At 39.3% G+C, this 288358-nt stretch overlaps 1 protein-coding gene across 1 annotated transcript; it reads left to right on the plus strand.

The window, feature by feature from the left end:
- The first annotated feature begins 91313 nt into the window (after positions 1 to 91313).
- Positions 91314 to 240433, plus strand: TPRG1 (tumor protein p63 regulated 1). Its single transcript, XM_038003060.2, has 6 exons — positions 91314 to 91553; positions 125342 to 125572; positions 133251 to 133342; positions 156416 to 156592; positions 225576 to 225729; positions 235339 to 240433. Exons 2-6 carry the CDS (start codon positions 125351 to 125353, stop codon positions 235531 to 235533), a joined length of 840 nt encoding a protein of 279 aa, XP_037858988.2. The 5' UTR covers positions 91314 to 91553; positions 125342 to 125350; the 3' UTR covers positions 235534 to 240433.
- The last annotated feature ends 47925 nt before the right edge of the window (positions 240434 to 288358 follow it).

Genomic DNA, 288358 nt, shown 5'->3' on the forward strand with positions numbered 1-288358 from the left:
AATTCCAACACCTGATGTGGTTGGATGCACATTGTATAGCTAAATATATATCCATTGAATGAATGAATAAATGAGAAAATGTATTGCACAATTCCAGTCAGTATATAATGAAGGGCTACATTATATGGTAATGGACAAGACTGTAAGAGCTAGAAAAGATGTTGAAAGTTATCAGTCCAAACTTCTTCAAGTTTGGACAGGGAAACAGAAATCATGCTGGATCTTTAAATAGAGGGAGTTTTAATATAGGGAATTTGTCATATCTGTGACAGAAGTGCTGAAAAACCAAATAGAGGATAGTAAGGCAACCCAGAGAACAAAGACCACTCCTCAACTGGAGAGACTGGAGGGAGGTGGTATTGCTTCCAGAGTTCAGAAGCTGGGACTGTCCACAGTAGCTGAAGCCATAGAAGAGACATAGCCATTACTGCAGACACTGCAAACATACACAAAAATAGGAAAAGTAAAACACTGGCTTGTCTTTCTCTTCTTGAACCTTTTTTCATGCTTTCCTGGAGCCAAACCTACCCAAAAGCTAGAGGGCAAGGGAACCTCATTCCCTTGTAGTGATACAGAGAGGAAAAGGGAAGGGAGAGGATGGATCTGAGAGCAAACTGGCAGTTGACCAGCATAGGTTCCTAAAGAAAAGGAGGTATGGGCTTAGTCTGGAAGGATAAGTTGAATTCTGAAACTTGGAGGGGCAAGAATGAGGCATTTGGGAAAATGGGACCTAAAAGATCAAAACCAGGGAGGTATGAGGTATATTGATGCAGTGTGGGGAGGCCATCCTGGGTTGATTAGGAAGTGCATGTTGAACAGTACTGGGATTAATTAGGTAAACTGGGTTAGATCCTGACCTGGTATGCTGGTGGAGCAGTGTCATGAGAAAATGGTATTGAAGGAAGAATGTTTGACAGGGGCATGCAGGGTAGTTTTGAGTGAGAAGAGACCAGAGGCAGGAAAGCCACAAAGGAAGCTACTGAGATAATTTACACGTGGGCCAGCCAGAGTCTTGTCAAGGTATTGGCAGCAGGGGTAGAGATGAATATTTCTCACTATAGAAGATGAAGATAAAGAAATGGTTAAAAATGATGCCATTTATTTTCAGTCCGGATAATTAGAATAACTGTGATTGAAATGGGCTGGTGACTGAAGATGACAGCAAAATATGTATGGACAAATCAAGGAAAATGAAGATATACCACTGAAACCTGTTTGAAAAGATAGATGTGGTGATGTAGCTTTAAAGGTCATCAGCAGGCCATGAGAATGAATGAGGAAAAATTGCATGGGGAGAGGGATTGTTGAGAGAGTCAAGGACTAACCTTGGGTAATGTCTTAGAAGAGCCAAGAGGCAGAAGGAGAAAGAGGCACAAGAGAAAGGGACCGAGGAGCAGTCAAAAAGGCAGAAAGACGGGTAGAGTTTCAAGACAGAAAGTGAAAAGGCAAGTCAGGGCAGGATGAGGAGTCAGTACTATGCAGGTAGAGGAAATACGGTTCAATTGGCAAGGTATAGTCACATGATGAACAATCCAAAACTCATGCTTGAATGAAAAGAATAGAAGAAAAAAAGTATAGTCACAAGTTTTAAATGATACAGAAAAGTTGATAAAAATACAGACCAAGAAAACACCTTACAAAGTTCACTTTGAATCATTAAGTAACAAAGATTACCTCTCTATTCTGAATTTTCCTTAGAATGTAATGATGTATTTCTTTCTGTTAAAAAAATAAACCAAACATGTTCACATACGCTTACTATATCTTCTCTTCCGTGATTTCTTTCCTTGTTAAAACTATGTGTCACAATTTATAGCATGTTGTAGTACCTCTACGGTGTTGCATATTTTTTAGGTTCCTTTGGTTATAATTCTGTATTGATGAAACTTTATTTTTTTTTTTGCAGTATTATTTAACTGTCTTTGGAGGTTGGAATTTGCCTGGGATTCATCCAGATGTAGCTCAGCTCTGTTTTGCCATCAAAAGAGATTCTAGACAAGGTTAAACTCACTAAGAGAGAGTTGGGGATTATTTGATAATAAGCCATCTACCTGGCTTCAGCATAGTGGACAACATTGGACTTGTCTGAGGTGAAACAAGGTATGTCTGAGGTCTGTCTTGCTGAGGTGGAAACTATCAGTGGCTAATGATAAGAGAAGGACACACAAGGTGAAAACATAAAAGGGGTGTATGTCTTCAATGTATAGAGATGACTTGGAGGTAAGCATGTGCACTGGAAAGGCAGCTATTTGAAATGAGAAGACCTGGGTCCTTGCCTGGCTTTGCCATCTCTTGGCTGCATGATTTTGAACAGATCATTCAGTTAACCTCTCTGGGCCTTACATGGCCCTTGGAAAGATTAACCAAGAGGAAAAGATGGAAGTGTGGAGCATGCTGCTTGGCTCTATATAGGTGTTCTTGACTGTTTTTCTTTACTATGCTTTATCTAGGAAGACAAAAACTTAAAAGAATGGTTAGGCATCTTGTCAGAAGCAAGACAACAGTTGGTAAGTCCTGTCTCCTGACTCGTGAAGGCTACCGGCAGTCTTCTGGGCTTTATCTGTATACATGCCTGTTAATGGAGTCCCTCACAACTGATGCTAAGTCCAAGTCAAGATTTGTGACATCTTACACTTGAGCCACAGAGACAGGTACTCTCAGGTGTCCTGCCACTCACTCTAATTTGGTTTGACTGATTCTGTTTCAAACTTTACAATTTACCTTGAATTTCTCGAGCGCAGAAGGTAAATTCCAGTGGTTAGAACATTTATAAATGCAGCTGTAGCAGCCATAATCTGTGACTGACACTTTAAAAGGCCAGCAATTGATTCCAAGCATAGCAGAATATTTGACTGCTCATAATATCCCTGCTACATTTATGCATGCACACTCACAAACGTACACACACACACAGAGCAGATATTTACCTGTGTTTGTGCTAAGTCACATGCACAGGAGATTTTGTTTTTTACCTGAAGGAAGAGAAATGGTGTTCAGGTGGGGTCAGAGTCTAGAAAAAGTAGGACAAGAAAAAGTGAGAAGATGGCACGGCTCATTTCTCATATTTTTCCATTGACTGGGTTTGAGTGCTATAATTAGTGGGGGCTGTGGGCAGGGGCTGGGTGTGGAAGCTGGCAGGCCTGTTTAAAAAATATTTTGTGAGATTCTTGGCACAAGCATAACCACTGGGGCCCAGGTGACCAAGGGTGACACTGAGCTGGGGAGGAGGGGCTTCTCACTGATGCTGCACGGAAGCCAGCACAGCCTTGGGACCAGAGGCCTGGAAACTTTGACCACTCTGGCATAGGCATTGGGCTGCTAATGGTGGGTGGAGCAGTTGTGGTGAGGCTTCTCCTGGGGGCTTTGTGGGCAACAGAGAAGACCTAGCAGAACCCAGAGAAGGAAAGGGAGGGGAGGGAAGGTGCCTTATGCATTCTCTATCTGATCCACTGGTCCTTGGGCCTGTCACACAGTCTACCCAAGGGATCCCAGGAACAACTGGAGCAAGGGTTAGGTGACTTTAATTTTAATACCAGCTTTGTCATGGACTTACTTTGTTGCCTTGGGCAGGTCATCCTTCCCTCTCTAGATCTGTTTTCATATCTAGAAAATGAGGATTTGGGATTGGGTCTCAAAGATTCCTTCTAGGTCTAACAATTAATCTCCGAATTGTATTAATCTGCTGTCAGTTAATCAAACAAAATATTTTCCTAGTGCCTATATCAAGTTTCTACTGCCAAATTCTAGAGATGGAATTATAAGTATATTACATGTTGCCTGTGATGCTTGTCAGGTCCAGGTTCAAAACCCATTTTTGTCATTCACTGGCTGTTAATTGTCTTTACCTCTATGATCTTCAGCTTCTTCATAGAAACACTGAGGATAGTAACACCTCCTGTTAGGGTTATTAGAAACAAAACGGGCCAGGCATGGTGACTCATGCCTGTAATCCCAGCACTTTGGGAGGCCGAGGCGAGTGGATCACCAGAGGTCGGGAGTTCAAGATCAGCCTGGCTAATGTGGTGAAACCCCGTCTCTACTAAATATACAAAATTAGCTGGGCGTGGTGGTGCACACCTGTAATTCCAGCTACTCGGGAGGCTGAGGCAGAAGAATCACTTGAACCTGGGAGGCGGAGGTTGCAGTGAGCCAGGATTGTACCATTGCACTCCAGCCTGGGTGACAGAGTGAGAGACTCCGTCTCCAAAAAAAAAAAAAAAAAAAAAAAAAAAGTACAATACATTGAAGACATAGTAGGTACTCAGTGAATGTTGCCAACCATTATTTGATGATAACTTAGATATTCTAATAATAGACACTATTAACCTATAAATAAAAATGTGACTTTATAAAGTGCCAATAGAAATATCAATACATATGAGCTTGTCAAGGAGTCTTACAGAATTAAGACACTTTCTGCTCAATACATATTCTCTCATAAAATGAAGGAACCGTCCTTTGAGAATGCCCTGATCTTTAGCTGTTTCATTACTCAGGCTTGCCTCAGAATTCCACTCAGCTTGTCATTCCTCATGTTTTTTTTCCTCTGACAAGAAACTGAGAAAGTCCAAGGATCTTTTAAACCTATGCAACTTAAAGATTTCAACCTAATTAAAGTAACTTTGCTTAATTAGACTAAACATAACTTATTTTATTCTGAATCAGTCTCTAGAGAAAGCTATTCATTAACTAAGCTTTCTGTTTCTCACTACGCATTTCTCTCAGAACTGCCACCTCTCCTCCACTCTCCACTTGGAACACTGTGATGTGGCCTAAACTGATACTGGTCTTGTAAACCTATGTTTTCTGTGTATTACCTAAATTCAGCACATTATCTGATGTCATGCAGAAAAGGAAACTTCCTAAGTCCACACAGTTGCTACAAATAGTTACACAACACTTGACCTTACCCAAATGTTTCAGGAGAGACTTTGCACCCCTAGAGGAAGCCAACCATATTTTTGTCATTTCTTTTGCCCCAGAAACAGTAGACGCTTGATAAAACATGTTAAATTACAGTAACAGACAATATGTGCACATAATTTACCAAGAATAGTTGCAAACATTTTCTCATATGATCCTTGCAGCAGTCCTCTAAGAAAAATATGATTGTGCTGTTTAACAAATGAGGACCCATAGATTGAGTGATTTTATCCAAGTTACATGAATCATAAAGTAGTAAAGCCTGGCCTTGACTCTAAAAACAAAACAAAAGCAAAAAGCAAGTACCGGGCTCTGTTACCAAGTGGGTCATAGGTACATTACGGTCCTATAGGTGGGGTGAGGTGAAGGATGCTCAATGCCTGAAGGCGTATAAGTCTGTCAATGAGCTATTCTGCTGTAAGCTATCCCCACAATTCATAGACATGCAGTTCACATCTCACTGTATTTGCAAGACATGCAATTGATATCTCATAGTATTTGAAAACAAAAGGGAAAGATGGCTGGTGGTGGGCACATATTTTCATTAATGTTTAGATTCCTCGTGTGTGTGTGTGTGTGAGAGTGTGTGTGTGTGAGTGTGTGTGTGTGTGTGAGTGTGTGAGTGTTGTGTGTGTGTGTATGTGTATGTGTGTGTGAGAGAGTGTGTGTGTGTGTGTGAGAGTGTGTGTGTGTGTATTATAGAGTTCCAGTAGCTGAATGTTGCAGCTAGACCAGTGTTTGCTTCCCTAACAGGAGACGGCTGTTGCTGGTCTGGTTCATTCTTTCCTGGGAGAGTCCTAATTAATATATGGTCCTCTCTCAACATGGGCTAATAACTAACTCCTCAGCCTAATCAAGAAGTATTTGAAGCAAACATACTGTGATTACAACTTTCCTTCTAGTTTAAGGATGACATCAGCAGCTTCATAGTGGAATCACTTTCACTTCTCAGGAATAAGTGACCTCATCCGTAATGAAAAGTTCAAAGGTACAAATATTGTTACCATTAGGAAATTAATTGAATATTAAAATCCATTTACACTTGAGGATATGGATGTATTTCATTCATTGTGCTTTCAATAAAATAGAAGTCATAAAATCATGAAATTAAGTGTTCAATCACTGTATTAGGGTTCTCTAGAGGGACAGACTAACAGGATAGATGTATATATGAAAGGGAATTTATTAAGGAGTGTTGACTCACACGATCACAGGTGAAGTCCCACAACAGGCTGTATGAAAGCTGAGGAGCAGGGAAGCCAGTCTGAGTCCCAAAACCTCAAAAGTAGGGAAGCTGACAGTGCAGCCTTCAGTCTGTGGCCGAAGGCCTTAGAGCCTCTGGCAAACCACTAGTGTAGGTCCAAGAGTCCAAAAGCTGAAGAAATAGGAGTCTGATGTGCAGGGGCAAGAAGCATCCAGCACGAGAGAAAGATGGAGGCCAGAAGGCTCAGCCAGTCTAGTCCTTCCACAGTCCTCTGCCTGCTTTTATCCTAGCTGTTGCTGGCAGTTGATTAGATGGTGCCTGCCTAGATTGAGGTGGGTCTGCTTTTCCCTGTCCACTGACTCAAATGTTTCCTTTTTTTTTTTTTTTTTTTTGAGACAGGGTCTCACTCTCTTTCCCAGGCTGCACTGCAGTGGTGCAATCACCGCTCACTGCAGCCTGGAACTTCTGGGTTCAAGTGATCCTCCGCTTTCAGCCTCCCCAAAATGCTGGTACTGCAGGCATGTGCCACCACACCCAGCGAATTTTTTTGTTTGTTTTTTTTTGAGATGGAAGTTTGCTCTTATTGCCCAGCTAGAGTGCAATGGTGTGATCTTGGCTCACCACAACCTCCGCTTCCCGGGTTCAAGTGATTCTCCTGCCTCAGCCTCCCGAGTAGCTGGGATTACAGGCATGCGCCACCACGCCTGGCTAATTTTTTGTATTTTTAGTAGACACGGGGTTTCTTCATGTTGGTCAGGCTGGTCTCGAACTCCTGACCTCAGGTGATCCACCCACCTCAGCCTCCCAAAGTGCTGGGATTACAGTCATGAGCCACCGTGCCTGGCAATATATTTTCTTTCTTTTTTTTTTTTTTTTTTGAGATGGAGTCTTGCTCTCTTGCCTAGGCTGGAGTGCAGTGTCACAATCTCGGCTCACGGCAACCTCCGCCTCCCAGGTTCAAGTGATTCTCCTGCCTCAGCCTCCTGAGTAGCTAGGATTACAGGCAAGCGCCACCACACCCGGCTAATTTTTTTTTGTATTTTTAGTATAGACGGGGTTTCACCGTGTTAGTCAGGCTGGTCTTGAACTCCTGACCTTGTGATCTGCCCGCCTCAGCCTCCCAGAGTGCTGAGATTACAGGTGTGAGTCACCACACCCGCCCTGACTCAAATGTTAATCTCCTTGGCAACACCCTGACAGACACACCCAGGAACAATACTTTGCATCCTTCAATCAAATCAAGTTGACATAGTATTAACCATCACAATCACTTAATAAGTGATTTGTCTCTTGGCTGGTGTTGAAGTAAAGGTGAGTTTAGACGTTAGCATTTTTACCTTCATCTTGGCATTCAAGGTCCTCTATGATCTGATTCCAAATTATATTTGGTATATCATCTTTTTATATAACTTTCAAACGGAGAAAATGGTCTTTCACAGGTATGCCTTGTGCTTTTCCATCTCTATCATAAAAAAACAAACAAACAAATTATTGTTTCATCAGTTTGAAACACCTTTCTTCATCTCGACATACACAAATTCTACTCATTCTTTGAGATCAGCTCTAATCACTTGAAGTGGGTTTTTTATCCCTCTAGCCAAAAGCCATCTTCCCTCCTCTTCTGAACACTCCTGTCTTGCCCATTACTTATACTAATCTCTTTCTTTCTTCTGATATTATTTGTATCTTTTCTGCTCATTAAATAGTAGACTCTGGAGAAGGGGCTATATCCGATTCACATTCACTTCAGCTTTTGCTTTAGTAAGACCAAATTCTGCCGCAGGAAAACTAGGTGCCAAGCACATCTTCCCTTGGTTTATAGGAAACCCTGCTTACTAAAAATTTTGTATTTTATTCCTGGTATTTTACCTAGTAGAGAGTAGATTTTAAAGTATGTAACCACTTGTAAATGTTACATTATATGCATTTGCCATAGCTCCTAGCACATAGCACAAACTAAATGTTTGCTGAATAAATTAATGAATGAAACAGCAGTGGTGTTAAACCATACATCTTTCATCTTAATACTCAAGAACTATTACTATCTGCTTGTATAAAATTTGTGGGGCAGGTGCAGTGGTTCACACTTGTAATCCTAGCATTTTGGGAGGCTGAGGCAGGCGGATCACTAGGTCAGGAGTTTGAGACCAGTCTAACCAACATGGTGAATCCTCATCTCTACTAAAAATACAAAAAAGTTAGCCGGGAGTGGTGGCGCATGCCTGTAAACCCAGCTACTCGGGAGGTTGAGGCAGGAGAATTGCTTGAACCTGGGAGGCGGAGCTTGCAATGAGCTGAGATCGTGCCATTGCACTCCAGCCTGGGCGACAGAGCAAGACTCCGTCTCAAAACAAAACAAAACAAAACAAAAAATATATATGACATATATATATATGACACACACACATATATACGTTATATATGTTATATATATGATATATATATTATATATATATTTGCATCCTGACTTCTTTATTTTCCACCTCTCTCTGCTATTCAGACACCAGAAGGTCAAAATTAAGCTGCCCAAAGACATCAGAATGAATCTATGTATTTTATAGTTTTTCAGCATATCATGTCTGAAGTTCTCTTGCTACAGAAAATTTACTTCTCCAACAGTTAAGAAAATAAGTTTTTAAAAAATCAGGACAGGTAATACACACTGAAAAAAACAGTGGACTTCTTTAGATACTCATAGGAACACTTTAGTGCTTACAATAAATCAGAGCCAAGGTTAAGGACCCCAGTGCTTATTTTGGCACTAACAGAGAAAGGTCATAGTCATTCTTGACCTTGACCTCAAATGTCAGGGTTACTTCCAAAAATACTAAGTTTATTTCAGTTACTTACAAATGTAATTAAACTTATAATAAATCATCTATATCTATGTATTTTCACCCCATTTCCTATATCCAATCTACATTCAGAGAGTATTTGTGATCCATGTGTGAGAGGAGGGGAAGAGAGAAATAAAAGATTTTCAAAATTGTCTCAAGTAGTGAAAAAAGGCTTGCACTTGAATTAGGAGGTCAAATTAACATCACTTGCTGTGACAATTGAGTAAATACTGTATCTTTGTCGGACATCAAACTTTTTTAAAAAGCAAGTTATTAGATTAAATTACCAATGAAGTCACTCCAAGCCCTAACACTCTAACGCTCTTTCTCTCCCTCTCTCTCAGATATATGTGTATCTATTGATATCTATCTATTATCTGTCTAGCTATCTATCGTCTATCTATTTAATACTTTTTACGAAAGATACAACTAAGGCATTTGATTTAGGATATTTTTTCATCTGTGTTAAGTCCAATTGAGTGATTATAGGACTAACAGTCTATAGTTTGATATTAGGATTTGCTGCTGTTACAGAATCAAACGGGAAACTGTCCATCAAAAAATACTATGGAATGTTTTCTTAAAAATTCAACAGAATTCATCTGTAGAATCACATGGGATTCATTTAACAGAAAGATCTCTGATTTTTTTTCAGTCTTTTGACTACTGGCTATTCTGGTTTTTCAAGACTCTTCTGGAGTCTATTTTGTAACTTGTACTATACTAAGACTAAGACATATCCAATTTGTCTAGATTTTCAAATTTACTGGCATAACTTATAAATAATATTCTCTCTTAACATTTTCAAAATCTGTTCCATGTTGGTATTTTAGTCTATTTTCCATTGCTTATCATGGAATATCTGGACCTGGGTTATTTATAAAGAAAAGAAATTTATTTCTTACAGCTATGGAGGCTAAGAAGCCCAGCGTTAATGAACCACATCTGGTGAGGCCCTCCTTGCTGGTGGGGGCTCCGCAGAGTCCCAAGGCTATACAGAGCTTCACATGGTGAGAAGACTGAGCAAGCTAGTTCATGTCTCTCTTCCTCTTCTTATAAAGCCACCAGTTCCATTATCATGATAATGCATTAACCCGTTAACCTATTATTTCATTAATTCATGAATGGATTAATCCTTCATGACCAAATCACCTTTTAAAGATTTCACCGTTCAATACTGCCACATTGGGAATTAAGTTTCAACATGAGTTTTGGAGGGGACAAACATTTAAACCATAGCAATTGATAATAACATTTTTTATTTTGTTTGTCTTCTTTCTTTTTCTTTACGAGTTTTTTCCAGGAGTTTACCTATATAATTAGTCTTTTCAAGGAAGCAGCTATTGGGGTTATTGATTAATCCTAAAATTCTATGTATTACTTTTCAACAGCCATTGGATTTATTTCATTGTTGTTTTATATAGTATTTTAAATTGAATTCATATTTAATTTATTTTCAGTATTTCCTGTTTGATAGTAAACGCATTTAAGAACATACAGATTCTTCTGAATATTACTTTAATACAAAGCTACCTCCCACAAATTTTGACGTGTAGTATTCTTATTGTCATTTATTTCTAAATGGATTTTGACCACCATTATTGTTTAAAATGTTTCAATATTTTCAGGTGGATTGTCATTTTTTGGAGAGGATGGGTAATGTTTGTTGTTAATTTCTAACTGTACTGCTTTAAGATCAGAATCTCTGATCTATATGTAATTTTTGCTTCATAGTAGGCTGATAATAGGTCAGTGTTTACAGATATGCAAAGTGTTTGGAAAAAATATAGGCTGTTAATTAAATTATTCAGATCTGTATTTGCTTTTGATCTACTTAAGATGACAATTATTGAGAAAGGTATATTAAAATATTTCATTGTTTTTGCTTTATCACAGTTTTTTATTTAGATATTTTGAATCCATTTTAATTAGATATATAGAAGGTTAATGACAGCTTTATTCTCTTAGTCATATCTTTTATCAATTTAAACAATTCTTTGATATTTAAAAAACGTTTCCCCTTGAGTTCTGCTTCTTATATTAACCTCAATATATCTGCTATTTTCAACATTTACCCTATGTATCTCTCTAATGTTTTCATTTTTATCTTTTCTGGATCTTTTTGTTTTAGGTATATCTTTTATAAATAACTTACTGCTAAGCTTTATTCTTTTCTTTAGCAAATCTTTGTCTCTGACTTATAATAGGGAAATTTGTTCCAAAGTCTTTTGCTTTGATTAATGACATTTTGCAATTGTTTCATGCATTTTATGTTTTTAACTTATGACAAGAACCAGTGTAAAAGAATGTTATTTGCTCTGACTGGGAAACCCATTTCTACCATAGTAGATATTTGACCTTGCTTAAATTACATACATTTTCTGTGCCTCAGTTTCTTCATAAATTAAATGACAATGATTATAATTATGCTCAATTCATTGACTTATTGTAAGGATTAAGGAAATTATTACATGTAAAATATGTAAAACTTTGCCTGAGAAAGAGTGTATATGAAATAAATGTTAGCTATAACTATCATTATGTGGTTTTTTTCTTTCCACTGTATTTGTTCTCTCCACCCCCTTTCTTCTTCCGTGGTTTGTAAACAGTGCATTTAAGTTTTATTGTTCTAGCAGTTACTTTGTATATATGACAGATGCATTTTTGAAATCAACTTTCTTGAAATATCATTTGTGTATAATGTCATGTACCCATTTTAAGTATATATTTTGATATATACAACCACTTAATTACCACCACAATTGAGATAAAGGACATTTCCATCACAGATTAATAGCCTGCGTCATTTCCTATACAATGCCCTCCCCACCCTCCACCTCTTTCCAACATCCCATTAGTCATTGATATGCTTTCTGCCACTATGGATTAGATTTATCTTTTCTAGAGTTTCATATAAATAGAAACACATAGCAGACAGTCTTTTGTAACACATACTAAAAATTATTTTCCAGTATTATCTGGAGTTATTTAATAGCTCTGTCCTCCCCTAAATAAAAACTTCAGTAGTTTTTCTCTTTCCTCCTCCTCTCTGTTACCTTCTATTTTCAGATGACCTAAGATCCTAGTTACAAATATTTAGAGATTATGCATTGAGTTATTTATTAATCTGTTTTCTACTTCATTTATTCATCACTGCATCTTTTATCTTCTGTGTTATTTATTTTATCTATTTATTTTTGCTTCCCACATTTTTTTCAGATATTTTCAAATACATAGATATGTACTTTTTCCTAGAGGGCATGAAAGGTGGTAACTTTTCTGAATCTTTGCAATACTCAGTGTGTCCTTATTTTTCTCTCCTATTTGAATGGCATTTTAGATGCTAAATGTAGGATTCTAAGAAACATTTTCCGCCTTTATTTTCTCCTGATATGTAGTTTTGTCAACAGGAGCTCAGATTTAGCACTAAAGAAGACTAACACAACTGAGTCTTTTCACTCACTATTTTTCAGTTTGGCGGTACCTCTTTCTACTTTGCAGTTTATCTGTGACTTTTTTCAATAATCAAAAATTCAAACGTCAATCCTGCTAGTTCTCTAATAGTCATATGCATACAAATCACCTGTGGGTCTTGTGAAAATGCAGATTCAGTTTTAGTCATTTTAGGACGAGGCCTGAGAGTCTGTGGTTCTAACAAGCTCCCAGGTGATGGTGATGCTGCTGTCTGCGGACCACTTTAAGGATCAAGGCCCTGGATACTGCATCTTCACGGATTTGATATCCTTTTAAACCATTCTGAAGATATACGTTATTTATCTTAAATTTCTTCTTTTTTTTTTAATCTGCTATTAACTCTGTTTTCTTGAGATAGCGATACTTGTATTTCTTCGGTCTGTGGCTTCTCACTTCTGGTATTGATTTTCCTCAATTTTTTTTCCTTCTTTTAAAAATGCTTGGTTGTCAGAGTTACCTGTCGCTTGTCTATTGCTGTGACTGTGGGTGAGGGGAGGCGTGCTGCTCAGAGTGCACTGGGAGCAGTGCGAGGATTCTACCTCTGCCCGTCTAACTTCAGAACTGGCCCTGCTTTTGTCTATGGACAATACCACTGCCGCCAAATGTTTATCACAAGCTAGGGGAGAGCACTGACCAGCACGGCTGATAATGATGATGATCAGAATAACCAAATTCACATTTTTGAGTGCCTACTGCATGCAAGGCCCTGTTCTAAGTGCTACACACGTATTAACTTGTTTAACAAATGCATCTTGTCAAAGACATGTTTAAAAATCTAAACCATATTAACAGTTCCTCTCTGTTTTTAGTGCTCTCTAATTTGCTGAAATTGATAAGCACTATTTATCTTTATGCTAATTATTTCTCCTTTTTCTTCTTCACTTCTGTGATTAAACAGAAAAATGCTAAATATACAGATATTTGCCTAGATGAAATAGCCCAAATATTCCAGCATAACTAGATAGTATCCCTAAACTGAACCCTGTATAGTGGACAGTGAATGGAGACAAAGAGCATGAGAGAAGAAGAAAAGAGAGAAGAAATAAAAGAAAGTAAAGTCAAGGAGAGAGGGTGAATAAAGAGACAATATAAAAGAAGAAGGAGAAGATGAATGGAGGTAAAACTTGCACGATAGAGAATTCAGCTGCATTTTGTTTGAGTTTATGTTTAGACCTTCCTTAAACTCTTTCACATCTCTGCAAGCAGGAAGATTAATTGAGTAGCCTTCAACATTCAGACACAGCCCTGGCTGTGGTGACCTTACAGATCTGACCCAGGAGAACAGGAGGAATATTAATTTTGGCTTCTAAAGAGGCAGATTTTCATAAATTTATTGGAGAGACATCTTGTTCAGTGTTGTATGGATTGTTTCTGTGAGCTGAATAAAATGGTCTCTTATTTTGTGGGCTCGCAGGGATTTTATTAGCAATATTTATTTAGACACCAAAGAAGAAGTCATTTGAATCTTGGAGCCTGGTTTGAATTTGCAGCTAAATGTGGTCTTTCCTCTCGGGGCTGTTTTCTTTCATTTTCAGGATGTGGATAGACAATGGAAAGACAGGTGAAGCCATTGGTATTCTGGGCTCGTGCCACTAAATTCCAATATTTCGGGTTCTGGGAAATTTGAAGCTCACACTCTTAAAAATGTTTTCCACTGTTTGTAAAGGCATTTGTTTTGCAAAGGAAACACGATCCTGATGTTCTGTACTTATAAAATCTGTGTCTTTAGAGTTGACCGCGCCTCTAACAGGCCTTTCTACTTGTCTTTAATTAGGATTAGATAGTATTATTCTGGATAAAGAAAGCAGCCCAACAGAAAAGGGATGGTCAAAGCAGCCATCAGGACATCAGTCTGGTTTGAATCTATCTTTATTTTTAATGAATTGTTCATTTTTCAGTTTGTAACTTGAATCTCACTGAAAATACAGCCCCCAAACACACGGAGTTTCTACCGTGGGCCTCGCCCTAAGCTCGAACCCTGGGACACAAAGATAATTCCATGAAATTTGTGGGTTCAGGGACCCTCAGACGATTCCTATACAGAGACGCTCTTGGAAACAGTGCTACAACACATTATATGTACGGTAACAGGGTAGCATATGAAGTAAATGGAAAGGGGCCCTCAGCCTGAGTAAGTGGAGTACTGAACAGACTTTGTGAAGGACGCAACATTGCCCCTGGATCTCACAAAATGAAGAGATGTTCTCCAGTACAATTTTTCTTTCTTCTTCCAACACTCCATAACTGCCCCCTCCTTCTCTTCCTCATTCCACTATGCCTCTGCATGCCTACTTTTAAAGCTTTGTTTCTGAAGAAAAAGGATCTATTCAAAATGCTAAGAGTCCCTGTTAAATGGCTCTTTAAGAGGTCTCAGGTTGTCAGAACTGCTCCACGTCCTTGAGCTTGGAGATCAACCTGCTATTTATCCTGCTGAAATCCCTCCACCTCCTCACAGACTCCGGCTTGCATCTTAAATTTGCATCATTTGTTCTGACTAACGCAGCTCTTTAAATTATAGCACGCAACTTCACCCAGGTGTAATTGATTTTCTCTTGCTTGCCACTTGTATATTGGCAGCCAATCCCAAAAAGAGGAAGTGTCTTAAATTTGGGCGATTTGAGACATGATAGGTAGTGCTGAGTATCTGTGTGGGTCAGTGCTGATGGGGGAGGTGACAGAACTACATAACTCCCCTTCTTTAGGGTGACAGTCCCCTTGCTGTTATCCATCACTGAAACCTTCCTCCTTGCTCTGGTCGAGGCAGGGAGCAGGCCCATCCATCCTGGAGAAACAGGATGCACGACCTTAGAAAATGATTGGCATCAGTTTTACAGAGGCGTTCTCAGTTCTGGGGCATCATATCAGTCTTGTGTCATGTGTATTGATTGCAGACTTCCTTACAGAGAGTCTGGCTCACGACTAGGGTACCAATGCAATTCTTCTGGCCCCTGCCTGCTGAGAGAGGGAGATGACAGAGAGGTTGTGTGAAGGTGAAACAAAGACCTGATCTTCAGTGGCTGTTGTTTCATTTGTTCTGAGTACCTGCAAAGCTCTGCAATGGAACAGGACATCTTTTACCTTCTAATTGCCAGTCTAGGAGAGGCTGCCTGCTAGGGGCAGACTTGGGTAATGAAAACTGGCAAGATTTCTAATGATGAACAAAGGGAGAGTGGGGAGTCGTAGACCAGAGTATAGATAATTCATGGCATACTCAAAATCGTGTCTCAGTGGCTTGTCTCTTCCTTGCCCTTGCATTCGGAGTAGCTCATCTGATATTTATGGAATGTCTTTGTGGTGACATGCATGTATGTGGGACCCATAGGCAAACAAGACAGAGTCCCTGTCCTTCAAGAGCCTTAGGAGTGCTGTATTAGTGTTGTTTCATCAGTCTCTGTTCTTTAAAAATCTCTTGAATTACTCCTGTTTTCCCATCCTCTCTGGAAAACTTCACCAACTTCGGGCAAAGCTCTTCTCTATGCTTTGTACTTATGGTAGCACTGAACTCTCTAAGTCATGGTCAGATGGGTTTCTCTCCCCTGAATGTCTTGTTCATGAGTCTCTGAGGGCAAAAACAGCATATTTTCATCTCAGAATCCCCATTGCTTTTGTCAGGAAGTACATTGAGTGATGAATCTCACAGCTTATGTCTGTCTTTCTCTTATTCATTCTTCAGTACACTTCTCGGGTTGGGATAGAAGCAGCTCAGCCAGGGCCTAACATTATAAAATGTTGTCTGGTGAATGAGACCTTGGAGCAGGAGAGGGGAGTTTGGTCAGGGCCCAGCTCTGTCTCTGATTTGCAGTTGGCATGAATCATCTCCCTTCTCTTGACCTCTATCAGCCGTATCCATAACATTTTCTCATGTATACTGTGGGAAGTGGAAGCGATAAGACACTGCTAACTGCATTCATAGTCAATCATTGTTTTCATGTGCACATTCATATGGCAAAAAGTTATTAAACACCAGTTGTATTGGAGGCTTCTCCCAGCAGGCTTTGCATACCACACCTCAGTTGCATCAAATGGAATACTTGCTCTCCAGTCAGTATACCTTCCTCCTCCTGTCCTGGGGCTCTTCCCCCTGCTTGGAAGTCCCCAGCACCACCCATCGCCACTGTCTCTTCTTTGGTTTTGTTTCCTGAATCCTCAGTTTCTATTCTGGCTTCTCGAGTGTTACCTTCTCTGTGAAGACTTCTCTCACCTCTCTTCTCTCCACTTGAGTGGAGCACTGCATCTCTCCTCTGCTGTGGCAGGCCTGTGTTTGTAGAGCAGCTATAGATCTGCATGTTTACCTTCCTATTAAATTATGAGCTCCGTGAGAGCTGGATTCCTCACAGTGTCTGATACCAAGGGATTGATCTTTTCTTCCTTCTGACCTGTTCTTCCACAGCAGTGGTGCTCAAACATTGTGTCTTCAGGACTCCTTTGTGTGCTTTAAAATGATTAAGGACTCCAAAGAACTTTTGCTTATGTTAGTTAGATCTATTCATATTTACTCTATTAGAAATTAAAAGTGTGAAATGTAAAAAATTCATTAGTTCACATATTTTCCAAAACAAGTGGTGTTGTTTTACATTCTTGCAAATCTCCTAAGTTTGGTTTAATTGAAAACATAAGTATATTCAGTTTGTAATAATATGGTGTTTAGTTGACGTAGATGAAGAAAATTCTGCCTTATACAGAAATATAATGGAAAAAGAGTGAAATATTTTAATAGTGTTTTCAGATAATTGTAGACAGTTCTCTCTCTCTCTTTTTTGCTACTACATCAAAACTTAACAATTGGGAGTTTCTTTAAGATTAACTGCATTGTGAGATCTGGAACTATATGAATGAACATTTTGTACTCAGTTATATTAAAATTTACTAGTACATCTCGCATTTTAAATGTGTATTTTCTCCATGCATGGCTTTGTAACACTATGCATTTGGTCATCTGGGAAATATTGGTTCACTGAGTTCTGCCAATCTTTCAAATGTTGGCACATTTCATTCCAAAACTCAAATTAGCACGTATTTTAACATCAATACTAATCAAATCAAAAAGTTTTAATTATTGGGGAGCTGTTAAGTTCGTGGTGGTGGATACACCTTTTCCAACATTCTAATTTTTTATTGAAAGCTTAAATTTTATGATTGGCGAAAGGTATTATTGATTGTGCTCTTGAAGTGGCAGCTTCACTTTGTTCATTACTGAAAAAATGTCTGTGAAATACCCAGGTTTAAATACCTATACTTTGTCTGTCAGTCATTTTTCCAAATAAATATGTGTTTCATGTAAAAAGCAATTGGCTTAGTTTATATCTCAATTGCACAACTACTTTTTCTTAATACAACTATTATACTTCAGGAAACAGCAGAAGCACTTCATGCACATTGGAAAAAGATGTGTACTCATCATTATGAATTTCATAAAACAAATAATAATTTTAACTGCATATTTTAAGCAAGTTAAAGAGAAACTTTTTCTTTTAACTGTTGTTCATGGCCATGAAGAATATGGCCTGGTTTGGGTTCATTGTCTTAAACATGCTAAGGCCCCAGCAATTTTACCTGCTGTTGTTTTTGCACATCAGTCCAAATGGCAACACAGGAAAAGTGGCAAATAATAGCTTCATATTATTTTGAAAATAATTGGACCTTGTGTCTTCTCTGAAAGGATCTCAGAAACCCCTAGGGATTGTTGGACCACAATTTGAGAACTACTGACAGAAATAATTGGTTTCTGTGTTTTTCCCCCTTTATGTAGTCATCTTTTCTTTGCTAAGGGTAAAAAAGGCCTATTTGTACTAGATCTATACTGAAGATTTAAGAAGAGAGACAGGATTTTCTATTTGACTTCACCTCATTCTGCAATCTCATTCTGCCTTCGGTCTAGACATCATCTCCTTTGATTCAGCAGGGGCCAGTGACCTAGTCAGAGGGTCGCAGAGCTAAGACTGACCAATGGATCAAGTGCTGGAGGACAGGGTATAAAGAAAGAAGAAAAGAGAGCCGGGTAAGGAAAGTACTAGAGGAAACAAGGTTTGAAGATAAAAAATATGAGAATTAACGAAAGAGGAACTAAGGAGGAGTGAACAGGAAGGGAAATACATGAAGAAAAACAGGGACAACAAGAATAAAGAAATAAGATGAAAGGAAGGGGGATCCTGTGGTAGGAGCGCATGATGTCGCCTGCTAGAAAGGCTGCGAAGCAGGAGATCTTGAATTCAGCAGGGCCACATCCAGCTTCCACCCTTGCAAGACTCTATATCCTCCATGGGCCTCACATTTTTCCTTCTGCAAAATGAGATGGTTGAGAGGGGAAGAGAGGGTACTGGGGGCAGACAAGGACGTCCAGGGGATGGGCTTCCAGGAAAGCCCCTGCACTCCCGAAATTGTGAGTAAAATCTTGGGTGTTCATGGGTTTCTTTTCCCTAGGGCAGGGAGTGAGTTGTTCTCATAAATTACTCAAAGATCTCTTTACCAAGCTGGATGAAGAACCACTGGTTTGGGTGGTTTATGATCTTTTGTGGCCCTAAAACTTTATGATTCTTGCATAGAAGTAGAATCTGCAAGCTGACTCTAAAATAATTTCCAAGCCTTGTAGTTTCACCATCATTGCCTTTGACCCTGAGCAAAATTCAACATGAAGTCTTTGGCCTTATAACAATTCGTTTTTCCCTATGTAGGGAAAAAAAAAAAAAAATGAAACAACAATCCCTGAGAGTCCTGAACCCTTGTCACACTGCAGTGTCTGGCAGGTAGAACAGGTGGAAAATCAGAATCTTTGGGAGCCACCCAGCCCAATTGCTGCCCCCGGTGTGCAAGCAAACAGAGACGGCTTTACCCTGCATGCTGCAGCCGCAGCTCCTCTGGTCCCAGCTTGTTGACTTGGTCCCAGAGAAGGAACAAAGCTGTCCAAGTCCAATGAATGGCCGGCAGTGGAAAACCAGTGTTGCTGTCTGTTGGCAGGCAGGGCGGCCGACACCACACTTGGTCAACTCCCCACAAGCGGCGCTCCCCTACCCCCACCATGGCTAGCTTTGGCAGGCGTTGCCAAGCCTGAGAACGCAGGAAGTTTTGGGTCACGGTGACCTCTAGTTGTTGATGCCAGATGAAATATGCCCTGGAGGTTCTCCAGTGTCACATGGTGTGTGGAGCAAGAAAAGGCAGGGTTGCTCTTGCGCTGACGAAGTGGATTTTGGTTCCCAAATGGCACCCCTTGGGGAATAGGAGGGGTTGTGGGTGGGAAGGGGGACAGGCAGGCCGAGCAGTGGTGTGAGAGTGGGCAAGGGAGAATTAGTCTTGCATTTTTCATCTCCTTCAGCCTTCCAGGAAGCCGCTTCCTCCTGGAGGTGGAGGCATACCCCCAGATTTGTGGCGTGGGAATTGGGGGAAAAGTTTCTGCGGTGTTTTAGTTGTTTATGTGGTGGTAGGGGTGGATTTCTAGCTGTATACATGCTGGATCTCATAGCCGGATAAAAGCTATGTAACATGTGGGGCCCGACCTAGAGCCCCCAGGGTAGCTCAATTGCTTAAAATGGAAAGGACGTCAACCATGGAGGCTCAGGGGAGGGGCTGCCACCTCTAGACCCAGATTGCTTTCAGCTACTACCCAGGAAAATGATACTGTCTCTTACCATTCTGCTGAAATCTCTCTTCATCTTGTTTATACATGTTGGTTTATCTAGTCCTGTTTTTCTGAATTCCAAACACTTAGAGGAGGCTCAGTGGTTCCCAAAGGAGACCTCTACCGGAAGTCCAGTGATGGACACCTGTTTTTTTGTCCCACACAGGTCCATCATGCCTAAATACAATCTCTATGCCTTGTCCTGGGCAGGAGGATGAGGCTTGGCTATGTTCACTTTCAAGAATCAAGAAGAGAGGACTGAAAGAGAAACAGCTGAAAAGAAGGAGCCAAATAAAAAACAAGATCCAGCTGGAGGAGTTCAGGCCCGATAAGCAGGCTTAAAAAAGAGGTCAGGCCCCAGGAGCTGGGCTGGAGCAGTGAGGAGCATTTTTTCCAAGGAAAGATGACTGCCTGAGAGGTAGGTGGGCTCTAGACCGCTGCCCCACACCCAGCTTCAGTTGCCACAAGGAGGCCTTTCCAGTTTTCCTTCATTCTCTCCTGAAGGCCAAATTGCCTCAGCTGCATTGAAATGCAGACAGACAGGGTATGTCTGAGATCTAGAGGGAAGGTATCTTTGGGGAAAATGAAAAATAACTGAAGGGTCATCTCCAATCTCACCTCCTCCAAGAATCCGTGCCAAATCTCTCTCATGGGTCTTGGCTCTCTCTCCACCCTCCTCCATAGCACTTCATGTCTTAGATCTAGTGTATATCTCTAACTGTCACATAATGAATTATTTGGTAAGGGTAGTGACATAATATTTGCACAGTGTGTCTTCCATTGCAAAATGTATTACTTTTGCAAAGAGTAATGCATTTGCTCTCTGTAATGACCCTGAAAAGTAGCTGGTAGTTATTGATAGTTTGCTTTATTTAGAAGTAGGGTGGTACAGAAAGCACAGACCTTGGCTCTGTCAGATTAAGGCTTGAATTATAAACCTTGTGATTGGCTGACCATAAGAGCTTGGATAGACTTCTTGACCAGTTCAGACAGCGGTTGGCCCCACCAAGAGAAATCTGTGCCCTCTCATCTGCCAGTGGGGCCACTGCGGCTTCCACCGCAAGCTAAGTTTCTGGTAAAAGAAAATCCTGCCTTGTCCATCCAGAAAAATATTAGCTTAGAGGCATCATATTTTCACAACATACTATTTGGAACTCTGAGCAAATGCCATGGTTTTCTAGCATCAAAACAACTTTATTCCAAAGTTTCTTTTGGAAATTTGAAGGCCATGCACTCTGCCAGGCCTCACATTCCAGCTCTCCTTGGCAGCCATGCCCTTTGGTCATTACAGCTCCTCTGTCACATACCTGCATCTGTGTCCTGCTTTGATTTCTCTTCTCTTTCCCTCCTGCGTCCTCTCCCTTCCAACTCTTTGCACATAACCCTTGAAGTTCGCGTGTTCGTGCCAGTGAACCCTCATATTTTTAGTCTCTTTATAGAGTTCCTTCCCTATCTTCTGCCCTAATTGAAACCTGCTCTCCCCTACTTGTTGGAAGTCCTCTTAATGGACTTCTAATACATGTGAAGTCTTACCCTAAATCTGGGGCTATGTGACTTTTTCTTATATCCCACATTACTGTCCCAAAATATTATTCTTCCTGCAATTCAACATTTCTCTTGAAAAAAAAAAAAAAAAAAAAAAGGTGTTTGGCGAAACTATCCAAGTCCTCCACATTTCACACTCACCCCCCACTGTCAACCATGGACCTCTGTCAACCATGGACCTCCTAATTTCTCTCCACAGTCATCGAATATTTAAAAACACAATTTGCAATTCTCTTTTCCTTAAGCCCTACCATTGTTCTGGATAGTCAATATTCAGGACCATTCAATTCCTTGACTTTCAGAAACTTCAGGATCTCATTTTCTAACCACAAGCCTTGATCATTGCATATCTCACCCCCTTCATCTGTTCTCTGATATCTTTTAGAGCCCTTGGGCTGTCTGCACCAAACTTCTTCAATGTAACATTTTTGTTTGTTCATTTTCTTTTCAAATTAATAATAAAAATAATAGCAAATACTTCTTGAGTACTCAGCACTTGCTGTGCTGCATGATCAGATTTTTATATACATCTTTTTAGTTGCTATATATAACCCTATGAGTTAGGTACTGCTAATATTTTATTGTTATTATTTTTGCAGATGAGAAAACTAAGAAATAGAGGTATCTAAAAGTCTTGTTTAAATCAAGCAGCTACTAATAAGCACCTGAGTTGGGATATGAGCTCAAATATTCTGGCTCTAGAGGGGATATTACTACCGTGTCTCTCCTCTCTCTCTTAAAAGTCTTTGGGTTGGGGGTTTTAACCTTGGTCATCCTTTTCATTCCACACACTCTTTCCAAATATCCTGCTCATGCACTCCTATGTTCAGTTAACACCCAATTCTGTAATTTTAGTGTTATTGTAGAAAACACTCCCGCTGGCCTCTCTTTGGCCTCAGTTTCCTCATCTGTGAAATGAGAGTAATGATAGCACCTACCTCCTAGGGCTGTACATAGTAAGCATATGTATATAAAAAGCTGATTTTTTTATCTACCTCCAGAGCCAGCTTCTTATTCACTATCTACATTTCCACTCGAATGGCCCACAGGCGTCGCACACACAACATGTACCAAGCTGCATTCACCATGCCTCACATGTTCCAATATTGGTGGCTTTTCCCTCTTATCCATCCACTTTCCCTATGAATAGTTTTTTTTCTTCTTTCTTAGCCCTATGTGTTACCTGTCTCTAAGTTGTGTTCTGTCAGTTCTAGTATATAGATTGACTCTATTGCCTAAATTCAGGCCCTCATCCCTTCACATCTGAATACCTGCCATGATTTCCTACCTGGAATCGCTGCTCCTACTTTTTATAGCTTTGAGAGATAATTTTTTTTTTTTTTTAAAGGAATCAGACGATGTTCATTCCGTTTGCTTTAAATTCTTCCATGGCTCCCCAAAACTGTTAGGATAAAGTTCAAATTTCTTTATTAATTTTTAAAAAACTTTATCTTGCTTTGTGCTTCATCGTATTAATATTTCTTGCCATTTTTCCTAACACTTATTTTGCCCAATCATGGGGAGCTTCTGGTAGATCCTCAAACACCAGGGTCTCCCAAAGTTCACTGCACTTGTAAATGCTGATTTTTCTGTTCATCTCTCCTTGCTCTGGCTAACTTCCTCTTAAGCTTGTCTCAGTTCAGGTGTCATCTTTTGTAGAAATATATTTTTTCTGATGCCTGTGGTTTATTTTGGTGCTTTGTCTGTAATTCCAGAGCACCTGGTACACATTTCTGCCAATCAGTTAACTCTCCACATCATGGTTCTCAACTTTACTTTGCCTCCAAATACCTAAAGCCAGGGTGGCAAACAGCAGCCCAGTGACCAAAGTCATCCTGCCACTTGTTTTTGTAAATAAAGTTTTATTGGAACACAAGCATGTCCATTCAGTGTTCTCTGTGGCTGATTTTGGATAAAAAGAGCAAAGTTTAACTGTTGTCGACAGAGTCACTGTTGTGACAGAGTCGAGGGCACCAAATATTTATTTGGGTAAAAAAATATTTTACCCAAAGCTAAAATATTTACTATTTGACCTTTTGCAGAAAATGTTTGCATCCCCTTTCATCAATTACTGTGCATCACTATTACAAAATTCTTAGCCAGAGATGCCAGGGCCCTGAGGGAGAAAGTGGATCAAGATCTTGCAGAGGAGGAGTGTCAAGTGAAAAGGAGAGCTGGATGATTCAGATACATACGCTAGGGGATCATGTTCCTTCCCTGCACCACTGACAATCATTCCATGTGTCCTTATGAAGCATTTCTTACATATCATGAGACAGAGACTGTGTGTTTTTTAATCTTTTGGCTTATGTGCCTCACATGGTGACAGGCTATTAGAAGTAAAAACAAGCCAAAAAACAACCCCCAAAAGCCAAGCTCACACAGGAAGAATTTTTTGAAGGATACTGGGATATAATCAGGGGGTCTAAGAAAGAGATGAACACCCAGTTCTTGAAAAGACATAGCAGTGATGCGGAGTAATGATTGTTATCAGGATCCAGCCACCGTCTCATTTTTCTGCTGTTTCTCATCATGTCAGCTTCATTCTTCCCTTTCACCATGGACTTCCTCTAGCTGGCAAAAATCATGGCCCATCACAGTTCCTGAGTTTTTCATTTTACAGTTTTTAGTCATTGATGAGCCTTTCTCCTGACTTTCTGTTAGTCCCATATTCCAAAATACTACGTCAGTTTACCATTGATATAGTCAAGGAAGAGGGGTTGGGTGAGAAAATAGAAATGTTAGTGATACTTATGGATAGACTAAAGATAGAGGATGAGCCAAGAAGGAAAGAGGTACTGTTCCCAGAATAAGGGAGAGCTACATAGACAAGGCAGTAGGTGCCCCCCACAGTAGCACTTAGGAGGTGCTTAACTGATACATGTTTACTCAATAAATGAATGAAGAAATTAACCTCTTTGAGCCTCTCTTTCTGTGAGATGAGAATAGCACCTACCTCACAGGTTTGTCCTGATGATAATGCACTAACTACAGTGCTTGACAGGTAGTAGATATTCAGTAAATGCCATCTAAATATCCTAGCACTCATCTGGGTTGGAATTGCAAAGGGAAATTAAGGGAGAATTTATTATAGCAGATTATCTGTTAAAATTTGATCAGCATGATTATCCAATAATATTTTAATCAAACTCGATGTCATCTTGTCTTCAAATCATACTTAAGTCAACATAAATATTAGCCCAGGACTCTCACTTGGCTCAGTCTGAGTTGGTACATTCCCTAAGGGAAACTGTAGGGCATCAGAACAAAGCCCCAGTTTGCACCTACAAGAGACTGTATTTATTTATTCAGAAGATGAGCAGAAACTGGAGATTAAGAACCCCTGGCCTACTAGATTAATATCTGCTGTTTCATGAGTTAAGCTCTAGCTTCTCTGTTAACCAGACTAGCTCACACAACATATACCCACCTGAACTATTAATTTCATGCATTTTCTTGGATGTGCCTCCTTCCATTGGACACTCTTGCTCTTTGTTCCATATTTAAAATGCTTTCCTCTGCCCTGTTGCCTTCATCTGCATAACTCCTCAACCTTCAGTGTCTACTCTGGCTCTGTAACTTTACTGACCTATCCACATCACTTTGAAAAATCGTAATTCAAGTTTTTCCAAGACCTGATACAGAACACTTTGGCACTAGCCAGGTACCTGGGTACTTCTACCCTAATTCCCTAACCAAACTCTTTCTTCTAAATTCATACTGAGAAATGCTAAGGATTTCCAATAAAATTTCTCCACATGACTCAGTGGTTTGTAGAAACCATTTATAGTTTACAAAACTCTCTACAACTCTCCGGATGTTGGTATTATTAAGGACATCCCACTCCTGATCAGAATTTCTAATTGATCAATAATTTAGGGAGATGAAACTTGACTTTTACTGAGAATAGTGTCCTAAATCTTTCTGTTAAGGAGGCTTTTTTCAATGGTATATCTCAGTGCTAGGAGAAACTTTAAAGCTTACTCATTATGTTGGTCCTGAAAAGCACCTGAGTCTTCTCTATATGGCCCTCAGACGGAATGTAATCTGTACTGAAATTTATGACTTCATATTGACTTCCAGAGGAATATCCATTTCTTCACCCTGCCATATTAGACATCTCCCACTATTAGTTCTTTCTCATGCATTGAGGCACATTTTGCCCCCCTGCTAACTTACCAAAATGAGCCTCTCTGATATCTGCTAGAAAGAATCCAAGTTCCTTTTCTACATGAGTTTGAGTAGGTTTGTGGTGGGTATGTGGAGTCAAGAGAGCATCTCCCTCATCTTCCCTTTTCTATCCCCAACAACCTTAGGAACTTCAACTGCTGATTTTGAGTCTACTTTGCTTTTTCTCAGGACATATTTTGGTCTACCAGTTTTACTTTTAAATTCTTAAATTTAGCAAGCCGATTTTCTCTTTGAAGCCTACGGAATAGAGGATGTCAAAAATGTCCTTCTGACATAATAATTATTAAGTACATAGAGATTAGAAGCTTACTTTGGATATAGAGACTTTCTAAATTGGAAACATTTTTTTGGAGACAGGATATTTAGCCTAAGTAAAACCTAGTGTGTCCACTGGGGCATGTTGGAGTTGGGGAGGGAAAGAATCAGGAAAAGTAGCTAATGCATGCTGGGGTTAATACCTAGGCGATGGGTTTATAGGTGCAGCAAACCACCACGGCACATGTTTACCTGTGTAACAAACCTGCACATCCTGCACATGTACCCAGAAACCGAAAATTGAACAACAACAACAACAACAACATTGAAAAACAAAGATACCGTGCTACCAGAAACAAAACAAAACAAGACAAAAAACTAGTGTGTCAATATTCACAATTGTTTTGGTCTATTCTTAAAAGCAGTATGAGATCATCGTGATGATCACACGAATGAAAAACAGCAACAGTCATCCTGGCCTTCTAGTACCTTGAAGATGTCAAATTTTTTCACTTCAAGGCCTTTGAATGTGCTTTCCCCCTTCCCCCACCCTGGAAGTACTGTCTGCAACCCCATCCCTCCAAATTTTGGTCTGCCAACTTTTCATACTTCAAATCTCTGAAAAGCGTTTTCTTAATTTTCTTGCTGCCCCCAACCCCCGTCCTAATCTAAATTGGGTCACCCATCATAATTTTGTAACCCACCCTTAAATTTTTCTCATGGCAAATATAGTATTTTAATGGTGTATTTAGTGATATGGTTATTTAGTGCTTGTCTTTTCCATTAGAGTATTAATTTCGGGAAGCAGTTCTGTCTGCTTTGTTCACTGTGGAATCCCTAGTGCCTGGCAGAGAGGCTGGTTTGTGTTGGTTGTTCACATAATGTTTCCTGGATGATTGGATGAATGAATAAATGGCTATTACATTTGTCATGAATGTAATAAATGATTATCACATACTGTTTTTCTTCTTCTTTGCTTACATTTGTATATAACCTTGTGTTTTTCAAAGAATTTTCATGTTTCTGTAGTTTTAGGTAGATAAGACTAATTATTATTGTCCCAATTTCCATCTGATGTACTCAGGCCCAGAGAAATGAAAAGACTAACACAAATTCACATACCTGGTGATGTGTGACGCTGCAGTCAGAGCTGAGACTACATGTTTACTCTTAGACTAGTGCTCTTTCCATTAGTAATTTAAACAATAAAATTAGAGTCTCTTAAAAGATAATTTAAGTGCACATAATGTGATTTCTTTTTAATCTTGGAAAAAATAGCATTTGTTTTTTTTTTTTGGAAGGTTCTGGTTAAAATACAATACCCTGACTTTTTAAACAGAATTTTACTTTTTAGAGCTGTTTTAGGTTCACAGCAAAATTGAGCTGAAGGTACAGAGATTTCCCATTTACCTCCTACACTCCCCTGACTTTTATGATTTGTTTTCTTTAGGTGAACTATTATACAGGGGAATGTGAAGGGGAGATCTCATTTAATCCCATTTTTGGGGGTGCCTTCAGGACCTCAGGCAGCCTCTATGGATACATATCTTGCTTAAAGGCAGAAAACAATTTGTTTGCATCTGAACACATTTATATATTTTCTTGTGAGATAAATGAATCAAAATTAAAATATTAGTTTTTGTCAAAAGAGTGGCTTAAAGTAAAAATTCTTTCTAAAATACCTTTTGCTTCATACATGTCTCACACAAATTGTCTTTTTTCCTATTTATTTACCTCATTTTACTAGTTATCAAACCTTTACAATAACATATAGACAAAAAAGCAATGCAGCATTATTCCCTTACAGAAATTTCACCTCTTAGCCTTTTTGTTTTCCTATTGAATCATTTCAGTCTTTTTATATTATTTCAAATTGTGTCTGTTGTTCATTCACCTGCATTCAGAAAATCATAAGATGCTGTTACAGTCACATTAGCACAAGCCTACTTTGAATGAAAAAAAAATGTGTATATCCCTGTAAGTTTTTTAATACATTGATACATAATTTTAAAAGCGTGATTTACCTTGTAGCCTATCTCTCTGATTTGTCTCTCAGAGTATAGAATTCTTAAATATGGTATCATTTATTTTTATCTCTTTATGGAATCATCCAGGCTTTGATTCATTATGGAAGAGAAATTTCTTATAGTGTAGTATTTTTTTCTCACTTCCTTAAAAGAAAAAGTTGCATAGAATCATCAGGTCATATGGTAACAAGAGATTTTATAGGCCATTTAAACCAACTCTCTTTGAATTCCCTGTGCATATGCCATCCAAGGTCATCTGTTTGCTACTTGGATACTTTGTATAATGGGGAGGTTACCGCTTCACTTGAACTATTTGCCATCAGGGATAAACCAGGTTGCTTGCCTGTCCAATTATGCATGGTTCCTTCAGCCCACCAACAAATATGGGCTTTATTTATATCTGAACAATATGCCCAAGCTTCCTTGAATCCTGGACATCTGGAGAGTGTGCCCTGCAATTGGAGCCAATCTGCGATTGTTTAGACTGTCTGGAAGCAAGGCAGGCTGACTTCATTTGGAGCTGGAAGCAGGGGCAAGCTGACAGCAACTTATAGAACATGGAGATTCCTGGCTAGCTGCTTGCTAGAAAGAAAATCTTTTAAGTGAACTTAGGTTTCCAGATGTCCCACTAAAAAGTACATAATTGCCATGATGGAGGATGAAAAAAGGAAAATGTGTAGTATGTGAATTAATTACTCTTTTTCCCTGATTATTTTTTACTTAACATTTGGCAGCACAGTTTCCATAAATTTTATTTTTTAGAATGTAGTGGGTTTTTTTTCACATCAGAACAACTGTACAGAATGCTGATAGACCCACAACTTTTCTTAGTAAGATTTTTATGTGCATTCTTTTTCACTTAGTTCACACATTATTCCATACTAAAAATTCTTTCTGTTTTTGCTTTCTGAAGAATAGCATAATTTTATAACATAAAATAATTTCAACAATATCAACTCAATAACCAACATTTATAGTACCTTATGAAATAGGATAGTTTGCTCAAGTATTTCTATCTTCCTATAAAAGACAGTGCAGTAAAGGTAGTGCCTTTAAAAACTTTTAATCAGGTGAGGTGGAGCTGCTTTGAAGACACCAATCTGTTTTTCCCAGCAGTGTTTCCATCTTACTTTGCTCTCCCTGCACCCCTGTAGTTAACTCTGTGCTTGATTGCCTGAGGGGAGGCAGGAAAAGGGCTGAACTCAGAAATAGCCTGCTTGTCTTTCTGACATTTGTCACGAAGAAGCCTAAGCCCTTAGGGGAACTTAGAGAGTTTTGCAGAGAAGTTGGTATTTGAGGGTATAGACAAAGTATTTTGGTCAGAAACAAGCAGAGGAGAAAGCAGAGTATTCCTCTGGGCCGTGTGGGAGACAGAACAGAGAGAGAGGGAAGGAGAAGAGGTGGAAAGGATGAATGAAACGGATCAACGAAAGATTTCTGTGGTCCGGAGGAAGGATTCTGCCTCTGCATTACAGCAGTGCTGATGGAACATCAGCAAGATGCTAAAGAGGAAATGACTGTCTAGTGCATGTAGTGCAGTGTTAATTGATAAACAGTAGCCTAGTAAGAGTGACATGGAAACAATGGGAGTCACCTGGAGTTACCAGATGTAATGGCTCATATGTCCTGGGACAATGGATGCAGCAACATGTGTGAATCTGAGTACTGACTCCTGGCAACCTCTGCTCCTTCCTTGCTACTGCATAGTTAATGGTATAAATTTTGGAGAAGCAGAGATAAAAGATAATTCTCAGGAAGAACTGAAGATAAGTTCATCCACCAGTCCAGAAGAGTAGAAACTCAGGAAAAAATATTACAATGAATTTTAGAAAATGAATGTATAATATATTTCAGTGTGTTTACTGAGAGGCACATTTGCTTACAATCAAGAACTATTTTTCTTTTTTTCCCCACTTAAAAAAATTAAGATAAAATTTACATACATTCCCTTTCAGTACACAATTCTATGAGTTTCTGCAAACATCCAGTCTTGTAACAACTACCACAATCAACATGTAGAACATTTCTCTCCCATAAATTCTCCAGTGCTCCTTGGTAGTTAACCCCCCTCTCCTGGCAGCAATTGATTTGTTTTTGCCCTTTTTGCAAGAATGTCAGAAATTGAATCATAAACTATTAAGCCCTTTGAATCTTATTTTTCTTTGAATAATGCATTTGTAATTCATTCATGTTGCATGTATCAGCAGTTTGCTCTTTTTTGTTCCTGAGTAGTATTTAACTGTATGTATGTACCACGGTTGTTTCCAGCTTTTGGTGGTTGCAAATAAAGCTGCTATAAATATTAGCAAACAGGGTTTTGTGTGAATACAGGTTTTCATTTAACTTGGGTAGAAACTACAAGTGGGATTGTTGCATTGTGTAGTATATGTTCAACTTGATAAGATTCTGCCACATAGATTTCCAAGGGGGCTATAAGTTTGCATTCTCGTCAACAATGTATGAAGAATTCTAGTTACTCCACTTTGCATTGCCAGTTTAAATAAATTTATTATGTTAAGTGTATAATAGTATCTCATTGTGGCTTTAACTTTCATGGCTTATTTGCTATTTTTATATTTATGATATGTTATCTGTTCAAATGTTTTGTCCACTTTTAAATTGCTTTGTAAATGTTGGGTTTTTAGACTTCTTTTTCTATTCTGGTTACAAGTCCATATCAGACATATCATTTGGGAAAACTTTCTCCCAGTGTGTGCTTTGTATTATCTTCTTACCAGTATCTTTTGAAGAGCAAAAGTTTTTATATTTGCTTAGGTAAAATATGTAAAAAAAAAATTTGGCTTAGACTTTTGATGTCCTATCTAAGAACTCTTTGCTTATTCCACAGTTACAAAGTTTTTTGGTAATTTTTTTATTCTGCTTTTTCTTCTGAAAGTTTTCTAGTTTTTACACAGAAGTTGGATAATTCTAGGTTTGTGATCCATTTCAGTTAAGTTTTTATAAGGTAAAAAGTCTGTATCTAGATATTTTGTTTTGCTTTGTTCAAATGGACATTCATTGTTACAGAAATATTTGTTGAAAAGACTACCCATTCTATATTGAATTGCTTTTGTACCTTTATTGAAACTTGGTTTCCCATGTGTGGATCTGCTTTTGGAGTCTCCACTGTGTTTATATATATTATATAAAACCTTTCTCTAATACCAACTGATTTGACTATTATATCTTTAAGTAAGCCTGGAAATTAAGTAGTGTGAGTCTTCCAACTTTGTTTTTGCTTTCAAAAACGTTCAACTATTCTTTTTTCTTTGCCTTTCCTTGGAAATTTTAGAATCAGCGTGGCAATTTCTAAAAAAAAAAAAAAAAAAAAAAAAAAAAAATCCTACTGGAATTGCATTGAATCTGTAGGTTAATTTGGGGGAAATTAACATATTAATAATGTTGAGTCATCTGATCCATGAACATAGTATATATCTCCTATTATTTAGGTCTTCTTTGATTTCTTTTATCGGTATTTTGTAGTTCTCAGTATAAAGGTCTTAGAGATATTTTGGAAGATTTGTACATAACTATTTCAGGCTTTTTATTGCTATCGTAAATAATGCTTTTAAAATTTTAATTTTCAAGTGTTCATTGCTAGTATAGGTGGTCCCCTACTTATAACGGTCCAACTTACAATTTTGCAACTTAATGATGGGTTTATCAGGATTTAGCCTCATCATAAATTGAGGAGCTTCTTATTTATGATAAGGTTATAGTTTCCACTGAATGTGCATTGCTTTCACACCATCATAATGTAAAAAAATATTGTCTAATAATTGTTAGCCAGGGACCATCTGCTGTGTTGCCAGCATTAAATGAATTTTCAACTTATGATTTTTTTTTTTACTTAAAATAGACATTTCAGAATGTAACTTCATCATAAGTTGAGAAACATTTGTATACAGTAATATGATTGCCCATGTATCCTCTACCTTTGCTAGAATCACTTATTAGTCCTAGTAGCTTTCTAAAGTATGTTTTTGAGATTTTCTCTTTTGGAAATCATGTTACCTATGAATCAAGACTATTTTATTTCTCCTTTTCCTATCTGTATTCTTTTTTTTGCTTGCCTTGTTGCACTGGCTTGGACTTTCAGTATGTTGTTGAATAGAAATAGTGTGAACATCTTTGCCTTGATTCTGGTCTTGGCAAAAAGCGTTCAGTTTTTCATCATTTGATATTATCATAACTCTTCTGATGGTGCCGTTTATATGGTTGTGGAAATGTTCTTTTATTCCTAGTTTTCTGGGAGTTTTTGATCATAAATGAATGTCAGATTGTATCAAAGGCTTTCTCTGTGTCTATTGAGATGATCATTTGTTCTTTTCCTTGGTGTTCTGTTGATCTGATGAATTACACTAACTGATATTTGAATATTGAACCTGCTTAGCATTTTTGAGACCAACTCTGCCTGGTCATGATGTGCTATACTTTTTATATGCTATTGGATTTTATTTGCTAGTACTTTGTAAAAATGTTTGCGTCTATGTTTGTGAGAGATATTCGTCTATAATTTTCTCTCTTTCTTGGCATGGTTTTGGCATGGAGGTAATGCTAGCTTCATAAAATTCGTTGAAAAGTGTTCCCATCTATATTATTGGAGAATTTGTATAGAATTGATATTATTTCTTGGTCAAGAATTGTTTTATGATGAAAAGAAAAGCCAAATATTTAATCATATTAAGATTTTTACTTTACTATTCAGTCAGCTGAAATACCAGAACCCCTTAATACATGAGGGAGCTTCTGTGAAGATAATTTTACTGCGGAGTGTTTTGAGGATTAGTGAATGCAGCTCCAGTGTCTCTAGCTCTGGAGCAATCTCTGTTGATGTTAGATGGAAGGAAACCAACATGTTGGGCACAGATGTTGCGCCAGGCACCTAGATGTTGTTTGTGTGTTTGTTTGTTTTGAGATGGAGTCTCCCTTTTGTCACCCAGGCTGGAGTGCAGTGATGCGATCTCAGCTCACTGCAACCTCTGCTCCTGGGTTCAAGCCATTCTCCTGCCTCAGCCTCCCAAGTAGCTGGGATTAACAGGCACACGCCACTATGCCTGGCTAATTTTTGTATGTTTGGTAGAGACAGGGTTTCACCATGTTGCCCAGGCTGGTCTGGAATTCCTGACCTCAGGTTATCTGCCCTCCTCGGTCTCCCAAAGTGCTGGGATTATAGGGTATTATTGGTTTTATTTCATGAATAACATATAGGGTGAGAGTCCACCCCCCATGCCCCCAAATTCCTCCCAAATAAGAATTTGCCCAGCCACAGGGAAGAAGAGGACTAGTGATGCTAATGCTAGATGCAGGTTTGGCCTGTGTCATTGAGATGGAGCCCAGTATCCCATTTCTACATTGCCTAATATTTGATTCCTGTCACTTGGTCCAGAAACATGGGTAATAGAAATGCTACATAAAGTAGTGGTATTTAAGGGTTAAATAGATTGATAAAACTGGCTTAGTCAGTTATAGCCCTGAGGGATGGCAAGACTCAGAAAATCTCAACTACAATAGGACTGTAAGCTATAGGTGTGGCTGTAAGAAGACAGCAAGAACTCTACTCCTACTGTATCTATTTTAGAATATAAAGTAGGAATTTCTGTTTTTACAGAGGTAAAGGGAAGAGGGCACTTATCCTTGTTTTATTTCACCCCCTGTTGAGGAGACTTGATCACAGGACACACAAGTACTCTGACAGGTAGCTGCTTGTGGTTGTATTGTGCGACTTTGCTTAAGGCAGAGTGTATGTGTTCAATCCAGGGAGTGGAGCACAAAAACTGAGAAGGAAGAAGAAGGCATTTTCTATGTAGTAAAACAGCTTTTTAAATTTTTGTCGATTCTGGAATTATTTCTCAAATGGATCAGAATTTGAGAGAAGAAAGAGTGTCATTTATTGCCTTCCACTATAAACATATTGGCGCATGGACTGGGAACCTTAAGAAATAGTCCCAAGTGCTGATGTTTGCAGGCTGAAATCTAGGAGAAGTTGAGCCTTCCACAGTAGCTAGGGCAATAGGTATACGCTTTGATAATTTTGTAGGCCAAGATATCTTGGGTATTTGACCTTAGTGATTGGGAAGGGTTTACGTTTTGCTTTTGTAACTGGATTTTCACTGGTCCAAAGAAGGCATAGATTTGTCTTGTGGACTTGTGCTTTATTATGCAGACTTTTAAAGTGTTAGTGGTTGTCTAATGGCTCTCTTACACAATGTCTCCTGCCAGGATTATAGGCCTGGGCTTTAAACTACAAAAACTAAGACTGTGTTCCACATTACAGTGAATGAGACATGGTCTCTAAATTGTATTAGGTATTAGCAGTTAGCATAAGGTCCACCTGCCAAAATTCTGTTACTCTTTATCTTGTTTGGAATTGCATTCAGTGTGGAGGAGGTCAAGGAGAGAAATATGAAGGTCTAAACCTTACCATCTCTCTTTTTATCTGTGAGACTTCTTGGGTGGGTTACCTCTTTTAATCTACTAATAATTTAAAAAAATTCCTTTTACAAATGTTTGTTAGGGAAATGCAAATCAAAACCACAATGAGATACCACACCACACCCAATAGAATGGCTACTATGAAAAAAAAAAAAACAGAACATAACCACTGTTGGCAAGGATGTGGAGAAACTGGAACCGTTGCACGCTGTTGGTGGAAATGTAAAATGGTATAGCCAGTATGGGCAACAGTATGGTGGTTTCTCAAAAAATTCAAAATAGTATTACCATATGATCCAGCAATTCTACTTCTGGATATATGCTCCAAAGTATTGAAAGCAAGGTCGTGAAGATATCGATATCTATATCTATAGATATATATGTATATTTTTTAGATGGAGTCTCATTCTGTTGCCCAGGCTGGAGTGCAGTGGCATGATCTTGGTTCACTGCAACCTCTGCCTCTTGGGTTCAAGCAATTCTCGGCCTCGGCCTCCTGAATAGCTGGGATTGCAGGTGCCCACCACCATGCCCGACTAATTTTTTTGTATTTTTAGTAGAGACTGGGTTTCACCATCTTGGCCGGGTTGGTATTGAACTCCTGACATCGTGATCCACCTGCCTTGGCCTCCCAAAGTACTGGGATTACAGACGTGAACCACCATGCCCAGTTTGAAGAGATATTTTTACACCCACGTTCATAGCAGCGTTATTCACAATAGCCAAAAGGTAGAAGCAATCTAGTGTTCACTGACAGATAAACAATATATAGTATGCATGTACAACAGAATAGTATTCAGCCTTAAAAAGGAAAGAAATTCTGACATTTGCTATGACTTGCATGAACATTGGTGACATGCTAAGTGAAATAAGTCAGTCACAAAAAGACAAATACTATATGATTCTACTTATATAAGGTACATGAGGTAGTCATATTCATAGAGGTAGAAAGTAGAATGGTGGTGGACAGGGCCTCAGGAAAGGGATGAATGAGGAGTTGTTTAATGGGTGTAGAGTTTTAGTTTTCAAGATAAAAAGAGTTTTGGAGACTGGTTGTAGAATAATGTGAATGTACTTAACAGTACTGAAGTGTACACTTAAAAGTGGTAAAGATGGTACATTTTATGTTACGTATATGTTACCACAACTAAAATACAAATAATAAAAAATACTAAAAAAATCTTTCTCAAAGAGAAGTTAGACTTGGCTATATCCCCTCTACTTTTCATACCAGTTTGCCTGTCCTCCAAAATCTTTGCTTTAAGGAAGACTCTTTTCTCCAGTTTAAGCAGTCTTACTTCTTTTACCTGAGGCAAACTGTCATGCAAATACTTTATTGGGACATATAATCTTAGGGCAGGCAGAGTGAGGAAACAGTGGGCAATGAGGAAAAGAGGGTGAAGAGGAAAAGAAGGTAAGCGTATATAAGGTGGCACGTTACTGAGTTGGCCATGTGTTCATAACAAATCATGAGTGGTTGCTCAACCATGTGGGACATAATTGGAAGGACGTGGGAAGACAGATTTCTTTGCCAGCACCTTTCCACCACCTGTTACTCAGTAGTTAAAATTCTTATTGTAGGGAGTTTATTCCCTCACACTTCCAGTTTATATCACCTAGTCCCTCAAAAGAGACAGTCCCTGGGGAAGCTGGACTCCATGCCCTGTGGTTTAGCACTTCAACCGAATATAAAAGTGATAGAGGAAACCAGCACTTTTGTGGGTTCAAGTAGTGACATGGTTTGGCTGTGTCCTCACCAAATCTCATCTTGAGTTGTAATCATCACAATCCTGTGTCATGGGAGGGACCCCATGGGAGGTAATTGGATCGTGGGAGTGCTGTTCTTGTGATAATGAGTGAGTCTCACAAGATCTGATGATTTTTTTGAGCATCTGGCATTTACCCTGCTTGTACTCACTCCATCCTGCCACCATGCGAAGAAGGTGCTTGCTTCTCCTTTGCCTTCTGCCATGTTTGTAGGTTTCCTGAGGCCTCCCCAGCCATGCGAACTGTGAGTCAATTAAACCTTTTTATAAATTACCCAGTCTCAGGTATTTCTTCATAGCAGTGTGAGAACGGACTATTACAGTAAATTGGTACTGGCTAGTGGGGTGCTACTCTAAAGATACCCAAAAATGTGGAAGTGACTTTGGAACTGGGTAACAGGCAGAGATTAGAACAGTTTGGAGGGCTCAGAAGAAGACAGGAAGATGTGGGAAAGTTTGGGACTTCCTAGAGACTTGGAGAGCTCAGAAGACAGGGAGATGTGGGAAAGCTTCGAACTTCCTAGAGACTTGTTGAATGGTTTAGACCAACATGCTGATAGTGATGTGGACAATGAAGTCTAGTCTGAGGTGACCTCAGATGGAGATGAGGAACTTGTTGGGAACTGGATTACAGGTCACTTTTGCTATGCAAAGAGACTGGCCGCATTCTGCCCCTGCCCTAGAGATCGGTGGAACTTTGAACTTGAGAGAGATGATTTAGGGAATCTGGCAGAAGAAATTTCTAAGCACCAGAGCATTCAATAGGAAGGAGAGCATAAAAGTTTGGAAATTTTGCAGCCTGACAATGTGATGGAAAAGAAAACCCCATTTTCTGGGGAGAATTTCAAGCCACCTGCAGAAAGTTGTGTAAGTATCAAGGAGTCAAATGTCCATCACCAAGACAATGGGGGAAAATGTCTTTAGGGTTGTCAGAGACCTTCACAGCAGCCCCACCCATCACAGTCCTGGAGCCCTAAGAAGGAAAAATGGTTGTTTAGCCTGGGCCCAGGGCCCCCCTGCAGCCTTGAAACACGGTGCTCTGTATCCCAGCTGCTTCAGCTCCAACTGTGGCTAAAAGGGGCCAACATACAGCTCAGGATATTGCTTCAGAGAGTGCAAGCCCCAAGCCCCAAGCCTTAGCAGCTTCCCTGTGGTGTTGGTCCTTTGGGTACACAGAAGTCAAGAACTGAGGTTTGGAAACCTCTGTCTAGATTTCAGAGGATGTATGGAAATGCCTGGATGTCCAGGCAGAAGTTTGCACAGAGGCAAGGTTCTCATGGAGAACTTCTGCTACAGTAGTATGGAAGGAAAATGTGGGGTCAGAGCCCCCACACAGAGTTCTCACTAGGGCACTGCCTAGCGGAGCTGTGAGAAGAGGGCCACCATCCCGCAGACCCCAGAATGGGAGGTCCATATACAGCTTGCACTGTGTGCCTGGAAAAGCCACAGGCACTCAATGGCAGCCCATGAAAGCAGCTGTTAATGGGGTTGTACTTTGCAAAGCCACAGGGTAGAACTACCCAAGGCCATGTTGTGGGAGATCGCCTTTTGCATCAGTGTGACCTGGATGTGAGTCATGAAGTCAAAAGAGATCATTTGGGAACTTTAAGGTTTAATGACTGCCCTGTGGGATTTCAGACTTGCATGGAGCCTCTAGCCCCCTTGTTTTGGCCGATTTCTCCCATGTAGAATGGGTGTATTTACCCAATGCCTGTACCCCCATTGTATCTAGGAAGTAACTAACCTACATTTGATTTTACAGATTCATAGGTAGAAGGGATTTACCTTGTCTCAGAAGAGACTTTGGACTTGGACTTTTGGATTAATGCTGGAATGACCTAAGACTTTGGGGGACTGTTGGAGGGGCATGATTGTGTTCTGAAATGTGAGGACATGAGATTTGGCAGGGGTCAGGGGCAAATTGATATGGTTTGGCTCTGTGTCCCCACCCAAATCTCACCTTGGATTGTAATAATCTCCACATGTCATGGGAGGTACTCAGTGGGAGGTAATTAAATCACAGAGCAGTTACCCCTATGCTGTTCTTGTGATAGTAAATGAGTTCTCATGAGATCTGATGGTTTATAAGGAGAGTTTCCCCCTTTGCTCAGCACTTCTCTCTCCTGCCGCCATGTGAAGAAGGACATGTTTGCTTCCCCTTCTGCCATGACTGGAAGTTTCCTGAGGCCTCTCCAGCCATGCTGAACTATGAGTCAATTAAACCACTTTCCTTTATAAATTACCCAGTCTTTGTTATGTCTTTAATAGCAGTGTGAGAACAGACTAATACATGCAGGTTCCGATAATGGAGTCTGTCCACTGGAGTGCCTCTGGCTCCAGCCACGGCAGACACATTGGAGGCCATGCTAGCAGGTAAGGAGGTTTTGGGGATGGCAGTGGCATCTAGAGCACTCCATGAGCAAGTTGTCAAGTGTTTGGGAGACAAGTGGTAACCTATTAGACCTGAGGAGGGCGTTATTAACTGTGCCCCACACTAAAACATACTAAACAAACAAACTCCAAATATCAATATCTGTCAGAGGCAGTGGCAATGACCATTATGCTAGGAATGCATTTTAAAATTAGGGTGGGAAGGCTGTGTTGTTTGCAATCCAGTGCTCAACTGGATCATAATAGAGTTGGGAATTTTTAGAGCTGTAATATGCTAGATGAAAGAAAACAAGTGACATGATGACTGGAACTGCCACCGCTGAGTTTTCTAAACTTTAAGAAAAGGCAAGAAAATTGCTTTTAGAAGAAGAGAAGTTGAGAATATGCCCAAGTGAATCCTCCCCACCTGCAATTATGGTAAATGTCTTTGTTTCAATTAATCTAATGATAATATATTTCATTCTCACTAAGTTCCAAGATGTAGATTCTGGACAAAGAGGCTGGCATACTGGAAAGTAAAAAAAAGATGTGAATCTTTGGGTCAGTGGTTCATTGAAGAATACTGACATTAAAAAAATGCTTATAGTGTGTGTTAAGTGCTATGAGAAAGGTATGTGATACAGTGTATTTTGAATTCACATAAAAGGAACATCCAACCAGACTTTGAAGGCCAGGAAAGTTGTCCAGAGAAAAGTAATGTCTAGGATTAATCCTAAAAGATGAGTGAGGGTTAGTTGACTAAATAAGGCTGAACAGCCAAACTATTAAGAGGGCTCAGGAAATTTCATCTAAATTATAGCTGAAAGGCAAACCTGGTAAACCTCGATATGGGTCAGTAAGTTTGGTGTTTTGAAAATCTTCTAAATTCTCCTCGTGGTCACACACCCCATCTGAGACCTGGTCTTGTTAGTATCTCTGCAGTTTCAGAGGAATGCGCAGGAAGTGGGAAAATTTAGATAAATAATAAAGCACATTTTATTCAATTAAAATTAAGGACATGTGTGGGAAAGCTAAAGGTAAATTATTAGATGACACAGAACTACATTAAACAAAAATCTTGGCCGGGCTCGGTGGCTCAAGCCTGTAATCCCAGCACTTTGGGAGGCCGAGACGGGCGGATCACGAGGTCAGAAGATGGAGACCATCCTGGCTAACACGGTGAAACCCCGTCTCTACTAAAAAATACAAAAAAACTAGCCGGGCGAGGTGGCGGGCGCCTGTAGTCCCAGCTACTTGGGAGGCTGAGGCAGAAGAATGGCATAAACCCGGGAGGCGGAGCTTGCAGTGAGCTGAGATCCGGCCACTGCACTCCAGCCTGGGCGACAGAGCCAGACTCTGTCTCAAAAAAAAAAAAAAAAAAAAAAAAAAAAAAATCTTTTGTCTCAGAATGTGGTAGGTAACAATAAAGATACAGATCTATAAATTTTTATTTTCTTAGAGGATAAAACCAAAACAATTATAGAAAGAGTTTAATTATGAAAGGATTTTGTCAATTAGGTAGATAAATCTGAGAGTTTGTCAATTTTAGAGCCTGAAAAATCTCTTTAAGTAGGGTAAATAATCTAATTTAGGTAACAGTCCTTGTGGCAGAGACAAGGCCCTGTTTTACCACATCATTTCCTCTTCCTGGATACTCCAGAAGACAAGATTTCTCAGCCTCCTTGAGGTTAGGTTAGGACTGAGTTTTATGTGATGGAATGTTGGCCAATGGAATGTGAGTAAAAAGACGTGTGTAAACTGCTTCTAAGCTTGAGCTCTAAAAAACTTCTCACATATTCTCTACCCCTCCTTCTCTTTTTATGTTGAATTTGGAAGACAAGATTGTCTATTATGTAGCTAAAAAGCAGAAGCAACTTGAATCTTTGACTCATAGCCCAGAAGAACCGCTGAGTAGATCCAATCTATATCAGACTGTAATTGAACAAGAAGTAGATGCTTGTTGTGCTAAGCTACTGGTATTTCTGGAATTATTTGTTCTTGAAGCAGAGCCTGATCTGTCCTGACAAATGCACTCTTCCTTCTAGAGGTCTTCCCATGCCCTCTTTTGGACTTGATGGGGGTCATTTGGGACAATAAGGCCTGATAAGTCCTTGGACATAGGAAGTGAGAGAGCAGGAGTCAAGAAAAGCTTTTGTGTTTTTTGGTTTGTGTAGAAAATATGATGGATTGAGATAACATTTTTCAAGATAGGTCCAATGAAGAAGAGCAGATTCAAGGAGTAAAGGTATGATTTTAAATTGGACATGTTATGTTGAAAAGATATTTGGGCTTATATCATGCAGGATCTTATAAATGCCTTTGAGAGAAAGCAGTGTTTTCATATGTCTAATTTTCTTTAGTATCTTATATTTATATACAATTTATATTTGTTGATGGATTGGTTCCCTTAGCTGTGTGTGTGTGTGTGTTTGTGTGTGTGTGTGTGTGTGTGTATGCACATATGCCTAGAATTGCTTTAAGTTGTCTATACACTCACATGAAGTACAAGTTGCTTGTTTAAATCACAATAGTATATTTATATTCCTTCTTTCCCTCACTTTCTCTCCGACATCTTTTCTGAATCTTTTTAGTCAGCATGTTCTTACTCTTTTAAAAGATATTTCTCATTAGGTAGATTGTAAAAGCCAACACCAATGTTAAATCCAAGTTTGTTACACAAGCAGTTTGGAAGGTCAGAATGATCTCCACAAGATGCATACCAGAAGCTAACTCAATTTTTGATTTTCCCAAATGACTTTTCTTGTGAAATCTGGTTTTCACATCTCCCTATGCTTTTCCCCAATGGCCTGCTTTTCAATTTCAAAATATAACCGGGACAAGTATTTTCGAAAAGTGATTGGTTTTCATTTATCTTTGAAATCTCTTGGATTGTTCCTGGGCATTTTTTTTCTAGAAGAGTGTTTTGCATAGCATGGGTATTAAAGGAGTCTTTGTTGACTGGTTTAAAGATCTTAGTTAATTTGAACTAGAAGGAAACTTACAGATCATCTAGTCCAACCCTCTCCTTTTATCGTTGTGAAACAAAAGCCCAGAGAATTGAAATGTCTTGGCCAAGTTCACAAGGTTAGGCTTAGACCTGCTGCTATTACCAATGATGCTGCTCCCTTATTTATGTGCAAAAGTTGTCCGTTTCACAAAGCCATCATTTATCTCATTTGTTCCTACCATAACTATGTGAGATAAGAAACACAGAGATTATCAATCCTTTTGGTTTCTTAACAAATGAAAAAATTGAGGCCCAGAGGAACTAAGTCAAATAGTTAGATTATCTTACTCATTTATACACACATATTGATTGAGCTCTTCTGTGCCAGGCGCTATTCTAGTTTTGTCCTAAAAGCAGGCAAATGCTTTGTACTCCTTGTATCAGGGAGAATGAGAGAGAAAACGCTCTAATAAATAATAGCTGAAATGAGTGAGCTTGCCTTCTGAATTCAGTCCAGTGGTGTTTTTCTCTACATCTCTGCTAATTAATTAAAACAAATAACATTTCTGGTGGATCGATTAATTCTTCTTTACTGAAGAGAAATAGCCCCTTTAAAGAATTTATCCTGTAAAGAATGCAAAGCATTTTAGATGCAGCAATAAAAAGAGGGCTTTAGAGAGTTATATAATTTTATGTGCTCAAGAGAATATGGAGAAACATCAGTACATGTTCCCTTTCTCTCCAGCTTTGAGATTTATGATTGGTCTGTTACAATAATAATAACTGAATATTGGCGCAAGAAATATATTTGATTCAGTGAGTAACATTTGACAGCCTTAACTTGTGAAATGTAGAAAAGTTCTTGCAGGAAGCTCCGGCAGAATATGTAACATACAAGAAGGTATTCAGGGAACAGAAAAATAAAATCAAAGGAACCTGCTACCCAATCTGTTTCATTAAATATGAAAATTAAAATGCCTTAACAAAATGCTTTCTCTTCCTCTCTCCTCCCAACAAACAAAAGCCTTGGTAGGCAGCCTGAAATTGCTCATCAAGGAAAAAGACCAGACTCGGATTTTAAATGGCTTCTTCTGAATGAAGCAATTAATGCTAAAAGGAACATGTTGTCTCCTCAGCATTTATAAGGTAAAACATTCATTGTTCTTGCTGGCACTCTATCAAGTTTCTCCTTGGACTAAGCGAGTAGAGAAATGCTTTGCTGCATGTGCTCTTGACCTCTGGTAATCAGGAGGATTTGGCTGATAAACCTGACAGGAATGGTTCTCCCTGGGACTGGAAATGTGCCCGGGAAATGTGCTCTTGAGTCTCTTTCACTCAGACCCTGGCCAGCCAGCCGTGGCGGGCCCATCAAGGCTGGCATCTCACCTATTTGCCAATTAGAGATGGTACTGCTCTATGATTGTGTAGGATTTGAAATGCATTAGTGTAATGCAACAGAGTATTGTCTTTACTTCATTGTATTTGTTCTGATTATTCAGCTTTTTCAGGTAATATTTTAAGAATATTACCTTCTTAAAGTTACTTATTATTCATTGACTCACTAATTCACATGTTTATTCAGAGCACATTAATTAATGAGCTCCAGTGTGCCAGAGACGGCTTTGGGAAGGCTCTGGAGTCGGTACACAGAATAATACATGGTGCTTGTCTTTGAGGGGCCTCAGTCTAGTGGGGGAAGCAGGCAGAGAAATTCCTTGTGACAATAAAACATAGTGGCTTAGAAAAGAAGCATATGTAAAGTGCAAGGGGAGCTCAGAAGGGGCGACAAAAGCTCCCTTCTGTATGATGATTTAAACCAATGGCTTTCAAACTGCACTGTGACAACCCTGGGAGATGGGGAAGGTGAAAGACACAGATTAACAAGAGAGTTTAGATTATTCTTCTGCCAGATCCCCTCAGGAGAATGGCTTTCTCTTTTGTTTCATGTATACATATTATGACATTTTTTTGAGAACAAAGTATGTGTGTGTGTGTATACACACACACACACACGTTTATGTATATTAATATAGATTTTCTTCATTAACTCATTTAATACTCTAATAATCTTGGCAGCAGGAGGCAATGTTCTCTCCATTTTATGTACGAGGAAACTATCTTACGTGAACATTTGTTATTTCATGGTCAGTGCTAAAAATAGCAATCTTTATTTTTTCCTCCATAAAACCAACCTACTGAAATATTTTCACATTCAATTTGGGAAGGTCTGCTACTGGCATGGAGCAAGATAAGAAATTGTTCAATGGGTAAGTGATGGCAGAGTCTAGACCTATCTTTGTATACAATAACCCACGTTAAATAAATCCTAACTTTTAATTTATTAGCTGGAAAGTTAAATGAACTTTTGACCAAAGTAATATTAGATCTTGCAATGAGATCCTAAGTGATTTACTTGAATCTCTTCTACCTTCCATTCAGTAGGTAATCTTGTAGGTCTCTGTCCACTCTGAATGTTTGCTTTTACTTCTTGTTTTCCAATATTGGATGATTTATTTAATTAATTTCTAGGCAACTACATAAAAAAAGTCTGCTTATACTCAGACAAAAAGTTTTCTTACTGTTTTTGATGTTAACTTTAAGATAATAATGTAGCATTGGAAGGAAACTCTGTATTACAGAGTCAGAACAAGTCAAATCCTTGTTCTACAAACAAGATCTATAACCTTGGGCGAGTTTCTTTTCTTCTCTTAGCTTCAGTATTCTCAGGTATAAAATGGGGATACTAATCCCAGCTAACCTCCCTTATTGTTTTTGAGGATCAAAAGAAATGATATACTAGAAATTATACGGTGAACTATAAATTGCTACATAAATGAAGGTGCTTATTATTCACTGAGCCCTGGGCCTGTTAGACCGTATGATCTTCTTCCAGGGTTGTTTGTTTATAGTTGATTAATTCCTCTCTCTCTCCACCCCACCCCTTTTGAGGTCCAAAAAGATAAGAGATTGGCAAAGAAATAAAAAGCCACAGCTTTCATGTAAACAACTCCTCCCCCAATTAATCCTTCTTTGGTCTCTCTATTCATGTGTCTTCTTAATCATAAGGCACAAATGAAGCATCACCTTCAAGCCCCATGTTAGGATTCTGCCAGCTCGGGGGCCCCAGATCTCAGAAAAGACCATCCTCCTCCTTTGCAGAATTTTTTACATCAGATTTATTTTTCTCATTGAGAGATTCCATTGCCTATTCAGAAAACAGAGCTGCAGGGTGGTTTTTTGTTTTTGGTATATTTTGTTTTATTTTTAAAATGTCTTTAATGATCAGGAAAAAATGCTTCTGTAAGAATATCACCCTGATGGCACTCCTTCTTTATTGTCTCACATCAGATTAACTTTCCTGACAAAGTACAAAGTGGATTTCTCCCTGCCAGCACTATAAGCACTGCCGATGCCTGGAAGAGAGCTGGGCTCTTTTCCTGAGTTCACAGCATCTTTATAGATAATAAAAATTCTGGAAGCAGGACTTTACTGACAATTTTGGTTTGGGGGATGATGCAGGAGACAGAGAAAAGTCCATTTGGGGCAATCAGGTGCTGACACCAGGAAAACTCTTTGTTCCACATAAAATAAGTCAATTTGACTCAGAAGATACATAGAGGGTAGAGTTATATTCTCATAAGGTGGCATGACCTTCTTCTAGTATTAAAAAAAAAAAATACCACTCTGCTTTCAGACAGAACTTGAAGGTTATTCTTCTTTCCTTAGTTGAGGAATCTGGTCAGAGAACAAGATAATAAATAGGCTTAACTCCTAGTTTTGTCACTTATTAGCTCGATGTCACTAAGACTGGCCACTGGTTATTTATAAATTGGGAAACAATACCTGCCTTAGTATCCCCTGGTATGTTGTGAGGGTTAAATGAGAATTTCTTCATATGTACGATGCTTTCTGATTTTAGAGCATTTTTATATGGGAAATGGGTGTATGTGATTAAAAGTGTGGTTTTTTTTTGGGCAGCAAAATGTGTCTGAATTCCATTTCCATTATTTCCTACCTCTATGACCTTGTATAATTCGCTTAAGCTTGCTGAGCTTAGATCTACTCATCATTCAAATGGAAATTAGACCTCCAAATTTATGGGGACATCAGAAGGATTAAATGATACAAGTGAAGTGTTTACCTTGGTACCTGGTGTTCGCTATGCATTCTATAAATTATTGCTAGCTGTATCTTCTTTGATTCCTATCAAACCCTGTAGGGAAGGAAAGACAGCTCTTATTCACATGATTTCATTGTGAAATAATTGCTAACCAGAAATGCAGAAAGATGAGTGTGATAATGATCTAGGGTTTGAATCCAGTTTCTAGACTTAAATCCAGGAGGAATATCCTGTAAAACAACATATAAACTTAGAGCTTCTGACCTCTAAGCTGTCAGTAATTACAAATCTGCATCTTTCCTTTGAAACAGGATGGTTTATGAAGATGACCTGGGTAAAAAGACACCCAGAGATTTCATGCTGTTGATTCACAGAAAGCCTGTTACTGTTCACTCCGTTGAGTCAGGCCTCAAAGTCTGGATCATCCCTTACAGAAGATCCTTGATAATATTTCTGATACACCTCCAAGGTGAGTAGAAGGAACTATGGGAGTGGCAACCAAAAAGGAAAATTATGATACCCGTAGGAATTTGATTTCAGTAGCCAGAATAGCATTGGGACCACAAAATCATTACTTAGGTGTCTGCTCCTTCAAAAATTGGGATCCTAAGAGGCAGGATGTCAGAACTGGAAGGATTTTAGAGATCATATAAGTGCTGGCATATGTTAACAAATGGCAACTATTGACACAAGTTAAAATTTTACCTGCCACAATGCATACTGTAACCAATGTGGCAAGTTAGTGGTCAACCTGAACCAGTACTTGGGCCTCTCACCTTTCAATTTTGAAAGTCACCTTTGCTTTGGAGATACTGTAGGTTATCTTGACATGAACATGACACGATCTTTGTCCTTAAGGCCAAAATAAGAGATATTAATACAATGTGAATACATGTGGCTATACTCCCAGGTAAAGGTCTTAGGTCTTTTTAAAGCAATGTGAAGATTCAGAGAAAAACAAACCATACTTGATTTGGAGAATAAAGGAGGAAAACTCACAAAAGAGGTGTCCTGTGGGTGGAACCTGTAGGTCCAGATGTTATGGAAGAGAAAGAAGTATGAAATTAATGGCCTTCATGAGGTAGAGTCTAAGTTGTCTTCCCTCAGACTCAGTTTCTCACCAGGAAAGTGAAGTTAAGCATAATTCCCTATACGCCTAGCTGGTATATGTAAAAATGTTGTGCTCAAATCCTTCCTCTTCTTCTCTTTACTTCTTTCCCCAAAACCACACTACACGTTCCAAGAGGTGGGCTCGTACTTCAGTCTACCAGGACCACTTTATACGTTGTTGCTAATTTTGATCTTTCCTCATAGCTTAAAAAAATCTTCACAGTATTTTTTATCATTGGGCTTTTGTGGGGAGTAAGAAGTAAAAATAACTTAAAATTTTTTTTTTTTTTTTTTTTTTTTTTTGAGACGGAGTCTCGCTCTGTCGCCCAGGTTGGAGTGCTGTGGCCGGATCTCAGCTCACTGCAAGCTCCGCCTCCCGGGTTCACGCCATTCTCCTGCCTCAGCCTCCCGAGTAGCTGGGACTACAGGCGCCCGCCACGGCGCCTGGCTAGTTTTTTGTATTTTTTTAGTAGAGACGGGGTTTCACCATGCTAGCCAGGATGGTCTCGATCTCCTGACCTTGTGATCCACCCGTCTCGGCCTCCCAAAGTGCTGGGATTACAGGCTTGAGCCACCGCGCCCGGCCAACTTAAAATTTTTAAGATAAATTTTGCACAATTGCAAGATGAGTCAGAAAGGGAAAATTCCTATTTGTCATGTACTCTCAATTCATTTTGCTAGACTCTTGTGATAGACGAACCTTTGTGCAACTCTCTCCTAGAACATGGGCCACCATGGCATTTGCGTGGAATCATTGTACCGGAGCTGCAGTATTGTGCAAAGATGGCCTGGAGGAGGGGAAAATGACATCTTAAAGAAAGGGACAGAGTATTGGAAGTCAGGTCGAAGTAGGTTTATTAGACTTAGGAAATAAAAATATAGGACATCTAAAGAAAAAAATTGTTTTAAGTATGTCTCAACCATAACATGGAACATATTTATACTAAAGAAGTTGTTTATCCAAAATTCAAATTTAACTGGAGTCCTGTATTTTATCTGGCAACTGTAGTTGAATGAGACACAAAGGTCAAAGAGTTAAGAAGTAATAATGATATTTTTGTAAGAGTTTATAGTTTTCGAAGTGCCCTCATGTTCCTTATCTCATTTTGACCTCATATCAACAAAAGGTTGGTACTATTTCTCTAATTTTAGAGATAATGAAAGATTAGGCTGAGAGAGCTCAGGTGACTTTCCTAAGGACATGCCACTGGTAGGTGGCAGTGTTGGCACTTCAACTCAGCTATTTTATTATTAGTATTATTTTCGAGGCAGAGTTTTACTCTTGTTGGCCAGGCTGGAGTGCAATGGGGCGATCTTGGCTTACTGCAACCTCCACTTCCTGGGTTCAAGCGATTCTCCCGCCTCGGCCTCCCGAGTAGCTGGGATTACAGGTGCCTGCCACCATGCCCGGCTCATTTTTTGTATTTTTAGTAGAGACAGGGTTTCATCATGTTGGTCAGGCTGGTCTCAAACTCCTGACCTCAGGTGATCTGAGGTGATCTGCCCACCTCAGCCTCCCAAAGTGCTGAGATTACAGATGTGAGCCGCCGCACCTGGCCCAACTCAGTTATCTTTGAAACTTATTATTTTGAGATAATTTTAGACTTAGGAAAATAACAACAACAACAGCAACAACAACTTCTCCTAATATTAACATCTTATCTACCCATGGAACAATGACAAAAACTAAGAAATTAACTTTAGTACTATTCACTAAAGTATAGACTTTATACATATTTCATCAATTTTTTCACAAGTGTCCTTTCTTATTCCTAGGATCCAATTCAGAGTTCCACGTTGCTTTTAGTTGTCAGGTCTCCTGCCATCTGTGACAATTTCTCACAGTTTTTCCTTTTCTTTCATGATTGTGACACTTTTGAAGAGTACGGATGAGTTATTTTGTAGAATGTCCTTCAATTTTGGTTTTTCTGATTTTTTCTCAGGACCATACTGAAGGTATTGGGAAAGACGCCACAGCAGGGATACGTTCTTCTCAGGCTGTGGTATATTATGTTGATACGTATTATTGGTGACTTTAGCCCTGATCACTTGGTTAGGATGGCATCTGCTGAATTTTCCTCCAGAAATTTGCTGTTTCCCCCTTTGTTATTACTAAATATTTTGAGAAGTGACACTTGAGACTATAAAAATATGCTGTTTATACTTAAACTTTCCCTCATTAACTAATTTTAGCCTCTTGTGGTGGATCTTGCTTGTTGCCATTGTTATTATGATGTTGTAATGGTCATTTTCTATTTTCCTCATTTTCTCTACATTTATTAAGTGAAACTAGTCTGTTGGAAAGAGTTGTCGCTTCACTCCTTATTTAAGCTCAGTTATTTTAAGTCCAAGTCTATTGCTTTTTTCACTAATGCACAGATGAAGAAAAAAGTGTAGGATTTTGAACTATGGTAAAGGTATGATTGTTTCACGTGCACCGTGGAAGGAGCATGAAAATAATTTTACTTATTTTACTAACATTGATCAAACATTTACTTCTATACAGGGCCTTGTGTTAGGCATTGTGAAGGAAAGAGAAATGCACAAAAAAATCTCATGGAGGCTGATAAACCAAAGATAATACTTAAGGCATTCTTCATAAGAGGGATAATAAAACTTCTCAGCTGAATGTTGAACTGATAAATGATTATGTTGATGACTATGGCAATGATAAGTGAATTGTAATGCAGTTATCAAGCACTCACGGCAAGCTCAGCTCTGAGTAATACAGAATATCCTCAACCAGATGATCATGTTGTATGTACAGGTCTTGGCACATGCATCATGTGCCATGGGTTGTAGGCACATGCATAGTACCGAGTATGTAGGGTTATAAGCACCATGAGATCTTTCTCATAATTTATAGAAAGAAGAACTCAACCAGAAGATAACCATTTTGACTGTCTTTAAGATCCATGATTCCTTTCTGCCTGGGAGAGATTATGAGGCTTCAGAGAATTCAAATATTGCTCCTCATTAAGGAAATGGTAAATTAACTTACATGTAGTACCTGAAAAAATTAAACTTCTATTCTTGGTGCTTTCTTAACTGGCCTAAAATGGACCTTACAGGTATAATCTCAGTAACTCAAATATTATCAGAGGAAAATGGCCTGGCATGGTCAAAATGTAGCAGATTATTTTAACTAGTAGTTAATAAAACTGAACAACAGCTTGAAAGAGAATGCCAATAGTCCCTTGACATGGAGTGTAATGGGATGAAACTAGAGGCAAATGTAGATTCTCCTCTGTGAGTGTGAGGGGTCTACTATCAAGCAATTCTTTTTATATTCTGGTAGAATGTGAACTGCTTAGGACACACCCATGACGTGATATGAAAAGTACCAATGTACGTTTTTAAAAATCCATTCAAAAGTACTATTTTAAAAATCCAACAGTAGAGCTATATATTCCAGCTATAACAGGCTTTCATTTACATTCTTCCTCAAATGCAGGTGATAACCTGAGTTTGAGATGTAAGGAATGACCTGCATTTTAGAGAAGAGGAAAGTGAGGTTCAGGGCCATATGTGAGTTTTGCTAACATTGTCGGATCTTGAGCTTGGATCCAAAACTTCTGATTATGAGATAGGTGCTTTTTACCCCATGCCATGTTACCTCTGGCAGGTAAAATACCTAAAATTCTGCACAAGTCTAAGTAACGTGATCGTATGTCGCCCTTTACCCAGAGCAGTTCAGATTTATCCTTTTTGGCAGCATAATTAGTAATAATCTTACCTTTTACTCTCAAAAATGTTTTAAATTAGAGCAGAGATTATGTAGTAATTTCATTGATGGGAGGACTCAGGGAGACTCCAACTTGGGCTTCAGTGTTTAAATTGGTGCTAAAGAAATCCCTAATGAATTACTTCTATACATTACAAAAAAGTAATATCGTTTAAGATATTACTATGTAAATATGTTATGATACATTCTAATGTTGGAATTATAGATATTCTTGTGTGTATATGTATATGTGTATATAGGTGTATATGTATATGTGTTTATGTGTATATATATATAGTTGACTAGAAAAAAGCTCACAAAAAGGCAAAATTATAGTAATTTGAGAATGTAAAATCTCTGTCTTGAAGGAAACAAGACCATATATAGGAGCTGATAACATAATAATAATTCCTCTAACAAATGCAGTAGAACTTTATATTACCGAGCATTTTCTGATCATATTTTCTCATTTCAACTTCCTAACAATGCTCAGTTGGTAAACTAATCCCCCATTTTGCAGGTGAAGCCAAAACGCAAATACACAGTAAATAAGGCAGATCTGGGATCTCTGAGATTGTCTTCGTTAAGACCCTTCAGCACTGACCTTTTTCCTTGTCCTATATTGGCTTTCAAAGGTAACAGTGAGACATTGAACTTATAGCCAGAGGCATATTATTATGCTTGTGCTACTCGTCTCTCATCTCCTTGAGTAGGAAAAGGAGAGCATAATAGTGCCACAATATAACACAGGAGAAACTAAGGAAAGCTTCTCTTTTATTTAAAGCCAACATTTAGCCCATGGTTAATTTCTGTCTCAAGCTATTCAGAGGAATACTAAGATTTGTTGTGACTGTGCTATGTATTTTATGGCAACTTGCTTTTCTTCTCTAGTCCTCAGTTTCTCCATGTGAAAAATGAAACTTTTAACTAGATCATCTCCGTGGTTCTTTCCGGCTCTGATAGTGCATGACTCCGTGATTCTGAGTTTCTGGGAAAAGGACACATTCCAAAGCTGTATTCCAGAACCACCCTGTCTAACTTGGGCTCTTCTTTTCTTTGCATTTGGAGTGAGCCCAAAAGAAAGGTCATTTTTGCAGACATCTTGATGTTGTGCTCCAATGTCCTCATTAAATAACAGGAGCCTGGACTGGCAGGCCCAAGGGAATATTCAATCAAGGGGAAAAAGGCCAAGTCATTACTGGAACCCTATCATCAGAGTTGTAAACACAAGCATCTATTTCTGGGCGTTAGCTGAAAGCGTGTTTAATCGCGTGCTCTCTCTCTCTCCTTATACAGGTTCCGTTTGTTAAATGTGTGTGACCCTTCCGATAAGTCACCAGAGGTGATGAGGGAGAGAGAGAAAGAAAGCAAATTACAACTATAAAGAGTCTCTGAACAGTGAAACATCAAAACAGACAGTCTCTGGCTTTACTGGATGAGTCACCATTGCAGCCCGACCGCAAAAACAAGCGTGGCTTCTGTACTTAGCAGCAATCTTCCTGTCTGGAAAGGAAACGTTGCTCAGATTGGAGATACTGACCATTTTATAGACTTCAAAGCAACTTAGGCAACTGAACTGTCAGGCGGGAAAACAGGTAAAACAATTTTCCTAGAGTTTGTCTGGAGAATCAGCTACTCAAATCTGATTTGAAGCTGCATGGAAATACTTTCATCTTTAGCCGAAGCTGTTTATTTTAAAAAGTTTTAGTATGATGGTCTTCAGTTCTAGTGTAGTATGTCTATTTTTCCTCAAATAATGTAAGCCAGTTTTTTTCTGGAAGAGACTTGTTTCCAGGCACTGAGCTAAGTTCTATGGGGGATGGAGATAAAATCAACATGAGGACCATCTCATGAGGAAGCGGGACCAGCACACATATCATGACACTATGAAAGGAAATATGTACTGAAAACAGGAAAAACATGATACTGTGATGGTGCAAGGAAAACAGAGGTGGGTCTTGATGAATGGTCTACCAGATGAGAGACTAGTGTAAAGAAAGGCCTATGTGTATTCAGGATTTAGCAATGAGTCTAATTTAGGTTGAAATGCAACATACAAATAAGGAAGTAGAAGAAATAAAACTGGAGAGACTAGGATCAGATCTGGAAAGAGTCTGAATGCCAGGATGAAGATTTGAGGTCTTATGCTGTGTGCTGTGGAGACAGGGAGAGAAGAAGTAGTAACCTTATGGGAAGATAATAATGCCAACTCTAGAAAGGAAAAGGCAAAGGAACAAGATCAAGATCAGTTAGAAGACTCTTGCCACAGTTCAGGAAAGAAATTAATTTTGGCCTGATATGGTTGGCTCTGTGCCCCTACTCAAATGTCATCTTGAATTGTAATCCCGTCATGTTGAGGGAGGGAAGTGATTGGATTATGAGAGTGGTTTCCCCTTTGCTCTTCTTGTGACAGTCCTCACAAGATCTGATGGTTTTATAAGCCCTGCTTGCACTTCTCTCTCCTGCCGCCATGTGCAGAAGGTCCTTGCTTTCCCCTCTGCCATGATTGTAAGTTTCCTGAGGCCTCTTCAGCCCTTTGGAACTGTGAGTCAATTAAGCCTTTTTCCTTTATAAATTACCCAGTCTCGGACAGTATTGTTGTAGCAGTGTGAGAACAAACTAATACATGGCTCCTCACCTAGAGCATTCCATCTAGAGTTAGAGAGGAGAAGATCTACAGGAGTGGGCTGTGTTAATGCATCTGAATTTCTAACCTAGTCTATGAGGATATCAATATAAATGAAAGTATTCACCATCACAGAATGGATTAGTGTATGTTAAAGTCGTTGAGTGGAGGTGTGTGAAACTCTGAAGACTGTGGCCAACTCGAGTTGACACAACAAAGGAAAGTTACTCACTTCTTAGAAGTATGGAGGCAAATAGTGTTACCTGGACTACTCATACTACAGGCTTTATTTGCTGCTTGGAATTTTGAATACACATGTTAGCTATTCAACCCATAATTTATTTCCAGTGTATGATTTGTTTTCAAACAAGTTTCCAGTCCTTGGTCTTTAGAAAGCAGTGACACCAGGAAGGAAGAGCTTCCACCTTATCTGGTGGCTCTGTCCCTCCTGTGTGTCTGACCTTGGGTAAATCACCTGCCATCTCTGGGGCCTAGTTTCCTCATCTGCAAAATGAATATGTTATGTTCCTCAGTATTCAGGGCTCTTCAAAGTTTCAACAGTTTAGGTTGTATATTCAGTACAAGTAGTATCCATTATTAACGTTGTCTTTCACAAAATGAACCAATCTCATTGAACCTTCCTGACAGCCCTAGGAATAAGCAGTGTGGGTGGTTTTTTGTTTTGTTTTGTTTTTGTTTTTGTTTTGAGACAGAGCCTCTCTTTGTTGTCCAGGATGGAACACAGTGGCATGATCATAGCTCACTGCAGCCTTGACTTCCCTGGCTCAAGTGATCCTCCCACCTCAGCCTCCTTAAGTAGGTGGGACTGTATATAAGGGCATGCCACCATACCTGACTAATTTTTAAATTTTTTTGTAGAGTTGAGGTCTCCCAATGTGGTATAGGCTGGTCTCAAACTTCTGGCCTCAAGCAATCGTCTTTCCTCAGCCTCTCAAAGCACTGGAATTACAGACATGAGCCACTGCACCTGGATGGTATAATTATTTTAAATACGTTTTATTCATATGTTAATAGAGTCACATAGAAAGTAGATAATTTGCACTAGGACTTACAATGATTTGCTGACCTAGTCATGACTAGAACCTTGACCACCTGACTTCTAGCCCAGTGCTCTCTCCACTCTACTGGGCTGTATTGATCAGTAAAGTACATGACAAGGAATGTAGGCAGTTTCCTATGATTGTACTTGAATATGCTGCGTTTTTATTGTTTCTTCTGAGTTAGGACAGCCCAACAGAAAAATAATGGTTTCATGGGGCCCCTGAAAAGTTTTACTGGTTAAATGCTTATCTTTTAATCTACTTCCTTTCAGTGGGATGTGTGCAGATGTTGAGCTCTTCTTTGTGGTCAGTACTTCTATGATCAGCTGCAGGTGGTTATGAACTTGGAGGCAATCAGTAGCCAGAGACTTGACCACCAACACTCTTCAGTGTGGGTCCCTCTGACTCTAAAAATAGTAGAGTCCCTGGGCCAAAATGGCCTCATCCAATCCAATGCCCTGTCTGGGGCTTGATCTCTTCTATTGCAGTTCTAATGGTTGCCCAGCATCTTCTTGAGCTACAACTCACTTGTGGATCCTGGACATGTACTGTCAATTGTCTCAACATCTTCACAGGCTTGCTTCATGGTCAGCTCACATTCAACATGACAAGTTTCAAAACCCGTGTTACCTTTTCTAAATACTTTTCTTCTCAGATGGCGTTGCTATCTATTTAGTTCAACAAGCTAAAACCTAGTCCTCTTACACCCAATCTTCTTCAACATTTAGCAACTTCTAATTATGCTCCTTCTGAAATCTGTCTACATCTATCCTCTATTGCATTCACTTCCACTGTCCCCCTTCATGTCCCCCTTCATGTCCCCTACTATATTTCTCTGGACTATCTGTGTAGCTGCCCAAATGATTGCTCAGAGTCTTTAATAAGCAAGTCTGCATTTTACATTTCTAAATGAGAATACAGGATACATTTCTCCAATTTATTGGCTATGGAACATCTTTTTATCCTCAGAGCTTCTTCTGGAAAATGCTAGTCTAGCCTTTCCAGATGCAATGTAGTCCCTGTCATTGTCACATCTGTCCACCCCTCTTTGTGGCTGAACTTGTTATTTCCTCTGCTTAGAATGCCCTTCTTCCTGACTCTTGCCATCTGGAGAAGTCCTACGCATATTTCACAGTCCAATACAAACGTCTCCTACTCTCTGAAGCCTTCTTTGATCTCAAGTCCCAGCACATTGGCATAACCTCTGAGCTCTCAGAGGGCTGTGTACTTGAATGTATTATAATACTTAAATTATTTTATAGCTGTGTGTGTTTGTGTCTATCTCCCAACAATTCTAAGCTCTATATGTTACTCACCTGTCACCAAGTCTAGAAATTTGACTGCCTTCTTTCACTTCTTCGAACATTCACCAACTTATAGTTGATGCCAAATAAACCTCATGCAATAAGTGAGCTTACAATTCTAGTACAGTGTTTAGCCTCTTCACTTCCACCACGACTCCCTGTGTCCCGGTGGAAGGTATGCTGGGGCATGAGAACATTGGTTCAGAAGGTAAGATGGAACAAGTATATCGGTAGTAATTACTGATCCTTAGGGAAGGGGACTTCTGGGGGAGGAGAAGTCATTCAAGATCCTTATGGAAGGGGACTTTCAGGGAGGAGAGCCATTTCTGGAGAGGAACATCCCTGAAGTTCAGTATCAGTGTCTTACATTTACTGAGCACTTTCTCTTTGCAAGGTATTGTGCTAGGAACTGTGAATACATGTGAACTCTCAAGCAGCTTGTAGTTAATAGTTAGACTTGCTAAAGGCTCCTGGTTTCTATTAACAAAAATAACTCTGCTAACTGGACAACGAAGAGAAGTTTACTTTAAGAATGCAGACATTTCAGAATTCAAGGGCAGGAAAGCAGCTAGGTCTCTGCCCTGCCTCTCACTTGCGTTATAGTGCTGAGCCTCATCCAGGTTATTATGCACATTTGAAATACATTTGCCAAAGTATCTTCCACTATCCTAAAATAGCTAAATAACTCTTTAGTTTGGGGAAAATCCATACATTCCCAGTCTAGGCAATAATTACACTTCCCTGTGTAGACCACTACGGGATTTATAGAGCATTTTAATGTCTGTTACCTTATTTGGTCTCCACAATCATCATTCAGTCACTCCCTGATCTTTTCTGCGGGCTACAAAATACCAGGTGCTAGGATAGGTGTATGGAGACAATTTTAAACAAAATGGACATGACCCCTGTCCCTATGGAATTGAAAGTCTGGAAGGACAGAGTTCATATTTCTCTTATTTTAGAGACAAACTAAGGTGGAATGATTTGTCCCAGTTAGGTGGTAGAGCTAGGACCCAAACCTGGGCTTCCCATTCTGAATCCAAGACTGTGATTTTGCCACCGTCTGCTTTGCAATCATTGGGAAACCCCTGTGTATCTTCCAGGAGTTAACGGAAAAAAAAATGTCAATGAAAATGTCAAAGTGGCAAATAAAAAAGCCCAAAATATCAACATTAAGAAAGCAACAAAATAAACAGCTTCTGAAAACCCCAAAATATGTGTGTGTGTATTTGGGTGAAGTGAGCTCTCAAACCGAAACAAGTAACAGTAGCAATAGCCACTTGAAAACAAAAAAACAAAAACAAGAAAAAGACTTTTTTCCCCTCAAATCTGGAACGCAGCAGGGTGTTCTTAAGTTGTACAGAGCAGTGTTTGATGTGAGCATCCAGGTCCTGCTGTGAACAGAGCTCTACATTCCTGTCTTCCACGCAGCCCTTATTGACTGGCTTTGCTGGACTCAAATGTGAGCAGGCTACAGCTTTGCCTCTGGCCATTAGAAGGATCATCTTTCTTGGGGGTCCCAGTCGGTTGCCAAGTGGGAATGCAGTGAGCAGGGAGAGAGAGGCAGGGGCCTAGTTTGATAGGAAAGTCGCCTATGCCTACAGCACTTTATGCCTGCTCCTCTCAAGTGAACACCTTTCCGCCTTCTCATGTCTGTCTATGTAGCGAGTATAGGCCTTGGTTGTTGGATGGGTAGAAAGAAAAATGTGATCTTTCTTTCCTTGCACTATGATGAGATCTTCTAAAGGTGAATCAAATGGACAATTCCATTTGTCTCTGTGCCTCTCTATTTTAAAGCTGGAAGATGTAGCCTTAGGGTACCTAATTCCATAGATAGTAGACAAAAATAGAAAGGAAAAAAGAGAGCTGTCTTAGACTTTCATTAAAGCCTTGAATAAGACATAGTCTCTGCCTCAAGAGGAGGGACACATATGTGTAAACCATCGTTCCATTATCACATAATAATGGGCGTGTACAAGTTTTGTGAAAGCCCAGGGAAGGAAGTGACAATCCTTCTGGGTGGGTGTGTTAGAGCTGGATCCTGAAAGTAGGAGTGTACTCAATACAAAAGTGTAATTGGAGTTGAGGAGAGAAGAAGAGAAAAGGGAAAAAACATCATGTAAGCAAAGGCTTGGAGGTATGAAAGAGCATGGTGTATTCAGGGAGTATTTGAGGAGATACTGGTTGTTTTTCTGGTAACAACATACTTTGTGTAATGAGACAAAGTCAATGATTGCTTGGGTTTTATGGCAGGGCTGACTACATTAACAACCAACCAACAAATACCAGTGGATTAAGAGAGTAGACTTTCATTTCTCACTCACTTCCCAGCACAATACAGGTTGGCAGGGGAGTTAGGCCCCAGGCAGTCATTCGGAGACCCGGGTGCCTTCCATCTTCTGGTTCTGTCCTCCCCTTCGTTCCTCAAGTCTTTGCCACTCATCTGGAGGTTGGGGAAAGAGAATGAGGATCAGGCACACATAGCAAGTTTAAAGGTTATGTCTGGAAGTTGTGTACATCACTCCTGTCCATATTTATGCCTTTGGCTAGAACTTAACCACCCAGTCACCCTCAACTGCAAGGGGTCCAGGGAGTTAGAGGCTAAGGGGAGAACACATTGTCAAGCAGAACAGTGTCTATCACAGCTTTGTGTCTGGAGAACAGAAGGATGGAGAGCATGAGGGCTTTATGCATACAGGACAGAACCTGATGAACGTGTTCTAGCTTCCCTAGGGGACAAGCATGTCATAAAGGGGTCAGGGAGGGCTCTAGGTGAGAGGCACCCTGTGGCCACACTCCTTGAGGAAAAGAAGATGAATGATTCTATCTGAAAGGTGTTTGTACTCAGACAGAAGAAAATCTGCTCCAGCCATGAGAAAATGGACAAAAAATCACTCTAGCTCAGCTCTTAAAATGGGAGCAAAAGAAACCCAGCCAAGTAGACAACTTACAGCCCCAACATTTAGAAAGCACCATGTGGTTTACTGTATGCTCACACACAAGGTTCTCAGCTGATCCTCACAAAGGAGGAGGACCTGGTTGAAAATGATCCCTGTTTTAGAAGTGGAAAAATGTATGCTCAGAGATGTTAAATAAGTTGCCAAGGGTTGCACAGTAAGTGAGAGCTGCATCTGCCACTGAAACCCACATTGTATTCTTCCCACAGTTTCACCGACCCTCCTCTGTGTAGCAGAGATACTGACCACACTTTAGGAAGCTGACCCAGATCCAGCCCTGGACTAGAGGCCAGGATCTTAGGGAAGCTCTCCTCTATCAGCCAGCCCTCTGTTTGCCTGACTTCTGGAATCAGTGAACCACCTCCTCATCCAGAGAGCACGTACATGTTAGCTGTCAAACAGTGCGTGCCGCATCTGACAACCCTAATATCACTGTTTGTATTATCAGACAATTACCAGCCGAGCTCGTATTCATAATTTGACTAACAACTCGCGACAATGATTATTTTTCCTTTTCTGGCAAAACAAATATAGCAGCGTTTTCTTTTCAGCATCAGCGCTGATGCTCCTTGGCATTCTATCAGCTGAAGGATTTTTTTTTAAAAAAAAAAAAAAAAAAAAATGTTAGTCGTACTCCCCCACATCTCGCTAACTTTACAGTCCCCCATGGCATCTGTGTGCAGTGAACTGAGCTGTTGAGACTAAATGTAATTTGCAATCAAGCTTCTGTTAACATGGAAATGTACCGGCTGGTCTGCTGCAATATGGGTTCTCATTCTGTCTAGCATATGGTTGCATTAAATCCAGTCTCCAGAATGTCTCTTGTTACCACATTGTCAATCCGTGCAGAGCAGAGAACCCTAAAAAACCACTAAAGGAACATATTTTTGGAATTGGCTCTTCTATTGGATCTTGACAAGAGCTGTCCAAAGACATACTTGGTTACTTGAAATGAACTAGCCCTGTCAGATCTATGCACACACACACAGAGACACGCAGTAAACTTGAAAACGGGCTTCATGCTCTGTAGTCGTAAGCACAGGAATTACGCTGGAGGACAAAGGAAAGGAGAAGGTGAAGGACTCAGCTTCACCAGATACACTTGAGACTCCTGGATAGCTTTTTTCTTGGTATCTCAATATTTAAGGCCCAGAAAATTAGAGTTGGACAGGACATAAACTGTCTTTGTGGCTAGAAGCATAGGCTCCTGAAGTGGAGGGACTTAAGCTTGAATCCTGACCCCAGCCCTCCCTAGCTTGGTGACTGTGGGCACATTCCGAAACTTTGTGTGCCTCAGTTACTTCATCTGTAAAATGGAGTGGATGAAGGGTACCCTCACAACTTACAGCATTATAGGGGATTAAATGCCTACACACAGCACTTATATCAACAAATCATTGCTATTACTCAGTATTAATTACCTCTTCCTCACCATCCCTATTCCCAAATCTGATGCTTAAATGCCTCCCACAACATCACCAATATTATTCTCCTTCTCTTGTCTTGCACCTTGCTGATGTCCAGAATGTCAGCCTCTTCTAAGGCAGCCCATTCTTTTCTGTACAATTCAGTTAAATGGTTTTTTCCCACCTTGAGCCTTTCTTTTGGGACATAGAGAAAAAGCCTAATTCGGTGGCAGTCCTTCAGGTATTTCAAGAGTGTAATCATGCACTCTGTAAGCATTCTGCAGTTTCATTTGGCACCTTTCATTTCTCCTTTGGATTATGCAGTTTTGCATCCCCTTCCTAGGCAGGCCCCTCCTCTCTAACTCGCCTGGGTATGTCCATGCCAATCTTGATTTCTGCAGCCTAGGCCGAGCACCGTGTTTGCAGCTCCTGTGTCACCAGCCTGGTCCTACCTGGTGATGAGTAAGGATTTGCCTGATTCCTTTAACACAGCTCAAACGTGGACCTATTTGCACACAAGTACATCAAGCTTTATAAAATAGACTTTCCTTGAAAAATTAACAAATAGCAGTTTTCAACAAATCATACTTTAAATTCAATGGAGGGAAGAGCTGCATGCCTACAGGTCTCTGTATCATGTTGCAGGAAAAAGTCCTTTTTTCAAGGAAGTAATCACCTGCCTTAAACATCTATTCTGTAAATCGAAAGTTCTGTAGGTTTTACTGAATGTGTTTTAAGTAAGAAACACACACAGAAGGTGCACTGTATCTCACCAAAGAGATAGGATGCAGTATCCTCCAACATTGAAAGGGCACTTTGGGAGGTCAGGGGAAAATGGAGGGGAAGACATTCTAGCCATTCATTCATTCATTTGTTTCAAAACTATTTGTGTGCCAGACACAGCGTTAGGCACCAGGCGTGTTTCTAACAAGCTGCTCTTGCCACCAGGAAGCTAGAAGGCAGGTTAAAGCCAATTAAGATATGCCAAGTGCAGGGGGTTGTGGGGCCATCTCACCTAATCTTGAGTAGCTCAAAATCCAGGAACGGGGATAAACATGAAGGAAAATAATTACATTACTATGGAATAAGTGTTATATTTAAAGACTGTACAAAGTGCTCTGAGCACTTTGAGAAGAGAATTTGTTCATCAAATATTTTATTGAGCATCCAGTGTTACTGGATCTACAACGAAGAGCAAAACACACTCCTTGAAATTTACCAACGTTACAGTCTGAAGTATTTGTGTATGTGGTCTTAAATCAAGTACATACACTACATTTTTTATTGATTGATTACTTTAAAGAGATGTGATAAGTGTAATGAGTGTAATGAAGGAAGAGAACAGAATTCTAGTAGACAATTAGATGGGGCCCTGACTGGGGAAGTCAATGGGATATCAAGGATTTCTCCTCCAAGTGGTATTTAAGTGGAGACCTGAGAGATAAATTGCAATCAGGATGAGAAAGATGGAGAGAAGCACCTGTGCAAAGACCTGAAAGAGGGACCAAGTTTAAAGAGTTTGAGAAACTTGGGGAAACAGGGTGACAGAAAGGGGGTGGTCAGAAATGTCTTTGCTGAACAGGTGGCCCCACTAAGGAAGACTTAGCACGTGCAGAGGAAAGACAGGTCATTTCAGGCAGGACGGGCAGCACATACAGAGGACATATCCAGGTCTGGGATGAGCTCCTTCCATCTTTGTGGTGATGGGAGGTGGTGGTGAGATGTTCAGGGAATGTGCAGAAATGGATAGGAAAGCTGGGCCAGATCATAAATGGTTTTAAAAACTACATCAAGGGATTGATTATACCTGCAGACCCCACAAAAGCACTGAAGATGTGCTAGATTATCTTCATTTTATTTTTTTAAAGCCCGTCTCCCATGCTTGTGAGTAAGGAGAGGGCAGAAGAATGCCTTCTGTATCTCCAGATTCTACCTCCTGCCCCCATTTTCTATTATGGGTGGTTAAGTTACATTCTATCCCTCCTCGCCACTTTGTTCCCAGCTCTGATGTGTGATCTGTGGAAGCTTTCATTTTGCCATTCTCCGATTCTTGTTGTAGTGACATTGTGCTATGGTCTCTTGCTATGAGTGAGGGATCAGCAGCTCCTGAAGACTGCAGAGACTCTAACTCAACCCTGCATGGTGCTTGCAACCTGCTCCTGCATTCTGACAGGAAGGTTTCACCCAAAGGTGTGAAGGATGAATCACCCCATGAGGCAGATTATTTTCGGCTGCCAGTTGGCCATCCCTTATTGAGATCACAGAACTCAGAAGCTTGTGAGACTGTTCAGCCCAGTGCTCAGGCTCAGTGGAGAAACTCATTAGCTCTATTTAATTAGAGAAACCAAACACTTCCAAACCTACTTTAATGTCAGCCTGCTTCCCACCACCTCATTAATATATTTTTAAAAACTTTCACCTTTAATGTGGCAATGATTTTCTTAATTCTTTCAGTATTAGAACTCCACAGATTTAAGGTATTTAGCAAGAGAACAAGTAGAAAAATTACACAAGTGAGAGTCATGATTCTTTGAACCAGTATCTTTTGGTTATTACTAAATATGAGATTTTTAAACTAGATTTTCATGTATAACCTAGATGAAGGTGGTTGTTCTGGTTTGATCCTATAATATTGCAATTTTTAGGATCACCTTTTTTTATATAGAATTTTACATTTTCCAAAAGGTTTTCCATCCATCAGATGATTCCCACAAAACACTGAAACAAAGTAGGAGCCGCTGATAATATCTCCATTCTCCAGATGAGGAAGTCTGGGCTGAGAGTAGTTAAAGGATTTCTTCAAATGACAGCTCTATGCTTCAAGGTTGACAATGAGGACACAAATCTCAGGCCCAAGTGGCGTGAGATACTGCCTGTCGATGATAAATAGGGATGTTAGGAGGAGAAGATATTGTCTGAGAAAAGTGACAAATTCAGAGTAGGATGTGCTAAATTGCAGCTGACTAGACAGCTGGAAGCTGGATGCATATTTGTATGGCTCTGTCATACAAAAGCTGCTCCAATACTGTGTAAGTGTGGTCTCTCAACCTGGAGGAGGCCAACATTTTTCTTGAGTCAGAATCTTTTCCAGGTAGCCTGAGAGCCTGCAGTTAGGAAGTAGTTTCTTAATTCATCCTAGATACCCCTTTGTAATCCCTTGGTCTTTTACTCAAGCTGATCCCAACCCAGACTTAGGTGTAGGTGATACTGATTTCATAACATACTTTCATATCTTTTACCTCAATTGATTCCCACAGCACTCCTGTGAGATCTGAATTCTGGTCTCTGTCAAATCTACTAGAAAATAGGATTCTGTTAAGATGCAGGGTTTTCCAGTAGGAAACAGCTAATGGTGGCATACTGGGGACTTGAAGCTTGGGCCTCTCTCTCCAACAGCATGACTTATTCAATCATTTCCAGTGAAACTCCCCCAAACACTTTCCTTTCCTCTTCCCTTTCCTCTCTGTGTAGCTTCCTACTTTAGGATCTTCAGGAACTCTTCCCACAGTCTAATGACCAGACCTGCTTTCTGGAAACATTCTTATGTCAGTCATACATGTTTTACTATGATTTAAAAACTTTGAATTCTCTCTGTTAAGAGTATACTTATTCTCATTATTGTCTTCTCCCTGCTCACTATAGCAAATACTTCTTGAGCCCTTGCTATGCTCTTGACCCTGGGAGTACAATGATGAACAATCAGACATCACCTACATCCTCCTGGATTTAATATGGTTGTGGCAAGAAAGCTTTGTTTCCTGTAAGTGGGCTTCAGAGATCCACATAACTTATAGGCAACCATTTGTTCCTGCAATTTCAGGGTATTTTTAACCTTTAATTGTGGGTTTAGGAATATTTAGCCAAATACTCCTCCAGGTGACATATAGGCAATGAAGAGGAAACAGTACATAAAATAGTGATGTGACTTCACATTTTGAAACAAAGAGGAAGGTGGTTCTGCTGTCAAACTGAGCATTAAAATGTAACTGGGGGTGTAGGTGTGGGAGTTTCTCAATAGCCCTGGAAACAGCCAATATTTTGGTAGGTTCATAGGATTTTCTCTTTTAATAAAGGGGATTACTTGCGTCTTATTACAGGACTAAACAGTGAAGCCAGGAAATAGTACAAATTTCCTACTGGTTTTTGTTGAAATTTTGGAACAGATCATTACAGAACTGATTCATGGGCATTTTGGAGAAAAGGCACTGATCACTAGAAGTTAATGGGAGTTTACCATAAACAGGTTGTGTTAGACACACCTCATTGCCTTTTCTTATTATGCCACGCAATGGGTAAATCTGCAGGATGAGGAAGTTTTAGCAGTGGACTTAACACGACCTCTTGTGATGTGATTGCATATAAGCAGGTGAAATATGGGCAGGGTCATGTCTTACACACTGGTTTCATGGGCGGGTGAATAAAAATGACTCTTGAGCATGCTAACTGTTCCATGTAAGCTAGAAGGAGGTTCTTGGTGAGGACTAGAAGCCTTTTATTCTGTTCAATATTTTTTGTTAATTACTTGAAAGATTACCTGGAAGAGGGAATGCCCAGGTATAAAAATGACAGTGACCAGGCGTGGTGGCTCATGCCTGTAATCCCAGCACTTTGGGAGGCCAAGGTGGGCGGATCATGGGGTCAAGAGATTGAGACCATCCTGGTCAACATGGTGAAACCCTGTCTCTACTAAAAATACAAAAATTAGCCAGGCGTGGTGGTGGGCGCCTGTAGTCCCAGCTACTTGGGAGGCTGAGGCAGGAGAATCGCTTGAACCCGGAAGGCGGAGGTTACGGTGAGCTGAGATCACGCCACTGTACTCCAGCCTGGCAACAGAGGGAGACTCCATCAAAAAAAAAAAAAAAAAAAAAAACAGACACCAAACTAAAACAAAAATCAAATACCGTAGACTAACACAAAGAGATGGCATAATATAGTAAGGAGAAAGAGTTCTGGCATTGGAGAGACCTTGCCGCTTGTCTCTGACCTCCTGACAGTGAAGTAACATTGAAGAGAGGCTTACTGTTTCAAGAGTTCAGTTCCATCACCTATAAGGTAGGGATAGGATTGTTTGTGATTCAGATCAATATGAGAATTGAAAAAGAAGTGTGTCAACACCTAATATCATGCTTGGCACACGTTTTCAATAAATTAATAGCAATAACAATAATAACAGCAAATTGATATCTAAAATGATCTAGAACTTCTAGAACACAGGACTGAAATTAATACGATGAAGCAAATTTGAACTTAAGAGATATGTGTGGAGATGATATTGGAGGAATCAGGACCACATTTATGACACTCAAGCTGCTAAGAATTGCTTAACACACATCAGACACTAAAGAATGTATGCTAATGATGACTTGATTATCTGTGTGTGTTTGAGAAATCACAAAGGAGAATCTTATATTGATATTATATGAGTCTGATATATTCATATATATGAGTGGCTGCCATATTGAAGAGAATATGGATATCTTTATTTGCATTTTCCTAAGAGAAAGCCAGGCTAAAATGGGTGGTAGTTAAAAGCAGAGAAAATTTGGATAATATTAAACAATTTTTCTGTAGTAGTCAGAGCTTTACCGTCATGGATCTGTGTGGCTTGTGGAACAGGAGACCGTTCATCATATCAGCTGGTTTTCCTTGTACTGAAAAACCAGGCAGTGTTGGCTGCATGATGAATGTATTAAAACTTTGTTTATGCATTGCCATTACTAAATATCAGTTTTGTGTTGGGCGGTGAGTTAAATGCTGGTGGCCAAAGGATAAAGATGTAACCTCCACCTTCAGTTAGGTCACAGTTAAGAAGAGAAGGTGCCCTAAGTCTCTTTGAGGGATCTGCGGAAGACTTAGACAACGAGTAGGAATTTTCCAGGTAGATATTCCACTGAAAGAGAGTAGCCAGTGTCAAGGTTAGAGGTGTGAGAATCATAATGGATTCTCAAAAAGACAAATGTTGCTGGGAGTAGACTTTTCCAGGTGGGTGAGGACCTGCAATGCCCTGTACAGAGTGTCAGGGACTCAGACGCCTTCCCACTCTATCTGTTGTATCTTGTACATATCCATGTTAGAGCACTGATCCCACCATATAGTAATTGCTGTGGGTGCATCTCCTCAACACACTGTAAGTTCCTTGAGGGCAGAGACCATGGTTTATATATTCTTGTATCTTCACTGCTTACCCTGAGCTATCCACAGTTTACATACTAAACAAATCCTAATGAATAAAAAAGTAGTTAGATGAAAGCAATATGCATCTCATTTAAAAGGCGAGTTTTGGCATGATTTATGAAGAGGTGTTTGGTTCTTAGAGGTTTCTAAAGCTGCGCTGAATGTAACACCAAGAATCATTTCTAGAGAACTGTGCCTTTTCCAGAGTACTTCTGCAAATGCTAATGCTATTATTTAGTTCACTGTACACAGGTACTGCACCAAACACTTTTCCTGCCTTATCATTTAATCTGCACAGCGTCCCTCTTAGGTCCACATGTATTTTCCCCATTTATTGATAAATAATTTAAGATTTGGAGATGCTAAGTAACTCACCCAGGGTCATAGAGTCAGGGAGTGACACAGCTGGGACTTGAACCCAGGTCTGTTTGACTCCAGGGCTTGCGTCTTAACCACTACACTATCCACAGAAGGAGGAGGAGGAGGGAAGAGTTATCCAGTGATCCCATCTCCAGGTTAGACCCTTGAGATTCCCTTTGAATTAAAAGAGACTTGCCTGGTTAAAAGAAGCTGAGCTCTCCAGAATCTTCTGGCCTCACATTCTAATATAACCTCTGCTCTAGTAGTGGAGAAAGAGAAAATCTATAGGGGAAGGATGAGTTTAGAGGAGCTGGAGCATCGTGGATGCAGGTGGATATGGCAGCCACCCCTCCCTGCTCCCTGCATGTAGCACTACTACACCAGCAGATGCAACACCTGGTTAGAGAGCAGAGGAACTTACAAAATAGTCATGGTGGAGGCAGAAAAGAAGTGGAAATTGAGACTCTTCTTGCCTTTGAATGTTTTGTATAGTCTGGGAGACCCATTGGGATGTTTCTTTTTGTTTTTCCTTTCGACTGGGATGTCTTCCATTTGGAAGCCCCTTTGCTTCTAAGAAGTTCCGGAGGCCAGCCCAGGTCCACAGGTAAGGAGGCTAGGATGTACCTCTTAGTTATATCCTGGAAGAGAGGGAAAAGTGACCTGCAGGTCTCCCGGACTGAAAAGCACAATGCATGTCAAGTGGAACCCAGGGAAGATACTGACTTTAAAAGCAAGCATAGAATGACTGGCTGACTTTTGCTTGTTGCTTGAGTCTGGCAGATGGGGGTGGGCAGGAGGTTGAGGAACTTCAGCAGACACCAGCAGTCTGTGGATGTGGGTGGTCATTCTTCCTAAGGGCTGAAAAGATGGTCACCTTGCACTTGTGAAGATAAAATTCAAACCCAAGTTTCTCTGTCTTGGAACACAGAAGAGCGTAACCCTTTCTCAATCTTCGAGAGGAATGTTTTCAAAAAGTAGCAGCATGGAGGGAATACAAGGCTGCCTAAGGTTCTGATTAACAGATGTAAATTCTGCCCCGTCAATAAGTCTTGGTGTTTGTAGGATTTGTTCGCAAGGACAAAGATGAAAGGCAAGTTGCTATAAAACCTTTCCGCTCTCTCCTGATTGGTAAGCAAAAATGTCCACACACTGCCATCTGGTGGGCACTACTGGCCACTGTCGTTTTAATGAGAAAGTTTGAAGTTTACTCTAAACTTAGAAGGGACCAGGCAACTAATTACTGGTTTTGAGCAAAACAGCAACGTATAAAACCCAGTTCCTGACTGCGAAGGGCTCACAGTCTAATGGAAGAAACAGACTTAAGAAAAGGTGCCGAGTGTTATCAAAGCAGAGGACCTCTCTCTGGGAGTTTAGGGAACAGTACCTTTGAGCTGAGTCTGGAAGCATGCCTCGCACTGGAAAAAAGGAGGAGAAAGTTTATTTTAAACACAGGGAACATTATGGGTCATTGCATGGTGTGAGTTTTTAGTTCGGCCTGGCTGGTACGTAAGGAGCATGGAAAGAAGCTGTAGACAAAAGGCTGGGAAAAGTTTAAGCCAGACCATGAGGGGCCTTGAATGCCTGGCTTAGGCAGTGAATCAATCCGCTCTAGGTTATATAGCCAGAATACACAGGAATCAGATTCGGGTGGTAACGCAATATGAAAAGCATTTGTCTGTACACAGGCTTTTCAAACATTTGGAATTCTCTCATTACTTGAAATCACCTATGGAAACCCATTATGTGAAATAGGTAAAACCGTAGTTCTTCTGGTCAAAGCAGAAGTGGGGATTCAGAGCCTGAAGAACTTCTGCCATCCCATTTCTCCCATTCCTGCCACAGGCGGATGCCTTTGGGTAGCGCCTAAGGCTCAGCAGAATCTTGCTTGACACGGCTGCTGTGGGCGATTGCTGCCCTAATGTGACTGTCTCTGCACTGGTGTTGCAACTGCTTCGTCCTGTTCCTCCTATGCCATAGGTGTCCATAAAGGAGGTTCTAGATCTTTTCCTACATCAGCGCTGTTCTCAAGAATCCATTTATGGTAATCTCTACCTTATTAATAAATTAACTTGTCCAAACAATCTATGTTACCTGGTGTCTGGCCACTAGCTTTATATTGCTAACGGACATACGTAGGGAGGTGGATAGAAAGGAGCCATCTCGCAGTGTCTGTTAATCATCACTGTATGCTGCCTAAGGTATTATTTCATGTTAAGTATCCACGGCATATGTGTAGCACAGATACTCTATGATGGAGTTATGAGAAGTTGTTTGGTCTTACTCAGGGCACGAAAGTTGTTGCTTTCATTCCAAGAACAGCACTCTGAGAAAGCATTCAAGAACCTCTGATGAGTGGCTGAATTATCAAGATATCTAGGACTTTCTGTTCTGTGAAGACGTGGAGCTTCTAGATGCTATTTGCCACAAGAGGAGAGATGTCAGTCTAAGAACTGATGAAGAGTGACTGGTCCCCTGATGGGCAAAGACTGTCTTGTTCCAGCCAGCGTGGTTATCTTCTGCCCTCTTCAGAACAACACTTTTAGATGCAAAACACAAATTCCACCCACCAAACAGCATTTCCTCTCATTCTTTCTCTTGTTCCTTGTCTTTACTCACGCCTTGCCCACTCTCTCTGCATGGTGGGGTCAGTTTGCTCTCACTTTCCCACACTAACTTCTCTGTTTCGAGCCTGTGTCCGGAACTGCCTCCTTCTTGCCATCTGGTAGCTGACATCTGCCACATCTTTCCAACCAGAGCCCCCATCTTTTCTTGGAGGCCTTAAAAAAAAAAAGATGTTAACTTTCATTGCATGACTTTTCCCAGTACATGATTATGTACAGTGTTTTCCACATGGTTGAAATAACTACTTTAGCATCGACTCTTGCCTGCATTACTTAGGTTAATTGTTATTTTCCTGATGGCACACCGACCAGTGTCCTTTGATGTACCCAGTGCCAAATTCGATAAACAATAACTCAGAATATTACGCTTTATAACTAATGAGTTGGGGCTGTTCTGTGTTTTATTAGAGCAAATGGAAATGCAATTCCGCTTACCGCCTTTGATGAAGAGCAGCAAAGTGGAAGTGACTTTGTGAACTTGCAGGCTTTGTATGGATTTCTTTTTTGAGACAGAGTCTTGCTCTGTCGCCCAGCCTGGAGTGCAGTGGCACGATCTTGGCTCACTGCAACCTCCACCTCCTAGGTTCAAGCAATTCTCAAGCCTCAACTTCCTGAGTAGCTGGGATTATAGGCACACATTACTACACCGGGAAAATTTTTGTATTTTTAGTAGAGGCGGGGTTTTACCATGTTGGTCAGGCTGGTCTTGAACTCCTGACCTCGTGATCCACTCGCCTCGGCCTCCCAAAGTGCTGGGATTACAGGTATAAGCCACCACGCCTAGATCTTTGTATGAATTTCTATTGTTTATTTACCTGCTTCAGTGGAGACTGCTCATTTTCGCGGACATTTCCCTTCATAAAACAGTTAACTCCTTGAAGGAGGGAAATGACAGTGCGGGGCTTGGGACCAGGATCACAGTACATGATCAATAACTACTTTTTAAATGTATTTTCAATAGAGTTATAAGGATTCATCTGGGTACTGAAGACATTTGGGACCTCAGTGAAGTTTCTCCAAGACCAGATGGTCACACTGATTTTCTGGAATCATTTTGAATAAAAACGAGCGAGGTGGTGAACACAATGCAAGGTTCTCCGCGTACTGTCTGGTATTGTTCAACCAGCTCCATGGCTCCCTGAGGGCAGAGATGAGCAGATGTTAATGGAGAAAGCCAGGTGGGATGATGTTATAACATTTCTCCTACAGCCCCGAATCTCCCAACTCCTGCCTGTGTGACCTGAGTAAGACTCAGTGCACGACATCGGTGTTCCCAACTGTGCAATGAAGGAATTGATCCCCCAGGATCTTCCATTTCTGACAATGCTTTGGATTTCATTGGTTTTGTCACACGTACTCCCCAAAAGCCTCCATCTTTGGATAAGTGATTAAAACTGCTGAGTAATTTTCAATCAATAAAAGTTCAGCGCTGACTCTCATTTTCTTCCAAAGATGTTTGTGCAAAGACCTGTGCATAACAATTCAGATGACAAGCACACCTCCAAAGTGAGTCCCTTAACACCACTTGTCCTTGGGGTTTCAATAAGCTCAGTCATTCAGAAAAGCAAGTGAGTTTTGCAGATATAAGATACTGTATTATTAGAAACTCACCAATATAGAAAAAGCTGATGTGGGTTGGGAGATAGAGCTGATATCCCAGCAACAGTCTTCTTACTTCACAATCTAAGTATATCAGAGACGTATTTTGGAGACACAAATTTGACCCTAAATATAGTTAAAACCATGCTTTTGCAAAGGGCTTTGGTGTAAGTTATTACTTTGTGCTTAATTATTGAGGCCGTTAAACTCCTTAGGTTTCTCTTTCTCACAACCAAAGGAGTTTAATGGCCTCAGTAATTAAGCACAAAGTAATACCTTACACCAAAGCCCTTTGCAGAAAGAGAAACCTGGCCGGGTACGGTGGCTCATGCCTGTAATCCCAGAACGTTGCGAGGCCGAGGTAGGTGGATCACCTAAGGTCAAGAGTTTGAGACCAGCCTGACCAATATGGTGAAACCCTGTCTCTACTAAAAATACAAAAATTAGCCAGGTGTGGTGGCATGCCCCTGTAGTCCCAGCTACTCAGGAGGCTGAGACAGGAGAGTTGCTTGAACCCGAGAGGCAGAGGTTGCAGTGAGCTGAGATCACGCCACTGGACTCAAGCCTGGTGACAGAGCATGACTCCATCTTAAAAAAAAAAAAAAAGAAGATTACTTGATCCTCCAGCATATATCAAGTAATGGAGGATTTACTTTAAGGACATACTTGTGAAATAGGCCTCTCTGTCTTTACTGGAAACCAGGCAAACCTTAACCGTCAGCCCTTACAGAACCTGGAACTTACAGAACCTGGAAGGGGAATGTGGTCTGGATTGAGCAGATGTGCTTGGCTTGATCTGCTCTAGGGACTGCAGGAGCCAGAGCACAAGGCTCTTGTTCTTGTGCTTCACTTTCCATGTGACTCAACTACTCTGTCAGTTTCTGCTTCCCTTAGAATCTGTTCTTTTTATGTTTACAAGGCGAACTGTTTACTTCATTTTACAAAATCTGGAGAGAAATGGTCTGAGGCTATGTTTAATTACCATAGTCCATTGAGGAGTTTTCCTTCAAGTCACACCGTCGTTGCTGATTATCCTATATTTTGGCAACTCTTGGGCCATGGGCACTTCCTAGTCCAATCAGCTTTAGCCAGAAGCAGGTTCTACCATATAGACATGATTATCTCCAAATTAGAAGGAACTCCCAGCTCCAAGTGAAAGGGACGTGTGGACAGTTTCCTTTAGAAAGGGATGTGTGATGGTGGGACAGACATGTCTGCTGCAGTAGGAATGTTTCATTTGGCAGAGAGAAAACCTAAGAAAAAGTAGGATTGCTACCCGCCATTATTATTAAAAAGTAGGATTGCTACCCACCATTATTATTAAAACATAGGATTGCTACCCGCCATTATTATTAAAAAGTAGGATTGCTACCCGCCATTATTATTAAAATGTAGGATTGCTACCCGCCATTATTATTGAAAAGTAGGATTGCTACCCGCCATTATTATTGAAAAGTAGGATTGTTACCCGCCATTATTATTAAAAAGTAGGATTGCTACCCGCCATTATTATTAAAAAGTAGGATTGCTACCCTCCATTATTATTGAAAAGTAGGATTGCTACCCGCCATTATTATTGAAAAGTAGGATTGCTACCCGCCATTATTTGCACAGCTACCTTATGAAAGTTGTTTCACGTGTGTCTTAGATCCCTTAGAAGGAAGATATCAGACAAAGCGACCTGCAATAAATGGGAAGAAGTCTTGGCTTAAATGTAGTATTCCTCTGACAGAGTACAACGTGAGTGGAGTTGGAGATGATGCCAGAGAGTGAGCTTGCCATTGCTAGGCTTTTACAAATGTCATCATCCCTTTGTATTGAGCGCCGTTGCAGCGTGCAGACACTGGCTAGTATTTTTTTAAAGAAAGATTTTATTTTTAATAACCTAGCTATTAGTCATGGCCTGTCTTAATTCACCTTCCCTAGAAGTAGAACCTGAGAAGGGATTTGGGTGCACGTGGTTTATTGAGTTTACACTCTTAAGAAACATCTCCAAAGAATGAGGAAAACAGAACAGAGAAGAGCTGAGCAGGAATGTAATCGCAGGTAAAATGCTGTCTTGTTCTGATTCAGAGGAATTATGTAAAATTTGCACTGGAGTATTGTTCCAATCTGAGGCAAGGCTTCTGGGCTTTTTGGCCCCTGCATCATTCAATCATTGGATGTTTGGGGTGAGGGGCGGTGTCACTCCCCAAGTGTCTCGGGTAAGGCAGCTCCCATCAGCCCCAGGTAATTCTTCCTAGATCAAGTGTGGAAACTGTTAGCTGCAGCACCTGCCATGGCGGGGAGATGGGTATCCAGCTGGCAAATGGGATCTGGGTGGAGTATCAGCAGCATCTGCTGCAGGCTTCCTTGAGTCTGCTACAGAGAGTCTGCTACAAGACAGAAACTCTGGCTAGTGTAGGCAAAAAGCAGAACTGATTGGAAGGAATAGAGGGCTGACTGATCTGAGAGACAAAAGGACCACATCTGGACCATGGGCAGCAGACAAGGCAATCTTAGAGGACTAAGAGGACCGAGTCTCAGAAGACTGCCAATACAGTGAGGAGTTTTAAGCAATAATTGCCTGGCCAGGACAGCATTATGACTGGATGTCACCGGACATCATCGCAGCCACTCTAAATGAATTCTTATCATCTCTCCAAAGCCAGCCCTTTGGGTAGAAATACCTGATTAGCCAAACATAGAGCACACATTTATCACTAGCATGCTTTGAAGTGGAGAGAGGACGAGGCAGCTGCTTGTTTCTTGGAAGGAAGGAAGGCGTTGCAGCTCACCAATAACTCACATCATGCGATATTCTTCAGCAATTGGAAAAGGAGTTTGATGCTGAAGAACAAAACCTGAGAAAAGCCAGCGTATCTCCTGAAAAGCTGGCAAAATGAAGATTACTACCCTTATTTTATGGTTATAAAAACTGAGACTCAGAGAAGTAATTTTATTCATTGATTCAGAGAGATTAAGTTCATTCATTTGCCAATTATTTGTAGAGTGTCTGCTATGGGCTAAGCCTTATTCTAGGTCCTAGGGATTCAGCACTGAGCAAAATAGGCAAAAATCCGTGGCCTCATGCAGTGTACTTTTTTTTTTTTTTTTTTTTTTTTTTTTTTGAAGTGGAGTCTCTCACTGTCGCCCAGGCTGGAGTGCAGTGGCGTGATCTTGGCTCACTGCAACCTCCACCTCCCAGGTTCAAGCAATTCTCCTGCCTCAACTTCCCAAGTAGCTGGGATTACAGGTTCCCACCACAATGCCTGGCTAATTTGTTGTATTTTCAGTAGAGACGGGGTTTCACTATGTTGGCCAGGCTGGTCTCAAACTCCTGACCTCAGGTGATCCACCCACCTCGGCCTCCCAAAGTGCTGGGATTACAAGCGTGAGCCACCATGCCTGGCCTGCAGTGTACATTTCTATGTGATGTGTGTAGGGTGAGAGGGTGTTGAGACAAAAAATAATAGGTAAATAAAACACATAGTATATCAGACGGTGACAAATATTAGAAAGAAAAAATAAATCAGGGAAGGTGAGTGGGTTGGGTGTGGTGGCTATATTATGGAGATGTTTCCGTTTTAAGTAGGGCAGTCAAAGTAGTTCCTGCTAAAACAGTGACAATTGAGCAAAGACCTGAAGGAAGTAAGGGAATGAGCTATGTGACTGTGAAAATGTCCTGGGCAGAGCGAACAGCAGGTGCAAGATGCCCTGAGGCCTGCATGCGACTGGCAAGCTCAGGAACCCACGTGGAGGCTAATACGGTTAGGGGAGAGGGAGCCAGGGGGAGCAGCAGAAGGAAAAACCAGGAGGTGGCTGGGGCTGGACCATGGGGGTCTTGGAGCCCATAAAATGTTTTGAGGAGGGGATTGACATTATTGGAATTACACTTCAGAGGGTAGAAGGATGGACAGAAGCAGAAAAACTGGTTAGGAAGTTTCTGCAACAAATTAAGTAAGTGGTCATAGAGTCTGGGATTAGGGTGGCAGCTGTGGAGGTACTGAAAAATAGTGTTGTTGCTACGTTGCAGGCTGAAGAATGGCCCCTAACATGTCTGTGTCCTAATTCCTGAAACTTGATAAGGCAGAGACTTTGCAGATGTGGTTAGAGATCTCGAGATCGGGAGATTGTTCTGGGTTATCCATGTGGTCCCAACATAATCAGAAGGGTCCTTATAGGAAAAAACAAGCAGAGTTAGAAACAGAGAAGGTGATTATTCATAGAATCCAGGTATGGAAGTGGCAAGGGTCAAGGATATGGCCATAGTGAAAGCGTTCATTGATAGATAAATGGATAGAGAAAATGGAATGTTATCGAGTCTTAAAAAAGAATAAAATCCTGTCGTTTGTAACAACGTAGATGAACACAGAGGACATTATGCTAAGTGGAATAAGCCTTGCACAGAAAGACAAGTACTGCCTGATCTCATTTATGTGTAAAATCTTAAAAAAATTGAACTCGAAGAAGCAGAGTGTAGAATTTGGTTAGCAGGGGTTGGGGGGTGAGGGAAATGGGGAGATGCTGGTCAGAGTACAAAGTTTCAGTTATGCAGGACGAATAAATTCGGAGATCTCATGTACTGCATGGTGACTATAGTTAATAATACCGTATTGTATACTTGAAATTAGCTAAGAGAGGAGATGTTACATAGTCTTACCACAAAACAAAAGGTAACTATGAGAAGTGATGATACGTTAATTAGCTTTATTGTGGTAATCATTTCACATAGCATACCTATATGAAAACATCACGCTGTACACCTTAAATACATACAATGTTTGTTTATCAATTGTAACTCAACAAAGCTGGAAAGGAAAAAGAAAGAGAGAAGGTGATGTGAAGGTGGAAGAAACAGAGACAGAAAAGGTGCTATGCTTGCTTCTGGCTTTGATGACTGAGGAAGGAGCCAGGAGCCAAAGAATGTAGTCAGCTCTAGAAGCCGAAAAAATCAAAGAAAAAGTTTTTTTTCATAGACCCTCTAGAAGGAACACAGCCCTACAGATGCCTGACCTCCAGAACTCTAAGGTGAAAAAAATTACGTTGTGTTAAACCCCTGTGTTTGGAGTGATTTGTTCCAGCAGCAAAAGAAAACAAACACGTGGCTTTTGGAGTTAGGGTCAGTGATGTTTACCCATGGATGAGATGCAGAGAGAGTCAGGGATAAGGTTACAAGTTCGTGAAGAGCAGCTGGAAGGACAGAGTGCCTTTTACTGGGGAAGACCTGTTTGGGGTGGCTTTAAGTCCAAGCCCCTGGTGATACCCTTTCTGCTCTGGCTATGCTAAGAGGCTAAACCAGGACAAAATTCACGGGAGACGCACCCGCTTGGCTGGTCAGATGGGTACGTCCATTGCCATCATTCTTCCCCTAATTTTACACCCTTTTTGCAGCCTCTATCTATCAGTATTTCCTCGTTGTTCTTTGATGGTAGCAGATAGCACAGAGCTCGATGAAATTAGACATATATTTCTTATTTTAAGGCACAGCTGAGAAAATGTCTAGGAAATAAAAGTTGTTTTGATGTAAGCTGTATTATCTGGAGGCTTGTTAATGGTCTGTCACTGGGGTCCTCAGGCTGAGAAATTGATTCCTTAAACTGATAATCACTGAAACAGTCACCAACGACCATAGTACTGCTTTGGTTATCCTCAGCCAGTGACAAAAGTCATACTATTGTAGTCAAAGAAGCTATGCCAGGGAGTTGGAGCACCTGATTTTGACTGGCTTTGCTGTTCACCTGCTGTCACTCTCTCTTTTTGAGCCTCAGCTTCCCTGTCTGTAAATTGAGTGTGCTAGAGCCAGTGTTTTCAAAGAGCTCTCTTGGGGCTGCTTCTCCTTGCTATTTGTTATGCGTCTTAGAGAGAAGCTTGATCGAGCATTAAGCTATCCAGGTCTCAGCACTGTTCTGTCTCAGGTCCTGAGGAGCAGACACTGACCTACTTCTTCTGCCTTCTTTTCCCTGCTGTCCTATTGGTCTTTATTCTGACCCCAGACATGTCATTGCTCAGGATGCAGTTAGAGACCTTACTTCTATTCCAAGTGGCCAATGACTCACATGTCCACGGGACTGAGCAGTGAGGACAGGCTCCATTCGACAGAGTCCAAGGCAGATGGTCACGCTTCCTTTCCAGACTGAACATCAAATGCCAGGAGCTCAGTGAGGGGCACTCTCCTTCTGACTTGGAGCTCTGTGAGGCAGACACACAGGCCAGGTTCCGGCCACCTTCTGTTCTGGTTTGCCTAATGATGCTTTTGGCAAAAGACAAGGAAGAACAGCAAAAGCAAAGAAGGAAGCGATTAATCTGTTAAGGGAGTGTAGCAAGCATCCTTGACCCTCTTGAAGGAAGTTTCCATGAAAATAAAACACAAAACAGAACACCATGCTGTTGCCTCCCAGGAGGATGGCAAAACTGTGGTATGAATGCCCTCCCTGTCCTCCTTCCTAGGCCACGCTGATGAGTTGGGACCTGCAGGATCCATGTGACAGCAGTTATTACGACTCCCTCCTTCCTTCTCCTTCTGGCTGTAGCAAATCTGGCCTGTCTAATAGCACAAGACTGAATGACTGGTACTGAGTATTATACAATGTGTGTTGTAGAGACAAATGAAGGCTTAAATAAATAAGCAGGTGCATTTAGCAAGTGCGTCCTGTTAGGATGTTATTTACTGTGGGACTTTATATATGTTGCATCCTTCTTTTGCTTCTCAGGGAGGCACATTTATCAAACAAAGATTCTGGCCAAATCTTTTATAGTCAAAAAGATACTGAATGTTGACATCATAGTCACTTACCATTGGAGGACCCCTGAAACCAATTATGACAGGAAATAGAAACCATCATTATTTCCTGGCTTTTGAACTGCTCTTACCCTGCTTCACTTACTTAGTGCCCCACACAGTCCTGTGGACTAGGTTTCACTATTATTCTCCTTATGCAGCTGGGGGAACTGAAGGTTGAGGGATCTAAAGCATTTTAAAACCTTGCAATGGGGCTGGGTGCAGTGGCTCACACTTGTAATACCAGCATTTTGGGAGGGCAAGGCAGGCAGATCACCTGAGATCAGCAGTTCGAGTCTAGCCTGGCCAACATGGCGAAACCCCATCTCTACTAAAAATACAGAAATTGCCCAGGCGTAGTGGTGTGTGCCTGTAATACCAGCTACCCAGGAGGTTGAGGCAGGAGAATCGCTGGAACCCAGGAGGCTGAGGCTGCAGGGAGCTGAGATCGCACCACTGTACTCCAGCCCGGGCGACAAAGAAAGACTCCATCTTTTTTAAAAAAAAAAACAAAACAAAACAAAAAAAAATTGCAATGGGAAGAACAGACATCACTGTTCTTGAAATTTCCTTCAGCCTTTCCATGACTCTGGAGTTTCACCGTCCCCAGCCCATCTTGTTCAGTTTGTCTTCATCTTGGGTTCTGTCTCCTTCCTTCACTTCATAGCTCTGTTTTCCTTTTGCACTCCCTCATCTGAGGTCTAAAACAAAATTGCTCTCATTTTACCACTGTTGTTTTGCCTACTTGTCTGAAGCTGTCCTCAAAAGTACCTTTTCTACTTTTCTATCCAAAGAGCTCATCAAGTTGTTTTTTTTTTTTTTTTTTTTTTTGTCTTTTTGCCCCAGACAAAGGCAGTTTTCCTCTTAAGAAGAATTATTTTGAAAGCTGTTGAAAAAGTGACATTTGCTGTCTCCAGGATTTTCTTTGGAGTAGCAGGCAGTTTTTCCTATGATCATGAAGGTATGTTCCTCTCACACCACATGTACACCCTGCTGCCCTGGGTTTGTGCCATTTTGTTTTCACAACTTTTTGTTTCAATGCTAAATCATAATAAACTTGTAAAAAGTTTAACATTATAATTCATTTGAGCCATACACATAAAAAAATTATTTTTTTCAGGTTTTAAAATGAAGAGAAATGCAAGAGCAGACCCAACTCTGGGAATTATGACAGGTTTCACAAGGAAGAAGTCTCAGGTGTGTGGCATATCCTACCAAGTGGAGGTGGCATGTCAGGTACAGGGAATAAGATAGGTAATGGCAAAGATGCATAAACTAGCATGCTATGTCAAGATAATGGAGACGGATAATTGAGGCGAAAGTGAGAGATGATTCTGGAGAAGTTGGTTGGGAAGAGGGAAGGACAGTCATATCCCCTGTCCTTATGATCTCGTACAACTCCCACATAAACTATACAGTACAGCACTATCTAAAGCAGCAATGTTTGTTCATACCGATGTTGTTAATTTTGTGTTCTTGTTATTACTAGCGATCTGAAGTCAGCCATGAGTCCCAATCTGGAATGATCTGATTTCAGTGGCTGGCGTGGTTTAATTCTCTGGCATGTTGTTCTTGGTGTTAGGAGTGCAGTGTGGAATGGGAAATGAGAAGTTGGGCACCTGTTTCCTATTTCAGGCACTGCAGATTCATAGGCACAGTCCTGGGGTAAAGGTTTTTGAGGTAGATGATGCTTTGATGGAGTATTTGTGTGTGTGTGTGTGTGTGTGTGTGTGTGTGTGTGTGTGTGCTGCAAAGATCCACTGTCATCAGTTTTCACAAGCATTTCAAAGCAGTGTGTGTGTGAGGGGGTGGCCTTCTCAGAGATTGTCACTCTATGATTAATCTCATAATAAATCCTAAAATTCAAATTCCAAAGGAAGGCCTGTATGGTGGATGGTGTGTGGGTGGTCGGGGGCGGGGCATCAACTGAATGCTAAAGAGGAAGTGGGCAGAGCTGTTAGCCTGAGCTGAGATGGGCTGCAGCCCTCCTCGAAGCTTAAGGATGTCAGCACCTCTGGGAGGAAGGGTCCTCAGTTGACTCTTCTGAAGGAGAAACGTGGAATGAATGAAAAGATCCCAGTCAATTGTCGGGTTGACTAGAGATTTGATTGGCTGATTTCTTCTTCACAGCGGGAAGATGATCTCACATGGCAGTGAGGAGGGAAGAACCCTGTGCAAGTGATTTAGATGATTTAAGATAATTTTTGGCTGGGGAAAGATGTGATAAAATTTGGTGCTTAGTAAATCCCTCCTCCACTTTAATTAGAAGTCTCGGGATCAGTCATCTATTTTGTGCTGTTGTAATTTTCTTTACTTCCATTTAGGTTTTTCTCAGCATTTAGTAAATTTCATTTTGAATGTGTCAGCCTGTCTCAGTTGTGCAAAGGAAAACAAGGAAAAAGATTATGTTTACCTTGAGCTCAGAAGAAAGGAGAGATAGTGTTTCTCTCTCATCCTCCCCAACCCAACTCCCCAACCCAGGGAGATAGGGACTAGGCTTGGTGGTGGCAACAGGAATCAAAATCAAAGCACTCCAGGGAAAGGCAAAAGCTCAGAGGGAAGTGTTGGAATGCTGGCCTTGCCCCGCCCTGTTTACCTGCCAGACCTGTTTCCAAGGATACTCTTCTCTGGGGGATGAAAATTTAGATCATCACACGGAAAATACTTAGTGTGTTCTTCATATTCAAGGTAGTAATGAATTCATTCATTCTTTCTTTCTTTCTTTTTTTGTCGTTGTTGTTGCTGTTGAGAATCTCTTATATACCACTTATGGCTAGGATCTGTGGAGAAGAGGCAATGAGGCAAAATTGAAAGGGTGCCTCATAATGGCCTGGATTGGATTTTTGGCTTTGCCCTGTGGCATGGCCTGGACACAGAACTTCATTGTATTCCTTCCTTGTAATAAGATTGGTAATGGCCGCCTCCTGGGATGATCAGGAGAATTTAGGATGATGTGAAGTACCTGTTAATTCACTGGTACATGATAGGCATTTAGGAAGTGTTAGCATACATTGTTTATTGTCTTTTATTACACACAACTGCAGAGGTAATCGAGTATAGAATTATCATGGGGGCGAGGGCTGGAGGGAACAGGCATGGCCTCTCTCATTTTTCTTTGGTTATGGAAGCAGTATGTCATGGAAAGGAGCTTCACAACTGGACTATCTCTGTGGCCTTGGGGCAAGTTATTCACTTGTTTCTCCTCAGTTTCTTCTGCCATAAATGGAGAAATATTGTAAAAACCAAAAGACTCAAATATATTACATGCGTATTAGAGTGCTTATTGCCTCCTAGCTTAATAAGTAGCAGGTTCTTCTGTTTTGTTCTTCTCGTCCACATTACCTTACCATTCTCACCAACTACCTTTCCTGGGTGCAAAACCTGTACAAAATATACCATCCCCCAGGCCCAAAAGCCTGGCAGTAGGTTCTAAAGAAAATAATTGTGCCTACACCTTTATCCATTTTTTCACTCTTTATCCACTTCATTTTATATCATTCTATGAAATGTTTATTAAATATCTATTACATGCCAGCAATAATGGTACTTTCAGTGACTAATGTGACAGCTCTTGCTGTCAAAGAGCTCTCAGATTAATCAGGGAATGACAATAATCTAGAAATAACTATATTGTAAGGCAGATACTGCATGTGCTGTGAAAAAGGTAAAAGGATATGGAGGGTCAAGATGAAGGCAGGTAGCTTCTGAATGGTGGAGGTGTGAAGAGAAATGGAGAGAGCTTCATGGAGGAGGTAACTTTAGAACAGAATCTTTGAGGCTGTGAAAACTTTCTCTATGTGGAGGTGATGGGGAAGGACTCTAGGAAGAGGCAATTTTCTTTCTTTCTTTCTTTCTCTCTCTCTCTCTCTTTCCTTCCTTCCTTCCTTCCTTCCTTCCTTCCTTCCTTCCTTCCTTCCTTCCTTCCTTCCTTCCTTCCTTCTTTCTTTCTTTCCTTTTTGAGACGGAGTCTCACTCTCTCCACCCAGGCTGGAGTGCAGTGGCGTGATCTTGGCTCATTGCAACCTCTGCTGCCCGGGTTCAGGTGATTCTCCTGCCCCAGCCTCTTGAGTAGCTAGGATCACAGGCACCTGCCACCATGCCCGGCTAATTTTTTTTTGTAGTTTTCAGTACAGAGAGGATTTCACCATCTTGGCCAGGTTGGTCTTGAACTCCTGACCTCGTGATCCACCTGCCTTGGCCTCCCAAAGTGCTGGGATTACAGGCGTGAGCCATCACACCTGGCCAAAGAAGGACCATTCTAAGAAAAGCAGGGGTGTAGCAGCTTGTGAGACATATTTGGGAAATGCTGACAGTTTAGTTTGGCTGGAGAATATGATATGCAAAAAGAAACAATGGGGAATAAGGATGAAATATTATTGTTACAAGTCTTTAATGACAGGATAATAATTTTGTACTCAGTTTGATTTGCAATGAGGAAACATTGAAAGCTTTTTTTGAGGAGGAGGGTAAGTAATATGACAACGAAGATACAATGAGTTGCTATCAAAATTTGGAAGTGGTGGGGTTTACATCTGGCTCTAGTAACAGCCAGATAATAACATGTGGGTCTTTGATGGCTGGTATGGAAGAGAGAGAAAAATAGCATTTCATGTTCCAAATTAAAAGGACAGTAAAGCTAAAGACAGAGGTAGAAACCCCTAGGGGATAATTCAAAAACAAATTAATCCAGGTTGCTCTAGACATAAGATACAGTGGAGAAATTCGGAGAGAGAACCAGATCTCTCCCTGTGCCCAATTTTCCCACCTATAAAATTTCAGTAATATATATACCTTCATTAGAGGGTTGTTGTAGAAACAAAGTGATTAATATTTATAAGGGGTTTACGGCAGTTTCTGGCACATGATAAGCACTGCATAAGTATTTGCTAAATAATTAGAAATAAATTTAAGATGCAAGTTGATTTAACTTGGGGTTCTTAGGCCAGGCGTGGTGGCTCAAGCCTGTAATCCCAGCACTTTGGGAGGCCCAGGTGGGTGGATGACCTCAGGTCAGGAGTTTGAGACAAGCCTGGCCAACATGGTGAAACCCCGTCTCTACTAAAAATACAAAAAGTTAGCCAGACATGGTGGCGGGTGCCTGTAATCTCAGCTACTAGGCAGGCTGAGGCAGGAGAATCGCTTGAACCCAGGAGGTGGAAGTTGCAGTGAGCCAAGATGGTGCCATTGTACTGCAGCCTGGGCAACAAGAGAGAAACTCCGTCTCAAAAAATGAAACAAAACAAAAAAAAATGGGGTTCTTAATTTTTTCTCTGACTATTTCTGTCTGAGGCATTGATTCATCTTGATAACACCTTGCTTTAGTTAGTATTTTCAATAAAATTTTGGTATGTGTTAGCTCAAGTTATCTGTGTTATGATTCAAGACAGAACTGTGATCAACTGTGACACAGGCCAGCTAATCTGAAGACCTTTAAAAATGTGAAGTTTGTTATAGCCAATTGTTTTGGTTATTGTGATGATTTACCAGTTTTAGGCTTAAAACCCTAACATTCATAGGCGATAAACCTGCTTCTTTAATAAAATGATGACTTTTATGGGGCAACAAGTTCCGGTGAAAAGGAAATACCAGACTGAAGTTAAAATTCAAGATATGACTTTGCAGCAGTCACGTTCCTCTGTGCCTTAGTTTCCCAGAATGTAAAATTAAGGAATTAGGCTTCTATGTGTGCCATTAGGGCTTCTCCAAGGCTTTACAGGTACCTCCAATATATTCCTGAATAGCAGTGGAGTTGTCGGGGTTGGGCTGGAGTGAGCACCCTTCGGCTCTACCCTCTTGGCCCTGCTTGTGTAGCAGGGCAGTCCCTGATGCACATTGGTGGAACCCCCGCTGAGACTCATTCTGAAAACAAGTGGATAAGATGATACTTTTAGCAAATCGTCTTTGGTTCTCAAAAAATATGCATTTTTTTTTTCAAATAAGGTAAACTTTTTGCATAATAAACAAATAAATAAGACATAGATATCTACATGCATTTACTTGTATTTTGCATGAATTTGGGAACTTTGCTACTTACATGGAACTCATGGTAAAAGAGAAGATTTTTTTATATGGTGAACAATTGTTCCTTCATGTCTTTGTTTTATAAATTCTGAGTTTTGCTCTTTTTCTTTTCTCTTTCTTTTATTTTTCTTTTTTAGGCAGAGTATCTGTCTGTCGCTCAGGTTGGAGCGCAGTGACATGATCTCCACTCATCGCAACCTCCATCTTCCAGGTTCAAGCGATTCTCCTGCCTCAGCCTCCTGAGTAGCTGGGATTACAGGCACCCACCACCATGCCTGGCTAATTTTTGTATTTTTGTAGAGATGGGGTTTCACCATGTTGGCCAGGGTAGTCTTGAACTCCTGATCTCAGGTGATCTACCCACCTCGGTCTCCCAAAGTGCTGGCTTACAGGCGTGAGCCACCAAGCCTAGACCCTACTTTTTTTCTTAGAGTGGGACACTTTTTGGCTTAAAACATGATTGTGAAAACCTAGGATACTAGCTTCTTTGTTCATTATCTACTTTTCTAGTCATTGCATTTGTTTTTCTTTTTACCTGTTTTCAAAATTGAAATAAGCTAAAAAAATATATAAAAGCTTCCCTTTTTTTAAAAAAAAAAAAAGGTATCTGAAATTTCACAAAGTATGCTGGCATCGCAGCATTCCATGAATATTTAATCATCATCATCAAGACAGGAGGTTGGAGAAAAAAATCAGGTTGTGATATTTGGGAACAGCAGGTGTGGGAAGGAGGGTGTTGACACCCTCTGAAAACGGATATGGCATGTTGTGTGGCAGGTTCCCTCCACAGCTCCCATGTCCCCTGGGGTCCCAAACGTGCTTTAAGAAAACTCTGAGGAGCTGGAGCTTGTCCTCACCCTTCCTGTGGCAGAGTGTCCCTGGAAATGGGCATGGGCTTTGCTGAACTCCTTTCCTTCACAAAAGCCTTCAGGATTTCTCTTTTCTGGGCCTTTGTACAATGTAGTTAGCTTCAGCCCCCATCTCTGTGCATTTTACCCTTATTACTGTTGTTAAGCAAGAAGCTCTTTTACCTGTAGTAAGTCAGCAGAGTACAGATATCCCGCTATGAGAATTTGGGATGGAGGGTATTGAAACTTAGAGTTTACCCAGGAAGGTTTATATCACACAGTGAGGAGTAATGTAAAAATGAAAGAATCGCGGGTCATTCATGGACAAATTACTTGCCTTCTAACCTTACCACACCCTCCACTTTGCCTGCCGCCCAATGTTCCAGACACACAGGTTTTAGTGCCATCTCCTTACAGCAAGACTGATTCACCCTACAGGTTCTTGCCCCTGAGCTTTTGTACGGTCTATTCTGGGTTGGAGTTTTCTAAATGACTGTCACGGTAGATGGAGAAACTGTAACACTCTGGTTCTCAAACTTTTATGTGCATAACAGCCATCTGGCAAGGCTTGTTGACTTGGAGATTCCTAGGCCTACCCCCCAGAGATTCTAATGCAGTAAATCAAGGGGCCTGGGCATGTACATTTTTTAATATGAGGTTCTCAGGCAGGTGTCCAGGGACCTGCGCATCAAATGCTGTCTTCGGGGCGAGAGGCTCTTTCTGGACACTAAAGGATGCCCTGGCATAAAGATCCATGCTGATACTGGAGTCGTAAGCCCTGGACTCTGGGCCTGTCTTTGATTCAGGCTGGTCACTGCACTGGGGGTGCGACTATTATTTGACAGTGGAGTAAGATTTTCACCTGTGGACCCCAAAGATGCAGAAAGGGGGAAATAATCCAGAATTACTGCCAAGAGGTGGAAACAGCCCACAGTGTGATTCAGGTGGCCACTGAGTGTTACCCATATGGAAAATCCCTTAGGCTACAGGAATAGAAGCAGGGCTGTAACTGGTCAGGGACTAAGACAGACAAAAGGAAGATTCCCTCCCTCTCCCCAGGTGATCTGGGCTCTCTGGAAACCCAGAGAGCAGTCCAGTTCAAAAGAAATCATCAAATGTCAAGACAGAATTACTGAGGAGAGTCCCCAACAACATAATAAAGATGAAAATTAAACATAAACTTCTTAGCTAAGCATTCCAGACCCTCAATAATACGGCCTTGGCCTTAGAGTCCACCATTTCCCTTTAAACTTCACATTCCAAGAGAAGAGAGCATTCAATGTCTTCAAATGGGAATTCAAGGGACTGTACTGATGGGTGAGTGCCATAGGAACCTCCTCTCTGGTTCAACTCCTGTGGTCAGAACTCAAGTTTGTGAATTAAGCTGTTCCATTGTTTTCATTACGTTGCCATGCCAACTTAGGTTCTAGAGTGCAATCTTAACTTTAAAAATCACTCCTTAAACTGGGACACTGACACGAAGGTGATAACCGTTTGATACTTAGTAGCATAGAATGGCAACCCTAGAAGAGACCTCACTTTGAGCAAGTCCAAACTGCTTTAATTTGTTGACAAGGAAGCCAAAGGATCCCGAGGGAAACTTGCCTAAAGGTACACTTGCCGAGCACACCCAGGAAGTTAGTGAACTAGGGAGGTAACTCTAGGTGCCTACACAGAAATGCATAATACCTTTTATCTTAACTTGTGTCCCTCATACTTTCTTTGATGTCTCAGCGTTTCAAAAGCCTATCTTATTTGCATTGTAATTTATCACTAGCTCTTCATTTATGTGTTTAAATTTTGTCAAGGTTCTTCTTCCTTCTTTAATTTCTTCCCTGATGAGACATGTAAAATGACTCAAGCTGTTAGGAGAAGAATTTTAGGTAGGAAGAAAAAAATAATAATTCAACGGTAATAGTTTCATCTTACTGAGGTTTTAAAATATCAGGGTCATTTTCAATTTAATTCGACCATATACTGGGTATCCAAGTCTGCTGGTGACTGAACTGGGGGTGGGACTATTATTTATGTGACAGAGGAATAACTTCTTCCCCTGTGGACCCCAAAGATGCAGAAAGATGGAGAAAATCCAAAATTAATGCCAAGAAGAGGTGGGAGCTGCTCACGGTGTGAACTGGGATCAGTCCATCTCCAATCAGATGCGGTGTTTTCTCTAACGAAGGTGGGCTGTGATGGTTGCCTGAGTCTGCTCTGAGATTCCATCTAGCTCTGTGACATTGAGAGGTGACTGGATGGTTTCCCCATCCACTCCAGGGTAACCCACACTTCCTCCTGAGCCCTGTGAACCGGGAGGAGCCCAGGTGCTTAGCAGGAATGGTGAGCCACACCCCAGGCATGAGTCAGACCTCCCGGCCAGCAAGACGGGGAAGGGTGATGGGGTGGAGACTGTGGCAAGTTTCACCTTCTCCCGCCTTGTCTTTGCTTTGCTTTGTATTTGTAAGGAAGGGAGTTTCAAAGTGAAGCTCTGCCTTGTGGGGAGTCCTTCTCCCTGCCATGAATGGCTGGCAAAGTACACCCTTGTTTTCCTTTTCCTGGTTCTTTCTTAGTTCTCTCTTACTTTGGGGGAGTGCAAGCATAAGAGTAGGGGCAGGACTGGTTTGTGAGGCCATGTGCAAAGTGAAAATCCAGGCTCCTTGTTCAAGAACTATTAAGAATTTCAACATGACAACAGCAGAACAAAACCAAGCACAAGGCCCTTCTACCTGCAGGCCTGTGTAACTGCACGCGTTGCATGCCCATGAAGCCATTCTCGGCGGGGGTGGATCAGAAAGTCAGGTGAGGATCTGGAGTGGAGGACCCTTGCTGGGTCTCAAACCAAAGCCAAAAACGTAAGAGAATTCTTCCCCATCTGTAACGAATGTGAAAAATGGTGCAACATTAGCAGATTGGTATCCAGAGAGTCTCGAAGTATTGCACTTAGATTCTGTGGCTGTCAAGAGCAGACTTTATTTTGCAAAGGAGAAATAGAGGCCAAGCTAGAAGAGGCGATCCTCTGAAGGTCACATTGTTTGTGAGTGGCAGAATGGGAACTAAATCCTAGGCTTTCTAACTTCCATGCCAGTGCCCTTTTTAGCCCTCGGTGAACCTGTGCAACAATGAAATTTTTCTCTTTCATTGCGGATAAAATTGGAACTTGGAAATAAGAGTGAGATGCAGGGAAGGAAATGAGATCAATGATAAATGAATGGAGAAAACAAAACAGTTTAGGAAGCCAAAGCAGTTTGTCTGAGTCCTATCTGATACACAACATACAGCAGAGCAGACAAATGTCTATGTGGCAAAACAAAACTGGAGGCAGCAGATATTTTCCAATAAAAGATGCATATTTCCAACCAGCCTTGAGCTCATCTGATAAGGGACAGATTGTCCGGAGTAAATAGAGAGAGAAAAAAAGATGCTTTGGGCTGAATTTAGTCCCTTGTCAAAAGCAGAAGGGGCTTTTTGTTTCTCCCTCTCTGAAATGTCACCTCTCTAGCTGCGAGGCCTCGTAGGACTGTGAAGGAAAACAGAGTAATTGATACATTCATTCATTTACTCATCCACCCATCCATCAAAGTAGGTATCTTTTGAGTACCTACTATTGGCATTGTAGTGTACTAGGTCCTAAAAAGAATGTCTTGTTTAAGACATGGCCCTTATCTTTAAAGAGGGTAGACAGATGCATATCGGGGAAGAAAACTATAAGAGGGCAGTACTAGTGACGTGTGCTGTGTACTACTGGAACTCAAGAGAAGGGGAAATTCATACTGCTTAGTGCCTGTTCACTTCAAAAACTACTGCCAGTATCTGTTCATTGTCATTGAACTCCTCTTTCCCAAAAGACTCCTGGGACAAGGGGTTTATCTGGGCAGTTGAGATATGGGATTCCTGTAGACAGTACCTATTTACTCCCAGTGATGCATGTTTATGTACCAGTTTTTATCTGCATGATCCACTGTGAGGGAGACCTGGACATGAGGTGATTCTGGTTCATACCTGACCAGGATCCACGCCACCTATACTTCCTCCTGCCCATCTGCTGCCCCAGGCAGTGTGTAAGAGAACAGCCCTGCCGAGTTTAGGGAGGAGGCTGGCTTGTGTGGTCATCCATCCCCATCTGAAAAATGGCAGAAGAGGGATTCTAACATACCAGTGTTTCCTAACCTAAATAAGGAACAACATACATTATTTCTCATAGACAGTAGAGCTAAATGAGAAGAGGAAGAAGAATAATTTGTAAAAGCTATTTTATTTGAGATGGAGTCTCACTCTGTTGCCCAGGCTGGAGTGCAGTGGAGCGATCTTGGCTCACTGCAATCTCCACTTCCTGGGTTCAAGCGATTCTCCTGCCTCAGCCTCCCATGTAGCTGGGATTACAAGTGCCCACCACTGCGCCCGGCTAATTTTGGGATTTTCAGTAGAGACAGGTTTCACCATGTTGGCCAGGCTGGTCTTGAACTCCTGACCTCAGATGATCCACTTGCCTCAGCCTCCCAAAGTGCTGGGAATACAGGCGTGAGTCACCAGGCCCAACCTGTAAAGGCTATTATAGAAGAGACAGAAGAGACCAGACACAGAGAGAAATGATCTCTGAGGGCCAATCTGGTAAAATTATTCTGTGCTTCCCTGCTCCTTGGCTGTTGAGCATGTTGTCCACTGGGAGATCTGTACATAGCCTTTGCTATGCCTGGAAATATAGACATGAAATGAATTCTTACATATAGCCATATGTTCTGTAATAGTATTGCTTCACATTCATACCAATACTTAGAATTTTACAAAGCTCTTATCACCTCCAGGAGCTCATCAACCTCAACAGCCCAGGGAGGTTGGTGGGATCTGTACTGTAATTCCCAGTGCACAGAAGAGGCAACTAAGGCTTGGGGAAAACTCAGCTACTCGTCTCTGATACCAGTGAGCAGCTGAACAGGGACCAGAGCTGAGGTTCTCCGTGTGGCATTACTCCTACTGCCTGTGCCCCTCCTGGATGTATTATGTTTCCTGCCCCAGTTACTGTAGGCCGCAGTACGGTGGAGCTCAGCATGAGCTGGGAGGAGTGTTCAGTGGCCACTGGAAACCTAACAATTATCAGATGGATGCCATGTGAACAACTGATGTCTTTTCACAGAGTTTCTTGCCCTTTAAAATCGCATACTTCAAACAGCAGTGCATTGCTTAGTCTTTCTCTTAAGAGACCAGGCTGGGATCCAGCATGTCTCCACTCCTCCCGCCTTTTGTGCCCCCACCCTGAGCCATCATAAAGACATTTGGAGCTGAGTGGGAACAGTATTTGCCTCGCAATTATTTCTAATTGCCCTGCAGTTTTGCGGCATCTAAGTGATGTGACCTAGATACCAGTTCTGTAAAACTCTCTTTTCAGCCTGGGGTCTGCATTAGGGAGGGGACATAAATCAGTTTGATCAGGTAACTGTGGCTGAGTCCATCTCACCAATAACATTTATAACCAACTCTACCATCTGTGCTTGTTGAAATCCTAGCTCTTCTTAACAGCCCGGATCTAACGCTGCCTCCTCCGCTGTGCAGCCTTCCTGGAGTTGCTCCCTCCTCTGGGTGGCCATAGTACTTGTTATGATCTTGTCTGTGGTGCTCATCATCTTCTATACTGCGTAATGCTAATTCACTTACACATTTTATCTCCCTGAGCTCCTTATGTCAGAGACTATGTTTGGTTCATTTTCATATTCCTGTCTACGTGGATAACTGAGAAAGCCCAAGGTAGTTGCTCAGTTAACTACTGTTGAGTTAGTATACATGATGTCCTCAATATGGTGGAAGCAGGTAAAAGGACTGTTTATTCATTGTGACCTCTCCTGGGGGGTGAGTTTGGTCACTGTGACCTCTCCTGGGTGGTGAGTTGCCAGTTTGCACTTCATTTCCTGTGGAATCTTTTCATGACCTCAGTATTCCTGGAACTTTGAACAACATTTTTTGAAGGGTGAATATGAGTTATTTTTCTTTTAAAAGAATGGAATTCAACCAGTCTAGTTTGTCAGTGCACCTCCGTTCCTCCAGCTGTCAAACAGATACAATCTGATTTGGCCAGAGTCTGCTGAATGAAGTAGAGAATTTAGGATAGAAAATTGAAATTCAATGATACACACACAGCATTTTGTTTTCTGCGCTCTCCTTTCTTCCAGCAATCCACCTACTTGTGCAGTTCAAACTTTATTTTATACCAACTCTGTATGTAGAACACACTTGCTTAGGTTTCAGAATGTGTTCATTAAGATTCTATTTCATTTTTTTTAGCACCGTTGCTATGTCAAATCTTATCCTAGGTTTATTCTCATATGCTTCCTTTCAAATTCTATCTGCGTTTCTGAAGGAGAAACGATACTCTCAACTTACAGATAACCAAAATTAAAAAGCCTCAGAAAGATAAATTATGACTTGACATAGGCTGCAAAGCCATTAAATGACCGATCAGGATTCACTAAATAGAAATTAATAGATCATCATTAATTCAATGTGTATCTATTTCTTACTTACTGTCTGCTGGGTATTGTGAGGAGTATATGAGAGAATAAGATGTAGCATTGCCCTCAAGGGGCTCCCTGTCTAGGGAGGGGGATACACACTTACATATCATGTACATAAATGTACCACATACATTACAATATCATGTGGTACATTTCCTAATAGGAATGCTGACCAGAGATTCTATGTGTGCATGTGTCTGTTTTCAGAGATAGACTGCTCTCCCTGTCTTCTACATTTTTGACAAGAGTGGTAGTGATGCTGAAAATCACAAATATCCAATACATGAAGCCATCATAAAGAATATGAACGATAGGAGTGTAGGCCTTAGGCTGAAGCTTTATTATAGCTACCTGGGGGCATACAGAAGCCATCGAGGAATGGATGGTAGGCTGCTCCTGCTCCTGCTCCCTTGGCTGGATGTGTATTAGAGGGAGTTGGCAGAAAAATGCAGGACTTCTTGAGGAAGACGACAGGAGGTAAAGGTGTGTCATTGTAGAACAAGAACGGTCCCACCCACAAACCCAATTGTCTGCCTCTGACAGGTTGAGTTCCACCCTGTAAACATCCTCAGTCCTTTCATTTGACTATTTGAGGGTGAGAATGTAACTCTCAGCCTAGTTGGTGAAGTGAGATTCAGACTGAGTGGGGTCACAGCACAGGGCGCTGCCTTGCCTGGTTTTATCTGAGCCAATCACACCTCTCCTAGCCACTATCTGTGGTCTAGCCCCCTTTGTCCAGGAAGAGAAAGAAGAGCCTCGAGGACCGGCCTAGTCAGGTAAGATCAAGTGGCTTGTCACTGGTTCTGCAGAGATGGGTTGTTTCTCTATGAACCAATTGCTCCTGTCCCCTAAGCTGAGTTTCTGGTCACCTCCCCCACTGACTTGCAGTTTGGTTTAGGTTTGTAGTTTTGCATTACCATGTGAAATTCCCCTATTCTTCCTTACTGTCCAGGGTTGATGAGGTTTGTAGACTAGCATTTTTTAGCCTATAAAGCCACTTGACATACTTATCTATATATTGATTTTGATCTTAACTGCCCTATAGTGCAGTAGGGTGGGTATAATTTTCTCCATTTGGTGGCTTAGTGAACTGAGGCTTGGTCAATTGAAGTGATTTATTCCAATTGGATCAGCAGGCTAAGGCCAAGATTAGATTTGATTCCTTCTTCCCTCTTCCTCTGTTATAGAACCCAGCAGGTCATACCTTACCCCCAAAAGCCAAAAGAAGTGAAAAGCCTTTCTGAACTGTTAAATGGCAAACAAAAGGTGATTATTTCTTTGCAGGCAGTTTGAGAGGGTTATTTTTGAATTCATTTGAGGGAAATTTTATAATGATCTATAGGTCCCATCAAACAGTGCTGTTTTTAGAGAACAAATGAGGGCATGTATGTAAAGGGGAATTGTAAACTGTAAGGTGGTAGGTAAATGAGACAGTGATGACTACTTGGAGCCTGAGACATCCTCCAGATCTCTGTATAAGCAGGTTTTAATTTGGGGCTAAATGACACTCTCCAAATGTCAGAGGCAGCGTAGTGAGGCACAGATCATACAGGCCCTGGGGAAGTGTTTTAGCTTTTCAGTCACACTGTGGTTTGTAGAAAAGCAAATCTCAATGGGGAAAACACCCCCAAATCCTTTCAAATTGACTCCTGCAATTTCCTCTCTTGTGACAGCTATCATCATATCTCATTGTTCTACAGTTTTAAGGAAATCTCATCTTCAGTCATTATGTAGTTTACTTTTTGAGATGCTAATTTTAGCTATCATTTTTCTTTTCATGCTCAAAAGGTTATATCATTCTTAGTTGTGGAAGGAAATGTTTCCTCTGTGTGTGTGTGTGTGTGTGTGTGTGTGTCTGTTTGAGTTTATTATGACAGTGCCAATATTCATCCCTTGGGACCACCACAAATGCAGTGGGTTGTAATGCTACATAATCTTTGGCAGACTTCTATATATTCAATTTTTTTTTTAGACAAAGCCTTGCTCTGTCGCCCAGGCTGGAGTGTAGTGGTGTGATCTTGGCTCACTGCAGCCCCCACCTCCCGAGTTCAAGTGATTCTTCTGCCTTAGCCTCCTGAGTAGCTGGGATTACAGGCATGCACCACCACGTCTGGCTAATTGTATTTTTAGTAGAGATGGGGTTTCACCAAGTTGGTCAGGCTGGAACTTTTACATATTCTTAGTGTCTTTCTGGCTGTAAGGATCCTGAAGAAATCATTTAATCGGTTACCTTATTCAAAACAGAGAAACTGAGGCCCAGAAAGATGAAGTGATATGCACAAGTCACACAGCCAGTATCATTGGAGCTGTAAGTCACATACGGGTCTCTTACTCTTTCATTGCCCACAATGTGTAGCGAATGGTGCTGGGTATCCCAAGCAGAAACATTAGCCATGCCATTCTGGAGACTGTAACCAGATGTCCTTTAAGATTTCTTCCAATTAAGAGTTTTAGGGCACTTTGGCCTTTGCTTAGCATCTACTGGAGATGGTATCATGCCCTTTAGGGTAGGGAAATTTGTAAGAGAAGCTTCTGTCTTTATTGACTTGGTTCCTCTGGAATATTCGTTTCAGCCAAATGATGGAGCTGCTTCTTAGGTATAAGATGGGGAGATGGGCAAGAAGTGGTGGCATCTTCATTTTCTTCAGCCTGTCTGGATTTTGATATTTTCTGGGATCTTTCTAAATAAGTGTCCCTCAGTTCAATACTTTTAAAACTTGAAGTGATAGTTGATGTTTTACTCAACATTGTTTCATCCAATGGCAGCGTCGAGTCCGAGAATTCGTTTACTCCAGAAGTTGCAGAGCAGCAGCCACAGGTGAATCCAGCATGCAGATGTGCTTTGTTTGTGCTGCCACGTTAAACAAGATAAAACTAGTTCCAAAGTATTTGATATCTAGGAAATGTCCTGTAAAAAATCCAGATATCTTGTTTTCAGGAAGATCAAGAGATCTGATAATGATGGACCCACATCCCCACATGGATAACACCTGTGCTGGGGCTGGGCAGCATCTTCTTCCTATAGATAGAACATATTTTCCCCCATCCTCCACAACTCCCATTGTACCTAATTTAGGCTACCAAGTGTTTGAATTTTCCACTTCTGATCTCTTGCTGTCTCTTAGGTATTAGGATTCCTTTCAATCATTCTCTTTCAAGGGAAACCTAGTTCTACATAATGACAGACCAGGCTACCAGGGCACCAGGGAAGAGGTGAAGTTAATTATTTGTCCCTAACGTCTCACTATGTAAGAGGTAGAGGATAGATGATGACTTCAGTAGAACATACTGTTGACTCTGATACCTACCTAGGATATTTTCTTTAGCTAGCTATCAAAACTCAGTGACTTGAATGTTAAAGTATTAAGCAAGATGACACTGCTGTAGCATAATATTTAAGTGCCTACAAAAGAATAGGAAGGACGGTTGATACTTGCAGGGTAATCCTCTTTTATGCCAATGGATCAATGGCATAAAAACAAGAAAAGAAATTATTATGTGTGATAGCACATGGATAGCAATATAATGCCCTGTTTCCAAAGAATCCAAATTGCTGAAATCCTGGAAACTAGCTTAATGATATGCTTTCTATTATTCACTCACTAATATAATAATCACTTTTTGGTCACCTATGGTGTATACAACCCTAAGCTTAGGGTTTTAGGGGTAAAGAGTAGAGACCCTTTCTCAAAGGGGCTTACCATCTGGTATTGAAAATATATACACAAATAACTACAACACAAGACCGAATATGATAAATATTTCAAGAAGAAGAAGAAAGCAAATGTTGAGGTCTCATGAAGATGAAATTTATGGCAAATAGGTAGGTTGCCATCAGAGATAATTGTAAGGATGGAATGGCACTTGAACTGGGCTTTGGATTGATAGACATGAGAAGAGTTTTCCACAAGAGAAGAGTTTAAGTAAATTCCCAAATCAATACTATCTGAAGTATATTTGAAGGGTAGAAAGCATTTACTATGGTTCAATATAGGGCCAGTGGAACTGAAGTGGAATGAGGCTGGAAATCTGGGTCTTCACCAGATACCTGGGTGCTGAATGGCAGGCTCAGGGCTTCAGATCAGGCATAACATGGTGTCTTTGATGGGCATTACAGCTATTGACCAGACATTAGTTCATGGTTATTAGCTCATTGTTATCTGAGTTCGTAAGTCAGCAGTGACAGAACGTCTGTGTAGGCACACCTTAGCTCTACATTAGGATTTTCAGAAGTAACAGAAAAAATAAGAACGGGATAGAGCACTTATATGAACACAATAGACAGTATTATGTGAAGTGAGTAAGGCAAGGTGGTGCTATACAGTGGAATTTAAAAGATGGATAAAAATATCTTCGAAATACATTAAGCAACCTGTAAGATTCATTTAAAAATATGGAAAAGATTTCTCTGTCTCAAGAAAGTCTATTCCTCTGGGTTATCTGAATGTTAGAAAAATGATGATGCACAAGTTGAGTTCTTAACTTGTGGGATGTGGGGAGGTTTTTAGTATGTAACCCTTGTCCTTTGGTCTGGGAAGCTGTCACTCTATAAGGAACAGGCATAGAAGATTCTTGGACGTCCTGACCCTGGATTCCTTCATAATAAACATTACTGAAAAAATCATAAATATATGCATACTCCACTGTGTTTCACAGCATTCCTGGTGGGTGAAGGGAAAGTTTTTGTCTTGCAAAGGGCTACACTGGTCACCAGAACAATACTTAATGTGTACACAGCTCCAAACACCAAGGCATTTTATAAATAACCAAACTTTTCTCATTTGCATGTGTATGATTGTGTGCGGGATTGGCTTAGAGTTGTACTTGCATCTCAGAGTTCTGTGCCTCAAGAGAGGTATGTAGGTGGTGTGACACAGAGTAAAATGAGATATTTGAACAAGATTCGTTCATTTTAAACTATTTATTGAACAATGGTTCAATTCAAACATCTATTCAAGTTACATTCATTCAAAACTATTGAATATCTGTTCTAAGTTTTGGAAATAAAATTGTGTCTTTTCTACAACCCCATAAGTAGTTCTGATAATAGCAGCAGTGAACAAAAATAATAATCTCTTTATTCAAGGAGCTTACATTTATAGTGAGACAGAAAATAAACAAAACCATTCAGTAAAATATATAATGCATGAGATATGGAGAACAATAGAACAGAGAAAGAGAATAGAAAGTTATGGAGAGCTAGATTTTGGAGAGGGTGCTTAGGGTGGAATGAGGCATTATTTGAGTAAAGAACTTAAGGATATGCAGGAGTCAGTGAGGCACTAATTGGGGAAAGAATGTTCCAGGCAGCTGGAACAGGAAGCGCAAAGACCTTGAAGTAAGAGCTTGCCAGTCTGGCATCTTTGAAAAATAAGGCGTGGAATGAACTGAGTGGAAAGATCTTTGGATTTTAGGGGATGAAGTTAGAAGTTAGATGATGGTGGAGTGAGAACAGGGAAAAGTGGTAATGCAGGACCCTGTCAGATACAATAAGGACTTTGACTTTCACTCTGATTGAAATAGGAGCTATTTGCAGATTGGAGCAGAGGAATCACATGGTCTGACTTACATTTCAAAGGCATCCTTCTGTCTGTTGAGAACAGATGAGGGTGAAGTGGGGAGAGAGGTGGCAGAAGGAGAGAGATTCTTAGGGAGTTATTGCTGTAAACCAGATGAGTGATGTGGAAGCTTGGACGAGGATGTAGTTGGTTGTGTAGGAATGAGAATGTTTTGATTCTAGTGACTGATATATAGAATGAGGGATAATAAGACAGATAAGTCAAGTATATACCACAGTTTCATCTGAGCAACAGGTAGAAAAGAGTGGCTTTATTTGAGATGGAGAAGATGGTGAGATAAACAAGTTTTTGAAGGAGTATTAGCAGCTTACTTATGGACAGGTTAAGTTTGAAAGGTTAAGCTGGGAGTAAATGTATAAATCTGGTATTCAGTGAGGATATCAGAGCCAAAGATAAAAAATGGGAATCATATATGTATGTATGTGTATACATATATACACACACACATATATACGTATACATAGATATGTCTGTTTATATATGCATATACTTATATATGTGTGTATATATATGGTATTCACAGCAATGAAATCAAATGAGGTAATCAAAGGAGTTAGTATAGATAGAAAAGAGAAGAGGTTTATGGACTGACTTCTGGGATGCTGAATGTTTGAGTTTAGAGAGGTGTAGTGAACCCAGTCAGTGGTGTGCCACATGGGAAGGAGGGTGGTGAGAATGATCCCATGCCAGCAGAGAGGGGTATTGTATCACTGAAATCGCTTACAATCTCTATCACAGGGTAATAATGAGAATAATTCCTTTCATTTACATTTTCTGTAGACAATGCACCCCTTTATTATCAACACGTTAGAACAGAATATTCTTATTACTTCCTCTTTCCTCCACTTCTCTCAGGTTCTATTGGAACCCAGAAAGGAGATGGAGGAGGAGCAGCCAGCATGCTGGGTGGACACTAGGTGAATGTGGTGTGTCCTGGGAGTCAGGCAAAGGAGTCTTCCAAGGAGGAGAAAGTGATCAGATGCTGCTGAGAGTGGAGTTGGATGATGCCTGAGAACTGAGCATGCAGCAGTGTGCTGGCACAGGCTCAAGACAATGGGAAGAAAGGAATTGGAGATTGTGAATATAGATGTTCCTTTCAAGGAGCTTATTTATAAAAGAAAACGGAGAAAATGGGCACCAGCTGTGAGGAAAAGAGACGGGTTTTTTATTGAGGTGGTGGAAAGATAATAGAAATATGCTTTCATGGGCCAGGCACACTGGCTAATGCCTTGTAATCCCAGCACTTTGGGAGGCCAAGGTGGGGAGATCGCTTGAGGCCAGGAGTTCCAGACCAGACTGGCCGACATGACAAAACCCCGTCTCTACTAAAAATACAAAAATTAGCCAGCCATGGTGGCGGGCATCTGTAGTCCCAATTATTCGCAAGGCTGAGACACTAGAATCACTTGAACCCGAGAGGCAGAAGTTGCAGTGATCTGAGATCGTGCCACTGCACTCCAGCCTGGGCAAAAGAGTGAGACTCCATCTCAAAGAAAAAAAAAGAAAAGAAATATGCTGCGTAGAGTTTGTAACTTGATTGATGTACATAGACAGAACATTTTATTTTATCTTTCTACAACCCTGTAAAGTAGTTCTGGTAAGAGTTATCATTTTTTTCAGGCTCCAGGGGTTGAAGTCAACTGCCCAGAATCAAACAGCAAATTAATAGCAGATGGGATTTAAACCTGGTTTCTAAAAGTTGAGCTCATTGTTCTCTTCACTGCCTTACTCTACTCATAATTTTGGAGATAACTTACAGCTTTAGAACTTTCTATAACAGTTTTACTTAGCCATGGTTTAAGGACATTTTATAAATCTCAGGAAACTCACACTTTGAGCGATGTCTCCTAAACTGATGACGATTTTACATCAAATGGAGGATGTTTGGAGCTCTAAAAAGGAATTAGAACTCAGTGTCTGCATCAATAAAAACTTGCAGTATTTGGAAAGATTCTCCCAAGTAGTGTCAACATAAGACTTCAGGTTGAACAATCTACATGGCTGGAGGATGGGAACACAGTTTTGAATACCTTTACTCATGGACTGATTCTCGCATTAATGTTCACCTCTAGTAGTGCATTTGTGTCAACTTACCAACATCTATGATATATCCTTATGCTGTCTGATGCTTTCTGTCAACTTGAAGGTCGTGCACAGTTAAGATTCTTTCTTTTTACTTGGAGCTGCAACCTACATTTCTGGGTCTCCAATTCTACCTGGTTCTCAATTGGGACATTGCTACTCTTTATAAGCAGGCATACACATATAATTTTAATCCAGAATGGAAAGTTTTGCACACCATTTGTCACTTCCCCAGTGGTGGCTCTCCTCACTCATCACTGAGATCACCAAAAGGTAACTTCCTAGAGTGACATATAAACCTTGTCTTTCAGCTGCAGATTGTACCGAGTACTTGGTGTGTCTCTAGTAGTTTGCCTTGTGGAAGAGCTCCTAGATCCATAGGTATCCAGACAGCTCAGTGTGACTTTCTGCAGTTGCACTGAGAGTGCCCCTACTGCACGCTATACAGATTATTGCCTAATGCTTTATCTAGACATCTTGTAATCTGTTTGTAGATCTGACTCTTTCACAGACAATTACTCCTTAAGGGAAGAAACTGTATTTGCAGGTTGCTTTCTACTCTTTGCCTCTTTCTTTTCCCAGCACAGTACTTGGCCCAGATAAGTTTCCCCCAAAATGTGTTTGAATTAATCAATTAAATGGAGCACTCTTTTATGCCATTTAGAGTTGCACTAGGGAGGTTAATGTATGTCACACAGGAAAAAGGGGAGTACTCAAGTTTATGCAGAATTGATTAATTATGCAAATCAAATCTACAACTGTATTAGTCCTTTTTCACACTGCTGGTAAAACACACATGAGACTGGGCAATTTATGAAAGAAAGAGGTTTAGTGAACTTACAGTTCCACGTGGCTGGGAAAGCCTCACAATTATGATGAAAGGCCAGGAGGAGCAAGTCACATCTTTATATGGATGGCAACGGGCAAAGAGACAGAGCTTTTGCAGGGGAATTCCTCTTTTTAAAACCACCAGATCTCATGAGACTTATTCGCTATAATGAGAACAGCATGGGAAAGACTTGCCCCATGATTCAGTTACTTCCCACTAGGTCTGTCCCATAACACATGGGAATTCAAGATGAGATTTGGGTGGGGACAGAGCCAAACCATATCATTCCACCTCTGGTCCCTCCCAAATCTCATGTTCTCACATTTCAAAACCAATCATGCCTTCCCAACAGTCCCCCAAAGTCTTAACTAATTCCAGTATAAACTCAAAAGTCCACAGTCCAAAGTCTCATCTGAGACAAGGCAAGTCCCTTCCACCTATGAGCCTGTAAAATCAAAAGCAGGTTAGTTACTTCCTAGCTACAATGTGGGTACAAATATTAGGTAAATACAGCCATTCCAAATGGGAGAAATTGGCCAAAGCAAAAGGGCTACAGGCCCCATGCATGTCCAAAATCAAGCAGGGCAGTCAACTCTTAAAGTTCCAAAATGATCTCCTTTGACTTCATGCCTCCCTCCCAGCTGCTTTCACAGACTGACATTGAGCATCTATGGCTTTTCCAGGTGCACAGTGCAAACTGTCAGTGCATCTACCATTCTGGGGTCTGGGGGAGTGACCCTCTTCTCACAGATCCACTAGGCGGTGCCCCAGGAGGGACTCTGTGTGGGGACTCTGACCCCATATTTCCCTTCCACACTGCCCTAGCAGAGTTTCTCCATGAGAGCCCCACCCCTGCAGCAGACTTCTGCCTGGACATGTAGGCATTTTGATACATCTTATGAAATCTAGGCAGAGGTTCCCAAACCCCAGTTCTTGACTTCTGAGTACTGGCAGGCTCAACTCCAAGTAGAAGCTGCCAAGGTTTGAGGCTTGCACCCTCTGAAGCCATGGCCTGAGCTCTATGTTGGCCCCTTTCAGCCATGGCCAGAGTGGCTGGGACACAGGGCACAAAGGCCCTAGGCTGCACACAGGATGGGAACCCTGGGCCCGGCCCACAAAACCACAGTTTCCTCTTAGGCCTCCCAATCTGTGATGAGAGGGGCTGCTATGAAGACCTCTGACATGCCCTGGAGACATTTTCTCCATTTTCTTGGGGATTAACATTTGACTTCTTGTTACTTAACCAAATTTCTGTAGCCAGCTTGAATTTCTCATCAGAAAATGGGATTTTCTTTTCTATTGCAGTCAGGTTGCAAATTTCTGAAACTTTTATGCTCTGCTTCCCTTATAAAACTGAATGCCTTTAACAGCACCCAAGTCACCTCTTGAATGCTTTGCTGCTTAGAAATTTCTTCTACCAGATACCCTAAATCATCTCTCTCAAGTTCAAAGCTCCACAAATCTCTAGGGCAGGGGCAAAATGCAACCAGTCTCTTTGCTAAAACATAACAACAGTCATCTTTGCTCTAGTTCCCCACAAGTTCCTCATCTCCATCTGAGACCACCTCAGCCTGGACCTTATTGTTCATATTATTATCAACATTTTAGTCATGACCATTCAACAAGTCTTTAGGGAGTCTCAAACTTTCCCATATTTTCTTGTCTTCTTTTGAGCCCTCTAAACTGTTCCAACCTCTGCCTGCTACCCAGTTCCAAAGTTGCTTCCACATGTTTGGGTATCTTTTCAACAGCACCCCACTCTACTGGTACCAATTTACTATATTCGTCCATTTTCACACTGCTGATAAAGACACACCTGAGACTGGGCAATTTACAAAAGAAAGAGTTTTAATGGACTTAGAGTTCCATGTGGCTAGGTAAGCCTCACAGTCATGGTGGAAGGCAAGGAGGAACAAGCCATGTCTTACATGGATGGCAGCAGACAAAGAGAGAGAACTTGTGCAGGGAAACTCCTCTTTTTAAAACCATCAGATCTCCTGAGACTTAATCACTATCATGAGAAATACTTGCCCCCATGATTCAATTACCTCCCACTGGGTTCCTCCCACAACACATGGGAATTCAAGATGAGATTTGGGTGGAGACACAGTCAAACTATGTCAACAACTTTGGAAGCCAACTAGTATGGTTTATTTTACTCTTTAGTTAGGAATTCAAAAGTTGCATAATTAGTGTGTCCATTTTGAAAATTTTGTATCATTATTCTTACTTATTAATCCTCAATAATATCTGTAATGAAGTCCTCTTGCTGAGCAGTAAGACGAAGATGAAGCTAATACAAGTGTCTGCTTATACATGCACACCCCAGCTTTCCAATCTCACAACTTAAAAAAAGTAGTCCATATTAAAACAAATATCTGACTAACATATTTTAAACAGTTATTTAGGATTAAATTATAAAGTCCTCTGCTAACCTGTGAGAAAATGGACCTTCAGGTATTCTGTTGAAACTTAAATTGGTATAACATTAGGGTGGGGGAGGAATTTGGCCATATATACCAAGATTCGTAAATCTACATACTCTTTGATCCAGCATTCCCACTTCTGGAAATTTATACTGAAAAAGAAATTAAGGCTTATAAAAAGTTTTACCTACAAGAACCCTCAGTGTGTCATCATTATAAAAGCAAGTAAAAAGGAAGCAATATGAATAATTAACAATATAAATTAAATAATAGAAACTTATACAGCCACTATTATGTCATTATAGGAATTTATTTATTTATTTCCAGATTTTATTGAGGTATAATTGACAAATAATAATTATATATATTTATGGTGTTCAATGTGATGTTTTGACATATGTATATGTCGCAAAATGATTACCGCAATCAAGCTAATTAACATACCACTCACCTCAGTTATAATTTTTTGTGTGTGGTGAGAACATGTAAGATCTATTCTTTTAGCAATTTTCAAGTATAAGAAAATTATTAACTAAGTAGAGTGGCAACTACTACTACTACTACTAGTGGAAAACAGGCTTGGAAACGGAGTGACTTTTGGTGAACTTTGAGCTCTATCAGTTAGGACCCTGGGCAATCTCCTTAACCTTCTGAGTTTTAGTCTCTTAATCTGTAAAATGAGGATAATTATGGTACCTGTACCATTGGGCTATGATGAGTTTGAAATGAGACAATGCAGATAAAACCATGTGCATGGCACATGTAAGTGCTTTGTAAGTGTTGCCACCATTGTCCATATTGGTATCCTTGCATGTATCACGTGTAAAAGGCAGTTTGTGAAACAACACTGACAGCGTAACTCCATTGTTTAAGTAGAAAAATGATATTATGAACAGATAAATATAGAAAAAGTCTTTAAGTATATACACAAAAATTATTTACTTTCATTTTCCCTGCATAGTGGGCTTAAGGGAAGATTTCTTTTTCCTTCTTTTGCTCTTATGTATGGTCTACAAGATAATAAGAAAAATTAAATGAGGCCAAATAATTATTAAGATCAATCTCTCTAAAGCAACATTTGGCAAAGCAGTAGTTCTCTGCCTGTGTTATCACTGTTGTCCTTACTAAAGTCTTCCCATACTGTCATCATCAAGGCCACGTATCCTGCAGTTGGCAACGTTAGACTGATTACCTCTATGTTCTTCTTATTCCTCTGCCCTTGTCCTTCCGCCACCCCCTGCATGGTATACATCATACACATTTATTAAGTATCTATTCATTTAGAACACTCAATGTTAGCAGTGGGGGTGAGATTTGCAACAGAAGAGAGGATGGAATCTTACCTAGTGGAGCTTATAGTTCCCTTGGGAATAAAAGGCACTTCCCTTGGCCTGAGTGTATTGTTTCATCTTGTTGTGGAAGTCTGTCTGTCCCAGTGGGTTTGCTGGTTAGGGAAAGCCTTCTAACGAGGTAGAATGAGTTGGCTCAATATTCTTATTTGGTGTACTTTAAAAACCAAGTGCATTTTCATGTCCTACACATATAGTGATCTCTGACCTGGATGTAGCCCTTCTAAGAACTTTGTGTCACTATTATCTTTGATGAGTTTTCCTTCTATGATTATTTACTTACCTGTCACCTTCGAAGGTGCCAGCTTGGGTAATTTTTTTTTTCTTTTTTTTTTTTGAGACCTGATCTCACTCAGTTACCCAGGCTGGCTGGCAGGACTGCAGTAGCACAATCACGGTTCACTGCAGCTTTAACCTCCCAGGCTCAAGCGATCCTCCCACCTCAGCCTCCCAAGTAGCTGGGACCATGGGAGTATGCGACTCCAGCTGGGTAAGTTTTTGAAATTTTCTGTAGAGATGGGGTTTTGGCATGTTGCCCAGGCTGGTCTCAGACTCCTGGGCTCAAGTGATCCCGCAACCTCGGCCTCCCAAAGCGTTGGGATTACTGATGTAAGCCACCACACCCAGCCTGGCTCAGTTATTTGAAACAATATTTCAGACATTTTTTTTTTTCCTGTCAGTCCTAAGGATTATCTATGTCCAAAGCAAAGAACACTAGAAAATTTAGAAAGTTATAAAAAACAGAGTAAGAATAATCCAGGAGCCAGTGAGCCAGAGATAGTATTCGTAACACTTTGCTGCATGTGTTTTCAATGCATATGTGCATTGGATGAATTATTCTACATCTTTTAAACCTTCTCCTTCCAGAGATAAACCCCCTTTAACATTTTAATATGTTACTTTCTAACATTTTTCTTTGCTTGTTTGTATATTTTTCAGGATTTGAAAAACCATATGGAATGTATAGCTTAGGACCCTGCTTTTTCACATAGCAATATTCTGTAGATTTTTATTTGTTATTTAATTGTCTTTAAAAATATGATTTCCAAGAGTTGTATTATACCTTTAATTTTAAATATTTCCAATTTAAATTTGATACTTAAGTCATTAATGCTTCTACTAGGCTCTAAGCTTTAGGCAGCAAGTTATTTTTTTAAAATTTATCTTTGAATTGTAGTTGCATAGTGAATAGCCAAAGATAAAATCTTTGTTCTATGTGAGATAAACACTAAATGGAAATTTTCACTATGTAAAAAAATCCAGAAAGTTATGACTGGGTTATTTCATAAACTGGAGAAAAGTCAATGATGACCCAAAGTGTTGTGATTGGTGAGAGTGAGAGGGGAATTTTTCTTGGATTGACCAGGTCTAACTGGAAATTTGCCCAGGCTAGCAAGGCTGGTCCTCTCTGAAGTGCTGATCTCATCACTGGGAGGGAACAGCTAATGAAACCAGACAGAAAGTCCCTACCATTCAATGTTTATTTCCTTGTTGAATTAAAACAAAACAAAACAAAAACCAGTAACTTGTTCTTTCTGATTTCCTACCCTTGGTACTCTTAAAGACGCAGTTTTCTGCAAACGTTTAACCATGAACTAGCAACTTTTGACTTATAGTAGGATAAAGATGATAAAAATAAATATATTCCAGTTCTTTTAGTCTTATTGTTTTTGGTATTTGACCTATTTTATAAATGACCTGTAAGAGCTCCATCTTGTATTAGAATGAGGGCTCCACACCAGACCTGAGTAGAGTCCTAGACCAGCATAATTAGAGAGAAAATTGAGGTGAGGGGCAAGTAGTTCAATATTCTCCTAGTACCTCTGAAAAAATAAAAAAGATAACCAGAGAAGAAATGGATTATACCTGAACCTGAGTTTCCTGATGCTTACTTCTCCAGGGATTCCCCACTATCGTGAGATTTCATATATTCTGCTCACAATTGTTCCAATTCTTCTAGCATAGATTCAGTCAATTAGACTTTAAACTGTTTTGAAATCCTACCATATTTTCTAGGCCTTTAGATTCATTTGTTCATCTAATTTTTTTTTTTTTTTTTTTTTTTTTTTTTTTTTTTTTGAGATAGAGTCTCACTGTCACTCAGCCTGGAGCACAATGGCACCATTTCGGCTCACTGATACCCCTGCCTCTCAGGCCCAAGTGATCCTCCCACCTCACCCTCCCGAGTAGCTGGGATCACAGATTCGCACCACTACCCTTGGCTAATTTTTTGTACTTTTTGTAGAGACGGGGTTTTGCCATGTTGCCCAGGCTGGTCTCAAACCGCTGGGCTCAAGCGAGCCTCCTATCTCAGCCTCCCAAAGTCCTGGGATTATAGGCATGAGCCACCCCAGCCAAGTTCATCTAATTTTTTTTTTTTTTGAGACAAAGTTTCACTCTGTTGCCCAGGCTGGAGTGCAGTGGCGTGATCTCAGTTCACTGCAACCTCTGCCTCCTGGGTTCAAGTGATTCTCCTGCCTCAGCATCCTGAGTAGCTGGAATTACGGGCGCCACCACCATGCTCAGCTAATTTTTTTTTTTTTGTATTTTTAGTAGAGACGGGGTTTCACCATGTTGGTCAGGCTGGTCTCAAACTCCTGACCTTGTGATCTGCTTGCCTCGGCCTCCCAAAGTGCTGGGATTACAGGTGTGAGCCATGAGCACCCAGCCTCATCTAATTCTTATACTGTCCTGTAAGATGTGTGGATCTACTTGACATTTGAGAAAACTGAGGCTGAGGGGTTTAAATTGCCACCCAAACTCAGGTAGCAGGTAAGTTGCAAAGCCCAGATTCAAGCTCAAGTCTTTCTGACTCCAAAGCTTTCTCTAATATGATGGTCTATTTTCTGATAAAGGTATTGATTGTATGAAATGAATCAATTTTTATCTGAGTTGTTGCTTATCCATTACCTTCCAAAAAAGTTGACTTGATTCTCCAAACATTTGTGTCTTTGAGTTGTAGTGAGTAAGTGAGTAATCTTGATACATCACCCACAATGTTGTATTTAAATCAAAAGTAAAGACATATTTCAGGCTCCAATGGAGGAAGTTATAATAAGTTGTCTGGTTCAGCAACTGATTGACTGAACTCCAAAATGGAGTGAAAACTCAAAAACTGAAAACAAGCAAGAATTGAACTTCTGCAGAAGTCAATGAAATAAAAAGAAAAGATAAAGAAAAAAAGAAAACCTGTTCAATGCAATACAAGTAATGTTACCTCTACTAGAGAACAGATGCATTTCAAGAAACACTGACATCAGAAAATTCATTCGAGAGTTAACAGATGTGAGGACCTTTAGGGATGTGTGCTGGGACATGGATTCCCTTTGGCCAGGCATTTTATTTTGACCTCTTCTCTGAGGAAGGTGGGTTATGCTATGACTTCTAGCCCATTTGGCACAATGAAGGAGGAAAGGTGGAAAATATTTTATTCTGTTTTGTTTCCGACCAGCGTTTTTGAGCCTGGCTTGTGTTGGGGTCCAAGCTCTAGGTCCGATGGGTGTGGAATCGCTTGTCTGGATAGCCTGCCTTTACTATTCTGTCTCCCAGTCATATGTTTAAGACAGTCACTGCCATCTCTCCCTTTTCTTCCTCCACATCACTTGCTGTGGTCTTCTTTTGTAAGAGTAGAACTTCTGCCAAGCCCTGTCCAGTCCACCTATAACTAAGGGCTTTGTTCTCAGAAGATCTGTTCATTGGAAGTGCACTCTGCTTATCTCTAAGCAAACATTCCTCCCTCCCTTTTCCCTCATATAATTTACATAACAGGTTTGTAACTTCTTGGCCTGCATAGCACTTTCATAACTTCTTGTAAGATAAGCCTTGCCCAAGAGACACTGTCTGTCTCCATTCCTCAGAAATACTTTTGACTTTTTTTCCTGTATGCAGGCTTTGCATATCAGTGGGCAGATAAAAGTCATTGACCAATAACCCAATTATCTGTGTACAGGAAATAGTCTCTATTTGGACATTAATTTTTGTCTTGTTCTGACTTTTACTTTTGAAGATTTTCTGAAAGTCAAACTTTAATACATTTCCTTTACAAAATAGAATATTTTTTTCCTTGACAGTGAAAGAGAAATCTGTAATGAAAATGTAGGCACCCTTTAGATTTTTGAGTATTTTTACTGGAACAAATGCCTTTTTTTTCTCATTTGTTACTTTTTATAACATTTCATTGTAAAAAATTAGAAAATATAATTTTAAGAAAACCTGTAATCCCATTACCCAGAGAAAACTAATGTGAACATTTTGGTGGATAACCTTGTAAATGTTCTTTTATATGTATCTATATTTTATTTTTGTAAAAACTATGATCATGCTATGTCCTTTTTATAGCTTGATTTTTAAAAAATGCCACAGATATCTTTCTATTGTATTTGTACAACGTTAATTATAATGGTTATATAATATTCTACCTAAACTACATTTAGATAGCTGTCAATTTTCTGATATTATAAATAAAATAGAATTGTTGTTTTTAAAAAATTGGAATAAGGGATATCCTTGGATTTGCCACTAGGAGATGATGAGTAAAAAAAATCTAGCTGGAAAGGTCACTTATTTCAAATGATTCCTCTCTTTTCACATGTTCAAGTATACCAGAATAGCTTGTGATAATATGCTGGCTTGCCCCATTTATGTCATGGGACATAAATCTACAGTTAGATAACATCATTAGTTATCCAATGTAACGTTCTTCAAGATACCTATCCCAGATGGGGTGTTGAACTAGCGCATGAGGCCTCTTCTAAATTGAAGATTCTATATTCTGTCACTTCCAAATGGAGAGTTAGTTTTAGCTACTCTCTATAGTGTTTTCGAATCAGTATATCCACTGACTATGCTTCAGTGGGAGATTTACAGAGAGTCACAGTCGAACACCAATGGCATTTGGAGCCTGACATTACCTATTTTAGGTGGGATGCAGGAGAAGAAATAAGGAATAATATTAAGTAGAAATAGTTCTGATTATTATAAATTGGCTATAGCCCATTTAAAAGGGAAGATAGAGCTTCTCTCATAGTTAACAGGGAATACATTTTAGAGTCACGTCATTTAGGTGACCCCTTTAAGCACTATGCGATCTCACCGATGAAGTTCTTAGATACAGAGATACTGCCAAACACTAATGCTGTGAACTAACCCACTTCTAGTGAAACCTATATCAAAAGACAAGCTCTAAGGAATAGTCAGACTTATCCATTCACTTGAATTTCTCTATTCACAAATAGGACATATTATATAAGCCACAGATGTTCTTTCACAGCCTTTATGTTCTGAAAAAATTCTCTAGAGGCAGGAATTGACATAGTAAGCATGTTCACAGGTGACGTGGGCAGCCTCAAATTCAGCTTCATTTTCTACCTGGTCTCCTTGGCCTTCTGGGAAGAACGGACACATCCCTGGTGTAACCACATCACCTCTCCTTCCTGTCACCCCCACGTCTTGCCAATAATGTTGACTTCATCAAGATAGATAAAAGCTTTACCTCAAATCACTGGGCAGCCTCACTTTCTCTTTGGCATCCTTCAGGAACTGCCAACAGCCTCTGCACAGATATTACTTTATTTTATTGCTTCCTACTTCTATGATAATAATGCTAATAGCTCTTCAAAAGATGCAGGATCAAGGCACTTCATCATCTACAGAGTACTTTCACAACTTTTTTCATTTAATCTTCACAAAGATTGTGTAGCGTAAGCAGGCCTGGCATCAATGTGCATATTTTTATAGATAAAGAAGTTGAGAGGTATGATTACAACATACATGTACATTTAATATATAAAGATGGCATTACCAACCACTCCTCATAATGAGTGCTTTGATTAATCTTTCCCTGATCCATATTCCTACTCCCCTCTTAGCTGCTCTGTGATTGAGTCATGCATTTACAGAAAGGCTGATCAAAAGCAAACATCATCCCTTTGCAATGAGCCAGCTTTGAGATAAATATTCACAGAAGCAAGGAAATGCGAGTATCACAGGTAGGTCTTTTAATTTTCTCAGGACATTTACTGTCTATTCTGGCTAATTTTGGTCATTGCTTTTTCAGTAGTTGTAGCAGTTCACACGTAAATATACATATATTCTTACTTTCAAATATTATGACCATATTTATGCACATATGTTCATATATAATTATATTTTCATATATGCACTTTTTTTGTTTTGTTTTCTTATGGAAATATAGAAAAAGAAAAGGATATTTGTGATGGATGTTATTGTTCTTCATCAGTCTTTATCTAACTGCCTTCAGCAAGAAAATATGAAAGTATTTTTAATTTTCATTCTTTAGCATTCTGAACTGTCCACTTTTATTAAATCATCTTAGAATGAATCTGAATGTCATTTTAAAAACTATTTTCCTCTTTCCACACTTGTGTTCTGACCTTTATTACTTTAATGAGAGCTACCCCTATTCTAGTTCTCTTGCCTTTTCTCTCTCCCTGGGTGGAGCTCTCTGGATCTATTTAAATCTTCCTGGCATCTTGTAGAACAGGCTGAATTCTAGTTGGTAACATCCTAACCTAGGTGGAGTGGAAATGGGTCAAGGTAACCTTAGAATGATATTATTTGAATGCCTTCTTGCATCTAATTATTTTCTCGGATTTGGTGTCTTGTTTGGCATTCAGCATTTTAGGAGCTTAATGTATATTTCATCATTAAAACACAAATTATCCTTCAGTTACAGTGCCCTGCCAGATGAGAAGTTAGTCACCTCTGTTTTTAAGACCTAGGCTCTCCTTCCTGGTCTTGTTCCACCTCCTTTTGAATGCCTGCTCCTGAATATTGGCCATTGGTTTAGGATAAGCCTCTTCTCTAGTTCCTTTATACCTAGATCCTCTTTCAGGGAAGACTCTGATATTCGTCACTTACCCCTCAGGGTGGTTTTAGGCAGAAGTAAGTGATTCCTTCTTCTGTCTGTCTCTAGTGACGCAAACATTTTCTGTGAAAGACATTATAACTGAACACACTGGGCTGCACAAAGGCTTGCAGATTTTGTGGGGATCCAGGAGGGACAAATCGGGGTACAGGAAGTTCACCAAGCTCACAATTTACTCACGGAGCCCAATCACAAGCAATAACTAAAGAACTGGTTGACAGAAGATCATGATGCCTGAGAGCATGGAAAAATTGCATTTCTAAATTGCCATTCATGTTACATTTCTGAGAATGGTTAAGTTTGAAGCCAGGTTTAGAAGAAAGGATTTCAAATCTTCTCTTGTCAGTTCTAGTTTCATAACACCTGAAGAGAGAGACTCTCTTAGCTAAATTCCCTTTGCATTTTCTGTCATGGATGCTCCATGTAGTAAAGATATTTGTTACTGATTCATTTTTCAGCTAATACATAATGAATGCTTTCTAAGTGCTCTACTTGGTGCTAAGGATACCATAGCAAATAAAACCTGGTCCCTATCATCAAGGAGCTCATGTACTAGTGAAGAGCATGTGAAAGTTAAGGCAAGTTAACAGGTAGTTGTAATACAGTGTGATTAGTACTCAGTAGGCAAAAATTGAAAAGAGTAAAACTTAAGGACATGAATTAGAAGGTCTTTATAATGATCCTCCAGAGATCAAATAATTTACAGTTATTGATAGATGAGAATTTACTCCTGTCATTCCGTGAATTGCTTTCTGGTTGTTTTATGTATCCTTTGTTTCTTTCCTTCTCTTTTATTGTCTATCATTGTGGTTTGATGGTCTTTTGTCATTATAAGGTTTGCTTCTTTTTTTCTTTCTCCTTTGAATATCTCTGTTCTACCAGTGAATTTTATACTTTTGATGTTTTCCTAATAGTGAATATTAACTTTTTCCCTCCGGTTGCAGGACTCCCTTGAGCATTTCTCATAAGGCCAATCTAGTGGTGATGAACTTCCCCAGTTTTAGTTTGTCTGGGAAATACTTTATTTTCACTTCATTTCTGAATGATAATTTTGCTGGGTGTAGTATTCCTGGTTGTCAATAATTTCCTTTTAGCACTTCGATTATATCATCTTCTTTTCTCCCTGCCTGTAGGGTTTCTGCAGAGAAATCTGCTGTTTAGTCTTATAGAGGTTCTCTTATATGTGACTTGATGTTTTTATCTTGCTGTTTTTAGAATTCTCTCTTTGTTTCTGACTTTTAATTTTTTTTTTTTTTTGAGATGGGATCTTGCTTTGTCATGCAGATTGGAGTGCAGTGACATGATTCCATTTCACTGCAAACTTGAACTTCTGGGCTCAAGTGATTCTTCCACTTTAGCCTCCTGAGTAGCCAGGACTATAGGTGCATGATACCATGACCAATTAATTTTTAATATTATGTGGAATTGGAGCCTTGTTGTGTTGCCCAGATTCTCTCTGACTTTTGACAGTTTAACTACACTGTGTTTCACAAAGAACCTGTTGGGTTTAATCTATTTGGGTACTTTTTTGCTTCTCAGACTTAAATATGCATATCTCTCCCCAGCTTGGGAAGCTTTCAGCTATTATTTTATTAGATAGGTTTTCCATACACTTTCCCTTCTCTTTACTTTCTGGAACTTCCATGATACAAATATTTGTTCACTTAATAGTGTCTATAAGTCTTGTAAGCTTTCCTCACTCCTTTTCATTCTTACTTCTCTTTTTTTTTTTCTCTGACTGGGTAATTTCAAATTACCTATCTTCAAATTCAGAGACTCTTCTGCTTGATCAAGTCTGTTGTTGAAGCTCTCTATTTTATTAATCAACTTACTCAGAATACTGCAGGATTTCTATTTGCTGCTTTATGTATGTCTACTGTCTCTGTGCAATTTCTCATTCATACCATGAGTTGGTTTCCTGATTTTGTTGAATTGTCTTTCTGTATTTGTTTGTTTGTTTGTTTCTTGTTCCTTAAGAGGATTATTTTGAATTCCTTTTTCTGGCAATTCATTTATTTCTCTATTTATTGAGGTCTGTTACTAGATAATTATTATGACTTGTTGGTGTCTTCATATTTTCTTGCTTTTTCATGTTTCTTATTCATGTGTTGCTGTCTGTGCATCTGGTCAATCATCTCTTCCAAACTTTCTAGAAGAGCTTTCATAAAGAAAGTTTTTCACCTGCTGTTGTTTTTTTGCCTGCTGGTTAGGAAGGGTGTGGTGACTGATTTTCTGCATAGGTGTAATGGTATGATCTCTGTGCAGCTTCTTTAGCTGTATTCAATGTCAATAGTAAGTGTGGGCACCTCAGTGGCCTAGGCTGTAGAAGCCTGTGGCCATGACAGCATAGGTTGTTAATGTTTTAGGTGTCAAGGGCTTTGGGGTTCTCCTTTCCTTATTTTTCCTACAATGGAGAGCCTTAGCCAAGGAGATCCCTTTTGGTATCATGTCTGACACAGCCTACAAGAAGCTGCAGTGGTGCTGGGTTCCAGGTACAGGTAATCACAGAAGCTGTGGTGCGAAGGTCCCGGGCTTAGTGTTACATGGACCTATTGTGACACCTAGATCTTTGGCTGCAAATTTTCTCTCTTTGGCTGGTTGAATATAAGTTGCCCACAGAGCCAGGATCTGTGACTCTGCAGCATCTCCTAGCAGCTCGGGCTCAGGGGTCTGGGTCATGGTTGTGATTCTACCCATGGGTGGGAGCTCAGAGTACCGGCACATCTGTGGGGAAAAAGGAATGTTGTAGAGATTTGGACCTGCAGAGCAGAGTATGGTTGCAATTTGGAAATGTGTGCTAACAGGGCTCAGTGGCAGCCTGAGTCCCAGGGAATGAGATACTGTGTAGTAGTAACTGTAGACCCTGGGATTTCAGGGCTCAGCAGTATCTCAGACTCTGTGAGGCCAGGTGCAGTGGCAACAATACCCCGGAATGGTGGAGCACGGCTATTATTTGAGCCCTGGTGCTGGGCAGGGGACAGCGCAGTGATGACTTCACTCCCCAGGAAGACGGGTGTCTCAGCAGCTAAGACACCACTCTAGGGGGCTAGTCCAGCTCCAAGGGTACTAGACTTATTTGGCTTATAGTGTGAGGTATCTCAGCTCAGCCACTGCTCTATTTCCTTGGAGCATGGGGTACTATGTCAACCTAACCCTGAGATGCAAAGCTACTCAGCTTAACCAGGGCACTGATTCCCTAGAAGTGCGATGTGTTGTATTGTCTCAGTCCTGAGGGTGTGGTGACTGTTCTGGGCTGCCCAGGCACTGTTTTTCTGGGATGCAGGGTGCTGCTGCAGCTTAGGTACTGGGGTGCATGACCACTCTTGGTGGTCAAGGCCCTGTTTCCTGGGATGAAGGGAACTGCTTCAATTTAGACCCTGGGGAGGTGTGGCTTCTCTTAGTGGCTAAAGTACTATTTCCCAAGAGGCAGAGTCCTTCTTCAGCTCAAGCTGAAAAGGCAGAGGGAGTGGTAGGTGAAGTGGCTTCACCTCTGCTTGACCCAACAGAGAAAGCTGTAACAGCTGATTGTGGCTTGGCTTGAGGATATCTGGGCCCTGGTCTGGGGTGGTTTGGCAGTAGCTTAGCCTCAAGGATAAGGGAGAGCCATGACTACTTACTGCTAGAGCAAGACACACTGCAGCCATAGTTCTAATTCAAGACCATGTATTGCAGTAGCCCTGTGGACCACAGAGGGCAGGGCACAGTGTCAGCTTCTCCTCTGGAGGGAGCACAGCTTTGTGGACTCCATTCAGCTCCCACAGCTGGGCTTAGTGCCTGTGAGGACTGCAGGGGATCCGAGGGATGAGATCTGTTGGTGTCCAAGGTGTTGATGGGGATTCCTAGGATCTTCTTGCTTACTTCCTCATTGTAGACAGAAGTTCCTCCTAGTTCCTAGCTGATTCTGATTAAGGGATGGAGTGGTAGAGGCCTGACATTTCCTTCCCATCTCTACGTAACAATCCCAAGTTTCTGTGTTCACCAGGGTTTCTGTTACTTCCCTGATGCACTTTGATGCTCTTTCTTGGTTAGTTTCATTAAAATGCAGTTGTTTATTTGTTGTTCTGACTGTCTTTGTGAAGAGTAGAGTGCTAGGGGGCTTCTAGCTGGCCATCTTGCTGACATCACCTCTCTCAGAGAGCAGGTTTCTCTTGCTTCATAGGCCAACAAAGCCTTCTCAGGGATTCAAGGCAGTTTAAGCAGAAAAGAGAATCCTGAAACGCTACTGCTTCCACTAATTTACTTTGTGACCTTAGGTAAGTCACTTTCTTACTCCCCATCTGAGGATCTAATTTCTTATTTGTAAAATGAAGATGTTGAGTTAGATAATATCTAAAATGTTTGGCAGCCCTGTTGGATTTTATCTTGTAAGACTAATTGAAGAGCCACTTTGAGAAAAATAATCCTGTCACAGTGCTGATAGCATGCTATTTCTTGACCTCGGTGATGATTACATGGTGTATGAATATCTGTTATCATGCTACTAATAAAGACATACCAGAGACTAGGTAATTTAAAAAGGAAAGAGGTTTAATTGACTCATGGTTCCACATGGCTGAGGAGGCTTCAAAATCATGGCAGAAGGTGAAGGGGAAGCAAGACATGTCTTACATGGCAGCAGGCAAGAGGGGGCATTGCAGGGAAACTCCTCTTTATGATTCCATCAGATCTCGAGACAGTTATTCACTATCATGAGAACAGCATGGGAAAGACCAGCCCCCTTGACTCAGTTACCTCCCACTGGGTCCCTCCCATGACACTGTGGGAATTATGGGAGCTACAATTTAAGATGAGATTTGGGTGGGGACACAGCCAGACTATATCACACCAGTATTCTTATTTTATGATAATTCATTGTTCTACATATTTATGGTTTTCTGAGTGCATGTCATGGTTCAATAAAATTTTAATTAATAAAAACTTCATTAGAATAATAAAGGCCAGAGCTTTTATTTTAAGGGAAAAATACTGTTTTTAGAACTTAGATGAGTACTTTCCATGAATTTTATAAAATGTATGTGTAAAAAGTCACAATTAGCCTAACAAGAAACCGAGATTTTGGGGTGACTTCCTTAAACAAAACTCCCAGGCAGGAACATCTGGTTGTGGAATGTTTGTTCTCACCGCCTGGCACGAGGATTAATGCTGGGAAGGTAGTAATCTCCGGTAGGCATTAATCTACACACTCCTCTGGGATGTCTCAATAACTGGGACAGAGGCTTGTTTTAATGCCTAGGCATTGACACCACCACGCTTCTGAATCAGCAGATTCCAAATCAGGGATTCTGTTTAGTTTGCAGAGAAAATAACAAAAGCTACTGCAGGTCTCAACTGTTGGCGTTTGTTTTGATTGCTTTGTTTTGCTCTGCTCTTTTCTTGTTCATCTATATGTGGAGAAAATATCTGGGTCCTTACAGGCTCTCTGGGTACATTATCAGGACCAACATCTTTAGCTTTGCATGTTGCTCTTTCCTCTCTTTCTATATTTTTCTCTCTCTTTTGTATGTGCATGTGGTTGGGGCCAGGGGGCTGGTGATTTAGTCGTATTTATTCTACTCCCCAGAATGCCACCACTTTTCTACCGCCTTTCTGTCCCACAGTCTTCAGGTCAGGCCAGTTGCACAGTAGGACACTTTTGCTATTGCCTGAGATAAGTCACTCAATTCAGTATTTGACTTACAGAGGGTTTTGTTTTACTTTTTCAGCTGCTTCTCCTGCCAACTCTCTTCTAATTCACAAATCCTTATATAGGTTTATATTAATAGCTAGCCATAGAGTTTATCTCTATAGGGGAATTTCAGTGTTGGACAGGGGCTGTGAAGGGGAGAACCTGAGAGATCTGGATATGTAGATTAAGTGGATATGTTTCTAACCAAAACCAAGCATGTAAACAAGGAAGAATTTGTTATTCTGAGAAGAAAGAAGTGAGAAATAGATGAATGATACAATACTGGACCATACACAATGTGACACTCCTCTCCGTGGCCTCTCTATATCTTTGATAAAGTTGTGAACCCCATGAAATTCTTACGGCAAGTGGAATTTTTACAGTGCCAAGGCCAGAATGTGTAAGTGGGCTGACTGTGAGAAAATTCTCAGCAGGTGTGGAGGGGATGGCAGAGAGAAGGGAATACGGAGAAAGTGGTAGAAGAATTTCAGATTCTCCTCCCATTGTGAAATGTTAGTTTTCACCAAGTGTAACCGGATCTTCAGGGGATTGGGTTTGGGGGTGGACAGCTGTCACCTCAGTTGCACATAGCATATTACCTGCCACTTTGGGAACACACTCCTCTCACACCTCACACATTTGCCTGGAACATACTCCACCTACCCTCTAGTGTGCAGTCAGCTCTGAGGTGCCTTACTCCACACCTCTAACTTCCCACACTCGCATTCCCCTCTTCCCACTCAGCATCTTCTGTCTCTATGGTGTTTCGTGCACACACTCCTATCACAGCTCTATCACAAAAGGCTGCCATTATCTGGTCATGTTTCTGTCACCTCTACTAGACTATCAGCTTCTGTAGATTAAAGACTGTGGTATGAGTTCCTCTGTGTGTCTGTGAGAGAAGATGCTTTCGTTCGTGCTTTAGCACAGAACTTCATCACTCGGTTCACAAACATTTACAGAGCACTCGCTGTGTATGAAGTAATGTGCAAAGATAAAACAAATATAAGCCTTGTCCTTCCAATCTGAAGCACTGCTGAGAAACAGGCAGGGTATCCATTCATCCATCCAAGAAATTTAAACTTAATGCCTGCTCTATAGAATGCCCATACGAAGTGCTGGACTGCAAAGATTAGTGCAGCACAGTTCCTGCTCTGGAATTTCTCATGGCCCACTAGTGAAGACAGGAAAGTAAATGGTGATTACAGAATAGTAGGATCAATGCCACAGGAGTCAAGAACTCAAGTGCTATCATAATCCACACTGGATGAGTGGTGGATGCATGCCCTCAAATGTCTAAGAAAATTCATCTCAAGGGATCTGTAATCCCAAAAAATTCTCTAGTCAGTATCTTTGTCTTTATCATTTTCTCCTTTATGTATTTTTGAGAAAATTTCTCTAAAAATCAATACATGGTATAAGAAGCTCAGCAGAACTTTAAATTATTTCCTTCTTAAGTACAAGAATAGTTACTAAGGCTCAAGCATGTCTCTGGCCCTAGACTGAGTGAGATGCCCAGCTCTCCACTATGCATATCCCAAGCAGCTCTGGTCTATATGGATTTCTATTTGAGTCAGAGGGAAGTCATAAAACAACATCCGATGATCTCCACAATAGGCACCCGAATTCATGACCATTATCACAATCTTATTCCTGTGACCCTACAGCTTTTGAATCCCAAGGGAACTAATTTGCTCAGTTGGAGTCCCATGATGAAGATGAGATGGGGAAAACCATCTATGAACAATCTCCACAGGCTTCCATCTAAAACATTCTGGACACTGAAGAAAAATTAATCAAATCTTGTAGACTCATTGAGCTGGAAACTTACAAATAATTTAGTCCGACAGTTTTCAGATTTGAACATTTTTCCCCTAGATAAAACCTTCAGAAGAAATCCAGTAAGTGATAAATGGACCTTTTTTGACTGAAATAAGTTTGATGACTGGAAAACCCACCCATGAACCCCTCAGGTAACCTCAAGAGTAGTATCCAGGACCGGGCGCGATGGCTCACACCTGTAATCCCAGTACTTTAGGAGGCTGAGGTGGGCGAATCATGAAGTCAGGAGTTTGAGACCAGTCTGGTCAAAATGGTGAAACCCTGTCTCTACTAAAAATACAAAAAAATTAGCTGGGCGTGGTGGTGGGCACCTGTAATCCCAGCTACTCAGGATGCTGAGGCAGGAGAATCGCTGGAACCCTGGAAGCAGAGGTTGCAGTGAGTTGAGATCATGCCACTGAACTGCAGCCCAGGCAACAGTGTGAGACTCCATCTCAAAAAACAAACAAACCAACAACAACAACAACAAACAAGGAATAGTGTCCAGGAGCACAACTTGCAAACAATCAAGTCTCACCTTTATTTTGCAGAGAGGAGACTGCAGTGCAGAGAAGGGAAGCAAGAAAGTGACCTACCCAGGGTCACTCTGAGGGGACAGCAAAGGAGTGAGGACCCACATTTCTCAGCCTAGCCCTGTATTCTTCCCCACAGCCCTCTTTCCATCTGCTGCTGAGTCAAAGCACTTTAGAGCAGAGCACAGGGCTCTGCCTGGCCCAGGTGGAGCTGGGAGGGGAGAAAGCTTCCGTTAACTCAACTCTCCCCAGGACACAGAGCAGCCCTGCTGGCATGTTATCACTAATACACAAAATGTGAAATTGTAAGGAATTGTTTGCCAATTTTCTTATCTCAACTGGCACAGAAGCAGGCTTGTTGGAGAGTTATGAGGTGTTAGAGTATTGTTGTTTATCCACTGCACATCCCTCGGCTGTTCTCACAGAGAGACTCAGGGAAGGCTGCACACATAAATTCACATAAATTACCTTTACAAAATGTCAAAATTAAAAGTAGATTTTTATTTTGAGTATATGCCTTTGAGACTGTTAACCCCTTCATGGAGGTGGAGGTGTCCGCATGAGAAAACACAGTTGACATCTTTGACTACACACAGGCCACAGGGACGAACTCCTGTTCTTCCTTCCTATTCCCATCGCTACCCCATCTGCAACAGAGTCATCGTTCTTGTTAACAAGTCATAGACTTTTCTAAGTTCCCTGTCTGTGCACAAATATTTCTCTAGATACAAGATTTTTAAATTCTGTGGTTACTGTAATTTCATCCTTTATTTAACTTAATCGTAAATAACTAACTGAGAGTTCAGAAGAGACACATAAGCATTCTGGGCCTCAGTTTCCTTACTTGTAAAAGGTGCATGCTATGGTTTGAAAGTCTGTGTCTTCTTCAAGATTTATACTGAAACATAATCCCCCAAACAGCAGCATTAAGAGGTGAGGCCTGTAGGAGGTGATTAGGCTATAAGGGCTCTGTTCTCATGAATGGGATTAGTGCCTTATAAAAACTCTGGAGGAAACTAGCTAGGCCCTTTCGACCCTTTTCATTTCTCCCATCATGTGAGAACACAGCATTTGTCCCCTTTGGACGGTACAATGTTAAAGACACCATCTTGAAAGCAGAGACCCGCACTAGACACCGATCTGCTGGTACCTTGCTCTTGGATTAACCAGACTCCAGAATTGTGAGAAATACATTTCTGTGGTTTATAAATTAGTCAGCCCCCTGTCTTTGGTTATAGCAGCTGCGTTGGACTAAGACTGTGAAGATTGGAATAGATCAGTGCTAAACAGCCAGCTTTTCTTCCCAAGGATTCACAGAGATAGCAAGGGGGATCATCAAGTAGCTATTGATATTTCAAAAGCTTTGTGGATATTATAGATACCCACAATAGGATTTCTAAAAACCCCATGTGACTTCTGGAGGCTTCAGGAGACAGACAGAACAAGTGAAAAAAGCAAGGGAGTGCCTGGTGTTGGAATTGGACCGGCAGCAGAGAGGGCCAGCAGCCCAGAAGGACTTTCTGAAAACTAAATTTAAAAGGGGACAGGTAATGCTGAAGAAATGCAGAATGACATGGCTCTTGTGAAGAGGTTCGCTGAGAGAAGACAAGCATCTTTAATGCCAGTACTGTTTTCTAAATCTGAAGTATGATACTTTTTGTTATACTCAAACTGTACTCAAACTTATTTATTTATTTGTTTAAACAGAGTCTCGCTCTGTCACCCAGGCTGGAGTGCAGTAGTGCGATCTCAGCTCACTGCAACCTCTGCCTCCCAGGTTCAAGCAATTCTCCTGCCTCTGCCTCCCAAGTAGCTGGGATTTACAGGGGCCTGCCACCACACCTGGCTAATTTTTCTACTTTTAGTAGAGACGGTGTTTCACCATGTTGGCCAGGCTGGTCTCGAACTCCGATTTCACATGATCCGCCCACCTTGGCCTCCCAAAGTGCTGGGATTAAAACAGCTCCCAGCCTCAAATTGGCCTTTATTAAACTGTTGTGAGAGGGAAACAAAATCCCCAAACATGCCTTTTCTTTGCCTCTGACTCAAGTTCTGGCAACTAAGTGTGGCCGGCTATGCCTTTCGAGCTGATTAGGAGTTTTCAGGGTGCCTTTCACACTGATTAAAAACTTCTCAGGGTAGTTATTCATCCACTTCTCTGAGAAACAAACATTTACTGGGGGCCAACTATGGTGGATCTGTCTGCGCTTTTAGAAAAAGCAAAAAGAATCGTCTTAAGATTGTACAGTCTTTCTGTAGGACAGAAATCTTTCAGTATGGCGTGGAGCAGAATCCTCAATAACGAAAAGACTGGAAAGCTCTGGACTGGTGGTAGGTTTCTAGCTCTGACAGTCTAGGATGGAGCACCAGAATGAGAAATTCAATGGCAAATGGGAGTAGAAAGCATGTGGATTTGAGCCAGGACCACATTCTGATCTCTATGCCCCAAACCTTTTTGTCTTTCCACTGTAACAACATTAATATTAAAACTTCTGTTTCTATAACTTTAAATTGTCCAATATTATGTGTTTTTTCTCTTTTAGGCAAAATGTAATAGGTTTGGGGTGCCTTACAAATCTTACTTTTTTTTTCTGATGTGAGAAAAATTTAAAACATTTTATGTGACCCTAAAAACTATTTTTTTTCATTCTCATTTTAAAAGAAAGTAAAATATTTCAAGGACTTCTAAAAGTTTTGTGAGCCTCAGGCACTGTGCTGCTTGCACCTAAAGGATTTGTCAGCCTGGTTCTGGGGGAAAGAGAAAGGCTTCATTCAGCCTGCGGCACTCGCTGTGGGACTGCGGATGCACGGGAAGCCGGGGCTTGGTCCTGTTTCATGGAAGCTGTATCTCTGAGCCCAGAACTGACTGGCCTCAGACATTTGGCAAAAGTGTCTCCAGTTTGCCAGTGCATAAGTCTAATGGCTGTTTCTTTGCTTTTCTTCTAAATGCGGCAACTTGAAGAGTAGGAAAGAGCAGTGAACTGGAGTCCAGAAAACTAGAGGTCTGGTAGCATGTTTTGATGCTATGGAGCTGTGTGGCCATGGACAACCTTCATTTCAGGGGGTCTGTTTCAATATTTGCCAAATAAAAAAGTTGAATTAGACAATAACTTTTAAGCTATAATTTCTGCCCTACATGCTTCTATAATATTATTAGAAAAAGTCTCACAGAGATAGATGCAGTTACTTATAAATGGAAACAATTATACTTAGACCAGGATCTGGAAATAAGTTATTTACTATAATACTGTATTAAATTTACTTGTGAATTTTCTGGCAGCTGAGAAATATAGTATTTCTATTGTCTGATCAAAGACAAGGTAGTACTTCTTTAAGGCTTTATTAAGGCTACTGCCATTTAATTTTTTTAAAAAAGCAAAAATTGATGCATAATCTACTACTTCAATAAATACAGATCTTTCTAGTCTTTACCAATGTGGAATTATTCAATGGAACATTGCAAGATAAAATATTTTGGTTTCCTGCTTTATTTCACTCAAGAAGGTACAACCTTTATTCTCGTGCTACTGCAATGTTTGTGTGTTATTTTAAATGCCTGTACAATACCAATTGGATATACTTAGCCATTCCTTGAACATTAGGTGTTTAGTTGGTTTTCAATTTTTCATTACTACTCAGAATAAGCAATTAATATTGTAGTGTTTTGCTTCTTTAAGATAGTTTTTATTACATGAATTCCCTGGAATGAGAAGATTCCATTAAAAAGTATGAACATCGGCTGGGCAAGGTGGCTCACGCCTATAATCCCAGGACTTTGGGAGACTGAGGCGGGCGGATCACGAGGTCAAGAGATCAAGACCATCCTGGCCAACATGGTGAAACTCCATCTCTACTAAAAATACAAAAAATTAGCTGGGCGTGGTGACATGGCGTGTAGTCCCAGTTACTAGGGAGGCTGAGGCAGGAGAATCGCTTGAACCTGGGAGGCGGAGAATACAGTAAGCTGAGATTGCGCCACTGCTCTCCAACCTGGAGACAGAGCGAGCCTCTGTCTCAAAAAAAAAAAAAGTGTGAACATCATTTGCTTATTTCTAAGTTTTGACCCTTTGTTTTCCTATGAAATTGTGCTGCTTTTACTCTCTAAATGAAGATAAATCTACTGGGGAATATTACAGAACAGTAAATCTTTTCAGTTCTAAAAGTTCCCAATGAGCTTGTTGCAGGGGATGATTGATCTATATGAAAGCAATGGAACATTTGATTTTGACTGGATCTGCTACTGGTATTAATGTACCTTTAGCATTTCATAGAATCTAGCCTATGCAGGGATAGAAGAACACCTATTGTTGAATTGGGAATGAACGGGGCCAGAGGTCATGAGAAACAGAGTGGAATGTGTAGATGGGCAGCACGCTTCTCATACTGGGGAAGTTGAGGAAGTTCTATTTATTGTTCTTCTAATATGTTCCTGTGACTCGGATAGAGCTGGAATTACTCTGGATTGGGATAGCTGGGCTCAACTTCCCCACTATTTCTGGCTGTGAGAATTTAAACGGAGCTGAGAGTTTCCTTCTTTCCTGGATCTCAAACAGCTTGGTCTCAGAGCACAGAGCTTCCCCAAGTGTTTCCAGAGAAGACAGCCTGAGGGAGAGGAAGTGGTGCTAATTAAATCCTCCCTCTGTTTTCCAGGCACAGGAGCCTTTCGCAGATGTCTGTTGTTAGGCGTGTGTTCACAGAGTGCACAAATACAGAAGCAGGCTTTCCTTCCCCAATGGCACAAACCTTCCTTCACAGGTTATAGAGAACTTTAGAAATGCATTTCCTTCCAACACCCACTGTGATAAAGGTGGCAGACCTACATACATAACGCATGTAGCTGCCAGGGACAGGGAAGCCAGAGTGCTTCCTCTCTGTCTCTTTTCTATCTCTGTCTCTGTCTCTGTCTCTGTCTCTCTCTCTCTCTCTCACAGACACACACACACACACACACTCTTTCTCCTTCTTCTTCATTCCTCATTTTCTCAGAGACCAATTTCTACCTTTTGCCCACCTAACTTTAAAAAATTACCTAAAAGCTCACAGACATCTTTTCTGTCATAAGGCAGCATGATATGGTACCTTATGACAGACGTTGGGTGTGCTGTACTGGGGGCACGGTTGGGAGGCCAGTTGCTACTATGACTATCAAAGTATGACCCTGGGTGATTCCCATCTACTCTATGTTCTTCGGAAAGACGGGGAAAGAGTAAGTAGCTCTTCTAGGATTGCTGGAAAGATCGGATAAGAAAACAGAAATCTTAAGAAAACATGTAAAGCAAACTGTGTAAGGCTTTCCACTTGTAAGTTTCTTTAGCTGTGTTTTCTCCTACATTCAAACCCTCAGGGCAAACATGTATATAGATCCACATTTGCCTGAGAGTCCAGTTCACTCCTCTCATCCTGACATAATTGCCAATAGCACCCTTTTCATGCCAAAATATCCAAAATTAGCTAATAAATTATAGGATCATACTATTTTTACCGCTTGTGAATACCCTAGTTAATCCCAGTTTCAAAAGTGGAAGCTTGCTGGGGTTGGGGGCTTTTTCTCACCTTCCTTTGTTTCACAAGAACCAACGAAATTGATTAAAAACCACTTTTGTTTAAGAACAAGGAGGTGACTCTGAGAATAATTTGGCATTCCTACTTTCATGTTGAAAATGGACATGAAAGTTTCTAGGATAACATGCTCACTGTCAGCTTGAAATGATATGAGTGCACATTTTGCCAAGCTACCATGTGCCTTCTATTTTATTTTGCTTTGCTTTGTATGTACAAAATAGAAACCACTCTATTATTTTTATTTATTTTAAACCATGTGTGATCATTACTAGCACCCACAGACATGGAAACAAAAATAAAAATCACTTCTAACGCTGTCATCTAGAGATAATTATTGTTAATATTTTATTTTACTTCTTTTCAGGCCCTCTTTTTAGATGTTTTTAAATCCGTTATATCATACATGTATGCCTGTATATACATATGCAGGTACATTTCCTTCCTTCCTTCCTTCCTTCTTTCTTTTCTTTTCTTTTCTTTTCCTTTCTTTTCTTCTTTCTTTCTTTTTCTTTGTTTTTTCTTTCTCCTTTTTCCTTCTTCCTTTCCTTTCCCCTTTATCTTTCTTCTCTTTCTTTCTAAATTATTTTAATAAATTGGAATAATATTATTTATAATATTTTATAACTTACTTTTTTCCATTTATAATATATTTGGATATTTTTTGGTGATGAAAATATACACTCACACTTGTGTTTTATAGTATGGTACAACATATTTTATTTAGTCAACTTCTTACTGATGGATACTTTTTTATTTTTATTTTTTGGTGTTAGACACAATGTTGCATGAATGTCTAATGTTATTTTTATACACAGTGTTCTTCGATGAGATATAAATTAGTGTGTTTTTCTTTTACATATAACATGGTATATTTTTCTATTAGATGCGATGTTATAATGAACAAAGTTTGTTGTTTTTTTTTTTTTTTTTGAGACAGGGTCTTGCTCTGTTGCCTAGCCTGGAGTGCAGTGGAATAATCTTGGCTCACTGCAACTACCACTTCCTGTGCTCAGGTGATCCTCCCACCTCATCCTACCGAGCAGCCGGGACTATGGGCACATGACACCATGTCTGGCTAATTTTTGTATTTTTTGTAGAGACTGGGTTTCGCCATGTTGCCCAGGCTGGTCTCAAACTCCTGAGCACAAGGGATCTACTACCAGTCTCAGCCTCTTAGAGTGCTGGGATTACAGGCATGAGCCACGATGCCCAACTGAACAACTGTGTGTGTGTGTGTGTGTGTGTATATGCAGGTGCATGCGTGTGAGTCTTTGGGTATTCGTCTAAATTATTTCCTTAGAATAAATTTTTAGAATTCGAATTTTTCAGTTTAAAAACATGTTCAGTTTTAAGTGCTCTTATGCTCTATCATTACCCAAGAAGCACGAAAGAAAATGCATTATCATTGCTTTTAACTCTTAAGCTTTCAGTCATTATCATTGCTTTTAACTCTTAAGCTTTCATTTTCAACCAAAAATGCTATGCAATTTTGAAGAGAAATTGTCTGGTAATTATTTTATACAGCTCTTCTCTTGTTCAGGTTCCTGTCTCCTGGGATTAAAGATGAGAAAATGAAACTACTTGCAAACTCCTTTCTCTGTCCGGAGAGTCTCTCCTTCACTCTTCTGGTAAATGACCTTGCAGGATTATGGATGGTATTTAGAAATCTGTGTTATGAAGCTGTATCCACCAATGCCTCTGTTTAGTTAACATGAGGGGTGTTTTTAAGTTTCAGGAATGCCATTTGCTCATCATATTCTGTTTTGCCATAGCTAGGACACAGGTATACAGGCAACATTTTTTCCAATGAGATTTTTCTGCCCTTGTTTTAGGCTGAAGAAATGTTAACAATTGGGAGTTTTGAAGGATTCCAGGGTGTGTCCCTGAAGCAAGAGGGAGATGACCAGCCCTCTGAGACTGACCACCTATCGATGGAAGAAGAGGACCCAGGCAAGGACCCGATGCCAAGACAGATTTCAAGGCAGTCAAGTGTGACTGAATCTACTCTTTACCCCAATCCTTATCATCAGCCTTATATCTCACGGAAGTACTTTGCTACACGGGTAAATTTATTGGTTCTCTTAAATACTACATAAAAATTCACCATAAAACATCTTAAAATCCTTCTGTATATCACATATTTACCGAGCGTATTCACATTTGTTTCATGTAATCATCATAATAATCATGAAGTAGGTATCCTTATCCCTATTTAAAGATGAAGGATCCGAACTTCAGAGAATTTAAAGATCTATTTTAGATTCCAGAGATAGTATTAAGAAGTATGTCCCCCAGCTTCCTTCTTTGGTTCCTCCGTTTGTGTTTATGCTAAACCTGATCTCAAAGAACTAATCTTCTGTAAGGAGAGAACCATAGTAGCTAGAATACAAAGCTGTTAACCCAGTGAGGGTATTCATTGTGTGGGAAAGATATGGATATTGCTAAGAATGCACTGACTCTCTAAGGTTTACAATGGGGTGCTCATATTACGACGTGGGGGCAGGTAGGTTTAAATCTGAAACCTACAGCTACCCTCTGGAACTGAGCTCTCTTACCTGCTCGATGGAGCTGGGAAAGTAGATGGATGGGTAAGTAAGCAGGAGGGAGCTCGTATATCTAGATGTTAAAAAACAGTATTTTTAACTTTTAGCATTTGGATCCAGTGGAGAGTGCTTCATAGGTTTCTAGTACCTTTCCCTCTTGAGCTCTTCCTCCTACTTATAGATCCTCTTTCCAATCCTTCAACATTCTTATTAGCACAGTCATGGTTAACTTAGGGGCTATGATCAATCGGGGGCAAAATCAGGGAGTTTACACTACGGCAACAGAGAACATCTCATTTTCATGTGACCGTGGGAGATCTCTTTTTGGAAAAAAATGTATTTCAACTCATTCTCATAAAAAATTACTTTTCCAAAGCTTTAATTAATAAATCCTGATTTGGTTGCTTTCAAAATATATCTTTGGTTTAGGTAAAGTTTTAACTAAAGCAACTTAATGAGTGTGTGTGTGTGTGTGTGTGTGTGCCTGTGTGAGTCTGTGTTTAAACATTGCATATACTCTTATGTGCAAGATGCTTTAGTAGGTGCTATACTATATGTGTGTTTGTGTGAGTGTTTCTGCATATGTAGAGCATATGGTTTGTTTTCCAAAGTATGTGAACTTTATTCAATATGCAAAGTTAAGCTGTGTGATATAGCTGCAAAGGAAATCAAAGCATCTCTTGGAGTTGTGCTATCTTTGATATTGATGATGTCAGGGTTTGATGATAGAAGAACACACTGTGATATAGAATAGGAGATTTATTATTGGGAGCTGATTTATTATGAGAGCTGGCTGAGACTATGGAAAATTGTCTTCTCTGAATCTGGTGTTGGGCCTGAAGTTAGAATAGGCCAACCAGTTGGCAGTTGTGAAGAGGAAATAGGGAAAAAGGAATAAGAAAACAATTGCATGGACAAACTGGAATTTCTGGTGACAATGTTGAACTTATGAGGAAAAACTGGAACCTATGTCTGTCTCCCACCAAGTTTAACCTTGATGATGTGAGGTCACTTTTAGAAGTTAGTGCTTTCATTCCTGAGCTACACACTTAGCCAGCCCAGGAAGAGGAAAATCTTAGAAAGAAAGCCTGACTGTGATGGAAGGAGATGCAGGTACAGGGGCTACCCCTTGCCATCAGGTAAACCAGGATATCAGTTGCCATGAACATGAGTTGTCACAGTGCATGGTGACCTGTGCTGATCTTCAACAGGGAAAAAAACTTATGTTTCAATTCTGCCTTTTGAATATTACACAGGTGTCTATTGTTGGCAGTCCTAATTTGGAAACACACCCAAAAAAACAATTCTAGAAAATGTAGCTTCAGCTTAGCTAAACTGACAGAGTCCAAATCCACTACACATGATGATTGTATTGGTGTTGCACCATGTAGCTTATACAGCAAACGCACATCCTTTATCTGTTTGATTCCCCAGAGCAATACTGGGAGGCAGGCAGGAGAGGGCTTACCATCCTTGTTTTAAAGATGAACATATTGAAATTTGAGAAAAATGAAGTGACCTGTCCAAGTCATATAATGTTTGTGGAAGAGCTGCAGCTAGATTCCGGGTCTTGATTCTGGATCTTCTTTCTCCAACACTCTCCTAACCATGTACAATAGAATTTATGGCTCCTTTGTAAGTGTTTTCGATGACTGATTCCAATCAACTTGAAGAATATCTCTTTCATTAGGTGTATCGAAAACAATCTTAAGTTCTCAAAAGCTTGTGAGGGAAAATCTTCTAATTATTAGTGAATCTAAAGTAAACCTGAAGACTCTGGGGACCAATAGGGAGATTTTCCCAAGGTAGTCAGCATTTGCCCTCCTTCAGACCAACAGACATAATATGAAGAGCTCTTATTGCCATGTGAGTAAAATAAATGTGCATTCACAGAAGTGAGAACAATGGAAATACAACTGTTGGCTTAACTGAAATTTATAACGATAAACTTAGAAAACAGATCCAGCTTTACTAGCTTATAAACCACAAGTCTGCTAATGGGTGGTAGTTGAAAAAAACTGGAGAGAAATGTGTGTGTGTTGGGGGGGGCGGGATATTGTATGTATATGCATGTATTTCCTCATCTACAAAGTATAGATAAAACACCAGTTTTATATAGAAATTTAAATAAGCTAACTTTGTAAAAGTTCTTAGTAGAATGCATAACACATCTATCAATATTTTATAAATGGCATCTCGTTGTTATAAATGCTTTCTCTTTTTTCTTGACTTTACATCCACTTTTCTGTAATTGGTCATAGGAAAGAACATTAAGATGCCCATGACCTCTTCATGATCTTCAGGGTAAGATATAAATGTAGACATATAGGGTCTGTAGCGGTAAAAAGGAAGCTAATTCATTTTCTCAAGGGATAATTCAATAAGATCAAGAGCCTCAAAGATTCAAATCTATGAAGGAGTCATGATAAAATATGACTTCTTAAAGCTGAAATGAGATCTACAGATGATATAGTCATATGCTTCTCAATCTTTACCATGCAAAACATCATATTCTGTATTTCCACAAAGTCTTTGGTGATACTGATGCTCTCTGTCCTGAGACCACATTTTGAGCACCAGTGAGCTAATCAACACACTTGTTCTCAAAGGAAAATAAGGTCCAGAGAAGGGGGAGTTGCTTGCTCAATGTCACAGTAGTTAGTGACCACTGACTTGCCCAAGAGGGTAGCAAGTGGCAAAGCTAGGGCTCAAACTAGTTTCCCAATTTATAATTAGATTCAATTAAAAAGAAATCAACTTCTCATGGAGTAAGAATTTAAAGTATATATGTTGTACATTCAGAAGGGTAGTCATTGAGTGGAGGAATTACTTGGTCAGGTATTTTATATTATTAAAATGTTTTAAAATTATTGCACAGGACATGGTTTATTGAAGAAAAATTTAAAAATGTAAATAAGCAAAGTAAAATAAAGATTATCGTTGCCCAAATTTAACCAAAATGTATTAAATCTGCTCTTATATATTTAGGTGCATATTCTTTTTTTCTTTTACTTATATATACATAATTTCTAGTGTAAAAATGAGATTATATGCCAACTATTATTTCCCATTTCAATAAAATACTTCCATAATACAATTTTTAATGGTTTCATAATATCCAACTATGGGAATATACAACAATTTATTTAACTTTTGTTGTATATATAGGTTTCTTCCTGTCTAAATTTTTTAAGCTAGAAAGGAAAGTTACTCACTGGCTCCCTGTGGCAGGATAGTGCTCAGTTTCTCCAGTGCCAGGAGTAAACAGCCAATGCCATAATCAGAAAGAAGCTCAATTATATGAATTACAAATTAGATTTACAAAGAGGTGACTGACACATAAATTAACTATTGACCAACAAGTCAATTTTAGCGTCATAACCTCATATATGAGAACACATCTCTCAATACTGGATCATAAAAACAAGTATATCTGGCCCCGTAAACCTCCTGTATCCTTTGTGGGTCTCTCTGGGATGTTACTTCCTTTCCTCAGGCTTCCAACCTATTATCTATTTTATGAAGCTGTGTGCCTCTGACTTAGCTTAGGAGCTCCCACTAGAAGGGTCTTGAGGAATATTGAATCCAACCTTTGATGCACACAAATGAGGTATGACTTGGTGCCAAGGTCAACCAGCAACCTCTGGGCCATGCAAGAACTAGAAGACAGGCCTGGAACCCAGAACTCTCGACGCTTTCTACCACAGCCCACTGCCTCTGACTTTGGCAAATGAATGAAAGGTCACAGAAACAAAGATCCAAACCACTTGCCATCAGTCTGCTTGGATAACCTTTTCCTTTGGTTTTAGTTCATCTGCTATTATTGCTTAGACATATCTAAAAAAGGCCCAGTGGCTTCTCTGAACAAAAGTACCCCTCAAGGCTAATAACTAGAGGTATATTATGATAATCTTCTTGGTTGTGGAGACTGATATTCAAAAGCAACTTCTTATGAAAGGAACAATACTTAGTCCACATGGGGAAAGATATTTTTAAACTCTCTGTAGGACTCTATATTTGCAGATACCTTATCAGAAAGTTGAAAGCGATTTGGGATGGGGAATTATCTCTAAATTTATACTCGAGAATGTAAATTACATACAAACTAATGGGACTGAAACTATTTGATCTTTTAATATTTAATTAACGGTTCCCCGTGGCGTTTTTATAGTCTGTGTTCTATTGTGAGCAACGAGACTTTAATAAGCAGGTTCAGGACTTCCCATTGTGTAGCAAGATGTCATTGCTTCCATGACACTAATTTGGCTTTCATACTCTCTCTCTTTCCCTCTTCTCTTGCTATAGGGTTCCGTGTCTTGCTCTCACATTGGGAACAAATAAATATATTGGTTGTGTTATTGCCGGTGTGGGCTTCTTTCTGGTGTAGAAAATAGTCATCTCACTGGGCAAAAGGTTTCTTGACTCCCTCCAACCCTGAAATCCTGTGAAGATTATTAAAACATAAATTTTTTTTCTTTATGAGAGCAGAGGACTAACCACAATGAGATACGATACATTCCCTTCATTTTCAGGTAAAGACAAATTTGCTTTGACTTTAAAAGACATGTCTGATTTAGAGCTGATTTTCTTACTTTATGTGTTCATTGCAAAGTGACTCCAGTCTGGACATGACAAGAGAGACCCCAGTGTCTGAGTCTGCAGGGACATTCTTTTCTATACCACTGCTGTTTAGCTAAGGAGCTCATTACATGGAGAAAAATTAGCACAGACGTGGACATTGTTTGTGTGATAACTGGCCTCAGGCTAGTCTAGCTCAAGGAAATGTAAGGAAACAAACACATATGTTTTCAAAATTCCCCCAGTAGGTTTGCTTTAACTAAAACTATTCAGTGCTAGACTATAAAAGACAATATTGCCTGTTATGTTGTGTCGGATGATGTGTACATATTATTCCACCATATTTCCCTGTTTGTCTTAGGCTGCATGATGTCTCAGAGCTGATTATTCAATTACAGTAAACATTTGATCCCCAAATTCTGGTATAACTATTTTCCTATATAATGTCAGCCATAATGGGAATGATGATAAAGATTTTATTAATCAGTATTTATCATTTTATATATAATAATATAATATATATAGTGTTTTGTAGCATGACTCAGTTACAGTTATTATCTTATCCATCTAATAAATGAGCAAACTGATGTATAGAATGACAAAATGGTGTATAGTGGATCCTCATAAGAAAGGCTGAGATTTAAACCTAATGTCCCAGACACAAGTCAATGTATTTACACTTTTATATTTGGCACTGAATGACTAAAGTTAACTTATTATAATAACTAGAATAGTAAGATGGGGGAGAGTACAATTCTGTATCTGGGTATATTTTCCTTCTATGTTCTATAAGGGCTTGACCTACATTTTTACCAAAGATAAGAACTGCACAGTGAGAAGACTGATAGAAATCCAGAGGCTACCAATTCATTCTGTAAAGAACATGCTTTATTTTTTGTGTCTAACTTTTGAAAAGGTATACAGCAAAACATCACCTTCATATTCTATCTTCATCACATTCTTTGTGACCCATAGGGAACCAATGTTAATAGTTTCTATATATCCTTCAAGAGTTACTTTAGGCATAGAGAAGCAAATACAAATATTTGTTTTTATTCCCTGTCCTCCTTTTTATACAGAAAATGGCATATTTTACCATCTCTTCTGATCATTTTTTTCTTTCATTTGATAATACATTTAAAAATCTTTCCATATGAATACAATTTTCTTCACACCTTTAATAACTTCATCATATTGCATTGTATGAATGTATCCTATAATATATATCCATCGTTCTTTATTGAGAGATGTTTGTGGGTTTTTTTTCCAGAAATTTTTGCTATCCAAAAACAAGCCTGCAAAGAATACTTTATAGATATGTCATTTTGTATATATGCAAAAATTTCTTTAGTATAATTTCACAGAAGTGAAAATCTGGATCAAAGGATAGATCATTTTCCATTTTGATAGGCTTTGCCAATTATTTTCCATAAGTGAGGCAAATAAGGTTTTAAAAATTCTACATGATTATATTCATCTTCACATATCTTTGGCAAAGTGCCTGGCATAAAAGCATTCAATAAAATGCTTATTTTAGGATTATTTCATTACTCTTTAACTCTACTTAACAATTTTTTCTTCTGAAAAATATTAGTCTCACTACTAAGTTATATTTGTTGAGACCAAAATTATGTGAATACAGGAAGAGAGACCCCAAAAAATAGCCATGTTGAGTCATCAAAGGAAGTATTATTTTTGAGAGGACAAGTGGGACTGGAAGAGTCAGACTGCATCACAGGGAGCGGAGGTTGAGTGTAGGGAAAATTGTCATAGAATCATAAGCAACTCCCCTCCAGAGTCATCTAGCCCTGCCAGTGGGGTCACTGGAGGTGACTGATGTTGGCACAACCTTCTCTGTTGAAGTACATTTGAGCAGTGGTTCTCTTAGTGCAGCCTCCACACCATGAGTGGCTCCCAAGGACTTGTTAGAAATACAAATTCTCAGGTCCCACCCTGGTCCAGCAGAATAACATTCTCTGGGTATAGTTCCAGAAATCTATGTTTTAACACATACTTCAGGTGATTCTGATGGGCATTGAAATTTAAGAGTCATTGAGCTAGAGAGTCTATGAACTTGCTAGAACAGATGGCAATCAATCTTTAAGCTAAGGCTGGGCCTATAAGTAGTAACACCTGTTCGGGGAAGGATGCAGAAAATGAGGTGAGGAGACAGACCGAGTTTATCTCCCTGAGTCAGCTAAAATTTATTGTCAGATTGTTGGAAGAAGGTTATTTTGTGTTTTATTGACATGTGCTCTAGGAAAAGAAAAAAGGTTTAATTTAAAAATGTACAGATTCCTAAAGGCTTTGAACTTTATAATGCTTGTTTGGGAAAACTGTTCCTCTGAAAATGGCTGTCTTCATTTATATATTAAAATCTGAGTAAGATTGTAGAAGATGGGGCCTAGACCACATTTTCTCCACCCAAGGAGAAAAGCTTGCTAGAGTTCAAGACTAAGTTCTCTGGAAGGCAGTTAGGCATACAGGCATACAGGTAACTGAATAAACTATATCCTTTGTGACCAGCTTTCCCGAGAAGCTGCTGGAATATACTAACTAATCGTAAGAGCAAAGTGGGCTAAGTCTGTTCTAAACTAGGTATTTTCTTCTTTCCACCTAGCCGGGGGCCATTGAGACTGCCATGGAAGACTTGAAAGGTCACGTAGCTGAGACTTCTGGAGAGACCATTCAAGGCTTCTGGCTCTTGACAAAGTGAGTAGTTACAGCTGAGTGAAGGGCCGTGGAAAGACAGCGTTTTCCTTGACATCACTGTAACAGAATAGGAGATGAACCTGTGGTAGAATTTGTCTGGTTGCTACATAAGATAAATGATTGAATTATCAGTCTAGTCACATTTTCTGGCATTCCATGGGGATGGTATGACCAGATATGACTCCTATGTATGACCAGATGATATAACTCCTATAACTGTTTTCTGGGATGGTCCCCTCACTCAACCATCACTACGTCTACCTTAGGTCAGGCCTGTATCACTACTCTCAAAGACTGTTATATCAGCTTCCTAATTCTCTCATTCCAATCTCTCTTATTTAAAATCACTCCCCCTATAAACATATTGAACTACTACTCATCTCATTTTAGGTGTCACAGAAAGAAAGCCTGGGAAAGAAGATAGATAAAATCAACATAGACACTTTGAATTTGATCTTATATACAATCATATGAACAGGAAAACCAGGGAAATCATGAAGAGAGCTAAGACAGGTGCATTTCCAGAGTTAGAATAAAAACCAAGTCTAACATTCAAGCCCTTATTGTGTCAATAACTGCCTGCATTCCCCCCAAAGATTACCTTATCCGTAAGAGCTTTGATTGCAGATGCCACCACAAAGATGGTTACATTTCTAGCCTTCCCAGAAATTATGTTGTTTGTGTGACCATCTCTTTCCCCGCCAAGTAAATATTAGTAATACCGTGGTCTTTATAATAATAAGTAAAATACCCCCATAATAAGAGAAAAAGGCAATTATTTTTTACTACAGAAGATTTAATGTTAAACAGATAATTTGATTAGACCACCCAGTTCAGATACTTGATTTAGTCAGTTCTGTTTTCTGGCTTAGTAACTTTTTTTGTTTGTTTGTTTGAGATGGAGTCTCGCTCTGTCACCCAGGCTGGAGTGCAGTGGTGCGATCTCTGCTCACTGCAAGCTGCGTCTCCCAGGTTCACGCCATTCTCCTGCCTCAGCCTCCCGAGTAGCTGGGACTACAGGCGCCCGCCACCGCGCCTGGCTGATTTTTTGTATTTTTAGTAGAGACGGGGTTTCACCATGTTAGCCAGGATAGTCTCGATCTCCTGACCTTGTGATCCCCCCGCCTCGGCCTCTCAAAGTGCTGGGATTCCAGGCGTAAGCCACTGCGCCCAGCCCTGGCTTGGTAACTTGATCACAAAAGGGTTCAGCAGAGAAGCTCAGTGATTCCTATGCCTTGAGGAAATAATCATTAACCTTTAACTCCTGGGCAGGATGTCTTGTTAGACTAAGTTTCAGCAGGGCAACACTTGAATGTTTTACCATCCAGGCCAGCAGAACAAATTTTTCAATCAGTGGGAAGTAGCACCATTATCACCTGTGAGTTCATCTGACTGATCACCATTTTATACTATTGTTCCAAATGCGTTCCAGGCATTAAATACAAATGAACTCTTAGACACCAACCTATCTGTCAGTTTTGAGTTTTTGTTTCTTCACGCAAAATGGAGATAATAGTATGTATCTGAAGAATTCTTGAGAGGACCAAGTGAGATAACACTGGTAAATTAGCAAAACACCCAGCACATGGACTTTCAATAGCAGTTAGTGCCCCTCTTAGTTCACAAGTAGTAACTATTAGTAAGAGGCTCTTTTTCGTAGTGTCCACCTTCATTTCTATCCTATCCATCTCTGTCATTTCTGGGTTACCGCTAATGAAAAGGAAACTCTGTAATTCAGGCTTTTTCCTAATTCACTTTTACCAACACTCATTTCATTTCCCACTCCCCACTTTCCATCCGGAGTGAAATCTGACTTCTGCAAATGAATAGTTGGCCTTGATTAGAATAGGTGTCAATATAGATTTTGGAGATCCAATAGTAGTAAACACTTAACTAATTTGTTTCTAGATTGCAACTCCCTTACAAGAAAGAATACATAAATGTGGTATTTCTAAATCTAGTCAGGGCTGTTGTTGAGTTCTCAGATAACAAAACTGGTAATTTCTTTAATATTGCACATTTTAATTAGTTTTATTTATATAGAAATATGCTTTTTTGTTTGCTTGATTATTTTTATTCAGTGATTATAAAGATGTGTCGACATAAATTGTCCAAAGCTAAGTCAGACTATGAATTGTATTGAAGCTTAGCACTACAATTCTGCATGCTTGATTTAACATCAACTACAATGTTTGGTAACATCAGTAGTTTTCAGAAAAATATGAACAGCTGTCCCCCAAAGACCCAAACTTTGAACCCAGCTTGAACCTAATAGGAAGCTCAAAAGTTGGTAAGGCCTATCTAGAAACTCATTTTACATTTCTCTTTCGTTTTGTGGTAGGTATTCAAATTAACTACAACAATGAGGGATGAGTCCTGCATACATGCAATTTCTTACTATCATATTTGCTTGTTTGCTTGCAGACTTTCTTCCTTTGCACTTTGGAACCCATCCATCTCCTTTAAATCGTAGTTCCTTGGTGTTCTTTTTGGTCTTCTCTCTGCCAAAATCCTTTACCTCCTCTTCCCCATTAAAACCTACTTTCTGGAAAAGTTCTGATTTCAGTCATTTCTGCCATAGTGAGAATTTGACAGTTTATTTTCTTTCTTCGTGGGTTCCGAGATGCATTATGCAATGGAAAGAGCTGCTAGTTGTAAAGACGGTGGTTCAGGCATCTGGTCCAAATAAATAAGGTTCCTAGTCTAGCCACTGTTACTTTTCAAGCAGAAAAATAAGAAAAAATAATTGTCAAAAAGAGGAGCATTCATGGAGGATTTAAATGGCCTTTCATATTTAAGCCTTTTTGTTTATTTGTTTGAAAATTCTAGCACACCAAGGTAGGGAAAGGCAAAAACAACAACAATGAGAACACATAAACAAAAATCCCAACTCCCCCAACAGCAACCACAAAACAAAAAAACTAAACAAAACAAACAAACATGCAGGCCCAGAAAGGTGAGAGCTTGCAATTACTCCTGGCTTCTTTTTATAACGGAATGAGACCCATTTATTTAGTTCTTATGAATTATAGGAGCTGTAATGTGGACCAACTGCCCTAGCCTCACCAACCACACAAGATTCTCTTTTATGTATGACAAAAATGACTGAGCTTCATGCACATTAACTTTTAGCTCATTCCATGGAGATGGGACACTCCTGGCTGCCTGTCTAGCATGTCTGGCTTTGGAACAAGGATTCCCATTTCAGAATGATGAAAGTAAAAGCCCTTTTACTGTGTATAGCACATTATAAATTATTTTCACATCTGTGAACTTATGTTAGCTTCACAACAACTTTGTTGATTTTATGATTCCCATTTTATAAATGAGGAATGTGGGCTGGAGAACATGAAGTGCCCAAATGAGGAACGTGTAAGTGTTAGAGCAAGGAAAATAGACTGTACCCCTGCACTGGCCTTGAGGCTGATTGGGTTCTAATTATTTCCAAAGATGCAGGGGTGAGTTGATTGATGAACTCAGCTCAATCTTTAGTCATGTTTGATCAGACTCCTTTAATCAGAAATAGTTTGATGTAGGAGGGCAAGGTAGGAATTGTCAAGAGAAGAGACTGGAAAAGAGCCTAAGGGCCTTTGCCTCATGTTAAAGAACTTAGGTTCTATCCTATATGTGATGGGGAGGCACTGAAGGGTTGAGAAAGTACAATCAATTTCCATTTTATAAAGATCACTCTCGGCCTTCAACCTTTCATCTAAAATTGTTGGGACTAGATGTGAATCAGAAATGAGAATTTTTCAGATTTTAGAAGAATAAAACAATGCATATGTTGTTTATTTTACTAACATTAAGTTGGTAAAGTCATTTTCCAAGAAGTGGTACTCAAATTAATTCAGGTAAGCTGCTTTGTGATTCTCTAAATTGACATGGACACATTATTCAATAAAATCAGAAAAAAAAGTTTGCAGGCACTTGGGAAGAGAACACAAAGAGAGTCCAAGAGGGGCACTGGAGAGATGCAGCCCTAAACTTCAGCTAGATCCCAGTTTAGCTGACATCATTAAGAGAATTCTATTGAATCTCCAATTGGGACTCAGGCCTCCAGCCCAGCTCATCCAGGAGTGTTATATACAGCTACAAAGGCAGGATAGTATTTATTTCCACCTTGCAGTTTCCTATTACCCTTTTATTGGCCCTTCTGAAGCAAAACGATTATTTAAAAAATTATGTGTATGCGTTTAGAACTGATCCATTAAGCCGGCACCAAGGAGAATGTCTTGACACTCTATGGAATCTCAAAAAGTATGATATGATGGCAATAAAGTGGCTCTTCAGCAGAATGTGTTTGAGGTGTCTTTGTCTACAGTGGTTAAAGAGATAGGAGGAGACAGCGCCTTCCTCCACACACGTTAGTGTGAAGTGGTCGTGGTGGATTGTTGTTCTTATTCTTCTTATTCCTCATTGAGAGTAGTTGCCTAAGGTATCTAAGAAGCGGTAATTCTTGCTCTTCATCTTTGTAAAAGATACTGAAAATATGTTTCATTATTCCCCCAAGTCCACCTAGTGTCTCTCCCAGGGCTTCAGTGTAATTAATATGTGAAATCGGACTGTCTATGCATAACATATAGACAGTAGAATCAAAGTGAAGTTGAAGAGTCAGCCAGGTGTCATAGAGAAAGCACTGAATTCAGAATCAGAAGATTTGGCTTTGAATCCTGGATCTACTACTTACTATCAGTAAAGCTGGGTGAACTTGGATAGGGTTTGTCTTTTTAATTTTTTTAATTGGTGAATTTGTTTTAATATGTCCTTTTTTGCTTTAATGTTCGATTTAATATGTCCTTGTTTTAATAGTTTTTCCTCTGTTGTGCAAAGATTCCCCAGGTAATAGGTCCTTTAGTTCATTAGATATTTGCTATTCTTGAAAGAAGCACATCCACTTTTAATTTCTGAGAGATATATATGTATATATTATTCCAGCTTATATTTATGCATTCTTGCCAAAAATTGTTACATATTAATAATGACATTTATTGAGCACTTAAAATGCACCAAATGTTTTGATGTCCATGCATTTGCTATTATGAGAACAAATGCATATAATTATTTTTAACTTTTATTTTCAGTTCAGGGGTACAAGTGCAGGTTTGTTACACAGGTAAACTTGTGTCTTGGCGGTTTGTTGTACAGATTATTTCATCACCCAGGTATTAAGTCCGGTACCCATTAGTCATTTTTCCTGATCCTTTCCCTCCCCCCACCTTCTACCTTCTGGTAGGCCCAGTGTGTGTTGTTCCCCCTATGTGTCCATGTGTTCTCATCATTTAGCTCCCACTTATAAGTGAGAACATGGGGTATTTGGTTTTCTGTTCCTGTGTTAGTGTGCTAAGGATAATGACCTCCAAATCCAACTCCATCTATGTCCCTGCAAAGGACATGATATCATTCTTTTTTATGGCTGCATAGTATTCCATGGTATATGTGTACCACATTTTCTTTATCCAGTCTATTATTAATGGACATTTAGGTTGATTCTATCTCTTTGCTATTGTGAAAAGTGCAAATGTATATAATTTTCATGATCTTCTCTAAATGGAACTTCTCTTAGTTTTTTCCTTATATTTTTCCTGATTACCATATAGTTTTTATAAAGTTACTCAATCGTTCACCTATTATCAGACACTTACTGTCCAAACTGTCAATGACACACAAATATAAGGGTTTATTGTTATTCTTTCAAAACTGAATCTCCAAGTAGGAAATATCTGTCAGTGGGACAGAGTAAGACTTTACGATTGGAAAGATAAATGAAACTCTATGAAGGATCCCCATTTATTTTTGGCTATTTCTACAATAATAATATTTCTATAGCACTTTATAGTTTAAAAAGTCTCTTCATTTCGATTAATCCTCACAGTAACAGTCTGAGGTAGGAAACATTACCTTCAGTTTATAAACGAGAGAATCTAGGCTCAGAAGAGTGACACAGTTCTGAAGTTGCAGGAATAAGGTTCCAGCCTGGTATGTTGCCTTCACTTTTGCCATAAGAGCCTTTCCACTGTTGTGCAAAGATGCTACATGTGCCTCGGTATTATATTGTCATCTTCGATGGACAAGGGTTGCCTCTTTCATATTTGGCATTCCCTGAAGAGCATACTGGCTGGATCTCCCCTGAAAAAACTTATTTGAAAAACAGAGAATGCTGCTTATTGGATTTGGTGCAGTAAGTGGAAGTGTGAAGGGCATCTGTGCTTAATTTAGGAAGATGCTGCGGAAGAAAGGGCTCTATTAGATCTTTAAATAAAGAAAAGGGCAGCCTGGGAGACAAAGGAACATTGAAGAATAGGTGATCAGGGACTGTTTTCCAGGCACAGGACTGCCTCTTTTAAGTATCCTGGTCCCCAAAGCGACACTGCGTGTGATCGCTTTCACACCTACGATCCTATGCAATTCTCAAACGGACCCATGGGGGCAGGCAGTGAGGAACTATTGGCTTTATTTTACGGATGAAGAAACCCAGAGATTAAATGACCAGTGGAAGGGCAACCACTTATTAAGGGTCACAGGAGGGCTTGACTTCATGACACCTCTCTCCCAGGCTAGTTGTCTTCTCATTACACTGCTCTTGCTGCCTTTGTGATTTTTTTTTCATCTCCCAATACAGTGATCACTGCAGTTCAAATTGGTTAAATAATCTTTGTGCCTGTGTCTGTTTTCTTTGTTGACTGTCTTTTTTTTTTTTTTTTGCAGCGAAGAGGATCAGGGGTTCATTGGGCAGGTTCAGAGACCTTTTCCTCTCCAGATCTTTCTCTGGTTTTTGCTGTTCATTTGACTTTATTTAGTCTTTGACCAGGAAAAACAAAAAAGTCAAATGCAATGCTGATGGACTAAAGCCAATCACACTTTTACCTTGTCACAGTCTCATTATGTTATCAGGATTGCTAAACTAATTATATAATAAAAACACTACTACCAATAATTAAAAAGCAAAAAGATAAAAAAAACCTGGAAATCAGGGATTTCTAATCCTTATTAAATCATAAGGAACTGAATGATAAAAGTACTATGGAAATTACCATTTCTGAATTGCATCTTCTACTCAACCCCATGGATTTTTGTACACGCTCATCTAGTCTGGACCCCTGCTACTTAAAGTGTGGTCCTGAATTCAGCAGCACCAGCATCACCTGGGAGCTTTTTAGCAATGCTGACCCTTGGTCCCCACCCCAGCCAGGCCTGCTGAACACAAATCTGCATTTTCACAGGATCCCCAATTGATTCCTATGCACATTAAAATTTGAGAAGTATGCTGGTCCAGATCACTCTCATGTTCACACATAAGAATTTCAGTGGGTTCAGTGGGTTCTCACTGCTTCCATATATGTCTGTTGCATCCACAAGCCCTTGTATGTCATGACTTTCTCTCTCCAGCCTTACTTACCATTATGAGCCTTTACAAATTCTATCAGTCAAATTGAACTGCCTGCTGTTTCCCCAAATTTCCGGTGCTATCATTTGGCCTCATGATTGCACTCACCCCATTTCCTCTGTTTTGTATGCCTCTCCCTTTTTTCTGCTGACCCAGGCTTCTCCTGTCATTCAGGGATACCAACTCCACAGAGCCTTTCCATATTGATTCAACCGGAATAATCTTATTTCCCTCTTTGTGCTCACATTATACGACACAGTGTAGTTCCTTGTGCACACTGTGAAGAAGGCACTCCTTCAGGCGGGGCCTGGTTCTGATTCACTTATATTCAGCATATCTCAGCCTAGTTCCCAGTGATTAGTACAGTGTGTGGCATATGGCTGGGCTCAGAACTTACCACACACTTGGCTCAGATTTAGTTCTGGTCAAGTAATCCACTGTATGAAGCCCTTGGCTGATACTAGCAGGGTCCATCTGTTGTGTCCTGCCTCCGTGTCCATGGGCCTCCAAGCAGCTCAAAGCCCAGTAAGACTTGCCTCTGTCTTCGGGTGAAAGCATTCAGGCTAGAAAGTGCCTCAAATCTATCAAGATGTTAACGACCTGTGGCAGGACTCTGGCAGCAACAAAAGCATCTCTCTTGCCAGAATCCATTTATACTGGGTGGGTGTTTTTGACAACCACTTAATTAAACACATTGCTTTTCTCTGTAAATTCACCACGGCAGCAACCTTGTCCTGATAGCGAATGGTCTCTGAGTGACCTGCATTATAAGACAGTGAGGGCACTTAGTTGCTACAGTCACAAATGTACTTGGAAGTGTTTATTTTCTCATGACTGCTACCAATTAGGGAGGACTCAGAAAAAGTCAAGAGGTGAAAGGAGTCTGATGCAGCGAAGTGCCTAGCTCTATCAGTTAGCTGTTTGGCCATGGTTGTACAAATCTCTTATGTCCTCTGGGCCTCAGTTTTATGATCTATAAAATGGGGATCTTAAGAGGGTTATTTCAATGATTGCATTACTTAATAATGTACAATACTTACAACAGTTTTTTTTTTTTGGCCATATGTTATGTCATGTAAGAGTTGGCTTTTTATTACTATTATTAGTAGCAGTATTTATTTATATTCATTCATTCATACATTTATTTATGTATTTACTGAGTTCCCTCTGTAAACCCAACTCTGCCCCAAGTGATGAATGTACAATGATAAATAAGACACATTTTCTATCCTCAAGGAGCTCTCAGTCTTGTGAGAAAGAAAGACACGTAAACAAAGTCACAACAGAATATGATACATGCTGATATATGGCCCTACAAATGATTCCATGGGAACATAAAACTCACTGTGTATTGTTATATTAGGTAAAGAAGACATCAAGATTTTAAAAGGAGAAGGGATTTCCAAAAGAAGTGATGGTATAAAACATTCCTGGAAGGCCAGACGCGGTGGCTCACACCTGTAATCCCAGCACTTTGGGAGGCCAAGGTGGGTGGATCATGAGGTCAAGAGATTGGGACAATCCTGGCCAACATGGTGAAACCCTGTCTCTACTAAAAATACAAAAATTAGCCAGGCGTGGTGACGCGGCCTGTAGTTCCAGCTACTCAGGAGGCTGAGGCAGGAGAATCGCTTGAACCCGGGAGGCGGAGGTTGCACTGAGTGGAGATCACGCCCCTGCTCTCCAGCCTGGTGACAGAGCGAGACTCCGAGACTTCGTCTCAAACAACAACAACAAGAACAAGAAAAACATTCCCGAAAAGAGAAGAATACATGCAGAGTAACAGAGGTGGGCTCAGGGAATCACAAACAGTTCAATGTGACCGGATTATAGTGAGCAAGAGTGAGAGAACTAGAAACAAGCTAGAAAACTAGGAAAGAATGAGAACGTAAAGAAATTCTGAATGCTAGTCCAAGGAGTTTGGATCATATTCTCTCCTGGAGTCACAAACTGGGGATCCATAGGCCATTTCCACTCTGCTCCATGTTTTTTTTAAATCTAATTTTGAATGCCTTCAGAAAGGCTGTGTGCTCCCAGCTTGCCAACACATTGCCACTGCCCATTGCCTTACACCAGCCCCTCTTTATTCTCTAACGCAGTGTGCAATGGTGCGTGGGAACCAGCTCTCACTCCATGAGAGCCATCTATGGGTATCTCTTCCAACTTCTTGTTCAGGAACCTCACCTTAGTGTCTTGAAATCAGTTATGACAGTTATTTACACCAAGGTAATAAAGTCTAGACATTATTATTATGATTATTTTCGAACTTGTGTAATATTGACAGCACACCATTGCTTTTATGTTGCCTTCATGGCCACTATAGGCATGCTGTCTTAAGGTACTGAAGGATATCAAGTAGGGTGTTGACATTGTTAGAAATGCATTAGGCTCCGGAAATAATTGCTCAATAATTTAAGCATAGTCTTCATTATTTAGGAGCCTGACAGTGTGTTTCCTTAAAGCAAACAAGGCCTCAGTCTTAATAGTGAGGCTATCAACACTTTTAGACCATTTTAACAGCAGTTATACAAACAACTTTGATAGCTTGTTAGGAGTAAACATGCTGCTTGATTTACAAACAGTGCATTGTCTTCTCTCTAAGGGGTTTCCTAGGTTGTGCCAAAATGTCCTGTAGGCAAGGTAGGGTGGGTTTAAGAACAGCAAGTAGAGCAGGAAGGGTGAAGAGAAGGAAGGCTGTGCTTCCAATGGTCTGTTCAGGGGACAGAACTGCACAGTCCCAGAGTTGCTGTGGTTTCAGAAATGCTTTGCTATGTGAATTAATTAAAAATGTAGAATGCTAAGTAAAGAAAATTACCAGGGACAGAGAAGGATATTATCTAATGATAAAAGAGACAATCCACCAAGAAGATATAGCAATTCTAAATGTGAAGGTACCAAGCAATAGAGTTGAACAGTACGTAAAATAAAAACTGATAGAACAGAAATGAGAAATAGACAAATCCATAATTATAGTTTGAGACTTCAACACTATTCTCTCATTAATTGGTATCACCGCTAGACAGAAGATCAGGAAAGATTTAGAAGAACTCAACAACACCATCAATCAGCTGGACCCAATTGATATTTATGGAACAATTCATTCAATAACAGCAGAATGCACATTGTTTTTAATCATCTACATTGCATATGGATGCTGATGGAATATTTTGCTTATGCAAGAGCTACCATATCCTTAGCCACAGAACAAAACTCAACAAATTTGAAAGAATTAAAATCATACAGAGTATGTTCTCAGACTACAATGGAGTCAAACTAGAATTAAATAATTTAAAAAATAGAAAAATGTCCAAACACTCGGAAATTAAACATACTTCTAAATAATTCAGTGATCAAAGAGGGAATCTCAAAGGAAATAAAAAGTACAATAAACTGAATGAAGAAAAAATACAACTTACCAAAATGTGTGGGATGCAGCGAAAACAGTGCTAAAAGTGAAAATTATAGCACTAAAGAAAAAGTGTACATATTAATTAAGGGAAAGTCTCAAATCAACAACCTAAGCTCCTGCTTCAAAGAACTAGAAAAAGAAGAGTAAACAATCCCAAAGTGAGTAGAAGAAAGTAAATAACTTAGATAAGAATAGCAATCAATGAAAAAATTAAACAAAACAAAACAAAACAAAAAAAAGAACTATAGAAAAAATTAACAAAAGAAAAATTTGGCTCTCTGAAAGGATCAATAAAATGGAAAGCATCTAGTAGGACTGACAAAAAAAAAAAAAAAGAAAAAAAAGAAAAAAAGAAAAAAGAGAAGACACAAGTTACCAATATCAGGAATGAAACAGGGGACATCACAACATATCACTACAGACGCTGCAAATGTTAAAGAGACAATCAGGGATTATAACTAACAATTCTACACATATCGATTTGACAACTCAGATGAAATGAGCCAGTTTCTCAAAACAAACTATTACTACTCACTCAACATGAAAAAAACAAATACGGAATAGCCCTGTAACAATTGGGAAATGGAATAACTCAGGAGACTAAAGGCAGGGGCAGGGGAGATCATTTGAGCCTAGAAGTTGGATAGTAGCCTAGGCAACATAGGGAGACCCTGTTTCGCGCGCGCGCGCGCGCGCGCGCGCACACACACACACACACACACACACACACACACACACACACACACAAATTAGCCAGGCACACAGTGGTTCATGCCTGTGGTCCCAGCTGCTCACAAGGCTAAGGCAGGAGGATCGCCTGAGCCCAGGAGTTCGGGATTGTCTCTCTGTAGCCCTGTCCTGGTCTCAGGCCTCAGTTCCGTAGCAGGGTAACCGGTGACCATCTCCCCCGCCTTTCCCGCCAGAGTTCCTGGAGGAGGAAGCAGGACTGCTGTACAAGGAGGGCCGCGGGCAGCTGCTCTTCTGTCCCTGGCACAGGGCTTTGCTCAGTGTGGGCAGTTTTAGCCCCTGAACTGAATTTTTCTTTTCTCAAAAGTCACGCTGGGTGCTTTGGAGCTGTCATTTTTTTGCCTCTTGCCTTGAGATTGACTCAACTGTAGCCCTCACTGTGAAGAAGTAGAGAGAAGCTTCTTTATCTGCTGTTTTGATGCAAGTTGTTACTACACACTTCTTACACTGTACCTTAAAAAATGCAATCAATGTAAAGTTGTAACACATCAGCGTTCTTTCAAATGTTGATTTCAGTGAACTTTTTTGTGTGTGATTTGTAGAAAAATAAATAAATAATAAATAAAAAACTGTAAAACTGTGGTCACGCCACTGGTCTCCAGCCAGGGTGCCAGAGAGACCCCGGCTCTAAAATTACGAAATTTAATTTATAATTAAAGATTTCCGGGCCAGGCGCAGTGGCTCACCCCTATAATCTTTGAGAGGCCGAGGCGGGAGGATTGCCAGAGCTCAGGAGTTCGCAACCAGCGTGGACAACACGGTGAAACCCCGTCTCTACTAAAATACAAAAAATTAGTCGGGCGTGGTGGCGGCGCCTGTAGTCCCAGCTACTTGGGAGGCTGAGGCAGGAGAATGGCGTGAACCCGGGAGGCGGAGCTTGCAGTGAGCTGAGATCCTGCCACTGCACTCCAGCCTGGGTGACAGAGCGAGACTCCGTCTCAACAACAACAACAACAATTCCTCTAAAGGAAAATTTTAGGCTCAGAATTCCATGAAATGTTCACAGAAGAATGAACGTTAATTTACGTTTTTTTTTTTCCAGAAAATAAAGCAGAAGGAAATACTCCCAGCTTATTCTGTGAAGCCACTATAACCTGATACCAAAAAAGTACAAAAATAAAACTATAGATCAGTATTCCTCATGACTATAGATGCAAAAATTCTTAAAATAATAGCAAATATAACACAGTTTTTTTTTTAAATTGATGTAAAAAGTGAGTATATTCTAGGCATGCAAGGCAGGTTCAATTTGGAAAATCAATCAATATAATCAACCGTATTAACAGGTCAAAGCAGGTAAATCGTATCATCATATCAAAGGATGCAGAGAAAGCATTTGACAAAACTCAGCACCCACTCATGATAAAACCCAAAAAGAGGAAAACTTTCCTCTATTTAATAGAAAAATTTGCATAAAATCTATAGGTAACATCATGCTGTTGGGAAATGTCTAATGATTCCCCCCTAAGATTTGGAACAAAGAAAGGATATTCATTCTCACTACATCGAATACTCTAGTAATTCAATGTAATACTAGAAGTATTTGCCAGTACAATAAAGCAAAAATAAAATAAAATAAAATGCATACAAATCAGAAAGGAAAAATATTAACTATCTCTATTTGTATATGACATGATAATCTATTTAGAAAATTATAAGGAGTCTACCAAAAAAACCTTCCAGAACTAATAAATTATTTCAGCAAATTTTCAGAATATAAGATCAGCACCATAAGTCAGTTATATTTTTATACGCTAGCAATAAAGAAGTAAAAGCTGAAATTAAAAATGCAATAACATTTGTAATCATGCAAAATAAAGAAGAATTACTTAAGTACAAATCACACAAATATGTATAGGACTTGTATACTGAAAACTACAGAATGCTGATAAAAGAAATCACAGAAGATCCACATAAATGAAGAGGCATACTGGGTTTGTAGATTGGAAGACTCAACATAGTAAAGATGTCAGTTATCTTCGAATTTGAAATACAAATCAAACGCAATTCCTATCAAAATCTAAGCAAGATATTTTTGTAGGTATAGACACATTTATTTTAAAATGTGTGTGGAAGGACCAAAAAAAGAATAGCTAAAACAATTCTTAAAAAGAATAAACTGCTCTTAACTGGAAGGCAGTTCCTATTTTCTGTGGTGGAACTTCAGCCTTTGGCCATAGCCGACTGGACAAAGAGAGGGTATGTCATTAGGCAGCCTGTGACCCAAAGGGAGAGCTTAAAGAAATGATGTGGATGAACAAAATTATCTATCTTGGGAATCTGAACTGAGAGATACAGAGATACCACAGTTAGTTTTGAGAGCAGATCTGAAAATTCATGTACAGTCAGGACTAAGGAAACCATTAAAGGCCACAGGCAAGAAGGAAGTAAAGAGGAATGAATATTTATGGTAGTAGAACGCATGCACCAGTCAAGAGAAACATGAGGTGTATAGAGAGACACAGGAAGCATGACAGAGACTACTCTTGAGGGAGTAGCTTTTGCTCCTTGTGTCTTTCCGGGTGCCAGGAAGCCCAACTGTACAGTCGCTGGGCTTCCGTGGGATTTCTCAGAGTATTTTTACAGCATATTGCCTCATCTTGGGTTTGCCTGATCTGGGCTGTGTCCCCTCTACCATACAAGCTGTAACGAACATACTACAGTAGGCAGATCTCTCTCCTGCTTAAAATAATAAAACAATGGAGGTGGCAAGATGTGTACATTTGTTCTATCTTGTCCCTCTGTTCTTCCCTCCTTGCAGCCTCCTTAGAATGAGGTCTTGTTCTCCTGCCAGCTTCCTTGGCTTCTGATCAAGTGAATCCCCTCAAGTGAATTCGGAGGAGGAGAAGGCTGGTCAGGGGTGGGCCTCTTGTTAGCTCCTGGTGTGCCGTAGAGTACCTGAGCTATTCAGCGGTTTGGTAGGAAAGAGAGAAGAATGGGCATGTGTCCAGATTCTTTTCTTTTGTGTAGCATTTAAAATATCCTCTTACTGATGGTAGTGCAGTAGAGAGAGCAAAATTGCCTGGTCCTGTAAGGAAAACAAGTGGGAAAAGCGTCTTGATGGAACGTATGTAGCCTGGGATGAGAGTCAGCTGGATTTTGGCCTTGGCTCTGTCACCTCATCCATGTCACTTTATTCAGGCTTGGTTGTTCCATCTGTAAAGTGGGGGGTCATAATCATTTCATATGAAAAATAGTCATAAATTGCAAAAAAAATGTGTTGTGTCTGTGCATGTGATCTGGCTTCTGTTCCAATCTCCCTCCATTCTCTTTGCTCTCTTGCTTCAGTCATGCTGGCTTCCTTGCTGTCTCGTGGACCTGCATGGATCCCATCTCAAGGACTTTGCAATAGTGTTTCACTTTACCTGGAATACTACTCTCCCGGGTATTCTCCTATTTCCCTTTTCTCCAGGTCTCTGTATTGACTCATCTGTTTACTTTTGTCTGTGTCCCCTCCTAGAATGTAAGCACCAGAAGGGATTGTTTCGTTCACCATTATACCATTGGTGCCTGGAGTACAACAGTGGATTAATTAATATTTATTGGATCAGTAGGGGGATTACTTCTGGCCTGATTACTTGGTATTGGTTTTCTAAAGAAATGCCTTCTTTATGCCACACAGTGAGAAGTTCAATCGCAAATCAGTAACTTCACTTTTCAGCTATTAATATAATCCTGAGCTGCTGCTCTGTGTCTTCTGATGGAGGCTCATATTTGCCTCCTTCGTTGGCTTCTCTGGCCAGGGTATCTAAATGAATGTAGCATAACTCCTTCAACTGGTACTCTCATGAGTTTCCATTTGAATCTTTTTTCCAACTGTTCCAGGTTCTGACTTCTAAGGTGCTCCACAACAGCTGCCTGCAAAAGGAACTTTACATATAATGCATGGTCTATATTTTAAGTCAGAGTAACTTAAGTATAACTTGCAGTAACTTGCAGTATAACAAAAATAAGACTAGTTACGCCAGAAAAACCAACAGACAGAAACCTTTCTCTTTTTCTTTTCCTCTCTCTCATACACACACACACACCTATAAAACATATATATATATATAAAATATATATATGCACACACACACGTGGAATTAATGACTTCTCTTTTAATTTTTTAGGAAATTAAAATGAAAATATTTTGTATGTCTGAAAACTATTATAGGCTTGAGGACTTCTCTTTCAGTAGATTTACTTCACTCATCCCCTCATTAACTCATTTGTTATTCAATAAATATACAAAGTGTTTAAGGGATGTAGAAGAATCTTCATCATCATCACCATCATATTAATAACCAACAATATTTGAATATTTGTGTGTGTTTTGTATTGCATTAAATTCTCCATATGTCATATCTCTTTTATCCTAACAACAGTCCTACGAGGAATATACTATTATTATCTTCATGTTGGAGACGTGAAAACCAAATCTTAGAATGGATAAGTAACTTTTACAAGATTGTACAGCTAGTAAGTGGCAGAGCTGCATTTCCGACCCCAAACCTGTGTGATAGAAAACCCATCACTGCTCAGGAATCTTGCGCTCATCTGTATTTATCAGAATTGTTGGTGAAGATTAAAAGAGATGATATATACATAGCTACTTAGCACAATACCTGATCCATAGAAGACCCTCTATAGATGGAGGCTTCTGTTGTTATAATCTAAGAAAAATTCATGGCAGAATTATTCCTCAGTACATGTAAATTTCAGAAGCGTCAAACCTGGGGTGTGTGTATGTGTGTGTGTGTGTATGTGTGTGTTTGGGTGTGTATCTCTTTCAACTAAAACTTAATGTTTGCGATTTTTATTGAATTTTTAGAACTTACAAAGCCCTTTGTTTTATAAAGAAAAAAAAATGGCCACTTTTTTTTTTTTTTCCTGTAATCAACTGCAACAATATGATTGAACTCATGGTAGGATTTTCCTTACTAAAGAGAAAAAGTAGCTTTTAGGGGACACATAAATGGGTGTTTCCAGGTCTTTCCTACCTGTCTTTTATGGGGACACTCTATCTGTCTTATATTAAGTGCAGCTTAAAGAAGTGTTAACAAAATGAATAAATACTCCTGAGTCCTTTCCTTGTGAACATTTCAAAGAATCATTCGTACTTTGCTACTTGTGCTTTTCCAACCCTGAGATTTTTACCAAACAGCAGGAAATGAAGTGTTGATAAGAGAACCTTCTGAAAGAGCATTGAATAGATGCTTGGAGTAGCAAACCCTATGGGCAAGAGGCTGGGAATCTGGAGACCGGAGTTCAGCTTCTGTGGGCTTGAGTTACCATTGCCAAGCCTCATTACACCACACTACTCTTCCTTACATTTTTACCCCTCACATCTCCGAGGATTGTATATTCCTTAATAGTGGTATGATATTCTCTCTGTTCCTGGTAATTAGTACAGAGCCTGGTATGTGACTGGCTGCATGGGATAGTGGGGGGGAAGGTGAACTCCAGGGAGACAAGTCAGGAAACCTGGGAACAAGGAAGGTTGGTGACAATTGGGTTTCTATTAGTGTCCTGTGTTTACTTTGAGGGCCCTCTATTTTAAGCAAATTGGAAAGACCCAGGGAAAGAGTAACCAAATGACTGAAAGAAAAATATGTGAATATGTGGATTATTTAGCTAAAGGTTTTCCAAGACTCCACTTAACTCAGAGGGAGAGAAATTGCTTTGCTTTAATGCCGTGCATTTTTTATCTGTGTGTTTTTTGAAGAGCAAAACAAAACTGGATCCTCTTCAGGGCCTGAAACCCAGTGGGTGATCAGGGAATATGTGTGGAATGAATGATTCAGTTTTTTCCTCCTGGGTTGCTGATTCCTGGTTAGCCAAGATACTATCTTTCCAAGGGCTAGGCTAAGAGGTTTGAAGGTGCATGAAGGTTGATTTGTAAATCAGCAATAGTAACTATTTAATATCAAAGAAGATGCCTCTACTGAGTGTGTGTGTGTGTGTATATGTGTGTGTGTGTGTGCAAGAGAGAGGGAGAGAGAAAGAGAGAATAATATTAAAAGAAAATCTTTCTTGAAAGGAAATTATTTCCAAACCACAAACTAATTTGACACAGCCTTAAAAGAGCAACTGAAAGTATTGCTGGGTGTGGGGCTGGGGCCACTGGGAGGGCATCTGTGATGATTTGAGTAACTGGGTGTGGACACTGGAAGCTCTCGGGATGGGTCTAGCCTGTGATTCCTAGTTCACTGTTGCCCTCTGCTGGTGAAACTGTTGTCATCCCAGGAAACTGAAGACTCACGGAGCTCTGGGGTGCCTTTTTTATCTGGGTGAGAACCTAGGCTCCTCCTCAATTGGGGAAGTGATAATGGTGCTGAGGAAAAGTGGCAACTAGATGAGATGCACAGACTCCTTCACCAGGGAAGACAGGCTCTCACGACAGAGGGAATGGATCTCCTGGTTCTATATATTTCGTTCTGTGACCTGCTTATTTATTGAGCCCCTGCTCTCTCTTGGACTCTCTGCTGAGCACAGTGAGGAGACACAGATAAAAATAAAACACTGATTCTACACTAGAGGGGCATCCATTTAATATGCGTGGGGGGAGAAATGGGTAGGATAGAAAGCACTGTCATATAAAGAAAACTGTGATTAGGGCCACAACTGAAGCACTGATAGAGGCATGTGCAGATTGATTAATTGATTGATTGAATGAGACAGGGTCTCATTTTGTACCCCAGGCTGGAGTGCAGTGGTGCTATAATAGCTTGCTGCAACCTCAAACTCCAGGACTGAAGTGATCCTCCCACCTCGGCCTCCTGGGTAGCTGGGACTACAGCCACGGACCAACACACCCAGCTAACTTTTTTATTTATTTTATTTTTAGTACAGACAAGGTCTCCCTATGTTGCCTAGGCTGGGCTCAGACTCCTGGGCTCAAGTGAGCCTCCCACCTCGACCTCCCGAAGTGTTGAGATTGTAGGCCTGAGCCACCATGCCTGGCCTTGTGCATATTTAAAGGGAGGAAAGATATTAGCCACTTGGGGGTAGGGGAGGTGAGGGTAAGTCTCCACGGAATAGATAGCATTTAAGCCGAAAACCTAAGGATGGCTAATTTATTTAAAAAATACCTCTCCTCTCATATCAAAAAATTTAATTTGTGTGTGGTCAGAAAAACGAAACTCTGGCAAATAAAAGCATAAAAAGTAATAAAAGTCACCTGAAATTCCACTACTCACAAATAATCACTGTTCACATTTTGATAATGTGGATGATTTTGTTGTTGATACAAAATTGGAAGGATACCACAGGTAACGTTCTATATCCTGCTCTTTCTCACTATTTTGGCCTGAACATTTCCCCAATGTTACTGATTGTTTATTGACAGAAAATATGTCATTTCGTGAGGTACTATTTCAATGTATAAACCTGAAAGTTGGGTTCCCCAAACAGAATGAACCAAGGCATATAGGTTTTGCAGTGCAAGGATAGCTTGTTTTTTTAGTAATTCATTTCAGAAGTATGTTTTGGATACCACAACCTTGGAGACAAAAGGCTAAGAACTGACTTTGTATTTTTCAAGTTTACAGTATAGGAGAGGAGACAGACATGAATTCTGTAATCATAGAAATAACTATAAAACAGCATCCAAGATAAGTACCATAAGGGGGACATATGCGTGGTCTGAAAGTGTATGTCGGAAAGAAGAGAAGTAGCCACAGAGGTTTGAGAAGGTTTGCTGGAGTAAAGGGTAATGGAGCTCAGCTCTATCAGAGTTAACTAGGTGGAGATCCTGAGCAACATTGCCTTCGGAGGGAACAACATGTACGAAGGCCTTTAAGTTGGAGGGAGCATGGTGAATACAAGGATCTGAAAGAAGATAAAGGAAATGGAGTGGAGAGACTTGCCCTGAGAGGGAATTGAAGAAGTAGTTAGAGCTTGGCCCTGCAGAAACTTTTAGACCAGGTTAAGGGTTTCGGTCATTTCTCAGAAGAGCAAGAACTGTTGAAGTGTTTTAAACCAGGGTAGGGCAGTAAAGATGCGATTGAGATTTGCTTTTTTATTCCAAAGAATCCCCTCACTGCAGTAGGGTGAAGGGATTGGAAGGGAGCAGGAGTATATGTCAGGGAATCAGGTTTGGATGGCTAGGAACCCAAGCCTAGTGCGAGAGTGATTGCAATCATCTAGGCGGGAGATGATGAAAGACTGAATTAGAATGGTGAAGCGGAAGATGGAGAGAGGTGGGTGGCATTGACATCTTTACCTTAGGAGTAAAATTTGTAGGACTTGGCATGGAATGTGAGGAAATATGGCGAATCCGAATGACTCCCAGGTCTCTAGCTTGAAGAACTGGATGGAGGAAGGGTTCTTCCCCAAGCTAGGAACACTGAAAGAGGACAAGGGTGGAAAAAGACAGTCTTGATTGTTGTTTTGAAGAAGTTTGCTAGAAGGAACAATTCCGGGAATGGTATGTCTCTCCACATCAACTTCTTGAGGAGATTGGTTTTACCATGTTTCCACACCACACTGAAGGGTCCGCTTTTTAAATGTAGGTAGTACTGAGGAGAAGGCAAACACTATGCTTGGATATGGTGTCTCAGTACCTGTGTCAGCTCCCTGCACCACCATTTGTTGGGTGCAAAGCATTGAACAAGTCATTTTAAGGGTCGGTAGACCTTAGTTTCTTTGTCTTCAAAAAAAGGGTAATAACATTTAGACCAAAGGGTTCTTGTGAAGATTAAAGACCAGTGTTGATATTCAAGGACCTTGTAAACCTCTCTAAGCTGTACAAACACAGTATATTTTTATTCCTATTCCTATATTTGTTGCTATTGTCACTTAAAGCTCAGTGCTATTAATATTTGGAATATGCAATTTAATGTTTCTCCATGAGTTCTTAGGGGAAAAATTGTGATTGATGTCTAAATAAATAAACATACAACCCAGGAACTTGAGATGGTAGCCCCAAACTATTTATAAGCCTGTGTGTTTACTTGAATTTAGATATTTCTGACATGTAAATTATGCAGAGTTTGTGTCAGAGCAGAGCACTCTGTATTCCTAAAAAGAATCCTCCTTTTTTTCTGAATCCTTTACCTTTTAAAATACATCTCATTATGGAGTGCTGACATTTTCAGTAAAACCATTCAACCAAAAGCTGAAGTTTTTTTAGACTAAAACAAGTCTGGTTTATTAGGCAGCAGCTTATAACTTACTGCTAAGTAGATGCAATCTATTTAGGGAAGTTTATGTAGATATCTGATAAGAAATTTTAGTCTTCATCTCCTTCTGACTAAGACTGAGAATGTCAAGCAGATTCTCAAGAATTTCCTCTTTCTCTCAAAGCGGAGGAGGAGGAGGTGAGTATCACTGTATGGAGGTGAGTATCCACTGGATGGAAACTGTAGAACCAAGACTTAAACCAGCTCTCTTAAACTTTATGCCATCTCCTTTCACAATACCACTAACCTTACTAGGGTAATCTAGCTCAGTGTTTTTGGCCATAACCTTCTTCAAAGGGTTGTGGTAAGATATAGAACTAATACTTATCAATATATAATGGCAGGCATATACTAGGACCTCAATTAATGACCTCATTCTTCTTTTCTTCCTTTTTCTGCTGCTTCTTTCTTTCACTTCTGTCTCCCTTTTTGTGTCCTTTGTATCTTCTCCTGTATGTCCTCCTATTGATTCAACTCCTAACTTCATCTTGCCTATCTGTCATTAGACTACACTGTGAAGTGGCACATAATTGGGTTACCCAAGTCACTTAGTGACACAGGTGCCTTCCAGCAATAGTAACAGCTAATTTATAAAGCCCTAACAGAGAATCATTTCTTTTAATCTTCTCCCCAAATGGATGATGTAAGTACTAGTATTGTCTTCATTTCACAGACATGGAACCTGAGCCATAGAAAGGTTAAAAGTCCAATTTTCAGAGTTAGTAGGTGATAAAGCTACAGATTTCCACCTCCATCCTCACACCACCAAAAGGCTTCCAAAATGATGATAACTGGAACTTATTTATCCACTCAATAGATATGTATTTAGTGCAGGCTATTTGACTGATGGGGATGGAGTGAATAGCCCAACAGACATAGTCTCTGCCTTCACGGAACACACACATACACACATACACACACACACGCATACACATACACACACACACACGCATACACACACACAGGGTTGATACTCAGCCTATTCAGCTTGTACTTATTAGCATTTCCCTATCTTCAGTATTGTGGTGTATATTCTGATTGGTCAGTGTCCACATGGTACCCATTGCTAAGCATTTTATACTTCATTACTTCTTACAAACTGTGATAAATGCCACAAGGAGGAAAATATGTCTGCTTTGAGGAAATACAATGAGGCCAAGTTTATACAGAGTTTAGGAAATCCTCTTTGAATGAGACATTTGAACCATGACTTGAACAATGAGTGTTTTCAGCCTACTCTGAGATGACCCTGAGTAGGGGCCGGATTATACAGGCGTGTAGTCCATGTTATGAACCTAAACTCAAGGGGATGCTATTTAATAAAGTGAACGAGGAGTGACATCATTCAGTTTGTATGTTAAGAATTACACTGTGGTTACTGTGTGGAGAATGGTGGGAAAGGGGTGCCCATACCATTTACATATTAGATTGATTCTGTGTGGTGAGGATTCAGACAAGAATCGGTCACCAATCAACCTTTTCAGTTTTTTAGGGAAAAACAAAACATGTACTAAAACAATTCTAGTATAAGTCTCGAAGTGCTGTATCCTAAAGGCTATGGTAAGCAGACAGCAAAAGCGCTGTCGGTGTGGGGGAATTATGAACCATGTTCACTCTCTTTTAACAAGAAGCTATTGTTTTTTTCTTTCTGTTCTCTCTGTTGGAGAAATTCTGAACTCTCAGTCAGAATGTTCCATGCGTGTCCTGGAAGGCTCTCACATCTGAGGCCAATTAATTCAGTAAACACTTATCTAGTTTATCTCCTTATCTACTTTACTCTGGTTCATAAAAATCTCACTTCACTTGTTTCACATTTCTACCACAAGGATATGGTAGGATGAGCTGCAAATAGGAATGAGATAACTTGGAAGACAGCGGACCTGTGTTCAAGTCTCCAATATACTTCCAGTCAGCAATGCAACCTTTGGAAATTAGCGTAGGCTAGTTCATGGTGAGTAAATTTGTGGTACGGATTGAGCTAGAACAGAGAGATATTTTTGGTGTCCATGAGGGAAGATGTCCTCCATGAAGTTTCCTAGAGAACTGGGAAGATGTGGGGAAGTATGAGTCAGTTGACTGCTAACACAACACACACTGGGTATTCCCCTAATGGATTCCATCGTGGATAATCAACCATCTTTGACCTCTGGGATGATGAAATAGTTCTCCATCATCTTCCACCTTTCCTCCTTCATTAATCATGGGACCAGACCAAGTGGGGTAGTGGTGTGGTATTAGGTATTTCTCAGTCCCTCTCTCTTCTGAGTTCATCAAACGTCACTGTTTTCTGTGCTAGGAGAGATGTGAATATCATTGTTTTTGACTCAGGCTATGTCGTCAATTTTTATTTGCTGTGACGATTCCTATAGGATAGACCACTGGAACAATGAGCAGGAGAGAATTCTGCTGGTCACGGAAAAGACTCTCTTGATCTGCAAATACGACTTCATCATGCTCAGTTGTGTGCAGCTGCAGCGGATTCCTCTGAGTGCTGTCAATCGCATCTGCCTGGGCAACTTTACCTTCCCTGGGATGTCCCTGGACAAGTGAGTATATATCTTAGACTTGAAGAAGTGGTGCAGCAGGGATGGACATGCAGGGAAAACAACCTGAAAATTCAGTTTGGCACTGTAAGCTGGGAGAACCCAAGGGAGGATAGTGAAATCATGAAAGTTGAAATCATCAAACTAGAGTTCTTACTCTATGTCAGCCTTCAGGCATACAACTTTAAGTAAATATATTAATTTGTTTTCACACTGCCGATAAAGACATACCCCAAACTGGGAACAAAAAAAGGTTTAATTGACAGTTCCACATGCCTGGGGAGGCCTCAAAATCATGGCGGGAGGGCAAAGGCTCTTCTTATATGGCCACAGCAAGAGAAAATGAAGAAGAAGGAAAAGCGGAAACCTCTGTTAAACTCATCAATTCTCATGAGACTTATTCACTATCACGAGACTGGCATGGGAAAAACCGGCCCCCATGATTCAATTACCTCCCCCTGGTTCCCTCCCACAACACATGTGAATTCTGATAGATACAATTCAAGTTGATATTTTGGTGGGGACACAGCCAAACCATATCAGTAAATTTGTATTTTAGTATGAGGACATGACAAATAAATAGCTAAATGTAAGTAAGAAAGAGCTGTGGGAACATGGGGAAAATGCCCTCGACCGAATTTGTGTGTCAGATAATCAGAGAAAACTTTCAGAAGAAACACTTGAGCCAATATTTAATATTGAGTAGGAGTTAGCCAAAGAAAGAGAACCAAAGGGAAAGAACATTCCAAAGAGGTAGCTAAAAAGTGGAATGCCTCTGGGAATTGAAATTATTCTGTAAAGCTCAGTGGATAGAACCAAAATGGGTAGTCGCTCTTCTTACAAAATGTCTCTTGGGATCATTCCTGGAAGTTCAGTGACATGGGGGTGGTGAGGTGTGTCAACTGTTTCACAGATGTTGACAACTACCAAGAGACTTGGGGAGGTCTACAGAGGAGAATGCTGAATTGGGTAAGTTCCTGTCATGGTCTTCGAGGCATCTGCCTTTAGTAAACATTTTAGATCTAAGCCAGAGAAACAACAGTCTTCCTCTAAGACTGAATGTGTGTTCTTCCCATTGAACTGTGAATTCCTCGAGGGAAAATATTGATTTTATTGTCCTTTAAGCAACTGGCATTAGGACTAGCGCATAGTAGGGTCTGAAATATATTCAAGATACAGAAAAAAGCATAAGTTTATCAAGTGACTGACTTTCCTAACACTCTGCATACTACATAAAAAACTTATTTTTGCTTACTCTTTTCATGGATGCAGAAAGTGATTAATTTATTAAGTTCATTAGTTTTTAAAACTGTTGATTTTTTTCAATAATAATATTACACATTGTAAAATATATATTTAAATATTACAAAAATGTTCATTTTCAGGAACTCGCTCTTCTACACCAGACCCTCGGTTCTTCAGCCTTCTCTCCATGGGTGATAGTCAGCAGTTTCTTGTGTATTTTAAAATAAATAATCTATAAATATAAAAGAATAAAAAGGTCTGTATTAGTCCATTTTCACGTTGCTGATAAAAATATACCTGAGATTGGGTAATTTACAAAAGAAAAAAGTTTATTGGGCTTACAGTTCCACGTGGCTGGGAAGCCCTCACAATCATGGTGGAAGGTGAAAGGCACATCTCACATGGTGGCAGACAAGAGAAGAACTTGTGCAGGGAAACTCCCATTTTAAAACCATCAGACCTAATGAGACTCATTCACTATCGTGAGAACAGTGTAGGAAAGACCTGCCCCCATAATTCAATTACTTTCCACTGGGTTCCTCCCACAACACATGGGAATTGTGGGAGTTACAATTCAAGATGAGATTTGGGTGGGGACACAGTCAAACCATATCAAGGTCTCACTTATACACATTTAAGAGTATATATCTACACACATATTTATTATGTATTATTTTACATAATGAAAGCACATGCCATAGACTGTCCTGCCTCATGCTATAATATCTACCAGTGGTATACTTTGGAGATTTATATAATCATCTATAGATCAATCTCAGTGTTTTTTTAATAGTGCAGAATATTACATCTTAAGCTTAATCTATTTAGCCAGTCCCTCATTGATGTGTATCTATTTTTACTGTTGCTACTACAAAGTGCTGCTACAAATATCCTTGCTTGCAGTACTTTGCACAAATGTGCAATTGTTTCTGTAATGTATTAATGAATTCCTGGAAGTGAAATTTTTAGGTCAAAGTCATGTAAATTTTAACTGATGAGTATAGTCAAATTGCCTTCCAGACAGGTGATACCAATTAATACTTTCACGAAGTGTGAGGGCAATCTTTTCCACACACTCACACCAATATCAAATATTACAAAACCTTTTTACATTACCAGTGAAATAGTAAAGAAAAGTCTCCTATTTGGGGTTTGAATTGCATCACTAGAATTTGAAGAATGGTATGTGTTTTTATCCTTGGATTAGAAAGCCATTTTATTTTTCAGTGAACCGCCTATTTATGACTATAGCTGGTATTTTTTTTTGTTTGATTTTTTTCTTATTGATTTGTAAGAGCTATTTGTGTATTAGAGCACTGAAATCTTTTGCTGTCCTATATGTTGCAAATAAATTTTGCCCAGTTTGTCATATCTCTTTTAACGTTATTATGCTATTTTTCATGACCTTTAGTTTTGGGGTATTGATATGGTTTGGTTGTGTCCCCACCAAAATATCAACTTGAACTCTATCTCCCAGAATTCCCACATGTTGTGGAAGGGACCCAGGGGGAGGTAATTGAATCATGGGGGCTGGTCTTTCCAGTGCTATTCTTGGGATAGTGAATAAGTCTCATGAGATTTGATGAGTTTATCAGGGGTTTCTGCTTTTGCTTCTTGCTCATTTTCTCTTGCCACCACCATGTAAGAAGTGCCTTTCACCTCCTGCCATGATTCTGAGACCTCCCCAGCCATGTGAAACTGTAAGTCCAGTTAAACCTCTTTTTGTTCCCAATTTGGGGTATGTCTTTATCAGCAGTGTGAAACAAACTAATACAGGTATCAAATTTCTCATTCTTTCAAGCCTTCTAAATTTATATCTTTTTGAGAAAAGCTTTCTCCATACTATAATTATAAAGTAAATTTCCAAGTATTTGTCTAGTAATTTTATTTTACTTTTAACAATGGACTTATATTTCATCTAAAATTTGCCTTGAGTAAAGAAGAAAGTATACAATCAACTTTAATTTTTATACAGATGACAGGCTAGATTTCTCAATATCATATATTTAATATTTTATATTTATTATTTTATAATGTAGTACTTTTCTCTGTGAGTTTCTATACCTGGATTCTCTATTCCATTCCATTTGTGTTTCTTAAAGCTCAAAATGGTTTTAATTATTATAACCTTATATTATGTATCAATATCTGGTTGAGTTACTCCCCATTTATTAGTCTTGCTTTTTAGAATTTGCATATTTATTTATGCATATTTATTTTTCATCAGCTTGCCTAATTTTTGAAAGTCTTATTTTTATTAAGATTTTCAAATATTAAGTCAGCTTTTCATTCCTAAGATAAACACATTTGGGTGTGACATGTTATTCTTTTTATGCATTGGTGGATTTAGTTTGCTAATATTTTATGGATAATTTTTGTGCCTGTGTTCATGATGGGTATTACTCTGTTATTTTCATTTTTTAAAATGTTTTTGCTAGGTTTTCATATTTTGGCTATGCTACCATCATAAAACAAGTTGGAAAATGTTCCCTCCTCTTTTATTTTCTAAAATGTTTTGTATATAAGTGGAGTTATCTTTTCATTGACTGTCTGATAGAGTTAATAAGGGAAATCTTGGCTTGATCATTTCTTGGTGGGAAATTCTTATAATAAAGTCAATTTATTTTATAAATATTGTGTTTCTCATAATTTTTTCTCCTTGGGAGGCCCTCCCACCACAGGTCCTGAGGCCTAGGAGGACTAATTTTTTTATTTCATATTAATTTTGATAAATTATATTTTTAAAGTAATTTGTTGTTTATTTAAGTTGTTGCATCTGAAGGCATAAAGTTGTTAATATTATTTCCTTATAATCCCTTTAATGTCCATAAGATATTTAGTGATATCTTCTTCCTTTCCTGATATTGGTGATTTTATTTGTCTGTTCTCTCATTGCTATAAAGAACTGTTTAAGACCAGGTGATTTATAAAGAAAATAAGTTTAATTGGCTTATAGTTCTGCAGGCTATACAGGAAGCATAGTGGCTTCTGCTTCTGTGAAGGCCTCAGGAAATTTCCAATCATGGCAGAAGACAAAAGGGAGAGTGAGGCATCTTGCATAGTGGGAGCAGGAGCAAGAGAAAGGGGAAGGTGCTGCATACTTTTAAGCAACCAGATCTCACTATAGTGAGGGCAGTACAAAGAGGATGGTACCCATTCCTGCTAAATCTGCCCCCATAATCCAATCACCTCCCATTAGTCCCCACTTCTAACACTGGGGATTTAGTCCTCCTAGGCCTCAGGACCTGTGATGGGAGGGCCTCCCAAGGAGGCCTCTAAAATATCTGTGAGGTGTTTTCCCCATTGTCCTGGCTATGAGCACTTGCTCCTTTTTACTTATGCAAACTTCTGCAGCCTACCTGAATCCTTCCCCTGAAAATGGACTTTTTTTTTTTCCTTTCTACCATATGGCCAGGCTTCAAATTTTCCAACTTTTATGCTGTTTCCTCTTTAAATATGAGTCCAATTTTAAGTCATTTCTTTGCTCATGTGTATGAGACTAGGTTCTTAGAAGCAGCCAGGCGACATCTTGAATGTGTTGATGCTTAGAAATTTCTTCCACTACATAATCCTAAATCATCACTCTCAAGTTGAAAGTTCCACAGATACCTAGGGCAGAGGCACAGTGCAGCCAACTTCTTTGCTAAGGCATAACGAAAGTGACCTTTGCTCCAGTTCCAAACAAGTTTCTCATTTACATTTGAGACTTCATCAGCCTGGCTTTCACTGTCCATATCACTATCAGCATTTTGGTGATAACCATTCAGCCAATCTCTAGAAAGTTACAAACTTTCCCTCATCCTCCTGTCTTCTTCTGAACCCTCTAAACTCTTTCAACCTCTGCCTGTTACCCAGTTTCAAAGTTGCTTCCATATTTTTAGGTATCTTTATAGTAATGCCCTATTCCTGCTACCAATTTTCTGTATTATTCTGTTCTCTCATTGCTATAAAGAAATATCTGAGACTGGGTAATTTATTTAAAAAAGAGATTTTGTTAACTTTTGCCTCACATATTTTGAGTCTGTTATTATGCAGTGGCACACACCTGTAATCCCAGCACTCTGGGAGGCCAAGGTTGGTGGATCACTTGAGGTCAGGAGTTCAAGACCAGCCTAGCCAACATGGTGAAACCCCGTTTCTACTAAAAATAAAAAAAATTTAGCCAGGCATGGTGGTGCATGCCTGTAATCCCAGCTACTTGGGAGGCTGAGACAGGAGAATTGCTTGAACATGGGAGGCGGAGGTTGCAGTGAGCCGAGATTGAGCCACTACACTCCAGCCTGGGTGACAGAGATGAGACTCCATCTCAAAAAAATGAAGAAAGAAAAAAAGAGTTTAATTGGCTCAGGGTTCTGCAGGCTATACAGAAGCTTCTGTTTCTGGAGAGGCCTCAGGAAACTTCCTGTCATGGCATAAAGAAAAGGGGAACAAGGCATCTCACATGGTAGGAGCAGGAGTGAGAGAGAAAGTGGGGAGATGCTACACACTTTTAAATGACCAGATCTTACAAGAACTCACTCACTATCATAAGGAGAGTACCAAGAGGATGGCATTAAACCATTCCTGAGAAATATGCCCCCATGATCCAATCGTCTTTCTATTGGGGATTACAATTCAAGATGAGAATTGGTGGGGACACAGATCCAAACCATATCAGTGATCTGTGTCTTCCCTCTTTTTTCTTTTCTGTTGATGATCACACCAATTCTGTTGGTTTTTAACAAGAACATATTTTTTGCTTGGTTAATTTTTACTATTATTTTGCTAATTACTAATTAGTTGATTTCTGCTCTTTTATTTTTTACTTTTTTTGAGGCAGAGTTTCACTCTTGTTGCCCAAGCTGGAGTGCAGTGGTGTGATTTCGGCTCATCGCAACCTCCACCTCCCGAGTTCAAGTGATTCTCCTGCCTCAGCCTCCCAAGTAGCTGAGATTACAGGCATACACCACCGCACCCAGCTAATTTTTTGTATTTTTAGTAGAGACGGGGTTTCTCCATGTTGGTCAGGCTGGTCTCGAACTCTCAACCTCAGGTGATCTGCCCACCTCGGCCTCCCAAAGTGCTGGAAGTATAGGTGTGAGCCACTACGCCCGGCCCATTTCTACTCTTTTCTTTATTATTTCCTTTCTTCTACTTTGGGTTTACTTTTCTTTTTCTTTTTTTAACTGCTTAAAGTGCAACCCAAGGTTATTGATTTTAAACTTTCCTAATATGAACACTTACAGCTATAAATTTCCTTTTAAGTATTACTTTTGCTGCATCCCAGAGCTTTTGATATGTTGTGCTTCTATTATCATTTAGAGATATTTTTAAATTTTTCTTGTGATTTTTCTCTTGATCCATGGATACATTATAAGTTGTTTTGGCTAATTTCCAAATACTTCAGGTTTTTATAGATATCTTAATTCTACTTAATTCTAATTTAGAGAGCATACTGTCTTTAATTTCATTCCTTACTGATACTTTGAGATTTGTTTTATGAAGTGCATTATGATACATCTTTGTGAATTTGTCATGTGCACTTGAATTTTATTTGTAGTTTTCTACAAATATCAATTGGGATATTGTGTTTGATAATGCTGTTTGGATTATATATATTTTTACTGATTTTTTGTGTGGTTTTTAAAGAGTTACTGAATGGAGTGCAAAAATCTATCACTGTGGAATTTTCTCGTTTTCTTTTCAATTTTGTTAACTTTTGCCTTACATATTTTGAGTCTGTTATTAGGTGCATGCACATTTGTGATTGGTGTCTTTCTGGTGAATTGAATCTTTTTTTCATTATGAAGTATTCTTCTTTATCTCTGGCAAAATTTTATGCTATAAAGTTTATTTTAAAATCTGATCTTATTATAACCACTGTGTCATTTTTATACTTACAGTTTGCATAGTGATATGATTTGGCCATGTCCTCACCCAAATCTCATCTTGAATTGTAGCTCCCATAATCCCCATGTTGTGGGAGGGACCTGATGAGAGGTAATAGAATCATGGGGGTAGATTTTTCCTATATTGTTCCCATGATAGTGAATAAATCTCTATGTATCTGATGGTTTTATAAAGGGCAGTTCCTCTGCACATGCTCTCTTGCTTGCCACCATGTAAGACGTCCCTTTGCTCCTCCTTCACCTTCCGCTATGATTGTAAGACCTCCCCAGCCACTTAGAACCATGAGTCCATTAAACTTTTTTCTTTATAAATTACCTAGTCTTGGGTATTTCTTCATAGCAGTATAAAAAGGGAGTAATACACATAGCATTTTTTTATCCATTTACTTTCTACCTATTCATGTCTTTGTATTTAAAGTGTGTTTGTTGTAGAAATCACACAGTGGGCTCATGCTTTTAATCCATGACCTGCAAGATAATGTTATAACTTGTGCTTTAATAAATCATAAGTATTTCAAAGAAATTTAGATAAAATAGTCTTTTATATTTACTTAGATGTTAACATGTATTATATTCTTCATTTCTTCCGTAAGATTCGTTTCCCTTTAAAGTCATTTTTCCTATACATGAAAAATTACATTTTAGCATTTCTTGTAGTATAATCTAGTGATGATACATTCTCTTAGTTTTTCTTTCTGAAAATGCTTTTATTTAGTCTTAATTCTTGAGGAATATTTACTCTAGTTATAGAATTTGGCTTGACATTATTACTTCTTTTTTCTTTCAGCACTTTCAAGATGTTGTTCTATTGTTGTTTGGCTTCCATCTCTGATGAGAGGTCCACAATGATTTGAACTGCTATTCCTCTTTATATTCTCTGACTGCTTTCACATTCTATCCTTATCTTTAGTTTTAGAAATTTGACTTTCATGTGCTACATGTGCTTTTTTTTGTATTTATCTTGTTTGAGATTATCTAAGCTTCTTACATCTGTAAATTTATCTTTCAACAAGTTTCGGAGGTTTGGGACTATTACTTTTTATTTAATTTTTTCTTTCTATTTATTTTCCTGGTACTTAAATTACATGTATGTTAAACTTTCTGATACTGTCCCACAAGTCTCTGAAGTTCTATTTCTTCCCATTATTTTCTCTGACTTATCTTCAAATTGGATAATTTTCTTTTCTCGGTCCTCATGTTCACTGAAATTTTTCTTTGTCATTTAATTCTCCTATTAATTCTATCCAGTATTTTTTATTTCAAATATTATACCTTTTTGTTTTAAAATATCCATGTAGTTCTTTAGTATATATAGGTTTTACTTTCTTAAGAAATTTTATATTTTTATTGTTTATGAGCATAGTTTCTTTTACCTAAGTTAGCATAATTAAAATAATTGCTTTAAAGTTCTTTCTGATAATTTCAACCTCTTGGTCATCTCAGGATTGCTTCTGTTGACTGTCCCTTTTCTTGAGAGTGGTTCATATTTTCTTGTTTTTTTTTTTTTTGGTATGTAAAATACTATGGGATTTATTCCTCCTTGAAATTGTGGAGACTACTTACACTCCAAAGTCTTCAGGTAGTTTTTTTTGTTTGTTTTTTTGGCAAAGTAGGGAGTGGAAAAATGGGTTTTATTCACTTATCAGTTGTGTCTTCAGAATTTCTAGTTATTATTTTCAGGAAAAGCAGTCTGCTGGGAATCTATGCCTAGTTACTGAATTTTATCAAATGTTGTTGCTGCATCTTTGAAGATGATCATATATTTACTTTTCTCCTTAGGTTTAATTAAAAATGGTCACACATTTTTATTATTGAAACATTTTGGCAGGTTCGAGGTATGAATACTACCTGGAATTAGTATATAATTATTAATGTGCTATTGAATATTAATATGTGATTAAATATTAATTGCAAGTATTAATAGGTTTTTGCATTAATGTTCATAAGTTTAATTGACATATAGTTTTTTAAATCAGGCTGTCCTTGTAAGTTTGGTTTCAATGTTACATAATTTTCTTAAAAACTACTTTCTCTTTATTCTCTATTGACTGTATTAGATAAACAAAGGGCTTTATTTGTTACGTAGAAGTTTGGTGTGTTTCACCTATGAAAATGCCTGAACCTGGTGCTTTTAAAGGAAGATAAACACTACAACTTTCTCAATTTTCTCTGTAGCACTGACATGTTTATTTTTTTTTCTTTCTTTTATGATAACTTTCAATCATTTATGTCTTATTAGATCACTTAGTTTTGTAGAGGTTTGTAAATATTCACTCAATTGAGAAAGCCTAAAATAGGTAATTAAAGAAATAATAAAAGTTTATTTTGCAGAGAATTACTTTCTTCTGTGTGTGCGGATTCTATTAGCTAATGGTTGGTTGATAGATTTTAAAGTACTACTTCTTTTGGGTTTACTTGTTCATAATAGAGTTCTTTTTTTTTTCATTCATTATTTTCCACATTTATCTGTATTATGTATTAATTCTATATTTGTATATATATTTTGCATTTTATAAATAACTTCACTTGAAATTTTAATTCATTTATGGCTATTTTTTGTTAGATATGTGAGCTTTCTGACTATTAAATTTTCTTTAGTGTGGCTTTTTCAGATACATAATAGTTTTTATTATTATATTTCATATCCTAATATTATTGTTTGTTCATTTCCTCTTTGACCTGAGAATAGATTGAAGTAACTTTATTTAAAGTTGAATTTTTATGCTTTAAAGTTTTGTTATTAATTTATAGTTTTATTACATTGTGTTCAGCGAATGTCTTCTCTTACTATTTCTACTCTCAGGAAATTACTAAATATGTATACCTTTAAATCACCAATTTTCTAATCAATTTCTTAAATACTTAAATGTACTCTCTCTGCTTTCTACTTTCTCTCTCCTTGGAATTAGCATATCACTATTATACTACTTTCTCTTTTTGGAATTAGTATATCATACATACAGAGTTCTACATATAGAGTTAGTAAGTGGTAGTGAGATTAGTATATCATATATATAGAGTTATACATGTGGAGTTTCATAAGTGGTACTAAGATCTACTATCATTATGTTATTTAGGTATATTCTATCTTTGCTTATTTAGTAATAAATGTTATATGTATTGCTACATTTAGTTACATATATGTAATGTTTATATATATGGCTACTTGATTTGTCATACATTGAGATAGGATAATTTTTTTATTACTGTGGTGGATTTATTTTACCCTTATGATTTAAATGAATGTTGATATTGTATTTTTTGTTGTAGAAATATTCATAGATGTTGAATCTTTACTTTAGATGTAATATTTTTCATTATAGAGTTTAATTACTTTAATACCTTTCCTGATGAATATTGCAACCCTTATGTTCTTTTTATTTGAATTTTCTTGGTATATCTTTGCCTGTTCTACTTTGAGCATTTTGAGTCTCTTTGTTTTTGATGTGCACTTGCATACATCGTATAATTGAATTTTACTTTGTGATCCACTTGGGGCCTTTTTCTTTTAATAGGTGAGCTTAACCTATTTACATATATTAATACGACAGTTATGGTCTAAATTATAACATTTTGATTTTTGTATTATTAATTTTTTAAAATATATTACCATGTTGTCTATATTTCCTTTGCTTTTCATTGAGTGCGTTTTCTTCTAACAGAGTAATCATAGGTTTCTCTTTCTACTAGTGATTGTAAGTGTAACTTAGTAGTCTTAGTCTTACCTTTTTTGAATATTATCCATTGACTCCCTGATATAAACAGGGAGTCTCTCTGATGTAAACTTCCCATTTACAAGAACATCCCAATTCCTTCATCTTATTTTTCTACTTCTACATTATTCTTTCAAGTTGCTTATAATGACCATTATTAGTTACTTTAATGGTTATTTATTTAGATAATATGCTTCCGGTTTATGTGCCATCTCAGCATTCTTTAAACCTCCATTCCAAAAGATGAAAAATATGCATATTTGTATCATTCCCATAAAATCTCACCCTTAATCTCCCTTCTTTCATTAGTTTTACCAAAGAAACTTTAATTTTTCATGGAATATTATATTATATTTCCTACGAGACACCCAATTGTTACCACTGGGGGCTGATGTAATTCCAGCCTTCCTAATTAACCTGTGCAGCTTATCCACATTTGCATCCTGTGGTTAGAGTGGGGAAGCCTGTGCCAGCAGCTGGCATCTGTTAAGTGTTAAAGGGCTTCCTCTGGCCACCCTGGGCTAGGAACATATCGTGATGAAGTGATGGTTGTTTATGTACTGCTCAGGGTTTCTCAGCAAACATCCATATTAGAGTACTGGCAGAGGAATCCTGGGTTCTAGTCCCAGTTTTACAACTGTTACTTTATTTGTTCATCTATTAAAAGGTGACATTAATCATCATTCTGCTTCATTAACAGTCTTATTGTTAGGTTCTAATGACATAACTTGAAAGCACTTTGTAATATGCCTCATAGATTTGAGGTGTTAACAAGTTCTGATTTTTTTTCCCCCCAGATTAAAGCTTTTGTTAACATGGAACTAAGTAGACTAATTTGATTGTTATCTTTACTTCTAACTTACTTGGCCCTTCTCAGGCATTAAGTCACCCTTATAAGGTCAAAGGTAAGGCAGCAGCAGGCGGAGAAAAGAGGAGGAGGCAAGGCAAAGTCAGCTGCTAAATAATGGCAAGCTGACTCCAAAGGAAAGCCTGGACAGAGTCTGAGCAAATTCCCTTGTTTAAAAAAAAAAAAGCGATGATTTAATCTTAGTATCCACTCGCTGTAGGTGGTAATGTCGATGCTGTTTTCAAATATCTTTACCTCCCTTGTGCTATTTGACCTTCAACACCCAGGAAAAGGCAGAGCCCATTGAATCCATCTTCCAGGTGAGAAATGTGAGACTTAAAGGTATTCAGGGATTCATGCATCATCAGCTATTGATCACAGGCCTTAAAATCTGTTCTTCTGACTCTCTGTCCAGTGTTTTTTTCTTTGGATATATAATATTTTATCCTCCTCTCTCTCCTTTACTTGCCTCTCTTCCCCTCTTCTCTTCCCTCCCTCTTCCTCTTTCTCTCTTTCTTTACTTACGGTTGTTTTGGGTTTTTTGTCCTTTCTCATCTCCCTTCCTCTCCATGTGCTCCTCACTGTTACTGTAACTTCTGCTTAAGAGACCAAGAAGAGCACTATCAGAACTTAGCAGACGAGTGCCACCATATCCATGTACTGGTACTTAATAAAACAGGCTTTTGTTTTATGCAGTTTGCCTTTGGCTTAATATGAAGGAAAGGGGTGATGGCAAGAGACAACTAAAGGCTGTGGATGATTTGTGTGAAATGAAGGCAGATTCTCTTTGAATGAGAACATTCACCAGAGACAGAACCAGGAAATAGTAAAAGGCCTGGTTCATCCTCCAGGGTAACTAGTTGCTCATACATATCTTTTGTTATTGTTGCTTATCTGAAATCTTACCTCTATCATAATTGGATTTATTCCAAGATTTTAATTAAGAACCAATTTCCATAATCCTATGGTGTTTATAACCTCCCAGAAAAGTAGAGGAAGGAGGGGAAGACTATGGTTCCGTGACAATTAACCACAGGTTTAAAGCTATGACTAATCTTAACCACACCATTTTCCCACTATTTGAATTTGGACAATTTACTTTAATTTGGGGGGTTCTCAATTTTCAATCTATAAAATGTCAATAATATAAATCCTTGCGAGGCCTAGCTCATAGGGTCATTTTAGATTCAAATGATGGATGTGATAGTGCTTTTTAATTTTTAAAGTGCTAAAATAAAGTTTTCATTTAAAGAGTTTTAAAAATCTATATTGTTAACTCTCTCATTTTTTTTTATTTTCAAAACATATTTATTCTCAAAGCAAAATGTGTGGATATTTCATGTTTTAATTAAAAACTGGAGACGGCGGATCACGAGGTCAGGAGATCGAGACCATCCTAGCTAACATGGTAAAACCCCGTCTCTACTAAAAAAATACAAAAAACTAGCCGGGCGAGGTGGCGGGCGCCTGTAGTCCCAGCTACTCAGGAGGCTGAGGCAGGAGAATGGCGTGAACCCGGGAGGCGGAGCTTGCAGTGAGCTGAGATCCAGCCACTGCACTCCAGCCTGGGCAGCAGAGCGAGACTCCATCTCAAAAAAAAAAAAAAAAAAAACTGGAGACTATTTTTAGTTTCATTTACATATTGGAAAACAATACAGAGTGATTTGACAGGTACATCTCAGTAAATCCCAGTTTTTGATATTATTTATCATCTCTACCTATATTTTCTTTTCTTTTTTTAAATTATACTTTAAGTTCTGGGATACATGTGCAGAGCGTGCAGGTTTGTTACATAGGTATACATGTACCATGGTGGTTTGCTGCACCCATCAACGCGTCATCTACATTAGGTATTTCTCCTAATGCTATCCCTCCTCAGGCCCCTCATCCCCCAACAGGCCCTATTGTGTGATGTTCCCCTCCCTGTACCCATATGTTCCCATTATTCAGATCCCACTTATGAGCAAGAACATGTGGTGTTTGGTTTTCTGTTCCTGAGTTAGTTTGCTGAGAATGATGGTTTCCAGCTTCATCTATGTCCCTGAAAAGGACATGAACTCCTTTTTTATGACTGCATAGTATTCCATGGTGTATGTGTGCCACATTTTCTTTATCCAGTCTATCATTGATGGGCATTGGGGTTGGTTCCAAGTCGTTGCTATTGTAAATAGTGCTGCAATAAACATATGTGTGCATGTGTCTTTATAGTCAAATGATTGATATTCCTTTGGGTATATACCCAGTAATGGGATTTCTGGGTCAAATCCTATTTCTAGTTCTAGATCCTTGAGGAATTGCCACACTGTCTTCCACAATGGTTGAACTAATTTACACTCCCACCAGCAGTGTAAAAGTGTTCCTATTTCTCCACATCCTCTCCAGCATCTGTTTCCTGACTTTTTAATGATCATAATTCTAACTGGCACAAGATGGTATCTCCTTGTAGTTTTGATGTGCATTTCTCTAATGACCAGTGATAATGAGTTTTTTTTCATATGTCTGTTGGCCACATAAATGTCTTCTTTTGAAAAGTGTCTGTCTATATCCTTCACCCACTTTTTGATGGGGTTGCTTTTTTCTTGTAAATTTGTTTAAGTTCTTTGTAGATTCTGGATATTAGCCCTTTGTCAGATGGATAGATTGCAAAAATTTTCTCCCATTCTGTAGGTTGCCTGTTCACTCTGGTGATAGTTTCTTTTGCTGTGCAGAAGCTCTTTAGTTTAATTAGATCCCATTTGTCCATTTTGGCTTTTGTTGCCATTGCTTTTGGTGGTTTAGTCATGAAGTCTTTGCCCATGCCTATGTCCTGAATGGTATTGCCTAGGTTTTCTTTTAGGGTTTTTATGGTTTTAGGTCTTATGTTTAATTCTTTAATCCATCGTCAGTTAATTTTTGTATAAAATGTAAGGAAGGGGTCCAGTTTCAGTTTTCTGCATATGGCTAGCCATTTTTTCCAACAACATTTATTAAATAGGGAATCCTTTCCGCATAGCTTGTTTTTGTTAGGTTTGTCAAAAATTAGATGGTTGTGGATGTGTGGTGTTATTTCCGAGGCCTCTGTTCTGTTCCATTGGTCTATATCTCTGTTTTGGTACCAGTACCACGCTATTTTGGTTACTGTAGCCTTGTAGTATAGTTTGAAGTCAGGTAGCGTGATGCCTCCAGCTTTGTTCTTTTTGCTTAGGATTTCTTGGTTATATGGGCTCGTTTTTGGTTCCGTATGAAACTTAAAGCATGTTTTTCTAATTCTCTGAAGAAAGTCAGTGGTAGCTTGATGAGGATAGCATTGAATCCATAAATTACTTTGGCCAGTATGGCCATTTTCACGATATTGATTCTTCCTATCCATGAGCATGGAATGTTTTTCCACTTGTTTGTGTCCTCTCTTATTTCCCTGAGCAGTGGTTTATAGTTCTCCTTGAAGAGGTCCTTCACATCCTTTGTAAGTTGTATTCCTAGGTATTTTATTCTCTTTGTAGCAATTGTGAATTGGAGTTTGCTCATGATTTGGCTCTCTGTGTGTCTATTATTGATGTATAGGAATGCTTGTGATTTTTGTACTTAGATTTTATATCCTGAGACTTTGCTAAAGTTGCTTATCAGCTTAAGGAGTTTTTCGGCTGGGGTGATGGGGTTTTCTAAATATACAATCATGTCATTTGCAAACAGAGATAATTTGACTTCCTGTCTTCCTATTTGAATACCCTTTATTTATTTCTCTTGCCTGATTGCCCTGGCCAGAAATTCCAATACTATGTTGAATACGAGTGGTGAGAGAGGGCATCCTTGTATTGTCCTGGGTTTCAAAGGGAATGCTTCCAGCTTTTGCCCATTCAGTGTAATATTGGCTGTGGGTTTGTCATAAATGGCTCTTACTATTTTGAGATATGTTCCATCAATACCTAGTTTATTGAGTGTTTTTAGCTTGAAGTAGTGTTGAATTTTATCGAAGGCCTTTTCTGCATTTATTGAGATAATCATGTGGTTTTTGTCACTGGTTGTGTTTATGTGATGGATTACGTTTATTGATTTGCATATGTTGAACCAGACTTGCATCTCAGGGATGAAGCCACCTTGATCACGGTAGATAAGCTTTTTGATGTGCTGCTTGATTCGGTTTGCCAGTATTTTATTGAGGATTTTCACATCGATGTTCATCAGGGATATTGGCCCGAAATTTTCTTTTTTTGTTGTGTCTCTGCCAGGTTTTGGTATCAGGATGATGCTGGCCTCATAAAATGAGTTAGGGAGAAGTCCCTCTTTTTCTGTTGTTTGGAATAGTTTCAGAAGGAGTGGTACCAGCTCCTCTTTGTACCTTTGGTAGAATTCGGCTGTGAATCTGACTGGTCCTGGGCTTTTTTTGGTCGGTAGATTATTAATTACTGCCTCAATTTCAGAACTTGTTGTTGGTCTATTCAGGAATTCGATTTCTTCCTAGTTTAGTCTTGGGAGGCTGTATGCGTCCAGGAATTTTTCCATTTCTTCTAGATTTTCTAGTTTATTTGCATAGAAGTGTTTATAGTATTCTCTGATGGTAGTTTGTATTTCTGTGGGATCAGTGGTGATCTCCCTTTTCTCATTATTTATTTATTTATTTATTTATTTATAATTCTTTATTAGTGTGGCTAGTGGTCTATTATGTTAATCTTTTCAAAAAAACCAGCTCCTGGATTCATTGACATTTTAAAGTGTTTTTCATATTTCTATCTCCTTCAGTTATGCTCTGATCTTAGGTATTTCTTGTCTTCTGCTAGCTTTTGAATTTGTTTGCTCTTGATTCTCTAGGTCTTTTAATTGTGATGTTAGAGTGTCGATTTTAGATCTTTCCCGCTTTCTCCTGTGGGCATTTAGTGCTATAAATTTCCTTCTACATACTGCTTTAGCTGTGTCCCAGAGATTTTGGTATGTTGTATCTTTGTTGTCATTGGTTTCAAAGAACTTATTTATTTCTCCCTTAATTTCGTTATTTACCCAGTAGTCATTCAGGAGCAGATTGTTCAGTTTCCATGTATTTGTGCAGTTTTGAGTGAGTTTATTAATCCTGAGTTCTAATTTGATTGCACTGTGGTCCAAGAGACTGTTATGATTTCTGTACTTTTGCATCTGCTGAGGAGTGTTGTACTTCCAACTATGTGGTTGATTTTAGAATAAATGCTAAGTGGTGCTGAGAATGTATATTCTGTAGATTTGGGGTGGAGAGTTCTGTAGATGTCTATTAGGTCTCCTTGGTCCAGAGCTGAGTTCAAGTCCTGAATATCCTTGTTAATTTTCTGTCTCGTTGATCTGTCTAATATTGACAGTGGGGCATTAAAGTCTCCCACTATTATTGTGTGGGGGTTTAAGTCTCTTGGTAGGTCTCTAAGGACTTGCTTTATGAATCTGGGTGCTCCTGTATTGGGTGCATATACATTTAGGATAGTCATCTCTTCTTGTTGCATTGATCCCTTTACCATTATGTAATGCCCTTCTTTGTCTTTTTTGATCTTTGTTGGTTTCACTCTGTTTTATCAGAGACTAGGGTTGCAACCCCTGCTTTCTTTGCTTTCCATTTGCTTGGTAAATCTTCCTCCATCCGTTTATTTTGAGCCTATGTGTGTCTTTGCAAGTGAGATGCGTCTCCTGAATACAGCATACTGATGGGTCTTGAATCTTTATCTAATTTGCCAGTCTGTGCCTTTTAATTCGGGCATTTAGACTATTTAGATTGTTTAAATTTAAGGTGAATATTGTTATGTGTGAATTTGATCCTGTCATTATAATGCGAGCTGGTTATTTTGCCCATTAGTTGATGTAGTTTCTTCATAGTGTCAATGGTCTTTACATTTTGGTTTGTTTTTGCAGTGGCTGTTACCAGTTTTTCCTTTCCATATTTAGTGCTTCCTTCAGGAGCTCTTGTAAAGTAGTTCTAGTGGTGACAAAATCTCTCAGCATTTGCTTGCCTGTAGAAGATTTTATTTCTCCTTTACTTTTGAAGCTTTGTTTGACTGGATATGAAATTCTGGGTTGAAAATTCTTTTCTTTAAGAACGTCGAATGTTGGTCCCCACTCTCTTCTGGCTTGTAGGGTCTCTGCAGAGAGATCTGCTGTTAGTCTGATTGGTTTCCCTTTGTGGGTAACCTGACCTTTCTCTCTGTCTGCTCTTAACATTTTTTCCTTCATTTTAACCTTGGTGAATCTGACGATTATGCGTCTTGGGGTTGCTCTTCTCGAGGAGTATCTTCGTGATGTTCTCTGTATTAACTGAATTTGACTGTTGACCTGTCTTGCTAGGTTGGAGAAGTTCTTTAGGATAATATCCCGAAGTATGTTTTCCAACTTAGTTTCATTACTCCTGAAATGTACACTTTCAGGTACACCAATCAAACATAGATTTGGTCTTTTCACATAGTCCCTTATTTCTTGGAGGCTTTGTTCATTTCTTTTCATCCTTTTTTCTCTAATCTTGTCTTCACACTTGATTTCATTAAGATAATCTTCAATCTCTGATATCATTTCTTCCGCTCGATTGATTCGGCTATTGATACTTCTGTATGCTTCACAAGATTCTCTTGCTGTGTTTCTCAGCTCCATCAGGTCACTTATGTTCCATAAAGTGGTTATTCTAATTAGCAGTTCCTGTAGCCTTTTTTCAAGGTTCTTAGCTTCCTTGCATTGGGTTAGAACATGTTCCTTTAGCTCGGAGGAATTTGTTATTGCCCACCTTCTGAAGCCTACTTCTGTCAATTCATCAAACTCATTCTCAGTCCAGTTTTGTTCCCTTGCTGGTGAGGAGTTGTGATCCTTTGGAGGAGAAGAGGCATTCTGGTTTTTGGAATTTTCAGCCTTTTTGCATTGATTTTTCCTCATCTTTGTGGATTTATTTTTGGTCTTTGCTGTTGGTGACCTTCAGATGGAGTTTTTGCGTGGTCATCCTTTTTTTTCCCGATGTTGATGTTATTCTTTTCTGTTTCTTAGTTTTCCTTCTAAGTCTGGCCCCTCTTCTGCAGGTCTCCTGGAGTTTGCTGGGGGTCCACTCCAGACCCTGTTTGCCTGGGTATCACCAGGAGAGGGTGCAGAACAGCAAAGACTGCTGCCTGCTCCTTCCTCTGGAAGCTTCGTCCCAGAGGGGCACCCACCAGATGCCAGCCAGAGCTCTTGTGTTTGACGTGTCTGTTGACCCTTGCTGGGTGGTGTCTCCCCATCAGGAGGCATGGGGGTCAGGGACCCACTTAAGGAGGCAATCTGTCCCTTGGCAGAGCTCAAGCACTGTGCTGGGAGATCTGCTGCTCTCTTCAGAGCTGGCAGGCAGGGACGTTTGAGTCTGCTGAAGCTGTGCCCACAGCTGCCCTTTCCCCCAGGTTCTCTGTCCCAGGGAGATGAGAGATTTATCTATAAGCTCCTGACTGGGGCTGCTGCCTTTCTTTCAGAGATGCCCTGCCCAGAGAGGAGGAATCTAGGGAGGCAGTCTGGCTACAGCAGTTTTGCAGTGCTGTAGTGGGCTCCACCCAGTCTGAACTTCCCAGTGGTTTTGTTTACACTGTGAGGGGAAACTGCCTACCTCAAGTCTTAGTAATGGTGGACACCCCTCCCCCAACCAAGCTCAGTGTCCCAGGTCGACTTCAGACTACTCTGCTGACAGCGAGAATTTGAAGCCAGTGGATCTTAGTTTGCTGGGCTCCATGCGGGTGGGATCCAATGAGCAAGACCACTTGGCTCCCTGGCTTCAGCCCTCTTTCTAGAGGAGTGAACAGTTCTGTCTTGCTGCAATCCAGGGACCACTGGGGTAGGAAAAAAAATCCTGCAGCTAGCTTGGTGTCTGCCCAGATGGCCACCCAGTTTTGTGCTTGAAACCAGGGCTCTGGTTGTGTAGGCACCTGAGGGAATCTCCTGGTCTGTGGGTTGCAAAGATCGTGGGAAAAGTGTAGTGTCTAGGCCGGAATGTACCATCTCTCGTGGCACAGTCCTTCATGGCTTCCCTTGGCTAGGGGAGGGAGTTCCCCAACCCCTTGGGCTTTCCAGGTGAGATGACACCCCACCCTACTTCTGCTTGCCCTCTGTGGGCTGCACCCACTGTCTACTCAGTTCCAATGAGATGAACTGGGTACCTCAGTTGGAAATGCAGAAACCACCCACCTTCTGTGTTGATCTTGCTAGGAGCTGCAGACTGGAGCTATTCCTATTCGGCCATCTTGCCCAGGAATCCCCCTTTTTTCTTTCTTTTTCTTTTTTTTTTTTTTTTAGATGAATTCTTGCTCTGTTGCCCAGCCTAGAGTGCAGTAGTGTAATCCTGGCTCACTGCAACCCCTACCTCCTGGGTTCAAGTGACTCTCCTGCCTCAGCCTCCCAAGTAGCTGGGATTACAGGTGCCTGCCACCACACCCTGCTAATGTTTTGTATTTTTAGTAGAGACAGCATTTCGCCACATTGGCCAGGCTGGTCTCAAACTCCTGACCTCAGGCGATCCACCGCCTGGGCCTCCCAAACTTCTGGGATTACAGGTGTGAGCCACCATGTCTGGCCCATTTGTTTTTTATGCCCATAAGAAACAACAGTGAAGGCACTGAGATTCTGAGTGGTTGAGTGACTTGTAGGTAATCATGGGAACAGATGATGGTAGGATATGAAACACGAAATTCTCTGATTTTACCTCCTCCTCTGCCTCGGTCATGTGCCTAATTCTTACTTGTTCTCAAACGCGTTGTAATTTTTGTTGGTCACTCAGCCCCATTTCTTTACCCGTATTCTCATCTGAACTCTAATGAGGAGGTAAAACATAGACAGTTTAAGTCTATCTGTAAAGACCCTGTTCTGAAGTCGGGCTGACAGGGAGACAATCCAGATTTGCGTGTGGGTGACCTGGATCAAGTGACTTAACAATCCATGCCTCAGTCTTCCCATTTGTAAACTGGGAGGAGGAGGGGAGGCCTGGATAATGATATCTCTCTTATTGGTCTGTGTTGAGGGTTCAATGAGATAATATGGGTAAAATGCTTAGAAGAATATCTGGTATACAGTAAGCATTTGAATGAAGCAAGCATATATAATAGTTTTGGTAGAAAGACCTTGGTTTAGGATTCAGGGATCTGGGTCCTGATACATTTTCCTGATATAAGTCCCCTCCCCTTGCTGAATCTCCTCTTGCTAAATATCTAAAATCTCTAATTTTTCTTTGTATTGAATCCTGTACCCTTGTGGTACTCTATTGGTGTAGCAATTTTCCAAAAGCCATTCATCTTAGAGGGCTAAATGATTTTACCTAATCAATTCCTCCTGTGAAAAATATCTCCAAAGAGGTTTTCTGCTGGAAAATACTGTTGCTGTCACATTGATATGCCAACAAAAGCTGAGCAGGGAGGTCAGGCCAAGAAATATCTCCCTGCAAGAGAAGGCATCGCACATATATCTCTCCACGCTATTTAAATTTGCATTGTGCAAAATAGAAGGGATAGGCCATGCTGCAGAAGCCAGGTCCGGGAAACCGCTTTCTTTGGCCTTTATACATCCTTTTGGAGAGATGCTGGTGAAAGCAGCAACTACCATCTGCCTCCTGTTGACTTAGTGTCAGCAGGTGGAGGGGGGAAGGAGGGCATCCCAGACATCATTCTATTATCTCAGCCTTACTTTCTCAGATCCAAAGGCCAAGAAGTTGCTGCTCCATGCCCTCAGAGCTCTAATTTGGCACCTCTTCCTGAAATGAGAGCTTGAAAGGGCTTCTGCTCTGGGTGAAACCGGCTCGTGGCCCGGGCCAATTCTGCTGGCTTCGCGTCTGTCAGTACGTCCTAATCACTGTTATAAGTGTGGTTCTGCGGAACATCTTGTAAAATATTTTCCTATTGCTCCAGCAACATCTCCTGTCTAGACAATCTAATTATGAGCACAGAGCAAATAGCTGAAGTGTATGCCACCCCCGAGGGTTGCATAACTCCAGGAATGGAGCTAGGAAGACAGGGGAGGGAGGTGTGAGTGGTGTTCATTACTTTTTTGTTGACCTGACCAGAAAATTGAGTGCTCCAAAAGAATCTGGCTAACTTTTAATTAAGAAGAAATGATCTGGTGGAAGCTGGCATTTTGTTGTTTTTCCAAAGTCAGTGGAGGATTAAAGGCACTGATGTATTTCCCTCTAATCACGTCTTTTTCTTGGCTTCAGAGGTGGTTTGTGGTCTTTGCTTAAAAAAAAAAAAAAGAAAGAAAAAGAAAAAAGCCATTGACTTAATAATCTGCCCTCCCACAGCATTTTGCAAACAGAAGGCCGCTCTCTTAAATGTATGTTTTTTCTCAGCAGTAATGTGATTACATTCAGAAAGTCCTTCCTAGGCTTGGCCATGTGGCAGCCATTGTGTACGACACAGCAGCAAGACGTAGCCTCTGCCACCAAGATGTTCACAGTCTCACAGGGATGCAAACATATGCGCACACATGCTTTAGCCCAAAGCAGGCTTTGGTTAGGGCTGCAGCAGAAAACCAGCAGTGTCATGGGCACAGGAGAGGGAGAAAGAATTGCTACTGGGCGATATGGGAAGGTCTTAGGAAGAAGGTAGAATCTGAGCAGTTTATTATGGGATGAGCCAAACTTGGGCAGAGAAATAGGGAAAGCAGGACAGGGCAAGCATAAGCCAATGCCCAACTAGTATGCTCACGTGAAGCCTCCCAGGTGTCGGGGCCCCAACTGTTGGGAAAATATGGTGAAAGTTTCTGAGTGGTTTTGAATGATGGTATGAGGAGTTTGGGTTTTAGTCATATTAGCATATGAGACTGTTGAAGGTTTTTGGGGAGAAGCCTGAAATGATTGACATTTTGCCTCAGAAAGATAAGGGTGGTGACAATATAAGAGATAGTTTGGAGAAAAGAGAAGCTGGACAAAAGGGCCAGCTAGAGGAGAAATTCTGTGATAGTAGAGTTTGGAAATTCGAAGGACTTGAACTGGGCCAGTGGTTGGGAAAAGGAGGGCATGGGTATGAAAAGACTTGGTAGAAGTAGCGTCTTTGAAATGACCGGATTGGGTCTTTCTGGTGTGGGAGAGGAAGTGAAGAGGAACAGATGCTCATTATTGCGGGTACCTGAGAGGCTATGGGAAGAGAGGCCAGCTGAGACAAACTGTTCTCTCAAGTGTCATCTATTGAGCACTGGCTTATGTGCCAGGTGCTGGGCTGGGCGGTGTGATCCCATTGTGCTCAGAGAGTCAGATTTTCTGCTCTCGCGGAGCTGACAGTCGTAGGGCAAGCAGACAGTCATGAAATAATCATGTCTGATAAGTTTAAAATTACAAGAGTGGAAAGTGCTTTGAAGGAGAGTTATATGGGGTGTGTGAATTGTCTATTGCTATGTTTCAACTTACCTGAACATTTAGTAGTGTAAAATAACAAACATTTACTACTCTTCAGTTTGGGGGTCAGGAATATGGATGTGGCCTAGCTGAGTCCTGCCGCAGAGCTTCAATCAAGGTGTCGGTGGGGAGCTGTGGCATCTCAGGGCTTATCTGGGGGAAGATCACTTTCAAACTCACACACACAGCTGGTGGCAGGCCCAGGGCCTTGCTGGCATCTGGCCAGAGGAATCAGTTCCTTGCCATGTGGCCTTTCCATGAGGCTGCTGACAACATGGCTGTGGACTTCCCTCAGAGGCGGCAAGAGAGAGAGCAAGAGAGAGAATGAGACGTCGAGCAAAATAGAAGCCACAGATTTTGGTAACCTAATCCCAGGAATGACATCTCTGCACGTCTGCCACATTCTGTGTCATAAATGCAAGTCATTAAATCCAGCCCACACTCCTGGGGAGGCTCTTCCAGAAGGGCATGAAGACTGGAACGGAGGCATTATTAGAGCCTGCCTTAGAGCAGGCCTGCTGCTTTCAGGATTTCAGCTTTTATGACAGAATTTTGACCCAAATTCCAGGGGAAAGATCAGGAAAGACTTTTCTAAGGAAGAAATGTTGGTATTGTGATCAGAACGATGAGTAGGAGTTAAGAAGATGAAGGGGGTAATGGGGTGCGTATTTCAGGGAGAGGGAAGAAGAGAGAGAGAGCTTGGTGCCTCCAAGGAACTGTAAATAGGCCAGCACAACTTGGACCTGCTGGATCCCAAGAACCTGAAGGACACCAAAGTGGAGATTAGTTTTGTATTTAGATGTTGATGAGCTATGGCCATTTTGGAGGAGCTGGAATAATTCTGCTTTTATCTGTTGCTTGCACTGGCATTCACTACAGTGTAAAAGTGTTCACAGTTAAAACTAGTTTGAAAGCGCTTACTATAAACTGTGGGGACATCTCTGGAATTGCTGAGAAATGGGTTTGATTCAGTGTATAAAGTAAATAAAATTGCCCACTTACCTCTCAGGATAATTATTTATTGTGTAATGAGACAATATCCATAAATCAGCCTGGGTTTCTTGGGGAATGGTATTATATAAACACAAGGCTTTATCAGTGATGCTGGAAAGATTTAAAGGATTAAAATCAGAAGTGCATTTTGATGCCATGGCATTTCACTCCAAACTAAGAGACCTGTGAAGGTTGTATGACTTCTTGAAAAGTATTTCAGTTTAAGAAATGGATGCAGCAGGGTTACTGGGAGGTAGTTTGCTCAGGTACAGGTGTGGAGAGGCAGGGTAGGGGCTGGGAAATGCTCTTTTTTTAGCTGATTAGCTCTGATCAAGAATAGCTTCTACCCTTTTAATTCTAGTTAAGTGAGGGCAACTATTTAGAAATGCAACACGAAGTCTCCACCACAACTGGAAATAAGAAAATTTGAATTCTCATCCCAATTCTCCCTCCAATTTGCTGTGTCTTCTTGAGAAAGTTGTTTCTTTTCTCAGAGCCTCAGTTTACTCCTCTGTAACATGAAATGGGTTAGTTACATTCGACGCCTTTTAAGTCTCTGCCCTTTCTTGGGTCAATGGTTAACCAAGATTTTATAACCTTCTTTCTAACTTTGCTCCATGAAACAAGAAAAATAAGAAGCCCTTGTCAGCAGGCAAGAAGTACAATGAGTTTTTGCTTTGGGCAAGTTTACTATTTGTACATGTATTTTATAGACCCAAGGGAAGGATGAAATGGGATGTGGGAAGATAGACCAAAGTTGGTGTTTGATCTATTTTTCCAGGTTCAACTGACATATTCTTTTTCTTTCTCCTTTTTGTTCTCCTCCTACCCTTTTCCTTAGTTCAAATATCCTTGACCCACCTATACAGTTCATATTTCTTTTTTAAAATATCATTCCTCTTTTCACACTTTATTAAAAAGATTCAGCATAGTAGGAAGTAGGTTAAATTATTCTTCATTTAGGTGTGTCTGACTGCTAGAGTTTTTTTCCAATGAAGTGTTTATTTCACCAAAAAGATTTTTTTAAAAAAACACAAAGCACCATGATTTTTATTAGGTAGAAGGTAAGGTGAGAAGTTACTGAACAAGGACCTAGGTTGTTGTCTTCCTAAACAGTGACTCTCTGATTTCTTATCCCTTCCTTCCCCAAATATTCTGTCAGTAAACAATATAAAATGCCACAGTATTTTTATTCTTCAAATGAATCATTATTTTTAGAAATATTTCTGCAATTCATAGCATTCAGCATAAGAATCCCTGGGTGCAACTGAAATCCAAGGAAAATTGTAAACAGTACTAGATCAGCCAGCATGAAGATAAGCACGGGGGTAAGACAGCAGCAAAACGTGGCCACCAGATAGTGACAAAAGTTTAATCTTAAAGTACTTATTCAAAAATTTGAAATGTAGAAATCTAGAAAGAAGCTATTTGAATGTTAACGTTCATGAAAATGTTCTGCTTTGTGGTTTGGTGTGATTGGTATTTTGATTTGTATATGAATAAGGAGGGAGGCCATAATTTTTAGTGTTCAGGGTCACAGTATCTTAGTATGGTTGTCAATGTGAGTTGTGGATCTGGTAGTAAAGGGAGTCCCCTCTTCTGAAGAGTGGCATTGAGCTAGAGTCATCACATGATAGGCCTGTCTTCTCCTTCCACTTAGGCAAGAAGCATCAACCTGGACCTTCTCTGTGGAGTGTTTACAGGCATGAATTTAAAATACTCAATTTTCTTTCTCTATCTTTCCCCTTCTACATGAGAATCCTGTAAGTTCTGTCTCTAAAACTTAAATTTTGTCCTCAAACTAGGAGAAGAGTCTGCTAAATTCTAATGGCATGGTGTTGGCTCCCAGTAACATTCTCCCATCTCTCCTTCTAACGGGATCCCTTAGTTATTGGGGGAAGCCGCACACCTAACTGAAACACTAAATGGCTCAGGCCACCTTGAATCTAAGTCTGTCCATTTGACTAAGTTCTGGCAAATTAAAGGCAAGCAGAATAAATGAGACTCCTCAAAAGACTCCTTAAAAGGCAAGGAAGGACTTTCCTCTGTTCCTTTCTACTCCCCCTCCTTCTGTCTGTCATGTGGATGTAATACTCCAGCCACCATCGTGAACTGTGGATCTGAGGACCAAAACTAGGCATAGCAGAGTGGAGAGTGGGAAGGAGTGCGGCTTTCTAGTGACTTTGTGGAGCTGCCTTCCACTCCTGTACTGTTCACATTAGGTCTTCTTCTACTAAGAGAAGAGATGTGCAGTTCGTCATTAGATGGGATTTTTATTTTATTTGCAGCCAAACCTAGTCCTAACTAGTACATCCATTTTATAGGAGACGGGTTCCTGCCAACTCCCAAAGATTGAGAATGGTAAGAGTTGGAAGTTTCATTTGGTGTAACGTTCACATTGTTTAGAATTCCACAGGCCATGGTTCCAACCCCAGACTTGTCACTTAATGACTTTGCTACATAATTATTTTGAGGCTCATACACTAATTTATAAAATATAATTAATATCTACTCCATGGAGTTGTGGGATTAAATGAGAACACATGTGAAGTGCCAAACTGGTGACTGCCATAGATGTTCCAAATATATTAGCTTCCTTTTACTTTCCAATTTGCTTTGCTTTGCTTTTATTAGGAAGATGTCACTTACTCTATGTGTATTATTTAAGGTATTACAAAATGTTAATAGGTAGCTATATCCTGAGAAGCTCGTGAGTGAGAGTGGGGCAGTCAGAACTACAGTCTGTGCTGTAAGTTCAACAGAAAAGGAGTGTTCATCATTCACTCAACTCAAGACCTGTTACTCAGTGACAAACTAATGGAGAGCTGGAGCCAGTCTTCTGATGGGAGTATGGACATGACGAGTTGGTGTAAGAGAGCCAAAGCCTTAATAATGAGAGATAGGAGATCCGTTTTTGTGATCAAGAAAGCATATGTAAAAATGCTCATAGGAACAAGAGGGTATCTTGCAATTCAGGCCAAGCTGAAGGCATGTGTAAGATGGGATGACTCTACAAGCATACGAAACAGTGACTTTAAACCCAATAAATGGCTCCCTAAAACACCTATGGTTATATTTTGTATTATTATTGACCAGCGGAAGCTGGTTTTAGAACAAAGCATAACTTGTAACTAAGAATATTAGGTAATTGATATTCCTTGATCTTTCTAGTTAAAAAGTTATTTCAGCTATTTCATATAGTTACTGTCATTATGCATTTTCCTTGTGTTTTTTCTTCCCCCCCTTAATGGTAACTTGGATATTGCTGCACCCAGATCTTGGAAGGGTTAAGTTGAGATAGTTTTAATTTGGTGATTCAACAAATGAAGTACAATGGTCTAGTTGTCTCTATAAGGAAAGAGAGATAAAATACAGTTATGTGCCACACAAAGTTTTGGTCACAGACCACATATATGATGGTGGTCCCATAAAATTATAATACCATATTTTACTGTACCCTATGTTTAGATATATTTAGATATACAAATACTTACCACTGTGTTATAGTTGACTTCAATATTCAGTACAGTAACATGCTGTACATGTTTATAGCATAGGAGCAATATACTCTATACAATATAGCCTAGGTGTGTAGTAGGCTATACCATCTAGCTTTGTATAAGGTATCCAAAAGTAGCCTTGACAAAATAGCCTAATGACATATTTCTAAGATGTATTTCTTTTATTAAGTGTTGCATGACTTTATATATTGGCCTTGCCCTCAAATAGCTTGAGATCTAATTGGGAACTAGGAGAGTAAATATATAGAAAACTAATTTTCATATAAAGCATAATCTGACAAAGCCCGAAATAAAGATGTAAGCAACATATTGTCAGAGCATAGACAAGGCAATCATTTTTAGGGGTGGGAATTGCTGTTAAAGAGACAACAGACTGAAGAATTTTGGTAGAGAGTTATAAAGTGGCTCATAAACTGGAGGAAGAGTATGACAAAAAGAATGATACAAAAGTGTGAAAAGTTGTTTAAGTAATCATGACTAGTCTCCTGGGTGACTGGAAAATAGAGACAGTAGTGGAAGAGAGGAGAACATGTTCATGGACAGTGTTGAATGGTAAGACAGGAGGTTTTATTTATTTTGATTGACCAACTGACATCATAAAGATTTTAGAGCATGAAGGCTTATCTTTGTGTCCTTATAGCCTATAGCACAACGTTAGTATGTGGCAGGCACATTGCTGTATGCTTAATAAATGGTGAGTGAATGATTAGAACAGGGAGTGGTATGTGGGATGAATTGGAGCACTGAGAAGAGTGTGATCAGGTCTTGGAGTCAGTCCTAGTAAAAGGTGTTGGATGCCTGATCTTGGTTTGTGGAAATGAGGTTACATATAAGATTTTGAATATCACCCTCTTGTCGACAATATTGATTAATGGTCTCAGAAATCAATGGAGGGAAGTCACGTAGATGGAGATAAATTCTGAAAAGAGAATTGCTTTGGAGCTTATGGACTTACCATCCTCAGCAAGGATCAAGTTACATCACATGCTGTGATGAACAGGGCAGCAGGCAAGGATTTTGTCATGTACACTCTTGACTTCGCCTTTGGGGATCTGTGCCAAGAATGCCCGGGGTTTGATTTTTGGGTGCGGTGCTGTCCACTCACTCTAATGCCCAGGGAGGCATGTTGACAAGGACGGGTGGCTGGCGGGGGATTGCTGAGCTATTTCTTGGCAAATCTCTGTGGGGAGGCGTTCCCCAAATACCACAATCCTGTTATTTTTGAGTAATGGACTGAACCCAGGTGCCTGATTGGACAGGGCCACTCCCCATTTCTTCCAGATAAATATTTGGTTGCCAGGAGGTTATATTTAAATGAGAAATGCCTCCTTAGGAAGTTGTTGCCTAAGAATTCCTGCAGAGGGCAGGATCCTATCCCTGCTGGGGAATGCCTGAGAAAGGCGCCAAAATTTATCCTGTACTCACTATGACACACTTAGTGTGATGGCACCCACTTTGAGGCTCTATAATAGTTTGTATCTTTGAATGACAAGTAAGCTCATCAATGCTGGAGACGTTGCATTTCTTCTGGGGAAGGACTCCTGGTCTTTAGCGTCCTAATGACAAGAACCTGAAACAGACAGAATGTATGTCAGAGATTTGGCTTTCAAGAAAGGAAGGAATCAGTTCTCTAAAAAAGAGCTGGATCTTTTCTGGAATCTGAAGAACAGAGTACAGAATCTAGGAAGCTAGATAATTTGGATCTTTCAGGCATTAGGGTGCTCTTTGTTCTTGCTACTTGTGAACATTGAATGTTGGCTTTTCAAGCCTTGTCAATTTAGAGTTTGTATTTTCTCTATGAGGATAACCCTCTTATTTTATACATTTTCCTCCAACAATTAAATTTGTAACTCTTTGGGGATCATCTGTCTTTAGAAATACACGAGTTAACATCCTGAGGTTTTTGTGTTTTTTTTTTTTTTTCATTTTAAAAAAGAAAGAACAAAACAAGAGTTAAAGCACGCAGAAAAAAAGAAGGCACAAGGCAAAACATAAGCAAAAAAGACTATCACTAACTTTATTGGTAAAAGTTCAATGTTTTTGGTACTCCTGTAAAAATCCATCCTAAACATATATTTTCCATAACAATGTGTGGTCTCAAGGTCATAAACTGTGACTCTCTGTCTGCATGATTTTCTAAATCTTCTTTTAATCACCAGCCATATATTATTTTGTTTTTGTTTCTCACCTTTTGAATCCTTTTGCGTTAGGGGTTATAATAATATTTGCTGATGTAGATCACTTCATAGAGGGGAGACCGTACTCAGGTGCGCCAGTTTAAATACAAGTGAGAAGAGGCATGTTCAAGAAATTGTATTGAGTCCTGGAGCTGTGCAGGGTGTATTTCCTGACAACTCATCTGGAAGAATGGCATGTGTGCTGGGGATACTTGGCAGAGAATTTGTTTCTTCTGATTTATTGCAGAAAAAAAAAAAAAACCTGTTAATTATGATGTATTTAGATCCTTCCAAGGTGCTATAAATATAATTCAAGAAATAAAAGTAGGTGAGAAGAAACATAAGCTTTTGGAGCTACAAGGGATTTTTGAGTGTTTGCTTTAATCTCCCTCATTTTACAGTGGTCTTAGGGGACTGTGGTCAAGAACTCCAATGACAAAGCTGAGAGTAAGACTTAAAGATGAGTAAACAACTAAGGAGTTTGTTCATTGACCTAAATCTACAAGTTCTAGCATTTTTTTTTGGTTTTGTTCTTTTTATGTCACTAGGAAAAAGGGAACCTGCTCTGTGGAAACCTGGCGGAAGTGGAGCATTGGTTGAGTAGATATAGAGTTTTGACTTTTCATAAACAGGCTCCCTAACGTTGGCTATCTTTTCTCTGGATCTTCTTCTTCTTTTTTTTTTTTTTTTGTCTGTAGAGTAACTAGAGCACAGACTAGCTATGTTGTTCAAGGTCTGATCTCCTTCAGAAATAACATTTGATAATTTAAAATTGCTTCCTGGCTACTTTTAAGAAAAATAATAATAATATGCTGAAGAGAAAAAAAAAGTCCAGGTAGTTTTGCAGAAGTTATACCATATTGGAGGGAACATGCCTGGATATCCATGTCAGGAGTTTTGAATTAGATCTCATCCCGGCATTGAACTCCTTGTGCCTTTGTAAATTGTTGTGGATGAGGAAGAGGCTTTCATAAACGAGTTCCTTTCATTGCCTCTTAGACTTTTCAAATAAATTCTACTTGTCTGAAATCCATGCAGTTCCCCTGGGCAGTTGCTGGGTGGCAGCAGAAGTGCTCCAGTGGTAGCCTGTGGAACATCAGAATGGCAGCGCTGGAGGCTGCAGTGTTCCCAGGCTCGATCAGCGCTGAATGTGGAGTCCGGGTCCCCACACAAGCGAGGCGTGCAGCTGGAATGGCTGGTAGGACTAGGGTTGGCAGGCAGGGAGATCCTTCCTTTCCCACTGTTTGTCACTGGCCATGTGAAAAAAGTGGTTAACAATACAGGAGCCACTACAATGTATTAAATAGTCACTGTGGATGAGATACTGTATTAGGCTCTTTAGATATGTCATTGTGACTTCAAATATCACCACTATTGGGTGCCATTATGTTCATTTACAGCTGAGGAAACTGAAGCAGAGAAAGATTAACAAACATCCTGAAGGCCACAAAGCTAGCCAGTGCTTTACCTGAGATGAAACACAGGTACTGTGAGGCTACTCAAAATAATGATAATAATAATAATAATGACAATAATAATAATAGTAAAGCCAGCAGCAAAAATCTAAATCTCATTTCTATTTTAATGCTCATAATACGTTAGCATCCTGGAATCTGCAAGATCTTTGCTTGCTCATTATTTGATTGGATACACACACAAACACACACACACATTTTCATAGTGAAGGCAGGAGAGTGGTTGACTTTTAATTTTAAAAAGGAAGAAACTAAGACCCACTAGAATGTGAAGTCACTTTACTAAAGTCCTTGGGAAATGATGGTAGAGCTGGGTTTCTTGATCCCTAGGTGAGGTAGGGCGTTTTCTACTATACCACAGTGCCTTGACGGGATGGGTTGCTTTAGAGGAATACATGGGCAATCTTCTAAAATCGGTTGGCTCAAAGGTAGAGAAACAGCCCCCCTTAGTGCAGAGTTGAGATGGTCTCTATTCACATGATGGCCTTTGTCTATCAGCATGAGTTGACTCCTGCCTGTGTTTATGATGATGCCTGTCTCATGGGCAGCTGTTCGCAGAGTCTTGCATATAGATGTCTAACGTAAGCTTGCCCACATGCACATAAAGAAACTGTGAATATGTTGCTTCTTTGCTGAAGGCCCTCAGTGGGTGCCAACATTCAGACAAATCTTGATAAATGTGCCGTAGCAGAAAATAGAAAAGAAAGTAATCTAGATATTTTGAGTATTGTGCATGCGTAAGTTTTACATTGTTTATTTTTGGATGGAATTTACACAAGAACTTCTTCTCAAGTCTTGAATATTTGCATCAGAGGAACTTCTAGAACTAGAAAAGACCTTAGAGAGTTTCTAAGACCCAAAGAGGGAAAGTGACTTAGGTAAAGTTAAACACATTTACAGAGGCAGGGACGACTGAGGTATCCTGATCTTTTGGGAAAAAGCGTGTGCTTGGGAACCAAACAAATGTGGATTTGAATTCTGATTCTCATTTACTTGTGGTATGATGACATGTTAACTTCTCCATAGCTCTAAGTCCGATCTCATCTGTAAAAATAGAGATAAAAAACAACTACTTGGTATGGTATCTGGTCAGTCTAAAAGAGTGGGTATATCGAAAAGCCTAATGTGGTGCTTGTGCACTTTGCCTTTCCTATACGCACTGATGCCCCAATCCGTTTGGTTTGGATTCTAATGAAATCATGTGTTTTACAGTTTACAGCACAGGTGTCCCACATGATATAGGAGTACAACTCAGTTCTTGATGGGAAAAACACAGTGCAATCAATCCCTTTATAATTTATTCACGTCATAGTTTAACCATGTTATAGCATGCTTTTCCCATATGTAATGCAAGCATCTATTATTATATTTGGGATTTGCTTTGACTTGTATTCCTGAACCTGTATAATTAAGTGTTATATTATAGTGGGCTTCACAGCATTGGGTAATGAAAAGAATTCTGACCTTGTAATCAGCAGAATTTTGTGCCAACTCTGCCAGGACTGGCTGTGTGATTCTAGTTGAGTTTCCTTTTGAGGCCTCAGTATGATAGTTCAGGTGAGCTATAAGGTTCTGGTCAGCTTTCAGATTTAATTTGCCTGTATTTTTTTTCCTACTAGTATATGTTGGTACTCTTGTTTATTGTGTCTGTAAAGTGCTTCTCAGGAAATCTGGGCAAGTCTCGTTCTTCAAATCAGCTCAGAAGTAGATTAAGCTGACTTCCCAACCACAGACCTCTTCTGCCAAGTCTGTCTGTCTTTTTTCCTTCCTTCCTTCCTTCCTTCCTTCCTTCCTTCCTTCCTTCCTTCCTTCCTTCCTTTCTTTCTTTCTTTCTTTCTTTCTTTCTTTCTTTCTTTCTTTCTTTCTTTCTTTCTTTCTTTCTTTCTTTCTTTCTTTCTTTCTTTCTTTTCTTTCTTTCTTTTTCTTTCTTTCTTTCTTTCTTTCTTTCTTTCTTTCTTTCTTTCTTTCTTTCTTTCTTTCTTTCTTTCTTTCTCTTTCTTTCTTTCTTCCTTCCTTTCTTTCTTTCTCTTTCTTTCTTTCTTTCCTCTTTTTTCTTTTTTTTCCCTCTCTCCCTTCCTTCCTTCCTCCCTCCGTCCCTGCCTGCCTGCCTGCCTGCCTTTCTTCATTTCCTCCTTGTCTACAAAGGTTCGATACTAAATAGGATCAGTAGGTCCACTAGTCAGCTCAAACAAGGATAAAGGATAGACATTTATAAAGTACTCCAAGCTACAGAAAGGTGGTGCTAGAGACTCTTTTCTTCGATTTCTGATGGGGTCTGGGGTCTGTAATGGAATAGCCATAGATTACAAAAAAGGAGACCACCCAAAGCAGGCATTTTCTCTCCAGTGATCCTGACAAGTGGTTATCCAGCATCTGAAGGCTTCTGGTAAAAGCTAATACACTGCTTCCTGCTCGGCCTCTCTGACTGGTAGAATCCAGTTAGAATGATCGTTCCTGTGTTGAGGGAAAATCAGCTCCTCTAATCAGCTCCTCTTGAAGCTGTCACTTGTTGGTCCTAGTATCTTATTCTGTAGCTATACAGAATCAAGAGTCAACTTATTAATTCAACTACTATTTACTTCCTATTACATGTCAAACACTCCAGAGCTAACATTTTTCTTTTTAAGGGGCTTACTGTATGACTGGAGGGTAGAAAAATAAAATCTCAATTCCAGTATGTTGTGGCAAGTGCTGCTGGAGTTAAGCATGGTAAACTGTGGAGACGCAGAGAAATGCACCTCACTCAGATGAGGAGGCAGGGAAGATACTGCAAAGAGTTTGAAAATCAAAAGTTTTTATGTCCTTCATTCCCATCCTCACTAGGCTAACTGTGCGTAGAGGATGTGACAGGCAGTGTGACAGGAAGTTGTAGACTCAGAAAGCTTGAGTTCTAATCCCGGTTTTGCTGATATTGTCCCTATGTAACATTGGACAAGTTCAATTTATTACCCATAGTAGAAAATGCAAATAGCATCCTTTCATGTTATTTAGTCTTTGGAATTTCCAAAAAAGCGTGAATGCACTCATTTGATAGGTCTGACCCAGTATTTCCTCCTTTATTTCTACTCATCCCTGGTTGACCTGGAGTTGAAAATCAGTACTCTCTCTGTGTCTGGGCTTTATCATGTCTCACTCTGCCCCCTCTTCCAAGCCATGGGCCCATATTGATCTGCCCCTTAGCTTGTGCCCAAAATGTTCTCAGCAACCATTAAATGAAAAACATGCTTACAGAAACCCACAGAAATTTTGAACATACATAGGCACATTGGAAGTTGCCCCCAGGTATGTTTCCATTGACCAGCACAACAAAGATGACTAAGGCACTCTCTGCCCACTCCTATGTGGAAATAATGTTGTATTTGTCTGGAAGCCAGTGAAAAAAATGTATGTTGAAATGGCCTCATGACAGGCTATTTTGTACCCCAAATGCCTTAATACCTCAAATTCTTTATTTTCTAACTTCTCAGACCCCAGATTTTTTTTTTTCACTGATCCATGGAGTGATTTTTAGAAAAAGGCTAATGACCCTGACCTCAGAGTCTGATGAACCTGTGAGAAATGGGATAGGCATTACTCCCACCTACTTCGGCCAAGCTCTGATAATTTTCTTAGAGCCAAAATGAAACACAAATTTTGGCTGAGTGGGACATCTCACTATCATGGGAGGGAAATCTCTTAATGATGGGATATGCAATCTAGTCTCTAAGTCCAGTTACATAAATTTTTTTTTGTTGGATTGGGAAAAATTTAATTGCCATTTGTTCAGCCTGTTTGGATAACATTTTACAGGCAAAGCCACTCTTTCTTGGGAGTTTTTGTATTGTACAGAACTTAAATAAGAACTTAGACTAAAAGGGATGGTGACTTCCCTGATTTTTGGGATTTGAATGACTTGTGTATATAGTAGGGTGAGTAGTAATTGAGGATAGGGTCCAAGTAGTAGCACTTAGACTTCTCTATGACTCTGATATCAGACCATAGAGTTTCTAATATACTTTCAGTAAACTTTGACCACTGATTCAAATTTTTGCAAAAGAATCTCCAGGATTTGCTACCTTCTGTCTTTTCCCTAGACTAAAAAAGGTGAGGCTTGTCCCTCAACTTGGCAATAGGTATTTCTTACCAATTTAAAAACATTTGAGGAGAGTCGATTAATTTTGTTAACATTTAAAAGCATATGAACAGTTAATGCCTACCTTAAATTTAATTTTGACCTGTGCTTTTTTTTCTTATAAAAATAAATAAATAAACAAGAATCACTAAGTTTTCCCAAGGGCATTTATTGAGAATTTAATGAATGCGTGTGTGTGTGTGTGTATATATGAAGTCATTATTGACTAACAATTGTAATCCACAAAACCATTCCTTCATCAAATATTTATTGAGGTTAAGGCACTGCATGTATTTATGTCTTCTGATTGCTCTAAGTAGAAGGGAACAGAATTACCTGTAGTGAAGTCTGAGGCCTTTTTCTTTTTAGCTGAACTTCAAATTAATCTTCTACTTGACAACTTGACTCAAACAACAAATGGCATACATAAAGTGTTATTTCAGTACAGATCCAAACAATCTTAATAGAATAAGCATGTATCGAGCATGAATATGTGCACATCCCTGTTTTAGATGTTTTAGATATAGAGCCAAGCAACGCAGTTCCTGCTATAAATACTACATGCTCTAGTAGCAAGGATAAGTCAGGTATATAGACAGCTATATTATAAGGTGCAATAAGGATATGCCAGTGGAGAAGAGTTGACAATAAAGATAATTTGTACAGTTGTGACTGCATCTGGGCAACACAAAGGAAATAGTACAAGACAAGACCTTTGGAAGATAGTACCAGGTGGGGAATTGGGATGTGAAGAAAGGGTTAGAGGGAAAGGCTATTCCAGGGAGAAGGTGTAGCAAGAATAAAGCCACATGGTCAGGAAAGAAATTCAGAGAACAGTCAGCAAATGTGGTTTTGCTTGAGTATAGTGAATGTATAGTGGATGTGATAAAGCTAGAAATGGGAGCAAATAAGAGAGGCTTTGAATGCCAGTGTAAAATGTTTGTATTTTCTTGGTGACAATAAAGCTACTGCTGGATTTTAAATAGGGAAGGGCATCCATTTTAAACGAGGAAGTGCATCCAATTGTTATTTCACACGTACACACACACACATTTTGACATGCCCTCTATAGGTCCATCACTATGTAAACTGTTGAGGATTCAAAGAAAATAGACAATCTCATACCTCAAAGTCTTCAGTGGGGAAGAGAGGCAAATACAATAATTTTCATAAGTATTGTAGGAATATCTTGTTCAGACACCTAGGGGAATCATAGAAAGCTTCTTAAAGGAAGTGAACCTTAAGTATTGGTTGGTTAAGGGCTTTCTAGATGGAAAAAAAATGAGCAGTGCTACTCCAATAAGACTCTTGAAACAGTATATATGATGATAACACAAGGAACACTGAGAGCGGAAGGCAAGGTAAGGAGGGTGTGAAGGGAGGCCAACAAGGAGGCGCCATGATAGAATTGGTGAGAGAGAATGAAAGGCTGAGTGATGGAAATGGCTGTGAGGATGAAGAGGTGGTGGCCCCCATGGATGTGGCACAACAGCAGATCTTGATTTGGTGCTGGAAGTAGGGGGTTGTGGTTGGAACTGCAGAAGTGGAAGAGCATTTTTAAAAAGTTAAAATGGATAAGATTGGAATTCTGAAGGGGGAGGAAGGATGCCATTAGTAGGAATGTGGCAGTCAGGAGAAGCTGGTTTCAAAGGAATTGTGTGAAATGTAGTGTGGAGTGACTACTAGAAAGCAGAATCGGCAAATTCCCATAAGATTGAGTTGTGAGCAGAAACTCTCGGACTCTGATGTCATGGTTTTCCTCCTTTTTTCTCCTGGAAAATTCCAAGTAATAAGACAAGTGCCCAAATATTGCCTCAAGCATACTTTAAAGTACTGATGTCCAAGGGATTTCATTTTAGGAAAAGTGTAATAGATCATGTGTATTAATCATAAAGTGTAAAAACAAGACATTGTTAACAATTCCTAGTCTCTTCCTTGGTTTGGCTCATGGCTGTTCTAAATAATACCTTGGGATTATTTATGATGACAGGTTTGGCATTCCGCTTGGAACATATACATGCCCCCTTAAGCAAGCTGCTTCCTTGGGAAGAGACCAAGAGAGGCAGGGTTTTTCAAAACACCTAATTTTCATTTCTTCCTCTTTTCTTTTTATTTTTAGTTAGTGGGTAAAATGAGTGATTACTGGACAATGTATATATTTTTTTAATGACTCCACATGCTTTCGGGATGAATCATAGTAGCCTCCTCTCTTTGCCTCCTTGTTACTTCATTTCTAACTCCATTTCTGTCTCCACTGTAATTGCAGCACTGGGTGAGACGCTGCTCGAGGAGGAATTAGCTGAACTGTGGTGGTTTGGCAACAGAAAGATAGAGAGGAAGTAACATGGAACAGGAGGTCTGTGTGAAATGTGCAGCCATGTGGCTTTCTGCCCAACCAAGGCAGCTTTCCCCACAATTCCCAGCCCTCCAAGGGCTTTTAAAGCATTGAGTGTGCGACGGGGGTAAGTCAGTATGCTGCACTCACTCCAAACATAATTATCAAGCTATGAAGGAGACACCTTAAACACACACATACACACACAACACCTCATACCATAAGATCCCAGGGGAATTTCAAAACCACATACATATTAAAAAAAAAAGTATATTCAAAATAAAGAGAGGAATTGATTTGGGTGGTCTGACAGTTTGGTGGGAAAAAAATGCAGTCAATAGGATTAAGTTAGGAATCAGAATAAATACATCTCTATGCTATTAGAAAAAAGCTTCATATTTTTAAATGTGTTTTTTCATTTTTGATCCAAGTCTCACCAAATCAAAATGTGTCACTCATCAGATGTTTGCAGTGAACACATGTTTGGACAGTATACAGAATAGAGAAGACTAAATCAAAGTTTAACGTCTGGAAGTGCTGAAAGCCAATTAATTAATTAGAAAGATAATTGTTGGAATTATGTATAGGCAACTTCAATCCAAAAAAGAAAACTAATATATTAAGGAGCATGAGAAGCATCAATCCATGAATTCAAATATGTTTTACAGCTTTACGAGTCCAATCCCGAGTTGTTAGAATCACTATTGTGTTAGCTGGTGAGATGGAAACTGGTGTCTGCTTCAACATACTCAAAAATGGGGAACTCATTACCTCCTCAGCCAGCCTATTCTGTTTTTAAATAAGATTATAGCTGTCACAAACTTCTGTTTTTACAAATCCGATTCATCAGTGCTTCTTTTGCCTCTGAAGCCACATCGAAGCCTATTTCTTTGTATCCATAAGCACATTTCAGATTTGTGAGCATTACATCATTTCCTTTCTCAGGCTTTGTGTCTGCAGGCTGATCAACCCTCTTTCCAGAGGACATCCACTCCTATTCGGGATGTTAAAGCGTCTGCCACCATGCTCCTTCCACATACCATCGGTTGCTTGATTAGGCTTGGTGGCTTTTCTTTCCACAATATTCTGCCTTTGTAGAGTTAAAATGATGCTTTGACTCCAAGTCTCAGGAGCAGTGAAGGGCCTGGGTAACCTATTGCCTGGGTCATCGGGTGAATCTTCTCAAGGTGAGCATTTGGTCAGTGGTTGCTCAAGTCCCCTGGGTGGGAGAGAGAGCAGCAGGGGTCTACAGATCAGGAGTCTGGATTCTCACAGGCATGTGTCTTCTAGCCCAGTTCCAAGTCCTGGAAGCTGGTGCTGGAAAGCAGATTGTGTAACCAGACCCATAATGTCCCTTGTCAGTGATGGGCTAAATGACGCTATAAACAATGCCAATTTCTATCCATCTCTATAGTCCATGTGCTTATTAAATAAGGCTAAATGTGGCATCATGGAGGTAAAAAGGTACCTAGGACTTAGGAAACCTAAATTCTTGTTCTGGCAAGTGTCAAGATCTAACATAGCCTCAGTTTCTCCCATCTGAAAACATCTCCTATGCTTCTGTGTGTCAAGTATTGTGCCAGAGCTCTATAAACTTTGTCTCTCACATTCAAAGCATTGTAATCTAGGTGTCACCATCACCACTTGATACCCATGTCCTGGAATTTGAAACCAGGTCTGCCTGTCTTTGAAATCTGTGCTCTTCTTTTCTCTTCCATCACCCCCTTACTGAAATGAGGCAGAGAGAGTAGAACTCACATATACCCATATATCATATGCCATTTCCAGTCCCAAGTACTTATGCTCATATTCCTAAGAAGTGCATATATTGCATATAAGAGCGAAACTCCATAAATGAAACTCGTTAAAATGTATTTGACATCAGAGATGTTCTAGTGGTGGAGGAAGGCAAACTTTTTCTCTAAAGGAGTAGATGGTAAATATAGTAGATTTTATGAACGATACAGTATCTGCTTCAACTACTAACTGATGTTGTAGAGTGAAAGCAACCTACAGGCAATATATAAATGAATGAATGCACCTGTGTTCCAATAAAGTTTTATTTACAATAACAGGCAATGGGCTTGATTTGGTCAGCAGACTCTAGTTTGCCAAACTTTTCCCCAGGAAGTGGAGAGTTAGAATAGTGGAGAACAAATCTTGGTGGCTTATAGTAAGGCCCTGTTCTATCCTGTTCAACTTTCTATGCATGATTCAGTTGAAGGCAGAGATCACTACTGGTAAATCTGCAAATTCCAGGAACTCAAGAATGTTCTCTAACATATGTTATAACATAATTAGGGTGCAGAAAGAGGCAGGTATGGCCTAGTGTGTAGGATTATTGTCTTTGGAGTTAGGTGGACCTTCATTCAGATTGTAGCTCTATAATGATCTATTTGGAGAAACTAATTTGTGTAAATTATTCAATCTCTCTAAACCTTATTTTTTCTCATCTGTAAATGGACATAATTTAACTGTCTCAAGGACTGTTGTGAGGATTAAATTAGATGATGTATATATTTAGTACAATGCCTGAACATAGTAAGGCCTCAATGAAAGGTAGTATAAAAAAACCTCACTGAATTAAGAAGAGAAACAAAGGAAATCACCCAGTTAGGAGGGGAAATGGCATAAACTAATTTATCAGGAAGAGGCAGAATACCCTGCGTACTAATTCAGGTTGTTTCTAGACACTCATTATCAACCTATAGATTGTGACTTTGGATGAAACAGGAAGGTAATTCCTTCTCTAACAAGATGTTTATGAAAAGTTATAGGGGTATATGAATTAATGAGAAAACTGAATGTCGTCCTTCAGATAGGCAGAAGAATTAAAGGAAAAGTTAGAATATTTGGTAAATCACAGGTCTTTATCTAGAAAACCTCTGAACTGGATTTGTAGCCACTTCCCATTGTGGTATGGTTGGATAGAATTCCTGTTGTGGAAAATGAGAGGGATTCGTGATATTAAACTATCTCTTTTGTAGCTCAGGGACTTTTCTGTTAATATATATCTCATATCAGCGCCTGTTGTTTAGTCCTGTTGTAAACGACAGGACTAGCACCGTAGTGGTTTGTGAAGAGTGAAAGCAACCATAGGCAATATATAAATGAACAAATGCACCTGTGGGTATATATAAATGAATGGAATAACATATATAAATGAATGGAGGACATTTTAGATGATGAACTGGGACTTACTGAACATCGAGTTCTTTCCATATAGGATAAAATGTTTTTTAAGTATGAGTGTCATGAATGAGAGGAGTCTCAGTTCATATAACATGTGTATTAATAATAGGAATTGAAAAACTTATAGCTTTTTTATACCCCTCTTTCCTACTTTATCTTGTATCTTTCCACTCCCCTTAGCTGCAGCATTAAGACCCATATCTAAAACCTCTCTACATGCACCTAAACAGGACCAAAGGAAACCTATGCACATGGAGACCAGCGAGAAGCTTGGGTCTTCCGCTAAAGGGAAGTTGATTGCCATAATAGAAAGAACACAGGACTCGAAGACAGATAGCCTGGGTTAAAGCTGTAACCCGACCACTGCTATTTCTATTACCTGAGGCAAATTAATTCACCTCTCTGAGTCTTGGATTTGCTTTGTAATATGTGAATGATACTATCTGCATCATAGGGTTGTATTCAAGATTAAGGGATATAATACATGTAGCAGACAGTTTTGATTGCCTACCCAACAATCATTTATGCCCCCATCCTAAGCAGAACCAGTTTTAGCTACATATCTATTCTCCTTTGGGAGACCCATGTGATTAAGGGAAGGTGGTCTGCAGTCCCAGGGGAAGAACGATGGCAAGCTCTCCTACGTGTCAGTTAGTGTCTTAGCCCTGACTGTATGACCCAATTCAGGTCCAATAACTGACATGTTATAGTACTTGCCGTGAACCAAACGCTGTTAAAATGTCTTTACATACATTAACTAATTCAACGCACTATAAGGTAGCTACTATTATTCATTTCACAAACGAGGAAACTAATGAATAGAGAGGTTAAGGAACTGCTTCAAGGAAACACAGCTAATAAATGGTAAAGCAAGGTCCACACTTAGGAGTCTGATCCCAGACTATGGGCTCCTAACCATTTAAGCAATATCATTTCCCACACATGTGAAAATCTCCTAGTAAACTTAAGGAAAACATGTTCTTTATTGATTAAAAACATGGGAAGAAGTCCTACATTGTTGGGTCTGTATGGGAAACCTGGTATACCTTTAGCCATGTTACTACCCTGAGAAGAACTAAAGTGAAAAGTAGAGGACAGCACAACAGAAAGATGAAAATATTTTTTGTTTAAAAATGTCATTTATATCCTGAGCCAATTACCCATTGAACTGTGTTATTGTGGATGCATATGTGTGTGTGTGTGTGCATGTGAGTGTGTATAGGAGATATGGAGACATTTTATCCTAATTATATGACATATAATTTTATAAATATAAAATCATAATGTAAGATGTGTTTTCTCATCTTTCTTAATTTATAAATACAAGTTAAAGCTAGTTGAGTAAGTAAATTTGTCCTCAATGACTTTACCTTTCTGGTTTGACACGTTTTCCATCTCAAGGCACCTACTGACTGCATAATTTTTTCTTTTACTCCAAGGTCTAAACCAGCTCCCAGAAAAGACCTTGAAAGACACCCACAAGAGGATTTTATTTTTATTTTTTATTTTTTTGGAGACAGAGTCTTGTTCTGTCACCCAGGCTGGAGTGCAGTAGCATGATCTCAGCTCACTGCAACCTCTGCCTCCCAGGCTCAAGCAATTCTCCTGCCTCAGCCTCCTGAGTAGCTAGGACTACAGGGGCCCACCACCACGCCTAGCTAATTTTTTGTATTTTAGTAAAGGCAAGGTTTTACCATGTTGCCCAGGGTGGTCTCGAACTCATGAGCTCAGGCAATCTGCCCACCGTGGCTGAGGTTTTTAAATAGTTGCAAATAGATCGAAAAAGTTTCTTAACCCAGGGCAATGTCAGAAGGCATAATAGTCCTTTCCAAAAAAAAAAAAAAAAAAAAAAAAAAAAAAATGCAGCAGCATAAATAGTGGAATCTTAGGCATCACTGAATAACGTGGTGTTATTTTGGGCAGTGGGTCAGCCAGGTGCTCCTTAAGTCATATCTTGTAGGCGTTTGTTCTTTCAGCAAGCCAGGCCAGCTCTGGTGGCTGCTTCTACATACTCTTCTAACATCTGTATTTGCCTGAACATGCAGTTCAAAAGACAGAGAGAGTGGGGGAGAGGGTGTTAAACGTGTATTTTGTGCCTCATTTTTTGTCCCATTTCCTCTTCCATCTCTCTCCTTTTTGTTAATTCTCTCTTCCTCTCTCCCGCTTTTTTCTCTCTCTGTCTTCTTCTCTCCCTTTCCTGTATTCCTCTCTGCCTTTCTTTCATAACTGCTTTAATAAAATGATATTTTCTGTGTTTTCTACACAATTGCCTTAGGCATTTCAAGAAATACCTTTCCCATCTCTCTGTTTTGATTACTCTGAACAAGTATACACAGCTGGCCCCTTTTCTTTTTGCGTAAAACCACAATCCACTAAGCAAATCACTGCTTTTCACTTTGCTGGCTGGAGGGAGAAAGGATCAGATAGGTGAGATGAGGATGTGGAAGGGGGGATGGGAAGATAATGACAGATTTGATGATAATTAATATTTTCTGTGTCTGAATAGTGAAAGTCTCATCCAAGTCCCCAGCCAAGCTCAAGTTAAACTCTTAGTGTGTGGGTTTAAGTGCTCTGCAACCTTGCATGCTGGGGCTGGTTTAGACGAAGTGATGCTGTATATGTGGAATTTTGTGGTTCTTTTTTTATTATCATTACCGAGTAAACCATTCATATCTAAAAAGGAAACTTAAAATCAACGCACTCTCAAGGTGAAATAATGTATTGGGTCTAAGTTATGTAGCCCATAATTTAAATTATCAGAGAGTTTATGTATTAAGTATTAAAGGCTTTGGAGTTCCTTGATCACTCATTTTCATGTTTACATAAAACCTCAATTATTTGTGTTTCCTATTTGTGCCAGTTTTTTAAAGCAATGGGACATCTCAGATCTGATAGACTGGTAATGGTTTTCAGGTCCATTAAAATGACGTTCAGCTTCTACCAGAGTTGAGGACTGGAAATGCCTCCTATGTGACTCTCATGTTTTATTGCAGTCTTTCTTTCAAAGAGGCAATGTGTCATTTCTTTTATATCAGTAATAGAAATTAAGAAACAAAATTTTCTCTAATATGATTTGTTGGAAATTTTTGATTCTGTGATATCAGAGTGCTTTAATTTTAATAAATGTTTTCATAGAGAGTAACTGAATACATTTAGGATGTATTTACTATGAAATTAACATTTATAGAGGTTCCCTTAAAAATAATATTGGGTGGCTCATGAAAGCCCAGAGAGAAGGTTTTCTGTTGGGGAACGATCAACAGTGACTGGTCAGTTATTGATTTCATAAACATTTGTTAAAGCTATATGAGGCAAGGGATTATCACCATATCATTTTATTTCATCTTTATGATCATCCTGAAGGTAAAAAATTATTTTCTTCCTTTAAAATCAGAAAAACATGGGGCATGAGGAGATTAAGTTAGTTACTTGTCTAGATCACAGAGCTAGTAACTAGCAGAGCTAGAGTCCAAACCTGAATCTTGTGTTAAATAAATCCAAGATCTGGATACAGGCATTAACACTTTAAATTTACTTTGTCATTTTTATGTTCTTGAACAGATGACTGGAGACTTTTCCCTTGGCCTATGACCAGATTGTATGAAAATCAGGGACAGGGCAATGATATTTAACAAAAATGAATGCACCGATATTACAAGGACAGGTATCCTCTGTAGTCTCACCCACGTTTCCCAGGTTTGGATAAATGTTTCTCCATTAACGTTGGGAAGGACATTTTCTGCTTGCATCCCTCCCCACATTTTTCTTTTCCCTTTTGAATTCCTCACTTTTTCTTAAAAATGAACTTCATTATTCTTCTGCAATACTAGTTAACACAGTGTTGGAAACTAAGGGTGTTATCAGAGTTTGGGAAAGTGCTTCATGACATTTCACTTGTGAGTCTTTCCCGCCAGGCCTAGGCGAGAGAAGGCGGGCGTAGGCTGCTATGGAGCTCCCCTCAGTGACAACACTGCACCTGTCCTGTGTGTTTTAGAGATGGAAGGGCTCTTTGAGGAGAGTTTTCTGACTTGTTCCATAGAATCACACACATCAAACAAGGTGTTCAGTGCTCCAAGTAAACGAAAGAATACCAGACTGCATAAAGCTAAGTAGATTCCTTACTGATACCTTTCCAGATCGTTAGACTAGTGTCCATTGTGAATGTCTGAAAGAGCAAAGTGTTCCCTAACGTTTTTGATACAGAGCACTTTCTTCATAGAGCCTTTTTCACATCAATATTACCAACGTTATACATAACTTCTTTCTTTCTCAGAGTAATTCTTTAAGGTGGGTGCTAACCCTGCTTTATCCGAGAGTCAAAAAGGCTGATTCACTTGCTCAAGGTCCTACAACTCGCATTGTCCAGTTATATTCAAACTCAAGTCATCCTGACTCCAACGCCTGTGATCTCCCCCTGGGACAATTCTGCCCTGTACTCTCTCTATAGAGACTTCTCTCACTTTCCACACATGCTAATTTATTTTTTTTCTGAGTACAATATTTCACTTATATCGGTTTGTAGTAGACACTTTTGAGGGATGTTGTCCCCCACATGTTAGTCTTGGCTGAGTGGGGTCCCTGCTCTCAAAGATGGAGCTTCAGAAGTCTTGCTCTGACTCTTCTCTTGACTTAATTTGTACAATTTACCTTCAGGCTCACCCTGCTACAAACATGCTGGCTTCCTTGGTGCTTCTTTTAAAATGCCAAAAAAAAAAAAAAAAAAAAAAAAATTGCTTCTGGTTTCAGCCTTTATATTTGCTGTCCTCTCTGCTTAGAATACTCTTTCCCAGATACCACATGATCACTCCCTCATTTTTTTTAGATCTCAGATCAAATGTCACCTTACCAGAACACTGACCACCCTATGAAAAACAGTAACTTTCCCATTGCATTGGTCTTGTTGCTTTATTCTGTTTTCTTTTTCTTTATGTCATATCCTTCTGCCACATAGTGTATATTTGTTCACTTCCTTCCTGTCTCCATGCCAGAAGGTGAGCTGTATGAGAACTGAGATTTGGGTTTGTTCACTGTTGCATCCTCTGTGTCTAGAACAACGCCAGTCGAGAGTAGGAGTTTAATAAATAGTTGTTGAAGGCAATTAAGTGAATGCATGTTTATTTCATATTGCCTCCCACTTCCAGGACATAGGGGCAGATATCTCTCTCAAGCAGGATCCATCAGATTCTCCTGCCTAAGTATTTGGAATTGGGACTGAGAGATACTAGTCAGTATTTGAGAATTGGGACTGGGAGAAGGATGGAAAACACAGAACCTCAGATTTGTAGGCCAGCCACATGCATGTGGAAACAGAGGAATGTCTCCGATCTCTTGTCAAAGAGAGAATAAGGTACAGTTAGTTGCACACAGAGAAGTTCAGACATAGGAAACCATGTGAGCTGAGACAGAGAGAGATGAAATGGCAGCAGGCTTCCTGGGTAGCTTTCTACCTTCGTTTCTTTACCTGTTATGAGGCCAGGCTACATTTCTCTGTCAGGTGTTGGGAGACACTCCTGTATCCTTCTAATGAACTCCTCTTTTTCACTTGCGTCAGCTTGGGTGATTTAATTGTAAGGATGATATAGAGCTGTTGAGATTAACAGTGGCTTAAACACTTGTGGATGATGAATTTCAGGACTGATGGCTCACGGAGGGTAGCAGGGCCTCACCCTCCTTTTGTCTTTCCATTTGGCTGTCTTTTGCCTGAAGACCCTGACGTTCATCATGCTTGTCACTGCATGGTTGCAAGATAGCACTGCACCGTGTAGGCTCACTTCTGCATTTCAGACAGGAAGAAAGGAAAAGGAGAGGAGGCAAAGAGCTTTCTCCCAGTGAGGCTTTGCCTTTTTCAATTGGAGAAAAGGTCTTCCTTGGGGAATTCTACCCGTCTTATTGTTCAGACAATGTTGCATGGTCATCTCTAGGCAGAGGAATCAAGTATTTTGGCTTTAGAGATTTCTATATGTGGATGGCTAAAGAAAAAAGGTTGCACACACAGTAACTGTTTCTTTAAAGACTCCGAGTTAATATTGCTGAGAAGAATCACTGGATTTTTCTAATGATGCTTAAATACCAGCATTTTCAATAAAAAGGCCACTCTTTCAACAAAACTCAAATGTGTTTATTTTTTGCCTATTTTCCCCCAATTTTCAGGTGTGATTTCTAGTGAAAGAACGTTTTAGGTGGGAATTTGGGAAAACATTGAGAATTGAGTTCGTAATGATGAAATGACTTTATCACCCAACTTTAAAATTGTGAAATTAAAAAAAAATTTTAAATTAATAATTTTTAAATTTAAAACATTTAAATTTTTAACAGAAAGTTTATGTCTGAGACAGTGAGGGAGAAAACAGAGAGAGGAAAAAGAAAGGAGAGAAAATATACGTGTATATATGGTTGTATATGTATGGTTGTGTGTGCGTACACAACCAAAATTTAGCTAAATAATAAAACTAGTTTTCAAAATGTTTAGATTCAGATCAATAATGTAGTTGCTTCACTTTTTTAAAATGCGTAACATTGTATGTAAAAAGATGTTGCTATTTGTGATAAACTATTATAGCCAAGTCTATATATACTGTTTAGGATTTTTTTCTGCAATTGTAGTGAGATTGCTGTGAGAAGTAAAAACAAAACTTCAAAGGTCAATGTACATTGCAGGAGAAGAAGAATGAATATTATAGTACATAGGATGACTAAGAAAAGCAATATATATATATATATATATATATATATATATATATATACTATTCACCATCTAATTTTGGGATGATATGTTATTTTTTAAAGCTGTAAACCCGATCAATATCTTGATCATAAACCAGTAACTGAAGCATATTCAGCTTTGTGTAGGACCTTGGGGCTTTTACATTGTATCTCTTCTTAACTCCAGCCAACCCTTGACTCCTCTTTCCAATGTCCCGTTTTGCCTTTCTTTTCTCTTCCCACATCAGGTCAGCGGGGTCAAAGGTCCTCTAAGCCTAACTCTGGGCAAACAGTATCATTTTGAGCTAAGTTGCAGTTTCAAAACTTGAAATAGACTTCATTATCATGCAGAAGCAAATTAACCTTTGTAAGGGCAGCTTGCTGCAAGGAAGAAAGAAATTACTCAGCTGTTACTGCATCTATCCCAAGCCACTGATTTGTGCCTAATAATGTGAGTTTTGGAAATAATCCGCTTTAGATGGTTTTGCAAGATTCCAGCTTATGAGGTGACTGAGTTTATGGGTGCCTGTATCTGTACGTGAGCCGTTCCTCCCTGAAAGCATTTATGGGAAATTTTATCATGTGTCACTCACTGATGTACTGCGTATTAGAGGGTAAGTCTAAGACAGTAAAAACCTGGGCTGAAAAAAGCTGATTGGACCTTTAGCTTGTCTGGTTGCTGAGTGATGGGAAACACACTGCACCTGCTCTTCTTCCCCATGGCTGTCTCCACCTGTATACCCCACGGGCATCTCAGACTCATCATCTTTCCCTGATCTCTTGCTTCCTTAACAGCCTGCTTCTCTTCTGTAGGTCTTTATTTATGAGGATGGCCTCATTATCTTCCCAATTATGCAGGTTTAAAAAATCAGTCATTTTTGACTTCTTTCTCCCCACCGACCCCAAATCTAATGAGGTTGTCAAATTCAATCAAGTCAATCTTTGCCACATTTCTCAAGCCTAACTTTTTCCGTTCCTACTGTCATGATCTTACTTTGGGTTTTTATTTTCATTTTTTCCTCTTACTTCAGTGACTTTGATGTTCTCCTGACTGTGATTCTATGCAGTGGTTAGGAGCTGAGATTCTGGAGACCTGCTGCCCCTGCTTAAGTTCAGGTTGAATCACTTGTCGACTACATAGTCTTCGAAATGTCATTTAAATTATCTTTCTTTTGGTTTCTTCACCTGTAAAATGGGGATGATGATAGTTTTTACTTCAGAAAATTGTGAGAATTAATTGAGCCTACTTCTTTAATGTGCCTAATACAGCAGCACTAAATAAATATTAAGTACTATGAGATTATTGTATCACCCTACTTTCAGTCTTACCAGTCTTTCAATCTATTCAACTTAAATCTGTCAGTTTACCTTATTAAAATACCATGCTGATCAACCTATATCTTTGCTCAGATTTTTGCCTATGATGCCCTATTATCTACCTATGCTTTATAAATGGGATTACAGAAAATCTCAGGTAACAGAGTTGTGATAGCTACTATAAGAAGCCACAGGATAAACATGCCATATCTACATGAAGCCTAAATTTAATCAATTAAATGGTGTAGATTTTCAGATATTGTTTTTATGTTAAAATTAATCAATGTAAATGAAACGCAATAGTAAACATAATTATATGGTTTTAATGATAAAACAATTGCAAACAAATTTTGTGTTTATGGCAAGTGGTCGTAGCTCTATGGCAGTGGGAGTGTTCTACTTGCAAAATATGAGAAGCAATAATGTACAGCTTCATAGCCTGACTTTAAGACCTTTGCATTATGGTCCTAATATACTTTCCTATTCTATCTATTTCTAGATTTCACTTATATAAACCATAACCTTGCCAAATCAGACACGTTGATTTTTCCCATATATGTCCCATCCTTCCTCTGCCAGTTAATTAACTTACATGGTTCCTTCCTTTTACCTGTTCTAAACCACTTAACACCTCCTCCCAACACTCACACACTCATGTCTACTTTCCTCCATGTCCTAAAGCCCACGTTTCAGTGATGAATCGATAGAGTGTGATGAAGTAAAGAGAAACATGGAAGACGACTTGATGATATCTTTCGTTGAGCACATTAACATAGAAAGCTTTGTCTTAACCCCTGTTAGGAATAAATAGAACAAACAGATACATTTTCCATCGACGAAATCAGCAATTAAGTGGCAGCTTTTATTAAGGGGCTACTGGTTTTCTTTGAAAGGAATAACATTTTATGAAGGAAAAAGTCTCTGAACGTTTCCAGGGCAGAGAAGTTTGGCTATGTTTTACTGTGGACTACTGCAGGTAGAGAAGAGGTTTCGGGGGAGGCCATTTTGAAAAAGCGTTGCTGATGTCTTTTGAATGATGCAGGCTGAGACCCTCTCAAAATAGTGAGTACAGGTGCTGTTGGTGGAGAGTTATTTGAAAAGTTAATAGGATGGGAAAGTTTTCTAAGATTGTGTGACTGAATGCTGAGACAGTTGTAGTGTAGTTGAAAAATCTTTAGGTAGACCCATTTCTAAACCTAGGTCTGGCTTCAACACATTACGGGAATTTAGGGAAATTGTCTTTCTGAATCATAGTTTCACCCATCCAACCAAACAGAAATAATGATGGGAATATGAGGACTACATGAGGTGATCTGTTTGTATGTAAAAATACTTGGTATATTTTAATGGAGTTTCTTTATCTCTGAAATGGAGATAATAATCTATCTCTTCATAGGGCGATTCTGAGGATTAAAGGAGAAAGCCATGCAGTGCATCTACGAGGTGTTTGAAACTGTAGTGCCAAAGGGAATAAGTATTAGCCGTCATTATTATCATCACTGTTACTATTTATGTGCCACGCCAATAAGTGGATATGATATTATTATGATAGCATTTTGGTTTTAGTTTTGACATTAATTTATGATTTAGGGGACTAAAAAGGTAGTATTTTATGCTACTTTAAAAATTATTATAAAAAATATAAATATAGTAATATAAATTTATATAAATATATAAAAAATAAAAATAATTTTTTAATAAAAAAATTAAAAGCATTTAGCACATGCTTTTATATGCTTATAACCCCATGACAATTCTTAATCTGAGAAGCCAAGTTTTTGTTTTAGTGATCTTGCCAATTATGTTTTATTTGCATAGTGCTTTGTTTATTGCAAAGAGCTTTGACAAATATTTATCTCATTAGCTCCTGAAAACAACCCTTAATATTAAGCAGGGCAACACTGATCAACCAACCGGGAGATGAACAAACTGAAGCTGGGGGCATTGTGTTTTGGCCAGAGTCACACAGAAAGTTGATGATGGTCACAGTGGGCTTCTTTGGCTGCTACTGCAGAGACATCCCAGAGCTCTGGGTAGGCTTCTACTTATCAATGGCTGACATTTCAGGTGAGCTCTGGGAGGACAGGTACTAAAACACAAATGCCTTCTAATTCTCCAGATGCCAAGCAGCATTCAAGCACATAGGAGGATTTGAGAACTACTTTTTGAATTCACTTTTCAAACAATTTGAAAATATCTTCTGTGTTATTTCTTGATGATTCTAAATATAGGAATAAGATGTAATCTGTTTTAAAACTTTTTTGCAGCATCAGTGTAGGAACTCTAAAAAAGGCAGTTAAAACTTCTGCAGTTGCAGAATTTACACAGAATAGTAACAGTGATTATCTCTGGGTGGTGGGATTAAATGTAATTTTCTGAAGTTTCTGCTTTTTTTTTTTTTTTTTTTTGCTTATCTGTACTTTTTTACCTGTTCCCCCCCCCCCCATTAAATTTTATTTAAAAATAGTAATTACGTTAGGTTATCAACAGTACCACACTTTGGAGCTAGTGAATGTATTTTCCACATACTATTTTGGTGACCTTGAACAACTGCTTTGCCTGTCTGATTTTCAGTTTCCCTGTCTATGAAATGGAATAATAATAATAACACACAGCTAATAGGACTGTGGAGAGATTAACAGAAATAACAGAAGGATCCTGGCATGTGATAGGTGCTCAGTTAATATATGGCTACCACCACTCTTACCTCTTCTTCCCTACCCTTCAGACTGATAGTAATTTGGGGCTAGAAAACAATTTCAGTGCTGGCTTTAACTTCTTTATGGAATAAGCCATACACATTTGCAGAAAACAACTGAGCAAAAGCTTTAAGGTGACGAATTATCGTAAATCTCAGTTCTTTCCTACACATCCCTTAGTGACTGGCTCTTATAAGATTTTGTTATTAAATGCTACCTGGCAACGAGCAGAGGAGGCTGGCCAGATTATCCTACGAGGAAAGCTAGGAAGCATTGTTTAAAAAGGTGTGCTTGGAGGTGAGGGGAAGGATGAGAGGGGCTTCTGCAGGGTGTATTGGGGTACTTTGTGAGACAGGCCAAAATCCATGCGTTCTGGGGTCCCACATGTGCTTGTTTTGGCCCTTGTTCGGATTACTCTGCTTAATAGGAACCGGCAACCTCTGTTGCAGAGCCTGGGCTCAGTTTAGACAGCTCTCTAATTGGTTTATGTCATTCATTAGGCATTTCTTTTCTTTCAAGTTGGCAACTTGATGCCAGATTGTGGGGAGAGATTCCGTACCACCCGTGTCTGTTTTGTTGTTCCCCAGGTTATAAATGAGATGATGTGGAGGCTCCTCTGGCAGTGTCCTTAGCTTGGCTCCCAGTTTCAACATTGTTAGAGTCCTGCTTTGTTTGGACTGGAGGCTCTCCCCTCCCACTTCCACTGTCACACACCAGGAGCTGTGCTGGTGCAATGTGCCTGCCGGGCTGGCCACTTTCTTCTTTCCTCCTGCATGGAAAACTGAGGGCTTCCTGATCTGGGACCTGGATAACTAAAGGCTGTCTCACCCCTGAAGAGGGATTGCCAGAGGGAAAATGGGGAAAGGTGTGGCAGGAAAAAGAGCAAAAAGTGCCAAGGATAAGTTTGCTACCCCACAGATTCCTTAAGCTCAGCAGGCTCAGGAATAAACTCACTTCCCCTCCCAAACTTGCACTGACTGTTCTGGTTAAGGGCAGCAGTGTCTTCTCACTCATCAAGGATGAAAACCTCAGGACCACAAAATAGAAAGGTACATGGTGTAATTTTTCAAAGATATTTCCATCTAAAGATTAAGATTCTGTTGTCTTTGACTCACAAGTCTATCTCCTCCTTTTTATTCTCTTTGTCACTTCCCTGTTTCAGGTCCTCACAGTTCCTCCACACAGAGGCTCCTAACTGTTCTCCCTTACTTTTACTCTCCAAAATCCATCTTGTCTGTCAAGTTCTGACCATTTAATCATCACACGTCAAAGCCATGGCCCCGTTCATGTCTCTTCCCTTATTAAAAGCTTGCCTCAGTCTGCAGTTGTTTGCAAGATAAACTCCTGAGCCTAGTTTCCAGTATCTTCTACTACCTGTCTGCAATCTATCTGTGCAACCTTTTGGCCTGTTTCCCTGTGAACACTAAGTTTGAGCCACACTGGAACATTCAACACGCACCTATTCTTCTGTGTAAACTATATGAAGGGCTAAGATAAAAGCATAGTTGGATATAAAACATGTGAATGCCTCATTAGTTTACTTTTCTCCCCAGATGGTTATGCCCGTAGGAAACTGAATGGTGATTTTTGAAAATCAAAGTTTAAATTTCTGGAGAATGATAAAAGGGAAGAGATTAGGAATCAAGTACTTAGATACCATATCACCTCTGCAGTGATATAGAAGATCATATGGGGAAGTGGGGGAGGAAAAGCCAGCTCTTTCTTGGAGCTAATTCCAAATTATATAATAACCAGATTTATGGCATAATATTGCCATGTAAATCATATATAATGGTATAATTTGTGCTTGGGGCCCACTTTGCTTCTTGAGTGAAAGAAAATGAGCAAAGGTTGAACTGAAATGATCAATTAATGTTACTGAAACACTCATTAGTCTACAAGATTTCTGTGGGAGACTTACCTGTAAAAAAAATGCTACCAGCTCCACTGTGTCCCCTTTAGAGAGATGGTAAGTGGGGTGTGTATCACAGGGGGAAGTACACAGGTCTTGATTCAAATAGACCAATAGCAATTTGAAATAGGTTCTTTTAACATTAATTTCCTCATAAATATAATAACACTATCTAAAGATTTCTATAATATTTGAAGACAATGAATATGAAGCTGTGTAGATAATGTTCCCTTTTCTGTGTCACCTTTAATTACACAACACAGTCTCACACACACACACACACACACACACAGAGAAACTGGTTAAAAATTTTAAGCTTTAGGACAATGCTCATTATTTACCTCACCTAGGGTGAGAAGTAGAAAAATTCCCACACCTTCCCACATTCACACCTTTGTTTTATGTGCTTCTATGTGGAATAATCTTTCCCCAATCTTTGAATGACCATTTCTTATGATACTTTTTCATGCCCTAGTTAAATCACCACTTCTTTCAAAATGGACTCATCCTCAAATCAGATGTGGAATCTGCCCTCTGTAATGAGAGCTTCTCCCCTCAGTTTTCTCCTGTCTTTCTTAGAACCCATATCTTTCCTAGTAGACTGTGAGCAACCTGAATGCAGAGGCATGTCCTTGTTCGTCTCTGATGAACAATGCCAAGGCTGTGTTTTGAACACAGTTCAGCTCAGTACACATTTGTTGAATGAATAATATTGTTGCTAAGTTAGAGTTCAGTGCTTTACATCTTTTAAGCTACATTGACTCTGTGGCTTTAAATTCGATTCATTTTGTTTAGTATTCATTTGTTAACATCAACTCTATTGGGTACTATTCAGATTGCAAAAAAAAAAAAAAAAAAAAAAAAGGGCCTTGGTCTCTTTGACCCTTAAATTATTATGAAGGAGTCGCTTTCATATTCAGAGACTCATTTCTTCTCTGCTCTCTGTAGAAATGTGTGGGGATGTGGTAGTTGAAGGCTTCATTTGTATCCCAAGCATCTTTAGGGGATTGTACGTACGTGCAAATTTTAATTTAAATGATTGGAAGTTCCCAAGGGTGGGTGATGTTGTGCTAGACATAATGCAGGATTAATTAAAGACCGTGCTCAAACTTTGCCTTTCTGGCTCTTACAGTATTTTGGATAATGCTTACAATGCAAATAGAATTAATTAGCCACATAGTGAAAAGTTTTGCCACATACTAATTATGTTGTGGGGAAAGATGATTTACTTAGTTTCATTTTAAAATGATGCTCTAAAAAAAAAAAACAAAAACATTTAGACTATTTCTTAAGCTTTGACCAGCATAGGAGTTCGTGTTTTTGTTTCTTGGTTTGTTTACCTATTTTGGGGCTTTAGCTCCCTTAATTCAAGAACTATTTATAAAATGGAAGTACATTTCATGGATGAGTTGGTAAGTCAATGCTGGTCTTACCAGGATAGAACAAACTCAATTTCTTTTGCTTTTGCCTTGAGCATTTAGTCTAAATAAGTCATCAGGAGAGTTTGTTCTCTGCCTTACAGTTTCTGATCAAAATCTTCTTTGTGAAAGATCAGGTGCCAAAAATGGAATTTAACTGTGAGCTGTATTTTCCATGCCTAATTTCTTCAAAAGTCAATTTGAAAAACCAACTCTTCACATTGTAGTTTAGCAGAAGCAGGTATGAAAAAGCTTAGAAATTAGAAATTATATTTGATGGTGAATTTCAGGTGAGTCAGCAATGTGGTAAATCACCAACACAGCTAATGTTGCTGTTAGCTAAATTGCAGAAATACAGCCAATTACAATTATATAAATAGATATATAATTGTACACAGACATATACAATTATATAGAGATCTGTATATGGATGAACAGAAGGATGGGGTTTTCATGGCATATTCCATAGGAATTGGATCACTGTTGAAATATTGTTTCCCTTTTATGGCCACATGCTTTAATAAGAACACTGGAAAACTAGAACATGTTCAGAAGAAGGGAACTTGGCTGGTGAAGCAATTTTGACCTTGTCAAAAGAGGAGTGGTTGAAGAAGTAGGTGTCTGTTGTAGTTGCTGTTGCTTTTTAAAATAAATAAATATAGAGTGACAGGGAGATTCTATGATAAAAATGTTGTGTTACTGTAAACATTTGAATAATCTTCAAACAAACCTTATACTAGTCTGTTTTCTTAATAAAAATATTTTTTGAAGACTTAAGTTTTATAACTCCACTAAATGATAGAAACAGTGTCTGAATTGCAGCCTTTGGATTTTGCCCTTCATCACAATTCACTTATAAACCCTCTTTTTTTTTTTTTTTTTTTTTTCCTGAGGCAGGATTTCACTCCCATGACCCAGGTAGAAGTGCAGTGGTGTCATCTCAGCTCACTGCAACCTCTGCCTCTTGGGTTCAAGTGATTCTCCCACCTCAGCCTCCTGAGTAGCTGGGACTACAGGTGTGCGCCACCACGCCCGGCTAATTTTTGTATCTTTAGTAGAGACAGGGTTTCACTATGTTGGCCAGGCTGGTCTTGAACTCCTGACCTCAAGTGATCTGCCTGCTTCAGCATCCCGAAGCGCTGGGATTACAGCCATGAGCCACCACGCCTGGCCACTGATAAACCATCTTCTGCTTAGATTCCTGTCTTGCAATCAGGTAAAAAACGACCATGCCTTTCACTTCTCTTCAATACCAATGCCCTAGGTGAATACTTCAGATGACCCTTCTTTTGATCCCTATCTAGCCGTGCCCATCCCCACAGCCTGAGGAGCCCTCACGGCCAAGGATATTTGCCAATCCAGATGCCCTACTGCTCCTCCCACTCCCTCTGACCACTTGTTCTTAGGTGGGGTTACAATCACCTGGGAGCTCATTAGAGGTAGAGTCCAGAATTTCAGGTCTACTCCAGACCAGGTGGATCAGATTCTGGAGTTTAAGAAAACCCCAGGTGATTCAGATGCTCATTAGAGTTTCTCAAGCATTGTTCTAAACCATGCTCTGAGTGTCGGAAAACCTACAACTTCTTACCTGATGGCCCTACATCTGCTTGCAGGGCTTGTGTGAGTTTTTCAAATGGGGCTGTCCTTCAAAGAGCATATCGTGCTGCCAATGGACATACACATAGGGCAGAATGGTGACCAAGAGGTTACCATTTGGGAAGAGGACTCGTGTATGGAACTTGGGAACACAGGCTGGTTGTTCTCATGTAGGCAAAGCCTGCCACACTAAGGGACAGAACTCTAGGATTGGGAGAAATGGAGGGAGGATCCCAGGTCTCTGTCTGAACTATCGCTCTGGGCCTGGGTGGAAATACAAAGCTCTGTGGTAGAAGTAAATCTTAAATAAAAACAAAATCATAAAACCCCAAACTCATATGTATGCAAAGCAATATTATTGCAACATGAAGATAAATCAAAAACTTCAAGTAAAACTTAACTCACTTACCCCAAAGCAAATATACACTGTGGAATGTAGGTGAATCAGCTCTATTTCAGGAAGCATTGAAATTTCTCAACTTTGTATATAGCTTAGTATTTTACACCATTTTCCTTCTTTGCCCGCCCAAATTTCTGATTTGACAGGTTGTGATGGGAGCCAAAACAGCTAGCAGGAATGTAAAATAATTCAGAAAATTATATTCTTGTGATTTACTTTGCAGGGTTCTACTAAAGAAGTGCTTTAAACCAGTGATGAGACACAGCCTTTACGTACAGTCTTGCACTGGTTCAGCTGTCTCCTATCTGTATTTTTCAGAGGAGGAAATGTACTGAGTATTAAAGTGACTTCTCCAAGGTCACCTAGTAATGCTGGTGCTGAGAATTGAACTCAGATCTGCATCCTCTGACCTCTCAGACTGCTTTTATTACATCAAAGTACTTCATCAGTAGCACGAGATTTTTGTGGTCTGAGTTTCACCTGTGGTCGGGAGGATATACTCACTTTGGCAGGGAAGGGGTCACTGAACTCTTGCAAAGCAGTTTAAATGATTCATGAGGGCCATAACCTAGAGAGTGTGTGTGTGGAAGTTTGCTTTGCCACATAACTTACTGTATGAAATACCATAAATAAACGTCCTCAGGAAATGTCATGAGCTGAAAGAGAAAACAAATGAGTGTATCACGTATCTTCTCTTGAAATTCGTTCCATTTCAAATTCCTCCAAAAGTGGGGAAAGCAGAGCCTTCGGTACCCACCATTTTCCTGGGCAGACCCGTGATTTCCTCAAGGGCCATGACAGCTGGGCCAGAAGTTTGTGTTAACTGGTCTAAGTGCCCATGTATATATTCCGAACCATCTACTCCCAACCTCTCTTAAGAGGAAATGGAAACGGAGATTCTGAGAATTTTTTTTTTTTTTTTTTTTTTTTTTTTTTTTTTACTTAGTGACTCTGTGCATGTTGAAACTTGGTTTTTAGGGTGCTCAAAAGTACTTCCTTTTAAGAGGGGAGACAAAAATTTACACAAACCTGAGGCCAGTGATTTGCCAAATGTACCAATTTATAATGAAGGGAGTTGCCTCAAAATGTTTCCTTTATTGTGTAGCATTTTTCTTGGTAACTTTGTAAGAGAAGCTCTTTCCTCTGTCTACCTGGCAACCTCTTGGCACGGAAAGCCTTCAATATAGATGTGACGTGCCAGCATCTGCAACAAAACACTTTCAAAGCAAACCACATACTATACACATGCAAACGTACAACCTTTCTATCCTGGGCATTGCTCGAAATATCTGTTATGTACCCCTCAAAATTGATGAAGGATTTCTCTTATCTCCATCAAACAAACAGGAAACACTTTAAAATCTCATTTTTAAACAATACAACTCAGAAATATAGACTAATGAAAAACAAAAGCAGCTGGAGCCAGATCACTGTGTTCTGAGGAATGGGCATTTTTGTTTTATTTTGAGGTGTGTGTGTGTGTGTGTGTGTGTGTGTGTGTGTGTGTTTTACAGTAAAGACCATGGGTCTACTCATATCCAACCTGTTTGACCATGAACTGCAAAATGGATATCATGGGGGCCATGAACATGATTTAGACATCGATCCTGTTCTTGATCAGCTCACAGTTCATTTGATGATGTAACATAAGTATATAGAATAATTTCATATTGATGAAGTTATCACAAATGTTTTAAGACAGGCTCAGCAAGTCGAATGGATGGAGCTGTGAGGGGCTGTGGTTTTGAATATTGGAAATGCATGCTAGAATTCTACTCAAAAGGCCTTGCATATCTGGCTGAGAAAGTGTTTCTGAATTTGGTAGGCAACTGGAAGCCACTTTAGTTTTTTGAGCTGGTTGGAGTGGCACTATGGAGCAAGGTAGAGAGTAGATTAATTTAGGTGAAGAGAGACCACACATAAAAAAGTAAGCTCTATAATGATTCTCTTCATGTATGCTCACTGGGAAAACAAACAATTGGTTACTATAAATGCTTCTTTTCTTCATTGTCCTGTATAGCCATAGGATACCATGGGATTATCACAGGATGTGGAATCAAGAGACCTAAAATCTAGTGCCTGATCTAGCACCTACTACTTAATGTCTTTAGACCTCACTTTCCTCATCTGTAAAATAGAGATTCTGAAACTATCTTGTGAGCTTGTGGTAAGAACTAGACATAATGTATGTAGATGTCTTAGCGCATTGCCTGGAACATTTAGTCCTCGCTCTTAAGACAGATGATGCATCTTAAATATGCAGGTTATCATTTCCATGTAAGAATAATAGGTGCTCATTATGGAAAGTAAGAATTTTTAAAAGAAGAAAAAGAGTTGTGTCAATAGTGTTAAAGTTCCATTGTGTCTTTTTCAATCCTGTTATATGCTTCCCACTCAGGTTTAGTGCCAGGGTAATGAACTGGAAAGAAAGCAGTCTTAATGTTATCCTTCTTAAGATTTTACTCTTCCTTTTGCCAGATTTGCTTTGCTGTTTGTAGGAAGAAGAACCAGAGCTAGACCAGATAAGCTCCAGATCCCTGCATCTGGCTTTTCACTCTCATCACTGAAGATATATTCCTGGTCCAGACCTAGAATCTGAGCACTGCTGGGAGTAGGCAACTTCTGCCAGCAATGCCAATATATGTCCCCTTTGTTAACCAGCCCTCGGATATCCTCAACATTCCTACTTTACCAGTAGAGCTCATGGCTCTTGACCGGAAATCCAGGTCAGAGTTCTATCTTTGGGTCAGAAATATCTGGTTGCAAATCCTGGCTTTAACTAGCTCTGTGCCTTTAGAATTTTCATAATTCTTTTCTAGTTTCCAGGTATCAATAATTTATGAAGAACAAGGAGATAATGGATGATAAAATGTTTGTGTGCTGGGCACGGTGGCTCACGCCTGTAATCCCAGCTATTTGGGAGGCTGAGGCAGGAGAATCACTTGAACCTGGGAGGGAGAGGTTGCAGTGAGCCGAGATTGTGCCACTGCACTCCAGCCTGGGTGACAGAGTGAGACTCCATCTAAAAAAAAAAAAACAAAAACAAAAACAAAAAAAAACACAAAAAAACACAAAAGTTTCTGCGCTGAAAGACTTTCCAGCTAGCAAATATTGAATGCCTAGTAGGCACTGTTAGAGGCTTCACATTTGAAATTCTATTTAACACTTTATAGTATGTTTTTGAGAAAAATACAACTAATTCTACTTAACAGAAAATTAAGGTGCAGCAAGATTGGTAAACCTGCTAATCTTGCTGCAATGATGGCAACCATCATTGAATCTGTTGAAGATAAAGGTTATATTTCATGTAATGTTTTCTTCTCTTTTTTTCTTCTGCCATTATAACCATTACCACCCCATCTTTGATTTTATCCTCTTTTGTGTTTGCCTCTAGTCTTCTTAGTGACACCCAGCAGGAGGCTGACAGATAGCAAGGCCCAGCCCCACTCTTGGCCTGGAGACCAAGGAAGGCATCCAGCTTAGCCACGGGTTCCATTCATCTCTGAACACACCATGCCTCTTCCTTCTCTAGTTTTGCATCTGGCAGTTAGAGACACATTTTTTCAGTTAATTAAACCACACCCTACTGACTCCTCAGTGACTCTTCACTTGCTTCCATGTTAGAATTAGGCTGCTCCGGACCATGCACTTTTCTATTGAATCACAGCACCCTCCCCTGCAACTTCTACCAATTTCTGTAGATTTCTTCTGGGCTGTCTGACTTCACCCTGCTTACTCACATATAGCTCAACGGGACATAATTACAATCACCACAAACACACAAATTGTGGCACATAGCACATATAAAATTTTTCTTATGTGGATCTTTGTTCTTATGATTTCCTGCCTTCAGTGTACTTAATGCTATCTTCTTGTCAAAAGTCTTATATCCATCAAACCCCAGCTAAAAGGCCCCCTACTTTATAAAATCATTAGACTGCTCTGAGTTTCTTGAAGGCTTGTTATATCTCTTTCGAGGTCCTTGCATGCACTTGGTACAGAGTTGAAGATCAGTAAAGATGTTTTGAATGAATGAAGCCTTTTTTCATACCTTTTGTGAGAGATTGTTCCTTCCTCTGAATCTTCATCACAATTGTATCCAGAGCAATTTCTCTGAACTTTATGGAGGATTTCTATCAGGGATTTACTTACAATGTTCCCACTTAAAGTAATTGTTCGATTTTGAGGGAGTTACACCCTAAAATGTTTGAAGGATAGATCAGGGTATGAGGCTCTGTGTACAGAATATGACAATGCCAGTGTCTGCCAAAGTATGACTCTAGCAATGACAACATTTTATGTCATCCTCATCAGTGGAAAGAAAGTTATCGCTTTTAATCCTAGGATGACATTTGTTTCCTTCTGACAGACGTGGACTTCAAATAGGCCATTTAGACGCTCACAACTTAAAGTAGCATCCGGTTTCTTTTCCTTTATTCAAAAGCTATTTATTGTCAACTTCATTGGATAAGCTTTCCATTTAAATGGCAGCTGAGAAAACACAGCTTTTTCTAATAACTTGTTGCATTTTCCTGAGAATAAATGGCCTGATAAAGAGGATATTTTTATCATTTGCCCATGATCCCAATAATAATATGTTCCTTGTTTTCCTGTCAATAGAAGTTTTAAAAAAAAAAATTAGGAAAAGAGCAGCTAAAGTCAGGAATGTTGATAGCAGCAAGAAATGGCAGCCTGATGGTGACGGAAGAGACAGCTGACATAAGAACCAATAAACTTAGCAGTCAAGAATCTTTTAGAGCTTTAGGCAAACAGTCTGACTCTTCATATACAACAGCTGGCTTTCATAAAGGGAAGCAGTATAGGAATGTATTATAATGGTTTTGAGTATTAATTTGGGTAACATTTAGATTTCTGTCTATATTTGGCGAATTTAAGGGGTCAAGGACACAAGACATAAATGATGAACAATAAATCCTTTCTAGGTCTTAAAATCTGGTGTTTTTGATAACTTTTATTAATTAAAAATAGCTATTTTTAGTATAATCTGTTTAAGAAAATAAGTATGTAAGTTTGAGAATGACTTTCATCCAAATTAATTCACTGAAGAAAAAAATATTTCTCTGTGTTATTTAAGTGAAACCCAAATGTTGGTAATCCTCCGCTCTGATGGGTCAAGCATGTTAGATTTGTGTAGAGTTGCAGTGTCCTCTAGACACTAATCCAGTGCCTTCTTAGTTTATAAGGATGGAATTGGCACATCCAGAAAAGTGCCCAGTGTAAACCACAAAGAAAGTGACTATAAATGCAAGAATTTGAACCACATTTTTTTTGACTACCAGCCCAGAGATCTTACTACCATAACATGTAACATTCTAAAAATGGAATAATATGACATTCAAATTGACAGGCATCCTATCTTAGTCTGTAAACTCATTCATTCACCTTCATTAAACAAAAGTTCATTAAGTGGTTTCTATGTACCTGGCATTGTAAGCAGCCATATTTATTTTAGCATAAATATTTACTGCACAAACACATATATATTCCAACATTGTGAGTCATGAAATCTTAAATTGGACCTTTGGTTTGGAAACTTTGTCTTCCTCTCTTCAGCCATGAACATGACCACCTCTAGGACAAGCACATTTAAACTTTCCCAAGCAGATAAACATCTCTTTTAAGGACTTGGGAGATTCCATGACCATTTTTGGTAACCCTTTCTATAATTATTCACTCTCACTTGATCTAAATTCTGCTTTTGATTTAACCTCAAGTCTTTTCTGCAGGTTAAGATCACTTTTTTTCACCTTTTAGGAGAAGAATGGTCAAGTCTTTGTAGTCTTCTGAGAATTTCTCATATTCATTAAGTTATCCCTTGGGTTATCTCTTGGTTTTTTTGTTTAACCAGCATAACACAAATTATTCTGGTCTTTCAGCATAGATCTTAATATATTGGGGGTAGAAAAGGACCTTATAAATGATCCAGTTTTAACTACCTGATATTACAGATGGATCCCTGGAGCCCAGAGAAGTAAAAGGTTCAAATTACCCAGTTGAATAGTGGAAGATCCATCTTTTGAACCCAGACCTTCTAATTCTCACTCAAGGTTTTTACAATGGCACCACAATGCCCCTGAATCTTTTCTTTATGAACATTGCCGATCTGCTTTATTTATTACTGACCTCTGCCTCAAGTAATATAACCCATAGAATTTCGTGGTTACCCTTGCCAGTAAGTGGTTAATCTCATTGAGCTAAAGGCCCTGGAAACTTCTGGGAGGGAGCCAGGTGAGCAAAGAGAGCAGATAAAGGCAGCACCTGCCCATGGGTTTGGAACAGCCTGGGGACATGGAGAGAATGTAAACACATTCTGCAAATCTTATTGTCTGACTCTGTGCCAGCGTCTTTTGGGTTCTTGTCATGGAAAATATTTCCTCTGAGGTCATTCAATGAGCAAAGGAGCACTGAATACCCTCCAGGGTGCCAACTCTGTCCCTGCTTTTGTCCAGATTAAATAAGCAAGAGACTAACATTTCATGGGCCTAGAAGGTTGCCTTTCAACAATACATGCTCTAAGGTAGGGGAAAAGGAGACATTAAGAAAATAGATCATGTTGTTCTGAATTGCTCTCTCCCCCTCGCATGCCCGCCTCCTCCCACTCACAGCCTCACTCTGTTTGCTCACCCATACTTACAAGCACACACCCTGCGTTTAGAGCAAGAGTTAATGTCTGTGCTTCCTCATAAATCTCGGTTTGGTGCCTCCAGCTATGTTTTTAATTCTGTGGTGGAGCTTTGAGATTTGAGATGAGTAGAAAGGAGGGGCGGCTGATGGAGGTAATAATGAAAGCTGCCATCTCTCCTTCTAGGGAGCTAGGCGTCCTCGTTCAGTTCTGCTAACAGGTAGTTTAGTCCCTTAACAGAGACTCTTTGGAGGCCAGGGTAGAAGGAGAGTCCTGAGGAGTCCAGGGAGAGGAAGCCAGCTATTTTGCCCTATGCAAGAGGACATGTGGCTTCTCCCTGAAGAAACAAGAATGCACAGAATGAACATATTAACTCAGACCGAGTACTAACTGGCATATTTTCTAGCTCAGTTAAAAACGACTTAGAGGAGAGGAGTCTTTCCTGTCAAAAATAATTTATTCTCTTACAAAGTTGGTTATCAAAGAATGTTTTTCCTTCTTCCAACCTGCAGCCACTTTTTGTGTTGTTAAGCCCTATTTGTTTTTCACCACTGTGTGCTTTGCTGCTAGTACGAGCAGTTTCTACTGTGTAAAGCTCACCCCTTCAGCATATCTTTGCTGTTTTTTGTGTAGGAAGTAAAACTTCTATTGGTCTGCTATGATGATTTAAAGTAGTAATTGCTCTGCTCTTCTATCCTGCCAACAACGGTGTTTGAGTAGAATTCTGAATCTGAGTCACTGAGTGAAACTTGTAATTAACATGACTAAAGTAAGAACTGCGATCTTTGAAAACTCTAGTCTCAGTTACATATCTCTAAAATAAAATAATTAGAATCTGACCTCTCCAAAAGGCCTTCCAACTCAGATAGCTTAGAATCCTAAAAATCCGTGACTATTACAAACCTTCTTCCGCCAAGTCCATATGGGACCCTTCCCCTGCCTCTGCCTCTTTCTGGGAGGCTTTGGAACTTACTAGAAGTAGAGTACATTGCCCTTCTTACTTCCACTACTGTGGGAATGGAGGCCAGATCCAGCTGGTTTCCTTGAGGATAGAAAGTGGGAAAAATTGTAATAAGTGATCCTCTATTTCTATAATAAGACTTGCAAGTTTCTGTTTGTGCTTTTTGAAGTCTGGGAACAAATTGATAGTAAAATCGGCTCATGGATTGTCAGATCATGGACTTACAGAGTTCAGGCACTGAGTCTTATCCATTTCTGTATACCCTGCATAGAGACTGTGCTAAGGAAATTATGGAAATGAAAATAGAGAACTTTGGAATGTTTTAGAGAATCAGCTCTGAGGTGATTTAAAAGATTATTTTTAACCCATCAGAAAATATAATTAAGAAGTTAGGCTTATTCAGACTGAAGAAAAGAGAATTGAAGAGCTTGTTTAAGCTATCTGAATGGAAGTATTTCTGATGGATTTAAATTCAAGCAGAAATCTTACACATGAAAACATTGATGGAAGGCAGAAGCTGAACACAAAAGAAGCATCCTTGGACCCAGACACAGGTAGAGGAAGAGGGTTCAATAGGTGAAGACAAACATAAAACATCCCAACACTTCCTCGTGCTAGAGATTTGCTTCTCTGGTTTTGTTTATGTCCAGTGATTTCAGTGTTTTTCCTCTCCCTGTCCCTTTTTTCAATTACATTTCACTAGTGGTTCTTGACTTGATGATCTGATTAAATCTGGTCATATTCTTTAACTTCTTTCCTGTAACTACATCTATGTCCTCAAAAATAGCTCAAAATTACTATATGGGTTAAATAAAAGAACAAATATAACATCTCTAACAGTACAGAGTCGGTAGTATGGCACACAGTAGACACTCAATATACACTAGTGGGACAGTGCCTTATAGAAACAAAACTTTTATCGTCCATTATCCTCTTGTTTTTCACAAAATTATTGTGACCTAAAGATCAGAAAGGTGGTGTGAAATGCCCAAAGACACAGAGCTAGTGAAAGTCATGATTTATACCGAGTATGATTACAGAAAGAAAACTTCCAAATACTTATTTTCTTGATTATTTGGTGTTGGCAATCTTTACTTAGGACTTTAATTAACCCATCATAGCAGCTCAGTGAGAAAGTCCCAGTCTTCTTCTTTTTTCTTTTTTTTTTTTTTTTTTGCGACAGAGTTCTGCTCTGTTGTCCAGGCTGAAGTGCAGTGGCATGATCTCGGCTCACTGCAACCACTGCCTCCTGGGTTCAAGTGATTCTCCTGCCTCGGCCTCCCAAGTAGGTAGGATTACAGGCTCCTGCCACCACACCCAGCTAATTTTTGTATTTTTAGTAGAGACAGGGGTTTCACCAAGTTGACCAGGCTGGTCTCGAACTCCTGACCTCAGGTGATCCACCCGCCTCAGCCTCCCAAAGTGCTGGGATTATAGGCATGAGCCACCGCACCTGGCCAAAGACCCAGTCTTCTTACCCTGACAACTTAACTTGTTTGTAACTGTCTCCTTCACGTCCAGTGCTTCCTTATTTTCCTATAGTCTCAAAATTGCTCATATTGAGTATATTTAAGAATGCATAGTTGGCTTTGAGACAGAGGTTTTCTTCTGATAACTGACCGGATCCCTAGGCAGGCTTTTCCACCCATGAATGATGGCAGCCTCCTCAGAGCAATTCTTTTAACTTTGTGTCTTTTGGAAATAAGGCAATGTTATGCAATAGCAGGGCTTTAGCTTTGAATATATTTCGTACCTTAGCCCAGAATAGTGAAAAGACCCCTGAATGAGGTCTCAGGAAACCAGGACTCTTGCCAGCTCATCCCTGTCCTGTAGTGATGCTTTGGGAAAGTTCTGGTACTTTCTGAGTCTTAGTTTTTTCCATCTACAGAAAGGAAGCACTAGGCTATGGCTTCCAAGAGCCCTTCTAGCTCTGACACCTTATCTGCAATTCCACCGAGAAATAGCTTTGCCATGTTTGTAGAATGTTGTGGTAGGTCCTGAAAGCCCCTTGGAATGATAGGAGAGTACTTGGTGTGACCTTTGCAGTAGAGGACTTGTTCTGCTCAGTGGGGCTAATTAGATGCTTCTAAACTAGAGAATTCATACCCCAAGACCGCTTATGGATGTTGTGTGTACCCAGCCAGATGATTGTTACTGGCGTCATGACCGTAGCTGCCTCCACTCTTCACACAGTGACTGAGGTCATGGAATGTCTCAATATAGAGACACTCTATAGAACAGATGAGGAAGTCATATTTTTTCTAAATATGGGAAGACATATTCAGAAGATTCAGAAAGAGAAATGATTCAGATTCAGAAAGAAATTCAGAAAGAGAAATAAGCTTGCCCATCGTCGCGTAACATTAAGTGTCAAAATCGAGACTGTATCACAGGACTCCTGGACATCCAGCTCACCTCACTTTTACTCCACTCTGTTACCTCCCAGGATTTCTTTCATGTGACTACAAGTTACTATTAAAAAAAAGTATTTCTGGTCATAAAGGCATCTGCAGTCTCGACTGTTCTAATGGTGTTTGACAAAAAAGAAGATGATAGTCTTTCATAGCACTCTGATACGAACGACTCTGCTGGATGGCCTGAGAAACCCCACCCTTGGAGAGATAACTTAGCTTTAGATTAATCTTCCTAGTTTTCACCTCTGGAGCTCAGGAAAGAAGGTTGGTTGAACTTGTATATTTGAAAGTGTACAACATCTCTGAGAAAGGTCCTTGTTATACTCAGATTGACTGGTTATTTAGAAATAGGGTCGCTCGTGAATTTCATGCTCAAACTTCATCTGAGGTTTCCCTAAGGTAGAAGAATATAATGTGTACTTATTAGGCAAGCTCTCTTGGCAGATTTTCATCCCCTTTGGATAAAAGCAAAATTGCACCCAGCACATAAATTGACATATGAAGCAGTAAATAATTCCATTGTGCAAGTTGTTTTAATGGACTCAATCCAGAATGCTTTATTAACCAGCACACATAGAATATTCATTGAGTTTAGAGTTTATTGTCAGGCCAGAAAAATAAGTGCTGGGGGATAATAAATGCCAGCATGCCAGCTGAGAAGGAGAGGGAGAAAGAAAATTTTAGAGGTATATTTATCTTCTATTTTTCTATTCTTCTCAGTATTTTTATTTCCTCTGTTTTTTTTTCCCCCCTATATTCTTTTTTTGTTTGTTTGTTTGGTTTCTTTTTTTTTTTTTTTTTTTCCTTCTTGGGCAAAGGATTAAGTACAAAAAGAAAGGAGGGTATCAGTTTTCAAATATAATCATCAAAAATCTGAGAACTAGCCAGCAGAACGTTTCAGGGACTTTTCTTACTTTCCTTTCGTGAGAAAAGTTCAGGTATTAACCAATTGGGGAGTGGAGTGTTATATGCATTTGTATGAAATTGTGCTTATACAATCTCCACATGGATAAACATTCAGAAACCATAACAGCATTCCCGAAGGAATCCTTCCTTAATACAGGAAGTGGCAGTTTTGTGAAGGCACCACAATTAAGCTCTGGTTTTTCATTCCAGAAATCCCAGGATTTAATTTTTAGACAAAATGAGACATCTGTGATGTTCCACAGGGCTGCTTAGAATTACAGGCAACTTAGTTTCCAAGCTTGTCGAATGCAAGGTACCTGAGTTTGGCTTAACCTCCGGGCATCTCTTTGCATTCAGAGATATCTAAAACCACAAATCATAAATTCTGATGGACACATGCGAAAGAGGCCTCAGAAACACAGTTTTGTTATTCAGTGTGACTGCAACTCCTCTGCCATGAGTCCTCTCCCTGTTGTCTCTAGCTTACTTTCTCTTGCTCTGCACTTAGGTTCACTAAATGACCAGGCCTGGGTTATGCGAGTGACTTCCTCCCACATCTTGTGGATTAAGACTGTGAACTTAACAGGAAGGGGCAGGCACAGTCTTTCTACAAGCTTTGACATGTTTGTTGCTGCAATTTCACTGAATGGAATGTGTGCAGAGAATAGAGGACAATGAGATTCAGAATCTGAGGTCGCAGAACATTTTGAGTTGGTCATCATCTCCCTCAAAAATCATGTGTGTTCTACCATGCGAGAAGCCCCATGTCTTGTCTTAGTCAGTTCTTGCTTTTGTGGAAACTGTGATTGTCATGGCATCTCCTTTCTTCTGGAAACTGTCTCCCATCTGCACTGTTCTGTTACTGTTCACCTCTTTGATACCTCCTCTCTTTCTCTTTTAATTCTTACCATCAGAATCTTGGCGTGACGTCACTATCCATATTTCCAGCTCTGGCCACTGTTCTGAGTATCAGACTCACATTTCCAAGTAGGTGTTTCCCACATAGAATTCCTCCAAACACCTGGAATTTCCTATGTTTAAAACCAAATTCACCTTTTTCTTCTCACCCCCTAAAATCCTTTGAACAGTTTAACTAGCTGGGAGTTAAGTCACTTAGCAGCAATATGAAGGCTGACTGATGTATTACATTCTATTTTTTATCTTTTTTTTTTTTTGGAAATGGAAATGACTAATCTAATGGAAAACCCCTTTCTTGTAGGAGACAAGGAGAAGGCCTTAGGATCTACTGGGGGAGTCCAGAGGAGCAGTCCCTACTGTCCCGCTGGAACCCATGGTCTACTGAAGTTCCTTATGCTACTTTCACTGAGCACCCTATGAAATACACCAGCGAGAAATTCCTTGAAATGTGCAAGGTAGGAGGCATCTTGGGTATTACTCTTAGATTAGCTTTGTTGCTGGAGTTATGTGCTTCTAGAGACATGTACTCCTAAACAAAACATAAAATAAAATAAAATAAAACCAGCAATTTATATAGACAAAAACAGTAATAGGTTTATAGATTTTTTAGTAAAGAGTCAGTCTGTTTTTATATGTAAATATACAATATATTTATATATAACATGCTGTTTTCCCCTTGCTAATTGCATGCATTACCTACAGGGTGTATATACTTTCCCACATATAATCACATTCTAATTATTTTATTCAGGGAAGTGTGGAATAGTATAAAGCATAGTTCGATGTGGTTCAATGTGTGGTCATGCTTGATTAAGTCACTTCTCTTTCTGAGCTTTGGTAGTCTCACCTCTAAAATTAGGATAATGAGCACTGCCTTTACTCCCAACCTCACTGGACCATTATAAGGTTAAATAGAATGATGTGTGTATAAATACTCCATGAAGTGTAAAGCTATTCAGAATTTCTTTGTCTTTAAATTTCATCTCATCAAGCAGATTTTAGACTCATTTCTAAAGGGAACAGTTTTCTATTATTCTCTCACCTCCTCCAGGTATCTTAAGCAGTACTGAGGCATTCTAGGTAGTCAAGAAGTAAAACAGTTGGAGCTGAAAATGTAGTGAAAGATCAAACTTTGTATTTTCAATAAAACCAAATATACACATGAGTGCACTTATAGACCTAGAAATTCCTACCTTCTCTTTCCTTTTTATGTTTGCTTTTATATTTTATCATTCATTTCAGAATATGACAATTCTTTATTTGCTATGAATTCAAAACTTGGCAATCTGCATCTAAAGACTTTCTGTGGTTGATGGCATATATTATGTTTCTTGCATTAAACATACCTATTCATGCAAGTGTAAATATATGTGTATGTGTGTGAAAATATTTTAAATTGATAGGTCCTGGGGATTTTAAAAAGAATTTGAGGCGACATATATTTGATTACAGTCTAGATGGAGTCTTCATTCCCCCCTAATATATAGATGAAATGACCCTGAATCACATTATTCTCCCTTGGAAAGTCAATGTTGCTCTCAAGAATTATGCAAATGTCCTCAGGGATTTATAATGTCCTGGTTTCCCTCAGGCTTCAAGCTGTTATTGACACTAAGCCAGCTTGGCATATGGATCATGTTGCCACTCTGTGGAACACTTCTATGTCATAGTTTCTCAGCCCAAGCATCAACATCAGCCCCTAGCCTGACTCTTTACCACTGAAAGCCAAAAAACCAAACAATCAATAAGAACAACCTAACACCTACTTGAAGGCAAGAATATGAGAATAGACTCATGGAGGGCTTCAGGGAGATAGAGCGGGAATTTCCATCCTGCTCTTGCCCCGAACTTCAAATGCAATGTCAGACTTCTCTGTTTCTAGAAGTTCTTATTAATAATAACACATTAATACATTGTTCCATAATCTTCAAAGTCTGTTTCAAAAATTATTATTAACAATGCAGAACACTTCATGTTTCTTTTTAAAAACTTCTGTTAATCCAAGTTAAAGAGCTTAATAACCTATTTTCCCTAAGATATTTTCCTGCTTTAAAGGTCATCTGGTTCCGACCATTAAAATAATATGATTTTTGAATTAATAGTAATTGTACTTTATTGTAAATCAAAATAAATACTAACTGCCTTAGTTGGTACATCCATCATTTCCCTGAATGCCCTTTGTGGGAAGAAGTTCAGCGTGTGGAATTAAAGAACAAGTTCTATAAACTGCAGATAAATAACACTGTCACATTCTAACATCTGTTTGTGCTTTATCTTATTCTGCTATATATAAATACAATCAAATAATGCAAAAAGAAAGATGAAAAGTAAAATATCAAAGAGGGTATGGAATATTATTTTCCAAATACCCATGAATGGAATTAGTAGACTAGAGCATTGGGTTTTGCCCCAGCCTTCCCAGTAGCAAAGGCTGAATAGGAAATTGATGTTCATGTAGCTATTGCTGGATGGAAGTAAGAATAGCAGGTGGGACGCACGTGCATACACACATGAACATGATAGTTAGTTGGTTGGTTGACTTTTAGCCAATCAAACTACTTCGTGGATCTGTTAAGTGTATTTCCTTTAAGGTTTTTCTCCTTAAATTATTATTCCGAAGTTTTTTATCTTTTTTTTTCCCTTTAGCAATAGTTTGGCACTTTCATTTGCCTAGCCATTTCTTATTCAAAGGTAAAGTCCCAGCTCTCTAGGAAAACAAACGATTTCCATCTGGAATGTGAGAGGATGAGTGCTTTGATCCAGGTTTTTGTGTCTTAGTTTCTCTTTTGTTGTTGGTTTTTATGTCACAAAATTATTTGTGTTTAGGACATTTTCCAAGATTGGTTTTGATTAAGACCCAGTATATTAATGTAAAAGAATAAATAAGAAGAAAGATAATTTGGGGGATCTAGAATTTTTTTTATGTGAATATTTTGGCAAAACATGAGATTTTAAAAGGGTTTAATAAACTGGTTTTTCCATCTCTCTGATGAATGAATTAGTTAAAAAGTAGAATATGGGGAAAATGCATAACTAAATCAAATACCTGAAGCAATTTAATTCAGTTTAAGAAAACTATCGTCTCACGGGGAGGGAATAACGTAGAGCTGAGTTGTACAATCAAAACTTTCAAATTATTTACAATCTAATGGAACAAATTATTATTTTAAAATGCAGGAAAATATTCAAACTTATTCTTACCCAGAGTCATTTCTTCTACTGTATCTAGAATCTCTTTATTCAAGAGATTTTTCTAACACCAACAAAGTGCAGGTATTATGACTGTTGTTGAGTATACAAACAGAAATGAGACAAGGTTCCTGCCTTTGGGGAAGGCGGTGCTTAACAGAGGAGGCAGATAAAAATGCAAATATTTTTAAGAGTTCTAATTAACTGAAACTGAAGTTTGGATCAAGCAAAAAGGAAAGGAGGTACGTAAAAGTATATAGAAGGTTCTTAGATAAAGAGTAATTTGGTTTAACTGGAGTTTAATGTTACATAGTCCCCACTATAGTTATAATGGCTTAGCTAACAGATATAAGAGCCTAAACTAAGTTAGGAGCAGTAGGAAAGGAGAGAAGATGAGGAGATTTTGAGTTATTCATGAAGTAACTGACAGGATATTGAAGACAATGAAGAAGTCAAAGATGACAAGATTTCAGGATTGGGTAGATGGTGATTCCATTAATTTGATTGCAGAAAACTGGAAAAAGTAGGTTTGGGGACTCAGCTTACGACACGTTAAGTTTGAAACATGTTGCGTTTCTATAGAACTTGGCGTCAGGTTGGTTGTCAGGCAGTTAGAAATTTTGGTCTGAGCTTAGTAGAGAAAGCTGCACTGGTGATATAGGTTTGAGATTACACAACACTGGGCCAAAGCTGAGCAGTCATGGGGCTGGTGGTTCAGAAAGGTACCCAAAGAAAGAGCATTAATGGACATAATCATGTTCAAATTCAAATTTACTCTATGTCTAAGTCTGTTAGCATTTATTGATTAAATTGCTGTAAAGTTTATACAGTGCTATGTCAAAATATACTATTCCCATCTCACTAACTCTATACCACTTCCACATCTGGCAAATATGGTGGTCAAGTGGCCTCTTCCCAGACAGTCTTGCGTATCTCCCTGCTTCACCAAATGTTTCCAATCTGTTCATGTACATACTTTGTGTTACTCATATAAAACAATTGTGAAAATATAAAATAAAATAGTAGCTTTTTGGCACTGCTTTTAATATTATGAGACATAAAAAGTATCTAGTGTACTATTACATAATTGTACTTTATATCTATTGATTACAGTTCGAATAATATTTTCATGTAATTCAACTAATAAAACCCCTGTAAGATAAGGATAGGCGTCTTTGTTTTAAAAATAAGAACAGTTGAGCCATGTGTGGTGGTGGCCTATGCCAGTAATCCCAGTGACTCAGGAGGCTAAGATGGGAGGATTGCTTGAGGTCAGAAGTTCAAGACCAGCCTAGGCAACATAGTAAGACCATGTCTTTAAAAAAATTTAATAAAATAAATTAACGAGACATGGTGGCATGTACCTGTGTTCCCATTCCAGTTACCTACAATCCCAGCTCCTTGGAAGGCTGAGGCAGGAGGATTGCTTAAGCCCAGGAGTTTGAGTCTGCAGTGCAAGTCTGCAGTGAACTACGATTATACCACTGCACTCCAACCTGGATGACAGAGCAAGATTTTGTCTCTTTAAAGAAAATGAGGACACTTATTCAGAGGGAATAAGTGACTGAGGTCATATAGTAATAGTTCTATGTCATACCCAGTTTCCTAATATTCAGGGAAATGGGTATAAGCCTGAAAGAAGTGTGTGTGTGTGTGTGTGTGTGTGTGTGTGTGTGTGTGTGAGAGAGAGAGAGAGAAAGTGAGTGAGAGAGAAAGAGAGAGACTGTGTGTACTTTTGTATTAATTGATGTGATATAGTATAATATTATATCTCACAACCTGGCTCAATTATCCTCAATTATTTCATCTACTTTGTATTTGCAACTTGTAGCCTCATCTTTTCTTTTTTAACCATCGCTTTGCTGGGTTCCTGGAGGAAGCAGAGAGTACTCCCGGGAAGGACTAGTACTGAACCCAGAACTGATGAATAGCAGTGAATGCATTATGAGTGCTCTGTAACCATAATGATCTACAGACCAACCCTTTGTACTCTTTTCTTGTATTTCTATCCATCTTTTCAAGTGGATCATGCAAATGAACCAATGTTTTAGCAATCAAATTTAATTTTATATTCTTAGCCTTTTGTTTGCCTTTTACATCAATTCAACAAATCTTCACTGAGTACCTACCTGGCAGTGACTATTGCATGATGAGAAATGCTCTGGATTACCAAGAAGACTAAAACTGATTTTGCCCTACAGATACTTATGGCATAGTGGGAGGAGGCAGGAAAGACTTTCACAAATTATAATTTAAAGTGCTAAGATTGTAAATAGGGGGATTCACAGGGTGTTATGGGAGCCCAAAAGCGGGAACAGATAAGTCCACAAGTTACAAGTTTGATGACATTTGATATGAAACTCAAGGTATGGGTGATTTAAACATCAAAGAAGGTGGGAAAAGACATTTTAAGTAGAGGAAACATGTTTAAAAGCTGCAAATTACAAAGGTATACATAATGTTCTCCGATAAAGACTAATTCAGTTTAGCTAAGTTTAAAGTGCACTTGTGTGTGTGCACATATTGCGTGTGTTCAGAGAGGAGGGTTGGGGGATGGGATAGGATGAGGATGGAAATTACGATGGGTAGAAACTTCTCCCGTGTAAGAAAAAAGAAGCTACTGCCTCTTCTTATTTCTCTCTATACACTTGAATTTATAGTCACAGGGTCTCTGTAAGTATAATTCCAGAAAAAATGTGCAAGGATGATATATACAGTCTGTCCAGCAGTGTGACTTCTCAAGTGATTTCAAGTACTGGGTATTGGACGGGTGCCCTCTATGACAGGAGACTTCCTTCCACACACAGGGAGGCTGAAACCTGTAGCCTGCAGGCTCAGAAAACCAGCTCAACTGAGGAATGTGGGCCTACAGGCATGAAACCTGGTCTCTTTACCCAGTGTAAACAGGAAGCAAGTGATGGTTGTAATAAGGAAAACTGAGACTCTAGGCAATGAACTGTTGGCAGGCAGCACCTAAAGCAAACCTGTGGACCAGGCACTCAGCTGGTAAATAATTGGTGGAAAGTCAAGAATAGTACCGCGTTCCCCCTGCCCCCACCACGCACACTGCTGTGACTGCTATACCTTATCCTAACCAACACACATCCCCTGTGTAACTGGAGTTGTTAAAATCTGACCCTCTGTATTTGGGACTGAAATAAAAGAGAGAGCCAGAGGTGGGTGCATAAAAGCTTTTAGGGAAAAGTATGCGGCTGGTGGTATTCATATCAGATGACACAGCGTTCCTGTCACATAGATTTACTTCAGGTGCTTGAAATGCTCAAGAGCCAGCTCGGGGACTTGGCCTTTTGTCTGCCTCTCCTTCAATGCACTGCTTGTCACCCTGCTTGTCTCTCTGTAACCATGCCCTCCCCTGGCTTTGAAGGGGATCCTAGAAATGACTGGAAATGAAGTCCATCTGACTCCAATGAAATGCCAAATCCACTGAGTATGAAATAGTGCCAACTTTTACTTTCTAGCACTTTGATTTTGAGTTCCACAGAGGATTCTCAAGAAAGGAAGTTTATGATGAAGCCTGAGGAAGCATTCACTAATCCAACTGGACAAGATTTACTGATCTATGAAAAGGGATCCTGATAATCCAGAGTGTTGCAATAGAATTGTTGAGATGAATTATACTTGGATTTTTAAGAGATCGTGGTTTGATAAGGATGATGAGGATGATGTCAGTGATGATTAAGCAGTTATTATTTATTGATTCCTGGCAACAAGCTTCCTTTATGGCCTTTGCAATATAACTCCACATTTCAGGCTCATCTCATTCTGCTTTCCTAATCCTTTATATAATATATGAGCACACAAGTGCATGTGTGTGCACATCTCTATTCACAGCGTGTATACAAACCCTTTATTTCACTTAATCTTTTCAACTACCTGATAAATTCGATGCTATTAATATTCTTATTTTATGGCAAAGGAACTATAAAATTCAGCAAAGTTAATAACTTGCCTGATGTCACACAGCTATGTGAGTACCATCATTCCAACTTAAGACCAGCTCTGCCTGATCCTATACTTCCTTTAGCTCAGTGGTTCTCAAGACAGGGTGATTTTGCCCATGGGGGACATTTAACAATGTCCCAGTGTCCCAGTGAGATATTACTGGTTGTCACATCTGGGGTAGAAGCCTGTCTGGTATCTGGTGGGTGAAGGATAGGGAGGCTGATTAACATCCTAACATGCAGGAGATATTCTCTCCCATAGCAAAAAATTGTCTGGCCTAAAATAGCAATAGTCCCAAGGTGAAGAAACGTTGTTTTAGCTGTACAGACAGCCACATTTGTGACTCTACTTCATAGAAAACCAGATGAGAGATTTTAGTGGAGGTATAGGTAAAGGAAAAACATAAGAGAAAAAAAGGTTGACTTTTCCCTTGAGTCTGTGGGAAGGCATTGTGGAAGATACAGGATTTAAGCCTGGTTTTGAGAGATGTGTTGGAGACTGGGCACTATAGATCTTTTTGAATTAAATCATTGATTGACAGAGCAAAAGTTTCCTAGGCAAGTGATTTTCATTTAAAAAGAAACCTTTTGGAAATAAAATCTTACTTGGAACTCAAATATATAAAACTGATGATAAAAATAGAGCAGCTCCGATGTGATTGAAGAGACTGAAACAAGTTACCTGCTTGACTTTTGACTTTTTGTTGACATCCTCTCCTCAAACCCTCAGGTACCTGTTGTCCCAACATTATTCACAATAGCACTTCCTTTCTTTTCAAAAGAATTTAGATCTGGATGATAAATTATATGTAGTCACCCAATCTATGAGGAGATCTAGTGTTCTAAAGAACATGGTTTAAAAATTAATGAATGTAATATTGTCTCCATTTTGCAAGTGAGGAACAAGAATTCTTCCCTAAATATCAGAATTTTAAAACTAAATTTTCTAAAAATTAGAATTTTATAATCCTGCTCATAACAGCAATGTTATAAAGAGAGGACTTCAGGAGTTAAGCCAGGAGACCTGCGTCAGGCCTCTGAGCCAAAGCTAAGCCATTGTATCCCCTGTGACCTGCACGTACACATCCAGATGGCCAGTTCCTGCCTTAACTGATGACATTCCACCACAAAAGAAGTGAAAATGGCCTGTTCCTGCCTTAACTGATGACATTACCTTGTGAAATTCCTTTTCCTGGCTCATCCTGGCTCAAAAGCTCCCCTACTGAGCACCTTGTGACCCCCGCCCCTACCCCCCAGAAAACAACCTGAGTCCAAGCCCTTGCTCAATCATTTACTAGTTATTTGGTACTAGGCAGATCCCTGTAACATTTAGATCCTCAGTTTACCTACCAGATCCCCTCTACTTTGCCCACAATGCCTAGTATCTTATCCAGTAAGAATTTCCTGAATTTAATTCCTTCTCTCTGTCCCATAACCTATCGCGTTTAGGCTATTAGCTTCCCTTTATGAATATCATTCTTGACTTCTGGGTCTGCGATGATTATTATGAAAACTTTACATACATGGACTTTTTATCTGATTTTTTTTCATGGTCCCAGATTCTACATCCAGTTGCCTATTGAAAGTCTCTAAGAGGATTCCTGGTAAGATAACTCAAACCACATGTCTGCAACAAAATCCTCCATCCCTGTATCTTACTATTTCCAATCTGTACCTCTCCTAGGCTTTCTCAACTCAGTAATAACATCACCATCTACCCAGTTGATCAGGCCAAAAATCTGGGTGTCATTTTTTATCCTTCTCTTCTCTTCATCCCTAAATTCGGTCACACCAACAAATTCTTTGGCTCGACCCCACTGCCCCCGAAATCCCTAATTTAACCAGTTCTGATGGTCTCCACTGCTACACTGTCCAAGTCACCATCATATCTTGTCTGGACTCCCAAAGTGAATTCCAAACTCATCTTGCTTTCCTGCTTCCATTCTTAGCCCTAACAGCATTCTATTTTCGACTCCACACAGTAGCTAGGATTATTATTATTTTCAAAATAACATTATACAACATTGAACTCCTTCTTAAAATCACATCAATCCAAAGCCCTTAATGTGGCCCTGAAGACTCTTCATGCCTAGTACTTCAACCTCTTTCCTTTGATCCCTAGACTTCTGTCTAACAGGTCTTTTCTGTGTCCCTTTAAGAAGCTAAATTCATGCCTCCCTTACAGTTTTTGCAGGTGCTGTGTTTTCTGTTTGGAATTTCTTCTTCCCATAGCTAGCTCTTTTTCATTATGTGGGTCTCAGTTGAAGTTTTACCTTCCCAGAAAGACTTGCCCTGAATACAGTATGTGAAGTAATTCTAACTTTCCTTACTTTTTATCCCTTTGCCACCTTCCATTTTCCTTCTAGAATTTATCACCCTCCAAATTTTTATTAACATTTTTTGTCTGCAATCACGAGAATGTGAGCTCCGTGACAGTGGGTTTTTTTGCCTGTCTGTTCAACTTAAAATGTCTCTGGAACGTGTTGTGGGCGCTTCATCGATATTTCTTAAGTAATTTCAGATGCCCTTTCGTATATCAGTGACAAAGAGAGTTAGTTTACAGTACTAATACAGAAGCAAATTATTTGTATACTAACAAAATCTTAAATCAGCTAAAACTAACATGGTACTTGGTAGACTTACATGGATGATAAACAAACTGAAAAGTCACATATTATTTCTGACATTAAGAAGCAAAATTGGGCCTGAGAAAAGTTAGTCTTAATAGAGTTAAGCACAGTTATTAACTGTATTAACTTAATGGAGATACATTTAACCATTTCTGTTTAAGAAGTAAGAATAACTGCAGCCCCAGGACAGAAGTCAACTTCCGTGAAGACTGGCTGGGGAGGTGAGTATCTCTCAACTTAATCTACAGTAACTAACTTTGTGCCTTCTTTTTTTCTTCTTCAGTTGTCTGGGTTCATGTCTAAGCTTGTTCCAGCTATCCAGAATGCCCACAAGAATTCAACTGGATCTGGAAGCAGAAAGAAACTGATGGTGTTAACCGAACCCATTTTGATTGAGACCTACACAGGGCTGATGTCATTCATTGGAAACCGCAACAAACTTGGCTATTCCCTCGCCCGTGGGAGTATAGGTTTTTGAGAGTCTTTTTGGTACCATCAGTATATCATCCAAAGATATGCCACTTGAAAATTTCATTTTGACCCACCCTATTTTTAGACTGAACCAATTATTTTTAAGTAATACTTTATGATTTTGAATATTTAGTATTTCCAAAAATTCAAAAGCTTGATTGGACTGATAGATACACACTTTAGACCTCATACAGAATAACCAAATTTTCTTAAAACTAGAAAATAAATTCTGCTGAGCCTATCAAGTACTGTTATCAAATGAGTGCCTGATCATCAACTTAGGAAAGAAGACTCTTTAGGTCCTGTTGCTTAAGCTTTCTAAATGTAGGCATTTTTTTTTTTTTTTTTTTTTTTTTTTTTTAAGTCTTGGTCTTCAGCCCTCTTATCCTGATTTATTCTCTCATTGGGGGTCTCACTGTCTCTAGTATTTTAGCTACCACTTTATAAGGATGACTTCCAAATGTATATTCCCATTCCCAATATTTATTCCAAGATTCAGTTTTGCATTTCTGTCTGCTAATCATCTAAATATCAGTGTCCCAGTGGCCTCTTACACTGAGCATCATCAAAATCCTGGATTTCTCTGTGGTATTTATATGGTCCCAGTTATCCATTCCTGAAGTCCATCAATTTTGATTTCTCTAGATTCCTTGCCAATGACATCCTATATACGATCCCATCTCTATATGGCTGCATTGTATTCCAATGCCCAAATGTCAAACTGGAAGCTCATTCTTTTATCAAAATTGTTCATCTATTCTTCCTTTCCATGCTTATAGCTGTATTATTAGATCAGGTTTTTAATTCTGCTCAACAAATTATTACCACAGCCTATTAAATGGAATCCCTACTCCAAGGCTAACTGTTTCAATCTATCCTACATTTGGTTTCTAGCTCATTTACTTTTGCCATCTTTTGTTCAAATATATTTTCTTAATAGCAGACCTTTTTCTTCTAATGAAATCTTTTGTAGAAGCAGTATATACAAAGCAGATAAAAGTAGGATCACTGTGGTTGGAATGAAGATGAGAATGCCACAGGCAACTTTCTTTGTAGGCCTCAGAGGTGCTCCATATGGAATGTCCATGGATTGGTTTTGAAGACCATGTTTCCAAAAACACTATCCTAACACTCTATTCTCATTGCTCTTTTCCCTCTTATTTCCTCTTTGTCCCTTCCTGACTTAGATCTAATTTTCAACCACCCAGGAAATTATCTCATATGTTTGCATCTCTCAAGTTTCTTTTCTTTTTTATTTCAGAATCTTATTTTATCTAAATTTATTTAGGAAAAAAAGCTTTGAATGTTGACTACATAGACATTACTACAATAAGCTTTTTGCCTTTCTCAAGACTCAAAATTGACATATCTTGGTTTATATTTAAGTAGAAAATTCCAGCCAACTTTTTTTTTGACTTTTATGTGAAGTTGAAAAGCTTGCTTTTCAAAGAAGATTTGTCCTCTGATATATTTATAAACATCAATTTAATGCAGACATTCAACCCCAAACCTTGAATAACTCTCATTCTATTTTGTCTTTGTTTACCTCCATTAATATTTTTTTATTTCCCTCTCTTCCGCCTTTACAGCACCCACTTTTTCTTCCCCCCATGATGGCAAATATTGTTATAGTCCCCAAGGCAGGGAACTTCTATTCAGACTGTAAAAGGAAATGTTGAAATCCATAGCTGTCCTGTCAACAGTAGTGGAATGAAAAGTCGTTGGATTGTTTTGGCACTGGTTCTGAAGCAGGCATAATTGGCAAATTATTATAATACTGCTGCCCGAAAATCCCCATTTGCCTCAAGATAGTGGCATTTATTGGCAGAAGCCTCTGAAATGTCCAACACATTCTTTTGAGTTACCATTTAAGGATCAGCCTGACAATCGACTTCTCTCTGCACATTTGTCCCCTTTGTAACCTAAGCCAGTGTGTTCCCAAATGACCTTTTAAAGGACACAGTGCACCATCATCAATGGAAACAGTTCAGAAAGGATGACAGGAGGGAGATGTTTCTTAGTTCTGAGAGGCAGTCTGTAACAATGGGATAAGCATTTAATGGAATCAAAGCTGTTTTGCATAAGGAGTGAACTGAGAGATGACATGAGGGTCTTTATGAATTCCCTTCACATTTTGTAAAATCTGTCATATATAGGATATCCCATTATTGGAAAAAGGGGATCTAGAAAGCAGTATTATGACCAGAGGGTGAGAAGATTTAGGAATTTGGATAGCAGTTCAATGTAAGAAAGGACTTCTTACAGTTACACATTTCAATGATGGAATGGGTTGCTTTAAACAGTGAGCCCACCATCACTTGGTATGTTCAAGGAAAGACTAGATAAAGTAGATATTGTAAGAGGAAGTGCTGTGTGATACCATTTGGAGAAATGATTGACATAATCTTTTAAGGCCAGTGACCCTATCATTTTCCAAATAATTGTTGCTAGTACTTAGTTAATTAGACCCATTTTTTCCTTAGGAAAGAGTTGGATCAATCATGGGAGACCCTGAAAAATATCCTTAACTTTCCTAAGGTTTAATGTCTTCTTCTGCAAAATGGAGACAATTATATTACTTTTGCTTATTTCATGAGGATTCAATGAAATGAGGTTAAATTCTTTTATTAAACAGAAAGTTTTGAGTATTTGCCTAGACAGTGATGTGACTTTTGCAGGAGAAGGTGGGAAAACATCTAAGGGAACTAAATTTCCTCCAGAAATTGTTTCTTCATTACCATGGACCTACTGATCATGGTTTTCTCATTTTGCACTTGGTGTCCTTACGTGGGCTCTTTGTCTTTAAGCTCAACAGGGAGCCGCAACCCAGGGGACCTATATGTACACTTGGAGTTTTTATCAGACTATCATTTGAACTTACCTCTACAGTTTAGCAAATGCTATCATGAGTTTGATTGATAATAGGAGTAGACACAAGAGATGTTAAGTATAGTACAAAGCATTTCATAACCAAAATATCATGGTTGGAGGTCTTCATTATTTGATCTTTATCTCATTCAGGAATTTCCACTAGAAAAATCTCTGATAAGCTTTATTTCAGAAACTGCTTGAACAACTCCATTGTCAAATGTCTCACTGTCTTCTGATATATCGTAGGCAGTTCTGAGGTGAGAAAGTTCAAAGGAGATAGATATTTTAACAAAACAGGAGGAGTTTTAAACAATCACCAGGACTCACTCCTTGGTGGCCAATTTGGCCTCTTTGGAGGCCTGACCTTTGGTCATCTTACGGTCATCTAAGGCAGAAAAGAGAAGCTCACTTATAAGTTGGCTACTTTTGGATCATTTGGCTTGAGGTCCATTTTTTTTATTGAGCCTTTGTTGAAACATCCTGAGGAAGCCAATTTAGAGAGTTCTGGTGATACGAAGGCAGAAAAACCATGTAAATTCAGTGCTTTTATTTCACAGAACATGAAGCAAAGGCCTAGAAACTGGAAAGACATTTCTCAAAAAGAAGATGGTGAATTTTTGGAAATACTGAGATTAGACTACATCTTCCAATTTCTATCCCTAGCCCACTGCTCTTTCCAATATAGTATCTGTATTCCCTGGGAAAGACTTGCCATCTGAATTGATGTATCATAGTTGTGGAGATAATTTTGAAGGGAGAAAACAATAGGGCACAATCGTTTGGGAGGAATTTCCAGAAATTGCCATCATTTTCTTAAAGGCTAAGGACACTCACAGAGCACTCTGGTTTCCTATCTGATAAAAAAAAAAAAAAAAAAAGCCCAAACAAAGCTGCGGAAGCTGGCAGAGCCAGCAGATATTTTGTAAGGCAGCTTCACCTCTGCTGGCATTTTGTAGGGCAGGAGAGGGGGAGGGCAAAAGTATTAAATTTAGGCTTAAAAGCTCCTCAGAAATTCTTTACACACAAGAGACCAAGTTGGAGAAAAGAAGATGACTTGTGCCAAGGGGAAGAAAGAGAGAGACTAATGCCTGTGGTTTTCAAAGGTTAACAACAACATAAAAAACCAAGCTATTTGCACAGGGATGAATGCTCATTGGCTCTTGGCCAACAATTATACAAGGGCTTGTGCCCACATCCTGTAGCTGTGGTTTAGGGACGCTGCTCATGAGTGACTTCTTATGCTTAGTGGCAGGAAACTTTAGTCACTGATGTGTAAACTCACCTTTGGTCTGCACCTCCCACAACGTGCTCCGAAAGCAGTTAGGGGACTAGGCCTCTTGATTTCCTTGTGGATACTAGTTTCCCAGAAGCTAAGGAAAAACTCTGTTTGAGGCCTTGGAGTTACTGAGAGTTGACCAATACTTGCCTTATTCTACCTGATTTTGGCAACTGCTTAGGATAATTCTGTATCCACAAAAAGGAATTATGATATCCCCTGCTAAACTCTCTCTTTAGCCTCAAAGCCCAAGACCAAAAAAAGAGAGCCATATTTAAATATGAGGAATAAAGTTATGAGACTGCTTCTCAACCTAGATCTCATATCTCGTGTGCTATTTTACACTCAATTTTAAGAAGTTCTTAGTAAACATCTCAGTCCCCTTTTCAGTGACACCAAATGGAATTTGCAAGCCCAGTTTAATTAACTCCTATGTTTTTACGGTAGATATGACAGATCATGATATATTATGGATGCGTTGAGATCAACTTTTCTGAACTACCAACTTGTCTGTCGTGTCCTGCCCATAGTGCTTACCCCATGCATCTCAGAAATTCCTTTTCCTTTCTTTAATATTCTCTGCTCACTCTTCATGGAATCTGAGATTAGAAAGGATCTTAAAGGTCATGTAGTTTAGCCTCCTTTGGTCGAGGTAGCTGGAATGCCCTCAACCAAAACATGCACAGCAGATGGAAAATTGTGTGAACATTCCAAGAGCCCAGAACTCCTTGCTTTCGAAAGCAGTTAATTCCACCACTGAGCAACAGCAAGTAGAAGGTTTTTCTGGACATTGCACCTAAACCTCTCTTCTTAGAAATTTATGGATTTGGTGCTAGATCTTCCTTTGAAGGAATCCCCAATGAATTAATTTTCTAGTTCACATATTCACACTTCAAATAAAGGCAGGTGCTCTCCTAAAAGGTGGTAGTTTTATTTTTGCATTATTTTGTATTTACAGACAAAACTCCAGTGACCACAATCATTTTTAAATATGATGCATTATCCAGAGTCCTTATCGAGCTTGTCTCTTGCTTGTAGACTATTCTGTTTGGTTAACACTTCTTTTAAAATATTATATTCAACACTTGTCTTGGCAGTTCATGTATAGATTAATCAGTGCAAATTAGAATGGAGTTGTTCTTTATTTGCCACTATACTGTTATTAACAAAATCCAGGTTTCTTCTATCACTCTGTTTGTTCACATGAAATGTATGAATAACTTCATACTATAATATAATATATAACTATTTTCCTGATTGGGTAAATTCATTGAAGGCACAAATGAGACCACTTTAGCATAGATTACTTTTACTGAAATTGTGTTAGTTCTGAGTAATTACTGTTTTCTTTTCTAACTTTTTAATTTATTTTCTAAATTATTTGTTTAACACTTTATCCTATAAATTTTGCCTAAGTCACTGTTAAACTTACTCCTGTCTAGCATCTGGCAACCACCATTGTTTTTAAATGAGTTTTTTTCTCTCTTCAGTCTAGAGGACAAGGTGGGCATGATTGTTGTGATGGACAGCAGAGTCAAAGCAGTAAACAGATGTTTTGATCCACAGAGTTCTCTGGAATTAGTTAGTTGATCATGGTATCCCTAGAACAAAAATAGATGGACAGCGTACTTAAGTCTTATTTAACCTGTGGAAACAGAAGTGATTTGAAGTCTGACTTGAATCAGCAGCTGCCACTCCAGGATACCATCATCCTGACTGAATTCAGGGATCCCAATTAAATGGCAGCAGCTTCCACTGTCATGCTTGCCCACAGAGAATGGCCACCATGCAACTATTCAAGAATGGTAGGATTTCCCTCAGAAATGTATTTCTGGCTTTGGGGTTGAAAGCATCTTTGGAACTTCTTAGGGGACATAGAGGCTAAGTGAAAAGATTGTACATAATAAAACTGCGTTCACATCCCAAGCTCCCCAAACCTTTAGATGCCTTCCTCTGGCATTTCAAGTTCATTAATGTATACTTTCTTTAGGTCGATGGTTTAGTTAACAAAGCAAACTATTAGAGCCACTCTTAGTGTCTCCAATACATTGGATCAAGAATCTTGGCCTGGTCTACTCTAATCAATAAATTCTTCAGGTTCCAACATTATGCTTCTGATCTGATAACCTTGGAATCAGTGCCCATACATGTTCTCCCTCTATAGATATAAGTTGGCAAAACCTTACAATTATTTTAGAATTTATTTTACTGTCTCATGAATCACACTTGTTCACTTACTTTTTAGGAGTCATATCTGTTTATAGGTTTAGAAATAATGCAGAATGAGAATGAATTATCATACATTTAATCAGATGCTGACTCCAACTACAGCTATTGATCTAGATGTAGTTTTGTTGCTTGAGCCAAACAATACATTCCTTGGCACCTGGTATGCAGTTATTGATCTGGAATTTCTTTTTCTTTTTCTTTTCTTTTCTTTTCTAATCTATTATTAAGATTATGAAAAGCAGTTTGCTTTCAGCTGGTAGAGCCAGCAATATACTCAGGGTTATTATATCAACCTTCTCACCTTATGTCATATTCTAGTCAACAGGGATCTTGATCACGTCTCTGTTCTACCAGACATCATGCTGGTCCATTTCATTGATGATATCATGTTGATTAAACCAGGAAAGCAGGAAGTAGTAACTGTTCTAACATGTATATAAAACATATGCATGAAAACGTATCACCTCAAAATTCTTTTCTTTGTCACCAAAAAGTCACATCAGTAACCTTTATAAAGGATCAGTGGTCTGGGGCATGTCAATATATGCATCCTAAGGTAAATGGTAAATTGCTGCCCCATGTGACTAAATTTCTTAGTTAACCCCTCAATACTTAATGGGGTTCTTTAGATGTGAAGGTAACATATGCCTCATTTGGGTCTGCTACTTGAATATATTGACCAAGTAATCCAAAAAGTTGCCAGTTTTGAGTGGGGCACGGAATAAGAGAAGAATCTGAAACAGGTCCAGGCTACCATGGAATCTGCCTTACCACTTGGGCTGTATACCCCAGCAGATCTAAAGGGGCTCAAAGTATCTGTGGCAGATATAGACGATAGATGGATCCTTTGTTCAGTCCCTGTAGGTGAATCGCTGGGTAGACCTCAGAATTTTAAGCACAGATATGCCATCCTCCCAGATAATTTTTTTTTTTTTTTTTGAGAAACAGCTGTTGGCTTGTGACTGAGCTTCATTAGAAACTTAAGACTCTTTGGGAGGCTGAGGCAGGTGGATCACCTGAGGTCTTGAGTTCGAGACCAGTCTGGATAACATGGCCAAACCCCGTCTCTACTAAAAATACAAAAATTGTCTGGGCATGGTGGTGGGCATCTGTAATCCCAGCTACTAAGAAGGTTGAGACAAGATAATTGCTTGAATCTGGGAGGCAGAGGTTGTGGTGAACCTAGATCACACCACTGTACTCCAACCTGGATGACAGAGCAAGACTTTGTATCAAAAAAAAAAAAAAAGAAAAGAAAAGAAAGAAAGCAAGAAACTTAATACTTGTCCATTTGGCCATACACTGTCAAGTTGCCATGCAGCCTAAGAATGTTCTAGGTGTTGTCTGACCCATCAAACCATAAAGCTGGGCATGCACAATGGCATTATATTTATTAGAGATGATATATACAAGATAAGGCTTAAGTAGGTCCTGAAGGCACAAATAAGTTGCATGAGCAAGTGTCCCAGAAGACCATAACGCCTGTTCCTACTAAATTTTCTTCTCACTTTTTTTCTATTTCTTTTTTTTCTCTTTATTTCTTCTGAAAAACAAATGGAATACATGTGCAGAATGTGCAGGTTTGTTAAATAGGTATACGTGTGCCATGATGGTTTGCTGCACCTATTGACCCCTCCCTCCCCTCACCCCTCACCCCGCAACAGGCCATGATGTGTGTTGTTCCCCTCTCTGTGTCCATGTGTTCTCAATGTTCAACTCCCACTATGAGTGAGAACATGTGGTATTTGGTTTTCTGTTCCTGTGTTAGTTAGATGAGGATGATGGTTTTCAGCTTCATCCATGTTCTTGCAAAGGACATGATCTCATTCCTTTTTATGGCTGCATAGTATTCCATGGTGTATATGTACCACATTTCCTTCATACGGTCTATCGTTGATGGGCATTTGGGTTGGTTCCATGTCTTTGCTATTGTAAATAGTGCTGCAATAAACATACATGTGAGTGTTGTGAGTTATTGTTAAGCTGATTCTTCTCCCACCTAATCCACACCTATGGCTTTCTGGGAAGCTCCTTGTGACCAATGGACTGAGGAAAACAAAATGAACTTGATTTACAGAAAATTCTGCTATATCACCTGAAAATGAACAACTACAGTATTGTACTCCATGGTGATCCCGGAAGACAGTAGTGAGAGAAATTTCTCTTAGTGGGCCAAATAAATTAGCTACTATTTCCATGTTCTGCCTCAGGACTGCCTTCCATTTTATAAGCAAAGAAACAGAGTTTTGAAATAATAATATGACCCAGTTATTGTCAGACATACCCAAGAAAGCCACCACAGCTTGCTAGTGGCAGAGACATGATGCTTCTTCTTCCATTTTGCCTATTTAAACTGGGTTCAGTTTCACGTAACATAAGCAATTTCACTATTTTAAACAGAAAATCTTTTAAAGTATGGAATAAAGTACTTACAATATCATTAGAAAAGCTGGAGACACAAGCTCTAGGGCTGGGATTCCAGAAGTGACTCCAGAACAACACAGAAAATTTGACTTACCAAGCTATTGGTTTTCTCTGCCATATGCAGAAAGCTATACAACCAGGGACCTGCTATTCTTATTTATTTATTTATTTATTTATTTGTGATAGAGTCTTGCTCTGTTGCCCAGGCTGGAGTTCAGGGGCAAAATCTTGGCTCACTGCAACCTCCACCTCCTGGGTTCAAGCTTGTTTCCTGTCTCAGCCATCCTAGTAGCTGGGGTTATAGGCGCACGCCACTATGCCCAGCTAAGTTTTGTATTTTTTGTAGAGATGGGGTTTCACCAGGCTGGTCTTGAACTCCTGATCTCAGGTGATCCTCCTGCCGTGGCCTCCCAAAGTGCTGGGATTATAGGCGTGAGCCACCGCACACTTTCAGCTGCTGAAGAAAGTTTGGAATGACATTTTACTATGGGGAAAAATCATGTAGACAAAGAGCTGAGTGAGGTACAGAGTGCCTGGCATAAGCTTGTCAGTTTCAGCACAGAGCTCAGTTAGCAGAATCATAGGCCACATCTAAAGTAAGCAGAATTTGATGACCTGATAGGTACTCTGGCCAGAATAGTAGGAAGATCAGGAAGAAGGACCCAGCCAGAACCTGCTATTCTAACAGCAGGATCTCATCACCTTAGATACAATCTAATAACTGCTAGTTTCAGAACCACATTGTGTCTGCTAGATTTGCCCCAGCAAAATGGGTGTGACACATTCTGCCCCCTTCCTCCTTATGTATCCTGAAGCAGAACCTGGGGAGAGCATTTCACTTCTATCTTTTAATAATAATTGCAAAAAATTATTGAGTGTTTAATGTGTCCCAGACAGCGTGCTATGATCTTTACATTAATTACATCAATGAATCTTCAAATAACTTTCTCAAGGATATAATATTAATATCACCACTTCAATTTTGAGATGAGGAAAGTGAAGTAGGAAGAGGCTAAGAAACCTGGCAAGCATTGTGTACTCCTTGGAAGAAGATCTGCAGTAAATTAGAACTTACTCCTATCCAGAACCTAGCTACAAAGGAATCTGAAAGTTTTAATATTTAGCTTTCTGACGTCTGTAGTACAGAAGACCTGCTAGAATCAGGTTGGAACAGATTGAGCTTGTCATTCCATTCCACTAGATTCACAAGCTGACTTATATTAAAGATAATTATTAAACTCTTTCTCCCCTGATTGACTGTGAGCCCCTTGAAGATATCTCAGTTTGTTCTCTAGAACAGCCTTGTACTTATATTAGGCAATCAATAAATGGGTCTTATGATGTGGATGCCCCCAGACGTTTTGGTTTCAACCCATTTCGGTAGCACATGCTTAAACTTCTGTGAAACCACTGCCTTTTTTGTGGTCTGGTTTTATAGAGCAGCAGCCCAGGTTAGGACTTCTCCCTAACTTTAGAAAGAAATTTTATTTTGTTTTCACCAAATGCCTTTTTATTCCTCAAATACTTTGTTGTGGTTACATCAACAGCACCTAGCAACAATCAGAATGTGCATAGCTAAAGAAAGTGTGGAATGACATTTTACTATGGGGGAAAAACATGTAGACAACCAGCTGAGTGATATACGGAGTGCCTGGCTTAAGCCTGTCAGTTTCAGAGCAGAGCTCAGTTAGCAGAATCATAGGCCACACCTAAAGTAAGCAGCATATGATGACCCGATAGGTACTCCGGCAAGAAGAGTAGGAAGATCAGGAAGAAGTAATAAGTCGAGGCTCTCCTGGCCTGCTAACAGCTTTAAGAAGAGTGAACTGCAAGCAGTAGAGACCAGGCATCTGACTCTAGGGATTTTTAAGATGATGCATCAACAATAGAAGTGGGGAATGTAAAAAGAAAAAATAATGACTTTCATGGGAAATATAATGTGTTCAGATTTGGATAAGTTGAGTTTGAAAGGGTAGGGGAGATCAAGGGAAAACAATTAGCAGGTCCATATGAAGGCAAGTTGCTCAGGAGATAGAGTCGTTGCTTGGATATAAAGGTCAGGGATTCATCCAAGAATGAGTGGTAGTTAAAACTGTAGGAGTGGATGAAATTGCTCAGTGTGAAGGTATAACTATCCAGAAACTGTCTGCAGTAATGGAAAATTCCATAATTCATTATAGAATCATAATTCATTCTATACCATCTGGCACAGTAGCCACTAGCCATGAAATAAGAGAGGTGAATATTAGGAACTGAAATTAATTAATGAAATGTGTATAGCTGCGTGTATCTAGAGGCTTTCCTATTGGACCGCACAGGTGTCAGATGAAGAACAGAGATGACTGAGAATAAAATCCTTAATAATAGCGATATCGCATATCTGATGTTATTTTGATGCTACCAAAGATAGGAAATGACACATGCCTTATGAGTGGTTTATTTTCTTTTATGTTTAATCAAATGGTAAATATATTAAAATTATATAGACGAGCTTATGTTGAAAACCAGCAGCTTCCCAACCCACCGCTTCCTACTTCCAACTTAGTGATAATTCGTTTTGAGGACCTTTCTTTCTGGTTCTGCTGCTATAAATCCAAAACTCTAAAAAAAAGTTCGTATTTCTATGTATTAATTAATCAACTTTAGATATTATCTATTAATTTCCATCGATGAAAGACCAAAACTTGAAACCATGCCCCAAAGAGTTAAAGATACCAATGACTAACCGAAATTCTTGAGTTTGCAGGAGGGCAGATAAAAAATGAAACAACTTTTTCTTTCTTTCTTTTTTCTTTTTTCTTTTTTTTTTTTTTTTTTTTTTTGAGGCAGAGTCTCGCTGGAGTGCAATGGCGCGATCTCAGCTCACTGCAACCTCCGCCTCCCGGGTCCAAGCGATTCTCCCTGCCTCAACCTCCCGAGTAGCTGGGACTATAGGCACCCGCCACCACTCCCAGCTAATTTTTGTATTTTTAGTAGAGACGGGGTTTTGCCATGTTGGCCAGGCTGATCTCGAACCCCTGACCTCAGGTGATCCCCCCGCCTCGGCCTCCCAAAGTGCTGGGATTACAGACCTGAGCCACTGCGCCCGGCCAAAACTTCTTAAGAGCTGAAACTCCCCTTGTAAGACAACTAAACTGACTGAAATCAGCCGGAACCAATATGGCTGACGAGTTTGTGCAGAAGCCTGCTGATGTTACAGCTTGAATTTCCACCGAATGTTTCATACCAGTTCCCCAACAATTTGCACATGCAATCAATGAAGTAGCATGAAAAGATAACTGCACATGCCCTAGGAACTTCCAGACCTCCCCTTTCTTTCCACCAATCACCTACTCATCTCAGAATCCACCCCTGGAACTTTTCTAATAAAATTACTGCCCTAAAGCCAGCTCAGGGAGACAGATTTGAGTTGGACTCTGGTCTCCTTGTTCGTTGACTAGCAATAAAAAGCTTTTCTTGGCCGGGTGCAGTGGCTCATGCTTGTAATCCCAGAACTTTGGGAGGCCGAGGCAGGCGGATCACGAGGTCATGAGTTCAAGACCAGCTTAGACAACAAGTGAAACCCCGTCTCTAATAAAAACACAAAAATTAGCTGTGCATGATAGCAGGTGCCTGTAATCCCAGCTACTCAAGATGCTGAGGCAAGAGAATCACTTGAACCCAGGAGGCAGATGTTGCAGTGAGCCAAGATCATGCCACTGCACTCCAGGCTGGGTAACAGAGCCAAACTATGTCTCAAAAAAAAAAAAAAAAAAAAAAAAACTTTTCTTTTCTCCAAACCCTGTGTTATTGAATTGGCTTCTAGCATATAGGGCAGTGAACCCCTCATGCTTGGTGACAGACTTAGTTTATGTACACTATATTCCACATCTTCTTCCCCTTTTTCCTTAAACACTTATTATTTTCACCACTGAGTACACTTGTTACTTAAATAATATGGTTTACTTCTGTTTCTTTATCACCTTTAGTTTCTATCTCACCTTTCCTCTATGAAAATAAAAATATTAGTGAAATAACCCAAGCTTTTTTTTCCAGCAAATTTTATTTTTTGCCTTCTTTCAAATATGCATTTACTTCTGCATGGTTCAGGGTGTAAGCTTTTACATTCTGTTCTGTGACCATATTAAATGATTCATGCTTGTCTATATCTAGTGGTTCTGAGGGAGTTGGTAGTGGGCTGGTGGAAGGAGGCAGATGAAGTATCAATTATCTACCAGGTAGCTTTAGTTCCCCATCTTATTTTACTGGTGCAAAAGCATAACTCATGGTCTATATGTCTTCAGTTTCAAAGATCTATCATAGTTTTTTGAGATTCTCTTTCAAGCCTACACATTATTAATATCTTTGGTTTTCCAGTGACTTAGTCAAATCATTCTATTTCTCTCTGCTTCCAATCAAAACACAGAGAAATAGAATGACTTGACCAAGGCCATATTACTCAGGATTGGAAAGTTGAGATCAGTGCTGACGACGCATCACCTCACAAATCTGTTCTCACTAACATTTCCTAATGAATAAAGTTTGCAAAAAAATTATGGGTTGGGATTTTTGATTTAGATTTACAATCCATAGTGCAGGCTGGAGCAAAGACATTTGAAGCTTGTGTGCTGTAACCAAATTTTCTTTCAAGGAACTCTAGAAATGTCTCCAGGCATCCAGGTGCTTCATGAGCCCAAGTCGACAAACGCTTACTTATGGGTAAAGAATCATCTAACATTAAACTAACATTTACCAAGCACTTAGGTGTTGGCATCTAAGCTAGGATATTTCATATATATTATCTTATTTAATTCCTGCAGCAACCTCTGTAAGTAAATAGAGGTATAATGGAAAAGTTTGAATTTCAACAATTTGGCACTGTATATTTAGTCCTCTCCATCTCTAAAATGGGGTAGAATAATCTGTGCCTCAGATTTTCAAAAGACAAATTGAATTTGATAAAATTAAATGAGACTAAGTGGTTTGGTTGCTTGGGAGACAGGCAGTATACAAACATAACACTGATGAGTAATAGTGAAGTATTGTAAGGCTTTGTTCTTGTTACCCGTAATGCAATTGACCCAAAGGGATTGGCTTTAGGGAACTGTTTCTGGATACAAAGCAAAAGACTCCAAACACTCTTGTAAATTTCTAAATTCCAGTGAAGACGGTGCTGGAGTGATTATACAACAAGGATGGTTCCTGGCCACCAAAAGCAGCCGGGAAGCTTCCTGTTATTCTCAGTAATCCTGTGATTAATATAAAACCACTAAAGAGGTATTCCAGGCAAAGGACAGATTACAATTTCACAGAAACTGAAGCTTTTATTAATTTGAAGGGGGCTTTGTGTGTGTGTGTGTTTAAAGATGCAATTCTAAAATTCCTTGAAAGAAAAGACTCTCAACTCTTGTTCTGTTGCCCTGTCTGGAATGTAGTGGCACAATCATAGCTCACTGAAGCCCAGAACTCCTGGGTTCAAGTGATCCTTCCACCTCAGCCTCCTGAGCACCTAGGACTACAGGTGCACACCACCATACGCAGCTAATGTTTATCTATTTTTTGCTGAGGCAAGGTCTCACTATGTTGCCTAGGCTGGTCTTGAACTCCTGGGCTCAAGCATTCCTCCTGCCTCGGTGTTCCAAAGGGTTGGGATTATAGGCGTGAGCCACTGGGCCTGTCTGCGAGTAGACTCTTTATTTTTTAAAGAAAAAAGAATACAATATTACAAATACAAAATCAAAATCAGACACAAAAATGCATATTTTGAAAGAAAAATAAATCTCAACTTATTATAGACATTACAAACCTGATAGATATTTAAAAAAATCAAACATCTAAAAACCTTGATACCTTTATTAATGAACGAATCTCTGTAATTCTTTATTCATACTCATTCTTGACTACATATTGCTGGGTCACCTCTTCATATAAAAATAGAGTTTTAAAATTTTCTTTTTCTGTAAAGGGAATAGAAAGATAATTTCATGTTATTTCAGTTGATTGAAATGTATTTTTATAAAATTATTGATAGTTTAGAAAAGTTTTATTCAGCTTCATAACTGATAATGATTTTATACATTTTAAACATGCTTTTCAAATTTAGGAAAATATTTATGAAGTTTCTTTCACACATGAGATTTGAGATTTGGAAAAATTTTCACAGACTACCTCCTGGTTTGTATATTTTTAATCTCATTTTATTTTGTTACCCTCATGCTTCCTGTGCTGTCTACCTTGGGGCGCATTAATTGTTTCCATAGGACCTGAACTTTGGCCCTGTCCTTCCTTTGAATCACGGTATTAGCTGGTTTCAGTATTCTTGGAGGCCAGTCCTACATAGTGTAAGCAATAATTTAATTCATCATGAAAGTGACTGTAAACCACAGAAGTACACCCTACTAAACCCCACCTGAACGTAAACCTACCTTAGCTGCTTCTAAATCCAATCTCACAAATGCCAATGTCCATTTTAATGCCCAACAGGAGAGGAAGAGTCATGGAAGTGAAAACAGAATAGAAAGAAACAGGATTCTTAACTGATTGCGGTTAAAATAATTACTTTTTTAAAACTGAAAAAAAAAAATACAGAAAGAAAAATGGCCACAGAAACACATTGCTAAGCCTTTTCCCAGGGCCTTAGAAGGGACTGTCAAACAGAGATATTCTGAAAACTTTAAAAAATTTTTAAATGGACACAAAACAATTATACATATCTGCAGGGTTCATCATGATATGGTCATATATGTAATGTAAGTGATCAGATCAGGGTAATCAGCATATCTATCATCTCAAATATTTATTATTTACGTTGGGAACATTCGATATCCTCCTTCTAGCTATTTGTAGCTGTGTAATACATTATTGTTAACTGTAGTCATCCTGCAGTGCTATAGAACACTAGAACTTATTCTTCCTACCTAACTGTAATTCTATTTCCTTTAACGAATCTCTCCCCAGCCCTTTCTTCCCCCTGCCCTTCTCAGTCTGTAGTATATCCTCTGTTGTATGTTTTACTTTGATGAGTCAACTTTTTTCTAGCTCCCACATATGAGTGAGCACATACAGTGTTCAACTTTCTGTTCCTGGCTTATTTCACTGAACATAATGTCTTCCACTTTCATCCATATTGCTGTGGATGACAGGATTTCATTCTTTATGGTCAAATAATATTCTATTGTGTGTATATACCACATCTTCTTTATCTAATTGTCTGTTGTTGGACACCTGGGTTCGTTCCGTATCTTGGTTATTGTGAATAATGCTGCAATAAACAGGGGGTGCAGATGTCTTTTCTTTACACTGACTTTCTTTCCTTTGGATAAATGCCCAGTAATGGGATTGCTGGATCATATGGTCCTTCTAATTTTACGTGGTTTTTTTTGTTGTTGTTTTTTGTTTTGTTCCAGAAATCTCCATACTCGTTTCCATCATGGCTATACTAGTTTACATTCTCAGCAACAGTGTGTTCCCTTTCCTTTATATCTTCACTAGCATTTGATATTTTTTGTCTTTTTGATAATAGCCATCCTAACTGGGGTGAAGATGATATCTCTTTATCCTTTTGATTTGCATTTTTCTGATCATTAGTGATGTTGAGAATTTTGGAATATATTTGTTGGCCATTTGTATGTCTTCTTTCAAAAAACATCTGTTCAGATCACTTGCCCATTTTCTCATTGATCGTTTATTTTATTTTACTTTTTATTTTTTGCTGTTGAGATGTTTGAGTTCCATGTATATTCTGAATATCAATCCTTTATTGTATGAATCATTAACTTCAGAATAAAATCCACTTGGACTCTAGGATTGTGGAAGGAGCAACAAATTTGTGGTGTAGGACCTTGAATCTAGTTTTGGCTCTTCCACTGATCACCCTTGTGGAACTTGGGCAAGTTATTCACACCCTAGCCCTCACTTATTCCTTTAAAAAATGAGAGTTTTGAATAGATAACACCCACACCCCACCCCCTGGAAAAAAAATCTCTTCTATCTCTGACATTGTCAGAACTGGCTGCAATAGCAAAATACGCACAGATGGGGGCCTCACCACCTTCATAGGCTCAGGACAGAGCTTCTAGGCCTAAATTCAGGAGACAGAGGCAACCCTAGCCATTTCCACTCCGTTTTGGAAGCAGCTGCCTTGTCTTTCAAGAATGCAGTCAGACAGCTTTTTTTTTTTTTTTTTTTTTTTTTTTTTTTTAAGAAAAAGGTGTAGTCTTTCCAGGGACTTTAGTCCCCTTTGCTTCCCAGTGATTTTGTGAGTCACTAAATGATTGATGGGGGGCTTGTTTCCATGGTGACCACTTCTGTCCTATCTAGCAGCTGGAGAGCTTAACCCAACCCTGACACAGCTTCCTCAGTTGGGCTGGGCATCCACTTAACCAAAGCATTCAAGGGCAGGACTTGACAGCTCTGAACTCTGGGCCGTGGATAGGATTCCAGAAGAAAGAAGGGTGGGAGCATGGTGAAACCACTCATCTACGCTCTCATTTTTTTCCACAGTTAAAGTCTCAAGAGTTGTGCCCCAGCTAGAAAGGAACCTTGATAGCAAAGGAGTCTTGAAGAGCTCTTGGATACTGAATGAACTATTTCTTGGTGGATAGGGCTGTCCAGTGAGACTTCCCAATGCCATTTGCTTCTGATCTTTATAGAGTAATCTTTTATCTTCCCTGGCCCCTTGGGCTAAGTTTGCTATACCTCAATCTCAGTAACTGCCACTTCTCTGCCACCAATCAATTCTCTCTCTGTTTCTGGGTCTGTTCTCATGTTGCCTTTTCTCCAGGCTTGTCAATATAAAAACAAGAGCCATTTGCTTGAATGGAGGGCTGTGCCTAAAAGTTAAGAGACAGTCACAGCTGTGTTAGAGGATTCAGGCATGGAGTACATTCTAAAATAGAACTCAGCCGCAGAGGGCATGGAAACATGCCGTGCTCAAGGCTGCCAGGGAATGCAGCCCTGAAGCTTGGGTTTTTCACGCCTCAAACTCATTAAACCCCCAGCCTGCATTTCACACATCACATCCTTCCAGAATTTCTGGCTTCCTTCATTCAAATAGAATACTCTTTTCTTCCTCAGGTGGCTTAATTGGTTCTTTACCAATTTCTTATTGATATTACTATTTATCCAAAATTTTCTAAATGCCATGACTTTACCAGTGGGGAACAGAATGTTCCTATGGAGGGAAGAATTGTTCTGATTATTAGAATTACTGAATTATAGGCATGTAGAACTGGATAGGTTACTAAAAATCATGTAGTTTTATCACCATCATCCTACAGTTTGGGTAAAAACAGGACCAAAGGTTATATGGTGAGCTGGCTCATAGCCAAAAAAATAGAAACTGATTTTCTCCCCTGTTTTTATTTCTACTAAGTTATTTAAAAATTATTATGCTAACATCAAATAGCTTTGTGAGTGTACTTAAGATTTGTAGAAATACGCATCTAATATAGTCATCTAGCTAATTGACCTTATCTTTTGCTTTCATTTTAGAGTACAGCCTGGCCTAGAAGTGCCAAAGAAATTATTCCCTGATATACACAAACATCTTATATATTTGTTTTTATAATCCAAATATCCATGTACAAACATCAAAGTCCATATCTAAATACATCATCACATACACACTTGTGCAGGTGCAATCTCTGGCACAGTGGAGTACCAAGAAAAAAAATATGATAAATACTCTGCAAGGTGGGGTTCCCAGCATACTGAGAGGGTCAAGCAAGCCCCTTCCCCACCTCTGCATGCTATAACTCTAGGATAAGGCAGATTAGAATACCTGTTTTAAAAAGGTATAAGCTTGTAGAAGGAAGGAAGAAGAGAGAATGGTTAATTTAAACTGGGATGTACGTCTTTAAGGGGAGATAGCATTTGAACTAGTCTTAAAGAATGGGAAGGAATTTTACATGTACACAAGGGCAGGAGAGTAATAATCTACACAGAGAGATCAGTGTGAACATAGCCTGAAGGTGAGGGGGGCATTGAGAGTGTGGGCTCCACGTTGTGAGCAGCTGTATCCCATAGCTGGGTGAAAAGAAGGAAGCATAAAACTCTACTCAGAAAGTAGACACTCTCAAAGAGTTATACCTGCATTTCCAGATATGAATTTCCATAATAGAGGCAAACACACCAAACAGATAAGATCTTCAAATTCAGAGACTTCCTCATTTTAGCCATATCCCTATCAAGAAATCTCAAGATCTTTCTGCTTGTTGAGTTTTAAATCCTGGCTTTGCCACTTGATAACTCTGGAACGTTAGACAACTGACCTGATCCTCTCCAAGCCTCCCTTTTTGTGTCTATACAGCTCATCTAAGGTGCATGTGAAATGATGTAAAAAGCATGAAAATTTCTCAGTTACAGTACTTGGCACCTGTAAATATTTAAGTTCTTCCCCACAGCTACTGTCTTCCAAAGGCATGAAAAAAGGCACATCGACTTCATTAGCCGGATCACTTCTTGAGGCTTGGGTTTAATTGTTGGCAAATAAAAGAGTCAGTATGGCTATGTGAGGGTAATCAATTGTCCTGGTATTTCTAGGACTGAAGGGTTTCCTGGGATTTGAGACTTTCATTACGAAAACTGGGACAGTCCCAGGGACCCAGGATGATTGTCAGCCTACTTACGTGGCTAAGAGTGGAGCCTCTACAGCCAGACCATCCAGGTTCAGATCTGAGTTTTGCCATTACCATGTATATAACCTTGAGCAAGTTACCTAACACCCTGTGCCTCAGTTCCTTCTTCCAAAAAATAAAGATGATAATAATAGTGCCAACCTTGTAAAGTTATATGAGGATTACATAAAGTAATATATGTAATGTTAGCTGTCAATAGTAGTAGAAGATTCCAAGCTTTGTCTTCTCTCACCTACCACTACTTCTTTAGTCAATTATTTAAAAAATAACTTATTAGAAGGAATTAAATTAATTTCTACCTGTGTGCTTACACATTCTCTTATCTTTACAAGGGACTTGAAGTGGAATGAAACTCTCCTTCGAGTGCCCCTGGAGCCCTGGGCTTTCCCTGTCCTCAAATTCTGTGTGCTGCCTGATCTTTGCACCATTGGGTGTGGTGGAAAGCTGTGTGAGAACGTGGAGGGAAATGTGGTTTCTTACTCAAGTCCTTTCCACCCCTCCTGCAGGGGGCAGTGTAGGAAGAGCATGGACTGAGAGGACACAGCTCTATCTCATTGACCTTGGCCATGGCCTCTCTGTCTCTGGATCTCAGTTTCCTAATCCTTTAAAATGTGGGGGTTGTGCAACAAGATACCCCATGACCCTTTGATTCTGGGTGGAAACATCGCACCAGACACATTTTCTTGTTTCTCTCTAGCTGAAGAAATGCAGAAGAGAGAAGCGGAAGCAGTCTCCTTGCATCTCCCCAAATTTTTTACAATCCTAAGGAGAATTCTGAAGTATCACACAAAGGGTTGTTTAGGCTCTGCTCCCTCTAATTACGGCCCATTAAGGCCTCAGATCCCTCCTGTCTGCAGAATGTGCTATTTAACATTCTCCCTGGCAGTGCCTTCATGAAGGACGCAAGCCATTGCACTCACTTCTGTTGATGTTTATGTTGAGAAAGTAGATAATCCTCACTGCAGTGACAAGTTGATTGAAGCAAGTAAAAACCGAATAGGGTTTAGAATTGTAATTGCTGACAGATTCATAATGGTGTGTGAGGCTTGGTGTCTGCCTGGCTGGCCCTGCTGTTCAGAACAAAGTGTGAAATTAAAGAGTATATTGTTTCTGGTATGAAATTTCTCAACCCCAGAATTGTTTCTTTTCTGAATGAAGGTGTGGGGGAGGAAAAAAAGGAGCCTTTCTAAAAATGAAGTAGGAAAACATCCACTTAAAATCTCAGTTCTTAAACAGGTCAGCACTTAAAATAGGAGGAACAAGATAATCAGGTGAGGTTTTCCAGTGAAAAAGTAATGTGAGGATGGATTTGGGGCAAGATATCTGAGTTATCACCAGGTGGTGACACCATGTCACTCGGGGAGGTCACTTAACTTCTCTGATCCATCTATTAAATGAGTGTTTTATATTGAAATTGTTTACAATTTTGTCGTCTTCCACTGGTTTTATACTGCATCTTTCTAGGAAGAGTAATATATAATCACACAAAATCAGAATACTGTTGGTTGAAGGGTCCCTAACGAATGGAAATAGTAGAGAACATTTATTATCCATTGATATATATGTATATATATGAAATGATACAAAATGGACTGCAAAGATTTAGAAAATATGTAATAGTGACTGTCCCTGGGTTGATAAGGGAGTGAGACTAGAGATTGAAAGAAGTTCAATTGTATCTGCATAATTTAATTTCTTATATAAAAATGTATGGAAGTAAATATGACACAATGTAAACAGCTTTTCAGTTATGAGTGGTGGGAAATAGGTGTGAAAACAGTTAAGTACTTTTTGTACTTCTGTTTCTCTTAATTTATAATAAAGTTGACTAAACGTTCATTGCCCCTTCAAATTCTGATATTTTGTGATTTTGTAAGATACCGTTTTTGAACCTCAGCTTTCTCATTCATAAGAAGGTAGGTATAGGTTACATCTAAGTTTCTTTGAATTCCCAAATTCTATTTCTGGTAAGAAAATAAAAACAGGAATGGTTGGTTGACAGGGAAGGCAGGACCTATTATTGTAAGTCAGCATGCTGGAAGATTGCATTGGGACCCTCTTCAAAATAAGTGTGTTGGTTTTGTCCTTCTCCCAATTTCTAGTAATTCCACATAGATACATAGTTCCCAAATGCTAATTTTAAAATTTAATATTTGAGAATCACCTACAGCATTTCCATATTAAGAGGAAAGTGGGAATAGATAACTTCAGGTTAATAATAAGTAACCCTTTTACTCACTCACCAATTGTTATTATGGGCTGGAATTAAGTCTTACGTTACACTAAAAGCAAAATATGAAATGCCTATTTTTATAAATAAACTTTAATTCTGAATTATGATTATCTTCTTTGTCTCTTCATATTCCCATCCCACACCAATTGAACTCTTCCAGCCTCATCCTCTAAATTTATACTAGCTTTTCTCCCGGTAATACGGTGAGAAGCTTTAGGCACATTATGGACTAATAAATTGACAGTTTCTAGATGAAAGCAAATATAGAGACAATGATTAAAGAGATTCTATACTAGTAAAGTGAATAATAAACACTCAGAGATTGTCCCTCGATAAAGAAACCCCGTGGGCATATTTCAAAGTCCATTTAGTGGTCAGGGGTTGGGGAGTTTTTTGAGAAGAACATACCATAAATCACTTGGTCTTCATATTTTTTCTCTAAGGAGACACAGACTGAAGCCATGACTCGAGCTAGCCAAGTCTTTAAACCTGTGGTTCCAGGAAGTCTAAAAGTTCTGAAGCTGAGACCACTGAATTATGTTTCCAGTATCAAAAGCCAACCTGAATGTTGATATTCCCCTGGCAACCTGAAGGGAGTAAAATGTGATGGCTCTCTATCCTTCTTTAGCTGTTTTGTGTAATGACTTTCATTCTTTCTTATGCACAGTGGTGTAAAATACACAAAAAGGTACCTCTTGGCTACTTGAAATCTAGCAAATGCAATTTAGCCACTTTCCACATTGAATCTTTTTGTTAGCTTTAAGCAGCTATCTTTTTAGATTTGTTTGTTTTTCTTTAATAAAACGTCTCAGCCTGATCAGCTTAAAGTGTAATTGACGGGGAGAAAACAGAGCCTGGATTATTGTCACTGTAGATGGACCATAAAGAAGAAAAAACCTGATGACAGCAATATGTGGGAGAGAGGTTCCAGTGATAGTGTATTTTCCGATCCATTGACAGTCAATGCGTGTTTACGGAAATCATCTTCTATTGCTGGATTTCCATCTCAAGTCTTGGAAAAGAAGATTGAGATGGTAAGGAGAGAAGAGGAGACATTTGGAATGGTCTCTGAAAGAGATCACATCTTCTATAAGGCTTGATTTCATGTAACTCTATCTCTTGCCTTTCAAATACTATGCGTTAAATGAATAAAATGAACTGTATTTCTGTTGACATCTTTGAGAAATAAAATACATCGATATTATACTTGATAAAGGGAATTATGTAGCCCATCTGTATCGTTTAAATACGAGGAAAACTTGAGCCTGTGAAAGCCCATGATCACCCATTCATTGAGAATCAGATTTGGAAGCTGAATTTGATTTTTCCACAAAGCTCATGCTCAGTTTGACCTCCAGATTTAATCTACAGTGGATTTAAATTTTAGCTCTTCTTTGTAAGTCTTGTACATTCTTGGGCATGCTACTTAACCTCTGTACCTCAGTTTCCTCATCTGTCAGAGATGCTAATATCTACTTAATAGGGTAGTGTTAAAGATTCAGTGATATAATATAGGCATAATGCTTAGCACAGTGCCAGTAACATGTTAACACAATACTACTGGCTATTATTGTCATTACGCCTTGGAAATTATAGCATCATAGGTCAAAATGTACAGTTTCTAGAGAGGGGGGTATTGTTTTACGGTAACAAGAAAGAAATAAATTCAATCCTATCACACACTGTCATGAGTAAGAACCTTTTGAGGTTGTGCATTGCATTCAGATTAAGACTACGTTCCTTATCTTCAGGATATGGCTTAAAAGATGCTCCTTGATTGGTGCTAACAGACATTTCTAGCCTCATTCTTTGTCATTTTCCCTTCTGACTTACCTGCCTGCTGCTACCCTCTACAAGGTTTGATTAGCCTTATCTTAGTTTTCTGAACAACCCATGTTCTTCCTCGCCTCTAAAGCTTCATAGGCATTCCCTCTGCCTGACAAATGCCTTCTCTAACCTCTTCTTCTGGTTAATTCCACTTATTCTTTAAGTCACATAGCTCTGCCTATGCAGTCTCCTGAAAATCTGTACTTACTTCACATCCAATAAGACATAAATCTGAGTATCATATTTTCTTGTGTATCTCCTGGCTTGACTCGACATACACGTTTAAAGTCAGGGCCTATATTCTGTTCACTGCTGTATTTCTAGCTCTGGAATAATGATTGCCGTGTGGTAGCTGCTAAATAAATATTTGGTGAATTGAGCGAATGATCCATGGAGTAACTTTCTCCCTACAGAAGGAATCTTGATAAGCTTGTGGGAAGCTGCTGAAGACTTCTGAGAAAGTGACTCTTCCCACCCTTTTACTCCTAAGAGAGTAAAAGTTTGGTTTTTTTTGCTTGTTTTTTTCTACTCCTAATTGCTGGTAAATGGGAGCCTCTACACCCAGAGCTGCACCTACAGGTCGGTGTCAAAATCAATGAAGCAGCAATTTCCCAAGAGGGACACATCCAAACATCTGACTTCACATGATCAGGGTTTAGGAGAATACATTGCGTTGCCCTGAAAGAGGCTTGGAAAATCAGCAATTAAGCCATGGGAAAGAGAGGAGAATGGTGATTAGGTCTCTACACTCAGCAAGGGACTCGAAGAAGTATGATTTCCATTGTCTCACTGGATAATCCTCCCTTACATTTTCTCATGATTGCCTGTAATAAGATTTCTTAATTGTTCAGGGGGTTTAGAGTATGATCCCTTGAATGTATAATTATCTCCATTATTCAAAACAAAGGAGACGCGTGCCAGTGGAAAAAAAATAAATAAATAAAAATGTAGCCTCTAGCAGAAAATGGAGCTAAACTCCCTCCTCCACCCTCAGATTCCTTTTTTCTGTTTTTTTTATTTTTATTTTTTATTTTTTCCTAATGCCCTTGATCACATAAAATGCTCCACATTCCTGTTTCTGTTGGCTTTCAAAAATTGCAGTGGCAAAATAAGAAGTACAAATGGCAGATGAGCACTCTGATCAAAAGGTATGCAGCGTTCAGTTCAGATCAGAAGGATATAGCATCCCATCGCACAGTAGGGCGTGTGCTAGGTTGAAATGAATTTGCCACACACACCTTCATAATTAGTTTCAGTGTTATTATTATTATTATTTATTAACTCATCTCTCCTTAGGAAATAAAATACGTTATTTATTGATATTCCTGAAGCCCTTTGAACAGTGGCTCTGGTTTTTACAGCCAAAGCCAGTGCTTAGTAACTGCCTCCCACCCTGCCTACAATCCCTGGGACCCTCAAGTGATGAAGAACAATGAGAAAAGACCCTACATAGGATCATGATGACTGGGTTCTAGAGTTGTCTCTGATGCATACTGCCTGTGAGATCTTGAGCTATTACTTCTTGGATTTTAATTTGCTCATCTTTAAAGAGGGCATTAATTATCACCAGGTATTGATGATTTTTTTCTTCTTGTAAAGAGTCAAATAGTAAATATTTCAGGCTTTGCCCGCAAAATGCTATTTGCCACACTTACTTTTTTCTGCTGCTATAGCACAAAAGCAGCCCCAGACAGTATGAGGAAGCATGACTGTGTTTCAATGAAACTTTATTTATGGACACAAATTTAAAATTTCATGTAGGTTTTACATGTCATGTCTTCTTTGGATTTTTTTCCAACTATTTAAACACATAAAAACCATTCTTAGCTCCCGAGCCATCAAAAAATAGGTGGCATGCCCTATTTTGCCAATCATGAATCTACACAGTGGTTCTCAAAGAAAGGTCTATAGACCTTGGAAATGCACTTTGCTCCATTGATCTGCTTTTCCATCTTGTCACAATATTTAATTCACTTTGAATTTCAAATGCAATTTAATGTGGGCATGTGATTTTTTATTTATCAAAAGGAGTTTTAAAACATTTAGGAATTTTTAAAATTATTATTATCTCCAAGGTCATCACATTTATACTTTACGAGCCCCTGGAATACCCTGTAGCTGACCTCCAGCTTCTAGGGTGACTCTAGGCCACCATGGACCAAACAACATATGTTAAATTTTATTTATTCATGGCCATGGCAGAGAGTTGAGGCATGAATAATACAAAAGAGTGGATAAAAAATCATTTATCCTGCATTCAGCTTTAAAATACAGCATGGATAATTTTTTTCCTCTGAAGATTTACCTTCCTAATCCCTTTTGCTGATATGAAAATGAGTTTGCATTACCTGAGCTCACAGTGGATTATGGCAGAATTGGGACGCAGAGATGTGCTGGAAATGCAATAAGAGTAACACCCCAGGTTAAAGTTTTCTCCTTGATGCCTCTTGTCTCTCCCAGACCCTGGAAATTTTCCTTGTCACCAGTTGCATCATTGAACCCTCTCATATGCACATGATATTGTCTTTCCCATTCTGGTCTTGAATCCTTAGCTCCTGAGACCTCCCTCATGTTTCCCAAGTGGCAACTAACCACTATGTGAGATCCTAGGGGCAAAGAGGAGTTCTTATAACTTACACATGATTATCTTAGGCAATAAGTCATACTGGAATAATGAGTCCTGTGATTTCACCTGCACAGGAGATTAATAATATAGAATTCTATTTATTAAGATATAAAATGAATACTATAGAAATAGTTCTGCGCATCTGTCTGACATAGATTGAATTTGGCATAGAAGGGATAGACATAGAATGATTTTCATATTGACCATGACTAGGTAAAAATGTGGAGTTGGGAAACAAGGGCGGATGAGCTTATGAAGAGCTGCTGAAAACTTTTGAGAAAGTGACTCTTCCCACTCAGTGACTGATTTACAGGAATGATGGGGTGAGCGGTTAAGGATAGCATTAAGGATTCGATGATATAATCTAGGCATGGTGCTTAACGTAGTGCCAGTAACATGTTAACACAACACTACTGGCTATTATTATCATCGTTATGATTGTTACACCTTCAAATGATGACACTGTGGGTCAAAGTGTATAGTTTCTAGAGAGGGAGGCGTTGTTTTACTGTAATGAGAAAGAAGTAAATCCAATCCTAATTACACGTCCCTACCATAGGTGGTCTGAGACTATCACTGAGCTGGTCCTGGAATCTTGAGTGGATTCCGGTAGGGTCCTAAGGTATCCCATGCCACAGGGGAGCAGCACTGAACAACAAATGCTGCTGCATCATGTCTGGGCCAAGAAGACCAAAGACTTATCGCATAAGTGACTGAAGCCCCAGAGTAGCATGGAAGGTGTCCAGAAATTATCTATGAATCTCTTCAGAAGGCTCAGAGATGGCAGTTTGTGAGCCAGGAATGGCAGTTTGTGAGCCAGGAAAAGTCTCACAGTCAGGAAAAGGCAATGTCAAGGCAGAAAGTGATGTGGAACATATGACAAAAGACTCATGGAATTTCAAAGAACAAAAAATATTTAGTGCTGACTATGTGCCAGATACATGACACTAGTCAGTCACAATTCTAGTCATATGAGATACAGTAATGGGAAGGAAAGAGATTAAAAAATCTCTGCCTTCATGAAGCATTTTGCTGATGGAGAGTGGAAGGAGAGGAATGAAAAATATACACAATCAAGGAATACTCAAGAAGCTGATAAGTGGCACGGGAAAAACAGAGATTGGGAGGAGACTGCTGGAGGAAGGTGGCCAATTTTAAATATGGTAATCAGGGAAGGTCTCACTGAGCAAAGACTGAAGAGAGTGAAAGAAAGAACCATGGGAATCCCTGGGAACAACCAGTGCAAAGCCCCTGAGGCAGGTGTGTGCTTAAAGTGTTGGATAAACCAAAGAGGCTAGTATAGCTGCAATGTGGTGAATTATGAGTGAGTAGAGGCAGTTGAAGTCAGACAGGTCATATGCATCTAGACCATGCAGAGACATGCCGGTCATTGCAGGCTTTGGCTCTTGTTACAATGAGATGGGAAGCCTTTAACTATTTTGAACAGAGGAGTAACACAGTCTGACTTATTTTTCAGCAGGGTCATTTTAAATGCTCTGAGTAAAATAGCATGTAGGAGTCAAGGGAGAAGCAGAGATAGTAGTCAAGAGGCTATTGCAATAATCCAGGTGAGATACAATGGCGGCTTGGATCAGTGTGCTACAGTGTAGGTTAATATACATGCTTGAACTCTGGATGATTTTAGAAGCTAGAATGAACATCACTTTATGAGAGAATAAATGTAGGTTATAACGAAAAAGAGAAAAATCAAAGATAACTTGACGATCTAGGCCTGAGCAACTGGAAGAATAGAGTTACCATTTACAAAGTTTGGAAGACTAAGAAAGGTGAAGGTTTGGTGTTATGGGATATCAGGAATTGATCTGGGACATGTTGAGAGTTGGATGTCTATTTTATTTTCAAGAGAAGGTGGGATCTTACATATAACTGAAGGCACTGGAGAGGAAAGAAGGCAGTGGTGCACATGGGATTTGATTTTGGTAAGTAGAAAGGCAAACACATTGGTGAATATCAGCTTGTATTGATGCAGCTAGGGCCCAGATGTTTTCCCTGCAATGTAACGTAAGTCTCTCAGAGCTTACATGTGCTCTTGCAAAGAAGACAGAAGGGAAATCATAAACTGGCAGACTTAAATTTTAAAATGACTAAGTTTACCAAGAAATGCAAAAATTAAGTTATTTTTCTGCCTCCACACAGAATGAGGCTTAAATAAATATTATATGCAAATATATTACAATTTTCTTTTTATATCTGTGTGTCGTGTACTGGAAATATCATATGTGGTATACTTTTTAATGGTATGAGTAATGGAAAGACAATAAAATGAGTGTATGAGTTTAATGAAAGAATATACGGAAAGATAAATTTGAAAGCAGAATGGAAAATGTGAGATAAAAGAAAGAGATATGGAGATCCTTTCAATGGAGAGGAGAGGTATATAATGATCCTGCCCTTTTTTGTTGCATTGGAATGCATCTGGATAGCAACTCTTGCATCCAGGGACCAGACTTTTGAGTGATATTGACGATGAAAGAAATCTGCAGAGGGCCAAGGCCTAAACCACTTTCTGTAAGGGAGTATCTTGGAGCATACTCAATCAACCTTATAGAGATACTCTGTAAGGTAGTATCTTGGAACATATCTTTATCATCTGTATACAACTGAAGACCTGGCATGGAGGAGAGGTTCTACTTCTGTTCTGTGGTCCTAAAGGATAGATTCAGACCAGTGTTACGGAAGCTCTAGTAAAAATGATTTCACAAGGTGAAATAGCCAGCATGGTTCAAAGATAGGATGAGCTGCCCCTCGGAGTTAGTGAGCTCTCTGTCAAGGGAGTGTTGAAACAGAAATCCCATTGCCATTTGGCAGGGAACTATATAAAAAGAGTTCAGTGTCAGGCTCCTGCCCAAACCTGGGATTCTATTAGGCAAAAATGGCAGACTGAAAGCACTGATTGAGACAAATGCCACGTATAAAGGCTCTGCAGGAAATGGCAAAGACCAAAAATGAAGACAAAACTATGAAGTCATTTTCTGCATTTGGCAAAGAAGAATAATGACTGCCCACATCACTTAGTATAGACTCATTGGCTGACTTGATTGAAAAATTTTTGTTTTTTTTTTCTAGATGCAGGGACTTGAATATTGCCTAAATAAATAATGAATAATTTGGCAGCTAGGGGTAGTTTCAGAAGAGAGTTCTTATTGTTACTTTTTATAAACATACTAAAGGAAAGAAAATAAATGTTCTTAAAGGAGGTTTTAAAGGATCAGAAGCTGGGATTGAAGAAGAGGCCACAAAGCTTCATTTTACTGTGGGGTGTCATTTTTCAAATGGCTCCTAATCACATTGCTGAGTCTGCCTGGAAGGACCAAAATATCAGTTCTCTTACCAGCAAAACAGTGCAGTGATTACTGTCTCATGCAAATGTATCGGGATTTCAGCTGAGATCCACACAGCACAATTACAGTCTCTGTGCCCTTAAGTTGGCCTCAGACACTTTTGGACAAACTAAAAAACTATAGTCATGCCATGAAGGTCTATACGGGTCTTAGAAACAGGATCTTACCTCAGTTGCATATCATCTTCTTTTGAGTTTGCAGCTCAGAGTTTACAATTTGCACAGTCATTTTTTTTCTCCCAGAAATTTAATATTTCATACCCATTCACGCAGCAAATGCTTTTTTACTCTTTACTATATATCAGGTGCTATATTAGTCACTATGGGATAATAAGTTAATGAGGACAGTGTCCTATTTTCAAGGAGCTCCTAGTAGGAGGGAAAGTCCAAGACTCCAACAATAAGGATGTTGTATGTTACATGCTAGAGTAGATGTGTGATAGGATATGATGATAATGGTAGATTTCAGAGAGTTGACATAGGCCAAATTTCAGAGGCAATGAGGTATTAGACAAAGAAGTAAAGCTGGAAGACTGTGTCTGGCAGAAAAAGACACACGTATTAAGGTCTAAAACATGAAATAGTAGGAAGAGTTAGTGTTTCAGGCTGGCTGGGGGAAAGACTGGTTGGATCTAAGGGGTTAGGGGTTATAGATGGGGCTAGATAGGTAGGATTGAGTCAGAGCACAAGAAATCTTGTGTGCTAACCCAAGAGATAGAATTCTATCCTGAAAGTTGGGAGAGATATTAAAACATTTTAAAGTATGGAAGTGATCATACAGACGTCAGCTTTTAGAAAAGTGAGAAATAAAAATAATCTAGAAGAAATTGCTGCAATGAGGGAAAAAAACACACACACACACACACTAAAACACTAGAATCCAGGGTCAGCTGCAATCCAAACCATATTTGAATCCTGGTGATTATGTCCTCCCCTCTCTCGTTTTGTTCCACTTTGCTTCAGCTGACTTTATATAGATACAATTGGAGTTTTGAAAAAAGCACATTTGTTCATGTAACCACCTCCCCAGTCAAGATCTAGAACATTTTTATCCTTGTAAAACATTTCCCCATATTCCTTTGTAGACAGTCTATACTCATTTCCAGCCCAAGATTTCTGTCACCATGAATAGTTTTGTCTCTTCCAGAATTTCCTATTAATGGAATCATACAGCATATATTATTTTTTTGTCTGGATTCTTTTGTTCTGCATATTTTTTTGAGGTGTATCCATATTGTTTTGTGTATCAGCATTTTTTTTTCTGTTATATTGAGGAGTGATAGTCCATCATACAGTTATACTGAAATTTGTTGATCTATAACCTGCTGATGAAGGTAGATTATTTCCAATTTGTGTCTTATTCTTTTTTTTATTATTTTAAGGGAATTCTTTAAAATCTAGTAGACTCTGTTGAGTTGAGTGTCAGGTCCCTTATACACAAAGTAGTAAGTGTAACTTGCTGCACTTTTGAAGGATAATTTGGCAATACCTATTAAATCTTTAAAATGTTTATTCTCTCTCTCTCTCTCTCTTTTTTTTTTTTTTTTGAGATGGAGTCTCACTCTGTTGCCAGGCTGGAGTGCAGTAGCATGATCTTAGCTCACTACAACCTCTGCCTCCCGGGTTCAAGTGATTCTCCTGACTTGAATCCCGAGTAGCTGGGACTACAGGCACATGCTACCATGCCCGGCTAATGTTTGTATTTTTAGTAGAGAAGAGGTTTCACCATGTAGGCCAGGATGGTCTCTGTCTCTTGACTTCGTGATCCTCCCACCTTGACCTCCCAAAGTGCTGGGATTACAGGTGTGAGCCACCGTGCCCGGCCTATTCTCTCTTTACTTAGTTATTCTACCCTTTAGAATCTATCATACGAAATATCCCAACAAGTATGTAAGGCCATTGGTACAAATGTATTTGCGTCAACATATTTTTATAATTATCTATATTTTTTTCCTGTTTCATTTATAAGTTTCATTTATTTTATACAGGATTGATCTTCTGTGTCCTTATCTTTTATTCTTTTCTGGTGATAAGCTTTATTAGCTGTCCTGTATGAAAATTTAGGAAGGAGTGCATGTTTTCAATATAATAAATTGAATAATCCCCGTTTATTATCCAAAAATCTAGTTATTTATATATGTATTTGAATTTATCTGAATGTTTTGATTATTTCAGAGTTGCTAACTTTGGCCTTTCTTTTCCATTTATAATTCTGAACTTGAACAGAATGTAAGAAATCACTTGATGACTCATTTAAAATGCCACTGTTTCTTGCAATTCTCTTGGGCATCCTGGACACCTCATTGTCAAGCAGGGCTTTAGCCAAATGCCCTCTCAGCAAGGGTTTTGGAGACATCTAATGAGTTCACTATTAATGACAATTAAGTGGTCATTGAAGTCATTTTTGTTTCATATTTGATGGAATTTAGTCATAGGCCAAGCAAATGTCCTTCACAGAGAAAGGCTAAGCAATAGCAGAGCACTGGTTCCAAGGATGCTCTGTCTATGTATTGGTGTTTACACTCTCCAGATGTCCACTGGAGCTCACATGGCCAGAATTACAATGTTGGCTGAATCTATAAAACACAAAAGCTTTAAGGCAGATGCCCAGTTCAATGAGATGAATCAAAGTCAAACCCTACCATTAGGAAAGTTTAGATCTGAAATTTGGTATTCTACTTATTCATTCATTCATACATCCATACATTCATTCATGTGTTTATAAGTTCTACTTTTATGCAAAAGCACTTCTAGATTCTGGGCCATGAGAGTAAAATAGGAATGGATCATTCTTTGACCTCTAGGAATCACCTGTCTAATAAGAGAAATAAAATAGGTGAGTAATAACAACGGTAATACTGAATCCTTATTATGTATTGGGAATCATGCCAAGTATTTCATATTACTTTTATGATTTAATCTGCACAGCAGGTGATATGATTCTCACTATTTTATAGAAGAGAAACCTGAGATCTAGAGAAGTTAGTAAACTTGCTCAAAGTAACACAACCAGTAAGAAGCAGAGCTAGGATTTAAACCCAGACAAATGGACCCAAGGACCAAGGTTTTTAACCTTCCCACTCTGCTGTTCCTGAAAAGAATGTTGGAATTTCATAGGTGTCCTGGGCAGTTTGAAAGTAGAAGTCTTTCTAGAGGCTTTGGTAAGGGTGTTGCCAGCAATCCAGTATGGTCTCAAACAATTACTCATTGTTTTCCACACGTGTCACAAATTCTTTCACACTTTTCTGCTTTTGCTGCGTCAACTTTAGCTGAAATGAGTTCACATCTGTAGTCTCCTTATCAAATTCTACTTGTCCATTAAAGTGGAGGTCTAATAGTGTTGATTTCATGAAATTCTTCTTGAAACCTACAGTCAGAATTGCTTGTTTTTTCTCTGCATTCTATCACTATCACCAGTTACTTGTAGCCACAGTTTATTTTGCCAAATATTAGAGTTGACGTTTTACACTTTTATTCTTTCTGTGCCTTTCTGAGTGCAAACTGAGTATTGTTCATCTCTTATGAATACAGGGCATGGTAGTTGCTTGCTGAGTAAGTGAATAACCTCGTTTGTCAGTTTGTGCAGAAGTAGGTGTACTATGACCTGCTAGAGTGCTCACTAAGGGTTAAATATTTCCAAGACAGCGTCTGGAATGAAGGAGTTACATTTTTCTTGAAGAATCATTATCTTCAGGTAAACTACTTTCTCATCCTGACATGTCCTGAAAAGAGAAATTTTTTATTGGCTCCAGTTTTCTTCCTTCTCCCTTCTTTACAGAAAAAAAGAGTCAGCTTGAGGCCAGTTGCGCAAAAGCAGTTGAGATGACGAGAACTGATCATAAATGTTACAGACCAATGTTTACCTGTTTCTTTTTTTTGAGACAGGGTCTCACTCTGTGACTCATTTTGGAGTGCCGTGGCAGAATCATAGCTCACTGCAGCCTCAACCTCCTAGACTCAAGTGATCCTTCCACCTCAGCCTCCCGAGTAGCTGGGACTATAGGTGCGTGGTACCACACCTGGCTAATTTTTTATTTTTTGTAGAGATGGGGTCTCCCTGTGTTGTCCAGGCTGGTCTTAAGCAATCCTCCCACTTCTGCCTTCCAAAGTGCTGAGATTATAGGCGTGAGCCCAGCCTGTTTCCCTGTTATAACCTCCCAAAAGCCCAGAAACGTCCCCATAGTCTGGTATATAAATATTTCTTTCTCAACAACAATTTTATTCCACCACATTAAGGAATACAACTATTGAGATTTTTCCCAGTTCTGTGCTCTCTGCCAAGGAGATTGAGAGGATCCCCAGAGATCATAGAACTGCCTCATTTTATGGGCCCAAATATAGGCTATTGTCATTTCTCTGACTGTTTGCACAGAGTCTTGGGGAGGTAAATTGGTTGTGCAAGATCATAGGGCTATTTATCAGGACTTTGTAGAATGAACTCCCTCAAATCACATGGAACTAAATTAAAGCTACTAGGCATTGCCTCTTATTTTAGAATTTAAATCATAATCAGTTCCTGCTTTCATACAAGAGCTCAGAGAGAAAATGTTGGAACTAAAAACACAGAGGAATAAGAATGGGTAATTTTTATGAAGCCAGGGGTTCAGATAATAAAAGAAGGCCATCGCTTCTGGCTTCCCTATCACCTAAAGTCCTGTTGCATCAGCCAGTCTCCCATCCCAGCTAGAGAACTAAGTTAACCGCAAGCTACTCAGAAAGCTACATCGATTTCAAGGTTGTAGCCCTGGCTGTGCCTTCTATTTTTTTAAATCTGAAGTGTTGGGAGGAGAGGGGTTTCAGCAGGGTAGGGAGATAGAAATTAGAGGGGAAGGGGGTTATTTCAGGCCTTGCTTCTCTAAGCCTTCAATGTCTGAGCTCCAGGACAGACCTTCCTGTTGTGAAATACTGGACCAGTTGTTGCCCTCTGAAGATAAACAACATTCCAGCAGTTCCCCTAGAGCTACCCGAGGCCTTGTGCTTTTTAACATTTCCCTGGCCCTGCAGTGATCCAGGAGCTGAGGATTACTGCAGTACCTGCTGCAGCACACACAGCATTAGCTTTGTGGTCTCTGTGCTCTTAAGCTGGGTTATGGTAATGAATCCAGGGTGAGATCTGGGTGCCTCTGCCTGGTTGTTAAACTGATGAAACACTAACATCTTTTGTGTAGCTTTGGAAGCCCAAGCTGTGCTGATTGGAGGTGGTGAGAACAAGGGCTCTTTGCCCTAATGTGTGAGGTTTCTGTCTTCATTAAAGTTTGAGGCTGAATTAAGACTCACTGGGGTCATGTAAGGGCAATTTTGCAAACCCAAGGCAAGCTGTTAACAAAATCAACCTGGGCTAATCATCAAAGGGTTGGACCTAAGGTTGCTATACTCAATAGAACAAGCATTTTAAATAAATTTCTCATAAGTTGTTGGTTTCTTTATGTGGTGGGTGTGGCTTTAAAGAGCACAAAACCACAACAAATCAAAGAGTAGCTCAGGCTTGTCTTTTGCTTTATGGCTGAGGGTTTGAATGATGATTCATGGACTGTGAATGCCAGCCTCAGTCCCTGGCTTAGGTCGACCTGCGAACACCACCAGGGCCAACAAATTCATGAAACAAATTCTCTCATCTTTTACAGTTTGTCAATTGCACTCATAGTTACTGTCATAATCATTCCCCACAGCAACCTGTAAGGCATATAAAGGAGCTATTTTAATAAGATAAATGATATTTTATATATATAAATGATAAGATGAATCTCATTTTAAGAAGAAACTGAGGCTCAGAGAGATGAAATGACTTCCCCAGTTGCTACCACTGTATAAGTAAACAATTTTAATTTTTTTGGCATTGGGTATTAGTTCACCCTCTCTATGTGTACATGTCTGATTGCTAATTTAGTGGGTTAAGATGAGTGTCAGGCTGACATCTAAGATGGCCCCTAGTGGTTCCTGCTTCCTTTACACACTCTCTCTCTATACATATATATGTGTGTGTGTGTGTATATATATGTCTGTGTTATGTTTACTATCTGGTGCTGGAAGCTGCAGCATGGGATAGCTGGAACAAAAAATACAGATTAAAATATTTGATATAATGTTTTCAATGAAAAACAAAAATTCACAGCATAATAGAAAAATGAATAAAAAGAAAAATGGACTTTTTAAATCATTAATAAATTAATAGACAATTGTAACTGAATCTTCTTAATAAGATTATTGCTTGGCACGCTTAATTGTTGAAACAATGACACAAAAGTAACAAATTACAAGAAACTGAGAAAATAAATAATAATAACAAAATTTTTTGTATTCATTGAAGTTAAATAGTCATAGATTTATTGGCCATATAAACAGTTAAAGAGAGCAACATCTCTAATACGATGGCAGATTCACATTATATGAAACAGGAAAATATCAAAAAGAGAAATAACCATCACCATAATAAAAATGCTGATGTAAAATGCCATATAGTTTTCAAAGCTATTCAATATAAATGATACCTTTTCATCTTTTCAAAAATTCTGTGATGTAGTAAAGGAAGCAGGGTTGAGATGATTGTATCCATTGCATTGGCATGGAAACCAAGGACCAGATGTGTTAAGAGTTAAAAGTTAAAAGCCCAAGGTTATATAAATAGAAAAGAGAAGTTGATAATCAGCTCCTGCATTTTCAGCTTTTGATTAGTGCTTGTGCATTTATATCTTGGCATTTTATGATAGCATGCATGTCCAAGGTTATGTGTATGTGTGTGTGTGTGTGTGTGTGTGTGTGTGTGTGCACGCGCATGCGTATAAACACCTATAGAGTTTTGACAGCCAATAAATATGGACATATGAAAAAAAGTAAAATAATGGCTCTTTGACATCTTAAGGCACCAGTGGAATAATTGCAAAATAATTTTGCTTTCTATTGAAAATCAATACAAACTTTTCAATTCAACTAGCATTTGAATAATTCAAGAACTGTGTTACTATAAATTCTTCCTTTCTCTTTTGACTATTTAAAAATGTTTTATTTGTTTTATTATTAAGAATATGAAGTCCCAGCATTTGTAAAATTTGCTTATAAAAAGAGGACTTTTGTCATTATAGAAAAAATCAATGTCCATTAAGGGTTAAATTTAACATCGTTATTTATATTGTATTTTTGAAATGTATTTTAAAATGTGACATGGATGTAATCCTGGCATTTTGGAAGGCTGAGGCAGGTGGATCACTTGAGCCCAAGAGATCAAGATCAGCCTATGCAACATGGCTAAACCCTGTGTCCACAAAAATACAAAAAATTAGCCTGCCATGGTGACAGGCGCCTGTAGTCCCAGCTACCTGGGAGGTTGAGGTGGAAAAATCACCTGACCCAGGGAAGTTGAGGTTACAGTGAGTAGTGATCGTGCCACTGCACTCCAGCCTGGGCAACAGAGTAAGACCCTGTCCCAAAAAAGGAAAAAAAAGAAGTGATGTGGACTCATTAGACCATGAGAAAAAAGTGGTGTGTACTTATGAGACCATGAGTTATACTTTGACAGAAGAATGTGATGAGAACTCGGTTAGCATAGACAGCTAGAAGGATGGTATGGCACTTGGTGGTGCGGAATGAGTAGGGAAGGCAGCGATGGCCCCTGTCACTGAGGAGGCTGTAATAAAGGTAAAGGGGAGAGCCGTGACTCCTCCTTTAAAACTGACTGCCCAGGGCCAGTGGAATGAGCAGCAGTCAGTGCTTAGCAATTCCGTGGTCCACTTATAAACAGGAAAAAAAAGGACCCAAAGAAGAAAAAAGAATTTCAGATACCAGGATAAACTGCTGTCTGTGTTTTGTTCTCCCCTCCTCCCTTATTTGGAAGAGTGACTGGGGTCCCACTACTTGTTCCGATCCACCTAGGACTCAGGGGTAAGAGGAGAGTGCATGCGTATTATACTGCTGCTATGACCTGAGGAACTGTCCCAGCCCCTTTTCATCTTTCCCAGAGCAAGCTGAAAATTCTCCCTTAGCCTCCTGTCCCATGCCATGGACTGAGGCTTTATGACACATCCCTAGGCCTGACCTAGTAGCTACGGTCTGTTATTGTGCTGTAACCCAAAATGCAACGTACTAGAACTGAATTCTGTTTCTGCACTTTCCACCTGTAAGATCCAGACCAGTCCCCTAGCCTCACGTGGCCTCAGTTTTTTCATCCCTCACATGGGGTGTAACTGTTCTTACCATGACACCTTCTCACATTTTTATGAGGATTAAATAAGATAGAGGGCACTAAGATTGACAAACTCTGAAGGACAGTGTAGGTATTAATTATCACCTTCTGTTCCCAGAGGGAGTAAAGAATGAAGATTAGAAACTCAAGATCCACAATTAAACTAAGCTTACTCTAATTAGGCTACATTTTCCACTTAGAAGCTGTTTGAATTCAGGTGTGTTGTGTAATCTCGCTGTGTCTCAGTTTCTTTATTCTTCAACGGCAATAATAATAGCTCCTACCTTCTCACAGTGGATTCTTTTGGGGGTTAAATTAAGCAGTGTCACAGTGGCTGAGATGCAGTAAGCAACTGACACATTTTACTAATGCTGTTACTCTGTATCTACAAACTGGCCGCTGTGATTCTGAAAGTCTGAAGGAGCATGGCCTTTCTGGAAGTTCAAGCAGGAATTCCTTACAGTGGAGTAATCGCTTTGATAATTTTCTGAGCTACATCTTAATTATCTTGGGGAATTTCATTGTTCCCAAGGTTTAAAATGCAGTTATTTTTATAGTGGCCAGTAGAAATAAAAAAATCCAAAGAACTTTTTTCCTTTCAAATGTTTTCCTATTTATGCATTATCTTTAAAATTTTCAGGGAGTATAATGAGGCTTTAAGAGAATAAACATATATCAGGAAAAGGAGAAAAGCAGATTGGAAAGATCACTAGACTGGATGTCTGGTCCTACATATGCTCCTAACTCAAGATGTGATCTGTCACCTTAGGTCTCTTTCTTGAGAATTCTGGTTTTCCATTGATGAAATGAGAAGAGCATGACTAGATTTCCTCAATGTAGAAAACTGAAATAAAATGATAGTCATAGTAAAGCATCTAATATAGATTCTGGCACAGAGTTATTACTAAATAAATAATTATTCTCTTTCTCCCATGTGATGTTCTGTAATGTAAGAGTTGCATCCCTTGGCAAAGTAAGACTTGATTTAGATGTGTTGAGATATTTAACATAAGGGCAGAATCTAGTGGGAAAAATACCAGGAAATCAAAAGATGGTTTACTGAAGTTGGAAACTCTTTTCTAGTCGACCTCTAAAACAACTTCCTTAATAATAATGTTGTGACTTTTTTTTTGCAGTTGGAGTCATAACACTATTGGGTACAAAGCAGTAAGGACTGAGTAGTTTTTCCTCAAGGTGGTGATTGATATGTTGGTGCCATGTCATACAGAGTGAGCCACCAGAGCCCTCCGGAAACCAGCGTGCATGTTTGTAAAAGGAGACTACTGAACCAAGCTCTGTAGACCACACAGAGAATTGAATTTAGCACTCTCATGCAATTCATTGCTCAAATTGGCTCTACTAACAAGCCAGCTCCCCTACAAAGATATTATCTGTTAGAGCTAAGAAAAAAAAAAGGACCTTAAGTATCCTCTCTAATCAAGTTCTTCATTTTATGAAGATATGAGACAGTAAAAGTAACTATCCAGGAGTCAAGGATCAGAAGAGGTGTGATTGGAAGCTGGGTCTCTGGATCCTAGCTCCTGTATGACCAATGCCTAAAAATAATGTCAAGGGAGAGAGAATAAGTGTTTCTTCACGTTAAACTGAATTTCCTTCAAGCCAAATTTTCCAAATCTTCTCTAGACACTGATGTGCTCGAGTTCAATAACTTAATGGCTTGGAAAGTGTTTTGCATTCCTTAAATAAAAGGCACTGCAGAAGGCTATTTTAAATGGCCTTGAGACTGAGGCCATTACCCTTACATGAGGTCAATCTTTGGTCAGCGTTATGTGTTGGGCTCATGGACTTTTGTACTGTAGGCTCAGCTGCTCTGTTGCCCCAGCTATCGGAGATACTGCACAGTCTCTCTTGCCTCTGTTGCCCCTGTTTGGAGACTGATGCTTGGTAATATCAGGGAATGGATACCACAGAACCCTGGCAGACCAAGGTATAAAGTCAAATGGAGGCCTGTTGGACTGGGGGTGACAGGTTTATGGAGAATCCTGAGGAACCTAAGCAGTATCACGCACATAAAGCTGAGGGCCTCCATCTTAAACATGCATCAGAGGCTCCTGAAAGGTTTGTTAAAACAGAATTCAGGTCCCACCCTCAGGGTTTCTGGTTCAGTACATCTGAATGGGGTGTGAAAATTTGCATTTCTGTCAAAATTTCCTTGATGATGCTGACACTACTGGTCAGGAGATTGCACTTGAAGAGCCACTGGAATACAGCATGATGTGTTGATGCACACAGCTGATAGCTGGCAACACACAGCTGATATCCAGTAATTTGAATGGAATATAAAGAATTCTGGAAGCTCTCTCTGTCATGGGCTTTCTGGGCAAGGAATTCAGCTTTTTCCTTTGGGTCAACTTGGGTCTTGAATGATCTGGCCAGCATTTAGGAAGGCATTTGATATTCTTGTTTTAATGTAAACACTTCCCACCTGTCCCAAGTATGTGTATCCCTTTCCAAGAGCTTCAACATTTCTGACATTGGTGGAACCCTGATCTTTTCTCCCCTCCCCTTCTCACTCTTTGCCTCTCTCCTGGCTGGCATCTGTTCTTTTCACAGCTGTGGCTGTTTCATTCTGTCTGCCTCTCTCTCTTCTTGTCCCCAACCTCTCACCCCACTGCCCCCCCCCCAACCCCTCCATTAGGATCAAAATACTCTGTTTTTATTTATTTACTCCACAGCTGTCAGTGTTGTGTCTGGGTTACTGCAGTGCAGCTTGCAGGGAAATGCGATCCATGGTGAGTCCTTAAAACTGCAGATACTTGTAGTAACCAATGGACACATAGTCAATAACACAGACACCTTCCTTGGTCCCTGGGTTTGTCTGAAAATGGGAGGCTTGGGGCTGTGTGTCAGGGTGACCCCAGGAGGAATGAAGAAGCCTAATGGTCCTCGGAATTTGCACCAAGCCATTTAAAGGTATTGAACAATTCTGAGTATTTAAAATGTTAGCACTAGCAAAGGAGACAGAATAGTTCAGTGGAAAGAACTCTAAATTCGGAGTCAAGAAACTGAAGTTCTAATTTCAGCTTTGCCACTAATAAGCTGAGTGACCTTGAAGAACATCCTTTCTCTCAATATTTTTCCTTGTCTTTTCCCTTCTCTCTCTCTTCTCACTCTCTTTCTCCTTTCTCACTTATCTTTAAGTTGAAAATAGTAGACTTGATGATTCCCAATGTCCTATTTTCAGTGGATCTATGTTATACATATGTGAAAATTTCATTGAATGTTTGATTCCCATATGGTAGTTTCACATACACATGGTGATCTCAGGTTGGGTTCTAGGGAGTTTTCACTGCAATAACTGTAAAAACAGGAAGTGTAGGAATTTGAGTCGGAAACTAGGATAATGAAAGCAATATACATTAATAAATCAACCAATGAGGATGTATTCAGCAAGGAACATGTCTAAAGGAGATTTGAGGGAGGCAGCCTGAAGCAGGATTAATTTCACCGGTGGTGGAAAAGACACTCAACTGGGAACTGGTACGGGAAAGAGAATCAGTATGAAAGAAGAATTAATGTGAAACAGAATGAAAGCAACTAGACCCTATGCTGTCTTCTTTCCTTCATATCCATGTTCTGAGCAAAATCAACCTTCAGTATAAAAGCAGAGTCATGCAGACAGTAGTGGGGAAATGACAGAATGTGTGAAATTAATGAACTGCTTGGTGAAATTTTCAATTCAATCATACTGATTTCTCACATTACTAGATAATCTTTCTGGGAAGTGGTTAGTGTCATATTTTGCTAAAGAAAAATTCCTTCTTAATGCCTGAAGTGCACTCCTGTAAGCCTAATTTATTTTTTCTTTGTAGAGCCCTAATATTTTCTCTTACCAAGTGGTAACTACCAAAAAGAAAAAAAAAAGATAAAAAATTGCATTAGATAACAATTCACTTTTTAGAGCCAATTACAGTTTATAATACATAGTCATGCCCTTTATTTCATTTGTCTGCCTCTCTCTCTCTTCTTGTCCCTAATCTCTCACCCCACTGCCCCCTCACCCCGCCATTAGGATCAAAATACTCTGTTTTTATTTATTTACCCCACAACCGTAAGCCTAATTTATGTCATTTCATTTGTTTAAAACAATAACTCTATGAGGTGGCCAAGTAATCATTGTTATTTCCATTCTTCATATGAAAATATGAAGTTTGCTAAGTTATTTGCTAAGCTCACACAGATACTGCATGGTAATGTCACCAAAACACAGATTTTAATTTTTATTAATTACAGTTGGTCATTGAACAACACAGGCTTGACCTGCACAGGACCACTTACATGTGGATGTTTTTCAATAAAACTTACACAAAGTGTGCCTTCCTCTTCTGCTTCCTCTTCCAGCTCCTCTACCTGTTGCATCTCTGCCCCCGAGACAGCAAGATGGAGCCCTTCTCTTCCTCCTCCTCCTCAGCCTACTCTACATGACAAACTTTATGATAATTCACTTCCACTTAATGAATAGTAGATCTATTTTCTTAAGAACGTTTTCTTTTATCTAGCTTATTTTAAGAATACAGTAAATAAGACACATAACAGACAAAATATGTGTTAATTGTGTTATCAATAAGATTTCATTATTACTTACGTTTTTGGGGAGTCAGAAGCCTCGGTCATAGGGGAGCCCAGATATTTAGTCAAACATTACTGTGGGTGTTTCTGTGAGGACGTTTTTGGATGAGTTTAACATTTAAATCGGTAGAGTGAATAAAGCAAACTGCTTTCTCTAATGTGGGTGGGCCTTATCCAATCAATTGAAGGCCTGCATAGAACATAAAGGCTGACCGCCCACCCCCCCCCCCCGCCCCGCCTCCCAAGTAAAACAGAATTCTTTCTGCCTGGGGGTCCTTGAACTGGGATATTGGCTTTTGGCTTTTTTTCTGTCTTCAGACTAAAATGGAAACATTGGCTCTTCCTGGGTTTGAGTCTGCCAACTTTTGAATTGAAACGACACCACTGACTCTCCTGGTCTCCAGCTTGCTGACTCACCCTGCAGGTCCTGAGACTTGCTAGCCTCCACAATTGTGTGGGCCAATTTCTTATAATACATTTCTTTATTGTTTATACACACACACACACACACACACATATACACACTCATGCACACATATCCTCTTGGTTCTGTTTCACATGAGAACTGTGGCAAATGCAGAGAATTTACTTGTTACATTCTTTTTCAAGTCTTCAACTCTTATTTAAAGCTAAATATGTGCATTTATTATTCTAGAGCATGAGGACACAACCTCACAAAAGTTATATAGAAAATAGTCATTTGTAAAATAAATCAATATGTCCGGTTAACATTTCCTCATTAATTTCTTCCAATGAAAGATGTGCTCTAAATTTAATATGAAAAAATCTTTCAGTGAACGTATTTGCAAAATTCCTTCAGTAAGTGCTTATTGAGCAACAATAGCTATGCTGGGTAAACTCGTGGAGCTCTCAAAGGGACCTTAGAAATGATTTAATTAAATTTCTTTATCTTAGAGAAGTCCAGTAATGACCGTAATTCACTGAACAATTCAGTCAGAGGATTGCACTAAAACATTACAGTGCTGGTTTCTACCTTCAGATGCTATCTCCCTGTAACTCACGTAAGGTCAATGGTATTTTCAAACACGTAATTTTCTTGATCTCAACTATTTCACCACAAACAACTCAATCATAGGTTCTTTAGAGACTTATAATTCACCAGATACTGTACCAAATCCTACTGAAGCAATTTGGTAACAATAATGCTTCGACATTTTCATCAGATATTTGTAGAGTTCCTAAGCAATTCATTGACAATAGTATCCTCAAGTGCAGAGAGCTTTGGTTTAGGAGTCAGTGAGGAATAAACTTTTACCAATAATTTTCTGGCAGTCCTTAAGCAAGTCCCTTAATTTCTCTGGATCTTTATTTTATCATTAGTAAAATTATGAGACCTTTTTCGAGATTTCATTTTTTTTTCCTGACTTTCAGACAGCATGACTCAAATTTAGTTATTTTACAGATATTCAGAATGATAATGACAAGATGAATCCCATTATCTTAAAGGGTGAGTAATCTGTGTGACAGAAATTTTGATTTGTCTCATTATTTATTATGCACTTCATATCAAATTTTTGTTTTAATTTTGAACATTTATATAGTCTTATCAATATATAGTGGTTTTGGACCTTCTTTACCAAAAGGTTTTTGTCTTGTAAAAGAAAATAACTGCAGAAAGGAGTTTAATTCAGGGAAGTAATTCACTTAAATCTAACTGTGAATAGACTGTTAAATACCTATTTGGTGTTGTTTATGAAATTGATAGAATTTTAGCTTTGGGTGAAATCAGCACACAATGAGAGGAATGTAGTGGCCCAAACCACCACTGGAGAGCAGACTAAAAATTCTCAAGTGGCCTCTAGTTGGAATGAATTGCTTTGTAAATTCTTTCCATCTCCAATTCTCATGATTCTGCAATAACTCTACTTCCTGAATGTAAAAATAGGCTGTAAGTAGAGCAGAGAAATGGTGGCTCTCTTCCACCCTAGGAAGAAAGGTTTTTTTTTCGGTAAGGTGGACGGGTCCAATTTCCAACCAGGCTTACCTTTTTTCAACACAAGGGAAGCACCATCCAACTTTTTTTTTTTTTTTTTTTTTAAGCCACCTAACTTTTGAGGGCCTTCTATGACTAAGAATGCTGAGATATAGCAGACACATTCTTGGATGTGGAAAGGTACTCTAAAAATATAGATATCATTGACCTGGCACCAATAGGCTCTTATCCCATCCTTCCCTTCCTCCTACCCCCACCCCTGCAGTGTATCCTCAGTAAAAGTGGCATCCAAATATAAAATAGATGGGTCATGTCCCATTCCATGGGATCTTGAAATGTCTGCATTTAAAACAGGATAAAGTTAAAGCTGTGTTTGAAGTGACCCAAACTAGGGCACCAAGAGCAGCTGCTCTTACTTCCAGCTGGATCCTTCAGCTTGGCAATGAAGGCGAGAGTTACCTTGACAGATTCTCATTTCCAGGCATCTGGAGATCAACTGTACATATTGCTTAAGGCAAAAGGTTGACAAGTTCAAAGCAGAACAAAACAGAAAACAAGAATCAAAACAATAATAAAAAGTATTTCAACCTAATTTTTTTAAAGGAAATAATCCATTTAAAAGTGTGAATAATACACACAGTGTATTCTGTACTATTTTAAGTGACACACATTTTATATCTTTCTATAGTTTTCTTAACTCAACTGCTTCTGAATGTATTAGTTTTTCAATATTCAGGATGAGGAGACAGGTATCCAAAACTTCGCAGACAGATTTTGACAACTACATTAAGAAAATGAGCTAATTCTATGTAGAGGCTTGGTATGTTACACCAGGATTAAAGTAATGGCAAATGACTTAGCAGTTAGAGAAGTCATATTTGCTTGATATTATTACTTAATATTTATTGAGACTCTGCATTTTATAAGGCATTGTGATATTATTTCATTTAATCCTTACTGTAACATTTTGGAGTAAGACATTATTAGTGTCATATAAATGTAGGATGCAAAGTTCAGAGAAACTGTATTAACCTAGTTTATACAACTAGATAGTGGTAGATTAATGATCCAAACTCAATCCACCTAAACTATAGGCCTGTTTAATAAACTACTACATTACATGGCAGAAAAAAACAATTGAAATTGTAACGGACATTTTTCTTTTTTAAACCTACTATGTTGCCCTGACAAATTAGGTAAATCTAGATTTATTAATTAAGAAAAGAGATAATAGAGCAGGATGATTTTTAACTTTCTACTTTTTATTTTTGGCTTTTGAGTTTCAAAAACGTAGCCCTTGGAGAGGGTCAGAGACTGGCCGATTTTACACTAATCCCATTTCTTCTTCCACCTGGCACACAGCTAAATGTTACTTTCCAGCTTCCTTTGCAGTGGAGTGTGGCCCAGGAATATGTGTAGAAGTGATATGCTCCCTCCCTATTCAGATCCCTATCCAGCTCTGGTGTATTAAAGAAAATAAACACCTCTCACATGGGATAATTATGAATTATCCTTTCTCTTCCCCTGCTGGCTGACTGGAATGAGAGGACCTGCTGGGTAATCACTAAAAGGCATATATTAGACACAGGGGAGTCAACAAAGGTAAAAATCCTGGGTCCCTGGATCATTGTATGGAGGGGAGTCACTGTTCAGACGATCCGTAACACTGGTTTTAAACTTTCCTGTGAGGAAATATGTTTCTATTGTGTTAAGACAGTCCAAGTTGAGGTTTTGTGTCACACACTATCGTAGATGACAATGAAAAGGAATTTGAAAAATCTGGGAGGATATCTGACAGGTATGTTTATATAAGAGTCCACAGTCCAGATGAGGATTTCCTGAAAATCTACAAGACAAATGACCTGGTCTCTTCAAGAAAAGATCTTAGGGGTTAGTGTGGAGCACAAAGATTGATAAGAACCTTACCTACTGAAAACAGACTTAAAAGATATATCAATTAATAGCAATAAATCATTCTTACTTGGATCCTAATTCAAGCAAACACATTGTTTTAAAAGCAAAATATTTATTAGACACTCAAAGAAGTGTGAAATATGTGAATACTAAGTAGCCATTTGATGATATTTAGGAATTAATGTTATTTTTTCTGATAACAGTACTGTGTAATTTTTTTAAACCCTATCATTTATAGATTATTTAATGCTTTCAAATTGAAAGAAATAATGTCTGAGATTTGTTTCAAAAGTACATTGGCAGGAAATGGGTGGGAGTGTAATTAAAACAAGATTAGCATTGAGTAGATGATTGCTGAAGCTGGGAGATCAGTGCATGGGGTTTATTATAGTATTCTTTCTCTATAGTTGTGCATGTTTGAAATTTTCTATAATTAAAATTTAAAAAAAATTCCTGGGTTGAGAAGAGTACTGAGTCCCAGAGCAATGGAAACGTTTCTCTGATGCTTTCTCCACTGTAAACCAAAATTTTGGGGAATACAATCAAATCCTCATATAAGTTTAAAAATTAGGGAACTGAGAGGCCTGTGCCTTGCTTTCCAGGAAAGCCTGAGCAGGAAGCAAAACCCAGTTCAGAAATAACTGCGTGGTTTATGCAAATCAGGACTTAGCTCAGAGTCTCCTATGGCCCCGTGTGGACCAGGAGATGCAGAAGGAAACAAAGGAGACACAGAGAAAGGACTCACTGACTATGAGAATAAGGGATGACTGAGCAGTGATTTGCATGAACCTACGGTCATCAGTCAAAGTCGTGGTGGATATTTTGGTGCATAATTAGATAGCAATAGAGACTCGGATGCTTACTGGTGTCTCGGCACGAAATAAAGCCTTTGGAGCTTGCAAAAAAACCTAAGAAAGGAGAAGAACCCTAAAGTGATCAAGATTAAGTTTCCACTACTTAATGAAATGGGATTCCAACATATACATTAGGTTGAATCATATACAAATACAAAAATTTAAAATGTTTTCCCACCTGTGTGTTTGAACTGCAATTCTTACACAATTACAATGCCTCTCAAAAAACCCAGTGATTACTTCCACTACATTTAAATATCCTAGCTAAAGCTCTAAACACAGTCTTTCTCGCTTTATTTTTCCTCTTCATGACCTGTATCTCAGCGTTTTAACTCAGTTAAATATTTAAATTCTGAGTTCATTTAGAAAAGCTCTTCCTGGGAGATGAAAACTCTGGGTGAGTGCCTGGATTCTGCTAGTAGCTATTTGCATGACTCGAGAAAATAATGGAACTCTCTGGACATGAGTTTCTTTGTCAGTGAAATAAAGTTTTTATTCCCAATGTACACGCAAATTCTTTTGTAGAATGAGTTTTTGTGTGCATATGTGGTTCCAGGAGCATCAGAAAATGTCAGGCTGTATTGTGTAGATGTACTAGTTGACCCCATGTATGAGGCTTCATTGATCAGCGTCTAGAATGGAATTTTCTCAAGCTGGATTTGGAGCTGAGGATTGAAGTAATCAGTACTCCCACGATATTGCTGGGGAAATCCTAAAATGACAAACGCTAAATTCATGATGAATCCTATAGATTACCGAGTGTATTCTCCTGTGACCCAGAGACAATCATATTTGTCTGACATTACACAGTATTAGTGGTAGAGCTCACGCTCTGAACTTGAGTGTTTTTTGACTTAGGGTTCTGCTATTTTTTCCTTATTCCTTCTGGCCTCAAATATAAAGCAGTAGATTTTACTATGTCTATTATTGTTATTCAATACTGAATACCATTATGAAGCATCTGCTGTATACAGAGCACAGAGAAAGCTTCTGTACAAGCAATGCGAGTCACCACAGAGGGTGGGTAATGGTTGAGAGGGAAGAAGCGCCGATGCTAATTAATTGTACCAGGTGATGTGATTCCAACTGGACTTCGATGAGGGCTTTCTTCAGCTTTTAAAAAAAATGCTTTGAGTATAAAGTTGAGAAAGAGCCTTCTGAGAGAAGAGTGTTATTTGAGCTGGGCCCTGCAGTTTGTTTACAATTTTGTCAAACTTGCGGTGGGAGAAATGAGGAACGATATTACAGATAAAAAGAACAGCATAAATGAAACCCGATAAAAAGGTATTGTACAGTGTTCGAGGGAAACCTCCATTGGACTGATGTGCATAAAGTCATGGTAAGGCTAGAAATTTAGACCTCAAGTTTGGACTTTCTCAGGCAAGAAGGAATAGTTAAGTTATTATGAAAGTAGCTAAAGGACACAAGCAACGATGAAAGTGTTGTGAATACAGTCTCTTAAACTCAATTTCAGAGTTTTGAAGAGGCTTTAGGTTGGCAAGGTTAACTACATCCCTGTTTGGACAGACACACGTGCACGTCCCAGTACAGCACACCTAGCTGTGAAGAAAAAAAAAAAATTTAGAGAAGCACTTTCTTTAAGTCCCTAAAGAGGCAGATGAAATTGGGGTTAGCTTAATTGAGAACATTAAATTTAAAGTGTATATTCTACTAGGGACTAAATTAGGACCAGAAGATACTGGCTGCAGGCCAGAGCTCAGAAATACAATGGTAATTGAACTTAAAGTGGTTTAGATAGTTTTAAATAAAACTATTTGCCCTTGAGAGCTTTATGGTTGTGTAGAAGCCTGAAATATTCACAATTTTGCATTTTCACAGTGACAGGAGCAGCTGACATTGTCAACTATGTTTCTCCCCACCCTGCAACACCCCACAGAGGGCTTAGTTTAACATTGTCTTACTTTCACAGCATGTGAGTTACAGCTTCTTGTAATGAAAACCAATAACCAATTCTAAAAAGAAAAAAAGGACAACAGGTTCATCAAGTTTCAGGGCTTTTGTCAGTTTCCATCTGTGTTGCCTCTGCCTTTGTATTGGGATGGTACTTACAAATAACTATTTTCCTGGGGGAGTCATTTATGCCAAGGAAATAGAAAAACAAATTAAACGTGTATGCCTTTCCATGATAGCAACTGATCTTGTAAAAATTTCTTCTGGATGTAGTTACTTGAAAGATTGTGTAACTTTTTAAGAGCTTTGGCTCTGGAATCCAATACCTAAATTTTAATGCCATTTCTACTACTTTCTGAGATTTTGGCAAACTTTTAACTTCTCTGTACTGTAGTTTCTTTGTCTATAATATGCAGGTAATAATACTAGTTATCTTACAAAGATGTTTTGAGGCTTTAAATGAGTTATCATATATAAAGAACATAGAATGGGCCGGTGCAATGGCTCATAATTGTAATCCTAGAACTTTGGGAGGCCAAGGCAGGTGGATCACCTGAGGTCAGGAGTTCGAGATCAGCCTGGCCAACATGGCAAAACCCCATCTCTACTAAGGATACAAAAAATTAGCCGAGCGTGGTGGTATGTAATCCCAGCTACTTGGGAGGCCAAGGCAGAAAAATTGCTTGAACCTGGGAGGTGGAGGTTGCAGTGAGCCTAGATCGTGCCACTGCATACTGGCCTGGGTGACAGAGCAAGACTCTGTCAGAAAGAAAAAGAGAAGAAAGAAAGAGAGAGAGAGAGAAAGAAAGAAAGAGAGAGAGGGAGGGAGGGAGGGAGGAAGGAAGGAAGGAAGGAAGGAAGGAAGGAAGGAAGGAAGGAAGGAAGGAAGGAAGGAAGGAAGGACACAGAATGGTGCCTGGCAGATCGTAAGCATCATGAAAGGGTTGGCTATAATTATAATCACAATAATAATTATTATTGTTCATTAATTAACTTATTTGCACCAGCCACTGTTTTTGCCCTGCCCCTATTCCAGCTACACTGGACTACCTGTTCTTCCCAATTAAGCAAGGTGCATTCCCACTTCTGCTCACATAGTTCATTCTGATGAAATGAGCTTCCCTTACTAAACCTCTTATTAAAATTGTTTTATGCTTTAAAGTTTGGATCTTGTGATATGTCATTTGTACAGTATTCTCACACCAAGCCCTCTTCCAGAAACCTTTGACAGAGTGAACTAAATTCTCTTCTGTGCTCCCATAACGTTTTCAATATTGCATCAACATTATTTGTTGGTCTTCACCACTAAAAATGTGAGCTTCTTGAATGCACAAAATGTTGCTCCTTGGTCTCTCTTTCCACAGATTTAGATAGGATCTTGTTCCAAATAAACAGCATATTTATATTTATGGAATTAATTAATTATATGGTCACTGTATATAGTGATGCCAGAAAAAGAAAAACTATGAAAAATTATGAGAATTCCAATAAAGATAGCACTGAAGTTTGCCCAGCTGTATAAAAACAAGAATTTCAGTAAATTAATAAGCATGCAGGATTGTAACAGAAAGGTTTAGCTTTGATAAGAAGAGATGTTTCAAGAATAAGTGTTACTTTTATGGTTATTAGTGCCAATACATTTTTGTTGAGTATGAAAATAATTATTTCATGGTTTCCTCCACAACTGTCACAATCAAGTTTTTCTAAAATTATGAAGATTTATAGCATGATATTCTCACCATACTTCAAAAGCTTTTAGCCTAACAAGTATTATCTAGTCTCAAGCCCTTTACACAGTCCTATATTTACACTCACACACGGTTACACACATACCATCGACACCACTGTTGCTTTCCCACGAATGCAATGCAACATCTCATTAATTTTCTCAGTTAACCATTTTCACAGATTCGAGATTGCTGAGCAACATAAAACATTTTCTTAACACCCTTGGGAATACGTAAAATGCAGATGAATATACAACCTAAAATATCTTAGATAATTTTGTAGATATATACTCTATAAAAATGCCAATTAGCAATTATTTTAGTTCAATGGAATTAAGAAACACACAGGCATACCATAATAAAAATTATAATGATAAGTGCAATAACCTAGCAAAGACAGATTACAATCATAAGCTTGTAGTTACTAAACAATATTGCCTGAAAATAAACAATTCTCTAGGCGAATTGGACAAATTAATAATCACGGTGGGAGATTTTTAACACACATGTATCATCTATCAGACAAAATTTAGCTATAAATATAAAAGATTTGAAAACAAAATTAACTAGTTTAATCTACCTTTTGCAACTAAAAAGGCAATTGGTCACAAAAAAGTTGAACTAAGTTTCAAAAAATGAATATCGCATAGAACATGTTTTTGTCAATTCCAAGTTTTGGAAATAATGAATAACATGAAATTGTGAACCAAAGTAGGATTAATTTAGAAATCATCTACATAAGAAAAAGCACACCCCTCACTCAACAATAATATATATTTGCAAATGAAAAAATATATTTTGAGATAAGCCATGAGTTAACAAGCAAACCACATTGAACTCAAGAAATTATTTAAAAATTACATAAAACTTAAGAAATCTGGAGGAAGTAAACACAAATACAGGCACCAATAATAATTTAAAACAAGGAGCTAAACAGTAAAATAAAAAACTGACTCTTTAAAAAAATGCAAAGAACTTGTATAAAAGACACACTATCTAATCAAGAAAAGAAATGTCATGAAAAAATGTTCTAAATATTAATAATAAATATTAAATATTTAATAAGTAATACTGTTATTAATAAATATTAGGAATTAAAAGAGATGACTGTTTCCCAGAAAGAATTATAAATTTTAATAAAAACCTTGAATTAAATGAATAACAATTATAAAAATTTAGTTAATAATTCATTGTACCCTCTAGGATATATAGAATCCAGGTGTTTTTATTTTTATTTCTATCAAAACTTTAAGGAATATATCAGAAATATATTAACTAGTATATTTAAAGAAAACCACTTAACTCATGTTATGAGGTAGATATTACCTCAATTTCAATAACAGTTAATTTTATATGGCACTTTGTTGTGTGTCACATATTATTTTAAGAGTAAGTTGCAAAATGAGAATTCTTTTACACTGTTGATAGAAAAATAATATTATATAACCATTTTAGATATATCTAATAAAGCTGAACATAAAATTCCTGGAACCATCAATTCTTCAACAAGAGATGCTTTTGTATTTGTGCCCTAAGAAACAAGTACTGGAGTGTTCATTGCAAAACCATATCAATGTAAAGTTGGAAACAAACTAATAGCTACCAAAAGAATATACAGTTAATACTCATAAACAAAAGCTGCATATATAAATATGGACTCATCTCAAAAATAGAATGTGGAATTTGTGAATTAAAAGTAAGGCAGCTGGTAGAAAATTGATGAATAAAAAGTCAATGTAGAGATTCTGTGGAGGAAGAGGGTGGATTAGAATTTGGAAGAAAACCATAAGTAGCTTGAATCATATCTGCGATGTTTTATCACCTGAAAAAATAAAGACCGAAAAAAATCTGAAGAAAAATAATATAGAAATTGTCCCAGCATCCAGGTAGAGAAAGCAAACCTACAAGGGTCAGTATCAGCTGTTGCTCTAGTAACATTCAATTGTGAATTATAATGGACCAGTATTGATATGGCTTAGATCTGTGTCCCCACCCAAATCTCATGTTTTATTGTAATCCCCAGTGTCATAGGTAGGACCTGGTGGGAGGTAACTGAATCATGGGGGTAAATCCTTCCGTAATTGTATAGTACCATCCCCTTGGTGTTGTTCTAATTATAGAATTCTCGTGAGATCTGGTCATTTGAAAGTGTGTAGCACCTCCCGCTGCCCTCTCTTCCTCCTGCCCCAGCCATGTGAAGTGCTGCTCCCACTTTGCCTTCCACCATGGTTGTATGTTCTCTG

This window comes from Chlorocebus sabaeus, chromosome 15, assembly GCF_047675955.1.
Source record: "Chlorocebus sabaeus isolate Y175 chromosome 15, mChlSab1.0.hap1, whole genome shotgun sequence".
In the NCBI taxonomy this organism is placed as follows: domain Eukaryota; kingdom Metazoa; phylum Chordata; class Mammalia; order Primates; family Cercopithecidae; genus Chlorocebus; species Chlorocebus sabaeus.

What these genes read in the sequence shown, in the direction of transcription:
- TPRG1 (XM_038003060.2), top strand. Translation starts at nt 125,351, where the DNA reads ATGTTAACAATTGGGAGTTTTGAAGGATTCCAGGGTGTGTCCCTGAAG. An exon ending in GGAAGTACTTTGCTACACGG is followed by an intron (nt 125,573 to 133,250) that starts GTAAATTTATTG and finishes CTTTCCACCTAG; the next exon opens with CCGGGGGCCATTGAGACTGC. An exon ending in AATTCCTTGAAATGTGCAAG is followed by an intron (nt 225,730 to 235,338) that starts GTAGGAGGCATC and finishes TTTCTTCTTCAG; the next exon opens with TTGTCTGGGTTCATGTCTAA.